This window comes from Anarhichas minor, unplaced genomic scaffold, assembly GCF_050575085.1.
Source record: "Anarhichas minor isolate MPS153535 unplaced genomic scaffold, ASM5057508v1 ptg000027l, whole genome shotgun sequence".
Lineage (NCBI taxonomy): Eukaryota > Metazoa > Chordata > Actinopteri > Perciformes > Anarhichadidae > Anarhichas > Anarhichas minor.
The window spans coordinates 6,803,319-7,091,676 of record NW_027466473.1 but is presented as its reverse complement, the minus strand read 5'-3'; the positions used below and the strand labels follow the sequence as shown (position 1 = coordinate 7,091,676).

General features: G+C 44.2%; 10 protein-coding genes and 1 long non-coding RNA gene across 31 annotated transcripts in view; 5 read left to right on the top strand and 6 right to left on the bottom strand.

Annotated features, from left to right (window-relative positions):
* Positions 1 to 5,119, bottom strand: part of gusb (glucuronidase, beta) — a 9,638-nt gene extending 4,519 nt beyond the window's left edge. The window contains exons 1-7 of the mRNA XM_076102061.1: positions 4,837 to 5,119; positions 3,230 to 3,415; positions 2,873 to 3,054; positions 1,581 to 1,723; positions 1,239 to 1,426; positions 542 to 694; positions 242 to 420 (exon numbers count right to left, since the gene is read on the bottom strand). Of these exons, the coding sequence (XP_075958176.1) occupies positions 242 to 420; positions 542 to 694; positions 1,239 to 1,426; positions 1,581 to 1,723; positions 2,873 to 3,054; positions 3,230 to 3,415; positions 4,837 to 5,055 (1,250 nt within the window). The 5' untranslated portion in view covers positions 5,056 to 5,119. The remainder of the gene's footprint in view (positions 1 to 241; positions 421 to 541; positions 695 to 1,238; positions 1,427 to 1,580; positions 1,724 to 2,872; positions 3,055 to 3,229; positions 3,416 to 4,836) is intronic.
* A 28,710-nt stretch (positions 5,120 to 33,829) lies between these two features.
* Positions 33,830 to 41,259, bottom strand: ca4a (carbonic anhydrase IV a). The gene is made up of 8 exons (XM_076102331.1): positions 41,181 to 41,259; positions 37,138 to 37,182; positions 36,233 to 36,397; positions 35,996 to 36,141; positions 34,971 to 35,063; positions 34,815 to 34,881; positions 34,561 to 34,724; positions 33,830 to 34,086 (listed from the first exon to the last, which is right to left on the bottom strand). Exons 1-8 carry the CDS (start codon positions 41,242 to 41,244, stop codon positions 33,907 to 33,909), a joined length of 924 nt encoding a protein of 307 aa, XP_075958446.1. The 5' UTR covers positions 41,245 to 41,259; the 3' UTR covers positions 33,830 to 33,906.
* A 5,294-nt stretch (positions 41,260 to 46,553) lies between these two features.
* On the bottom strand, positions 46,554 to 84,230 carry mtmr4 (myotubularin related protein 4). 11 transcript variants are annotated; one of them, XM_076101178.1, is made up of 22 exons: positions 84,156 to 84,230; positions 80,582 to 80,679; positions 79,715 to 79,879; positions 66,250 to 66,339; positions 65,331 to 65,407; positions 60,767 to 60,883; positions 59,758 to 59,787; positions 59,063 to 59,145; positions 57,403 to 57,569; positions 57,182 to 57,278; positions 55,587 to 55,700; positions 55,263 to 55,462; positions 54,507 to 54,635; positions 52,907 to 53,018; positions 52,210 to 52,405; positions 51,820 to 52,005; positions 51,305 to 51,475; positions 50,813 to 50,967; positions 49,157 to 50,615; positions 48,907 to 49,017; positions 48,652 to 48,740; positions 46,554 to 48,317 (listed from the first exon to the last, which is right to left on the bottom strand). In XM_076101178.1, the coding sequence occupies exons 8-22, from the start codon at positions 59,104 to 59,106 to the stop codon at positions 48,140 to 48,142; spliced, it is 3,408 nt and encodes a 1,135-aa protein (XP_075957293.1). In that variant the 5' UTR covers positions 59,107 to 59,145; positions 59,758 to 59,787; positions 60,767 to 60,883; positions 65,331 to 65,407; positions 66,250 to 66,339; positions 79,715 to 79,879; positions 80,582 to 80,679; positions 84,156 to 84,230; the 3' UTR covers positions 46,554 to 48,139. The 11 variants fall into 11 exon arrangements, with proteins under 11 accessions (XP_075957293.1, XP_075957287.1, XP_075957294.1 ...); XM_076101172.1 differs by lacking the exon at positions 65,331 to 65,407; XM_076101179.1 differs by lacking the exon at positions 79,715 to 79,879.
* Positions 84,231 to 84,418: 188 nt separating this feature from the next.
* hpda (4-hydroxyphenylpyruvate dioxygenase a) lies at positions 84,419 to 90,865 on the top strand. Of its 2 annotated transcripts, none has more exons than XM_076101181.1 (14): positions 84,419 to 85,902; positions 86,237 to 86,263; positions 86,547 to 86,609; positions 87,199 to 87,303; positions 87,395 to 87,437; positions 87,536 to 87,618; positions 88,129 to 88,218; positions 88,315 to 88,421; positions 88,533 to 88,610; positions 88,819 to 88,981; positions 89,167 to 89,238; positions 89,387 to 89,509; positions 89,600 to 89,716; positions 90,369 to 90,865. In XM_076101181.1, exons 4-14 carry the CDS (start codon positions 87,223 to 87,225, stop codon positions 90,480 to 90,482), a joined length of 1,071 nt encoding a protein of 356 aa, XP_075957296.1. In that variant the 5' UTR covers positions 84,419 to 85,902; positions 86,237 to 86,263; positions 86,547 to 86,609; positions 87,199 to 87,222; the 3' UTR covers positions 90,483 to 90,865. The 2 variants fall into 2 exon arrangements, with proteins under 2 accessions (XP_075957296.1, XP_075957298.1); XM_076101183.1 differs by lacking the exon at positions 84,419 to 85,902 and adding an exon at positions 86,014 to 86,032.
* A 5,149-nt stretch (positions 90,866 to 96,014) lies between these two features.
* On the bottom strand, positions 96,015 to 171,488 carry rnf43 (ring finger protein 43). The gene is made up of 9 exons (XM_076102169.1): positions 171,267 to 171,488; positions 123,810 to 123,923; positions 99,509 to 99,583; positions 99,276 to 99,410; positions 98,889 to 98,990; positions 98,637 to 98,807; positions 98,433 to 98,535; positions 96,640 to 98,166; positions 96,015 to 96,040 (listed from the first exon to the last, which is right to left on the bottom strand). Exons 1-9 carry the CDS (start codon positions 171,486 to 171,488, stop codon positions 96,015 to 96,017), a joined length of 2,475 nt encoding a protein of 824 aa, XP_075958284.1.
* Positions 171,489 to 173,856: 2,368 nt separating this feature from the next.
* hsf5 (heat shock transcription factor family member 5) lies at positions 173,857 to 176,375 on the bottom strand. The gene is made up of 5 exons (XM_076101358.1): positions 175,898 to 176,375; positions 175,338 to 175,625; positions 174,999 to 175,090; positions 174,512 to 174,865; positions 173,857 to 174,398 (listed from the first exon to the last, which is right to left on the bottom strand). Exons 1-5 carry the CDS (start codon positions 176,373 to 176,375, stop codon positions 174,294 to 174,296), a joined length of 1,317 nt encoding a protein of 438 aa, XP_075957473.1. The 3' UTR covers positions 173,857 to 174,293.
* Positions 176,376 to 178,576: 2,201 nt separating this feature from the next.
* Positions 178,577 to 181,046, top strand: supt4h1 (SPT4 homolog, DSIF elongation factor subunit). 2 transcript variants are annotated; one of them, XM_076102277.1, is made up of 5 exons: positions 178,577 to 178,756; positions 179,067 to 179,173; positions 179,267 to 179,322; positions 180,587 to 180,601; positions 180,754 to 181,046. In XM_076102277.1, exons 1-5 carry the CDS (start codon positions 178,688 to 178,690, stop codon positions 180,819 to 180,821), a joined length of 315 nt encoding a protein of 104 aa, XP_075958392.1. In that variant the 5' UTR covers positions 178,577 to 178,687; the 3' UTR covers positions 180,822 to 181,046. The 2 variants fall into 2 exon arrangements, with proteins under 2 accessions (XP_075958392.1, XP_075958391.1); XM_076102276.1 differs by having other exon boundaries at positions 178,578 to 178,756; positions 180,587 to 180,640.
* An 8,219-nt stretch (positions 181,047 to 189,265) lies between these two features.
* tspoap1 (TSPO associated protein 1) lies at positions 189,266 to 251,018 on the bottom strand. 9 transcript variants are annotated; one of them, XM_076102044.1, is made up of 33 exons: positions 250,749 to 251,017; positions 248,841 to 249,867; positions 226,688 to 226,795; positions 226,244 to 226,372; positions 224,682 to 224,858; positions 223,733 to 223,921; positions 217,198 to 217,365; positions 214,168 to 214,251; positions 213,925 to 214,014; positions 213,529 to 213,651; positions 213,338 to 213,442; positions 213,063 to 213,113; positions 212,317 to 212,349; positions 210,144 to 210,324; positions 209,450 to 209,539; positions 208,832 to 209,037; positions 207,393 to 207,499; positions 207,187 to 207,296; positions 206,225 to 207,100; positions 204,585 to 204,736; positions 203,980 to 204,456; positions 202,715 to 203,098; positions 201,702 to 201,857; positions 200,637 to 201,389; positions 199,907 to 199,964; positions 197,895 to 198,034; positions 197,563 to 197,731; positions 196,601 to 196,669; positions 195,506 to 195,553; positions 194,415 to 194,533; positions 194,239 to 194,310; positions 193,768 to 193,887; positions 189,266 to 193,242 (listed from the first exon to the last, which is right to left on the bottom strand). In XM_076102044.1, exons 2-33 carry the CDS (start codon positions 249,747 to 249,749, stop codon positions 192,910 to 192,912), a joined length of 6,786 nt encoding a protein of 2,261 aa, XP_075958159.1. In that variant the 5' UTR covers positions 249,750 to 249,867; positions 250,749 to 251,017; the 3' UTR covers positions 189,266 to 192,909. The 9 variants fall into 9 exon arrangements, with proteins under 9 accessions (XP_075958159.1, XP_075958158.1, XP_075958157.1 ...); XM_076102043.1 differs by lacking the exons at positions 195,506 to 195,553; positions 196,601 to 196,669; positions 200,637 to 201,389; positions 209,450 to 209,539; positions 250,749 to 251,017 and adding exons at positions 243,419 to 244,874; positions 245,528 to 245,587 and having other exon boundaries at positions 248,841 to 248,973; XM_076102042.1 differs by lacking the exons at positions 195,506 to 195,553; positions 196,601 to 196,669; positions 200,637 to 201,389; positions 209,450 to 209,539; positions 250,749 to 251,017 and adding exons at positions 243,419 to 244,874; positions 245,528 to 245,678 and having other exon boundaries at positions 248,841 to 248,953.
* LOC142960268 (uncharacterized) lies at positions 250,382 to 254,292 on the top strand. Its single transcript, XR_012956306.1, has 2 exons — positions 250,382 to 250,483; positions 251,957 to 254,292. It is a non-coding gene; the product is annotated as an uncharacterized LOC142960268 (long non-coding RNA).
* A 2,383-nt stretch (positions 254,293 to 256,675) lies between these two features.
* On the top strand, positions 256,676 to 269,382 carry LOC142960263 (scavenger receptor cysteine-rich domain-containing group B protein). Its single transcript, XM_076102032.1, has 12 exons — positions 256,676 to 257,102; positions 259,367 to 259,506; positions 260,916 to 260,948; positions 262,216 to 262,254; positions 262,794 to 263,090; positions 263,891 to 263,959; positions 265,627 to 265,941; positions 266,811 to 266,879; positions 267,241 to 267,309; positions 267,443 to 267,751; positions 268,276 to 268,356; positions 268,453 to 269,382. Exons 2-12 carry the CDS (start codon positions 259,371 to 259,373, stop codon positions 268,767 to 268,769), a joined length of 1,734 nt encoding a protein of 577 aa, XP_075958147.1. The 5' UTR covers positions 256,676 to 257,102; positions 259,367 to 259,370; the 3' UTR covers positions 268,770 to 269,382.
* Positions 269,383 to 271,592: 2,210 nt separating this feature from the next.
* ywhag1 (3-monooxygenase/tryptophan 5-monooxygenase activation protein, gamma polypeptide 1) lies at positions 271,593 to 283,009 on the top strand. The gene is made up of 2 exons (XM_076102326.1): positions 271,593 to 271,834; positions 282,252 to 283,009. The coding sequence occupies exons 1-2, from the start codon at positions 271,748 to 271,750 to the stop codon at positions 282,906 to 282,908; spliced, it is 744 nt and encodes a 247-aa protein (XP_075958441.1). The 5' UTR covers positions 271,593 to 271,747; the 3' UTR covers positions 282,909 to 283,009.
* The last annotated feature ends 5,349 nt before the right edge of the window (positions 283,010 to 288,358 follow it).

Sequence of the window (288,358 nt, the reverse complement as noted above, 5' to 3'; positions counted from 1 at the left end):
AAGTGGGTGCGTCAACGCGGTGTAAGAGTGTTTCACAATCTTAACAGGGTGAGGTTTCTTGCATGTGCAGTATATCTTTGTTGATGTTAACAGCCGTCGGGACTTTTTACAGAAATGGACAGCACACTCTCCTCTGTTCCTGTCCTCATACACTGTGATGATGATGCCCACTGTGAACCCTCAAACACACCTAAAGGTCACAGCAATGTGACCTTTAGGTGTGTTTCATCATGACACTTACATGTCTTTGATGCCCACACCCGGGCACTCATCTATCACCACGATGCCGTGGCGGTCACACATCTGCATGATCTCCTCTGCGTAGGGGTAGTGGCTGGTGCGGAACGAGTTGGCCCCCAACCATTTCAACAAGTTAAAGTCCTTGACAATGAGGGGCCAGTCGAAGCCTTTACCTCGAATCTACAACACAAAGTAAACAGAGGACGTCAGGATGGGATTATCGGACTGGATCAACTATTTCTACCAAATTTCCTGTCTATTTCTTTTGGTAAAGGTCTTGCTTCCCTCTAGTGGTACTCACGTCCGAGTCCTCGTGTTTGTTGACTCCATGGAAGTAGAAGGGCTTGTTGTTGATGAGGAACTGGGTGCTGGTGACGTTGACTGTGCGGATACCAACTGGTAGAGTGTACACATCCTCGTACGCAGATCTCTCATCGGCTGCCATTAAGCGAACCTAGATGTTAAAATGCAAATGTCAGAGACATCCGTTTCAGAAGACGCTGCAAATAGAAGAGGTTTTGCTGAATATCCAACAACTACAGCGGGTTGGGGAGTCCATTCAAAGTGCTGCAAATATCAGGTGAAGAAGAAAAGTGATGGAGCAGAATCACAGGTACAAGAAAGAGAGTTTACAGTATACGATGGTACAATTTTCACAGCAGACATTTTGACTTGTCATCGTGGGAAATAAAAAGCACAGGTGTTTCTATTGACATTAACGCATTGACGCTCTGTGCCATTTCCTATCCCTACTATACTACTACTACTACTACTACTACTACTATGATGGGCAAAATGTCTGCTATGAAATGATTATTGTATTATAAAACACAAACTTCTCCTCCTCCTAAGCTTCAACACAAGGTGCATTAAACAATGTTCACTCTCATAATGGCCGACTATAATCAATAACATTATTCTTTCTCAAGCTAACTGCCTTATTACCGTCACAAATCTAGTGCTCATGTGACCCGCACCTCAAAGAAACGTTGTCTTACCTCCATAGAGTAAAGGTAACCTGGGTTCTCGTGCATCAAGTACGGCCACCACAAATTGACATCCGTTACTTTGAGGACTCCAGACGGCCCGCTGGAGGAGGCCACACAGCGGCCATCTTTGTCCATCAAAGTGACCTTCAGGGAGGCTGAGGCGGCATCTTGGACGGACACCTTGTAATTGACGAGGCCTGAAATGAAGCGACGACAACACTCTGAACTACGTCACATGACTACTCTTCGGTAGTTTACAAAACAAATCACACGTAGCTTCTTTGAGCAGTTTACTCTCAAATGATTTGAAATCAATTAGTCGTTTTATCATAATCACGTGCACTCATTTACCAGTGTTATCCAAGAAGTCAGTCACCACGGTGATGTCATCCACATAAGCCTTGGGAGTAGTATACAGCAATACAGGGCGATGGATGCCGGCATAGTTGAAGAAATCAAAGTAGATGTTTTGCACAAAGTATCCATCGGGGTACCTGTTGAGCAGTTACATTTTCCTCATTATCCGAACTGACAAGCAACATTACACCCATTTTAATCCCGCCCCCAAATACGACATGAAACTAGAAAAGGCTACATTCTCAGAAAAAAAACTGCCATGTTTCTACAGTAGCTCAGAGCGTACAAACCAAACACTGACTCTAGGAGCTGAAATGTCATTTGAAGTGTCACTGCTGAGTGTCATCCGTAGTGGAAGGAATGTGAGGAGTGTAAGCATGAATACAACTGAACTTGAAATACAAGTGCTCAACAGCAACTGAATTTTCTTACGATTCGTCACAGTTGAACTCAAAGTAAAACTGATGAAAGCAGTTTACGGGTCAGTACAGGAGCAATGATGTAACCATGTTAAAATCGGTTACTGGCCAAATAAACATTAAATATTTACTGCAATTTCTCAAAACTTTAAAAAATATTATAAAGATATTTTTTGAAAGTGAAAGTGCTGTTATCTGTTGAAAGTTCAAATTACTTGTCTAACTTGAAAAACTTGTAGGTTTGAACATCCCGCCCATTAATTCCCGATATAAAAACAAGGAAAAATTAGTATTTTAAAATACGACTTTAAACATGTGAATCGAAGCAAATCAAAGTTAGTTTTATGGGGCCATTATTGTGGAAAAACTATTTGCAAATGTGTGTTGGGAGTTGTGTAACTGCAGCTCAATCTGTGTGTGCGTAATCAGATTTGTAAATGTGTAAAAGAATCTGTAAATGCTTACTGAGATTTGTGAACGTGTACGGGAATCTGCAAATGTGTAGTCAGGATCGTATTTCCAGCTCATGGAGCAAATCACACCTCAGCCTATAGTACCCATGTACATATTTACACATGTGTCCACACAATTACAGATCTATGTACATGTGTCCACACAATTACAGATCTATGTACAAGTGTCCACACAATTACAGATCTATGTACACATATACAAATCATTGGCAGATTCCCGCACACATCCACAAATCTCAGTAAGCAACAACTCTCCACACACATTTGCAAATAGTTTTGCTACAATAATGGCCCCATGTAGTTTGCATCTGTGAAGTCGGCACGCAAAAAATAAAATGTAGGTGTTCGTTTTAGTCAGTGTTTCACTTTAAAATTAAAAAAAGATTGAGTTTACTTGGTGCGGTCAGTCATGTGCTGGATGGTTCCTGGTGGAAGAGTGTCCAGAGACAGAGTGTTGTTGACAGCGATGGTGATCCTGCACGACCGAGTTGGGTCCTTGCGGATTACAGCCCCTATCTCAGCCTCAAAAGGAAGATGGCCACCTTCATGCTCCGTCACTTTCACCCCGTTCACCCACTGCAAAGGGTAGAGACAACGAAAACATATTAGCTCGACCACATTATTACAAGAGGTGGATAATGTAAAAGGGATGGGTGTCATACTTTAAAAAACGGCAAGAAGTGAAGCAGATGACCTTTATTTTTTTTTAACTCTGCCCGGAGTGGATAGGGAAGGTACGTGTGATACTCACCACGACTGAATAATAGTGAGCACTTCCCACTCTGATCACAACTCTGGTTCCTTCGTCGGCGATCCAGCGGGCAGGCACCACAACCTCTCTCTCATACCAAACCCAGCCAATGAAATCTCTCAGTGCGGGGTCCTGGGTGATGTCATTGTAGCTGGCAGGAACTGGCATGTCGATCACTGGGCCAGTCTACGGAAAATAAAGCATCACTGACAGGCGATAATGTAGTTCTTACAGTGGATCTGCTGTACTCAGTGGTGAGTTTGTAGTTACGGGGATGACTGTAATCAGGAATAATAATAATAATAATAATATGATAAGGGAGTCGATAATGGTATTTTCCTTGATCGTTTTGCTCCTATGGCAATAGTTGGGTCCCAAACTGGGGGTCAGGACCCCAAATGATATATCTGAGGGATCACAAGATGGTTAACGGAGACAAAGTTAAAATACATTTCTGTTACAATTATGTTTAATTTTATGGACTATTCTCTGGGTTTTTTTCTTCGGATATTTGTATGTTCTTAAAAACTGAAACAATCTCAGAAGAAAATAAATGAATAACCCTGCTGCTCACAACAAACGTCCACACTAAGGCCTTAACCTGTGATGAGGGGGGGTCACCAAGGCCGTAGTGTGGATGTTTCTTCTGAGCAGCAGGGTTATTCATTTATTTTCTTCTGAGATTGTTTCAGTTTTTAAGAACATAAAAATATCCGAAGAAAAAAAAAACAGAGAATAAAAACATAAAATTAAACATAATTGTAACAGAAATGTATTTTAACTTTGTCTCCGTTACACCAAGTGAATTATGCTGTATTGTAAGGGGCCACAAAGGTTGTTATCACTGTCCTATGGTATCCACCTCGCAGGTTCCCGTGGATCCTGGTGATACCTGGACCCTGGTCTTGCCTCCTGCCGTGGTTCTGTCATATGCATTGAATGTGTTGTAACTCTGTAAATGTTGTTCATTCTGTACACATGACATCTATTGCACATCTGTCCATCCTGGAAGAGGGATCCCTCCTCTGTTGCTCTCCCACAGGTATCTCCCTCTATTCTCCCCGTTAAAGGGTTTTTTGGGGGAGTTTTTCCTGTTCCGATGTGAGGGTTCCGGGACAAGAGGATGTCGCATGTGTACAGATTGTAAAGCCCTCTGAGGCAAATTTGTAATTTGTGATTCTGGGCTATACAAAATAAATTGAATTGAATTGGTATTATGAGTATGTTTCAATGGGCTATATGAACTTGAGAGTGTGCCTGTGAAACAGATATAAAGTTGGACATATGGTAAATAATTACTTTAATTAACAATTTAAATTTCCAGTACTATCCACGAAGCGGCTGATAGTAGTAAACATTATTCTCCAGTGGTATCACTATAAAATGTTATGGGCATACAGTGCGTCACTGTGATACTCAGCTGTAAGTTTCTGCAGACTTTACTTTGTTGTGTTTTGCACCCCCTATGGAGTGCTAAGTAGATGTAGTATTACGTGTTTTTTACCTATATATATATATATTCTGTTTTATTTTACTTTCTTTGTCAAAACAAACACAGTGAGCTGCTTTACGTTGCCAGTGCTGCTGTTAGCTTCTATCGTGCTCACCTCTGCAAGGCGACTTTTGTACCATGCCCTCTCGAAGCCCTGGTTCCTGTTTGAGGACCCGTCAGCCCTGAAGTTCCACAGCCCGTTCAGCTCCTTCACCTCGCGGGAGGAAGACTCCTGGGGGAAGAGCATGCCGGCGTCCAGCAGACATGCCGCTTCAAACACGGCACACAGGCACAAAACGCGGAAAACTCCGCCGAGCCTTTCGCGTCTGGGCATCCTGGTCAACTTCTCCAAATCCCACCTCGTAAAGCAGCTCCGCTGTACTCTTTGCTGATTCGGTCACGTGGTTTGTTCCGAAGTCATGTGACCGCAGAGCTGTTTTCTCGCGTTGCCTTCGTTTACGGTCGGGACATTTTTGACTGAAAGGTGAGCTGAACGTCGTTTAACGTTATCATACACCACCCAAGAACAAAGAAACAACAGATGCAAAAATGTTTTTAGGTCCAACCAAATCATGAATATATTATGAGACAACATGCTCAGTATTTACTTTATTGTTCAATATTAAATTCTACTCAAATGACATAATTTAAGATGAAACGTCTCCACCAAACTAAAAGCCGTGTCCTGGCTGGCTCATTTCAATGTCGTCTAAAGAACAGACGCAAACATACAAATAATCTACAACACGCGGAAACCTAATCGTTTATTCTAAAGCCACACGGCACTGGATCTAAATCAACATACCCGGATGCAACAATGAAAAGATTACACTGGATGGCGCCAGATGCTCGTACATTAAAGTGAACAGCAGAGCGCATCAGAACATCAGCTCACTGGATTTGTGAAATGGTCCAACAGCGACCACGTTTTCTTTCAGCACATGGACGGATTTATCTACAATGGCGAAAAATGACTTTTGAACTCCTTCTAATACTTATGGCAATTTGGTCAAACACAAATGTATTCAGGAATGTGCACCTTTCCCAAATTGAAATTACAACAAACCTACTAACATTCATTGAACTTGTTTCCTTGGTCATCCCTCCATGATTGTAGGTGCTAAGTCTCAACTGAGCTGGGAAGATATTTAGGGAGTATATGCAGGCTACTGCAAAACTATTAAAAACTATCCACCTCTCCACAAACTTAGTGATAGGTGATAGTAATACTAACCTCTTTATGTTATTATGTTTAATTTTTTTTGGATCAGTTTCAGGTTGTACTGTAAAATCACAAACCCCTGGTGGCGTTGGGGTGTAGCCTTCGGTGACCATGAACTGACCATGACTAACTTTTAAACTTTTAAACTTTTAAAAACACATTTTGTTTCATAAGGATAAACGGCCTTTTGGGCGTGTAAAAATATTTTCACTGGAAGTATTATTGTCAGTTTTCTTAGTGACCCAATGTGGTTGAATCATGAGGGAGAAACGGGCACTTGACTGTGTATTGCAAGCGTATTTGGAGAGAGCGGTGTGCCATGATCTTAGAGTAGCATTTGTGGAGTGAGGATTAAGTTCAGAACTCTGAGAACTGATTATTAATAAATATATGACAGTTGTATTGGATTTCCTTATTTTTTTGTGTTGAGTTGAAGTTTTACACTCAGTAACATGTACCCACACATGCCTCGATCCAGTTTTGGTTTACATTGGACATACATGGGATGTTGGCTTATTCCCAGGGGTGGAAATAACGAATTAAAGATGTTAAATCAGCAGCTGCAGCAGAGAAGAAGCTGCTGGTGTGTTTGGAGCCACAGGAGGGCAGAGCACACAGGCGACACGGGTAAACAAATGCCACATGTTGTAAATAACACCATTTACTGGTGGGCTTGCCGTTATCGAAAATATTATCCTCATAGATTTATCAGAAAACATTCAGGTTTATATTGGCTGTTTTCTAAATATCCCGCAGAGGGCGCCAGAAGTCTGACGAAAGGGTCAAGGGAGGCGAGAGAAAAATAACGTAGAAGAAGAAGAAGAAGCCGAGTCTGGTGTTTAAGCTAGCTACAGCGAGGAGAGAAAAACAGTAGATTTACCACTTAAAAGTAGATGTTAAAGTTGTTCACGACAGAGGTGCCGTGTTTCGGTAGGTTGTTGTTCACAAGAAGGTGACGGAGGACCAGGATTTGATGATTGTTATCCGGTGAGTGTGTTTTCTTTTTATGTGCTAGTTTAAACTGCATCACGTGTTCAGTGTCATGACCGTACATGGAAGGACAAATGTCGCTAACTGTTTGTTTTAGTTTTGTGAACATGTAAACTAATACGTAGAGTGATTAAGGACTATGAGAACTGCAACTTACTTGTTTATTGCAAATAAATTGAAATTCAACTTTACTATATGCCGGGTCGATTTCTGACAGAGAACGAGTGAGGATTTTCAACGGCTGCCGCGTGCAGAGGAGCCGCTCCGTGGATCTGGACCACGCGCAGGATTCTCCAATTGGATTACAGATAAACTCATGCAAACATATATAAATTGAATACAATTTAACTGAATATACGTAGTTGACTTAAAATACAACCATTACTTGCCTGAACTGAACCGAAAAACGTGTTGCATCCGAGGAGGAATAAACGAGGAATTAACAGAATGTATTAAACTCTAATGTGGCACTGCCCAGGTATTAACAGAAACTGAATGGGGGACAGTTCAATTTCTGTTTTTGGTTTGGTTCTTGGATAAGAGCTGTCAACAAAAAGGGATGGATTTTAGTTGGTTTATTTCTTTTGGAAGGGTGTATACTTGTACACTTTTAAATTAAATTTTTGTTTTTTTGGAATGAATGTATTCTGTCCATTTTCCCAAAGTAGTATCCATGTCTTACTTCTTGTTTTTACAGGGCCTAGACTTCAGATACCAGTGAATAACTATTTAATTGGTTTTGGTAACCTATTTCACTATAACTAGTAGTTACAAACGGTACATGAAATGCATAACAATGGGATATTAGAGATGCACCAATTAACCTTTCGCTAAGTGCCACCCCTCAAACGCAGACTGGCCAATCATAGCATAGCATCGGCCAGCTCCAACTAGGGTACGACAACTATACGGTTGTGCTGTGGATGTATAAAGAGAACCGTGTACAGCGTCAAAGCCGGCGCCCCATCCAATCCTATGAAAGTTGCTCAGTGGTGCATAAAGCAAATTCGCATTATAGAGCAAGCGCAGTAGCGTTTCCTTTAACCCCAGCTGCTCTGTCTCAGGCTCATTCACATGAACGAAGGAAGTCTGGGTTTCAGCTATTAGTGCATTTTATGACCTAATGATTTGAATAATGGATATTCATGTATTCGTATTGGCGAGTTTATTTACCTCAAAAAACCATCTCTTTCCCAATGTAAGTCATTTGGAAAAAGTATTTTTGGACCCCACGCCATCACGTGATTAACCCGGAAATTGTAATGGCACCGGTTTGCCACTGTGTAAAATTAGCTTTAAAAGCCCAGCGCTCTTCCTGGGTGGCATGGGCTGTGTTCCATAAAGACTCACGCAATCGTTTCAGATCGTCTACAATTTTGGGCAGGTTTTGTGGATTAGGAGCTAGTCATGGTTAAACGTTGTGTAATGATAATCGTTACCCGGAGAGGTTGGGAGAAGATATACGTTATTAAAACGTTACATTTCTAAGTGAAAACCTGTGCAGCTAACATTAGAAGAGTATATTAGCACACCATTAACTAGTGTTAGCACAATAATACGCCAATTACTGAAGGTATACTGAATGTATACAAACATATTCAAACTGGTCATCATTTCCTCTCCAATATCTATGTTATATTGCTGTGAACACATCCTCTTCAAAGAACTGTATTTACTCAAGTTTTTGGCCAAAGACTATATTTTACAAGGTTACATTTGAACACATCATATTCCAAGTCAATGCAACCTGTGTTAACCTTGGCTGTTAACTCTGTTATAAGTGCTAGGGAGAGACTTAGTGCTGTTATCAGACAAGCTGGTCACTATGATTTCTCTGAGCAGCATGCACGGGAATGAATTACAATACAAAAATTGTCTTAAGTTAGTTGTTCCAAATGTTTTTAAGGTTGTTCCTCCACGGCTTATTTTGGACTTGAAGTTGGGACAAATTGCAAGATTTATGTCTTCTTGTCACAGCTCTGCCCCTTCTCTCCTGTCACTCTCTCACTCACCTAATCAGCTCATTCAGTGCACCTGTTAGTCACACCCACCTCATCAGCTCAATCACTCTCACCTGCTCACTCTGCTACACTTAGACCCCAGTCTCACACACACACACTCACTGCCAGATCATTCTCCGCAGTATGTCAGACTTTCCCGCGTTTACCCTCAGACTGTTTTCCCATCGCCGACCCTGCCGGTTTGGACTTCTCCGCCTTGCCTCTGCCCCAGTAAACGACTCGGCCTTCTGTCCCCGACCACGAGATTACAGTTGGGGATCGACCGGATACCTCTCCCTCTGTTCCAGCCAGCGCCCTTGACGATCAGCGTCTGGGGACGGTGACACATCAAACCGTTCCGGTCCACATGCTCCTGTCTGGCAACCACCATGAGACCATCAGCTTCCACCTTCTGCAAACCCCTGGGATACCCCTGGCTGCGTCAACACAACCCCCACATCGACTGGACTACGTGGGCTTTTCGGGGTTGGAGCCACTCCTGTCACCTGCCTGAAACAAGCCGCCGCACCACAGGGCTCCTCTTCCATCCTTCCTGCCTACTGCAAGTCTCTGTCCTCACCTGGGAGATTGAGGAATCAGTGAGGACCGCGACTAGGGGTCAAGCCGGTCCCAGCGCGTGTCCTCCTAACCGCCTGTTTGTCCCTCAGGCCCTTCGGTCCGACGTCCTCCAGTGGGCCCACTTCTCAAAACTTACCCTCCACTCGGGCATCCAGAGGACCCAGGACGTTCTGCGGCAGCGCTTTTGGTGGGTCTCGCTCAACGAGGACACCAGGGAATTCATCAACGTCTGCCCAGTCTGCAATCAACACAAGCCTTCTCACCAGGCTCCGGCCGGCGTCCTGCAGCCTCTCCCAGTGACTCATCAGCCGTGGTCCCACATCTCCCTGGACTTTGTCACTGGGCTACCACCATCTGAGGGCCACACCGCCATCCTGACAGTGGTCGACAGATTTAGTAAGCTGGCCCATTGTAGAGACGGCAGAACTCATCTCCCTGCACGTCTTCCGGCAGCATGGGATTCCAGTCGACGTAGTCTCCGACCGAGGTCCTCAGTTCACCTCCATCTTCTGGATGGAATTCTGCCCTCTGCTGGGGGCCACCGTCAGTCTGTCCTCTGGGTTTCATCCCCAATCCAATGGCCAGACGGAGAGGACGAACCAGGAAATGGAAACGGCCCTCCGCTGCTTGGTCTCCCGGAATCCTGCCTCCTGGTCCCGCCAGTTGATGTGGGTGGAGTACGCTCATAACACCCTGACCAGCTCCGCCACAGGCTTGTCACCCTTCCAGTGCGCATATGGGTTCCAGCCGCCTCTGTTCCCCGCGTTGGAGAAGGTTTCCTGCCCTTCAGTCCAGACCTTCATCCGCCGCTGCCGCCAGACCTGGACGAGGGCCCGACCAACCCTGCTCCGGTCTGCCGTCTGCTACGCAACAGCGGCTAACTGACACCGCACTCCAGCCCCCATCTACCAGATTGGTCAGAGTGTGGTTGTCGACCCGGGACCTACCCTTGCGGTTAGAGTCCAAGAAACTGGGCCCAAGATTCATCAGGCCTTTTGAGATCGAGAGGATCATCAACCCGGCGGCAGTGAGGCTCAAGCTCCCCAGATCCATGCGCATCCACCCCACGTTCCACGTATCCAAGGTCAAACCTGTCCGGGAGAGTCCCTTGGTGCCGGCTGCTCCTCCTCTTCTGCCCCCCCCACCTCATCAAAGGAGGTCCTGTCTACACGGTTCATCGACTGCTGCGCTCCCGCCGCTGGGGGCGAGGTCTTCAGTACCTGGTCAACTGGGAGGGATACGGTACGGAGGAGAGGCAATGGGTTTTGGCTCGTAACATCTGCGACCCCCGACTCATCAGCAATTTTCATCGCCAGCACTTGGACTAGACTTCTAGGACTAAGACGCCTGCCGGGAACACCCAGCAGGCTCCCTGTGCGGACAATGAGGGTCTTTCCTCCGGGTCTGAGGAACCCTACCCCCAGACCCCCTCCACCCACCCGGCTGTGGACTCTGACTCTGCAGCCTCGGAGGAGTGCTCGGTCTGGTTAAGATGCTAAATGCTAAACTGCTCAAGGTCGATCCTCCATCGGTGACTTCTGCATTCTTTTTGGAACTTTTCCCCTCAGTGAGGTTTGTGAGGCCTTTTTGATGTTTTTGACAATAGTCCTCGATTTCAGCTCAAACGCGTGGCAATGACAGACTGAGTGGATTGGTTATAGTGGGACAGATGGCTGGATGTATAATGCTTTGAGAATGAACGAGCAGACATGAGGACTTGGCGGTGCACCAGTAACACAGAAGGCCGTTGAGATAAGTAAGTGACAATAATGGGCTCATTGTTGTAGATCACTGTACACATGAGAGCGTCAACAACCACAGCGTTGCCTAGTAATGTAGTGTGTGTGTGTGTGTGTGTGTGTGTGTGTGTGTGTGTGTGTGTGTGTGTGTGTGTGTGTGTGTGTGTGTGTGTGTGTGTGTGTGTGTGTGTGTGTGTGTGTGTGTGTGTGTGTGTGTGTGTGTGTGCGCCACACGGTAGGTAAGAACTGTACACTCTTTTTGCTTTAACAAATGTTTATGGGCGTAGCCGCTGTACAGTTTATATTTTTTTTACACGGCCTCATGTTGTCTGCCGTGGTGTTTTATTCTACTGTTGATTCTTTAAGAAGTTATTTCATTTCTGTGGCTTAATAATCTTTGTTGCACCAGGTGCTGTGACCATTGACTTTATTTATTACTGGTCACTTTTGTTTACTTGTCTTAGTTTTGTTTGTTAATTATTTTAAGGCTATACACAAGAAGGATATGTACATTTATAATTGATAATCAGTGGTATGAACAGGCTGCAAAGTGCCATCTACAGAAAAGGAGTTCATTGTGGGTTTGACCACAAAGGTTTGGTGGTGTGACGTTGTTCCACCAGTGTATATGTTGACCATTAATATCAATTATTTAGTAGCTTAAAGGTGTTCTTTAATTTAACAGTAATATCATTTCACATTCTTTCTTTGGTAAAATGAATTAAAGTAACAGTACCTTTACTTGTCCTCGTTCCATCTCCACTTATTCTCTATCCAGGTATACTTTCTCTCCCTAAATGCCACAAATTGCGGTACATTTTATTTTCCCACATACCTTATTCGTCCCAGAGGGAGTGACTCCATAGACTTTTGCAGACTGAAATGCACTTGACTTTCTCTATAATTCTTTTTTTACTTATTTATGTCTGCCAATTCCTTCAACACTATGACTCCCTGGTTCCCCTCCAAAACGTTTTATTTTTCTGATTCATCCTAGGGGAGCATGCTTTTTCATTAAATCAATATGTTTCACATTGACCAAGAGACATACCGGAGTTGGAAAACTCTATTCCCAGGAGATAATCAAATCAAACGACCTTTGATGTTGGATTTTATTCAGCTAAAGTTATGCTGTCTGGCTCAGAGAAGTCAAATGTATTGTGCATCTAAAGTACAAACAAGGCAGGTTTTGTCATAAAGTGCTTCACCGAGTGACACACTCATCCAAACAACCCGTAACACTGCCATCTGCCTGAAATAATGCAAGGTTAATGGCGAGTTCAGTGTTAATTTCCTGTGTGAAGTCTGTCTCAAGTCATTTTCCCACCAGTTAATTTGGGATGTTTCAAAATAAAAGTGCTTTTAATCTATATTTGGAGCTCTTCCTTTGGTTCCCATGTCGGTGATATCTCATACATACCTATCCCTGTGGCATAAATTAAATGTTTTTAGATTTCATAAAGCATTCATGCTTTATGAAATCTAGTGATGTGAACAACCTGTTCACATCACAGATACAGAAAGGTCTCTTATACCGGCACACTCCTGCTCACATTTTGCTGCTATTTGACATTTTTCCACGTGGCGTGACTCCTTCCTAAAAGTGTACAGGTCTTCCCCAACATCGAATCTTTGTTACAAATCTCTTTCTCTGCCACACACCAAACCTCATTGCCTTAAAGACCTATAAGAAAAGAAAAATCAAGTGTTTTCTCTTTTTATCTCAGACATGGTGTGGCTTTCTTTTTCCATGTACCTACCATCTTTACAGCCTCTCTGATACAGAGCTGTGCAGCTGGAAAAAAAAAAGGGGGGGGGGGTATTTTTTGGCCAACATGTCATCCCATCAAACTGCTTTGTCGTCTAAAAATCTCCTCTGTTCTTTCAGTCTGTAGAATTGTAGTTATTTTCACGTGCATTTCCATTTCACAAGGCAGCTAATGATTGTGGGACTAACATTAAGAGATTGGATATTGTTGGTTGCTTTTGTTTCTGTAAATTGCACTAATTAAACGGGAGGAATTCTAGGTGTTTCTACCTTTTAATGTGGTTAACTAGTTGTGAATCAAATCGAAAAATTGGCACTATAGAGAAAGCACTATTCATCACAGAGAAGCTCCTCAGTTGTGATCTATGTAATGCTCTGAACACACGTTATTCTTTTACACCTGACATTGTTTCATTCTCACGCCGTCATTTTTTAAGCACTAGTTATTTTCATAGTTGACTTGCTGTTTTACATCTTTTTTTTTTTTTTTTTTATGATTAAATTTGTTCTGCAAAAAAATGTCTTCAGTAAAACCAGTTTTGAAGGGGTGTTCAGCCATGCATTATTGATAAGTGAGCGAGGGGGAGCGAGAACTATAAAGGGCTAGAAAGAGAGAATAAAGGGGGACACATTTCCCCAAAGACAGGGTTTTTGCTGATATGCTTTTCACAGTGGGGCTGCGCCTGTGTTACCACCACATCAGTGGTGAAAGAACACAATGTGCAGATGTGAGGAGGAGTAACGGTGAAAGAACACAACGTACATGTGCAGATGTGAGGAGGAGTACCGGCTTTCGTGTTGACCTGAAGAAAACCTGACAAAACAAGTTTAGTTGCTGGCTTAAGTATGAAGTGCAAAGTACATCGGTCTGCACGTTCTGTGTCAATGATATGATATTCTAAAACCCTTATCTCAATCTGTGTCTTTTGTAGATGTAGTTAATTACATGATGTCCTCTGATGACACACACAAGTAGATTAGATCAGTTTGTTTCAATGATGGTTTGTATTCAGTTTTATGAATGAAATGTAGCAGAATGTGCAGTCATTTCATAACATTACTTTCATGCCATAACACTTATTTGTGTTGTCTGTTTGTGTAAACCACGTCTAATAATAGCGTCCCACAGTTCTTAATAGGCCGCTGCTAATGACCTGGGTCCAGTGTAGTGCGGATGTACTTATGTATTTTCTATAGTGCTCTCTGCATCCTGTCTCTCTTCATTGTCGAAAAGTGTCCACTCTGCTTGGATAAACATTTACGGCTTGATGGCACATCCGAAAGGGACCCCCATATTGTTGCAGTGCTCCTGAGTTCTTCAGGCCATAACAAACCATGCTTTGAAGTTCTCTTCTGCTGTATGTGTATTACTCTAAAGTCCCCGATAGAGAGGCTGTTCCTCTAATTTCTTTTCTGGGAATTTCCTGGGAAATTTCAGGGAAATAAAATGACAAAAGGAAGAGAAGAGATTTTATTTGCACTGTGGCTTATGTCTTACTCACCAATATGAGTCAGAGAAAGCTTGCTATGTGATTTCCTCGTTCCTCCACATGTCCGTCCGGGCAGTAAAGTCCTTACTACAGCACGACGACGTGTTGTGTCGCAACACCTGAAATATTTTCAACAACTCCTCATCACTTTTTATAAGACAATCTAATGCGATACAAAGCTTAATAAAACCTAATGAGAGAATAAAGTTCACACCACATAGTACATACTGAGCACATATTATTGGCATTACTCTTTGGCAGACCGTGTAAAGAGGCATTGGATCTGATGTCAGTCACTAATGGATTATAAAGCGGGTTGAACATTATAAATGGGTGTGTAAATGTGTTGCTAGAAGCGGAGCAACAGTTGGAATTTAGCCAGGAGTGATAGGTAGGCTGTGACCTTTTGGCAGATAAAGGCAGAGATTTAGACTCTAATAACACATTTAAGTTGTTACTGCCAAATGTCAGCAAATAATATTTCAAAGATGTTATGCCTTGGTGTACTCTAGGTATTTTGTTTCTGTGAATTTCTTGAAATTTACATTATGCACAATTGTCTCCCACCATAGATGTGAAATACATTGGGGCAAAGGGAGGAAGCCCAAATAAGGTGTAGCTGCGCTGAGGGTCCTGGGAGGCTCAATCGGATAGCGGTAGTGGCAGATTGGCTGTGTGGGCGCACGCATGATGGAGTAGGAAGCCATCTCTTAAGTCCTGCCGCGCCTCCCTCTGTGCCAGGGCTTCACGCTGCCAAAGTTCCGGCTGTGATCGTGAGCCTGCAGAACCGCCGCCACCTCAGCAGAGATCTGCTCTCTCCAACACGTTTTTACCGAAGGCCACTTTCCTGCAGTAATGCCCGAGTTTGAGGGAAGTAAGTGATTGCACTGCTCGGATCACAAAGAGCATCGGCTTGCAGAGAGGGTCGCCATCTGTCAAAAGTGTGCGCGTCAGATCCGGCGGTTATATTTGAAACCAGGATTTATATGCCGTAATTGCTCTCTTGTGAATGAAAAAAAAAACCTTGCCTTCCCTGTAGAACACTAGTGCACGTTAGCAGCGTCTGACACCATAATGTCGTGGGAGGTCGATCGATTTTAATTCCAAGTCGCAATCGTCTCGCTGTCCAATCAGGGTGAAGAAGACGTACTGCAGGATGGCTGTATTGCAGCAGGCCCTGAGCTCACCGGGTCATTTGTAGAGCGAACCAGTAATGGCTGACAACCTTTTCAATATCTCAGCAAAATTCCAGGCAATATCCTGTTAGTTCATAATCTTGTTTCCACAGCTTCATGTGTAGGTGAGGGACAAAACCAGCTAAAGATTAACCGTTTCATTGCAACCTGTTAAGGGCCGTCATGCGGCTGGTGCTGTGGAGGGAAACGTAATAGCTGTCATGGGAGCGGGGGCCGAGCAGAGGTCAGCGACCTTCTCCGTGAATGCAGAAAGCCCTATCGCTTTTAGTGACGGGAGGCAGTTGGGCTGCTATTTGCTGCTATTTTAGTGCCATATTTTGATCAATAATTAACCAAATGAGGACTTGTTTGTATTAGAAACGAAGCACTGCAGATATTTTAAAGAATCTTTTCACAATCTGTCATTCCGTTGTTTGGATGAGCGAAACTGCTTTGTTCTCCAGTGTGATAAACACACTTTTCTTTTCTTTATTCTACTCGTCGCTGGAAACGTGGTTCGTTTTGAGGCAAAAAAAGATGGATTTGGCAGCAACACAAACCCAGTCTCAGTTTTTATATTCACACACCTTGAGGGCAGAACATGCTCACTGATCGGAGGTGGATGATTTCTCCCGATCTTTGTCCTCGCAGTTTCAGAGTGACAATGGTGCACAAGAGAGGGAGAGAGGAAGAGGAGGAAGAGCAAGGGTACAGACAGGGAACGGGCATTCCTTGTGTCTTCTCTCACTGTTCACATGTGGAAATACAAGCTCTGAATAATTCATAGCCTGTGGGAGGTGAATAATGAATACGTGCAAGTGATTAAATGATGCATACTGATGACTGCGAGAGAGAGAGGAGGGCTTCCCCCGCTGAGTGATCTCTCACCTGCTTCATCAAATGTTGAGGAGCTAAAATAGCGTTTCATTGAGTACTTGAGTATTTCAAGTGTCGAGCCTGCACTGCGAGTTGGATTTTGCCACTTGCCACCATGACGCATATCCCCGTGCTCCGCTCGATGCAGTTGTTTGCTCCGGAGCCCTCTGAATTCTGTGAAACTGTGTAACTGTAGTGGGAAAAAAAGGAGAATCAATGTATAAATACGGTGAATAATACATCGGCGCAGCATCACGCAGGGCTGTGTCTGCACGCTGGGGTGTCCTGTGCAGGGAGAGGTGGGCGCAGTGCCGGGTACATTTGGGGTTTAACTCCTTCTCCCTATGACACACACACACTCTCTCTTTCAGTATGTGTACGCATGTAAATTATTCTCTGTGAAGTTGCGCAAGTGTCGTTGCTGACACATCTGAGTCCATACATGTGTGGTTGTTTTTTGCCGAACACGGGTCATTGGTTCCAGTGTTTAAAGTAACTCCTCATATCCGCCCATGCGACGCCCACTGTTACGCACAGCTATTCTAAATATACACCTCACATGTATGTGAAGAAGCAACACACCCCCAGGCATTACAAAAGAGCATGATTCACTTTTACTTATTAAAGCGATGTAGGCGGGATGCGCATGTGTGCCGGAGGTTGTACTCCAACGGTTTCATTGAAGCTGTGGCAGAACACCAGGGAGCAGAGGCTGGTGTGTGATGTGCACTGTTAAGACTTTTATTTTTCTTGTTTGTGAACGCGTACAGCAGCATGTGTCATGTCAAAACGAAGGGTGTGTGTGGCAACACATTGGGCAATGGAGTGAATTCAATGTGTGCCTATTTAAAGCAGCGCTGAGGGTTGACCCTTTTTTATTAATGATACCAAGCAGCTGGGTGTCCATTCAGAATAGCTGCAGGAATCATTCATACTGACGACACACACAAAATGAAGAAATATGTGAGGGTAGAGGCTTTCAGACCCGCGATAATGGTTACATATTGTGTGGCAACAACTGAATTAACTGAAGGCTACATCCTCGCCATGTGGGACCCCGATTAGCTTAAAACTGCATCTCATCTGATTCATCTGCAGTAAAGAGGAGGTTGACTGGTTCAACGGAATGGGGGAAAAGTCAGATGAGCCAATCAGCAGGTGCAGAAGATTTTAAGGATTTCATTTGAATAATTCCACAATCACCGGATCAAAAGAGTGGGATTTTAGAAAATTCAGTCATTTAAAAGTAAAGCTTTCTTCATTGCCATTTTGACTACTTATACATTTATATTTATTAAGTTTGTGTGGGGCGGTCTTGTTGGGGGAAAAAATCTTTGCCAATGAATAACATCAAGTTTTGTCGAATGTCTGCCATCTGGAAAAATTAGCTACAGTTACCTTTTACATTTAATTTATTTTTGGAGCAGCATTCATCAGTTGGATCTGTTTTTTGGCAGCTTAAGGGCCACAACAAGCTGAACATCACACACGTGTTAACCAACAGTTGCCTAATTACACATCCAGCGGACATGAAGCGTCATTAGCATTGATTTAGAGTTGTGTTTCTGACCACCTGATGAAGTAAGTCCAATATTCACTCTCCTTTTTAGCTCTGTTTTGGTCTCCACCACTCCTGAGAAAAACATCTGTCTCGTTAGCTGCGAAATGCTCGATTATGTTCGCCAGCCAGTCGCTAACTTTTTTTCTGTCTGCTGTTTGGTGCTGAGCGGGTCGTGTACAGTGGCTAAAAACGGCTGCCTGCTGCTGCTGAAACATGAGGTTGAAATGTGTTTTTCACAGACGACTCTTTGAAATGTCACGGTAGAAAAGGCCCAGTTATTGACTAAATGATGCTGGATCACTGTCACACTGTAATTACTTAGTGGGACACTTGAATAGAATACAGCAGTTATGACAAGTCAAAACGTCTGCTGCGAAAAAAGCCTATAATAGCAGTAAGACTGAACCAAAACACCCTGTGTGTGTGTGTGTGTGTGTGTGTGTGTGTGTGTGTGTGTGTGTGTGTGTGTGTGTGTGTGTGTGTGTGTGTGTGTGTGTGTGTGTGTGTGTGTGTGTGTGTGTGTGTGTGTGTGTGTGTGTGTGTGTGTGTGTGTCCTTTACTGAGTGATTCAGATGTCCATGTCTCTGGTGTGGGTCAGTGTTCTCCAGAGTGGACCAGCATCATGGGGTCTTCAGCTGAACAAATAAATCGGTGTTCCCTCTCTCCTTGCCTTGACTCATTAAAGCTCTCCAGTCGCATTCCTTAACAAAAAATATAACTTACAAATTAGGGATTTCACAAGAAAACTTTTAATGGAAAGTTGTGTGATGTGATAGAAGAAAGGATAACGGACAAGCCTAAGAATAAGCACCATTATAGACAAAGCTCATCATGAGTATATTCTCTCACACTCATCATAGTTGTGCCGTTTGTCATATGTTTCTATGCTCATAACATAATTTGTTATTAGAGTGGTAAGTTCTGATCAGTGTTTGGCTCCCACACACAATCGAACACTCAGCTTCCTCTTCCTGCTTGTGGGGCGATTGAAAGAGTTTACAAAGAGACAGACACAGAGGATGTCTGGGGGGACCATTTCTCATGAAACCACAAACACACACACACACATTCCTTTGCTTGGAAGAAGTGCATGCCACAGACTTGAGGCCTCAGTATTCAGGAGCTTACATGATAGCAGGTGTTTACTGCAAACTCTTCTCTTAGGTAAGGGGACACATCTGTTGGCACATTTAGACGCTAAGAATGACCGCCTGATAGTAATGTTTATATTACAGCGCTTTTAAGGTGAGTTGGTACCCTGTGTACATTTTCCTGAGAAAATAAATTCTCTAAAGAAAGCAATCTGTCAAACGTTCTTCTATTTGAGATCTATCCATCCATTATCCATCATCTCCTCCGCTTATGCGGGACCGGGTCACCGGGGCAGCACCAGACGTCGTCCTTCCATGAATCGAGAGCTTTGCCTTCCGGTACAATACCCGCATCACTGCTGACACCCCACTGCACCTGTCCATCTACCGCTCCATTTTGCTCTTCAGAAGTTGGTGCCAGCACACTGCAGGGACACCAGTCAGCTCCAGCATGCAAAAGGCCAGAAGGTCTTTGCAGAGTGGTAAATGTCGTGACGATCGATATGTCACAGCGTAACTCACCGACTACCTGTCTGGCTTGACTCAGCAGCCGTAGTCTCCCTCCCTGCTGTATCCTGGAGCACGAAGAATGGTTGTGTGCCATGACGTGAAACAGTCCTGGTTCCCATTGTCCCAGGGTGGACAAGGTGTCGCTACCTTTTCCCTTTGGTTGGCCTGTATCATACAAACTGTACTGCTGCTTTTTCCTGTGCTTGTCAAGCAGGCAGAGTTCACCCGTAGCCATGGATTCACTACCGTTTAGTCATTTGAAAAACTCAGGGAAAGTAACGAGGACAATATCTCATTATGCTTAGATCTAGTGACGCCAGTGCCAGAGGAATGTGGAGCTATGCATTTCCTGTCCAGTTTTCCAACTCATTGACGCACCCTCACAGTTATTAAAAGAGACGTTATCGTGTTGTTTTTTTAAACAATTCTTCTTTCCTAAGTCAGCACTTCAAAACATTAAGCAAAGTTTGCCAAAGGTCATAAAACTGTAATTTTTAGGATAATTAAATGGAATTTCTATGAGAATTCTTGACTTGTCGAGAATACCGTTCAGCTGAAGGTGAACAGAAATCAAAGTTACAGTTATTACTCAGCAGAAACAACACAAATCCAGCTAATCGTAGATCGTGACTACAAGACGTGTGTAGAAAAGTCCTTGACACAGATTAAGTCAAAACATTTGAACATACAGTACAGGACAGAGTGTGTTCGGGCCAACCGGACCTCTGCTTCAGCCTGATAAACCTCACAAAACAACATGCTTGCCACCACTTAATGACTTGGAAGGAACAGTGCACATCATGTTGGCAACAAACTGTCACTTTGTGTATAGAGACGGACAGATTTTTTGGAGCACAGACTCACTCTCTCACCTGCTCTTTGTGTGGGACTCGCATAAGGATGTATTATGTGGTCAGGGCCAACATGGGCTATGAGGCTGGAGAAAGTGGTGGCCTTGTGCACAGACCGCCCACAATAAACAAACCAGAGTGAAACATCTGGAACTGCCTGAAACATCAGCAAGGTTTTAGGCTGTGACCCTGCTTTTACTCTGATGACGAAAAAACAACTAAGTTCCTTAATTTGAATTATCTCACACAGCCTGTCGGGTGTCAGTTTCTCATACATGCAATGACCTAATTGAAGAATATGAAATAAGTAGATGTATTGTTTTCCTTGTCTCCAGCTCTCTAACTCGTCCACTTGTACACCCCCCCCCCCCCCCTCAACTGAAAACAAACAAGATTGTGGGTGTCTATCTCACATCCTCCCTCTGGGCTGGATGTGATGTGATGTCACTGTCCCTCGCTGTGCGCCCCTATAGAGACTCATCCCCTATGTCATCCTGTGTTGTCTCGGGTCGCGCCCCGGTCCCTCCCCAAACAATTTGTCTGAGACCTGTGGGGGTTAAGGTCGAAATTTCAGATCCGCACCCATACGTCTGTAACAAAACAAACGCTATCAGTGGTGAGTGAGCGTTAAAATGGAAATAGTCAAACCGCTATAGTTATGGTATCTGCAATAGTGGCTTGTGGGCAGGTCATGCTTAGTCGGAGGCCCACGCTTGAAATAAATGATGATTTTCCTAGCCGCTGCATGAGATTCTTGTGACTTGCAGAGTATCAGACATGCTTATGTATCCTATAGGTCACAAGGTTTATGAATTGTAACCTATTGCTTAGTTAAAGGTTAATATGATTATTAATGCTTTAGAAACCTTTTGGGTTTCCAGGTTGTGAAAAGCTATTGTCCTCGGGCAACTGTATATTTTTTCACTTTACCCATCCAGCTGCTGTTTTGATGGCTTATTAGAAAGCCCATAACTCATTTCTGGTGATTTACTGACATTTATTAGAAAGTCATTGGATCATTCATGAATTCATGAAAGGTCTTTTTAATTTATTATACTATATTGATCCCTTTTAAGGGGACCCATTGGGTCAAGAGACAAACATTTTCTTTCTCACTTAATATGCCCGACCTGCAGTTATAAATGTTACTACATTATTAATACATGGTTCTTCCACTACAGGAAGTCATCATATCTGAAGTTTGTATGTTAAAAGGTCTTTAATGAATGGATTTTTGGTTGGACTGACGTGTCAATTGGATGGGTCTTTCTGCATAGTTAAGTAAAGAGCTACATAAAGAGGCAAAGCAAGTTATGCTGGAGGAGGATATCCACCAACCAAAGGGATTTTTCTCTGCCTTGCAACCCAAATGTTGACTAAAGCCGTACTTGAGGCCAAGTCAGGGATGACTAACGCCATTAGGATGCATCCTCTGGGGAACGTGAATTTCCAATTCATCTAGTAGTAGTTGACATATATCAGTCCGGACCGTAATGGTGGACCAACATACCGACATATTACCAAACACAATCCATATTATTTCTCCATTGTAAACTGATTATTTTACCATTTAGAAAGTTACGAGTTACATCTTTTAAAAGCCTGAAAGGTATTCCTTATTAGAAAGTAGTACAGACCAGCTATACTCTGTTTGTCATTGTTCATCACAGGTCCTGCTAACAACACTAAATCTGTGGAGGTGTATGTCTCAGTGAAGTGCACAAGTCTGAAATGTTATCATGTGATTGAATTCTAAAAAGCTGTTATAATCGGTCTCATACGGAAATGAAGTGGAAGCTGCGGGGCAGGTTGGCAGCCCCCCTGCTGTGGGAATGGATAGCGGGTAAACACAAATTTTCCTTGTCTCACAGGCGATTAAGCTAATCTAATTAAGAATTCCATCTGTCGTGAAAATGAAATTTAATGAGCTGCTTGAGTTGCCTCAGGTCGGCCCAGGAGTTTTACATCACTCTCGGCAAAGTTATTTCTTCAGAGATAGTGTAGTAGCAAACTGTTGCACTATTCTCTGCTCCACTGACTGACAGAGCAGCAGCCTACTATCATCATCTGAGTCAAAGGTCATGGTCAGGGCGGGTCAGACACAAATAATGGCCTCCGCAGTGGCGCCCCTGTTTTTATAAATAAACGACATCAGATGTTTTTCAGCTAGTGACAAAATCTCATCCCATTCAGGGGAATAATTCACTGCAGGATGTGTGATGGTAAATATTAATAATCTTGGGGCCTGATGTTTTGAGAGCTGCTAGTTCAGGACCAGGAAAAACCCAAACATGCTTCAACAAATGCCAACATGACTGTGGGAAAATATTAGATGTGACAGATTTAGGAAAAATATTATGACTTTTGTACAGTGACCACGAAGTGGTTTTAGTTGGCCACAATTTAATCTGTCCACTAAATGATCCTCTTTAATGACTTACAGTTGCACTCAAAATTATTCGGAGTTGAATAATTTTGAGTGCAACTGTAATAATTGATTGTTGAAATATGTACAGTAGGTGTATGTATAGAATGTGTTTGCATAAAATGACAAAAGCATTAACGGATTTGTTTTCGTAAATTACATAAATTCAATCAGGTGTAGAAGCATTTGTTATCAAATGCAATACTTTCTTTATGAATTATTCCTATTATATCACTTGGATCATTAGATTAATACTTACACATGCTACAGAAGTGCATTCTTCAGTATTTGTTCTTGTAGTTTGAAGTTCAAAGTTCATTTTGACCTCGGAAACAACTCGATAAATGATTGAAAGCTCCAGAACAGCTGCTCTATTTATATCATTTAGTTTATTTATTTATTTGTGTTTAATTCATATATAAATCATATATGGTGCTTTATCTGGCTAAAGGGTGAATGGCAGTTATTCATGAATTATACATGTGAGTTTGCCTCCGTCTGTCCTCGTCTGGCCCTGTGGATGCACGTTTCTCTGCATGTGCATCCGTCACCCGTGAAAGATAGAAACTGCAACGTGAGCCTGGTATGTCAGGATGGAACGCAAGCTCACGTCAACTCCAGCAGAGCTTCTCTTTCTTCTGAGAGTCTCCTGCAAAATCACTGCCTTGACGTTTTCCTGCACAGAACGATTCCTCCTCCCCCAGTGCAGATGTAGTATCATGCAGTCACTCTTCTACACCAGCAAGATACGCTGGAGGCTTCAATGTCTTATTGGGTTTGTGTGATCCGAGAAATCCCCAGATCAACAGCCATCTGATGCTGACAAAATTTGTCATCTGCACAACATCACCCAGGGCAGAATGAGGGCACTCGCTTGCAGCTGCAGGCAAACAAACAATTGCGGCTGGGGGGTGTGTGGAGAGACGGATAGAGGAGCTTCACCCTGTTGGGGGGGGGGGGGGGGGGGCCTGCAGACTCATTTGAAAAGTTCATTCCAAAATAGCACAAAGTCGGCAGAAGCGAGAGAAAGAGAAGCTCCTTTTATCCTTCAGGCCAGCAGGAAAAAGGCTGAATGAACCTAAAGCAGACACCTGAGAGGCTCGCCGTGTCCCAAACTGCACAACAGAGAAATGAACTGCCAACAGCCGGCAGGACGGACAGGAGAGCAGAGTGTGAGTGATTGATATGCGATGATAAAGTAATTAGATATATTAATCTCCTATTTCAGCTTTATGCAATCCACCACAACATCCGTAGATATTTTTACTTCTGTGTTTGTACACACGGTAGTAGGACCATTCTCATTGGTCTCTTGTATGGATATATATGCTGTACGCGTTCGTGTGTGTTTGATTTGACTTTGCCACAGAAACACCCAGCAACGCTACCCTCCAAATCCTGCCAACGCATTCCCTTTGAAACCGGAGTGCTCGCCTAATTCAGCATAAAATTGAAGAAGCTGAATATGATCTGCACCTCGGCACTGCAGCACACAGACGGCCCTGAACCTTATTCAGCTGTGAAACCAACGCCTGATAAAGAAGCTGTCTCTTGTTTTAATGGGTGACCGCGGCACTAATGACGACCTGCTGAAAGCCCACTAACGGGAAGGAAAAGGAAGGGAAGTCTTTGATATTTCCTCATTCCTTCCTCTGCTGTGAAGGCGTCAGAGGTGAGGGTTTGCTCAGCCTTTCGAGGGTGTATGGGTTTTGGCAGCCGCGGAGCCGCTAACTCCACCAAGGCTCCCCTGGGAAAGGTGGTGTAACAATATATGGAAGATATTTCACCGGCATCTGGAAAGGTCGGAGCACTTTGCCACAGAGAGGAGAAAGTGACACGACTGTCCCATTGACCCGCAGCAGGCTTTTCATCACAGAGGCTTCAAAATACTGCTTCGAAATATCTGAGTCACTGTGGAAGGGCAGCAAGAGAAAGACATTTGGAATATGAAAGAAGAATATAAACCTATTAGCTGCTGCTATATCTACAGTATTTCTAAGCACTCGAAACCTAAACATCCGAATAGTCCCTTAAGTTACATTTTCTATTCAGTTTTTTCAACAATAGCCAATCAGTTTATTTACATACAGTAATAACTTCTATATAGAAAAGTTTTCATTGTTAGTGGAGGGGTATGCCACTCTCGTGCTGGACTCTAGTAACCTTACTATGCACGAGGGATTCACAGGAAGTGATGCAGCATGCTGCTGCTGCTGCTTCACATGAAAAGCATTTAACTGGAGGAACATGGGCTGTCTTTTATTGTGAAGCAGTCGAGTCATTTTTTTGGTCAGCAGGTCAGTTTTAAATATTACATTTACTAAAGTGATTTATACATACCGCATGACATTAACTTGAATAATCGAATAAAACACATCGTGGCTGCACTATCGCATAAACAAAAAAAGTGTTTGTTTTTACATTTATACAAATTTACCAATAACCTAGCATGGGTGTATTTGTTGGTCCAGTTTTGAGACCACTTTTATTTCCAAGTCTTGCACTTGTCTTGGTCTCGTGCCTTTTTGGACTAGAATTGTCTCGGTCTTAGGCTGCTGATTCGGGATCAGTTGTAGAGAACGTTGCCTGATTCTACCAACATGATGCATTAACATACCTGTAGTAGGGCTGGGCGGTATACTGGCATACCGGTTTTAATTTCCCGCACGATATGAATGTTTCGTATACCGTCATACCGGTGCACAGCCGAAACAACTTCTGTCGCTCTTCAACAGGCAGCAAAATATATTGTTCGCCGTTGAGAGCGCTACTTCTTCTTCTTCTAGTTTTACAGCGGTTGGCATCCATCTTATTGGTGCATTACCACTACCTTCTGCTCCGGAGTGTGGATCAGACAATAGGCTGTGAGCGCTATGGTCGGAGCTAGTTGTCTTAAGTGTATTGAGAGGGAACCCTAGTCATGGTTGTAACTTTATAACAACAATTGACAACCCACAACTAACGCTATTTAACAGGGCAAAACACCACGACACAACGGTTTGTGACACATAAACAATTTATAACACTAATAATTGTACATTTATAAAATTTCACCGCAGAACTGCATGCTGGGTAAAGCTCGCCAACAACAGTCTGCTAACAGTTGGGAGAGGCTCTGTCGCTCCAGTAACGTTACATTAAAGAACAGAAAAGAGCGATGCAGGATGAACAAAGACTGAACAACAAAAGGTATTTTGGTCAGACACATATGCAACGCCGATTACCGTAATATGTGTGGTATTTGTTATAAATGTACGTGATAAGAAGCTGTACATGGAGGGGCTTAGGACCCAGGGGAATGTAGGTGAAGGAAACAGGAAGTGACGGAACGGAAGACGCGCCACACAAACAGCTGTTCGCTGCTCGCTGGCAGGCCGGTTGGCAGGCCGGTTCTTTTCGGCGTTAATTAATTAATGCTTTAACGCGAAAAAAAATACCGTGGTATACCGTGAAACCGCCAGAATCTTACAAAATACCGTGATATGCATTTTTGGTCATACCGCCCAGCCCTAACCTGTAGTCACCGCTAATGATTCTCAAACCTAAATTATATGCAATGATTAGTTTGATTTTAGAAGATAAATCACTGATGTTATTATAAAGGCTTTACTGTGTTGTTCAGTCTCACCACAATCACTAAAATGTCCACCAACCGGACTCTGGGAAACTCTGATAAACCCACTGTACACACCTGCTTATTGTTATTGTTGAAAACCCAAAGCTAAGTATATTGAGCCCATCTGAACAGAGCTCTGCATGGCTTAAGTCAAGGACATATCCGTCTCCTGTCTCTTGTCCTCATCCTGCAGTTTGCTGGCTGTCTCCTTCCTTCAAAAATATAAATATTACTTCTTGAAAGGGATGACGTGTTTGCTTCTACATCAAACATTTGTTCGCTTTGGGGCAAAGCATTGACCTTTTTAGCCCTTTTCCCCCCCCAAGTGTGGCTTTATTTGCATTCAAGAAGCAGCAGAGCTGTGTGACAGTAGAGGGAGGCGGGCATGAGGCTGGGTGCCAGGTGTGGATGGTGGGTGGGAGGTAGGCGGTGGGGGTTTTGTTGTGATGTACCATCAGACTGCAGCCTCTCGCTGTCATTGTGACTGGTAAGACTGACTCATGAAATTCAATTTAATAAATGGAAAATGAGAGTACCCGCTGCTTCCTCACGGCGTCTGTGTGAACAGGGTGTGCCGCCAGCCAGAACAAAAATATTGGCACCAGTAAAAGGGTGGATGAACTGTATCTACACTCCTATGGCTGTAAACACTATTCTTATTGGGTATATGTGCATCATCGCATCCTCGTGTGGATTTAGGAAATGTATTGGGAACTATTACTCAGTGTAGTCTTTGAACAGGACGTGCCGTGCATACCCTTAAAGCTGGCAGGATTTCTGTGGCCTTTGACTCATTTTTGAGAACTCATTCCTTTTTTTTCTGCCTGAATACCTCTTCAAGAATTCACCAAGAAATGTTGAAGACAATGGTTATTGAGAATGTTCTGTACTGTGGTGATAAGTACATGATCAGACTTCTGATTCCTGGTTAAGATGAGAATGTAGGGTCAACCTAAAGCTTCACATCAATTTTCTCTTCTTTTTTTTTTACAAGACCCCTCACCCATTGCACCACCAGAACAATGCAGCCAAATATCATTGTTGTCAAAAAATAGAACGACGTAACCATGTCTGCCTCCGGCTCTTTGTGAGTGCTGGTACTTACGGTAGCTTTGTTTCTGTTAGAAGGGGACTGTCTTTCACCCCAGCCTGAGCCTTCTTCCTGTTGATTGACGCCACTGCGGTCTAAGTCTGCACTCGGGTCACCATGGAGTAACACTTTCACAACAAAAGTGTGATGATATCCGCTTCCTCACAGTTGACTTTGTGCATATATTTAGATTTATATCCATGCAATGTCCTCGAGGAAACACTTCTTCTGTTTATTTAACTGTTTTGTCATAGGAGCAAATTAGCTAGAGGTCAATTTATCATATCTTTGCTGCGGCTGTGACAATGCCAGGACTTGTGTAATAGGTCTATGGGCAGCGTTCAATCTGTTTTCTATTGTGTGGTACCGTCTTATCAACATGTACACATATACTGCTATCCTTAAACCAGAGACCACAAGAGAGCGCTCACACTGCCACGTCACTATCATTACTTTTAAACCGCTGTTTTCCAGTTTTATGAAGCTGAGGAAACCACTTCCATTAAGTTCACATCAACTTAAAGAACAGGTACACATTTTTTCAAGCCTGTCTTAAAACTATACTCACAGGCCCATATGTATATTTAAGAGTTTCTGGTAGCAGAAACTCAGCAGTTGTTCCTCCTGTTCATACTGGCCGTAAATAAGGCTACATCCACAGTAATATGTTTCAGTTTAAAACCGGGGTTTTAAAGCAAAAACGATCTACGCCCACATAGGCGTTCCGGCACCATTTTCGAAATGTTTTCCGTCCATGCCAGCACGCCTGGAAATTAATATCACGTGACTATTCACGTACACTGGGCATGCGGGTTCCGGTGTATACAGGAAGTAGATTGATGGCTTAGTGGCAGACGACACAGTATTATAGTAATCTTTAGTCATAAAAAGTCGGGCTTGATACTTAAGATTTTCCTCTGTAATCTTCCTCCAGATACTACAAAAGACAAGTTTTATTTTTCAAACTTAGTTACAAGGCTGCAGGTCTTGCTCTTTCTCTCTCTCTCTCACTCACTCACTCACTCACTCACTCACTCACTCACACCCCTCGGTTTCTGTTCTCACACTCGTAGCTCTGCCTCTAGCTTCCTTGTCACACTGGAGAGCATTTATGCTTTTGTTCATTTACAGTCTCTTTCATTGCTGGAAATCGCTCCAATAACAGCTTGCCTCCTCTGCATGTAGGCAGTAGTAGCATTATAAAATACAGAATTTAACTGCACAATAGCTGCTAGTATAGACAACAAGGTCAGCAACGCCTGTAATCCGTTATCCATGTTGAATTAAACACTGGTAGTCGATCTGTATTGAAGGCTGTTTCTTCCAGCGACATGGCGGATTAGGGAAGGACACATTGTGACTGCTATCAAGCAGCAAACGCGGATGTCTACGTCATCGTTTTCAAAGGTCTTCGGTTTCCCCGTCCACACTACGGACTCTACCCCAGAGTTTTCAAACTAGCACGCCGTCGGTAGCATTTTCGAACCCCTCCGTCTTTGGGCTTATAAAACTAGTGTGGACACCAGGCATAAACGTAGAGGCGTTTTAAAATGGAAACTTAGTGGATGTAGCCTAAATCCCCTCCTTACCTGATTCTAATGGAAGAGTACAAAATTCACAGTCCATTGCAGTTAAATGTTGTGCGGCTGGTCCGAGTGCCTCTGCATGAAACTCTGAACTTTTCATAAAAAATGCTGGTGACATTTGGTAAAAAATGGAGGGGAAGCTTGTTTTTGAAGCGTGTCTTTCTATCCTGAACTTGACTCTAAATGTTGCAGGTGAGTGGAGTGCTTTTATTGCCGTACGCCTTGTCAGAATGATCGTTGACGACCTCATATATACAAAGTAGTATATGTTGCTCGTTGTGACAGGCTCCACAAACACATGTGTGTACCTACAAACATCTGCATTTATGTTATTGTAGCCAGCATGCAGATGTGGTGCGTGCTTCTCGAAGTTTAAAACATCTTGATGATTGGCTCGTTGGTCTGTGGAACTCATGTCTCAATCACTTCCTTTTCCGCCTTCTTCTAAAACTATAACCCGATAACCAACGGATTTATAAAGAGCAGAAGAAAAACAAGTGGAAGACGGCGACATGCTGTACAGCTGCTTTTCCTGCGTCTGCTTCAGCAGCCTTCCCATGCACTTGTTGTGATTTGTTCACAGGCCACTACACTGTTGGAGAGTAACTCCCACAGGAACTCATGCAAATATGCACACAATCATTGTTCTTCACACTGCACAGGGTTATGGCGCATGCTGACAGTTTCAATCACATCAAGTCGGGATCTTTCAAAGTTAAGTCTTTTTATCTCAAAATATAAAATCTGGTATTAAGTATAATGAACTATAATATATTACTACACTAAAAGCACTTTGGAAGATGCCCCTTTGCTTTGACTTAATAAGCCTCATATTAGCTGCAGTTCAACTTTTAACTGCATTTTTGCACAGAATGAATCCTGTGGATTTTCCCCATCATGTACACATGAATCCTGTCAGGAGGGATCTCTTCAGGACCGGTGTGGACAGGACTCAGTAGGAACGATTACAGTGAACACTAAATCTTTCAATGTACATATGAGCATGTGTACAGTGAGACCCACTTAAAAGAATGTCCAGCTATCTTTTAAACTGTCTTTGGAAGAGAGGTGAGCTGATTGTGTTCCCAATTACTGAGAGAAATCCCCCCGACTGTAAAGGGGAATTCTTTTAAATTGAGCTATTTTGTTCTATTAGTGTGATGGGGGCTTTCTTCCATATCTGTGCATCCACCTGTTTTACCCCGTCATGAACTACTGTCTACTGTAGGCCAGACTAATCAGGATCGCTTTCCCAAAACTGCTACTCCTAAAAGGGATTACAGTGGTTAATCTATCGCTTTAGCTGACTCTCACAGACCGGCCTCAGAGCCAAGTCTGGCTGCTTTACTGACTCCACTTTCATCGGCCCAACACCGGGAGCAGTGAGCCGCCTCTGCAGCGGCTGATCTCAGTCGTCTTAACCAGATGCCATGGTGCTCCTCGAACATCTCAAAGAACCAGCCGACTTATCACGATGCAGACAAGGCACATAGGTAAAGACACCACAGCTCACTTTGGTGCTGTTGTTTGGGTTTTGGCCACGACGACCTATGACCCGCCCTGCTATTGAAACTCAAGTGTTGCTTTAAGTTGCTTCACATTATTTCGCGGCTTAAACTGATGTCAGCCGCTGTGTATAAATGACAGGATATTATCCCCACTGATGGGTAATGTAGCTAATGGCTGTAACAGTGTTTGGGCTGTAATAAAAAATATATTAGCAGTTAATGTTCCCCTGCTGTTTTGGTGTGATTTCCCTTGAATGCAAGCCATTGTGTGCTGATAGCCTATCTCTCTTGAGTTCAATTTAACAGGAAATGAATGTTTGGCTCTTTTGGATTGCTTCCTCCAGCGGGGGCTATTGTCGCTGGCTAGCTTCTGCAGGAGAGTAGTCATTATCCACCGCTGGCTAACGTTATATCACAGCCGGCAGACACCTCTGTGAGCTATATCACTGGCTGCACAATAACCAGGTTAGCAGGTGTATCAATTGGATTTGAGTGAGGTTTATTGGGCAACAGATATTGCTTGGTGACAGCTTGTTGCAGAGAAGCACACTTGGCAGCATCGATCAACAGACTGCGTGAGATGCAGGAAGTGGGGACCTCACATAGGGAGGCAGTAAAGGCGACACTGTTTGTTTTTCTCTCAACCACATGGACAAAGATCGGCCCAGTGACCTTTAACTGCAGCTGGATATCTGATGGGCGGCTTCGTGTGTGTTTCAGAGAGGGTCACATTCAATATGAAGGATGCCTCTGGTTTCTCCCGGGGAGAATGGCGCCCTTTGTCCTAGAGACCCCAGGGACATGGGACATCTGAGGGGAGATTTAGGAGTTAGTGAGGCTTGTATGGGTGCTGTCCTAGAAGCCTGACTAGAAGACCAAGGTACCCCTGTCGGATATGAAGGATCCACCCTTTGATCCCCAGTCCCTCCTGATGCTTAACTGAAGAAGCAATAGAGGCCTGAGCAGTGGAATGAACGGGAGGCTTTCATTCACGCTTTTGTCTGTAGACTCTGTCCGTCTGGGTGCATGTCTCTGTGAAGGGCTGCTGTCCTCCTCGCCTGTCCATCACAATAAGCCTTTTGATTCCTTAATGGGGGTGGGGTCAAAAGAAGGGGGATGAGGACATAAGGTAACTTGAAAGGGGATGAAGGTGGGAAAAAGCACCTGCAGTCTGTCGGAGCCCGGTAAGAAAATTGTGTGTGTGTGTGTGTGTGTGTGTGTGAGTGTGTGAGTGTGTGTGTGTGTGTGTGAGTGTGTGAGAGAGTGTGAGAGAGAGATTGCTGGCCAAAAACAGCCTGTATAACTTCAAGGACAAGTCAATTAGAATAGGATTAAGGATGTACAACCATGAGTGCCCTCAGACTCTCCTGACAGTCCGAAGGGGAATCGGACAGGAAAGTGAGAAGCTTGAGTCTGTGTGTCTGAGCTAGCACACAGCCAACAGAGTGTATTGTTATATCAGTTTTCATAGTGCAGGGCTGACACTTGAGGCTAAATACCGTTTTGATCACCGGTTCAAATAATTTGCGCTGTGCCTGTGCAAGCAGAAGAGGCCGTCAGTAAAAAGGCATGTACGTAGTTTATTCTTTTGTTCAGTCAGAACACATTCGCCATGACACTTTCAAGCATTACAACATAAGTAACCTCGATTGCTCATGAACAACTTTATGCTTCATATATGTTTTCGCATTCAGCACAATATATAAACTTCGCAATACATAAATAACAATAACTGTACGTCTCATATCAATATACACATTCAGTACATAAATACATGTGTTATGAAACCGTGGAAAATATACAGATTCCTTGTTCGATCATCACAACAAATCCTTCTGGAAAATTGCACAGATCTCTCGCTAGAATACATAACGAGTCCTCTTGAATAAATGAGTGAGAACTCAGTGGGGTGTGATTCACAGTCGATAACATTCAGTGCATCCGAAACACTGTAACACAAACCATGAACATGTTCTCAAGACAAGCTCACTGAACTTCACGGGTCAAAAATGAGAAATGGGGTGCCTGAGGTGTGTCTGTATGAATTTGGCGAGCACGGTTTATGTGCGTGCAGCTTCACTCCAGCGGCCATCTACACTTAGCTCATTAGGAACATCTGGAACATCGGGACATGCAGATTCATGCGAGTGTTTTGAGATGCATGAAAATAATGACGTTGATTTGAAAACGATGAGTGGCGTTTTACGCGGGTTGATTCTCGAAAGTCTCGCCGTCTTCTCGCTCTGCCGATGCTCCCTCCTCCCTCTGAAAGCAGACTGCCCCTCACTTGATAGCGTTTGCATCTCTGCATCTTTGTCTCAGGTGTCTGTAGCCTCTGACTCTGGGAAGAAATAGACTGCAGCTCTGCTACTGATACTGGATTCACGTGGGGAAAGGCAAGACCCCCCCTCTCCCCCGAGCTTCCTCAAACCAACTGCTGACTGAGCGGCTGCGTGGCGTTCACCTGATGGCCGTGCTGTGTGCTCCTGGACTTTGAAAGAAAAGCCAAACTGCTGACTCCTTTGACCACTGGCTTTGAAATGGAGCGTGTTTATTTGACTCAGTTCTGCTATTAATAGTTCACATGCCCCACTGAGAACAGAGCATCACGTGGCAGGTCATGGGGCTGACATTGGCACTCGGAGCACAAACCATCGGCTACTCGCACCAACATGAAGCAGAGACTAAATTTACCTGACATTGGACAAGGAGGATGAGGTCTAACGTGTACGAGGGTGTGCTGGCGTTTCAGAGGATGACGCTGTGTGAAAAATTAGGGCATGACTACGGGATCTGATGTTGAGTTTGAGTTCAGTTGATGAGCTGCTTTATGGCACATTCATAACGCTGAAATGAGACCTACTGCTGCACTACGCATGCATGAATGCTGATCAAACCCTCACAGCACAGTTCGTAAGACGTTCCTCGAACGCCTTTGTTATTTGTGTTGTAAGGGAGGAACACCAGATGAGTCATGCCTGCACTACGACACGGTCGGTCATCTTAGCAGCCATGCTGTGAAGATGTTACGAACCAGGGTTCAGCTGAGGAGACACATAGAACGTTTTGTATTCATGGATGTCGCAGTGCAGCACGGGATGCCTCGCTCTAGTTGGTTTGGGACAGTCCCAAGGCCGCGGCGATGGCGGCCAGTAGGAGGGCGGAACTGGCCAGGATCACCGCGCCTCCCGATCGGAACACCTGCCGACCATTCAGGGGCTGGACCGGCCTGAAGGTCCCCACCATCTGCTTTCCGCTCTGGAACTTGAGCTCAGAGAACGCCTGCAGCTGGAGGAACAGAAGAGGAACGCAAATGTTATGCTCCAGAATTTGGAAAGAGAATGTAACTAAGTACATTTACTCATACCATACAATATTGAAGAACTTGTACTATGAGTATTTCAATTTTGTGCTACTTTATAGTTTTGCTCTTTTATCTGACAGCTTTAATTACAAGTTACTTTACTGATGAAGACTCTACACAAGAACACGAATGCTTATGAAATACCATTCATTGTTAACCCTTGGTTACCCGATGTTATGCGACCGCTTACAAAAGAGCACTGTCTAGTTGGGGCCCCTTGTCAAATTTCAGATATCTGAGTTCCTCCAAATTCCAACACATCTCCCCTTTAAATACTCCAATGGAGGCCCACAGAGGTGAAATAATTGAGTATTTCTAAAAAAAAAAAAAAAAAAAGATGTAAAATGTTTTTAAAATCTCCTTGCATTCCTTCACTTTATCTGGTCTATGATCCTGACCTGTTCCATGCTCAGAGGGATGGGATTCTCAAACAAAGTCCAAATCACAGCCTCGGTGCACCCCGGGGTGGTGAGAGAGCCCTTGTAGCGGTAATAGGCGGTCAGATTCTGCTCAGGTGGGATTAGTTGTGCCAGGGAGACGGAATGGAAAGAAGTACTTCCATCTGAAAACAGAAACAACCACAGAATAAACGTTAGCAGCCCCGCTGTGCAGCCATGTCTTTAGTTGGTTACTTTGAACCTCGTGTACGTACTTGCAGCTTTGATGCTTTGCAGAGCGTTGATGATGGGCTCGTACTTCCGGTTTGCACTATTGGACCTCTGAGAAATGTAAATATACACATTTCAACACAGTTTCATACCGACTTGAGGTCTGTACGGTCGTAGCAGTTTGATTTCAATATGATTACCTCGTAGAAGAACCCAAGGACTGCAACTCCCTGCGGGTCTGATAGTGCTGTTGTCAGATCAGTGTAATGGTGCTTCATGTGAACGATGTGCAGCTGTTGAGACAAAATGACTGATGTTACCGCTGTTTCACAATCATTTTTTACAGTGCGTGTAGAATCCTATTGTAAATGGGACCCGTAAGAAAAGTCACGATTTTATCAGTTTACAGACATTGCAACATTTGTTGTACTTCCTGCTCTAACAATAGACGTGGACACCTCAGATATCAGTTAAAGTTCATCAGTTCTTTATAAAAAACGCACCCATAGAAAATAAGTTTAATAGCCCAATCACTATTTTTGACTATTTAATTAAAGGATAAGTCTGGTGATTTTATATATTGTCCACAAATTCCACAAAAAGACCAAAGCCAGTAATTAATTTATCCTAACAGGTCTGTGTGTATAGAGCTCCATTGTTTTAAAAAGACCTATTAATAATAATAATATATCAATATGCCACATCACCATTTAAACACTGGCAATGTGTTTATTTTGAGAGTCAGCCCTTCATGCTGACTCTCATGCTGTAAATACTCACAAGCACAAAAATAGTTTGTAACAAATGCACTTTTTACTCCTATTTGAGTAACGTTCAGTGTCCAGGGAACTATTGGAAAAAAACAGCTATGTATTTGTGGCCTGTTTTTTAAAGATTCATGTCTTGAGTAGGAATGAATGGGCTACAGACACGGTAGAGAGGTCGGGAAGTACTGAGGGATGGACTAATGCACGGTCTTGGTCTTTTTAATGGGAAAAATATAGAACATCAGTTGTCCCTTTAGATTTACAGTATATTCACATACATATTTAAAACGTTCAATTTATAGGGAAAACCTGCCTTTTCATGATCCTAGTTCAAACTGTTGGTTTGTTTTTCTGTTGAGTTTCCAGCTTTTACACGTTGGCAAACCTTTAACAGCTTCAGTTAATAACTTCACTGAAGACAGGACGTGTGTGTGTTTTGTATGGTAAGGTTGAGGTACCTCCATGGGATACTGCTCCCCATCGATGGTGTGTTCGGAGCCCGGCCCTCCATTGTTGCCCCAGTGCAGGTGGAACTGCACAGCCTTGTAGTTGGCCGGTAGGCCTCCACCTGAGATGGTGCTCAGGTGAGGAACTCCAACCTGAACTGGAGTGGGACACGCATCGGGCATAAAGACGTCACACAACAGCTCCACAGCAGTGATGGCTATCTGATGGAAAATGGAAAATGTGCTCACCCGAGTGGCCGTTGTTCTTGATGGTGCCTCTGAAGATCTGCTGGTAGTTGTCGAACTGGAAAGGAGTCAGCCGCTCGTCTTTCAAAGTCTTCCTGGTGACGATGTTGATGGGAGACTGGTTTCTTCCATCACAGTCGCTGTGGGTGTGGTTCCAATTGTCTGGCGCTAAAACAAGAAAAAGACCTAAGTTAACAAGTCATAGCAACGAGACGCCACTCATCAGGGTTCGTAATGATCTTCTTTTAGGAGCTGCCATAGGCTCAATGTGTTTTATTGATCAACCTGCTTTTCATATAGATGATCACTTGATTTTAGTTGAATGTTAGTGGGCATATCGGGTAATGTTTTAGAGATTGTTCTGTGTTCCTTGACACCTTGTGTGCCTAAAGGCGACTGTTCATCCTCTGTGCATGGAGTACCGCAGTGACTTGTCGGTCTTCATCAGTATGTTACCTTTAGATCCATTATTTCAAAAGCATATCAATTTTGCAACTGAACAAACTATACGTCTGTCTTACAGAAGTTCTCAGAACTTCTTTCGGTTAGACTCCAATAAATCAGAAGTTATTATAATAGGTTCAGATTGAAGTCCAGGCTGAAAACCAGAGGAGCCTCTTCAGTCAAGGCTCCTCGGCTTCGGAAACAACCTGCAATCAGGCTGGTGAGCTCTTCATCCTCTTATAGACACAGTATTTTCTCAAATTGTTCTATTCTGTGCTTTCCCTGCATTTGTTCTTTTTAATTTAATTTGCTCTTTAGTTTAATTGCTTGTATTTAATTGCACTTTACATCTGTTGGATTTACGTCCTATGTGAAGCATTTTGTAACTTGCTTTTGAAAAGTACCACATAAATAGTTTTTATGATCAAATAATGTTGCACTTTTTTGTATTTAATTAAGCTTACCATTGCATTGATGATCACAGGTGAACTGGGACTGATAGCACCAATCTGAAACACAGAAAATTAAAAAATTGATTGTCATGGCAGAAATCTAGCAAACGTCCAGTTTACGATTTGATGTCAAAATCAAATAATGTAAAGATCACAACACACACACACACACACAGTCAGCCTGCACTGCTAACCTCTGACACCAACAAGCCTCAACAAGGCTCAGCCTATTGTGAGGGCAGAATGCGATGTTTCTTCTTAGAATAATCACTCGCAACTGTCCAGCTGGATTGTTTGTGTTTTTACAAACGTGTCCTTTTAATATTAATAATTATTTTCCCCTTATTGCAAACAGTGAATTGTTCTCCTATGTATGGGATTGGCTCCTGACTGTTATTCCCGGCCATACAAAAAACCCTAATACACCGGAATTGTCTTCCTATTCACAAAAAAGTTGCCGTTTGAGCTTTATCTTCCCGTGCTATCAGAATAAACACAGAGCCAATCTTTTGCATCAGCGAGGTCCCATTCTCACACGTTTGTCTGAGGGTTTATTAATATTTCACAATTGGTTTGCATGTTTCCACCCCGTACTCGGAGACAAATATCTGCAGCTACCTCACAAATGAAATATTTATGAAAATCACACATGCCATTGAAAGAATACGAGGAGGGCCTCCCGCTCTGGTATTCGACCGGTGGCTTCTCCCGGTGTTTGTGAAGGAAGTCAGTGTTTGGTTTCTTTGCCGTGTTGGTAAGCCGCTTCCTCCTGCTCTGGCATGATAATGGTACTTGGCAGGTGTTTCAGATTGTATTCACTGGTGCCGTCATTCACTCTACTGGTTGCAGTAAATAAAGAGATGCTGCTTTCTTTAAATCTTTGTTATAGTCGTATTCATGTTGCAGGGTTTGCATGTGTGTGAGTGGAACCTAAAATGCTGCAGAGAAAAAAAAAAAATCTCTTATTGCTCTGTGACTACTGCCTGGTGGCTGAGGGTATTAAAAGATTATTTTTATTTTCAAATCTTCACTCACTTTCGGCTACATGGTCTGACAGCATGGGCGGTAGCTGTGCAAATGTGTCACTCTGTACTCAGAAATCTGCATTGAGGCCACATGTTTGCTCATGTTTGATGTGCAGTGGTGGAAAGTACATTTACTCAAGTACGGTACTAAAGTACAAATTGGAGGTACGTTAGTATTTTCATATTATGCCATTTTCTACTTCTATTCCACTGGGAAAATATTGAAATCTTTACTCCATTGCATTTATTTGGTAAAACGTTACTAAGATATTTCATACGAAACATATGAGTTCATATATGATGCACAGCTATAAATTCAACTAACTGTCAGGAATTACAATGTTTGTTAAATTAAGTTCCACCAGCTACAGCTATGAACATAAATAGGCCTAATGGTGTAACACTATATCCTTTGCATTATACTTTTGATACTTTAAGTAGCTTACATTTAGCTAACTTAAAAATAAACTTTTTCTGGTAACACTTTACATTTAGGTATGAGGAACTAACTGCCAGTGAACCGTTGGTTCATATGAGTAACTTCCAATCAAATTGAATAGGCAAATGAGGAATGACTCATTAACAAGTACTTCTAATTCCTAATGGAGGACTAGAAAATGATTAGTTACTAGAAAACAGATATCAAATATCATATTATTTAATCATTAGCTCATGAATCGATCATAAGTCGATCTTACAGACCATTTTTATGAGTCATTCCAAAACTAGCTCAGTAACAGCAGATGAATTACTAATTACTTAAACATTAATCAGCCCACTGCTTTGTGTTACCCTTTTACTTGTATAAGAGTATTTTTACAGTGGTGTATTGTTCGTTGTACTAATGGATCGGAATACTTCGTCCATCACTATCTGTTAGTAGAAATATATTGTATGGCTCATCGTCGCTTGTTTTTATCTCAGCCAATCAGATTACTGTCCGCACAATTCTTGACCAATCAGTGCTGGGCTTTGATCTCCTGCGCGGCGCAGAGCATGTGGACAATATGAATGGGTTTCAATGGATCCCAGAACTTTGTCTTGAGAGCGCGAGCTGAGGAAACTGTCAAGAACAAAACAAAAGACGGAGAAAGGAAAATAAATAGGCCTCGTCTGCCCGGCACGTCGACCGCAGTGGAAATGACACGTGAATGCGCGCCGCGGAGACGCATCTTTTCATGCCATTGTGTTGTCTGAGCCAGACATAAACTCTGCGCCGTGGACGCTGCGTTTCACATGAAAACACGGTTCAAAGGAAAAGCAGAGATCTAGACTCAAAAGAGACTTCGAGGAGGGGCGCAGAGATGCAGCCCCCCCCCCCCAAAAAAAACCGAGGAGTCTGATTTATTTTCTTTCTTTTTGTTTTTGCATTTCCTACAAATCAGAAAAGAGAGCGTTTGACTGCCCTTATCAGGTTTTCCTTTTCTCCACGAGCACATGCTCTCCAGCTGCGGGTGTTTGTCAATGAAATATACAGAACAACTATACAGACAACGCGCTGCAGCGCTGGAAGGTGCTCCTCTCAGCGTGCACGTGAGGAGGCGCAGAACGCTGCTCCTCATCACTGCATGAATGAGCACGCGGAGCGACGCATCAGATAACACACAATGGGCCATATTTAGTGTGTTTAATAGTTTCAGTGCCTATATGAACTGCTGCTCTATCTCAAAAACCACTAAAACATGTTCAGTTATATTGCAAGGAAAATAAACGGGCATTACATAACTCAAAGATCCGGTCAATTATTATATATTTGAGCTTTTGAATAAATTAAAAGCGATGGCAAACAAACCATCTCTCTCTACTGTATTCATATTAGATGGTTGGTCTCTTAAAATGGCTTGATTGGACTTCACAGCATTCTGAGTATCCCAACATGAATAATAAATCATAATTCATTTATATTTAAAAGACGGACAGAATGATGTATTTGGAATTCATAAGGAAACGTCATCAGGGGAGCGATTGTCACGTTTTCTTCCAAATGAGCGCATTTCTTAACCGATGACTAATAAGTTTAACTGATTGCAAAAAAAGGGTTCCGTCACTTCAGTCACCGCTGATTCACCGTCGTTAGCGCTGATTCACCCCACTGGAGTCTTGGTGCCAAACCTCGGGGATCTTGTCTCTGAAATGAACGCCTCAGAATCACCTGCTGTGAATTTGGAGACATTGGCGGTGCGCAGCTCGACGCGTCTCTCTGCGGTAACGAGGACGCAAATGGCCGTCATTGGCTCAGTGTGGATCAGAGCAGGTGCACGAGAGAGAGAGAGCGCAAGAGAGAGAGAGAGAGAGAGAGAGAGAGAGAGAGAGATGAATGATTATAGAGCGAGAGGTGTCCGGACCACAGTGGCACTGAGGGAATCTCGGCTCGGTCAGATCTGGCAGCTTTTTTTTTTTTGTCTTTTGGCTCCGTTGATACAGGATCTCTGAATCCTATCTGCTGTTGAACAGGGAGCCGGTGGTGAAAATGCAAGTTTCAGATGACAATGTCGGACATAAGGAGGAATGCGGGGTGCCACAGCAGTGTTTTGGACAGAGCAGGTGTCTATGTGGAGAGCGTCACGCGGAGCGAGCCTCTCTCTCATCTGGGGAGCCCTGGCTGCTCGGCTCCTTTTTTTTTTCTAAATCTATTTTTGGATTTCTGTCTTTTGAAATACTCAGGATTCCGCAGTAGATCAACTTTCTAATTGAATAGTTGGAAAAACTGGTAAAAACAAAAAAAAGCAACTTCATCATTCTTGTCTCATTGAGAAGCTCTCTGATGCATTCATTATTCATTAAGTAGCTGACATACATTCAGATATTGATAATCAATCACTTGCATTCTTAGATGACACAGCTCACAGATTTTGATCAGAAATATAAGAAACATATAAAAAGACACATTTCATCTCCTAGTAATATGATAGGATAAATATCTCTTAATTCAGTTAATTAACCAATTTCGGACCTCTACTGTGGCAAATGAAATGTAAAGGAAACCTCTGGTTGTTTGACATATTGTCCATGAACAGAAAGCAGACTCACCTCCTGCTCCTGTGCAGGTTGTCCAAAACGATGCCAGGAGAACGGGCAGGATTAGTTGCTGCATTTTGGAGCTGACTCGGCCGAGGGAAGGCAACACAATGACTTGTTTTTTCCAGTGTGATCGCATTCTTGCAGGGGGTCTTCTACTTATCTATCACCATACCCCGACAGGAAAGAAAAAGAGTGGCCCCTCCCCCTTTGGGCACCATCTCTGATAAAGCTCTCTTTACTGATAAGGGCTCCAATGAGGGGGCCCATCAATGGGCTCCTGTTGTGCAGGAGCCACATCTAATAAAATCCTTAGTCACGGTGCTGATAGAAATACATCCTGGTGATTGGGGAGGTAGGCATGGCACTGATGGGAATCTGATGGAGTTAATCATCTATGCGGGGCAGCGCGTTGCTCCACAGGTAACTCAAGGTGGCCCTCAGAGGATTAACTGTGAGGAAATGCACTCTAAGAAGGGATGTGTTCAAAATGACACAATACGTGTTGAATTTCAACACTAGAGTGTGCTCAGGGACAACTCATGTTGTGTTAATTTCAACACAGCAAATGTGTAATATTTCTACACAACAGCTGTTACATGGCTTAATAACATCAATGTGCTATTTTTACACATTAAAATATGTGCATGGGAGGGTTACACATACAAGACATGCTTGTATGTGTAACCCAGATAAACACATACAAGTGTTATTTCTGCACGTTGTGTGTCACCAATGTGTAATGGAAGTACCAGGTGACTGTAATGAATATTTTTCTTTCGATAATAATGAAAAGCAAGGATACAATCATGAGCCTTTATTTAATCTTTCATTTAAAATTGTCAACTTTTTAAAATACTTTTTTTCAAACAAAACAGGCTTTACATGCATTTGTAATACAACATATACAAGTCAAAAAATTCCTTAAATGTTATTACTGAACATGACAGTATCAGAACCACACCTACAAAACCTTGTACCTCGGATTGAGCTCGTCATTGCTAAAACTTGACATAATATCAAGAGGTCGAACATCTGCAACATTGTCCAAATTTATCATTTCAAAATCTTTAGTTTGTTGCACAACATATGCATAGAAATACTCATCAAAGCACTGAACTTCAAGCACTCTAATAAGAAAGAGTAACTTCTCCTCCTGGGGTAGGACATGAATTATCTGACCAAATAAGTGCTCCCCGTGATACTGTGTTTTTAGTGGCAGCACAGATCCAGTCCTGTATGTCTGGCCATTTACAGTCAGTGAATGTGTAACATAAATGATGCCACCAATTGTGAAATCTTTGTGCATGGCTGATTTAAGTCCCTCGAGTATAAGACCAGCTTTCTTTAAAGAACCAATGTTCACAGGGTAGGCATTGCCGACGTTGTATTTTTTACAAAAAGGGTCCCCAAGCTTGAAATTCTACATTTGTTGAACCTGATGTTTATAGGCGAGTGTTTTGGCAATATTTTTGAAATTGCATACCACATGTGCTTGCCTCTTTAAGGGATTATGCTTTGCCTCAAATCTCATACACCACAAATGAGAAAGAGGTCCAAACATACACAGCATTCTTGGATAGTGTACCATAAAATGGTGCTTAGGAATTAGATTCCGTTCAAACAGCTTCTTGTAAAGTGTACGGTGACCTATGATGAGCTGCTTAAGAAAAACAGCAAGCCCAACACTGACAACAGGTGCAAAAATAATGCTACGGATTTACCTCAACAAAATGAACAGATGCCAAAACTGGTCTTTCCGATCAATGAAATCCCCGACTAAAGAGGGTAAAACTTGCAAGAGACTCCACATTTGGGAGGCAGTTTGTTTGACAGAATTTTCTGAGGATCTCAAATTGATAATGACGCTTGGTTTGTTTTTCTCATTCATTGTAACCATAGTCAAAACCAGCAATCCTGAGATTAAGTTGCTCCAACGTGAAAAGCTTTTCGTCATGAATGAAGTGACGCAACAACAACTTTACCTCCAAAGGAGCCACACCCTCAAGTACATCATGCATTATGTCCACACATGTATTTTCTGTTACATGAAAATATTGCAGACTGTTCAAACATGAATTCCCTTTTACACCAGTTGAGCTTGGATCACTGACCCGAACATGTTGCTCATAGTTCTCTCTGGTCCTTTTTTACAACATGGTCTTCATCAAACACTGACTGTACTTCCTCCGTGTCAATCACACAAAACTGACTAAATTTGTGTGCAGAAAAGCTTTCTACATAGCCGCACAGTGTATGCACTGCCAAATGATCTGCTGTCACAATACAAAGAGTTCCAAACAGCTTTCCAATTTGTCCATTAACTTCTACTTCTATACCAGAGTTTTCAAGGACTCTGATGTCCTCAAGAAGTGGCTCTAGTATCGTACCAATCCCATACGTCTCTAGATGAATATTATTATTGGACTGAACCTCTTCATCTCTTACTTCCCCTTGTTCCTTTACATTTAAGGTTAGAATAGTCCTTGTATTTCACACCGTCGGTACAGTACTTGATATGTCCCGAGTCAGCTTGTTCCGGATCTTTATTGAAGCTATATGACATCTACAGTAGCACGCTTTGCAAAGGAACATTATTAGAGAAGTATTAGCAACAAAATGTATGAAGTGTGTATTGGATAAATAACATTTATGTATTAATATACAATGTTACTTGGAGATGGTGGGTTTAACAGCTAATCTATTATAATGCATCTTATAACCAACTGGCCGTGAGATAAAAGTAGTGCAGCAAAAAGTCTAAATATTTCCCTCTGAAGTTTAGTGGGGTAGAAGTGTCAAAAGGCATTAAATAGAAATACTCAAGTACCTCAGATTGTACTGGGGAAAGCACTTCAGCAAATGTACTTCGTTACTTTTAATACACATTTGAAATTCCAAAACATATTTGGTATCTCATGAGAAAATGTGGGATCAACACCAAAATACAGTTCTGTGGTGTGTAATGACTGATCCACTGCAGTGGGGTTTAATGACTCAAACAGTGAGACTGAGCAGTAAACAGTTTATCACACACACACACACACACACACACACACACACACACACACACACACCCCTTCACCTGAGATCTTTAAAAAGGTTTATTTTCACGCCCAATTCACCCTATTCAGAAAACCCGTCGAGTCAGTGCAACACTTTGCAAAGACATCTCAACTCTTTCTACTGAAAAGTTCGGTAAGTACAGTGAGGCACACTGGGAGAATCTCCTCTTAAAAACATGAATTAGCTTGCGTTGCTCTTCTTTGGACATGAGCCTGAGGAAAATGGACAAAATGGTCTTGGATTAATTTTGTGTGTGTGTGTGTGGGGGGGGGGTGTAATAAAACATTTAACGCATAACAATGTAAGCTTCCCTTTTTTCAGGAAAGGAAATTGATTCATATGTTGGAGGAACTTTACACCCTTTACTGGAGGTGTCTTGATTTGCTCTGCTGAAGGTCTCCTTGCAGTCCAACACCCACGTGCAGCCTTGCATTACCTTTGATAGTAAAGCTCCATCTAGTGGACACATGGGGGGAAAGCACTGCTGTTGTTTTTCTTTAATGCAGTGCTGGGAGGTTTTCACATCCTTAAACTACAGTTGACACAATGTAAGCAGCATCTTAATGTTTTAACTGGTAGAGGTGGAGCTTACTTTAACTACCGGATATACTTTTGGGTCACTTATTCACTGAAAAGCAGAGCATCACATTTTAAATGCTCATTACCATCAATACTACTAATCAGTACAGAGTAAACTGTAAAAACTAAGTGTCTCACATATCCAATAGGGAGGAACTTAAAAATAATTTTAGAGGGGCTTCAAGAAATCCTTTACATACGGAAGAACCCCCAACAACTTCTGACCACCACGGTGGGCTCCAGCAAGCACGTTTGTTCAGCTCGCAGCTTCTGGAGGAACCCTTTATATTTGAGTTCTATATTTGAGTCCTCGAGCACATTAGAGGGTTCCTAGCAGAACCGAGTGCATGACCTACCAACAGGTCCTTTTGAGGTGATTTTTTGAAGGGCAAAATGAATCAGACAGACTGTTATACAGCAGATTGTCAAGATATTTAGCCTATTTCTCAAATTGTATCGCATTATGAATATGTAGACACTGGGCTACCAGGTTATGTCTTGGCAGCGAGTGACGGGGCCCTTTTCACATGTCGGACAACTTCCACGCTGACTTGAAGCTGGTTATGTTTACTTGTGCTAGTGGAGTTCACCCATCCAGCTGGATGACATACGACTTGTAGACAGATTATGGTTTACGACAGGTTCCGAACTTGATAAAAGCTATTTGAAGCTCAATGAACCTAGAGCAGCCATGCAGAAGATATCTAGTCTTGTTTGTGTGTGAAAAACAACGTTGTCTACTACTCCCTGGAATATCATACCATGGTTGGAAAGTATTGATATATGTACAGTATAGGACAGTATATGATCAGCATCAGCTGTGGCCTTTTCTTCGATTTCTAAGGTCAGTCATTTAATGGAATACTCTCTTCATAGCACAAGTTCTGGAACAGCGCGGTGTTATTTCTATGTGGGAGTTTTAAGTTTTGAGTTGTTAGCTAGTTTATTCAATCTTCTATATGTACACAAAGAACTAAAGCTAAGCTATTCCAGCTGAAGTCTAACGTTCGACACGTAACGTATTTTGTACTTTTACACTCGTCTAGGCTCATTAATGGTGCAGCCTTTGAGTTGGTTATAACAGTCAAAAAAAGTAATACTATTGTATGTTGACAGACGTGATGAAAAGTCAAAGTACATTATGTTAAAAAGTCATAGTACAGCAAGTCGAAATAAGTCAAAACAAAATCCTAGTTTAGTACGTCAAGTCATTGTATAGTATACAGTATGTTGAAAAAAGTCACAGCATAGTTTGCCAACAATATTTTATAAACGGATTATGTTTCATTCTGAAAAGTAACTAGTGACTCTAGCTGTCAGGTAGTACAGTGAAAAGTTTAAAGTGTAAATCATTTAGACGGATTTGTTTTCATTGATTCGACTACTTGAGCACAAAGTTTCGCATTTTAGTTTTAATTTGAGAGGTTTTGCAGTCACACAGATTCTTCTCACACACCCAACTCATTGGTGTTTTGTCTCCTTTGTTTGTTATTCTTTATTGTTTTGTTCTTTCAGTCATACTCCTCACTTTCTATCATATACCAGGGCATTCACAGTGTGTTTGGGCCTCTTAACAATTGGTTGTCCTGGATTATTATGATTTTTCAGCCTTATTATCACCCGATTTGCTGGCAATGACATTTTGGTCTCATCAATTCGGACACAAAGTGCACACTACATAAACCCTTTGAATACCATTCCCAGAGCGCTGTAAAAAATAAGCACGATAGACAACAGATCCACGATATAATCTTTTATTTTAACCCATGGGATTTAACTTTTACAGTGCATTTCTTTACAACAATTATTCATTAAGTGACATGTTTTAGCCCCCACTACGAATCAGAAAACTGCGTGTTATATTTCTGAGTTCCTCTTAAAGATTTTGACTTCATGGACACCGTGTGAAAAAATCCCAAATATTAGACAATGGAAAATCACACAGGTTAACTAACTCAGTGACATCCCATCAACCATTAAAACGGTTAGCCTCATTATCAAACCGAACCATCTGTTAATCTTTAGTTGTCTCAATTAAGCTGCTAACTATCTATACCATTAAAACATAGAGATAGGTGGCCAATTAGAAACCTGCTGCCATCCAGAGGAAGAAAAAAAAAAAAAAAAAAAAAGGCTTTAAAATGAGACGGAACGTAATATGGCACTATTGTCTCAAAGAACAACCAGGAGACACAAACATCTTTTTAAAAGCGGACTGTGGCCAAACTCCCCTAAACAGAAGAAGAAACTCCGAGCACTTTGTCCAGTCTTCACCGCCAGTTAATCTGAGTAGGAGTCAGTCAGATGGACATCAAGCCATTCATTCACACGTCACAGAATACAGTACCTTCAGATGTAATATTCTCACATTAGAAGTAGATATTACAGAAATCTGCTTTGCCCAATGATATCGTGTTCTCTTCCTCTTTACACATCCAGCACGCTTCCCACAAAACAAACGCACACTGCATCTGTCGGTCCACACACATCCCTCAGAGCGTCGAATGCCACGACATGGCTATACTGGAGAAAAGCATTGATAAAGACGGAACCACGTTGACTGTGCATATACATCATTTTGAAAACACATTGCAGCAATGAACACATATACGACCCACCAAATGCACGAGAACATAAACTCGATCCAGTTATCCATTTACATATTACATTCAGGCTCCAAGAAAACGATGCAATGACTAAGTAAACAGCAGATTTCTCCCTTTTGCTCAAGTTTGGTCTCAAATTCCCTCAAAAACACGACAGCTAGTAGTGCACAAAATAAGAATACAAAATTAGACTTTTAAATACTGTAGCAGCAATTTTTTTTTCTTTTAAAGTTGAAAGCCTCCAGTAGTACAGGTAAAGGCTTTGGAGTCCCCGACACGTGGAAGGGTGATAGATTGTCCTCTGAAGTACGAGACAGTGTCTATAAGGAGGGTGCAGGTGTTTGGTACTAAAGGTGCGTGACTCTAATGGGGTGGACAGGTTGGAGATGTGACTCGGACCGGGCACCGCTAGAGGACGGAGCTGTGTGGAGGCCACTCGACGCCTCAGTGCTTCAGGCTGAAAGTGTCTTCCAACAGGAGGTTTTGTTCTAAAAGGAAAACCTCCCCCGCTGACACACCTCCATCTCACACCTTTTCCTCCTCTCCGCCTTTCAGACAGACCGTCTTCACAGAGCATCTCCGCTCCCAAACAGCCTCCCAAAGAGCAAGAATTTCCTGCAGCCCCTGCAGTCAAAACCACAGCAGGTTGGGGTTACAACGGGGCGCTCAGCTAAACGAGCAGGACAGAGCCGAGGCGGGCCATGCTACGCAACACTTCTCTCAGCTGGAGGCTGTGGCGATGGCCTTCTTGAGCTGCTGGCTGCGGATCTCGCGGGTGCGGGCCTCGAGGAGCAGGTCGTGGCAGGTGTTGCAGACCAACACCGCGTCATACAGCTGCTGGTCTGGGATGGGCAGCTTCAGGTGACAACAGTCTTTACAGAACACATTGCCACAGTTCCTGAAGATGAAGACCACAAAGGAAGTTAGTAATATAAGACGCCTGGGTTTCAAACTAAATACTTGCTGCAGCAAAACATTAATGCTTAAAATATAGCTTCTTCCAAAAAAACACTTTCTAACCATAAGCGGCACAAGAAATAACCTTTGATGAGGGTAATTCTGTGTAAACTGTTAATTAATCCGCGGTTCACATGTGTGCCAAACCGTCGGGGGGGGATCCGTACGGATCGACAAACCGTTACACCACTAATGTAGAAACACACATCTTTACATTTTCTTAATTTGAGATTCTTTGTGTTCATATATGCAAGGAAACTACAGTGAAGCCCCACCTGCAGTGATGACGCCTCTTGGCTATCCAGAACTCAGAGTCACAGTTGAAGCAATGGGAGGCCATGTGGTCAGGCACCCACCTCGTGACCTACACACACACACACATACACACACACACACACAGACAGACACCTCTATCAGAACAGTACTGTAAAAGGAGATGCTCCCAGCCATGCAGGTGAGGGGAAAGAAGGAAGGTGTGAAGGGCTGAGATAGAAATGATTTTAGGCATTGAAGCACTAAAGCACACGGACCTCTGTGTCCTTGGGTTCCACTCGATCCCAGCTGCCCTCAGAAAGACGGTCCTCACTGTGGGTCGACAGAGAATCCTCCTCGTTACTGTTGTCCGACTCTCGCAGACAGGTCTGAGAACAGAGAGAAGACGAGCTCAGGTGACAGACAGTAATGTGAGAAGAGACAAGTAAACATCTGCAAACGCTGCAGAAAGGAGCTTCTAGCACTGGACAGTCTGTCATTATTGTCATCACTGAAAAAGCTACTCACGATGTCGTCCTCATAGTCGATGTCGGGCTCTGAGGGAGGCGTACTGTACTGTTTACTCTCCAGCCTCATCTGCAGCTGTCGCACCTGCTGCCTCAGCACCTCCACCTCCTGCTTGTAGCCGGCCTCGATCTGCCGCAGTCTCTGCTGCACGGCATCCATGGGCACCGGAAGCCCGTCGTCATCGAGGTACGCTGGGGTCTGGGGTGGGGGAGGGGAGCTGGAAGCGGAGGGCGAGGAGTACGAGGCGGGCAGGAGCTGATGACCCGCCAGGGAGTAGCTGTTGAGGGCAGCGGCAGCAGACCCACACAGACCGGTGTAGCCTGCACTCCTGGCAGCAGACAGCCATCCAGCCTGCAGGGGGCTGCTGGGATAACAGAGAGCCTCTCTACGGTAGCACTGGGACCCGATGGCGAAGCCCTGGGAGCGGAGCAGCTTACTGGCAAGCCGACGGCTCTGGTAAGTGTTGTGCTGCAGGGCCCGGCTGGCGCCATAGTGACTGGCACTGCTGCAGGCAGACTGTACCAGACCCTGGACGCTCTCCCAGTGGGAGCCGAGCAGGGACAGGTCTGTGAACTGGCTCTGGGGGATCAGGTGGCGAGGTGCTACCTGGTTACAGTCTACAGGAGCTACTGCAACCGTCAACACGCGCTCTTTTGCTTTCCCTACGTCTGTGCTCGTGTCCCCTTTCTCCTTCTGGGGTTGAACCTGGGCCTGTGACTTAGGCTTCTCCTCCTCATTCAAATTATTCTCGGTGAGGTCCTGGCTCACTGTGGGTGGCAGGGCGGGGGGAAGCTCTCCCTCACCTGTGAGAGTCTCTGTGGAGTCCTCCATGGGAAGGAGTGGTGTTTGCTGCTTCAGATCCAGCAGGTCTGCAGGTTCTGGGAGGCCGTCAGCGTGGCCGTTAAGCAGCGAGGTGGGTGCTGTGGCTGCAGGCTCGGTGCCCTTGCAGGGGAGAGGTAAGCAGGGCTCTGACCTGTGAGTGGGTGACGTGGTGCTTTCAGCAGTCCTACGGGGGCTCTCAGCCTCCAGCGGGGGTGGAGGGAGTGGAGAGTTAGTGATCTGAGGCAAAGCCTGTTGAAGGACAGGAGTGGGGAAGGGAGTGTGAGCGAGTGGGACGTCCTCACTGAGAAGGACCGGGGAGAGGGGTAGAGAGGGCAGGGGCTGTGTGGTGAGACAGGGCTCCTCAACTGTGTCTTCACAGCCCTCTGTACCCGGGACAACCTCTGGGGTCTTGGCAGGACTCGGATGCAGAGGTTCCCCCTCACTGCTGTCCAGTCCAGCGTCAGGTTCGACCTCAGAGACGTGCGCAGAGGTTCCTTCCATGGCTGGGGAGGACTCGGGGGCAGAGCGACCCTCCTGGCAGTGCTTATTGAGATTTGGGTCGCTGGAAGTGCGTGTCAGGGGCATCCCGTTCTCAAAAGCTGATAGCAGGTTGTCCATGGAGCGGGTCTTGGGAAGTCTGGAAGTCAGAAAATAGATTCTATTTTTTTCCACAGGCGCAGAAATGGCAATGATGCAATTCTCTGTGTGGGACTGTAGAGGGCAGTCTGGCTCTATGTAACATGAGGGATATCTGAATTAATTTCTGTAGAGACTGTAGAGGCCAGTGAGTACAGATACTGTGTAACCGATCCGATTTGCATCAAACCAACACACCTGTCCAGGGACCGGGAGGTGAGTTCATCTCCTGTGACACTCGGGGGGAGGTAGAGCTCCATAGAATCGTCCACAGCGGTGCAGGGGGACGAGGTGGGCAGGTAGACAGCTGTCCACAGCTGTAATGCTCGTGTGTGGCACACTGGCTGCAGCACCTGTCAGACAAACAAGTGACGGGGACAATCCCAGAAGGTCAACATACAGTAATGATGGTGCCCGTTACTTTCATAGTCCTGTTCTACCACTGCTGTGGGTGGAGAACTATGACCATTTCTATGCTTTTCTTAGAAATCATTCACAGAGGATTATGGCGAGTATGATCAAACTAGAAGTGAGTTTGATTAAAAATACAGTTTGAGAATGAAAGTGAAAATTCAGTCATACTATGCATTAATCATCAATACCACTGTTCTCTTTGTTTCGTTGTTTCTACAAATGAATAATAGTCTAAAAGTAATAGTGTAATAACATTGTAAGGACAGTGGTAGGTACCATATCATGACTGGGGATGTAGAGGAAGTTCTGGAAGTTCTTGTTTCCGTTGCGAAGCAGAGACCACACTGAGCAGGTGCGTTTGTAGATGTTCCTCATCTCCCTCTCGCGAGCATTGTTGCACAGGAAGGTCCCGTAAAGACACGAGTACGTGTGCTGCACCAACTTGACCTGGACACACGTGGAGCATGAAGTCAGACCTTTCACAACGGCAATGATTTACATTCCTTAAGGTTTGATCGTGATCCGTCAATTCAAACAGCTGATTGTCGTGAAACACGATTAGCTTGTTACAAAATTAGGTTGTTGGTTCGCACTTCTTATTGGCTGCAACTTGAGGTAATGGCTCAAGGATTATAATGGAATGCAAAAAACTGATTCATAATATACAAGTTCATGTATTACATGTATTGTGTCTTTAAAGATGGTTTCATGTTCTCACACTGACATTTATTGGTGAAATAGTCACAAAATGAAGATGTACACAGTCCATGTAGTGTTGTGCGACCACCCACCAGGAAGGCCTCGTTGAACTCAAAGAGGCAGGGGAACTGTTTGAGCAGCTGGTGAACACAGTCCAGCCACTGCAGGAAGACGGGACACTGCTCGCTGACATCGTCAGCGTTCTCCTGGTGGCCACAGCGGTCCCCAAACTTATGACCGTAGTCCAGCCACTCGGTCTCCACAAGCACCTGGAAGCCCTGTGGACGACACGGCAGTCAGTACTGAAGGTGATGATATTACAGTGCAACATACACTATACTTAAGACTCCAGTGATTTAGCAATGTAATCCAATAACATTGTCGGACACTTAAAAGAGACATCTCCTGGTTTATTCCACAAGTTCTTCGTCTAAAATCCAACTGCATGAAACATTTTGGGGCCAAAGCGTGCAGACTCTCACCTCTAATGTCCTGTAGTAGGGGTCGAGCAGGACCTTGGAGAGGGCTACAATTTGTGGTGTGCGGTCCCACCCGTCCGAACAATGCACCAGAACAGGACGGCCGTCCCTCTCCACCGCAGAACACACCAGAGTGGCTGCCTTCAGCATGACGGACAGGTGCTGCAGCCAACGGGTGCTCTCAAGTGCCGAAAGCCAGCTGGAAACACCAGAGGTGAGCGATTAGATAAGTACAAATCGATATAGAGCCTGTCCCAACTGACGTGATCTGGAGCCTAGATAGTGTATACATATACATCAGCTATGGTAACCCAGGGTTAGGTTACTCTGGGTTGTTAGGCTGATGGGGTTAGGAGGAGGATACCTTTGACCTATATCTACGGAGGCCTCCCTACATCAGAATAACATCAAGTCTTAAAATAACCTGGTGTGACATCATAGCAGCTGGGTTAACCTATGTGCTGTACATACAACCACACATAAACACAAACAGTCAGCGATGCTAAAAGATGGAAATGCTTTATACACGTATCCACTGTCAGTGTGTACAGACAGACAGCTGGCACCCCCGCAGGAGTGGGACTGGATGGTGGCAGCGTTCCCATTTCTGCGTGGTGTTGCCTTTCTGTGAGGTGAAGCCATTAGGGGGGGGGGGGGGGGGGGAGACACTCGGAGATGAAGGTCAAACAGATCGACTTACTTTCCTGGATCCGGGATCTGACTGCAGACGGTCCTCAGAGCCTGGAAGCTGTTCCTGATGGCGTGGATGTTGGCCATCCCCATGAACATCACCTCGCAATTGGGGTAGTACTCTAAAAAACAAACAACAACTCTGATGAGGACATAAACAAGGCTTCGTGTTAGCATAATGTGTTCAGATGATGGTGCTTTTATTATCTCACTTAAATGTAACATTGGTGTTTTTTAGCAGTGAGTCACTGGTGGCAGCAATCACTTGCTTTCTGGAGATCAGATGTCAAACATTCGCATTAAGTTTGGCACCGTGCACAGCGAGGCTACTGTTTACGATCCAGGACCGAGCAGCACTTTCTTAAATAGACGCGAGATCAGAAGCAGCACAGACCAACTTTACCTACTCATACTTTGAGATTTTGCAGGCAGCTTCTTCTTCATTAAACTTTGGCCTCTAAATAGATCGACCTCTATAACAAAGATCCAGAGGCATTGTAGGACTGCCAGGAGTTGGAATGCTTTTAGGTGCCACACACTTTTGATGGCAAAAAAACAACAAAGAACTGCATGTACTGGTGCAGTGCCCGTTGAAAAGATGCCTGCTCAGAACGGGCTGAATGCCTTGCCTGTGGCTTTGCTGCTTGCAGCTTTCTCGAGAATCACTCACACAAACTGTGAAACTCAACACTTCACTTCCTTGGGTCCTGAGCAATACAATTTCCAAAACACACCCAACTCACGGTCAGAAACACCGGACTTTACCGTTATACAAGGTAGGCAACCTGGGCCCCCAACTAAAATGCCCTCAAACTGATATAGTTTGTGTTTAGATATAAAAAGTTAATGTTACTATTCTGACTCTTGCCTTGAAAAACCATACAAAGGGCCCCCAGATAACTTCAAAATATGCAACTCAGCTGTATACCTTAATACTTAGTAAACATTGTACTACTACTACATTTACCCACTGCTACTATCATTATTAGTAGTAGTAGTCGCGTTGCTATTGTCGATAACATTACTGCTTTTGTTATCATTGTTATTCTATTATATCCACTGCTGCTATTATTAGTAGTCTTAATGTTTCCATCATTATTCTGCTTACTACTCTCATATGAATAATTCAGTCACATGCATTGAATGTGTTGTAACTCTGTTATGTTGTTCATTCTGTACACATGACATCTATCACACGTCTGTCCATCCTGATAGAGGATCCTCCTCTGTTGCTCCCTGAGGTGTCTTACTTTTCTCTCCCTGTTAAAGGTTTTTTTGGGAGAGTTCTTCTTGTACCGATGTGAGGGTCCCGGGACAGAGGATGTTGCATGTGTACAGATTGTAACGAAGTAAACATTTGAATGCAGGACTTTTTGTGTGCGGACTTATGGTTTTACTATTTAAAGTCAATAGTTTTTCTTATGATTTTGATTTCTTCTTCCACCACTGCCAATACCCACATTCACAGTTGGAGAAAGAGTGAAAAGTAAAGCAAGACAGGGTTTGCCTCGGGAACCAAATCACTAAATCGGGCCCTGAAAACACATTCAGGCAAAAGATTCATTCAATTGTTTACGACATTTCTCGAATGTTTGGTCGCACTAACTAACCTTCACATTCGCAGCCTCCGCCCTTGGCTCGGTTGGCCACTGCAGCGGTGTATGAGCGAGCGTCCAGAATCAGCAGCTTCTGTGGCACAGTGTTTTCATCGCAGCCAGAGCCGCCCGTCAGAGACGAGTCTGGAGATACAGGCGGGAGGACAGAGACGTGACTTTTACGAGTGGAAAAGCGTTTATGTGAATCAAACTCCCGGGGAGAGGAAGAGAGAGAGAAAGTATTAAACCAGAGAGCTGCCAGGGGCATAATCAACAGAAACGGACCATTTGTAACCTTCTGAAAATCAATATCTCCACCTGATGGCACAACCACAGTGTTGCTATAGGTACCAATCACAAGTCAAGAAACCCCTTTCAATAGCTTCCACGGAGAGAGACGAGCATTCACTCTGAGGATGCAGCTAAACTCCTCCTCCCTGCACTCGTGCTGTGCTGCCACTCCCCTTACAGCCTGTTGTTGTGCATCCAGTCATAATGTGACAAACCTGTCAAGTCACTCTATGAGATGATGTCGAAGACGTCTTTGAAAAATAACCACAGTCAAATGTATTGCTTGGCACTTATGTTTAGCATCGTTATCTGTCGTTAGTCCACTTTGTAAGTAAGGGAAATGAATGACACATTATGTTCTTCGTTCTGAGTCACAAGGACATTTTCGCATTATCAGCACAAATTTGAATGCAGTCTTGAAAGCTTAAGCGCTCTAACGGTGCATGCATGACTCTGCAAGCATAAATCAAACTGCTTTACCAAAATCACTATCGGAGGAGTCGGGAGCTTCCCCACGCTGTCGGCAGCCTTGTGCCCCACAGGTACCCTTGGCTCCGGTGTCCATCTGACACGCCTTGGCGATGGATGTCACCAAGTACTCGTCATCGTTGTTCCTCCAGCCCCACCAGCTGATCTCAGGCTGGCTACATCGGGAGATCACTGCCCCGTTCTTCTGGTGCCTGGAGGTCAAGGTTATAGAGTCAGTAAACAAGTTAAAAGTACATATCGCAAAGGAAAGCTCTGTTGTGCATATTTGTGAAAACATGTGATGGCGTGTATATGACTGTGGGTCAGTAAAGCCACCTGTAGACCACCACAGGGATCCTCTTCCAGGATCTGAAGGAAGCCACACTCTCCAGCTCCTTGTCTGTGATCCATATTGGAACCAGAAGCTTCTGTGGGTAGCTGGCGCACAGCCTGTAGACAAGAAGGACAAGACTCAATATCATGAAGAGGAAATGCAGTAGATACTGCTGCACACATTAAACAGCCAGGCTCAGTGAAGAGAAGCAACAACTCCCCAAACCAAGACACAATAGTGACATTGAGCCGTTTCTCAGGGTCACTACTTCATCAAGAACTCTCAGCTCCGACAGAGAACAAATCACAAAGTGAGACTGCCTGACTCCATCTGTCTCTGGTCTACTCATCCTCTCATGATACTTTCTTCATCGTCTATTCACCTGCTGACTGTCTACGGAGGGAAGAGACAGTGTGTGTGTGTGTGTGTGTGTGAGAGAGAGAGAGAGAGATACTGTGCTGAGTCATGGGCCTCAGCAGGCTGCGGCTTGTTTAATTAGCCAGTTGTCTTGTGTCTCTTTCTCCCTCAGCAGGACGTGCTCTCTTTCTCCCTCCGAGCAGACCGACCTCTTGTTTTTTTAGGAGCGTTTATTTGCCCAGACAGCAAAGGAGACAGAAGAGTTTGATACACAGGAACACACACTGTATACCGCATTACTTCTGCTTGAGCGAGTGCTACAATGTCATTTACGTGTGTGTGTGTGTGTGTGTGTGTGTGTGTGTGTTGTTGTTAAAGACTGGACTTGGCGAGAGGGCTACTGGCCTGAGAGGTCAGACAAAGGCGAGCCAGTATACACAATGACCTGAGTTGTTGAAGGCCTTGATAAAGGAATAGTCCACTGCAACTCTATTGAGTGTTGAATAATCAGCAAAAGCATGTCAAGTGTATCAAAATGTCCATAGAAACTGTTGATCCGCCTCCACAACGGTCGTTTCACTAATAAATTGCTGAACAAGCCATTTCCAGTGCTTTTAGCATTCTAATGGATTATTTGGAACACACTCAATATATATATATATATATATACATATATATACACACAAGTTGCAAATAAGTGGATTACACTGCAGAAGTGGTTGGAGTTTCTTCACACTTTTTTAAAATCATGACCGTGTGTAGCCATTGGGACCTAATATTGATAATGCAGCATTAAGGGATGTCAATACCAATGAATACTTGTGTTCTGTCGTACTTCAATTTAAGGGAAAATCATGTGTTAAATTTTGCAACTACATTGCCCATAATGCTTTGGCATGGAAACAAGAAAATCAAACAACAATGACGTGATGACTATGAGTATAATAACATAATAATAATAATAATAATAATAAGCGTACTCTTGTAATTTAAGGGCTGTTACAGTGCTGAGATGTATCCACAGGCTGTTCCTCATCTATTCAGGTTGGACATATTGTAGTTACCGTGTCCTCATTGCAGTCCTACTCTCTGTCACAGCTCTCAAAAAGCTCTTTGAAACACTGTCACTCACCATTCACTCTGTAAACGACCATCACGACTCTTTACAGTGACAGTATTGTACAGCTATCTGCAGCGACAGAGGGGCCATTCTATTTATGGTAAAGCATCGGTTACATACTTGAAATTGCAGTTTATGTCCGACACTCTCCAGATGTTCTGCGTGTCGAAGCCCATCCTCTTGACCTCCATTTCCATTCTCTGACGCACGTGATCACCTGCACACGCAGAGAGAGCACGGAGGGAGGACATTATTTTAGGAATATCAACATTTTTCACAAAATAAGAAAGCCCAGTTCAGAAATCTAAGGTCAGTAGTGATTGTTGTGACTGGGTGCTGACCTGGGCGACAGAGATGAATGTGCTGGTCTTCGTCGTCAGCGTTGCCTCCCAGACACCAGGCATGATAGGCCAGAGCGAACAGGTTCTCCAGCCGGGACGGGTGAGCTTTGGCCCGGTTCAGACGCTTGACCCACTCCTGGCATTGCTTGAACGTTGCAAAGTGGCATCTGTGGACCACCAAACATGAAGATTAGAACGATGCGTGAAATCCAACTACTAAATATCTTGTTACAACTTCATGAGGACTGTGAGAAGAAAAACAAGAAAAACTAATTTGTTCAGATGTTCAGTTGTATTCCAGCCTTGAAACATGAGTAACAACGTGGCTGCCAAATGATGAGGAACCATTGATGGCACATCTGCTGCGGAGCATTTAAAGGCTTCCCTCATTTTGAACGTCACAGATGTCCATGAACACAAGAGCATTTCCAGCAACGCTGGTGTCGTTTCCATCTTATGAGTCTGAGTGCCAGTTATCGTGGCAAAGTGCTCCTGGAGACCTCTACTCTAGTGCGATCTACAACAGCCGTGGTGGCGAGTACTTTGCCAGATGTTTATATTTCTGCCCGTCTGTCTGGACAGATTTTGACACTGCAATAGCGTCGCAGCCATGCACGATACGGTCACATTAAGTTTGAAGGAATATATTTTACTTTTTCTATTTGGTAGTTGCTTCTGGAGCTGGGTATAACATGTTTTCACTACACATTGTATGAGTGTGTATGTGATACTTTAATATTGATTGGATTTTGACACAATACGTAAGAGCAACAGACTAGATCATTACTTTCTGCTTTCAAACCCATGTTTCGGTGATATATTGACATGAGAATATCAAAAACTAAATATTTTAAAAACGGGGTAGCACCTTATGATTACTTTCATTACTCTTCAATAATTGTTACCATTCATTATTATGCAAGTGTATAAAATGTGAGAAAACACTGAACGCTTTGCTATCACAACTTGCCAGAGCACAAGACAACATGCTGCTCGCCCAGCGGTGTGATGTTTTTTCATGATAAATGACAAACTACAAAAAAACGCTCTTGATTACATTTCATATTAATTAACCGACTAATTGTTTCATCACTCTTGCTCATACAAATACTGACATCAGACTGGCTTGACATGCAGTCTGTCATGATAACACTGACGCAAACCAAAGGAGACGTCATAAACAGAAAGTAGAAGAAAAACAAACGTGTCTCTCCGAACTTTAAAACATTATTAATGATAACTTTGTTATCGTGGCAACACAAGAGCATCAGAAGACTGCATTTCCTCCCTCTACCTAGATTTACATAAGCAGGGAAACCCTTTTTAACTGAGGACACAAGACATGATCTCCATAATCACTGAAGTCATTAGGTCATTTAGGAGGACAGGATGGAGGAGCTAGAACAGCACTAGAAATATATTAACATCACGTTATTACTACTGTAAGCCTGTAACCTTTAATTTTACAGCTGGGAATATTGATTAGCAGCTAAGCGTGGTCGTGTGTATAAAGTGTCTCCTCACGGCCACACAAGCTATTGTATTATTCATTAAAATGCATACCAGACCACTGTACTGTATTCACTCATGTTAATAACAGCATCAATCTACCTGCAGGGTTAATCGGACATGTTTAACGTGAGGGAGCTGCTCTCCTTACCTGACAACTTTGGAGTCTTTGCAGATGATGTGCAGCTGGAACATATCTCTGCTCTCCACGCTATCTATGAGCCTGAGAGGCACCTGTAGGGGGAGACAGAGTGCACGTGTGAGCAGCCTGATGGCCAGCTGTCAGAGCAGACAGCACATCTGCAAAGAGGTCGCCACCCTCTGGTCTAGTACGTCCAAAATCCAGGTTAGAGTACACATAGCACGGCTTTATGAGCTCGCTGTGGAGGAGAAGGCGTCTGAAGTGTTTTAACTTTGCCTCTAGACCTCGGTGTCGATACCAAACAGCTATAAACTTGTGGTCTGCAGGATATTTTATTCTGCTTTCTAAATTGTTATATATTTTCCTGTGAACTGAGGCGTTAACGAAGTCGCTGCCAAGATTTACAAAATCACCCACGCAACTTCACTTTTTGTCAAAGCTTTATGCAACAGCCATTTCTGCATCGTGTATGAATGAGTAAATCCTATTTCATGTCTTATAGTAAAACAAAAATGGTTCTGAAGGTCAGCCAACACACTGCACCACAATAATAGTTTCTCCTTTCAGAGACAACAATGAATCCAGTGTTACCACTAAGTTGAGTGTAAATTACAATCCGTCCTCAGTGCACTAATTGTTTAAAATGAATGATTTAAGCTGTCTAGACAGTGGCAGAGGGTGGTGTTTCATCATATGGTACTCACAGATATCTCACTGTCCACACCTGGGTAGGTCTAAAACACAGTGACACCATGGAGTACACACAGAGAGGGAGAGGGAGGGGGAGGGGGGGGAGGGAGGGAAGACACAAGACAGGAGGAAATGGAAAATCTATTAAACCAAAAACATTCAGGAGACAAAAGGAAATGAAGAGTTAAAAGGAAAGAAAACATCAAAGAGGTTGAAAAAAAATAATAAAAGATTCCTAAGTGTGCTACTTGCAGCACATGACTAAGACAAATGGAAATCATGGAGAGAAAGACAAACATGGACGGGAGCAAAGGGCATGAAAACAGCTTAGAAGTAGGGCGATGAGAGGGCTTGTTGGCATTCATACAGGGTTCATCTGTGCTGCTGGGGTCAAGGCAGGAGTCTGATAAGGACCGTTTGTGTTAATGAGACTCTCCTCTGATAAAGTAAGTCAAGGTAAAGAGGCACCCTGAACATCCTGCTGATCTGGCCTCACCTCCTCCTCCTCGTTTTAAATCCCCGTCATTCTTTCCATAAGCTGAATTCTTCTGGAAAAGATGACAGGTTTGGGAAGGAGGAGGAATTTTGCTGCCAGCGAATGCAAACAATTGGCCCGTTTGTGTTTGAGCAAGGTCTGACGTCAGCAGGAGCGAGCCAGTGGGGGGCGGACCTTTGGAGCCTAGACTGTAGATCAGGGGGCCCGCAACTCCTGTGGTACATTTCTGGTGCAAACAACTTCATGCCAACTACGCTGGGATATGACTAAATCCGCTTTATGGGTACTTCATGTGCTACAATAGTTGAGGGTTTATTTGCCTGGTTAGCAGAATTATGCGTTTGTACATTTGATATGGGGGAAAGGGGAAAGGCCTACACATTCTAACCTCCTCTCTCTCCTCTTCTGCAGTGACATCGCATATAGAAGTTGTCGAGGATCACAGGGACACTCGTGCCATTCGGACCGAAGGGAAACTCTACTTTTGTGGTTCGTCTGTGTGTTTATTGTCCGAGACGTGCACTCACGTTGATGACAGAGTCCTTGAACTTGATGTGGAGCCTGTAGTTAGAAATGGCAATGACGGCCTCATCGGCACAGCCAAGATATTCCACCCCTTCCCCCTGAAGAACTGCGAATGGCACCTGTAGAGACACAAAACAAGCAGATTGTTGAGGTTTGAATAGCGAAAACATGACACAAACATCTGATTATTGGCTTTAATAGCTCTCCTGAGAGCAAAATCATAATATCCACATTTCTATTTTTAAAAAGGGTGTACTCTCCATGTTCTCCAAGTTAATTCTAATTATTGAAGATCGCCATATAGATCTCTCGTTAACAAGACTAAGTGTCTAAAGCCATGCTAGCTGCCCTGTGAGGCCATGCTAGCTGCTAACATGATGTTTAGCAGGTGTGCTATTCAACATGTTCACCATATTCGGTGTTAGTAACATTTACTGATTTGCATTAACCCAATGTTAAGAGATCACCAATGGTATTACAATTTATTCTGAGGGAGAGCAACCAACCAACCAACCATTGGACCTCAAAGAGACCGGCTAGCACTGCTAAAAAACATTTTCAACAAATTAGCCTTGAAATGTCAGATTCTTAGTCCCGTTTACATCTTCTTTAATATTCTGGTTTGAAATCATCATTTTGCAATTAATTAATGCGAAGATCTCGCAAACCTGCTTTGTAATTAAAACAAAATTCAACACCGATGCATTTTAATTTGTTTTTTAAAGAGAAAAAAAGGTTTTGCAAATAAAACAGTTTATATTCCTCAAAGGAATGTATCATTCTGGTATCGTTAGTGAAACTCAAGTATCATATCGGCACTGGTATCGACATTATGCAAACAAGACTCAGTGCTACAACATCACCAAGAGGTAAAGTGTCTGCTCGCACCGTCCGTCCTGCGTACTAGAGGCTAAGCTCGTAATGATCGTGGACAGAGTGCCACATATCTGTAATGACAGAGTGCCATTACAGATATGACTAAAAGGGGGACATGGGAGGAACAGTGTGCATGTGTAGCTGTCCAATAAGCACATAGTAGGTTTACAGAAGGACCTTTGTGAGCACAGAGGGCTTGTTGGTGAGCCTGAACGAGCAGGCGCTGGGAGGCAGACTGTGCTGGGAGTACAGTGAGGGATCTCAAACTGACCATTAACATTCTTACTTACTGCACCCATTTCATCACAGCCAAGCCAAGCCCCTGCTTTTGCTGCAACGAGACCCAAACATTAAGATAACTGGTTCCCAACAGAGGTAAACATTCCTCCTATGGGGCAGGGCTTTAGCTTTTTACGTGGACCACGTGGAAGAGACACACAGCTACAGTTGCCAACTTTTAAAAGATGTCTTAATTCATATACAGTTGCACTCAAAATGATTCTACCCCCATTGCAAATTTGGTTTATTGGAAACATTACAAACTTTTAGCTGTTTTCAATGAACAACTCAAACCAGAACAATTTAAATAGCTCAACACAAGCACAACTAATACTACAAGTGGTTTCTCCTAATTCAACACAAAATGCCACTGCAGTCTCAAAATGATTCAACCCCTCATTCAAGCATCTTTAGTACTTAGTAGAGCACCCTTTTGCTGTTATGGCCTGATACAAACGTGATGCATAGCCAGACACCAGCTCTGACAGCGTTCCTGAGGAATCTATTCCTCATGGGCAGTGGCCTCAAATCCCACCAGAGATTTTCTATGGGGTTCAATTCCGGCAACTGTGACGGTCACTCTAGAATCTTCCAGGACTTTTTCTGAAACCAAGCCTTGGTGGACTTTGAGGTATGCTTGTGATCATTGTCTTGTTGGAAGGTCCAATGACGCCCAAGCTCTAGCTTCCTCACAGGCGGCATGACGTTTTCTCCTAGGAATTTCCTGATACTTGATTGAATCCATCTTGCCCTCCACACGCTGCAGGTTTCTAGTGCCAGAAGAAGCAGAGCAGCATCACCGAGCCACCGCCGTGCTTCACTGTAGGCAGGGTGTTCTTCTCAGCGTGTGTCTGGTGGCAGCCGTTGATAGCTTCCTCTTTCTGCCACGTCCAGGTAGCGTAGCCAGTGTTCCTTTAACTTGCGAACTATGCTTCCAACGGTATCTCTAGGAACATTCAGTGCCTTTGCTATTTTTTTTGTACCTTGTCTTGTTGAGGCAATGATCTCTTCTCTTAACTTTTTGGACAATTCTCTTGACTTACCCATATTTCTAATATGCAATCAAACGGAATGGGCCAAGATTCCTCAGGAACGCTGTCAGAGCTGGTGTCTGGCTATGCATCACGTTTGCATCAGGTCATAACAGCAAAAGGGTGCTCTACTAAGTACTAAAGATGCTTGAATGAAGGGGTTGAATCATTTTGAGACTGCAGTGTCATTAAAAGTGGCATTTTGTGTTCAATTAGGAGAAACCACTTGTAGTATTAGTTGCATTAGTATTTAAATTGTCCTGGTTTGAGTTGTTTATTGAAAACAGCTGAAAGTTTGTAAATGTTGCCAATAAACCTAATTTGCAATGGGGTTTGAATAATTTTGAGTGCAACTGTAAAGATGGCGGCGTCCACTAAAGTACAGTTTAATGGAGCCACTTCTCTGAGGGATTTAAACATTTTGATTTCAGGGAACTATAAGACCTTTTATGACTGCTATAACATTATGTCGCCTATAGAGAATACATCTCTTTAATCACCTTGCATAAAACATTCCTTCCGGCTGATGTGAAACAGTAAAGTGTGTTGGGAGACATTTCATTCTCTCCCACTAGACAAATTTGAGGATTGTGTTCTGCCCATTCATTGCTCGTTTACATAACCTCGTCACACAGTTCCCCCGAGTCATCACTTCTGTGTGAATACCGGCATGCACCGATGTCAGTTCTGGCTGCTTTAACTTTATTTACTTTAAATCATTGGGGAACACGAATTGCGACCCAGGTCTCGCTGTTTAGTTGTTGTTGGTGAGGACAGCCGTGTAGCTTGGAGACAACATTACCTCATTCTGCATGCGCTGCTGAGTCACGAAGACCCACTGGTGCATGTTGAAAGAGGACATGCAGCAGGGCAGATGGGGGATTATGGTAAGATGTCAGAAAATCAGGCTTACTTGAAATAGCATTAGCCAACGCGGTTAAAAGCACAGCCCGACTTAGTTAGTGCACAGTCGGCACACAAGTCGGATTCTTGTCTTTTTTTAAATAAATATTGTTGACTGGCAAGGGGTCAAAAGCTTTTGATGACTGTTGGTCCAGAGAGCTTACGTTAAAAAACAACACCAATCAAACCCCTGACATTTATCACTGCGCTGTTGTTGCTCACAACTGAAAGTGTGTGTGTGAGCCGGGACAGGAAGCATGATGAGAGAAAGAGTACAGCTCAACCTGGGAAATGGAGCACGTAGTACTCTGCACTCAGACACCAACACAGGCAAATATAGGCAGCAGGCCCCCTGGCACTCTGCATTGGGACTTCAAAAAAAGTGGAATAACTGAAATCAGACAGTGCCAGGCGCACAAAAACAGCTGGCACCCAAACAGAGCTGAAAACCACCACGATGCAGTTTTACTGTCTGAGAAAAGAAGAAAGCCTAATCTTAAGAGTCTTTGCTTTCTTCATGTGTCAGGGGATGCAGCCAGTTTTCATTAAATATTGCTCAAGAGCAGCATAAATGGCTGAAGAGAGAACAGGCCGCTACTGAGTCCGTGTGCTGCTCTGCCGTGAAAGAGACCTAACGTGTCCTACTGAGAGCGCCATAGTTAACATGCTGTACGGACTGGGAGCTGCATTAAACAAGCTGTGCTCCAAAAGTAGGTGCATGAGTCACCGGCAGCCAGCAAGCACAGCAGAAGATACTGTGTCACGTTTCCTCCACAAAGCTTTCAGCAGCAGAAATATTTAAGAGAGAGAGCGGAAAGACCCGTGAATAACTCTCCGACTTGTGAGTCGTGTCTTCCAGTTCAAGCACCCTGCCTGTGAGGACATGCACGTGTGCACACACACGCATAACTGCAAGCATGCACCGCGGCCTGCACGCACACAGGATGAAAGGCAGCAGAGTATTAAATATGGTGGGGTAGGGGAATGCCTGTTAGAGACATCAGCTGTCAGGGAATCTATCATGGGATAGCGTGCACACAAAGACGTATAAGAGACAGAAACGTAGAAAATGTTGCAAGGCGACTAAAATTAGCAGTATTTAGTACAGAAACAGGTTAAGATACACCTCATAAACTTTGTTAGACACTATGGTACTGTGTTCTCACATACATCTACACAGCCCTTTAAGAAATAACAATAAAAACCGCACTTTTTAACAGGTTGATACTCCCTGCAGTTCATTGCAACCCAAGTTTGCTTAAACCATACAAACTCTAACAAACAGAAACGACATGTAGTGACCCCAGGCTGGGCAAATCCCTCCACCTACCCTTTGGTTCAGTTCCACAAACACATGACGCCTAGCGCCATTAACCACCCGACAGCCAGAGAGCACAAACTCGACACCACGGAGGACACAGCGCAAGTTATCCTTCACAATTCCACGAGTGGCATCTTCACCGTGGAATAGACTTACAAATCTCTCTCACTTCAGTGACCTAAATGCTTTTTGGCTGCCTCGCTCTTTATCCTCTGCAGTGACTCCTGCTTTTTCTGTGGAGGACACACAGCGGAGACAGAGCCCTAGAAGTAAAGACTTAGTAAAAAAAGAAAACAATAAAAAGGGAGTGCATTTTGTATTTACAATTCAATAAGTAAATACCGACGTTCATTATCATAAAACAAGAACTGGAAAATAATAGTTTAGACTTCGACACTGTCGATAATAGCGTTGCATGGATGGTAATATGCTATGGTCAGCATATGCACTTTGAATGAAGGACATTAAGGACATTAATAATACTGGAAGATTTTTGAGGGATGAACGTGACTAAGTGGAGAGGGGAAGAAAGTGATGTAATAAAATAAGTGGTTGCATAAATATATGCCTCATCTTTATACGATAGAATAATTCAGAATCTCTTTTCTAAATAAATGCTGAAGAAAATGGGTTTTTTTTTTGTAGTATAATTACTCATCTGTAGAGACCGAGGCAGCAGCCCTATTCACATGCTAATTATTATTTTTCCTGTGTTGAACACTGATAAAGGACGGCAGGGCCATGACAAAAAAAAGTGCTCTTCTAGGCCAGTGTCATCCTCTCCTTCGGTTTCTGCCCTCAAGCCTGCTGCGTTGTGACTTTTGCAGGAATATCTTGGCAATCACACTCTACAAGGTGGCGACCCAAGCTTCAATCCGGGTGTTTCAGAGGAACGCTCTGGTGACACGCCAGGAGCCGGGATTGAAGACGAGGTCATAATCTGGAAGTGCCACACTGTCTTTTCACCGGCTCCCGGTCGTCTACTCCACAGACATGTAGACGGGTGTCGGAGCAGACGGGACTGTTGCTTTTGGAGCGGTAGCTGTCAACGGTCGGTGAATACTGTTCAGCTCACCTGAAGGCTTTCATCCTCCTTCACCAGCTCCTTCTGGGGGAACAGGTCCTTGGCCTGGATGTACTCCAGGCTGGGAGGCCCTTCTTCACCCTGTCAGACACAAACACAAAGCAGGGGCGGTCACACAAATACCTCCGTCATCATGAAGTCGACACAGCAGGGTGATGCTCCACATAGAGAAAAGAAATAGTAATAATAATCATCTTCCGTCAAATCAAACCCAAAGTGAATTACTTATCAAACATTTATCAGGGTGGTTGGCCTTCGATATAAAATCCATGCCAGGTAGAATTTCACAATCCCCGCCAACTCACAGACATCACATGGCAGATTAAATATTGACTAAGACAGTTCCAAAACTTTAAAAATGGACCTTGTGTTCGGTCAATGAGTCAAGCCATTTTAAAATGTTTACCACTCAATTCTAAAAGCATTTTCCTCGATTGATTAATGGTAATGCTGAAGGAAGAATGCATCTTCTGCATAACCATTAAATATTCTGTTTGCCATGGCGCTGTGCAGGTAGTTCTTGCATGTGCAAATGACAGACAGTACTGAGCAACGCATACCAAACAGCTGCAGACTTTGTGACTGGGTGTTACAGGCTTGTGCAAACAAAGGTACTGGGACTAAGTAAAGTATTTCAAACACCCGACTAGTTTTTCATGAGTCATGCGCTTAATTTCTTACACAGTTTAAACGATTCCTTTGCTGAGGTCACTTAACCTGTTGTTTCCATGAGCGTGTAAACTAATTCAAAGTTACATTTCAAAGGTTGCTGGAAAATGAAACCTCCAAATACAGTCTTATCAAGTGCACGTGTGTTATAACGGCTAAAATTAGACTGCAGCACCTCAAGAAGCAGCAACGGTGGGAACGAGAGCGGAATAAAGAGGCAGTCAACCCAGTCCTTGCAGGTTGTGCTCCTCTCAGACTGACAGAACAAGGTTTTACCCTGTAAATGTTGCACTAAATAAGTACACAGAAAGTGCATTTACATGTATACCAGCATCTTGATTTTGGATCATATTTGTGATGGGATGTTAACATGTAACAAAGGATTCTGCTCCCTGTATACAGAACGCTAACACTATCCAGGATCATGATCGTCTGCTATGACCTGCAGCCGTGTCTTTCACTCCTTCCTTGCAGCTATTGAGTTACCTCAGCGTTTAAGGATAAACCCAGTTCGGTTCCTGGCTGCCTGAACACTGCTACCTCTACTACTCTGCTGGATTTGGCTTCTCCATGCGCCTACGACCGTATGTCGATGCTGTTCCTTAATGAAAACAGCAATGGAGTCCTGAAGGGGGACCAGAGGGAGGCAGCATGAACTGACTCAGGTGGGTCTCTTGCTAATTAAAGACTTGTGTCCCTGGACAAAAAAATAACAGCAACATGTCATATATTATAGCAGGAAAGCCCTTGATGTCTCACCATGCAGACCTCCTGCCATGTTAATCATTTCACCCGTCAGTCAAAGCCAGCGATGAATCCACATGGTAAACATACCACCCACCTCCAGCAACAAGAAACCAACTTTTCACCATCGGATTTCAAAGGCAGAGCGATCATAGGAATATAATGGCCAAAGCATAATTTATCAGCTTCTTTGACACGCCGGCTTTGTTGACAGAGGGCAGAGGAGCTCTATCGGCTGCCTACAGACAGTCTACAGGCGCAGCAACAAAGCAATAGCTTAATGCCAACATGACATGTGCACGTTTGAATGTGAACAAGGGGTAAAACTGGTCACCATGAGATGTTGACAAATGAATGGGTTCAAATGACCAAAGACACCCTCAGCTCATTACTGCAATCAAGTCAAATAACATCTGTTGTCTTATTTAAACAACTAAAGAAGTCAAGAGGGACTACGAGCTGAGCTGAAAAGATGAATCGATTAGTTAAGAAACTTTATCGGCAACTTGTTCGATGATTGATTAACCTTAAAAGATGCAAAAAATACAAATTATTTGAGGATCCTTTATGTTATGTACGACAGTGAACTTAACATCTTTGGGTTTTACAGTGTATGGACATTTTTCACTATTTTAAAATGAATCCAAATGATTCCAGCCCTGAATGTAGAAGTCCTCGGGTGGAGAATCCTTTGCCGATGCCGAGTTTGTATTGAAGGCTCACTATGGGTGTGGGAAGTCTCTGTGTGGGAGAGATTGATGGGATAAGTCACTACACAAAGCCAGTCTACTTTCTACTTCTACACCATAAATTGTAGTAAATGGCCAGGGCTGATGGCAGCCATGGAGGTTGGTGTCAAAGCTGTTTGAGACGTCTCCGCTCCTTAAAAGATGGCCCAATGCTAAGTGCCGTCTGGTTTTTCTGTTGGCTCAATTTCCCTCAAATGATGCCTTTATGTTCATGCTAATGCCGTCGTTCCATCCTAATGTGACACACTCAATGTGAAGAGGAGGTGGAATCTTTTTTTCTTGCATAATGCTGCATTCATGTAATGTCACTAGAATAGGAAGTGTTCACAGAGTAGTCAAAGATGGTTAGCCTCACTACTAGACTTGTAGTTATACCAGATACATATTTGTATCCGTTTACAAACAGTCAACATCTTTTAAATGAGCTAACTCGCTTGTATTAACTACTCTAGTTGACGCCAACAGCCTCATTTTCAGACCGGTCCTCCGATTCCCTCTGCAACGCAACCTTGCTCATCTCTTGACCTTTGACCCGAGTCCGCCATCAGGATCAGACGGATGAGGCAGCTGTGCGTCATAAATTTGACTTGTTTTCACCTGAGAACGGGTAGAGCGTGACAGGGCCCATCAGTCAGAGGCGTCCTGCAGGGGGTCGGGTCATTAAACGTTGATGTCACACACTGTTGCTGGGCAGTCTGAGCCACCAGCCACAGACTCCTTTCCTTTTTTTAAAAAGGAAATAAAGTTAACTGTGTCAGGCCAGACAGGAGTCATATCTTACTGGAGAAGCTATCTCTACAGGAACTCCCCTTTGGAAATTCAATACAAATGAGTTGAGAGGAACATTCAATCTTTACACGTCCTCTGTCAATAATCCATCCACTCCCTTGGATCCTATACGTCTTGTGCTGCACCATCTGGTTGATACTTGGCACCGTTCACTCAATTCTCTTATGGCGCAGCACTGGCATTGCACTCTGAGAAGCCCGCTAGAACACAGTACTTTAGAAGGTTAAAAAAAAAAAAAACTACTAAAAATAGTTATGTATGCGTTTTGTTGCTCCATAAATCCCTGACAGACTTTTAACACAGAACGGCTTATACAAATGCATCGATGCTGAACATAGAAATTGTTTACCCGATACGTTATTATGGCAGTTCAAAGAAACCAGAGCTGCGTTAAAGCACACCAGTGGAGATTGAGTAAGACTTTTAGCAACCGAGTGCTCTCCTTCTGATGACCTCGATATTTCAGCTTCATAAGTCCCTTCACATGGCAGACAACACTTTGCTCAAGACGGGGCTCATTACTCTGTCATTACATTTCCATGCAAACACAAACAGTGAGGCACTGCTTTCTGGTCCATTGCATTGTGTGACCACAACCAGACAGACAATCAGCTTACAGCAGATTAAAAGGAAAACAGAATATTCTTTGACCGACTCACAAAGATGGAGCACAGCTTGTCCTGTGCCCGACACGTTTTTTTTTTTTGCTTCGTCACTGCTGTGAGCCTGCGCACCCTCCTCCCCCACCTTTGTCCACCCAGCAATCAAAAAGCTGGAGCTGACAGGCATGCACACATACGCCTCCATGCATTTCTCCAATGATAATTATGTCATAAACACATGCAACGTCTTGATTACATGTAGTGCTGTTACAGTGTTATTATCAGCTAGCAGCTGACTAGACAGCTCCGCTACAGCAGGGCAACAGTGTGTGTGTGTGTGTGTGTGTGTGTGTGTGTGTGTGTGTGTGTGTGTGGTGTAAGAACCTGCAGGCCGAATTTGAGGTCGTAATCATCTGGGGAAAGCATATTTGAAAGATTATCTTCCAGAGATTGCTGAGTGAATGGACAGATGACAACACAGAAGGTAGAACAGGAAGAGAAAGGCCCAGTCTTCATCAATAAGTGTCTGGTTGCCATGGATACTACAACCTCTTTTTACAGTCCCGTTCTCTCCGAAGCTTTTGGAAACAATTTACCGTCTCACCAGATTATTTACTTAATCTGACTGGGGCTTTGTCCTAGAGTTGTGCAGATTAGAGAAGCACTACATGATGCAGAGGTGACCTCCTAAACATGTGGGGAACATGTACTTATACGTCTGCTTTTAGGTGGACAGTTAGTCGCTGTGTTCGACACATAAGCAAACACAGCTTGGCTCAATGTCCGAAGTGTGAAAAAATGACCTCAAATGACAAGTTAGGAAGTAAGAAAAGGACAAAGGAGGAAACAGAGGACGCAGTGACGGGGCAGAATGAAAAGCAGCAAATAAGAAATGAAAAACAATCAAGATGGAAGATATTCTTTCCTGGCTTGTTTTAGGAAGAGCAGCCTAAATAATGGGTCAAGATCAAAGATGACAGAGTATGGCAAGTCTTCCCAAATGCACTTCCTTTTCCCCCCCCCCCCGTTCCCTCTCAGACCATGTTAATATTTCATAGACCACCATGTTCTGAATGATCACTCCCATTTTAGTCTCGGGCCGGACTCAGAGAGCTGAGGACACGAGGCAGGGGCGGCGCTTTCGATAAGTAAGCACAATTGATCAGAAACAATTGGGCAACGATTTGTAGCACGCGGAGCAGTGAGCAGGAAAATGTTCAATTAAGAAAACAATTTATTCTGAATGGTAATTAAAGTTAACAGTGAAAAGACAGAGACCAGGAACGTATAGACAAATATTTAAGGCAGTACATACTGAGAAAGAGCACAAAAAGTGCCGAGTTATCATCTTATCTAAAGAACATTCTTCTCGTTAAAAAAAACCAAATGCTTCGTCTCATATTGTTGCATTTTTTCCTCTTTCAGGACGAGATGTTCCTGATAACGTCCTCCCACATTGATATACCGTGTACTACTTAACAGAGTTGCGTTCTTGGTGTCAGGCAGAGTTGGAAGACCCAATACCAGACCCATCACCAGTACCACGGGTGCAAGAAGATATACAGCCCAAAGCACATCCCAAAAAGCTTTTGGCTGTGCTTACACTCTTAATTCATTTAGCTGGTGGGTTGATAGAATCTGAGTCATGGAAAAATCTTAAGCAATTCAATTAGGCTTTTTATAGTTCCATTTGGTGCAGACAACATATCGCAGAGAGAGATAAACATGATGTGTTGGGGATAGAGGGAACGGTTACCCAAGAGGCTTTCTTTTTTTTTCCCCCATAGTTGGATCACAGAAAATGGTCATGATGACGACAAACTTAGCACAATGCTGCTGCAGGCCTCCTCCACGGGAAAAGACTGACAGAGCTGTGATCCACATCAGTGACAGAAGACGTGGACACTAAATTATACAGATACTGACGCAGAAGAGGAACTGTCGACTCAGCTGCGCCACGGACGTATAAAAGAGGGATCATAAATTGTGGAACGCCCGACCATGTCTGGTTGCAAAAAGGAACGAGGAAAAGGAAGCAGCAGCTGCGCTCTTCCTGATCCAACTGACAACTTTACGACCAACACGTCGCTTTCTCTGGAAGAAGCAATGATAGGAAATAAAGACGAGCTTTCCCAACGCTAACATTGATTGTTGTTAGTTAGCATCACTTTGGGCAATGCCAAAATGCTAGATGCTAATGTCTAGATAGAGTTGGTCTGTGCGCCGAACTATACAACACAGCACAAAACAGATTCATAGTGGTTTCACTAGTATCATTTAAACGGATTTATATAATGTTATCATTTATTGCCAACATTGTTTGCCATGTTAGCGGCATGGCTTTATGAATGACGATGTCCGTCTGTCGGTTGGTCAATCAGTCCATCCACCACTTTAGTCCAAACTAAAATGTCTCAACAACTATTGGATGGATTGCCATGAACAGTCATAGTCCCCAAATAATGAATCCTACCGACTCTGGTGATCCTCAATTTTTCATCCAGTGAAACATCTCAACATACACTGAATGGATTGGCACAAAATGTTCTATTGACATTCATGGTTGCCAGTGATTTAGGTGATCTCCTGACTTTTACTCCGGTGTCACACTGAGGATGACATTTATGGTTTTGAGTGAAATGTCTCAACAACTACTGGATGGATTGATGTAATACTTGGCACACACATTTATGTCCCACTCAGGATGAATCCAGCGCATTCATCGGGCTGGAATTTAAATTTGTAAAATTCCTTAGTTTATGACCAAACAACTGCGAAACAAATCATATCCCATTAACATCCCATCAGCCTCAGCTGTACTTTGTGTTGAGTAATAATTAACAAATGTTTGATGCTAACACAAGATGGTAAACATGGTAAATATTATATCTCCTAAACATCAGCATGTTAGCATTGTGAGCATGTTAGCATGTTTATGCTAGCACTAAGCAAAAATGTGTGGAGAGCCGCTAGCCTGGCTGTAGACCTTTGGTGTGTGTGTGTGTAGTTTACATTTCCAGTGTCTACGTTTTTACAGAGAGGAACATTTGAGTTTTATACAAATCAGACCTGCTGAAGCTTGAACAGTTTATTGCAATGACATTTGGCATCCCTTACTATAAAAACATTCCCACACAGTTATAAGATGCCAGTTTTGTCATCCTTAGAAAATTCAGAGAAAATGATCTCAATACTAAATATATGAATGAGAAACAAATGTGTGATGTTTTTACAAAGTTTGGAAAGTCTTATAGTGCACTAAAATGTACAATAATAATAATAATAATAATAATAATGAAAATCTGGCATCGTGAAAAAATGTGTTTAGTTGAAAAGAGCCTATTAATCCACCAATTAATGCTGTAGGCCCAGACAGTGGACATGACTGAAAAGCTCGGCGGTTAACTGCTGAATCAGATCATTTAGACCCAGGGACATGAGGCTAAGACCCCCTTAACGTTCTCCCCACTCTGTCTTAAGATGCAAACTAAGAGAAACACCTAGTCCTCTATCCCCTTAGCATCCCCATAGCACAGAGCACAGAGTGCTAGATGCAGGTCCTCCGCTGCAGTCAACATACTTCACCACTCTAAGGCTGCGACCGTGACTGCACAATGTGTTCGCTCTCAGCACACACACACACACACACACATCTTACACATCTTACTCCTGACAGGCCCTCCCTGCCAATCAACACACCGGCAGCTCAAGGTCCTCCACACAACAGAGGTGAGTGATGAGGAGTTGATTAGCTTTTCATCATCACACGCTTGAAAAGACGTGGAGTGAGTTTCTCACTAATAACTGCAGCGCTCACGTGAGTTTGGCCGGTGGGCACACACACACACACAAGCAGGCATGTTAGGTAAGGGAGGGCTTTTTAGACACAACCATCACAAAGTAGAGTCACAAACAAAAATGTGACCACCAAGATGAAAAGCCTGTGGACTTACAAAGCAGTCGAGCATGGAGCAGGACACCCTTCCTGCGAAGCTCATGTCGAGGAGAGGCCGGGCTGTGCCTGAACGACACACAGCCTACAGAGCAGCAGCACGAGCAGAGCACGAGGAGCCGGCATCACCATCCTTCTCCCTGCCGGAGCCCGTCCACCCCTCGTCCGGTCCGAACCCCTCTTCCTGCCGACCCTCTTCACCCCCCCCCCCCCCTCCCACTCCGCACCTCTGGCCCGTTCCCCCTTCTCAGAAGTTGCGGTGAGCCAACACGCCAGTCCCGGCTCTCATTCAGGAAGCCACCTCACCCCCCCCCCACCGCTCCCAGAGCGGGGAGAGAGAGAGGACGCTGGTGTCTGACGGCAGTGCTGAAAGAGGGAGGATGGTCCATAAAAAAGGTACAAACAAGAGCGGTGGTCCACGCGATCAGCTGAGCGATGAGGAGAAAGCTAAAGTGATGAAATCACTGCAGATGTGCCGTCTCCCATGTAGCGAATGGATGGGGGGGAGGGAGGGGGGGAAACTGCTAGAAGGGAGAGCAGGAGTGAGAGCAAGACAGAGGGAACTGCCTGATGCTAAGCTCCGCCCTCTGCATGCGCATCTACCTCTTTCTCTCACATGCTCGCATTTCTCCCCTTGTCTCCCTCTCATCCTTTACTCCTCCCCCACCCCTTCCTCATTCACCCTTCACCGACATCCCCTCGTAAATATGCGTGTTCCTCAGCAACAAGGCGGCACAGCTTAGAGTGTACCGCCGGCAACCAGAAGATGCTCCGACCGCCATACATGCGCCATGTGACCATCTGCAGTATTCTGTGTCTCCTGCCCAAGGGTACACACTGTACGCTAGCAGCTGTGCACACACAGGCTATGCTGAACACGGCACACAACCTGGAGCAAACTCGCACGCACAAACAGGGGAACAGAGAGACACCCCTGCGAGGGGGTCGGGACAGTGTCCCATCACAAAAAGCGTTGCATTGGCAGCAATTGATCTAGTGCAGGAGGACAATGCGTGGCAGAGGACAGAGGGAGGGTGGGAGTGTGCTGAGGAGAATATGCGGAGATCGCCAGTGACACAGCATTACACAGAGAGAAATTCGCCCTCACCTGTCTCTTGAGTGTCTTTGTAGCGCTGTCCTACACAAGTGCAGCGCGTCTTTTGCAGTGAACAGTGCTTAAAACCAGGGAAGGTCACTGTGTGTATAGGGTGCATATAGTGAACATTACACTACAGGGGGGGGGACAGCCCTTCCCCCTCTTACCCCAACCTCCTCCCCGGCAGAGTCGTGACAGCCACCCGCCTTCAGCTGTATGACACCCCCCCCCCCCCACACACATTATGCAACATGTATAACGTAGTACACACAGCATAGGCTGGATGCGCAGCGCTAATAAATAGGATTCACTACTGGGGGGGGGGGGGTGCTGTAATTGTAATTATTTATTGTAGTTGAGTGTAATCCATGTAAAGAAACCATCCAAGTATATTTGTTTCACTTGTCTCAGAGGTGAGACAATTCAAATGTAGCTCCAAGAGACATTCCCACTGCCTTTAGAGGAACTTGCTGCCGTTCATACATCTCCATGACTGCACCTGATATTAAAGCTTTGTAGGGTCAGGTGGTGCACACATTGAATTATGCCTGGATTCTAGACACTCCTTGACAGTCATTGTAAGAGCCGTTATACTGGTTCTACTGGTAGATGTAGCTACATATTCCATCTCCAGGCTAACAAAGCCACTGTTAAAATGTGCTACCTACTGCTAATGCTATCATTAAGACTAAGATCTGCTCTAAACAGACCATAAAGCTACATACGCAATAGGTCCTGAATAATGTGTATAACTACAAAAGAAGTACACTAATGTTATGACTTTGTATTTCTATACAGTGCTTCTGCTCAGAGGGTCATTTATAAAGGATATCTGTGATTTTCATAGAATTACAGCCATCAGCAAGATGTAAAACCTACATCTTATTTTACAGTGCATGCACAGGCCCCCACAATGTGTATCAATGCTGAATTTACAGACAATTCAGGTTTCTGCTGTATTTAAAATACAGATACCATCATAACACGCACAGGATATCAACAGCAACTCAGTATGGATGGTACAAATCACAGGGGAATCGTTATGCAACAGAAAGACGTGTCGGCGTTTCAACAGATTTCCCCTGCACAGCCCTCAGATCAGTATCTACTGTCGGTCCGCAGTTATTGTAAATGAAAACTGAAACTAGATGCAACTGCATTAGTTTGTGATTCAAACGTTATTTGGCAGTTTAGTTCTTATTATAGTTGCACCTATTCGTATCCATCAATACAATGCACTCAAGATAATTACTTGTTTCTAGATTATTCTACTCTACATTGATATTGGCTATTGAACAAAACAAAAAAAGACCATTTCATGCAGATTTGATAGATCCAAATTCACAATCGTCACCATTTTTTAATGCCTAGTCTGAATCATCTTTAAACTTATAATAAGTTGGCATAATATGGCACTATATTAGAAGCTAGAGCCTTATGATGAATTGCACTCGTGTGCAGTATGACTTTCATCTCATCAGGTAAATGGACTCTGCGTCTATAAAATGCACTTCCACAAATCAAGCACAACGTACAGAGATTTACTTCCATGTCACATGGTAAACCTGTGACCCGTGACATTATCCCAGAGAGAAATAAAGTGAAATAAAGCTTAATGCATCGCGCGTAAGCACCAAAACAAAATACCAGCTTTACTAAAACACCCGTACCGGTATACGTGTGTTATCAGGGAACACGCGCTTGTGTGAGCGAGAGGCAGACGGACTGTAGCAGCTATGCCTGCCTCTCCGTCTTGTGATGCGTGACAGAAAAATCGTTTGGCGCCACAGTTTGAAGTGTTTCTTTCTTTGGCAAAATCCCAAAGATTGACAAATGTCGTATCCTGGACAAGTGCAACCTCATCAAGTTTGGAAGTGTGGTGGGCTTTCCCCCTTAATGAGCTCGCAACACTATAAAGAAAAAAGCTTTTTAAACTCTTTATTCAGACCTTCAGTAATAACCTCAGCAGGTATATCATTCAAAACTGAAATATGCTTTGTGTAAATCAGCTTTACTTTATATGTAATTTTAATAACAGCATTTTAGGAATTTCTGAATTCCTAAAATTCCTTCAGATCAGATCCCCCCCCCCCCCTGCCCCGCCCGAACAGGTCGCAAAAGTGAGCACCAGATTTGGCCTCTTGTGTCAGTTTTTATTTTAGGAAAGGAGGACAGCGAGTCACCAACGCAGAGCGTCAGCCCACATGTTGACACACAGCTATAGAAGAGGACATGAATAATACATTAGGAGGCATTAGGAGACTATACGGAGCTATTCAAACTCCAGAAGATATTTGTTTTTTGGTGCCTTTTACAAAAATCATATAAGACATATCCTGTAACTATTCTACAATCTGCTGGAAACAAGTGTTTATAATAACTAATTATAATAACTTTGTTGGTAAAATGATGCAGCAGTCTGTGATGTGTCCTATTTGTATGACAGAGTCGCACATCTAACTGTGACAAATCAGAGTTTTTAGTCTGAAACAACTTATGTATTAAAAGCATTAACATGTAGGCCGTCCAATATGATGACTACAATGGTAAATGGACTTGTATAGTGCTCTTCTAGTCCTACGACCACTCAAAGCGCTTTAACACTACGTCATTCCCCCGTGACCCTCTGATTTAAGGACGACTCGCTCTACCACTGAGCCACAGTCGCCTCAAGTGCTCACCCATGTAACTAAACTGTAGAGCAAAACCCCCTCACAGATACAGTAGCTCTGGTCAACAGGCGATGACAAAAAAAAAAGACAACAACACAGAAATCACTATTTCTGAACGAATGAAGAGGAACGGGGAACCAGAGCCTGCCAGCCAGACGTCAGGAACCAGAGCAGGGTCAAACAGCGCCTGAAGCCAAAGTGACATACAAATCATTAACCACAACCTGGAATGAACCCTCTGGCTTCAACTACAACCCTAACGGAGACCTTCTGCTGTCTGCTTAGTGCGTTTTGAAAAAAAAAAAAACACACATACAAGTGACGGCATCCTTATGAGAGCAGGTAACATCATATCTGGAGCAGTGACACAGAAACTTCTCTTGCTAGTTCTCCACAACCCCACCAAGGTAGCTTTACAATGCATTGTGGGCCCTGAGGGCAGGGTAAAACGACCCCTTTGTCCTAGTTTCCATGCTCGCATTCTCCCCTTAACAATGCGGCAGCATGAATGGACGACAGTATGAATTCAATACTTCCAGTTTTGTTTCAGCGGAAAAAAAACCTGGAGGCTGGGAAGCAATTAAAGGCTGCTTCGCAAGACGGGTTAAAGGGATCACATTACCTGTGGAACAAATGTCTCACAATCCCACCTCAGCAAATAACCCGTAGATCAACAACAGAGAACAGACAGAAATATCAATAGCTGTGGATACACTTAAAAATGACCTATATTCATGTTGTATACAAATAATACGGATGTCTGTGCATCTGTCCATCACAGACTAACTTAACTTCAAATATGTTTTTTTTGAGATGGTCTCCATTGATTTAATTGCAGTGATGTAGAAACGTATTCTGGTCAGTACACCAGACTTCACTGTTGAGTGCACGGACAGCAGAATGGTATGAAACCGCCAGGACGAGCCCAGGTCTGCGTTCCCCTTTTATGTGCCTTGATGGGCACATTATTTGTTCATCAGACCCCGCCATCAATTAAAGCCCAGCGCTCGACTGCGTGTCCCACAAAAGAGGCCTGAAGCTGGGCAGCCGGCCACGGTGGCATTCTGTGGAGCCCGTTGACCAGAACCTCGGGACACACATCCTCCTGTTACACTTCCTATTTCTGTCCCACAAAAGCTGCGTCCATTAGTTTCAAGAGGAATTTGCCATTCATCTAGTCAAAGCTTCCCCCTCTCTTAAAGCACCGTGTATCTTGGCTGAAGCACATTTAGTGTGCGTTCACTGAGAAAGTGAACGGGAACCGGCCATCATGTGGCCGGGGCTCTCTCCAAAGTTATACAGTATAATGGTGCTATCGGTTTCAAAACGCAAATTACAACAGACAGTATTTTCAGTATTTGATGCTAAACTTGAAGGGGAATTTGCATTCAACATCCAATTAAGAGTACTTGTGTCTATGTACATTTCTTAAGCTCTCAGAAACTGAGCCTAGAGTCACATATAGTCATCAAGCCACAACACATACACTCAATAATTACCTTCAAGTACAATGCACAGCTTGCAGTGCTCTTGTAAAATGTAAGTAGAGTTGTGACCTATAAGTAGTTTTGCATGTTGAATGCTTCAGTGTAATTACAACCCTAAGGCCCACATCTGCGGCATGATTAGACAAACCGCTGCTCGTCTCACGTATAGCAAAATGTGAGACTCAGCATTTCCAAACAACCGTGCATGCGGCAACTTGAAGCGGCGCAGATATTTCTCCATCTTTCTGCACCAATTACTTTCATGCCAATGTTACGCAATACAAAACCCATTGAGTCCTAGATCTTCTACAGAGCTGAACAGACAGTGATATCCACTAGAGGGCGGTCGGCAGAAATAAACAGATCCAGAGCTCAACTGTGGCAGAGTGATGCCCCGGGCATCTTGGGTGGACACCGACATACAGCGCAAGCATTTGGTTTCACTCTTTGGTCATGATTCACCATGAGCTTCTCCACGTGAACAGGAGACGTGTGTCGGGGAGCTACATCACAGACTGTTAGCTGCTATGCAACAGGTTTACTGATGCAGGAGCCCGCTCCTGAATGAAACAAAGCAATACAAGTTGTAACCGCTGCTGAGGACACTACTAATGGACGATCAACTTTCACTCACTCAAATTGGTTTTCTACAAATCCCTGTTTAGTGCTGACTGTAGCTAAATTGTTATTACGTACCCAAAAGATCCCAGCCTCCATATGTGCAGGGACCATGAACGACTAGCGTGAGCCGCTTATTTAGCGACAGTTACATGATTCCCTCACTGGCTTCTGGAGGAATGGACCCAACGTCTCTGCTCATGGACAAGTTGTCCCCTCTTTAAAGCAATGTTGTTCTTACGCCTGCATTTGATAAACAAGAGCAGAACACTTTGTTACCGGAGTGGAAGATTCTGTATTTCTTTCAATATTGTAGCGACCCTGAGTAACAGCTGGTAGTAGAGGAGTCAGGCTGTGTCCTCGCTCTCTCTGGCCAATCACGGGACGCACTGGACACGTTAGTCAAGGTGCGTCCCTGTGATTGGTAGAGCAGAGGGGAGGAGGGGGTTACCTGTTCTGTGTCGGGAGCTAGTCAAGTTCGTTAGACCAGAACCAACAAAGAAGAGAGTTGATGAAAACACTGTACGAAGACCGATAATGTTCGCTGGAGTAGCTCGGCACTATTGTTGACGGTTTGTGTTAATAAACCTCTTGCAAAGACTTCACTCTGTCTCCGACTCGTAAGTGGAACATTACAATATTATAAAGTATCGTATCGTATTTGGAATACAAAAGAAAGAAAGAAAAGTAACTTAGACAATGGATACATTGTTTAAATTATCATGTAACAGCGTAGCCCGAAAGCACATTTGTGGCAAGTTAAAAAAAGTGACAAAAGTTTTGAGTCCTGTTGGTAAACGTGTCTCAGAAGCCCGTGCTTCGTTTAGGCTTGTAAGATTTATTGTGCAATATCCTGTGTGAAAAACTCCCAGCTTGTCCATTATGTTGAAAGCAGGTAGGGTGTCGAGAGTACAACATAAACAATATATAGAGTGACTGGCTCACCATGCTGCCAGCCAGGGCTGTAGACAGTTGGTCTGGGTGCTCCTCTTCCGATCCCTCCCTCTCCTGTCTACTGGGCTCTGCTGTGCCAGCAATGGCTCCTGCCAACACAAAAACATACTAACTTCAGACATTGCGTGTGTGTGTGTGTGTGTGTACATGATTGTGTGCATGTGGGCGATTGGGGAGTGTGTGTGATTTGCTTTATGCGCTGGATTACAAAAAAACAACCTTCCTTGGTCAAAAGGTACAGTAAGTAGAATGAAAGCTGCCACTAAAATCAGAACATATCTCATTGTTGGAAGAAGTCGAGTATGGATGCACTTCACATTTTATCGTTAAACCCACTGCGAAAATAAATAAATAATATAAAATCAAGGGGTGCTCTCTACAAATCAGGTCAAGTCAATGTAAACACATGCAGCGCTGCAGACAGACAAGCGGGCGCATGTGTGAAAGTGTGACGCTGGGGTGGAAACCTTGAAGGGGATCAGCTGACCCCGACCCCGACGGGAAAGACTCCGATTTACAGGAAACGCAAACTCAACATTCCTCATCAGATTATGAGCAGCCAAACTGATAACTGCAGGAGAAGCAAGACGTGGACAAACTCCACAGAACTCCTACACACCGAAAAGGTGCTCCACACGGGCAACAAACAACACGGTGAAATACTCACTGTCAGTCACTAAATGACACCGATACTGCAGTCAGGCAGCTCAGAGCATGTTTGATATGAAGAGAGTAACCCGCAGACAGCTAGACACAACATGGACATAGTGTTCACTTTCTTGTGTTTAGGACTCGACTATAAATCCACGATTACAAGGACAACTTGAAACCGGATCAAAGTTCTCGCTGTTCAGTGCTCTCGTTTCACTTCCCGACACTTTCTTTGCCAGACACACCCCCCTTTTGCACACGGCTCCACCAAAAAAGAAAAGCGAAAATACTACTCTCAACTCACAAAAGCGCTGTTCCTAAAGCTGTCTTCTCTTACCTGTTTAAAGCGCTGAATCAGTGCTCTGTACAACTTTCTGCTGAAACTTTTGTCTACCCCTTTTTACAAAAGGTTGAATTAAAGCTCAATGCCTTGTAAAAGTGGCAGTAGTCTCCGTCTCCCAAACACATACTGGTTGTAATCCAGTGCATGACACACCTCCCTCCTCCCTCTCTCCCTCTCTATTGTTTACGCGTTCTCCCTCCTACTCATTAAGTGCCGGCTTCTCAAAGAACCCGTGCTACAGGGGACAAACTCGACATTTCACTCACCTCCACTTATGACTCATTTGATCAAAAGGGATCAGCCAGGAAACTAGAAATCACCGCAACCAGTCATAAAATTGCTTTCAAAAATAAAAGGGTACAATATCACACTCAAAGCAACGTGAGTGACTCAACAAAGAGTACAGTGTCAGACAATTTAAAAAGTTGTGTAAACAAACACACATTTAGCAGAGAAACGATCAAGTAGAAATAGCGAGGAGACCGAACCTGTGAAGCTGCTTTAACTGAGTATTTGGTTACTTGGGGGGGGGGGGGGGGGGAAGACGAACCAACAACAACCTGACATATCATTGACTTACAACGCTGTGATGGCTTACACGTGAGCTAAAAATGGACTGTTATTGGGTTTCTGGCCATCTGATGAATGCAAGTCCTTTGTTTACTCTCCTTTATGCTCCGATTTGGACTCAACCGAGCCCTGAGAAACCTCTCTGGATCTCTAGCTAGATGCTCGCTTGTTAGTTGCTCACTTTGTGTGCAGTTTGGTGCTGGGGAAAGAGTGTACAGTGGGTTTAGCAGAGCTTGTTGGCTAAAAATAGGTACCTGCTGCTGTTTGAACCACACAGTATGTTCCTGTAAAACCAAAACAATGAGCCAGAAGAGTCCAAAAAGCCGGGCACCTCTGAAGCGGCATCAGCCAGCAATCCTCCATATTAGCCACACACTTAGTTAATAATCAACATTTGCAACATTTATTCCTCAAACGACTGCGCTCGCACTATTTATCACTGTGGTTATCACATTTTGAGAGTAAATTGCTATTTCTTTATCAAGGCATAATTTGGTGGTAGAACTCATTTAACAGTGCACCTCGTCTGAAGTCCTTCCCCTCTGCATACAAACACACACAACATATGACGCCCAGGCTGCAACTGCCCCTTTGTGATCATTGTGCTTTTGCAAAAAAAAAAAAAAAGTTTGGTGAAATTGTATCAGCAAGAAAGAAAACAAATTTAAATCCAAAACGTTCGTACCACAACGCCTTCCTTACCAATCTGACACTAGTTTATAGGCGATGCTTGTGGAAATAAATCCCCCAGTGGAGGAGAATTTTTACAGCCTTGATGATTCTTCAAAAACTATTTCAAAATAATATCCCCACTGCCATCTGCATTTCCATCAAAATCAGTTATGGGACCAGCTATTGTTTGAAACATGTCTATGCTAGCATTGATACAATATACCAATATGATAGGCCAACTTCTGTTGATAACTTACTTTGAGAGGTTTGAAAATGATTCTCTGCAAAAAGCGTTTCCCCCGTTTGCATCGAATACGACGACAATCATCTCAAAAGATACGTTCTTCCTAATGCAAGCTGTCCAAATATTTTGTCTCAATAAAATACGATACAAATGTAATTATCATCAAAGAATAACTGAAAAGTGATGCGATTCTGCAAAATACATTCAGTGCCACTTGCGTTACTTTGAATACCGTGGAACCAGCTAAGACCTTTAACATGTATGCATACAGTTTAGGGTTCAGGGTGAGAGATATTCAAAACACACGGCTTTGTCCTTTCAATCGCTTCTCCATCCTTTAAAGTAATCATCTAAGGACATTTATGTGAAGCTATGAAGAGATGAGTATGATACACACACACACACACCACTATAGTCAAAGCTGAATAACAATCAGTTTATTCCACTACCTTTGTAAATGGGGTGGACAAAACACTAGATTTGATTACTTTTTCTTTGATTATTAGAAATATGTCTCAACACGACACAACAACAGTCTCCCAAACTACATTACTCTGAACAGTATAATCTCAACGAGGGTAGGATTTAAAAAAAAAAAAGGAAGTATAAAATAAAAGTCCAGGAGGGGGATTCCAGGGTAGACTACATACCTCTCGCCAAACCACAGATCTAACTAGAAATGTCCAGCTCCACCAGAGCAGAGAATAACAGGTGCTGTGTTCGACTCGTGACAACACAACAGGTGTGACTAACGGGGCTAAAGTTTAACGACACGTAAGGTGAAAGTGAAAGTGCACGAGAGCCTCACTACGGACTGCCACTGTGTTAGGAGGCGACTAGTTGACATACCGAAAGTGTGCGCGTGTGTGTGTGGGTGCGTGTGTGTGTGTGTGCAGTGTTTGCAAACGTTAGCATCATGCTAGCCACCGGATACTGGATGTAAAATTCGCTCTTTTACGAATAGAAAACGACAAAGCGGCTCAAGGTCCACACGTCCAACACAAACATGTCAGCATTAGGCCATGTCACACACGATACATTACGTGGAAGTTACTTCATTTTAAAAAATAAATCGAGTTACTCACTCTGAGAGAATCAGCTGACACAACGGTGACTCAGTAGACTACACGACTTCCGCATTCTTCTGCGATGACAAAAGCGCCAGCCAATAGCCAATAACGACACTGAGTATTATAGACCAATAGCGCGACATAATTCCTACCGGCCAATCAGGATTAACAACAGTCAAGCAAGTGACTTGCACACACCCACAGCGGAGCCAATCAGGTGCCACACAGCTCCTGGCGCGCACCAATAGAAAATCACAGCGCGGCACAAACTGGATACACACAAACACAAGGTACGTGCGCACAACCACGCGTTGTTATAGCAGTCACAGCCCGGCAGGGTTGTCAATTATTTAAAACTGTACGAGACTTTGGTTTCATTTTTAAAAACCGAAAGGAACAGTTTTGTAAATGAGTTGAACCATAAATGTCAATGATCTATAAAACATTAAAATAAGTGGTAATGGAAACGAAAGTGAAAGAGAGAAGCGTGAAAGGGAGGTCGAAACAAAGGTCACAGTTACTTTTAGAAAATGTCTTCACATCTACCAATCAAAACCAATCTGGTTCCAGCTTCTCAAATGTGCTGATTTACTGTTTTTAACCTCTGTTTTGTGTTCTAAATTGAATATCTTGGGGTTTGGAATCGTTGGTTGGACAAAGCAAGCAATCTGAAAGTTAACTTGGACTCTGGAAACAAGTGATGGGAATGTTTGACTATTTTCTGACATTTAATGAACAAAACAATTAATCAATCAATATATTTTTATTTAAACATAGACTATTAATCATTGATTTCTCGTGGAGCTCTCTCACACACTCAGTGGGACATACATCTGGCATGCCCACGCAGTTTACAGCACTGTAGCCGGGGCCAGGCACTATTTCTGTTCACCAGCCTTGTCTGTAACAGCCTGGACCTGACCTCACATGCTCTCCATTACCAGTCAACAGCCACACAGCGCCTCACTCTAACCCCAAAGACCGTCAAACACGCTGCGTGCGCACATTTTGCTGTCATTATGTGTTTTAAAATGTTAGTGTATAGCGTTCTTTTATATGATGATTTTAATGTAAAGTGTCTCTGAGAATTATGAAAAGCGCTCAATAAATAAAATGTATTATTATTATTATTATTATTATCAGGCTTTTTGATATGCCAGACACTGTGATGATCCAGGGCACACTGAAAACAAGAAAGAATGAGGTGTTGTAATTATCTTGTGGAAGTCATGATTGCAGCCTGTTTTTGTCCTTATTTCAATGTGTGAGTCCTTATGAAAAGGAAATGAATGGGTCTAGATAGAATATGTAATCACTCAGAATAATAATACAATTATTAATTATTCAAAACCAGTTAATTTACTCGTAGACATTTCTGAATTTTCTGGTTGTATAGCACATGATTGCTTATCTGTTTAAATCAGGCCATGTTGCACCCTCTGGTGGTGAAAACAAGAGAGGGCTCTCAGAGGAACTGGTGTAGAGCAGGATTAGGCAGGATTACTGTATTATTATTTAGTGCTGCGCGCTGTTCAGTTCTACACATTCTGCATGCATCCTTTTGTTTTAAGTTGTAATGAGTCACAACATATCCCACACTGTGTGTGTAGTATCTGTACCTCATTTGTAACCCCTATGCTGAGGTTAGTGTGTTTGTGTTTTCTATGACGACTGAGGCTCTGACTGCTGATTGGACTCAGGAGAGATGACCAAACTTCTACTGTTGAACTTTTTTCGCTGAAGTGCAGCAGGAGGCGGACAGGTGGGTGTAGATCCCAAAGGACCAATCACAGTTGGTCATCCAGTCACTACTTATCTGCACCCACACGGGCCAGACTGTGATTTTGATCTTTCTTTTCTCTGAACTGTGGCCCATCTACAATCACAGCATGGTAAGAGACTCAATTATGATGAGCAGGTGCTCTCAGTTGGGAGGGGGGGGGGGGGGGGGGGACGCATTAGATATTCTCACAGCTGAGTAATTGAGGAGATAATTATCTCCTCAGTGGATAAGAACCAGATATCTATTGACTGTAGGTCAGCCTGAGCACTTGAGAATGACGTTGTGATGATGTCTATCTTTTCCTTCTTTTTAGACAAGCTACACTGATAAAGGAGAGAAGGTAAGATTAAAGCTGCCTCTGACGACGGACAGGAGTCTGTGATGTGGTTTGAAGTGTTAACAGTACTGTTAGTTCTGCAGAAGAAGAATGTTGTAGGAATAAATGAATTATTCTAAGCCTACAGCTAATACGAGCTTTTAATACAAGTCTTTAGTTGAACTAATATTTGAATGCATAAAGAATGTAAACATGTAGTTAAAGTGTTGTGTTTTTGTACCCGTAGGAGTCTTTCAACTGTTGGATACTTTGATTCATTTTCTTCCGTTGTACTTTTGCCTTTTAGCACGTGAGGGGAAGGTTTGTCAAGTTTCATCATGTCACCTTCTGGGTCGGCAATGCCAAACAGGTCAGTGTCCAAACGCTGACTTACGACCATCAGTTCACTTTTCTTTTCATCTGTGACAGGTTAAAAAGCACATCCGATTCTTTTCCACATAATCCATATTTGGATCGAGGTTAACCTTTTTAGAAATCAAGATGTACAGCGTGTGAACGCTCCGTGTCTGTATCATGCTTGTTTATACTTTTTACCGGGTATATATAAGTTACTGTGTTCCAGAATTTACAGAAACAACTGCAAGTTACATAATAACTGTTTAATTGCTCTTCATATACAGTTAAAATGACCATGAGTTGTTTATTCCGTAGCCTCTGAGACTTCCAGCCTCTGTACTTTCTGTGCAAATAAATAAAAAAATAAGACACGATGAGTCGGCAGAACATTGATCCACAACCATTTCGATTTTTTCATTTTCTAATGCAAAGTTACACTGGATCTAGCTTTTAAAATATGAGATTTGGTGCTTTTATTTGTCAAATATGATAATAAACTTCACATCTTTAGGTATTGGAGAAGAAAGCGTATGCTTCACTTTCAGCTGTGGAAAAATATAATTTTTTACAATCTTTTGACATACTAAACAATGACTTTGCAGGCAGCTTCGTTCTACTGCGATAAGATGGGCTTCGAGGCTCTGGCCTACAAGGGTTTGGAGACCGGCACCCGGGAGGTGGTGTCTCACGTCATCAGACAGGACAAGGTATGTAGGCAGGAATCTTGTGCTGATTGAATAAACAAATATATCCATGATGAATTATCCTCTCAGAACCACCCCTCCTCTCTTATCACAGATAATATTTGTGTACGAATCGGCACTAAATCCTGGAAATAAAGGCAAGTTTTCTCAATACTTGAGACTATATGAAAGATAACGTGCAGAGAACATAACACGCTGTATGTCAGCATGTCAACATGGTTTTATTTTCCCTCAGAGATGGGAGAACACTTGATGAAGCATGGAGACGGAGTCAAAGACATCGCTTTTCAAGTGGAGGACTGTGACTTCCTAATCAAGGTAACAAAGACAAGGAGGAAGAATACGAGCCGATGTTTCAATGCAACAGGTCGAAATGAAACGAGTTGGCGTCAATTATGGCTTCACACTACTTCACCATTAATTACATTTCAGAAAGCTTTGTGTTTATTTTCAATAAACTGAACCGGATTTGTAATATTGTAATTACTATGTGCGGTGTCCTCGGTGTGTGTTGAAACAGTGACAAACACGCCGGTGTTGACAGAGCAGCTTTGATGTTTAGCGCCTCTTTTGTCCTCTTTAGCTCACGGTCAGAGTGGAGGTTTGGATAAACTCCCTCTGTTGACCATCAGCTGGCTACAAAGAGACAGCGTGACCTCTGACTTTACACAGAAACCAACATTAGCCTCATCTGAGATAGAAGTATATCACAGTATGTATGGGGAGATGTTCTGTCTTTAGCCACTGGAGGGCTCTATGAGCTGTCTGCAGAAACAACTGTTGTTAAACTGCATTTCCCAACTGATCCCAAAACAACTCCACTGACAGACGGCTAAAGAGCGAGGAGCTGTAATTGTGAAGGAACCCTGGGTGGAGCAGGACAGCCAGGGGAAGGTCAAGTATGCTGTGGTCCAAACGGTACGTCAAGAGTGACGCACGTTTGACAGCCTCATGTGAATACACACATGAAACTGGGAAGGAAGAATAATAGTGTGTTCATGTTTTCTTCCTCAGTATGGAGATACAACACACACACTCATTGAGTACCTCAGTCCCTACAAAGGCCTGTTCCTGCCAGGCTACAAAGAGCCTCTGTTTAGGGATCCTCTGTTAGCCACACTGTGAGTCTCTAACGTTTCTATGTGCTACATGGAAATACAGCTTCCAAGAAATACAACTTTCATGGAAAAGTTCCCATGCAATGTTTCTTTTTTTTCTTATTTTCTTTGTAGTCCACCGGGAGGTTTGCACTTTATTGATCACATGGTGGGAAACCAGCCAGATGACCACATGGTGCCAATTTCAGACTGGTAAGACTGTATGAGCGCACGTACACACGGCATGAACAGCAGACACACAGGGCAAAAGGACAAGTAAACACGGTCACTCCACCTCTGACACAGTGGGTAATGTTAGTGCAGGTATTCAAAAACAGGCTCCAGTGCATCATTACTCTGGAACATTAGTCTATAAAAGAGCTCATCAGCACATTTTACGTTTGTGCTCTCCAATTCCCAGGTACCAGAAGTGTTTGCTGTTCCATCGGTTCTGGTCAATAGACGACAAGCAGATCCACACGCAGTACAGTTCACTGAGGTCCATAGTGGTGACCAACTATGAAGAGACCATCAAGATGCCCATCAACGAACCCGCAAGGGGGAACAAAATATCACAAATCCAGGTGACTTTACAGTGGTGTATTGCAGTGGTTTATCACAGGGTCTTATCGCAGTGGGTCCCCCGGCAGCTTTAGGAACAGTTGTGCAATTTGGTACTAAATGAACAAAATCAAATGTCGAAATGTGTGACACCTCCTGGTTTACAGCCCAACCTCAGTGCTTTTTATGTTCTTTCCCTCTTTCACAGGAATATGTGGACTACAACGGGGGACCAGGTGTTCAGCACATCGCCCTCAACACATCAAACATTATCCAAGCAGTGAGTCTCCCGCGTTTGCACCAGATTTCATGTTAATCCACAAACTTCGTCTTCACACACACACACACACCCCTACCCCCCACCCAAAATCTGCAAGTAAAGGCAAGTTTTAGATCCTGCTTTTTTTTTTTTTTTTGCCTTAACTCAGGTAGTGAACCTGCGCGCCCGAGGGATGGAGTTCCTTTCAGCGCCTGACATGTACTACAACAATCTGCGGGAGAATCTTAAAACCGCCAAGATCAAGGTGAAGGAGGACCTCGACCGTTTACAGGTGAGGAGGCATACAATTCCAGCAAGCCTGAGATGATTTACAGCCTTTTTGCTTCTGTCTAAACAAAAAGCTTTCTGTTACCTCTTTAAGGAATTGAAAATCCTAGTTGATTTTGATGACAAGGGCTACCTCCTTCAAATCTTCACCAAACCTGTGCAGGACAGACCAACCCTTTTCCTGGAGGTCATTCAGCGGAACAACCACTCTGTGAGTACCGCGGACCAGTTACCCAAACTACTGGTACAGCTGGTAAACTGAGGGTATAGTTGAATGTGTCTTGGTGGTGGGATCCACAGGCCTGTAGTCCTGTTTCTTAACTTCACCACCTTTTAAGAGGCTGAGACAGAGCCTCCTGAACACCTGTTTGCAGCTCCCACCCAGTGTGAACAGTTGCCCACTTGTAAAAGATCAGTAAATCCATCACACGTGCAGATTAAAAGGCTCCCTGCTCCACATCGAGGGGGGATCTTTGGATTGGGTTGCACCCCGTGGCTCTCCATTTATAACAGCTACTATACATTCTGCTTGTCAGGACAGGCACATCTTGTCACTCTGCAACATCTCACTCGGCCTACAGATGTGGATACAATGCATGAAAGTGAGAAACTGAATCCGAACCGCAGCAGAGAATCTCTCAGGGCGACCACCAACACTTGATCTTTAGATTATCTCTGAAAATATTTACATGATTAATTTGCGAGCCCCCCGGTGAGTGGGTGTTTGAACCCTTTGAGAACCTGTCGCGATCCCACGTCAACGTTTTTTTAACGGCCCCCCCCCCCAGAGCCATAACAAATGACACAGAAGACGATAGATCTCCGGGTAATTAGCCATCTGTGTGTGCTTATTCTCTCTCCAGGGCTTTGGAGCAGGAAACTTCAAGTCTCTCTTTGAGGCCATTGAGAAGGACCAAGAGGCCAGGGGCAACCTCACTGTGCAGACCCCCGACGGGCAGGCCAAAGCCTTCTACTGATCCTCCAGCACACTTAGACTGTTACAGACGGCTGTACATTTCAGCCTATCAAACGCGTGCTGAATATCTTCATGTGACAAGCTGCAAGTGCTATCAGATATGCTTTAAGTTGTCTGCAGATTGCGTGTTGTATTACTGAATAAAGAAACTCTTGTTCGTGCAGGTTGGCGTGTGTGTTTGGGAAATGGGTGCACATTTTAAAGGAATAGTTTGACATTTTGGGAAAAATAATCATTGGCTTTCATCTAACTGTCGGCAAGAAATGAGTTATTTAGCAAAACATTCAAACGACTACTTCATGTTGTGTTTTAAATGCATGAATCTTTATTCCTGAAATATATCACTTGAAGTCATACTGAACATTAAAATCATTATCTACTCTGCTCCGTGTCACTGAAATGTATTAGAAGATAAAAAAGACACTGTCATGTCCTTTGCATCTGGTGTCTCCACAGTGACACGCTTGTTGCTGTACGGTGCAAAAAAACTTACAACAGCATTGTGGGTAAGCACGACACTGTAGGTGCTCGACAACAGAACTCTTCACTGATGTTGGTGTTAAGTGTTGTTCTTTTTTGGTTAAATACCGCGCCTATTACCACAGGGGTTTGGTTACATTACTTCCAAACTTATAAAAGCTATTTCATGATTCCATCATATAAGATAACGTCGCTGGTTGATGTATGGCGACTAAAATCCACACTTAAAAGTATCACATTCCTGAACAATCTGTCACACTGACTCACACACACTCCACTCTCTCTCTCTCACACACACACACACACACACACACACACACACACACACACACACACACACACACACACACACACACACACAATTTTAGTTCTACATCTCGTTGAATTGCTTTATTTTGTCATCAAGCATTATCTTTCCTATGGTCAAATAATATGCCATTCATTCGTTCCATGTCTGTTCAGTAGGGGCTTCCAGCTGTTTTAGAATTAGTTTCTTATAAACAAGTGTGGAAAACAAAACGCTCAGGTGAGAACGGAATTTTTGTTTTGCAAGTAGCAGATATCCAATTTTGGATTTCAACCAATACTTTGTTCTCTTTCGTTCAGAGCCAGAAGGGTTTGCATGAGGGCGTCATGAAAGCTGCAATTTACACACAAATTGGAGAAATTTTTAAACTGATGTAAAATATACTCAGTTTGTATTGTATTCAGTGCTGCAGTCAAGATTACCTACACAGAGACAAAGTCGTGACCAAGATCAGAGCAGAGTGTATCGAGACTGAACCGAGACCAAGGCCATGTCCACACTACGATCTCAAAACAAAAACGATCTCCGTCCACACGGCGTTTCAACATCGTTTTCGAAATGATCTCCGTCCACACTAAAACGCCTGAAAACGAATATCACGTGACTCTTCACGTACACTGGGCATGCGCGTGGGTGTCGATGTAAACAGGAAGTAGATTGGTTGCTTAGTTTAACAAAATACAACAGAGTAATAAAGTAGTCTTTAATAATGAAAGGTTGTGTTTGATACTTAAGATCTTCTCTAAAATCTTCCTCTATGAACTCAAACAGACAGTTCGTGGAAAGTTTTAGAAGTTTTATTTTTCAGACTTAACATTAGTTACAGCGCTGCAGGTCTTGCTCTATCTATCTCTCTCTCACACATCAAATTCACTTTAAAATCAACACTAACACATAAAGGTTTACTAGATTATGGGTCCATAAATGTGGTCAACACACGTCTCTCACTCGTTCCCTCTCGGTTTCGTTGTTGTTCTCACTCGTAGCTCTGCTGCTGGCTGAACTATCTGTCCTACTGGAGAGCATTTACTGCTTTTGTTCCTTTACATTTTATCTGCGGACTTCACAATAGATGTGGAGAACAAAATAAGCATTAATAAGAAAAGGAAAGTCCTCCGTTTTGTGTCCATCACCCTCCCTAAAGCCGCTAACCGTGACTTCAGACGTCCGCTACGTAGGTCTGATAACGCCGCTGGTCACTGATCGCTCCAATAACAGCTGCTTCCTCCGTATTAATGCAGACTTTAACTGAACAACAGCTGCTAGTAAAGACAACAAGGTCAGCATCGCCTGTAATCAGTTGTCCATGTTGAATTAACCTGGTAGTCGATCGGTAATCAATGTTGTTGTTTATGATTTCCGGGTAAGGGTCAGGTGATAGGAGTGTGACAAATCAGGGAAGGACAAGTCATGACTGCTAAGTAGCGAACGCGGGTGTGGGCGTCATCGTTTCTAAACGTATCCATTTTCGACCGTCCACACGAATACGCAACCCCGGCGTTTTCAAACTCATCCGTCTTCGGGAGCGTTTTCAAACTCCTCCGTTTTCGGTGCTCGAAAACTCCGGCGTAGTGTGGACGCTCAGTGTAAACGTAGCAAAACATATGCGTAAATGGAAACGTAGTAGTGTGGACATGGCCCAAGACGTTGAGGGTTTGAGACCGAGTCAAGGCCAGGACCAAGGCAGGGCCGCACCCACACTGCAGGACTCACTGACGATGAAATGTGGAACATGCAAACTGAAAGATCCACATTCCCCTTTATTCACCTCTTTTATTGCCATAAATGCTGTGTATGTGTAAGTTTACCATGAAAAAATGTCTTGATAAAATGATCAAAAGACATTGCAGAGGTGATGTTTGTGTGTGGGAATATTCCTTTGTTCTCTATGAGCAGTCACAGTGTTGACGTTATGCACAGGTCATTCTGTGATATCCCTGCAGTCATGGTCTTGACGTGATCTTAAAATAAAATCCAATTGGTGGTTTCGCCGGCAAAAAATATATATTCTGCACAGAGGTTTTATTTCAAAATAATTTATTTGCATATAATTGGAATGAAGACAGGTTGATACATCTGTGATGGCACTGGTCAGTTTCCATATAGAAACATTCAGTCTATACAGAAACCACTCTTTCAAACCTGGACAAAATGGATAAATATATTAGTAAATAAATATATTAGTGACATGTCACTATATTGAAATGTTCTATTATATATAAAATACAACACTATTTCATTTCTGGGTTGTTTTTTTTTGTTCTCGTTTTGTACATAAAGTATCCAAAATATACCGACATACCCCTGAACGTTGTGGAGGGATTTGTTTACTCATAGAAAAAGGCAGTTTCAGCTCATTATTCTTGCAAAACATAACAAAACAAAACACATAAAACAACACAAAGAAAGATCTTGAACAGGGCGACATCGCATCAGATATTCTGCGGCATCACTCAACGCTATTTTCCATGTGCTAAAGGTTCTGGGCTTTTTTCCAAAATGAATACTATATGTTTTATGTTGGTTTTTTTTGTATTATAAAACCAGCTCAAGCCAAAGTGCTGCTTGCAATTCAGTCATTTCCATCTCAAGTCTCCGAGACTGTTTGGGTGCGAACAATAACAGACAAGGAAACACTGATACTTTAGCACATTCAAAGTGAGGTATTAGTACAACGGGACTGCAGTGGAAGATGTCTGCATGATTGTCCAAAATATTGATGATCTGCTTTTTAATTCTGGCATGCTCTCTCTCGTCATTGAAAGCACATTTCATTCTGAGATTTAAGGAAAGGCTTGAAGCAGGGGGGGGGGGGGAGGCACAAGGTATCCTCTAATAAGTTCACTGTGTTCAATATGTAGCCTCTTTGGTTAGACAGGTACGGGCTTAGTGTGTTGGGAGGTTCCTTATTTAGGATGATGAGCATTTCTGAATGAATAAGGCACATATGAGGCTTTAGTAAGTGCTACTGGTTACATTGCAATACCCATGAGCTCCTTGTCTGCTATTATTAAACTGTATCTGAAGTGTGACTGCTGAGAAAAAAAAAATCCTTTTCACATTTTCACTGAGCCTTTAAGGGAAAGTCCACGCTAGAACAGAACTCCTCTGGTCTCAGGTCATTGAGCCCGTGTGTGGTTCAGCAGGCCCGTTTGACTGTTGTCTACACAGCTGACGTGTTCGGAGTAACTCTCCTCGGGTACAAACACATCTTCTGTCCGTCAAGTCTGCCTGAGCGGCTAAACAGGAGGAGAGGGAATAATAGGCAACAGAGATGTAAACCTGGATTCTGTTGTTTATAGCCTTGAGGAATGGTTCAACATAAAAAAATACAAATAAATCTTTAAAATACTGTATCTGATTTCTGATTTAAGGTGGATCTTCCTTCAAAGCTGCAAAAGCACGGATTAGCAATGCACATTTACCACGACAAAGGATTGTTTTTTTTTACCGATTCCGGTATCATTACTGTAACTAAGATGAATTCTTCCCATTTTTTCCAGTGTTTGATTGTTCCTGAGACATTTCTCAGGCTGTATACCCATTACAGTTTGAAATCATGAGAAAAGAACACCGAGCTTTGGTGAAACTGGTGCTACGGCAACAGACCGGGCTGATGCTTGGGACTGTAAGGTCTTACCCAGCATGACTTAACTCCAGTTATACAATTAAAAAGTCACTGTCTCTTTTCTATTCTAAATTGCTGGAAGACAACTGGAGAGCATATCCTGATCGCAGGATAATACAACATTGTGATGAATTGGGCATTAAGGTAGCAGAGGACAGAGGCCTGTTCACTCCGCACTGATCGGGGCTTTGACAGCACTGAGGTCAAACATGTGACGTAACCGTTGGCAAGAGAAACGATAAGAACGAGACGACAGCTCGTAATGACGACGACATAATTCAGTCAAACCGGTTCATTATGAAAGGTTTAAAAAAAAAAAATCACAGACTGCAAAAAACAAAAACAGAAAATGATCCAAACACATAGAACAAACATGTTGAAAACAGCTGCCATTGTTGAAATAATGAAAACAGGGCCCATGCGAGGCTCAGCAACCTCAGCGAATGCTCGCTGTTCGAGGGGCTGAGCGTCAACCTCTCTCTCCATTTGGACAGGCCAGACTGCCAGGAGGATAACTTTCTGTGGAGTTCATGGGAGCTACAAACAAACAAAAAACATCACTACAGCAGTACCTTTAAAGACCCCCCTGTGTGAGGCATGTTAAGAAATCTGAGCTGAGGTAGGCTGGAGAAGGAAGACGAAAGTAAGTACCTCTAGAACAAATCAAGTTATGTTGCAATAGAGTGAGCGATGCAGAGACGGAGTCTCACTCCACGAGGGCTCGACGCCCGAAGCGAGGAGCATTCGTCGCTTGTCTTGAAGGAGCATGGGAACTTGTGACATCATGTCGGTAATGAATATTCTTCCTGTAGCTGATGAGGAGAAACAGAAAAACACTTTTTTCCCGTCGTGGTGAGTCGTTTCCCCAGCAACTCCCAAACATTCAAATCATTCAATATATTTTCATATACAACATTATGAAGGGCCGGGTCAATTTCTTTTTTAGCATTATTAAATCACGGTAATTTCAATCTAACTCAGCTCTCAGCTGGGGAATCGTCTGAAGGAAGGCATAGCTGGTGGAATTAAGTGGAAGACATGAGAGCGATAGCCAATGAGAGAGGCTTGTCCATTCTGGCTCCTGTGTAGCAGCGTGATAACGGGGATGCAACGAGTTCTCACACACCGGACTCCTCTTCTGATCCTGTGGGCGCAAAAAAACAGCTCAGGTCATCTTCAAAATATAATAAAAAACGAATACAAAAAAAACAAATGCTATGCAGGTCTAAAAGGATCATTACAGTTATTTCCTCCATGTTTCCTATTGGTAATAAAAACACTGTACTTACCAAATGAATGGCTGAGGTCAGACAGTTGAAGAAACGCAAGCAGTCAGATGAACATACAGATTGTAAACAAACACCCAGCGTAGCCAAAATTATCCAAAAGGGAAAACAAAGTGTTCACCCAAAACTGTCTATTGTAAAAACATCCAACAGACTGATTTTCTTTTTGACCTTCTGTACTTGCCGTACTTACTGTAGCTCTTAATGAGTGACACTTCAGGTGGTTTAACCTCCAAATAAAGCGGTTTCCACAAATCTGGCTTGTTTACCTGTCAGATCATCTGACTGCTCTCGTTTTCTTGTAGCGATGTCGCCGTGTTCCAACAACTTACCAGTTATTTCGCTGAGTACAACCCACAACCAATAGAAATGATTGACAAAACTATGACAATAATAACCCAAAATGATCCTTTCAGTCTACAGGACTGGTCATGTTATAAACAAGTGAGACACCCACCCTGATTGTGGTGTAATGTTTGGCAGTACAAACAAATGTCTGTGTTGCGGTCGGCGGCGGGGCCGTGGTGGAACCTGCATGGTGGCCTGTCCATAGAGGTCCCAGGCCCCAAGAGCTGAGGCTCTGAGCGGGCCTGCTGCACCCGCTTTTGCCACACAACGTGGGCCCCGGCATAGCAAGGCCAGTCCTCCATACCTCCAGAGTCCAGAATGAGGGGCACGGGGAGCAATGCAGGGTGCAGTTCAGGAGGCGAGCAGCAGAAGCCCGGGCCCTGACCGTAGTGGATGTGGATGCTACGGTCGTCCTGCAGGTCTAGGCTCTGGTGGAAGCGAACAGAGGGGCCATCAAGCACACAACCACCCACTCGCTCGAGAGGAGCGGGAGGGTGTCCGTGTCCCTGGTGGCAGCAGTGGGGTTGAAGCTGTAAAGGGATTGAGGACACCCGTACAGGAGGTCCCGTAGGGCCGCTGGGGTCATGGTCCTGGCACTCTGTCCCAGGACTGGGCCGATCTGTGGGGTCTGGCTTTGGGCACTGGCAGGGGCTGTGCTTAGGAGGGCAGACAGGCAAGTCTCTTTCAAGGACAAGAGCAGCAGGTGCAGCAGCAGCAGCAGCAGCAGCAGCAGCAGTTGCGGCCCCCTGCTCCTCGTCCGAGCCTCTGCTTGGGCCCTGGCTGTGCTCCCCCTCCTCATAGTGGTGGTGTCTGTGGCGGTGGTAGTGGATGTGGCTGAACACAGTCTGCGGCTGCTCTTCGGGGCAGCCTGCTTTGTTCACCACAGAATCCAGAGACCTGGGCCGGGCCTGGGCGCTCGCCTCCAGGCTGTTCCTGCGGGGGGGGCGCCCAGAACCTGGCCCATAATACACAAACGGATCGTAGTCACTGCTCAGAGAGCTACGGAAGGTGGACCAGCTGCCATAAACCCCCTGCAGGGACACGTCGGTGCAGTTGAGAACAGAGTCGCTGGAGGAGCCGTGGCAGGGCCCCGAGCTGGAGTCACTCGCCGGCCCGTCGGCCATGTATCCGCTGCGCTCCGTGTGGTAGCTGCCGCCTGAGCAGCTGCCGTCGTCCTGCCTGCCGTGGGCTGGCGCGCCACGGGGCTGTTGCGTGACGGAAGCGGTGTGGTGCAGTCGCGAGCTGGACGCACTGCGCTGGGCCGGACAGGATGAGCGATAGTTGTGGCAGGACCGACGGGGGGTGTAGTGGTGCGTGGACGTCCTGCAGTTACCTCCAATCCTGTGGGGCCTCCCGGGACCCTCTGCAGGAAGGTGGTACCCACAGCCAGACGCAAGCGGCCTGCTGGCCAGGAAATGTAGCGTTTGGGGTTCCACAGCGGAAGGGCCAGTGTAGTGGCCCAGCGAGGGATAAGGTCCGGAGGGTCCATGAGGATAGTGGGGCCTCATAGAGAAGGGGATGGCATGCTGGGGGAAGGGGTGGTTGCGCGGGCCGCTGTAAGGCTGAGAGTGCAGGAAACCCTGGCTTTGCTCTGGACTCTGCTGGAGCCTGGTCCTCTGGGGCTGCCGCTCCGTCCCTGTGGAGCACAGCAGCAGTCAGAATACACAAAATACTGCAGGGTATTCAGAGATATGGCTGATTCTTGGCCAAAATAGGAGTTCTTATTAGCAAAATTTTACACCAAATCTAAATTCAAAATGGGAAACGATAAATTGACTCAAATTGTACTACTGGCAGCATTGAGTCCATATGGTTCAAAAAACAAGAAGGCCTCAATTTTGAAAAGAAAATGATTGAGTCAGTCATATTTCCATATTTGACTGGAAATATGCTTTTCCTCACCCATGATGTTGTGCATGCAGAGGGGACAGGTGCGGTGTTGCAGCAGCCAGGGGTCGACGCAGTCTTTGTGGAACTCATGAGCGCAGGAGATGATCCTCAAATGCTGGGACGAAAGCGAGACAGAGGTAGATTTGATGATGAACAGCTGACGGAGGGCGGTTAAATCTACAGATACAGGATGCTCCTCGCTCTCTCTCCTCTTACCTGGCCGTCCTGGAAGTCCTCCAGGCAGATGGCACAGACGGGGCTGGAGTTGGAGCTGCTGGCTGACCCCCAGGCCGCTCGGTGGTGCTGGGAGCCCGAGCAGCCCTGGGAGCTGTAGGTCGTGGTCTCCAGTCGACTGATGGCCTGCATGGTCTGCTGATGGACAGAGTCCTGCACGCACAAGAAGGGAGGTGTTAGAAAAAACCTTTAAACAAAAAACAATCGAGGTGTGGATCCTTTGCTTTCACTCACCCAGGTCCTGTTGGACTTGCACTTGTAGCGGAAAGCGAAGATTAGGACGATGGTCAGAATAGCGAGGACAATGGTGAGCAGGATGCCCACATCATAATGAGGCTGAAACGGGAAAAGGAGATGGACTCGAGCAAGTTGTTTGTATTATTTCACAGATTACTCTAACATGTCTTAAATTACTTTAAGATGACAACTTGTGAGGCATGGCCATGGATCTGTCTCCCACCCTCCCCTGTCATCCAGTCCACATCAAGGCTTTCTCAGCTAACACGACGGGGCATTCAAAAGACTTCCCTTTTTGGGGTTCTTCTTCTTCCAGGCAATTTAAAGGAAAGCCAGAGAGAGAGAGAGAGAGAGAGAGGTGTGTGTACGCGTTTCAGTTCTTACCCATCTGGGCTGCTCCACCATGATCTCAATACGAACTTTGGCCTCCTCGTTCTTGTTGACCAGACCCATCAACTCCTCGGCGTCCGCCGCCTCCACCAGCACGACTGGACGCAGAAGGGAGTCCGTTTCTCGCAGCTGTGTGGAGAAAGACAAGTGTGAAATGTCTGTGAGCTTTCTCTGGCTTTGATCATTTGTAGATTGATGTAGCTGTAGCTCTGTGTCTGTGCACTCACCTCAGCAGCAGCATTGGCGTCATCACTGACATCAAAGATAACAGCCTGAGCTCCTTTGTCCAGTGCCATGCGGGCCTGAAGGACACAACACGGGAGAGGAGACAGTTCAACACAAAACATTCAGACAGCGAGGACATTTTCAGAAGATTCTTATGCACGCGTGATGAGGATAATGGAGAGAAAGTACATATTGAGTAGGAAAGCTCATCGTCCACGCAACAGAGAACATCTGCCCGTTATGCAGCACACCAGTTAGGGTCTCAACCCATCACTAGGTGGCAGTCATGCACTGAGCGTCAGGCACCAACAACACAGACCAAAGTGCAGCTCCTCCGGACACTTTTTCCACCTGACTCTGGAAGCCAAACATGGAATCTGAAGGCCACGGCACCAAGCGGCTGCCCGATTGGACCCTTTTCTAACGTTGGAGAGCGAAGCTGAATAAATAGTGCGACACTATTGAAACTGAGTGAAAAAGAATATTCGTCACACTGAACATCAAATGTCCCCAACATGCAATGAGGGACGCTTTGTATTCAAACTAGGCTCTGAGAGTGTGCATTCATGTGTGTTATTTTAAGATACAGTGAACAAGCATGGTGGCACATCAGTGAACCAGTTACTGCCCAGTGGTGCTCAGTGGCACAGGCAATGTGGGCAGTGGCTAACAGCTGGATAAGGCCAGAAGAGCACGGTCAGCTTGTTATCATATTGTGTTATCATATTGCGTATTGTATTTTCTGACATACCCAGGCCTGCAGATTGCTCCACTCAGTTCACCAGCTGGTCTCCAACCGTGTCTGCCTGCTGTTTGTTGCTGAGCAGGTAGTGTACTGTTGTTTTCAGAGCTCTTTGACTTAAATCAGCGGCCTGCTGTTGCATTAACTGATGCCATGAGAGCGGTGAGAGCGAACCGATGGCTTCATTACGAGAATAACAGATGTGGCAATGCAGCGACAGGTGGAGCAATAGCGAACGTTAAAACACAAATCGAAAAACAATAGCACAAGTGGTCAGCGGACTAACTCAACAATCTCAGTAACATAGCAATTAGCTAACGTTAGCCACCATAGGCTACCATAGGCGACCAAGTCAAGCTGCAGCAGCAAAAGGATCAACTGTGCATATTATTTGTAAAAGACTGAGGGGCAAAGCCACAAAGAATGGACAGCACCCCGAATTGTGCATCAGGTGCAACAGCTGTCTGCCTCCGTCTCAAGGTCTGATTCACACAAGATGTCGTGCCAATGATGTCACGGCGCAAACGCGGCAATAAAGCCTCAAATTGTGTACGTGCCCCCGCTGCTACTGACCTCCATGACATGGACTGGTTTGAACCGAGTATCAATCCCGCTCTGTGTGTAAGTTTCTCTGAATGATGTTTTTTGTTATCAGTGTTCACTAAAAAAAAAAAAAAGTCCTAGAAAGGCTTTCTGGAGCTTCACCAGAAGACAGCGAGAAAAGTAAAAAGCAGCCTTTTCATCAATGTCTCATCACGTGCTCTCAAGCGTCTGGCATCTGCCAACGCTTAATGAGGAGGAGACACAAGTTTAAAACACCGAATCACCCGGGTCAAACACACACACACACACACACACACACACACACACACACACACACACACACACACACACACACACACACACACACACACACACACACACACACACACACACACACACACACACACACACACACACACACACACACAAGACATTTACAAATTCAGGTAAAAAGATCACTCAGTTGATCCATTAATCATGTTCGTGAAAAACTTCTTTTGTGGAGTGGCTGCATGGAATTCAGATCACAAAAAGAGAGAGTCAGTGTGTGACCATGAGGAAGCTTCCTTTTTTTACACAGAATGTCAGAAGCGTACCCCTCCTACACCTCAAACTACATTACAGAGCATGACTTAAAAAGCACCAAAATGCCCGCGTGTGTGTGTGTGTGTGTGTGTGTGTGTTTGCGCACAACGAAGCCCGCAGTCGAGAGTTAACAACATTGTTCCAGAGAAACGCTGGTGGCCGTAGTATTTACGGTCAGAGGGAGGTCAAATAAAAATTAACATATAGCCTTTGATCTGGTTTCCAGCTGTGGTTGCACGGCCTTTCCCCTGTTTCATCAGAACAGTAATTGTAGTACGTGCATGGGCCTAAATGGGGTGCGGTCACGTAGGAAAAAAGCTAGATCTGTGACATGTGGGAATTTGCTTTACCTGGGGTTCAAAAGTTCCCTTATGCGGCATTATAAGCCCATATGTCCTGTAATCGTGGTGATCTTGTGGTCCAACACACACACACACACACACACACACACGCACACAAAGAAGGACACAAGCAGTTTCAAATAGTTTCCTATAGTTCAAGAACATATCATAATATACTTCTCAAATAACTGCAGCAGTGACACCACAGTGTGTTCCCCGAGCCATGCTCCGCTATAGAGCCACGGACCCGGAAGAGGCCCGAGAGATCACGTTACACGATTATTGGAGGATATATTTAACCTTTAATGGCGCAATGAAAAGCTGTGACGCTAACAGGGCGAGTTTGTAGGACTGCCAGCACGGGGGTTTCAACATCTCCGGGGTTTGTCACGGTCGGAACTGAAACAGACATCGCTGTGGTTAGGTAGACACCCATCCTCATGGAGGTGCAACTCGACATGTGGGATTCGACGCCATTTGGCATTTTGAGTAGACATTAACCATTGCAGCATCGGAAACGACTGCGGTTCGCCAAGGGAGGACGTCATCGGCTGAAAAACTAACAAACAACGCTGATTGGATTTCGACAGAGGATGAAGTCAGGAGGAGCAGCAGGTAGCGGAGAGCTCTCAGTGTGAGCGAGCTGTCACAAACATAAACACACCTGAGGGCAAAGAGACTGAAAGAGGCACTGTGAGGTCACACAGGTACACTAGCAGGTACGCATTCAGCACAGACGACCTATTTCTTGCAGTTTTTTTTTTACTGTGTCATATGCAAATGTATATCTGCATCTTACAATTACTACGAGAACATTTCCAACTTTGGCGCCTTCCCATATACAACAAAATAGAAGAAAAAAGAAGCCCAACAGGCTAACAATTCATGAAACAAATCAAGCTAATACAAGAACAAATGGAAAGGCTCAAGTCAGCTTATTAACTCAAAAATAATTAATAATTAGATTTCACGACAAAAAAAAAGAGGGACTCTCAAAATGGAAATTTGATAAATAAATAATATGTGGTAATAAAATAAATACATTAAAAAGAATAAGTTTCAAATTAAATAAACTACAAATGAAAATATAGCCTTATAATCTGTGAATTAAATTTTACATGGCAGAACCAGAAGTTGCTCTTCATATCTGTGACAAACAACAGTCACAACAGTCTTTTGACAAGCTACAACTCCCTTTTTATGTCCACCTCTTAATGAGACACTTGGGCCTGCCTCTCAGACACAATCAGATCCAGTCTGCTTGGAATGGGGGAAAGGCTCACTCTCAGAGTAGCCTCCAGTGTTGCTTGGAGTCTGTTTCGGGCTTTGGTCTTAGTTGTGGCCACACTGGAGAATCCTGATTCACACAGGTATGTAGTCGTGAATGGGAGAAGGTGTTTCACAGCCCTCAGTGCTAGACATGGGTACTCCTTTGAGACAGCAATCCAGAAGGAGCCCAGGTCCAGTTTGCCCCACTGCAACTTTAAAGTGCTGTCGGTGGAAACTTCCAGAAGCTGGGATTCCAGATGTGAGGACAAAGCAACATCATCTTCAGTGGGATCCACAGAAAATGGGTCCAAAATCCACATGTGTCCATCTCTGTGATCCTCAGGAAAGTAGTCATCAAATGTCTCTGCCAGTTTGAGAGGTGCTGAGAGACTGAGTCACCTGAGGAGAGTTTTCCAAAATGTCAGACAAAAGTGGAAACATGTCCATCCTCTTTTCCTGGGCCCTCTTAGTCCACAAAGCAAGTTTTTTTTTGAAAGCTTGAACTTTGTCTGCAACAACAAATATGTTGGTATTTCTCCCTAAGTGAGATGCTCAGCTGGTTCAGCAGTGAAGAAATGTCACAGAGGTAGGCAAGTTTAGCTGTGAACTTCGTGTTGGCATAGTAATGTGCCAGAGGAGATTTTTTCTCAGTGAGAAAAGACCTCATTCCTCAGTTCAAACAAACGATTGAGGACCAGTCCTCTTGAGAGCCATCTCACCTCACTGTGATAGAGCAGCTGGACATGATCTGCTTCCATGTCCTCACAAAGCTTGGCAAAACATCTGGAGTTCACAGCTCTACTTTTAATGAAGTTGATGGTTTTCACACTTACATCCATCACCTCATGGAACTCTGGGGACGTATTTTTTGTCTCGTCATTCAGCAATTATTTTGCAATATATAATTGCAAGTGTACCAAGACAACACTATCCTTTATTCCGAAATGTAGTATCAAAGCACATAGTTCTTTCTGAGAAACGTCTTGGAAATTATGAGGAAACTACAAATGTACTCGAGTTACTTTGGTGATTCTCACAGTCCTGTGAAACAGCTCTGTCTTTATTCAGTGTCAGGGGTTGGTACTACCATTGTCCTAATGTCACTAAAATGTAGACACGAGTGACACTTTGTTGACCACCTACTGCTACTTTCTGGTCAGCTGATAGTTGAGAATAAATATTAGACAATCCAAATATACTCTCCCTGTGTTTTTCATAGCAGCAATACTCACTTAGAGGTTATTTAAGGACATGTAAACTGCACAGCCTGACATTTTCACTGTGTGCGAATGGACTGAGTGGTATCCATCAGTGTGTGGGAGAACCACTGAATAATACTAAATATTATTAAATTATTGGACATTATGTCATTCTGAACATCATGTTAAAATACAGTTAATCCATGGGGCTTTTATTTTGAAAGGGTGGGGGAGAGAGGAGAGGAGACAGAATCATAATGTTTGAAACACACAAACCAAGGTTATTAAATAACAGGCTTCATCAGAAGCATTCCAGTTAGAATTCATTCTTTTATTTTGAAATGGGGGGTGGGGTAGGGGGGGGTGAAAGGGAAAAGTCCTCTCAAAATCTCTAAGACCTGAATGACTGTATGAGAGAGAGACACACAGAGAAAGATAGAGAGAGAGGAGAGAGACTGAGTGAATGAGTGTGAGAGAGTGAGAAAGACAGACAGGCAGACAGACAGATGGACTGAGAGAGAGACAGACAGACAGAGAGAGAGAGAGACAGACAGACAGTTAGATGGACTGAGTGAGTGGGAGACAGAGACAGACAGACAGACAGAGACAGGCAGACAGACAGAGAGAGAGAGAGAGAGACAGACAGACAGACAGTTAGATGGACTGAGTGAGTGGGAGACAGAGACAGACAGACAGAGAGACAGACAGACAGACAGACAGACATACACCTGCGTGCGTGTAACTGGTTGCCGTGGTGAGGACGCCAAATGTGGAAGAAGAAGAGTGTCAAAATACATACGGAAGAAATAGTTGAAGAATAAAGATTAGAAGAACAATAGTTATATTGCCAACAACTATTGCTGGAATAAACAAGTATGCTCACTTTAAAACATATTGGCTGTGGATGAAAACAAAATACACATGTTGTCACAGCTCTCCCGACCACGAGAACCAGCCGCAGTTTTCCTGTAAATATTCTTCCTGTTGTGGGTGCCGAAGAAAATAAAGTTTTGAGTCAAACTATCCCTGGTGTTTGTCGTACTGCTCCTGGGTCCTTACTACACATGTGACAACACATTGGTGGGCATCACACTCACAACATGTTATCTTTGTGCTAATCACTATACGTTGTTCTGCTCGCAGCCTTCATTCACACAGATTATCATTATCACTAATGCCAGTCCAGCGACAGCGGTGCCAACAAACACTCCTGCGTTCAGTAGACCTTTGGCACAGCGAAACCACCAACTTCTGGTCTGAGTCTCAGCAGCTGGAGCCGGCAAGAGGTTCCCTTCAGGACAAATCTCATGTTTCTCATCAAGCTTGACATCATTCACCTTTAGCTGCTGCTGCTTAAGGTCTTTCATTTGTAACAACATGACATTATTGTCATGCTCAGCCACCTTTAGCCGCTGTTCAAGGTCTTTCATTTGGGCCGACTTGACATCATTCACCTTTAGCTTCTGCCTTTAGTAATTCAGACCCGCTGCGGGATGTGGCTGACCAGCTTGAGAACTGTGCGTTTCTTCTGTTTAAACGTATAAGCAGCGTAACAACAGCAGTTGTTTAGCTAAATACTGTTGGTCAAAGTGCCAATATACTCTATCAAACTGAACTTTTCACAATATTCTAATTTTCTGAGATACTGAATTTGGGATTTTCCAGATTTTCCAAATTTTCCAGTTCAAGTTGTCAGTTATAATCATCAAAATTAAAAGAAATAAACATTTGAAATATATCAGTCTGTGTGTAATGAATGAATATAATAGACAAGTTTCACTTTTTGAATGGAATTAGTGAAATAAATCAACTTTTTGATGATATTCTAATTATATGACCAGCACCTGTATATGGTCGAAGACGTGATGTGTGAGTAGCGGACTTGCTGTGCGTAATGGCGACCTAGCGCACGATCGAGTATGCGGGTAGCTCAGTTACGCAAGGTTATACGTTGGTTGACGGCTTATAGAAGAGGAAGATAAGGTTTGTACTATAAGGACTAGCATTTTCTGAAGCCACTAGCTCCATGGTAACATCTGCTAGCAAATTGTCGGGTCTGTAATGTGTCTTTTTCCGTCGAAATGCTGCAAGATCCGAATTGCAGCGCTTATGGCGACTTTGTACAGTGTGTGTTTGGGCTCCTTTTGTGAAACATCCATAAAAAAATGAAAGAAAATCGATGATTTCTTTGCAAAGATGAGGATTTTGGGCTAATGCTGGGATACCAAACACGGCCATGTTTTGTGACGTAGTTTGCGCAAGCAAGCCGTAGGAACGGAAGGGGAGGGGATCGAGGACGCCGGCGTCCTCGCGGAGTTGAACAGGCAAAACCCTTGTCAAATAAATGAGATGATACAATGTGATGACCACAAAGACATTTATTTATCATGTGTATGTAAACCTGCATACACAACAAGAAGCCCAACAGGCTTTCCCACGAGCGTTGGATGTTTCGTCGCTAGGTGTAGCTTTAGTTTCGAAGGCTTCAGTGCTTCGTTTGATAGCATTAGCCCACATTCCACACACTGAGCCCTCGGCTCTGCCTCGTTGCCTCCGTTCACAAAGCCGTACTTAAGAAAGTCAGGATTGTACTTGCGCACACATTTAGACTTTTGGGGGGGTATGGCACCACTGTCTTCATTTTTTCTTTTTAAAAACGTATCCATAACTTTCGCTACAGGCTAGCGGCTAGCTGGTGTCGTTTTCTGCTTATTGTAGCTTGTTAAACAACTGACTGATGCATTACCGCCACCAGGTGGTGGGAAGCTATATTGCAACTGAGCGTCTCATGGATAACAGTAATATCTCTGGTGTCTTCAATTGACAACCTACGCGGTCCCGCGGCCCACAGGTGCAAAACTGAAATTTTTTTGCGGCCCTCTAGGTGGCGCTCGCGGCCCAATCGTGGGCCGCGGCCCGATGGTTAAGAATCACTGTTGTAGTGAAAACCTGAAATTGGGACTAATTCCCACAGCCACTCCTGAACCTGTGTTCCTCCTCCACTACGAGCTGCACTTGGCGGACGGCAGTATTAACCACAGCTCATCTTTCATAAATACCAGACCGAGCCAGTGACCCCCCCCCCCCCCCCCCCCCCCCAGCATTGGGTGGCCTGATCGAGGGCCAGCCAGCGCTGTGTGTTTACATCCCTGGTGAAGTGCAGCCTGCGAGCCAGGCCTGGCATCACAGCGCGTTCTCATTTCAGGGGTCGCGCCGAGGTTTTTCCGTCGTCAGACGAGATCGCCTCGCCTGTTAACGTCTCTGTGTTTGTCATGGGGTTTAATGTGGTGCGGGTGGCACCGCCGGGCCAAATCGACCCCACAGGGCCGATCCCCTTCATCTGCAGCCATGTTCCAACGTAACGGAGGGAAAAGGGAGGGGCCAAGAATGACAATGTATTACACACACATAGACACATTCAGTCCCGCCACGGAGAAACATCTGCTATATTAGTTGAACATCTATGATTACACAACTATATTCAGAGTCCAAGTGTGACCCAGTGGCTTCATAACCTTTGACAGCACATTTGATTTAAATCTGTGCGTTAAAGGGGCAGCAAAGACGAACGGCACGGCAACAGCATGTCTGGCTCAGCATGTCATTTATTCTTCATCCATTTTTGTTCCATATACCAGAATAAATCTGCCAATGGAGTGAGATCATTTGACTTGTTCCAGAAGTGGCCGGCGTTATTGTGATTTATTTACAATGCTCGGACTGTGCTCGGACAGACATTTTTATCAGCGCAACCAGCAAGTAAGAATCTCAGCCTGAGCTAATTAGTGAGCATGGTTGTTCCTGTTAATTACACACCACCACACGCTCCCTAACCCACTGCCATAAACCTGCATGGTGTTGCGCTCCCTCGGTCTCCGATAACTCCTCATGCGTCTTTAAAGCACGGCACCAGACTCCATTTAACTCAATCGAACTTGTCTTTTGCTCAGCGTGACTATCCACATCATTCATTGCATGGGTAAATTACACCATGGAATAATATGTGTGGGAATGAGGGGTGAGAGTGAAAGAGGTAGAGGGAAAAAAAAAAAACACAGAGAAGGGCGGGAGAGGAGTGAGGCGAGCAGGCTGTGGTGCTGCTGCATTAAAGTGTCTAATGACAGAGCACAGAGCTCCGGCCTGCAGGTCTGAGGCCGACTCTCTGCTCTGTCATTTCTCCTGAATGGCCCGGCACACTGGAACCATTACCGAAGCACTGGGACGTCGCTAAATGAGGAGCAGACGGGGGCGAGACTGGTGGTGAAATACTTGGGGATAGGGGTGGGGATGGATTGGGGGTGGGGGGGTGCAGGTGAGACAGGTGCAGTCTGAGTGGACGGTATTGAGATTGAGTTTAACTGGGCATGCCATTTAATGTAAAGTATTACTCGACCCTTTACGTCTTCAGGATTGTCTCTTGGCAACAGGAGATATCAGGACTTAATTCATTCACGGGATCGACAGACAGTTTGGAGATTCACCCGCTGGTCAGTTTACCTGTCACATGATGCGAGCACAGACATCCAAATCATCCGCGGTAGATAGTTGATGGAGGTTGTGTTTACGGTTCTTCGACTAAGCTAAACATTTGATACTTAACAGTAAACACAAAGTACAGCTGAGGCCGATGGGAATGTCTTTTGTTTTTTGCAGGTGGTTGGTCAGCTGGATGCAAAGTCAGAGGGGACCATGTCCAGTCTGGGGACCATGAATATCCGTTCAAATTTAAATGGCGATTCATCCAATGGTTACTGAGATATTTGGACCAAAGTGGTAGACGATTGGACAGATAGACGGACAGATGTCCACACTGCCAGCGTAGCAAATAAAAACAATCGCTGCACAGCATGAGGCCATAGAATGTGCTCGACTGAAAATGTACCAAAATTAAACACGACTACATTATCTGCATTTATGTAATCATTTACTTTATTTTTTTAACGCACTGAGCAATATTATAAAAGAGACAGGAAAGTTGAAGTTCTCCTCGTGACTACATCCCTTCTGCTTCTTCTCTCCTGGTGCACTTCCATCAATGCTGAAACGCAGAGCTTTGCTTTAAATATTGTTTACTTTACTTTAAAGCTGTCTATTTAAGTCTAATTGTGTGTGAATAACTGCTCTGTGTGTGTGTGTGTGTGTGTGATTGCCGGGTGCTCGCCACTGGCTGAGCGGCAGTTGAGTTGGTTTGGAGGAGGGAAGGGTGTGGCCCTGCTGGGTATCCATTACTCACAGGGGTACTTTGATGTGGGGCCGCTGGAGGGGGGCGAGTAATGTATGAAGAGGAGGAGGGGGGGGGGTGGGGGGGGGGGGGCCGGGCGGGCATGCCAGGGCAGGTGAGCAGATTGTACACTCTCAGGAAAAGTATTGAGCCCGAGGGGGTGGGCCTGAATCACAGACACACACACACTCCTCCTTCTTATAACTTCCATTCATTCTGTAACACACACACACACACACACACACACACACACACACACACACACACACACACACACACACACACACACACACACACACACACACACACACACACACACACACACACACACACACACACACACACACACACACACACAGAAACACTAAATCCAGAAGCTGGGCTCGGCCACTCTTCTCGTGCAGTGAAGCAAGAGAGACACTGGAAAAAGTTATGAACCCGATCTGCCTGTCTGGAGGTTAGAGAGGTCATCGAGGGAACAAATAGCATTAAAGCTCAGCCCGCCCTCCTTCTTCCTCCTCTCTGTACTCCCCCCGTCCCTCGCACCCGTCTCGTTAGCAGGCCCCGGCTACACCAGGACACGCATTAGAGAGAGAGAGACAGATAGAGAGAGAGACCGATGTCATCTGATACGCTGTCACCTGTTAAACACGTCCCCCGAAACATCAAAGAGCCGGGCAGCGGGACAGATGAGACTGATGTGGCTGCCAGTGATGGAGCCCAGAGGCTCTACTCGATCGCACACACGCCACCACGTGGCCTCCCGTTTCACTTCCTAAACCCAGCCCAGCCCGATGCCCGGGCACGGGGGAGGTTTCACAGCCAATAAAACATGTCAAGAAGGAGAAGAAAAAGAAGTACTGTGATTTTGAAGACGGAGGAGCTGTGCCACTCCTTAAAAGGAATATCTCGACATTTGCGGGAATAAGCTTGTTCGCTTTCCCAATGAGTGTAAAAAAGAATAAGATCGCATCTGCATGATAATATGTAGCTAGAGCCAGGAAATGATTAGCTTAGCTTAGCATGGAGACTGAAAACAGTGGGAAACAGACAGCGTGGATCAGTGAGAAGGTAAAAGAACGAGAATCTGTCGCCCAGCATCTCACCAGTGTGAAAACAACGCCGTATTTTTGACATTGTCCTGTTTTTTATCCAACATTCACCAACACTGACTGCTGCTGCAACGCGCATCTCTACAAACAACTATGGCTGTGTAAGCATGGGAAATACTTCTGAAATTAATTACAGCTGAAACTGTCGAGATCCGTTAATCACAGGAGTTCCTGACGGTAATAAGTATAATTAAGTAAACCACCTGAGTTACGAGGCAGGAAAAGAGATGTAAAGAGGGAGGGTTAGATCTCAAACATGGCAAACCCCACCTCTGACGCTTTCTTCTCACTCCTCCAAACATCTAGAGGGCTCTTCTTTTTTAAATAGAAAACCTGCCCGACCCCACAGAGGAGCCACTATCTCTTTATTGTTTGTATCGCACTCAATCAAGAGATTCAGCTCGGAATAATCCTCCTTTGAGTGGAAGAAGACACCCTGTTTTGTAGGCTCCGTATCGGTATGTTGATACATTCCTATGGCAGTGATGAGAGTATAACTAGACGACGGAGAGAAAGTGTCCTGCATAATTTCTCCCAGTCTGTGGCCGGGGCATGGCGGAGGATTCTTTTTTCTTTCTCTTTAGCGACGGGCGGCAACACAGAAACTCGAGGGAAGCCAATTAGAGGGCCTTTCCCGGCCTTTTAAGAGGCAGATAATGTTCTTGTTTTCATAAAGCATCCTGTTATTTAATCAGGCCTGTAAGTGAGAGCCTGACAACCCTCCTACAGCGTAGAGCAGCCTCCCTCCTCTCCTTCCCTCCCATCATTCCTGCCCTGAGCCCTCCATCTCATTCAACAGCTCTTGTAAGCCTCCAGGAATTCGTTCTTGGAACAGGCCGTGCAGTAAGCCGTGTCTTTCTGCAGTGCAAATACACACACACACTGTCTGTTCATGAGGTAAACCTAGACACAAATATAGATTAAAAAAAATCACCCCTTTGCTAGATTTCACAACTACTGTGCATTACATTCTGACTGTAGATCACATCACTGTAATCACTGATTGCATTGAAATCTTGTATTTCCAGTGATGGAAGAAGTAAAAGTAGCAATACCATCATGTAGGAAGTAAAAGCCATGCGTTTCATCTATTACTTGTAAGCACAATGGAGTACCGGTACGAGCTTTTCAATGGTTTTATATATTTTTGGCTTTTTTAACATTTGTAAGAGGTGTTGAATTAAGACTCATAACCCGCAGTGTTGAGTCTAATTGCTATAGCTGCCGAACGAACACGGTGGTATGAAAAGTACAATACATCCTTATATAAATGTAGCGGAGTGTAAGTGTAAGATAGAAACAAATGGAAATACTCAAGTAAAGTACAAGTGGCTTGAAATTGTACTTAAAGGTACAGTGTGTGTAGCATTTAGGGGGAGCTATTGGCAGAAATGGAATAGAATATTAATAAGTATATTTTCTTTAGTGTACAATCACCTGCAAATAAGAATATAGGAAAATTAGAAAAATATTTGAAATTTTGTATTTAGAGAGTGAGCGTACGGAGCGGGTCCTCTTCATGGAGCCGGCTGTCATGTTTCTACAGTAGCCCGGAAAGGACAAACCAAACACTGGCTCTAGATACGGCCATTTGCCGTTCATTCGTTTCAGTTGGCTGCAATCTCACCGCTAGATGTCGCCAAATCCTACACACCGCTCCTTTCAGTACATGCATTCATTTAAACGTAGTTATATTTCACTGCCGTTTAACTCTTTAATGGAAATCAAGTTCTTTCAGGAGGTTCGGTGGATGTTTGATCTTTGGTCTTAGAGTCCCTTCACCTCGTATTTATAGTTCTACTACATTTCAGCAAAAACAAGACTAAGCGTCTAGGACCATGCTAGCAGCTCTGTGAGGCTGTGCTACTTTGGTGCTTTGAGATGATCAATTAAAACATTGCCCTGATGATAGCGCTAGAGGACAGTTCAGCAATCATCAAAGTGATTACAATGTATCCTGAGGGGGATGGATGTCTGCACCAAATTTCGTTGCAATCCATATGTTGTTGCTGTTCACTCACAACCACACATGTGAACCTCACGATGGCGCTAGAGAAAAATGTCAAGGGAGTAATGAATGTCTGTCCATCAAATAGTTATTGAGATACTTTCATTCTGGACGAAAGTGGTGGACCGACCGCCCGCAACATCCCGAGAGCTACAAAGCTAGCGTGGCTAAAGAGTTGGCACAGCACCAAAAAGGTGTTAGTGAGGAAGTTCACATGTAGAGAGTTTGACTTTCTGAATGTTATCTGGCCTCTAAAACACTTTCCTCATGAGACGTGGGTCAATAAAAAAATAATCAATCCTTTTAATAACCGCGCTTAATAGCACCATGCAAATCTAAGAGCCGAAATAGTCTCATTGTATCCTAGTGTGTTGCATACTGTGGAGCCTCACTGTCTGCCCTGTGAATCTGTTTCGTCAAACCCCTGTCAAAAGCCAAAGGTGGGGGGGTGGGGGGCACTTGGCACTACTCTACCTGAGTCAGAGTTAAACAGGTTCACACTGCAGAGGAGAGCAACAAGAACTCGCTCCCTCCGCCTGCAGTGTCGGACTCACAAGACCTGTTTGCCGGTTCGCTCTAAACTCCGGGGGGACGCTTGGTGCTCGCTTGCCTGCCTGGGGAAGTAGTTATTGGTAACACAAACCTGTCTACTTTCCACTTCACTTTCACCAGCAGCCCTTGCCCAAGCCTGAGGCGGCCCAACAAAAAATAAAAAGTAAAAGAGGCAGAGATGAAGACAGAAAGAAGAGAAAAGTGAGACGGTAGAGGGACACGGGGAGATGTCTTTTTTTTCTTCTTTTATGGGAATGTTTCACTTAATCTCATAAAGGCAGCGTGAAAACCTCCATCTGTTTGCCGAGCAGTTCAAAAGAGACTCCACATGCCTCCGCTTGCTGCTATATAAAAACAACATTCTAATGCAGATCTTAAAGAGGGCCAGCGGCTCAGCCTGCACAATGAGAACTGGGACGTGCCAGACGCGCCGATGGAGGACGGGAGGGTGGAAAGAGAATTAGGTAGGCAAACACGGGGGAATGTGAGCGGCAGAGAGAGAGAGAGGGGGACTGGCGACGAGAGAGAGAGAGAGAGAGAGAGAGAGAGAGAGTCAAATCAAAGCAACAAACTTCCCTGTCAACGGTCCTGCTTCTGACCTGTTAGACGTGACCTTGAAGGACTAGACAGACAGGACCGGCGCAGCTCGCCCTCTGGCCTCGCCCGCCCATCCCTTCGAATCAACCCGTTCACCTCCCTTGACTCTCTCCTGCTTTCTCTCCCCTTCTCCTCTCCCTCGTCATGTTTCACCACGGGGCTTACCGGTCGCCTTTGTCATTAATAGAGGAATGTCCTGGCTGAGAACGACATCTCGTGTTTTATCGTGTGGCTGTTGAGCATTCAAGGCCAGCACCTTCACATTCAGGGCCCAGGGGTGAAGACAAAACTCAATAGACCCTACAGTGAGCGTATAGGACAAAAATAGAACCGATATGGTACAAATATGAGATAATCGTTTCTTTGATGTAGTCAAAGGTGTGTGGGACTACAGTGTGGCGCCTCTGTAGTCAGGTTTTCCAGCACACGGGGGGCCTCTGCACACCTCCAGGCCTCTCTTTCTCCCCCATAGCCGGGGCAAGACCAGGCCCGATCCGCATCTGCAGAGCTATTTTGACAAGCCCCCATCCCCCTTACAAAACTCCAGGGTTCAAACTGCTGGAAGATCAAAGGACTAATTCAGCAGTAATAATAAGTCGCTGCCCTATGAACGCCTCATTCATCGGTGAGAGGCAGTGATATAGTACAGTTGTAACTGGAGGGCCATTAAGCACTCATCATATGATTCCATTTGCCTTCCCTTTGTGGAAAAAAAAACATCTTCAGCTCTTCTTCAGAGTGAGAACCAAGAATGAACTCCGACCAGCAATGCCAAAAATCTGAGCTGATAAGGAAATGCACAAACTCTTTCTGCGTGTGACGAAATCTCCAACACTCCCAAAATCTGTCCCAACCCATTGCGCATCCTCACCTCACCATGGCTGCAACCACACACACACACACCATCCCCCCCTATTGCAGCCAGCCGAAGGTGTTTGGGAAGGAGGGATTTTAATAACAGCAGTTTGGCACCAAATGGTATCATCTGGCCTCTGTCTCTCTTTTTGAGCATGACACGGCGTTCTATTTTTAGGGCAGCATTTTTCTCCGGCTGCCTGCGCCGACGACAGCCTGATGAAACCCTGACCCCCGCGCGCTCCCTTTGAAGTGACAAGTGAGAGATGGTCCGCCCTAATATAAAGCCCTTGAGACGCAAACACTTTGCATTCTCCGATGACAGTAGCGGGCCCGCGAGAGAGGGTGGCGTGCTCGCCCTCAGGGAGCGGATAAGAAGGCCTGCGCACATACGAGCTCACATGGGCAAATGTACAGTGTTTGTGTATGTTTTTTTTGTACGTGTGTGTGTGTGTGTGTGTGTGTGCAAAATCATAAACACACAATTGCTTGTGAAAGATATTCTTTCCTTTCTCTTACAGGAAAGTCTGGATTGATTGGCCTTTAGTGTTTCAGTCAGCTGAGATAATTCCATGTTTTCTGTGTACATTTGCTCATTTCAAGGGTCAGTTTGTATGATAGTACACTGTAGACCATTCAATGCTGGTTCAACTCAAGACTGCTTCCCTGCTGCCTGAACAACGCGAGTTAACTGAACTTCATTTGAACGATTAGCATCGCTAAAGTAGCCTGTAAAACCAACCGCAGGTTTGATGAATTTGAGATACGATTTTAGTTGAATCGACAACTGTTCAGTCAGTCTGTGTCTTAGTTCTTCATTTGACATGAATAACGTCAATTTAAAGGTGCCATATACGAGATTGGGAGAATTTCTATTGCCTCTCAACTGCTCTCAGAGCAAACAGTGGATACAGAGCAGGCAGAAGGGTGGGTGCTACACTTCTATGACCATGTTGTCAGTCGTGGCGGCATTATTAGCTGTTACTGCCGTACAGCGGTGCAGAGTGGTGGTCACTCGCACGCATACAAAGCAAGTGTGGCCGCGGTCCGAATACGCCAACACAGAACGGAGAAGCTCAGATTACAACACACACACACACACACACAGCGGGAGAGAGTGACTTCATGCTCTGCACAGGTAGACATTACTACACTATGTCTTCACACAGCAAATAGTTTGCTGCTATATTAATGCTCTTGATATCAAATATAGCACTTTTAATTCAAAGACACACAGCAAGTTTCCATCATGTTCCATCGTCCCCAAGGGGTCACTGTAGAGTTAAAGGGGGTGCAGGGGACAGACTGCCTGAGGTGAAGGGGTTTCAAACCAAGGGGACCTTAATTATTGTAGTTTGGTTGCTGATTTAACCCTTTAACCAACACCTAGACCTTCAGCTCATGGAGGCAATTATTTAAGATACAAATAATGAAGACACAATTAACATTATAACGATTATGACGACATGACGTGATGCACAAAAACACGGTGCCAGACATCGAACCCAAGTGAAGTCAAGTGAACTCAGAACAGACCAGTGAAATAAAAACTAGAATATTTAAGTTGAATTTACTTGAAATGTATTAAAACGTATACGTATGTTCGGTGTAAAAAGATTAGTTGAGTCCACCAAATTCCTGGTTGATGATTTACAGTGTAGTAGGGACCTGCCTGTAACAAGTGAGGCTGGAAACGATGGGGGAATTCTCAGCTTATTATAGGAAAGCAGGACGCTGGACAAAATATTAGAACTTGTTAAGAGGGACATATTTTGCAATCCACACATACAGACATGCAGGTGATATTCCAACAGCTTCTATTTTGGAGAGGTACTTCCCACCGCCCGGCGCTGTAGACATCTCACTGTTTGTGCATAAAAGTTTTGCGGTGACGCTGTCGACAAGCTCAAATTTGGACTGCGGAGTCGGAGCAGGCTGTGTTCGCCCAACATGCCCATATGTACAGAGCCAGCACACGGCCCAAAGTGTCATGGCAGTGAGGGGGGGGGAGAGAAAAAAGGAAGAGCAGAAAAGTGAGAAAGGGAGAGCAACAAGCTGCTAATCGCCATTCGCATGGGAAAAGAGAGCCAGCATCTGAAAACACCACCTCTCAAAGCAAACAGCACGTCTTCCACATTTTACGTACGTGTGAGGGAGGGCAGTTTTTTTTCTGTGCCTCCAGCTCAGAGTCAATGTTTAGCTTAGCAACGCTGGCACTGGGCGAAAAAAAACAAAAAAAAACAAATGGGGACAAGACATGCGGAGGAGAGATGCAGCCACAGCCGGGGCGTGTTGCGCTGAAAATACCCCGACAGATGGAGTAACGCACGCACCTTTAGGCCAAGAGAATTTCCCACCTATTTAAGGTGACGGGATGAGCGGAGAGAGTGCAGCAGAGAAGCTGCACCCTCTGCAAATCAGTCACGCCTCGTCGGCGGGAGTGATGACAGCGCTGCACCGAGCCCAACGACAACAACGCCGCAGGTCAAGGTGACATCTGTTAAGCTGCGACCTGTGGGCCCGTCTGACCTTCTCACTGTGTTGTGATCCTTGGAACCTGCAGCTTCAACCGCTCCTGGGAAACCCGCAGGTTCAAACTGTGTGTGATTGATTGTTAATGAACTGAAAGACATGCACGCTCGCTTTAAGCTGTGTTTGCAGCGGCCCTATAGGGCCAGTTAGTGTTGCTTTGTAACTGTAGGAATGCAGTGGTGAGATGCACCATCAAGGGTGGCATGTGATGGATAGATGGAGTGTCAATAGCCTCCAATCGGCTTGAAGTTGATCTAACCTCTAATTCCTCTTCCACATACGTTTCTGTAGATTCACCCCGTTGCCCCAAAGGTCAAAAAGATCCACCGACCCACTTTCCTCCCCCACAGTCAGAGAAAAGGAGACCTAATTCCCCCCATCCCCTGAGAGGTATCTAAACACGCTGTCCCTTTTCTGTCCCACCTGCTCACCTGAATCAGACAAATTTAACTTGTTTTATTTTTCAATTCTCTATTTTTGTGCCCCACTAAGGTTACCAAAACCGCTGTTCCAAAAATACCCACAAGTGACTGCGAAATGCAAAGCACACATACTTTGTTTTTCAAGTGGCGACAAAACAGAGGAATGCACTTTCTCATTGAGGAGGGAAACCTGAAGTGCTCCTCTCAGTTGTCGGGCCCCTCACGAAGCCAAGCCCGCCCTGAAAGGTCTCCCCCAGTGATAAAAGCTTGTTCCTACGCTTGCTAATCTCCCCCCCAATTGCACAGAGCTTGTGTTAAATGTACACCGCCGTACAGTTTAGGTACCGCCCCCACCCCCACCCCCCCCCCCCCCCCGCCTACAGATTCCACCATGTCTGTGAATTTGCGCCGCGACCGGCTGGTGACCTCAGGTTTCCCGCCGATTACCAGGCACTCAGGTGGTAAAAGGAGGACACCGGCATCAACAACACAGAGCAGCATGAATACAGCTGCCATCTGCACCTAATGAGCATAAAATCGGTGTGAAATTGTGTACAGGCCCTCCCAGACAATCCGAGGTCAACACGCAGCGGCCCGAGGTTCCCTTTAGCGGCTGGAACCTGAATGATATTCCACTCGCTCAGGGCTCTGCCGTGTGCAAAATAATATTTGTCTGAGTCCCACGGGAATGTGTGACGACAACAGAAGACTTATCACCCTGTTTTCCCGTCCTTGGACTTCTAACGCAGCAGATAGTTTCACAAGCATCCAGTACGACCGACGGCTCGTTTTTTGCTCTCAAACTTCGTTCCAGGTTGAGTTGACCCTTAGCCGGCACTTTGGATGGTCTGCCCGAGTACGTCTCTGCACTGCACTTGAGTATTTTTTTGGGGGTAGATTCTACGAGGACGTGTGCACAACCCGAACTGTTTTAAGTTGGAAAGAAAGGTGCTACCCTCCGATATGTCGTGATTGACCACTATCATGGGTTTTATGTCATGGTTGGTGGATTTATGATACGACGGCTCCTTCCTCACCTTATTACACATGCGTATGCATATGTAGGGAGAGCAGCAGGGCTGAACCGACTGTCATTCTTTTACATGTCATACTTCTATTGAAGCTTAGAAGTCTGTCGTCATATTTTATTACGTCATCATCACCCCAAAAATAATCAAAAACCCTCCACCAAAATCAAGCACTTTGACAGATGAAGTGAATTTACTGGAATAAATGAGTTTAGTCACAGATTAAGGAATGTATTCTTTCTTTTAATTAAACCGTCATTGCGGCGAGCCGGACAGCAAACCAGAGAGAACGTTTTTTTTAAAGGCTAAACGCCAACAACTATGAATTGAAGCAGAATATTTGGTTCGATAAAAATCTGTCGTGGTCATCTATCTCTTTTTCAATCATTTTCCCTTCTTGTGAGATCCTGTTTGGATCTCACACAGCCACCGCTGGAATCTAATTCTACTAATCCCAGATTCCCCTTTATTCATTCTGCAGCGGCAGCATTCAAATATTGATTTAGAATTTTAAATGTAAACGGTATGAATGAAGCTTCGAGGCTTAAAAACACTGAACTGTGATTCTGCTTGTGCAGGGAACTTCCTCACAAAAGTGCCCATTGTTCGGCTTTATCAAAAACCCTGAGAGAGTGGCTTCCCAATTAATATCTGCATCATCATGAAAGGAACAACAAACAGAGAACGCTGACTCGGGAAAATACCCTCACAGTCACAACACTCTCTATTTAAAAATATAACACAGAATAAACACGACACATTGATACGAGCTCAGGCCCTCCCAGACAATCCGAGCTTTTTCACATTGATACGAGCTCAGACAGCAGCTAACTTTAGCAGCAGAGGAAATGGAAGGGAGAAGACTGTGTCGTCAGGGTCAAACAGAGGGTCAGTTAGTCTTGTCGTTTCTAAAGAGAGAAGGAATGACACATATGGTGCCAAACGGAGGAAATATCCTTAAAGCAGTTAAAAGCAGGAGAAATATGCGATACGGTCACGCGGCCGCTTGATAGAAAAGGGGAAAAATAAGCCCAACGCTACTTCCACATCACTTTTGAAGCTGTGGCGTTCAACACGAGATGATAACAGCAGCGTAAACCTGTCTGACAAAGAGCAGAAGGACTATGACAGGAAGACGGGGCTTGTTGCTCAGAGGGCTGAAAAACAGATTTGAAAATGTCGCTGCACGGTTTTCAAACTTCTTCTGCAGCGGTTTACAGTTTCTCTCATATTGAGAACAGGAAGAAGACTGTGGTGTGTATTTTGTGTGCTTCAAAGTGTAAAAGGAGTCCTCTAAGGTGCATGCAGTGGTTTCAGAGGTGCATGGTCCCTTGCAAAGAGTCCAACTTTGACGAATAGAAAGAAACAGAAAGTTATAGTTCATCCCTTTGAAGACAACCGTCTGGCAGAGACGAGCAAATAATGAATTTCCTTGGGAGAGAAATCAAAGCGAAACCCAGAAGTCTGCTAACACTGATGCATTTCATACTAGCCAAAATGTCCATTGTGTACCTGCTGCTTTTTGCATTTACTTCTCAAAAGCTGAAATATTCCCCTTTTTCCAGATGTTCCCCTGTGCTCCTCCTGCTCCACTCGTCTCTGATGAACTGGAGACGTTGGACTCGGCTACTGGAGGACAAGCAGCCAAAGGCAGCTGCCATTGCATTTCCAGTCCTTTGCTAAAAAAAACAGCAGGCGGGGATGGCCTGAGGTCAGTGTCACCCCCTACAGACGATCAGACACAAGGAGACAAAAACATTGTCACGAGGGCCGTGATTTATTCCACCATTCGGACCAGTTTTCAGCACTTGTGCAGAGCAAAATATTTGTATTATTATCCATCCTGTAGTTACCCATCCTACAGCTGCAGTAGTTGTTACATTTTCATGATCTGTTCTGCTGGTGGCTGTTTCCCAGGAAAAAAAAATATATTGTAAAAATATATGTGAAAATGTGAAAAATGTGAAAATGTGAAAAAAAGTGTAAAATAAAAATCTTTCTGCATTTGACCTAATATATTTCAAATAGTAGTATATTTCAACTTCCTAGTTTTTATTTTTTTTGCATTAACACAAGCTTAATAAGTTCTCTATTCATCCTACTAAACATTTGCTATTTTCTTCTGTGTATGACAATGACGTGGGCATGCTCATGTTTGGGACTGCAGAGGAGAATTAGCTTTGAGATAACTTTGAAACAGTAAATCAAATGGTTGATCAAATGAGGAATAACTTAATGTCTTCTAGTATTTAATTAATGTCTTCTAGTATAATGTCTTCTACAGTATTTATATATATATATATATATATATATATAAATATATATATATATATATATATATAAATACTGTATATAAACCCAGTTGATAAGGCACAGCTATACTTCTTTGGAAAACCCGGTCTTAATACCACTATCACGCCTTTAGTATTAGATGGATGCCAGCAACTGTCTTGCTTTAAAAGTAATTACACCGAAGTTTAGATGAAATGAATATGGCCACGTCAAAGTGGCCACCTTTGTACCGGATAGAGGAACAATTTGGAAGGCACATTTGAAGTAATACACACATAAAGTAGGCGCGCACACACACACACTCACACACACACACACACACACACACACACACACACGCACATGTAGTGAGTTAGAGTGTTTAAACAGGATTACTGCACAATCAGGCCGTAACCCTTTTCATCTGAGAGGAGCCGAATCAATAAGCAAGGCTTTCTGTGAGAGTCAACAAGTTGAGACACGGGCCGAAGACTCGATCACTGTAAAAGCTCGCTGTTTGCACAAAAAAAACGTGGATTGTTAGGAGGGAAAGTCAGCTCGGTGTCTCGGTGCCTTGCTTGGCGTTTAGAGTAGCACTACTGAGCACTACCGGCACACACTGCGATGCCTTTTCTCATCGAGTCATGTGTCGCTCCGTGACTTAGCTTGAGAACCTTTCCAGGGCTTTGGTGTAAACAGCAAAAGCCAAGCTGGCTCGCGGAAAGCAGACGGATCACTTCTAGCACGACATGCTGGCAGAGGAAGGCCGTGGCCTCCGCTTGTGTTGTGTTGTGTAATGATGCAAAACCACAGGAGCGGTGGAGGGTTTTTGATTCAGGCAACTGCACAGAGAGAGCTGTATAACGGAAACACGGATCGGTAGGAAGCAACGGCAAGTCTTATTCTAGATTATTCAAAGTTGACCACGTAAAGGTGTGAAAAAATACATCGGGTCGGCCGAGTGGTTAGGGCGCAGACCACATGGGCGCTAATGCCCTGAAGAACATGTATAAATAAATAAAAGGCACATAAAAGCATAAAATAACCCCAAAAGAATTACAAAAAAAAAAAACATGCCATGATGTGGCCTAAACTGAGGCCAGGGGTAAAAAAGAAAAGAAAAGGGGGACCCCATCACAATCAACAATATTTTTGATTTTCTTTCTTAATTTGAGAGAAATTACTATAGTAAGTAAGTATGATTTATTGCTTCCCATATGTTGTTAAATGTTGCTTCCTACAGGTTTTATAATAACATTTCTTTCTGGAATTCAACTTGTGTGAGTTGAACAATATCCTTCTAAGATTGACCGCATCATAGGATTATTAGAGACTTCCACTTCAAAGTTGGAGTAGCAGCACTTCCACGTACGAAAACTGCTCATTTCGTGCAAATATGTGAATGTGGGTGAGAGGTTGCCAGTAGCGCGGAATGCACCAGGAGAGGGCGATGATAAAATGCACAACTTCTCATTGAGGGTGTCTGCAGAAAGCCTTTCCTTTTAATTTGAAGACGTCCGGCGGCACTGACATCCTCAGAGGGTGCTGTGGGATCCATTCGGCGAAGCGAATAGCGAGAGACGGCACAGATTAATTAGGCAAAGGAATCTCCCATGTTCATGATGACGAGGATAGAAACCTCTGCAAACCAAAATAAAAACAAAGGACAACAATGAAACCTTATCCCTGAAGGTTTGTTTGGTTTGCAGTCTATTCCGGGTGTGCGCGGTGCAACACGAACCCTCTGTGGCCGTCGAGGTATCTATAGATCAGCGGGGCGGGCTGCAGTCAGACTGAACTGTAAACAAGTCCCATCCAGAGACCACGGCTGGCCCAGCACCGCACATCCCAAGCAGTCTGATTCATCCTCCTCGAAAGGCCAAACTCTTCAACAGCTGCACGATGAATCCCCCCCCAATAAATCCACCACGACCGAAAAGCTTTGAATCTCGCTACGGAAGCGAGGATGCAGGTGGCTGGAGCGGAGTTTACTGCAACACATACTTTCCAGTCGACCAAAACAACAAGAGCGACCCCCCCCCCCCCCCCTCCCTTCACTTCTCCTGATTTCAAAGGCGATCTGCAGGGAGGGAGAAAGCACTCGGAAGCAACAGCCTTTTGTTCCAGAGTACTTTTGCATGGGGGAGAGACCGTGTTTTGTTTATGGGACAACATAGTGTTGCCATTAAGGCGTTAATCAGAACTGTTTTCTGGAGTCGGCCTTGAGTGACAAGCCCCCACCATCACCACCCCCCTTCGGCCCGCTTGAGGAGCAACAGGAGGAGGAAGAAAGGAGCAAGGGAAGTGTGGGAATGTCTCTACATCGTCGCCACGGCGGGCAGCTCCTAAACATGGCTTTAAATTAGGGGAAAAGAAAACACAGGCTAAAAAAAGGCAGTCACCTAACTATACTCCTGCCTGCTAATTTGTCACCACTTTAAAAAAAACGAGGGGGGAAAAAATAGCAACAGTTTTAAATCACACTTTTTTTAAAGTTAGGCTACGCCAGCCAGTGTGTACGGCAGGATACTTAAACACAAGGGAGGTTTAGGTCAGTCGCACATACATCTAAACCATCGTGGGCGGAATCCACGGAGCTCCGGCTGCGTTCATATTAGAGGGAAGCAGAGTGTCTGGTTCTGGCTGGCTGGCCGGCCGGCTGGCTGGGATCAGACCAGTGACAGCTGGGGATTGAAAAAGCCTTACATCCAAAGCCAGGGCTCACTGCCACTTGCTACATAGCAGCGCCGAGCTAAGCCCACCCCCTCCCGTCCAAGCCCTCGCTCTGAAAGATCACTGTCCCGAACAAAACATTAAGCTCCTGCCAAATCGTTCCCTCTAAAACCATCTTCTCTTTAAAAGGGCTAAACCCAAGAGCGGAAACGGGGTACCGGAGAGAAGACATGATGGCAAGAGGGAATATCTGTCTGCTGGCATGTCTGAGAGGGGAAGGGGTCACGGAGAGGGGAGTTTCTCAGGATGGGAAGCATTTTCAAGGTGTGTGTGTGTGTGTGTGTGATCCGTACCTTATCGAGCAGCGGCAGACAGCGGGGTACCCTGTGCTCCAGTTTGACAATGGTGATGAAGTCACTTTCTTGTCGTTCATCCTCGCTTGTGTTGCACAGAGACAGAGGGTGATACTGCAAAAAATAAAGAGAGGGAGAGAGAGAAGGAGGTTATCATCTCACACGAGGACAGGAAAAGAATCACTCGGAAATATCAGAAATGAACAGCAATGCAGATGTCTCTGGTGGGATGTTTTCTGGTGTAGAGGAATACATTTGTTTGATGTGTGAAGCCCTCGTGAGAAGTGCAAGAAGCATGAATGTCGCAGGTACACAAACAGCTCATCCGCAGTCTCTCCACCCAATCACACCGATGTATCAAAGGTAACATCCACAGTAACAACTCGTAATATTTGGTGCGTCTTACAAGTACTGACACATTTCAGGGGATTAGATTTAATTATGGAATACCACACGACACTTTCTTTGTAAATGATTACAAACTAAATCAGCTGAGCACACTGATGGATCGTATAGTCCAAAGAGAGCCAGCACAAAATGAAAACTTATTTTTTTTTAACACAAAGATAAAGTATAACTTAAAAACTGCACACTTTAATACTAATCTCACATACCGGTGGCAAGTACAAGACAAACGCCGATTGATGATAAAAGCTTCAATTGGCTGGATGGAAAGCACCTGAACTGCACTGCACTATTACTGAACATAACATTTTGATTATTTTATGCTTATCTATTAAAGCTTTGTGACAACAATTTAAGGAGGAAAAGAGAATTGGAAAAACAATAATCATAGTTAAGTGTAAAGATATTTGTGTATGTGTATGAGTGGAGGCGGAGAAACATCAAACCACAGCTGTAAACCCCAAAAAACACTAACCTCTACAATCATACAAAATCCAATATATTTATCCTGATACAACAAAAACACATGTAACCTACAGTGACCGAGAGGAAGTCAAAGAAAAACAATGTTTGAGACAATCTGGACGGCCAGAAGCGTTTATGTCTTCAATGAAGGCGTTTCCTCTCTAAAGCGTTCACAGTTGATATCAAGGAAGAAAAACCTTTGGCACCCTGCAAAATCAATTACACGGGACGGCGATGTTCTCTCCCACTCAAAGCCTTGAGGACTGAAAGAACGAGAGATAGTCTTTGGTAGGAACATTTGATCCCCATCTGAATGGGAGGAAAATCGTAGCTGCTGAAAGGCTGCATTTAAGGGCTCAAGGGATAGCAGCGGTGTTTGCAAGTCACAGACATGCTGTCACGGGTACGAGGAATCGCACGGCAGTCCAAAAGGGAGCAAACCGCTCCTGAAACCCCCCCCCCCGCGCATCACAAACTTTCTTCGCATGGCAGAGACGAGGGCATTGATGCGGCGCTCCTCGATCAGTCCGGTACCCTGGGCGCTCGCCCACACCCCAGCAGAGCGGTCCCACCCTGCCCTGCAACCGGCCTGGTTCTTCCCCGGTGGGCCTCTTCATGTGGCTGTGGGCTGAGGTCATGGGGCTCCCCCTCATCTCACCCAGCGGAAATCCCTAAATTAAAAAGACCCAAGGGTGACATCAACAGCTGGCACCCCCCAGGTCCAGGGGAATTGACGTAATGTGCTGCAAAAGGGCTGGTGCATGTCCGTCACAAGGAGAGAGAGAGAGAGCGAGAGAGAGAGAGAGAGAGAGAGAGGGGGGAGCAGACTCGGGGGCACGGAGGTAAAAGACGACAGGAGGGGAACACCTTGTGCATAGCGATTGGACGGTGCAGTGGATTCACATGCTACAAATAATTAATACGACGTGAGTGTTAACGGCAAAACTCATCGGGGAACCCAGCCGGCCAAATGCCTCCTGCACAAGCACCATCAGAGAAATGTATTAATGACCTACTGATTACCAACCAGGGTACTCCGGGGCCTAGTTCTGCAGTTGTCAGAGGGCCTGTGATGAGGTTAGGGAGTTCATTTAGAAATACATGCATATAAATCAAAATTCCGTTAAAGAGATATATCCACATATTTGCGTTTAAGGAAAAATAAATGAAAGTCTGAATAAAATGACACATTGGTATGATTGTGATCTTTAGAGACTTTACTGTCACAATAACCATTCAGCCAAATGGAGTCAGGTGTAACACCTTAAAGCTAGCATTATGATTGAGAGTGCAAGGAAACTAGGTAGGGAGCGTAAAAAAAAAACACTTTCTCATTGAAATGAACACATTTGTAACATGAGGGGTGGTATCAGTGAAGGGGTACTTGTGCTCTGGGACAACTGATCCTTATGCAGCGGTTTGTATGATTTCTTCTTTGACATTTTTTCATACATTCTCGTTACGAATGTCCAAGAACACAAACTATCGACGCACCAGCGTAATCCCCTGCAGTGCGGAACCTGTTTAAGCAACAAAAATGCATTGGTAGGTTGAGGAAAAGATTGTGGTTTGGATAAAAAATAAGTATGTTTATTACATAACCTTTTTTATGTAATAAAAAAAAAAAGTTTTTTTTACTTAAGTTACTTAACAAAAGTAAGTTGAATTAAGTCAATATTGACTTTTTGTTTGGCTCGAGACACGAACAGCTGTCTGCTGGGTGAAAGTCCTGTTTGTTGACGCGTACATCCATCCCAACCTCATCCTTCAATCTTAAAATGTCCCGGCTCACGATTACGTGGGTTATATAGTAATCATAGCGCACTACTTCGCGTAGATATATGTGAGGGTTCGTCAGACAAAAGAAGGTTGTGAACCACTGCTGCTGTAAAGTACTGAAGACAAGGAGATAAGTACTCAAAGACACTAAACCATCCCAGCAGCAAATCCAGAATATGTCTCTGAAGTTAGTTGAAGATGAGACAGGAAATGAATAAGCCTGATTGAAGACTTTGCCCTGCATAATGTTGTCAGACCCTCTCATGTCTCCCGAATGGAAGCCCCCGTTGTAGAGGCAGGCAGCTAGGCAGCATGAACCCCTGGCCTGGGCCGCATGCTGCGCTGCCAGCTGCCTCTACCAGTCCACATTTACTAGGCCCAAATTAGAGGCCTACAGCTGAACTTGGCCCTCAACAAAGAAAAACAAAAACAAAAAGAATATCCTTTAATGACACCACTTCACCGATGCCATGACCTCTGCTCTCTTTTACTATAGGGTTTCTGGGAAATGTTGGAAAAAGAAAAATCGGATTTTACCGTAAAAAAAAGGAATTACAACACTTATTTTTGAATCCTTAGGCTTGGTCGGTCATGTTTGGATCTTGTTGTGATATTAAACATGTCGACGCACGGGACAGTGCAATCTATAAAGTGGATAATAATCCCAAAGCTGAGCCAGGCAAGCTCAGAAGGAGTGGCTGGTTCTTCAGAGGCTCTGAGGGCAACCACCTCCATGGTCACACTGTCTATGTTTTGCATCGTTGACGAGACTAAGCATTAAATATGCCCGTACCGCTTCCAATCAGATGGCTCCCAACACTCTCCATGTGCCACCGGTGGTGCCATCTACCACTTAGAAACACGCTGCGCTGGGACTATAAATCGCAACCGGGACATACTGCAACATCTTCATTCGGTTTCTGTACGGCCCTGAGAAAAAAAAAAAAAAGAAGAGGGGCCTGGGAAACCGAATCACTGAGTCTCCATTTCACAGGGACTAGAAAACCACAGGGCACGCAAACAGCTCCCCACAGACTGTTAACAATGCTCACTCCTCCGTTCCGCCTCCTCCTCCTCCTCATCTGTCTAGATCTGTTGCAAAACCGACGGGGACATGTCCCTCGGTTCCTTTGTAGCCACGATTAAAGGCATTCCTTTCCAGCTCAATCAAAAGGCTACCCCAAAAATACTCTGAGGCAAGCATCTAACAGCCTCAAAAACAAATACAGGGACAGAAAAAAGGGGAGAATAAATAGTAGCTGCGGTGAGAAGTCAATAATATTTTTTTTTCTCTCCCCCTCTCGCTGAGCCCTGCGGATCTTCTTTTTTCATCTGCCAATAATCAGCAAGAGAGCTTTTTCTAGTTCATCTGCTGCCAGCAGGGAACCAGGCCCAGGCAGTTATGTCAGTGTGCGTTAAGAGGGGTGGGGGGCAAAAAAGAGCGTGCACCTCTCATCAAGCCCCACCACTCAATTACCAGCCGCTCGGGTCACAGGGCTCCACAGGAATGATCAAAACGAAGCGGATTGGTTTTGCAGGGGATGAAAGAAATGCATCAGTGTGATCATTCTATCGCACAGTGTGAATCAAGACGGCAAAACAAGCTTCTTCAATGGAGCTCTGCCCAGAGGCCTGGAAAGCCTGCCAGGTGAGTGCACATCAGGGAAGAATTCAATCAGCCCTGCCACATGTGAGCTTGGAGGCACACACACACACACACACACACACACACACACACACACACACACACACCTAAAAGCACCATCTATTCCCCAAGTTCACTTCCTCAGCGAGTGACTCAGCCATCCACGTCTGGGCTGAAAACCTAATGAAGTCTCTTTGTCTCTCTCATTCTCTTGAAACTCCTTTAAAAACACACCTGTTCTGTGCATTCACACACACACACACACACACACACACATGCACACACACACGCACACACACACACACACACACACACACACACACACACACACACACACACACACACACACACACACACACACACACACACACACACACACACACACACATGCACACACACACACACACACACACACACACACACACACACACACACACACACACACACATGCACACACACACGCACACACACACAGGGTCAAAATCTTCCAGACAGGCTGTTAAAGTGAGAAAGGAGTCGCTGCTAAAAAGGAAGTTATAGCAGTGAGTTTATAAATTGAGAGCAGGCTTCAGCTTTGGGTTGCCAGAGTTAACAGCATGGCCTGCAGTATTTACTTGCATAATAACTGTCCTATTATTAGATTCCTTTCATTCAGCAATGCAAGACTCAGCATTACAAAGTTAATTTCTCTTCTGATTCTCTCTCACGCGGATGCACGGAAAGTGATTTGGCCTCACAACACAACATCATTTAATGTTTCTATATCTGTCTCTGAGGGTGTAAATAAAGGCCCTGTCTTATTCAACTTGGTAGGAGATTCTGTTGCGAGGGCAAATGTTTGTTTTAAGCGCAGGAAAAAAAGGCAGGTTGCCAAAAGGGGCAATGGCACCGCATGTTCGGAATCTGGTTACCCCCGCTTACTGGGAAACAGGTACTGTGTGTCCCTGCTGAGATTTGGCTCAATGTACGTATTTGTTTGAGGGATGAGGGAGCCTGAGGTGACGGGGCGGGCTGAGACACTGACCCTCCCCCCCGCTCACCAGGCACGGTCGCTAGAGGCACCCGAGCATGTGCTCGCACGTGAACATGTACGATGTGTGCGTGAGCGTGTGTCTACTGATCCACTTGTGTGAAAAAAGTCCCTCTGTGGTCCTGCAGGGGAGTGAGTCACTCAGCGCTGGGTTGCAGGGGTGTGTGCAGAAGTCTTAGCGGTTATTTTCTCAAATGTCATATCCGTCCTTGGACCAATAATCAAACGGCGCTGGCTTACACACACACACACACACACACACACACACACACACACACACACACAGTGCGGTCCAGCTCTCAGTGCCACAGATGACACAGATACACATACTCATACCGCACTCCTCCATCAAACAGTATCTCATGACCCTACACTGAGTAGATTTACATGAAAGGCTGATACGAGAGTGACACCGGGTGGCGCGGTGTCAGCCGAGCCGAGGGTCTTACTCTGTCACCGCATCTGGAAAAGTGGGCTCTGAGGCCCTCCCCTCCCCTCTCCTCTCCTCCCCTCCCCTCTCCTCTCCTCTCCTCCCCTCCCCTCTCCTCTCCTCTCCTCTCCTCTCCTCTCTCTTTGCAAATGCAAACGAACGGGAGCCATTACTGCTTTTGGATCCTGTCAAAACAAAAAGGCGTGTCATCTTTCCACCCCTCGCTTTATTGACAGTGTCAGCCCCGTATCCAGTAACGGTTACCGCGGAGAATGACTCGGGGTGAAACGCGATCCCATAATGAGGCCCAAATAATTACCACCAGCCCCAAATTTGCCCGGGCGCTTTCTTTAAGTAGGAGCGCTTCCCCAGCCGACTCCGGGTCCGTCAGCCTGTCTCTCTGTTCTATAAAAGGGATTAGACGAAGGGAGGAGAAAGAACCTGGAGAGGGAAGAGGAGTCGGTCTTGAGGAAAGGAAGCCGAGGAGTGACCTTGACTGTTGTCGTTAAACCAGGCTGCCGAGCACTTGTACCGGTGGAATGCACCATGACGAGGGGATAAACTCGTACTCACATCCATCTTTTGCTCATTTAGTAGTAGGGAAGAAAAAGTTGAACTGGGATGAACTGAACCAAACTGTGCTTTGAGTTATAATGCCATGTGTGAGAGCACTCTAAAAGTTAGGTCAACACAATGTGCAGAGATAGTTTAACCAGGGTTTGGTTGCAGATCCAAAGAAAGAATGGACAGTCAGAAGGGACACACCCTGCGAGCACCACTGGATTGTATTTGAAGCCCAAAGTACGCACAGCAAAACATTAAAACCATGAGCACTAGTATGACAATGAGCTGAAATCTATGGACGTTGCAACAAACCGTATTATATTAAGTACTGACCAGTTGAAGCGGATTGTACATGAGGCCACAGGAAGGCCTGTCGTGACAGTGAGACCCTCTCATGCCCTGCTTCAGTGCCACCAAGCACATTCTAGGGCCCTTTTTTATCTTTTATTATCATTATGGCTGCTACAGTAAATCACAGCAGAATGACCTACCCCCCCCCCCCCCCCCCCTCCCTCTCTGTGACTGGTGACAAAGCACTCGGAGACACTCAACAGGGCAACGTGTCTTATAGTCGCACTCGGATCTCCGTGGCAACCCCTTGAGAAAGATGGAGCCGTCCCGTCCACGCTTCCTGCGCAGCTCCTGAGGCCTTACACAAACACGTCTACGCACACCGAAACATACACACCGCTCAACAACCAGGGCCACTCCATCAGCCTCGGGCCGGCGCTGCACGCTATACATTTCAAAGCTCCCGAGTTGAACATAAACACAGCACTTCCCTGTCATAACAAGTCCGTGGCTCGGTAACCCGGCAGTTTGTTAGTATTGCAGTGATCCTTCTTCCCCGTAGACACGGGGGCCTCATCCACACGTCCTCCAGGCTTCCTCCGACCCGTCCCTGGCCCGCAGGACCACTCTGGAGACTCTCTCGGGTTCCACAACATCAGTCGGAGAGAAAAAAAACACACTTTTCAACGTGTCAATCACTTATGGTCGGGAGACTTTTAGGTCACATGTGGAAAGAGATTAGCCCGGAGAATGAGGAAGGGTGTTCACGGGAGGGAGCTCCAAATTATAGGAGGAGAGACACAAAGACACAGACAAAAGGGAAATATGAGGCAAAGGAGCAGGAGGACGAGCTGTCTCTTAGAAGCTAATATGTACCCTAATTACTGTCAATTATGGGCTTTTTACTGACTTTGCTTAGTGAGTAATTGCACTTTACATCTGCTAATTAGGACAGAATGCGAGGCTGATGGGAATGCCATTGGTTTTGCAGATATTTGATCAAAAACGTAAGTATTGGACAAAGTGAAGTCACCAAGGTTTTTATCACGATCAAACAATGTGTCATGAGGGGATCGTGGGTATCATCATCCAATTTCATGGCACAAATGCCAACCTCACGGTGGCACTAGAGGAAAGGTCGCAGGTCAGGAAGCATGTTCTGGAAACCATGTGAGTATACCAAATAATGCACCAATCCATCCAGCAGATGATGAGATATTTTACCAGACAAGAGAAAACTTAAAGAGGATCACCAGGCGAGTAGGATTCATCCTAAATTTCATAGGTAGCTATCCAAAGGTTGCTGAGATATTTCAGTGGTGGACCAGCCGACTCACCGACATTGCCATCGCTCTCCGCAGACAGGGAGCGTGATTCTCTTTAACAAGAGACAGGTGCCTTTTTTTTTACACACTTGCACATAAAATTGAAAACCAGTAAGCTGCTGGGGGTGCTTTTAACATCCCTCTTTCATTTGGAAGTGCAATCCCATGTCGCCCCCCTTCTCCTCCTCCTGAACACACCCATTAACATGTCTCCTGTGGCAATATGCTGTTCTTGAAGAGGGGTCAAACTTTATGATGGCACATGAGAGGGAGCCATTTCTCTCCCTCCCCTCTTCCTCTCGCTGCTCCTGCTTTCCAAGTGTTCTTCAAATCAACCTCATAGAGCTTTAAACCCTTAATGCAGCTTGAGGGCTGAAAATGGATGCCACTGTAAAGGTGACACACGCAGCCAGAGCTTTTTCTTTGTTCATGAAGCCCCGAGTGAGGACACAGACAGCCTGAAAGCCCCGACGTGGAAGTTTAACAATAAAAACGCCATTTAAAATCAATAATTTAAAGCTAGGGTTGGTAATCTTGAGAAGCCCAGTGTTGCAAACTGTTTTCCAATGAAAGCAGCGAGCAGCACTCGCTCCAAATCTAGCGAGAAAGATGCCAAGTCGTCAACGCAGAGCTCGTCTCTTCAGGCCTCCCTTCAAAGCCATTCCCCCAAAATCATTATTACGAGACAGCTACAGGATTTTTTTTTTTCCGGTCAGAGCATTTGATTCATTGCTTGACGTCGGGATGTAATGAGCATTTTAACAAAAACATTTTTGAAGAATAAATGGAGATCAGAATCAGAATCAACTTTATTGTTTGAAGTATATGCAACTGACTTCCCCCCATTCAACATCATATTTCCTTCTATTTTCAATATTCCTTTATCATGCTCGTTCATCACAACAAGTTAAATATACTGTAATTGCTATTTTCAAATGCAAAGTAATGCTTTAAATTGATTTATAAGTAGGCAAATTATTTCAATTTTGCGTGATTACTGAAATATAAGTTCTGACACGTGGCTCTGTATAAAGGAGCATGCAGTTTGTCGTCTTGTCTACCAGAAGGGCGGCAGGTGTGGGTCACCAGAGGCATCCCCATCCTCCCCATCTGCTCAAAACAAATGACTTAACCCTGTCACGATCAGGCTTTGCCCTGTGTGTTCTGTGTCTGTTTCTTTCTGTAGCTCCTCACTCACCTAATCAGTTCATTCAGTGCACCTGCCAGTCACACTCACCTCATCAGCTCATTACTCTCACCTGTTCACTCTGCCTAGTCACTATTTAAACCCCTGTCTTTCACTCACTCACTGCCAGATCATTGTGTTTGTTTCATACCTACCCGCCCGTTTTGCTCATCCTGTTCCCCAGTCTGTCTGCCCTGCCTTGTCCTGCCGGATTTTCCCCTTCGTCTTTTGTCTTGTCCTTGGATTACCTGTTTTTGTTTGTGAGCTATTAAAGACCTTTTTTCCCCTACTCTGACTGTCTGCGCTTGAGTCCTCATCATGCCCCGTGACAAACCCACTGACTTCCTCTTTCCTCGGCTGATTCCACATCTGTCCTCCAGTTATATGTACACTTATTGTACACTGCAAAACCTTTCCATAATAACAAGTAGCAATGATCATCCTTCAATCTTATTTTCCTGAAAAGAAGAAATCAAAGAGTCTATAGAAAGCAACTTCTTTAGAAAGGTCTCTCCGGTGTCTCCTTTTAAGAGGAAAAACTCCATAACTCAGATGAGTGTTTTTTTACTGTGCAGTTGTCATTACCTACTATTCTGTCATGGAATACCGCTAATTCAATCCAGTGGGAGGAGGATCCCGTGGAAAGGAGAAGACAAGAAGAGAGACATATTTCTCCACAGATGTCACTGCCTGCCACCATCCCTCCGCTCCACCCTACAAGCAATCCCATAATCACCTGTGGCCGACGGCGGAGAAAACGCTGTCGTAAAGGCAGAGAGCAAGTAAACAACAACTAAAGTTCTTCTCCGTGTTATTTTTACCCGTCGCAAATGTTTATGTGACCAGATTGCCAGGGCCGCCCGCACACATGCTTGCATCCTTAGCAACACCGCGGTAAATAGTCACAAAAAACACCGGCAGAGAAACGTCCCCGATGTCGACTATACTTGCAACACACCTTGAAATTGGCAGCGTGATTGCGGGGGCGGGCGTTGAAGCGGCCTGATTTATGGTCGGGGGGGGGGGGTGCTGAGAGCTTTTCAAGACGGACCAGCGCAGATGTTTCTGTCCGACGTCTGTGGGACGAAGCGGACTGACATTTGCGCGTCTGGATATCCACCTGAATCCGCCAGTGGGGGGGTCACCACCCAACTTCCCCCCCCCCCTCTTTTTCTCCGGAGGCGGCGCCCTGCTGGTGGGTGCTGTGCGCCCCCCCCCCCCCAAGCTGGGTCCTGTCTTGGTTTTAACGGCCAAACGGAGCGTAGAGCTGAGTGTACAGAAATATGCATGCACTATATGGGTATAGGGGTGGTGGAGGAGGAGGAGGAGGAGGAGGGGGGGCAGACGTTGCTGAGGCGCGGGCACGCGGCCAGGAGCGGGGAGCTCCTCGTGGAGGGCCATGGAAAAGTGAGACAGAGGAATGCAGACTCCACTGAGCAGTGTAAACAGGCTGGGCGGAGAGAATGCTGCCGCGCCGCTTTGAAGTCGCCTCATCTCCCTGTCACACACACACACACACACACACACGCGCGCTTGTGACCTACCGCTGCGTAATCTTAACTATAGTGACCGGTACGTTCTGCTTTTGTTTCGGCGGCGACGTGAATGTAACCTCAAGACGTGTACAGTAGGCCCTGTGTGTGTGTATTCAGCCCCAGCTCAATGTCCGGAAGACACACACACACACACACGCACTCTATTTATTACACACACACACACACACTCTATTTATTACACACACACACACACACACACACACACGCACTCTATTTATTACACACACACCGACGCACTCACTTCGACACGGGAGCGCACGCACGCACATCCCCTACACGCAGTCACATACGACACGTCCACACACACGCGCGCGCGAACGTTACACAGAACGCTCACACCTGCTTCTCCTCCGCGTGGCGGACACTTCAAAGCTGACGATAGTGAGTTTCATGAGCCGAGTCCATCTATAATCCCCCCCCCCCCCCCCACTCTAGTCATGCTTCAATATGGCCTTTCAACATCTTTGTTGGGCGCGCGTCAGAGATATCAGGCGAAGAATGTCTCCGGCGTAGACAGCAGACACGCAGGCACCGGAGCCTCCACCTCAGCGTCTGAGGCAGCCGGCTGAGGAATCCACTCAAGTGGGCAGGTAAACACTGCTGCCCTTTGGATCGCCACTCTCTCTATTACATACAGTGTGTGTGTGTGTGTGGGAGAGAGTGAAAGAGAGTGTGTAACTGAACAAGTGTCACTAGGGTGTAACGATGTGCAACACTGATGCATATTGTAGTCGTGGTTTGGTGGGCTTTATGTACAGTAGGAAATCACATTACTTATCTTTAAAAAAAAAAATTTTAAATGTCAAAGTTCATGGACCATAATTTGTGCTTTAAAGAATGAAGACATGTAAAGTTACTCATATGACAAAGTTAATAGATTAAAACAACGGGGGCAATTAAGAGACGGTCAGTATTAATTACTATTGTCTAATTATATGAGGGGACATATTATGCTTATTTTCAGGTTAGTACTTCTATTTTGGGTTTTTCCAAAAACATTGTTTACACGCTTTAATGTTCATAAAACACATTTTTCTCATGCTGTCCGTCTCAATATACCTATATTCACCCTTCGTCTGAACCGCTCCGTTTCAGCGACTGTCTCTTTAAGCCCCCTCCAGGAAAAGCCCAGTCTGCTCCGATTGTCCCCTTCAAGTGATCGCTAATTTGTTAGCATACAAAAAATTTGAGCAGTGGGGGACTGTAGTGGTCCCACTGTAAATATTGGTCCACCCGTTGTTCCGATTCAAACCTTTTTGCTGTAACTTCTGCCGTTTAAAATGTCACCCTCCCTTTGTCTGTATCATGGCGACCTTCTGCCTTGGGCTTGTGGGAAATAGTGTTTATTAAAGGCCGCTAAAAACAAAGATATCAAATAATTATATAAATGATTACAAACCGCCTGGATAAATAGAGTAAAATGAAAATACTGTTGAGCAAGGCAGGATTTTTTTGTCATTTGATTGTGTTGACCTTGACTGTGATTCTAGCTAAACAGGCTGAGCTAACATGACTAATGAAGCATGTTCAGTTTACAGTCACAAACTGACACACTGCCTTTGATTTTACTGTGCGTTCCTCGTGTTTCGTACTGCAGACTGTAATTAGGCTGCATCAGACCTATTAATTGGTGCGCTTCACCAAAACAAGTTATGTAAAGCGTCAAACTGAATGTCATAGCACGAACACATGTGCGGTTACACGCCTACCTCGAGGATCCTCCTACGGTAAATACAATCACTGCTTCACTATCGGTGCCGGAAGTCTTAAATACTGGACACAAGTTGTATGATAACATCTGCCTGCACTCAGCGCATCCACATGCACACTCATGAAAGTCTCCATAGTGTATATACACATAAATCACTTGTCCTACGTGGTAACATTATGTAAACAGTACACACACTACAGACACTAACAGAGTAAAGCTGAGCCGTGGCTGCTGCTGTCTGCCATCAGAAGGCCTTTCGTTTTCACAGAACTGTGCCATGTCAGTGGGGAGAGTCCCGGGTGCCTTTGGACATCAGCACACAGTCCGATGAATGAACTCTGCGGCGTTCACCTACTGCAGTTTGGTTGGGCGCCAGTGGGGGGGGGGGGGGGGGGGTAAAAAAAATAGACAGAGCAACATTCAAAATATAATCCGAAAGGCTCAAGAGAACAAAACGGCTTTGCACAAATTACATTTATTTCGACATCATTCCTCATTAAAATATATTCTGTGCATAATTACAGAAGGGAGGGGGAAAGTCTCTCTCTCTCTCTCTCTCTCTCTCTCTCTCTCTCTCTCTCTCTCTCTCTCTCTCTCTCTCTCTCTCTCTCTCTCTCTCTCTCTCTCTCTCTCTCTCTCTCTCTCTCTCTCTCTCTCTCTCTCTCTCTCTCTCTCTCTCTCTCTCTCTCTCTCTCTCTGGATGAAAGGTAGGGGAGCCCGGAACAGAGCGCGGCCTGTCATCACCACTTCGCTGTCATATCATAGGGGAGCTTTCAAATTGGTACTTGTGCTGCCTGGCAGGGCAGGTCCGTGGGTGTATTCTGGTAGCCGGATGAATCTCTTCAGCAGGGACAGTCCGTCTGTGATTTAGGGGGCCGGGCCGACACCACAAGTGGCCCCCATGTGAGAGAGCGCTTGGTCAGGAGAGTAAGAATCTACCTCAGCTATGCCTTGCTCTCTCCTCCTCCTGACCGGGGAGCTCTCAGACAGAAACATTGCTGTTTTGCTGCAGATTGTTGGCAGCAACAGAGTTTTTTTGCGAGCGTTTGTTTTTGTTTTTACTATCATTGGCCGGGATTCATCGCAAACAGAGATTCTGAATCCTCGGGGCCGGCCCCTCTGTAGAAAAGAGAAGGTACGTCCCAGACGGAAAGTGTGCCGTCCTTACTCTGCTACCGTCTTTCAGCCTCCGACACAATGACTAAACCAGTCTCGGGTCGGTTCCAGGGAGCTCCTTAAGTCATTTCCTGATGGAATATTTATCTCAAGCTCAGCTTTCCATGGGGTCAGTCTCTTCACTCCTGAGTCTTTTATTCTGGGGCTCCCCCCCTTCTGACCTGGCCTTGTGTTTCTGGGTAGATTTATCGCTGGCACCGTGTTTTCTAATATGGTGGCTAACCCAACAGCTCTGGACACGAGCCTAGGCGTACACACACAGAGAGTTGGCAATCCTCAAGGGCATAATCCCTCGCCTACAATTCCACAGGCCTGACCAGCCTATAGCCTTGAGCACGTAAACACCGGCGGGCTGGAATCACATGGAGACTTTATTCATAACACAGCGGTCCTGCAGATGGCAGACACAACGCTTTGAGCCACGCATTAGAAAGTATTCAACATGACCAAGATTTGCTTTGTGCTGGTTCCTCTACGTCACTTAATGATGTGTTTGTAGCCCATTTTTACTTGTTATTTCATGCCACAGATGGCAAAGAAAAAGAAAATCCAATCCATTGCTCCTTGACCAATGTCCAAAGTCCAATGTGGCATGCAAAGAAACATAGATTGCAGTAGAGCTGAAACAATCAGACAATGATCGATACCAGTACCAAAAAATAACTTGTTCCACTTGCTCATATACACAAATTTGCTTTGTTTTACATCAGAGTAAACTAATTGTTTTTGGAATTTCGACTGTCAAGTCAGGTAAAACAAGACCCGTGAACGATTAATTGAGAAAATAATCCTCAGATTAATTGACAATGCAAAATGATTGTTAGTTGCAGATTTCCACTTTTGAAGAAGTAACCAAAAAGCAGGTTAGACCACTTCTTCGCTCCCCTCTTGCATAATGGAGACTAACATCACAGCTGTGACCTTCAGTGTGGCTCAGGATTTACGTGCATTCCTAAACGATGCTCTCAAACCAAGTCCCAATTAAAGGCCGCATGAAATTAAAAAAACAAATCTGTCGTTCCCTTGTGTCTCACGGTGTATCATTTTGCTTTCTATCATTGATTGCTAAATAAAGCATATGTCAATGTCCCTGATATCTGGATCTTTGGGGTTGACGGCCCATAATAACTCCTTTGAAAAATATATCTTTCGAAGTGAACCTCTCTTTCATTAAACCTTGAAAAGCGACCCATACATCCGGGTTCATGAGTCGAAATGTGTGAGCCATGAAAGAGAAATACAACGACATGGATCATTGGGCGCAGCATCTTTTTTTTTTTCGAGTCAAAAAATTCATGAATGGCATTCCTCTGTATTACAAAGGAATTCAAATTTCCACCGCTGCATTCTGTGGTTAGCGCCTACGGGCAGGTTCCAGGCGTCTGCGACACAAACAGGGCCCCGCTGACGGGAGACGAGGCCCCTTCACCGAGGCACATACACTCATCTTCATGACAAAGGCCTGGCTGGCCACCGCAACCTGATCTATTCTCTTTCCAGAGTCACTCAGCAGTCTCACATTAGACCTTTACACTTCCTCTGCTGGCTCTCCTTCCTCCGGCCCTGAGGGTGTGAGGACCACGGGTATCTGTGCGTCTCTGTGACGCTGTGTGTGTGTGTGTGTGTGTTTGAGGAGTGGACACAAAAGGCGGTGACCTCATGTGACATGAAAGGAGACCTGAGAATCCCGTCTCAAACTGGAGTCAACTGGAGGGTCCACAGCGCCGACAGTCCTGCAGTAGCCTATTAACTGTCATGTGAGTCAAGTTCGTCTGCTGAACTGCCTACGGCACAAAAAAAAAGAAAAAAAGAAATCCTTTATCGGGTTTTTCCTACCTTCTGTCCGACTGATCAAATCGGTAAACTTTTATTGCTAATTGAAGACTACTGGAAATGGAATGTTCTGCTAAGCAGCGGGCAGGTGACAACAACAATGTGGCAATAACTTTTCATCACCCTTTGTCCTGCAGCTGTGGGTGGGTCAGGGGCTTGGTTTGGAGCGTTTACTGCCGGGTGAGGGGAGGGACGGAGTATAAAGTGGAACCAGAATTTCCTGATCCATTTTTTCTTCTTTTTGTCAGAGCCTTTGTAGACAAGCCAACACATCTGCTCAGCCGAGTACACACACACACCTGCAGCCGGCGGGAAGGAGGAGGAGAGGGGGGGGGGGGGGGGGGGGGGGGGGTAATGGAGCTCCACCGTAGACCGCAGTAAATAACCGCGTAAAATTGAACCCCTGGCAGGGAAGTGATGTGGAGCGAGATAAAGCACAGCATTCCCTCAGTTAGGTCCATTCAAGCTGCGCTGCTACATGTGTGGGTGGGCTGCAAAATCGGAACCAGCTTTTGTGGGCCGGTCCCTCAGAGGAACCGGTGCAGTGCGGCAAAGGCCGGGCCAGCCACTCAACAGTATCGCTCTCCAGCTCGCTCCTGGTAAACCGCATCACAGCGACGCAGACCTTTAAGAGCCCTCATCGCCTCCCGATTGTCACATCTCTCCCATTCCCGTTCACACATTATCATTGCAGGATAATGGTAACATAGCTTATTAAATGGTTTGGTTAAACAGCTCAAATCAAGCTCCAGTGGGTGTTCTGCGGATGTTAAAAATATGTATACTGCATAACGTACATCACGCTGTTGAACACTAACTTTGTATTAATACAAAATCACTACTTTTTATACATTTAGCATATCCAGGCTCGCAGAATCTATTTTAAATCACTTCTTAGAACCCATTGTTACAGACCAGCTTTTATGTGATGTCGTCGCTTTTCTGTTTTATTTGTATTTGTTGATTTTACTCAATTCCTTTACTAAATTATTTTATTTTTATCGTATCACCTGTCTCACTGAGCTTTCTGTTATTATTGCCTTGCTTTTTCTGCTTTGTCTGTCAAAGCACTTTGTAAACTCTGTTTTTAAAGGTGCAATATAAATAAAGTTATTATTATTATTATTATATGTTTAAATGGCGTTTAACCATATTGGATACGTGTCAAAAGAAGATAGAAGTTTTTGCCCTGCCTCTATGGTAGTATTTTACTGAAAAAGATCATCACATAGTACATGAAAACACATAAACACAATAAAAAGCACTCTTACTCTTCAGTAGAGAATTTCCTCCTGTGGCTTATGATCACAGTGGGAGCACACTAACGCAGCGCTTGTTTCCTGCATTGCCCTCTATTTAGTGTAATCGATTTCATCACATGAAGGTGTGACTCATGGGATCGGGGCTCAGTAATTGCAGAGGAATTAATTCTGTCTAAACTCATAAAGCATTAGGCAAGCTGTGGGTGTGTCGCTCCGTGTGTTTCAGACCAGTCTCGTCGCCTAGAAGGAACTGCTGAATCAATACCGGCCGACATGTGTGATTCGAGCAGATGTTTAGTCATCCTGACACTCTGCCAGCTGTTTATAACTGCGATATGAAAGGGCCCGAAGTGAGTCATCTCGATAGCACAGGCTGCTGCTCAAGTTTAGGCAGTATTACTATGACTTAAGTGGTTATCTGTGCTCTCTCTGTAATTCTTGGCACACCGTCGGGCTCTAGACGTGCTTTTTCGCCAGGGTGCCAGCTGCACACGTCACCCGGGTTAACAAAACAGTGAAATATTATTAGCACGACTCCTAATGCCCTCATGCACTCAGACACAATGCCAACCACATGTCCAAGAGGTATTTGAGTTTAAATGCTAACCACAGACATAGCGTCTGTTCTGTGACAAAACAAGCTTCAATTTTTTGCTTTTTAGTCGTTTTTATTTGTCTATTTCGGCAATTCCTCTTTTCTCGTCGCAGACTGGTAAGACGAGCAGGATGAGCAGAAATCATCACGCTTTGCTAGACAAAGACCAGAAGACTCAGAACCCTAAGAAGAGGCGCTCTTGTTGTGTTACTCAGCGCCGCTTGGCCCCGGGCTGTCTTTCATGTGATGGCTGTTTTTACTGAGAGTTAATTCCTCGAACGGGACAGAGTGACTAGGCACTGATTTACAGTGCTAGGGGGAGGTCACAGCCCAGCCTTTTCATTCCTCCTTGTTTTAGGGTAATTCATTATTAATTCATCATTAATTAACTGTGATTTTCTCTCTCATAGTTTGGGTATTCTTAAGGCAGAACATCAGCCCAAACCCTCCCAACCTCCCACGCAGGAGAACATTTCTCCCTTCGCCTGAGGGTAATCCACTAAAACCCCAGCTGCTTTAACTAACTACAGCTCATAAATAGGATGAATATTAAAGTAACTGCGCACTTAAACGTGTTTTTTTTTTTTAAAGCTGTAAACTCAATACAATGACTATACTGTGATACAACACATCAATGCTGGTGTTAGTATTGACATTTATTATGCCGACTTTACAAAAATCTGTAAAGTTACGCTTTAAAAATCATGCTGGTAGTTGTCGGCTACAACAAAGCTATTTTCAAGACTCTTTCAACCATCTTAAAGGAATAGTTTGGGAAATACGCTTATTTGCTTTCTTGCAGAGGGTTAAATGTGAAGATCGATACCACTCTTTATTTCTTTCCGTTCAGTATGAAGCTGGAGGCAGCGGCCGGTTAGCTTAGCTTAGCTTAGCATGAAGACTGGAAACAGCCTGGCTCTGTCCAAAGGCAACAAGACCATCCTACCAGCACCTCTAAAGCTCTCTAACAGATATTAGTGCTCCTGACTGAGAAAAAGACATTACACATTACATAATAGTATACACATAAATAGTACAAATAGCCACATGAACCCCCCCTTTGACACAGCAATGTGTTTATCTTACACTTATTATTTTGTGTGAATTAAACTAAGGAGGTGTAACATCCGTAGTGAGCTTTAGAGGTGTTGACAGGTGGATTTTGTTACTTTTCGAAAGAGCCAGGCAAGCAGTTTCCACCTGCTTTCAGTCTTTATGCTAAGCTAACCAGCTGCTAGCCCCAGCTTCATGTTTGATTGACGGTTATTAGAGTCTGATCTAACTCTCTGCAAGAACTAGTGATACCGGTGGCATCATAAGGACAGCTGCAATGGGAGGCAACGGTGAAAAGGAAAAACAGAGGAACTAACTGTCCATGTGTGCAGAAGAAAAGGAAACAAATGGAGAACAAAAGATGATGAGTCATGTAACGCACACACCACTTGAAGGGGCCTTAAATACACTAAGCTGCATGCGGCTTTGCGTAATGGGTGTGACGCAGTCAGGGCCACTGTCCACTGTCATTGGTCAGTGTTGAGATACAAGTAAACATCTGTGTTTACGGAGAGCTACAACAGCTCTCCGCTGGTGGTTTACTTACACATAAATGAACATACACAGCACAAACGCATCTACAGGCACAAGAGCACAAGAGGGCCTGCATTCATTTGGAGCGGCGAAGTGATGCTGGCAGTGATTTTCACGGTGTGAGTGTGCGTGTGTTTGTCTGTATGAGACAAACACACGCAGGCCAGACAGTTCCAGCAAAGGAGACGGGACTGTCGCCCTCAGGAGAGGATGGATGGGCTGGGAGATCAGTGCAAGGGGTGTGAAGGGGAGGCGGTGAGGGAAGGAGGGATGGGGTGTGTCTCCACACGCAGCCCCTCTGGGTAGAAGGGCAACGACATCCAAAGCACTTCCTCCCTCGTACTCCCATTAAAGTTATTAAGGTGTAGAGAGAGAGAGAGAGAGAGAGAGAGCCCCGTTATCAGTGGCAAAGGCCCTGAGGAAGATACATCCCACCTAATTGGTCAGTCAGTTGTTGACGCATCATTTTATCGCTAAGGGTTAGGGTTAGGGTTAGGGTAACCTTATAGCTAAGGTTGAATTCAGTGGAATAAAGTACAAATCTCGTGGGGATTATAAAAACCCACCGGCATGTGAAACCCCTATCGTCTGAGGAGGAAGTGGAGCCGGCCCAGGGTGTTTTCCACATTACATGCAGCCCTAATATCAAAGGAGATAACAATTCCAGCTGTGTCGCTGTTGCTGCTACACGCAGGATCATCTGGAGGAGTCATCCCCATACCAGTGGCTGCAGAGCCCCCCCCGCCCCCCCATCCACCAACAAACACAATCAGATCCACACACTCATACTTCTCCGTGCACAAATGTAACAACAAGGTTTCAGGTCTGTGAATCAGAGCTATAGGGGTTTAAACAGGGCTTACAAGTAAGGCACCGTTCATTTAGTTCCCTGCCTTTGTAGCAGCTATAGGGCGTGGAATACGAAGAAGGTGAAAAAAAACAACAACTCTATCTGTCGCTCCCTTCAGAAGCTTAATTAGAGGCTGAAGTGGTTGCACGCGATGGATCTGGCCCGAGGCGTAGACCTGCGACAGCTGAGCTGCTACTGCTCAGATGCGCGCCGTCTATTAGGCCCTTCGGGCCGATCAGGCAGATCAGGTAGGCAGGTAGATCGGGTATGAATCAAAAGCACGCCTGTCAAGCTGCGAGACACCCGAGGAGAGCAAGATTCATGGTGGAAACGTCCCGTGTTCTCCTCACGCATTTGCGGTTCAGTGTGCAGTGAACAGCACGGCTTGAAAGGAATGATTCAACGTTTTTTTTGGGAGATACGCTCATTTGCCGTTTTGTAAAGAGCTGGATGAGGTTACAACTCTAATCTCTGTATGCTGAATATGAAGCTAAAACCAGCAGAGGGTTAGCTTAGCTTAGCACGAGGACTGGAAACAGTGGTAAACAGCTAGCCACAGGTAGCAAAATCAAGCACCTATAAGCACCTCTGAAGCTCGTTATCTAACTCGTTATGTCTCCTCATTTAATCCATAAACAGGGAGTTACGTGTGGGACTATTTCATGGCGGGTGCAGTGACCTTGACTATTTATGGTCACCGTGAGGTTGCTGACCATACCGTCTACATTATATAAAAATTGTCTCCTCCAGCCAGTGCATCAAAATTCCTCTGCATGAAAGGAGGCTCGAATTATGTCGCAGTCTTTCCAGAGGAGAAACAGAATGTACATCTTTTTTTTTTTTTTTTTGTCCAAAACCCAACACTTTGCATGCTGTTCTACCACAGCACTTTTAAAAACTTGGGGTACACTGTTGGACCAATAAACTTCTCAATAGTGTGTGAACTTGACAATGTGATGCAGAGCGAGCTGGGCTGTCAGTAAACATGGAGACCAGCTGGTCTACAGAGAGAGGGCACCAGAGATCCCTCACACAGCGGTGGAGTCAGTGCAGCCAAACCAGTGTTGAATACAGGTGGATTTTGGCAACCTCACTGCATTGCTAACCGAATTCCTTTGAATCGAGACAAACGTTACACTCTATGAAGTGAAATACACTGTAGAGTGAAGTGTCTTGCCAAGATTTTGTTTAGCCAACTCCTGAGCCACAAAAACATTTGCACACAGGCCTTGCTGCTCCACAAGACCTATAAACACACTTTGATTTAAAAAAAAAAAAAAAAGATATAGCATCCCACCCCCAACTTCAATTCTGCTTTTTTGCACAAAAAGTTACATTCATAACTTGGTGGACTACTTTGTCCATGCATGGAGAAGAAGCTCCAACTCCTCACCAAACCTTCCTCCTGCTAAAAGTGTGATTCAGGCTGAACGTGCTCCGTACAGCTTCGGCTTAACTAAATGTATTTAAGTAACTACGATAAAAAGACATTAGGCAAGTATGCAAGGCCTGTTTTGTTTCAGGTATTTGTCTGAAGCCAACATAGTTTTAAGATTCATACTTCATTAGAGAACATAGCATATTCACTTACAACGATAATTAAAAGAGCAACTATTTTCCCCACTTGTCCTTGTTTTAATCGGTCTGTCAGTGAGGAAAGAAACGTTGGCCTTGGAGCAGGACCTTTCTATGAAGGACTTTATTATGAGCAACTGTGGAAAAATAAACGCATGGCGGCAACATTCAAGAGGAAAAAAAGAAAGAAAGAAAGAAAAGTCTTCCATAAAAGGGAACCGATATGGACGGTAGATTGGCGATAAGAGACTGTACATGCAGAAACGCGCCAAGACCAGGGAGATGAGGGCCGGCGATAAGACGCGCCGAGCTGAAAGGTGGCGAACCGCAAGCGTCTAAAAACTGAGAGACAGGAAGAGCAAAAACACTCGTGGACGGAGAGATTGAAGTGTGTGTGTGTGCGTCTCACGGTTGCACCTGTGAGTAATCCTGGGTGTCCGTCAGCGTGCTTTTTCCGACAGGCATCTCTCCCTCTCTCGGCTTCGCTTCCTCTAAATGGACCAGATGAATATGTAATCTTCCCCCTTTCATCCCGCTCCTTTATTTCTAACCCAGGTCACTTACAGCAGCCCGCTCCGGCGCTGATCAGAGTGGCATGAAAACAGCACGAACGCGACATACTGTACACAAGCTGCACAAAGGACGGGCGGTGGGGTCAGATCCCCTCCAGCAGCCAAAACCGCCGAGCGTGACGGCAATCTTGAGACTGAACTGGGCTTCATGATACCGATCTCTGCAGGCCTACCCTCATGTATGTGACAGGAAAGACAGAAATATACTTATTTAAGGGATAATAAACATCAGGATATTATTGCTGCTGAGCACAAAACAGCACAACAATGTGAATGAGGATGAATACCAATGACTCAACAACTACTTCTCCAGGTGTTTGGATTTGATTTTTTTTGGCTTGCTGTCCACTGTTTTGGAACAAATATAAAACTCCCCAGCTATTGGAATTTCAAGACTCTCCCAACACACACAGACACACACACACACACACACACACACACTACTACTCCACATGTATTTATCTTAGAGACACAGTGATACAAGCAAACAGTGTTACATGGCATTTCAGTTAGAAAGGTTAAAAAAAACGCAGAATCTGTCGTGTTGATAGCATTGTTCCCACGTTTTAATCAGTTAACCTGTGTAATAACACACTGATCACAAACGGATGAATAGGCAGAATACTTATCTCATTAAAGCTAGGGCTCGGTGATTAATCGTCTTTGTATCGGAATCATGTAGCCATTTGAATCATAACTTACATAATAAACAGAGTCTTATCAAGCTGCAGCGATTCCACCTGCGATAATGACCACTGTTGCCTGCAAATGTGTTCAGCAATAGTTAATTAACGTCAACTCTGTCAGTTGGCCAAACAACAGCTCTGCTGTATGAGCATACGAGCTCTCTGCATACTTGGCCACAGATGGTTTTGTGAAAAGACCCACCACTCTGGATCATTTTTGATGTTTGGAGAAAACAAGGGCAGTCTTTTCATACATAAAGATCCAGGTGAGCCCCTCCAGTCAGACAGCTGGTGAACTAGACTTATTGGAATCTCCCAATTAAACTTTCCTCTTTTTTTATTTAATCGTATTTTAATGTATATTGAAAATGTGACTTTGTTGTATTCAACTCCAGACAAAGGTTGTGCCGGGATCCTCACAGTGTTGCTTATAGAGCTCAGTGGAGCTCAACAAAAGACTCGGTGTAGATGACTTCACACATTATGTATTATCTGATCTGGGCAATGTGTAATAAAGGAGTTCCATCACCGTCATCCGGCTGTAAGATGAGGAAAGATGAGGCCGTCTCAGCTGAAGTCAGAGATGATATATAAAGGAAAGCTCATGACAAACCAACCCTATAGGACGAAACAAAGTAAGGCACCAGGGGGATGAAGACGATAAGAGATCTTAGTGTTTTGACTGTCAGCAGCATCTGCTGGGTGATGATAATGACTGAGGGACAGTGGAGCCCACAGGTTAAGGTAGAGTTTATACTGCACTTTGATGTTGTCACATACATGAAAACTGTACAAGCAGATTATACTGCATAGGCCATGGAAACAAGCAAAACATCAGATACCAAATATGGATAGAGCCACTGACGACTGAATTGTAAACAAAACAAAAACAAATCAACAGAAACTAACTTTCACTTCAAGTGCAGTTAGCCAATCTACTGTAACTTCCTGTCTTTCTCCACCAGCATTCGGTCTCCGTGGACTCTTGTCTAAATAGATTAGAAAAGCACTCTTGCTTTCCTGCAGACATGGCAAGCTGTCTGCTGTCCATCAGTCCACATCAAGCACATCCAATGCGCTGGCCTCCACCTCGTCCTGCTGCTGCTGTTAGAAACTGAGGCCGAAGGCGGGCGCCATGCCAAATACACCAGATAGTTTCATCCACAGCTGCAAGCAGGCGGCCGCCCCAACCAACAATGGAGTCCACTCATTAAAGCCGACCCGGCACTGACAAAAGAGAATCGCAGGGAAAGAGCAGGAGAAAAGGGAAAACATAAATCGAAAAAAAAGGCATCCTGTGATGGATGAGACTCAAGGAGGGTTATGGGATGATATCAGATGCAAAAGCGATACGGTTCTGTATCCTCGGGCTATGCAGAGCAAGCCTCCCACGTGCGGAAATTAAACCAGCCTCTCTCCACAAAAACACTACCACTACTATCTGCAACAACAGTGTGGTCTACAATATGCTATTTTGTTCCCACGCACAATGTAATTAAAACAAAGATATATACAATAAAACTGAACTGGCAGCTATGTTGTATTAACTATACTATGCTAACAACTTGTGAACAAACACACTGGCAACTGTTTCCCAAAGCTGGAAACCATTAACAAAAGGGTGTACTCGTATTATCCACAAAATATAAATTTCATGCCCAAATATTCATATAGCAGTGTTTAAATTATTACGTGACGCTCTGTATGAAAACCTGGGCTAGTATAATGTATAATATTGCTACGATATTTTTGCAGGTATTAATGTTTTCTTACAAATACTACTACTCCTAATAAAAATAATAGGGTGTTTAATAAAGAACCAGTGTAGTAGCCTTTTACATTACTTATGTAATTAAATAATGTGCACAATATTCATTAATTTGGAAGCAAACTGTATATATCAGAAGGTAATAAAAGGTCAATTAGTAAATATAAATACAGCTACTAGATTTATCAACTCATTAACATACAGTTGTGTGAAAAAGAGTTTGCCCCCTTCCTGATTTCTTATTTTTTTGCATGTTTGTCACACTTAAATGTTTCAGATCATCAAACAAATTTAAATATTAGACAAAGATAACACAAGTAAACACAAAATGAAGTTTTTAAATGAAGGTTTTTATTATTAAGGGGGAAAAAAAATCCAAACCTACATGGCTCTGTGTGAAAAAGTGATTGCCCCCTAAACCTAATAACTGGTTGGGCCACCCTTAGCAGCAACAACTGCAATCAAGCGTTTGCGATAACTGGCAATGAGTCTTTTACAGCGCTGTAGAGGAATTTTGGCCCACTCATCTTTGCAGAATTGTTGTAATTCAGCCACATTGGAGGGTTTTCGAGCATGAACCGCCTTTTTAAGGTCATGCCACAGCATCTCAATCGGATTCAGGTCGGGACTTTGACTAGGCCACTCCAAAGTCTTCATTTTGTTTTTCTTAAGCCATTCAGAGGTGGACTTGCTGGTGTGTTTTGGATCATTGTCCTGCTGCAGAACCCAAGTGCGCTTCAGCTTGAGGTCACGAACAGATGGCCGGACATTCTCCTTCAGGATTTTTTGGTAGACAGCAGAATTCATGGTTCCATTCACCACAGCAAGTCTTCCAGGTCCTGAAGCAGCAAAACAGCCCCAGACCATCACACTACCACCACCATATTTTACTGTTGGTATGATGTTCCTTTTCTGAAATGCCGTGTTACTTTTACGCCAGATGTAATGGGACATACACCTTCCAAAAAGTTAAACTTTTGTCTCGTCAGTCCACAGAGTATTTTCCCAAAAGTCTTGGGGATCATCAAGATGTTTTCTGGCAAAACTGAGACGAGCCTTTATGTTCTTTTTGCTCAGCAGTGGTTTTCGTCTTGGAACTCTGCCATGCAGGCCATTATTGCCCAGTATCTTTCTTATGGTGGAGTCATGAACACTGACCTTAATTGAGGCAAGTGAGGCCTGCAGTTCTTTGGATGTTGTTCTGGGGTCTTTTGTGACCTCTTGGATGAGTCGTCGCTGCGCTCTTGGGGTAATTTTGGTCGGCCGGCCACTCCTGGGAAGGTTCACCACTGTTCCATGTTTTCGCCATTTGTGGATAATGGCTCTCACTGTGGTTCGCTGGAGTCCCAAAGCTTTAGAAATGGCTTTGTAACCTTTTCCAGACTGATTGATCTCAATTACTTTGTTTTTCATTTGTTCCTGAATTTCTTTGGATCGCAGCATGATGTCTAGCTTTTGAGGATCTTTTGGTCTACCTCACTTTGTCAGGCAGGTCCTATTTAAGTGATTTCTTGATTGAGAACAGGTGTGGCAGTAATCAGGCCTGGGTGTGGCTAGAGAAATTGAACTCAGCTTTCCAAAGATGTGATAAACCACAGTTAATTTATGTTTTAACAGGGGGGGGCAATCACTTTTTCACACAGGGCCATGTAGGTTTGGATTTTTCCCCCCCTTAATAATAAAAACCTTCATTTAAAAACTGCATTTTGTGTTTACTTGTGTTATCTTTGTCTAATATTTAAATTTGTTTGATGATCTGAAACATTTAAGTGTGACAAACATGCAAAAGAATAAGAAATCAGGAAGGGGGCAAACACTTTTTCACACAACTGTATGTAGTTTTTACTTCAAGGCTCATTAGAAAAACAAGACCAAGAGCCTACAAACATGCTAGCGGTTGTTTGAGCCTATAGTGAGCTACATGCTAACCAGCATGCTAACATGCTGATGTTTAGCAGGTATAATGATTTACATTTTTGTTTATCGCTTAAGCATGCTAAACGTTTGCTAATTAGCACGAAATGCAAAGTACAGGCTGAATGGAGTGTTTTTAGTGTTAGCATGTATTTAGCAACACTGCTAGCATAGCTAAACAGAAAAAGGACAGGAAAACACCAGTCACAAATGTTGTGGTGGAGGCGGCCAGTGACTGAAAATGAGAGTGAACGACATGGTTAACATCAGCTGTAATTATCTTCCATTTTCTATGGGCTGTTATTGGCAGTGACATTCCTCCACACAGTGTTTGATTAGCCGCAGCTTCAAAACAGTCGGAGATCTTTTCTCTCACAGTCGCATAAGAGCTGACCACAGCCTTCATTTCTTTCAAGGGGTCCCACCAGCGGCCTGTGTTTTCCTGCAGAGACTCTAACATTAAAGACTGCTGCCTTCTATTTCTGTCATACGGTTAACTTTTACAGAATTGGGCTCCGACAACCAGGGCCTCCAGAACTGTGTGTGTGTGTGTGTGTGTGTGTGTGAAAGAGAGCATGCAAAGCGGCAGCGTCATGCTGGGAGAGCAGTTAGCATGTAGCATATAAGTTTCTCAACACATCTTCGTTAGCAGCGGGGACATAGCTTGGTGCGGTGCCCGTGTAACCTGACGCTACCGGTAATGGCATTTCATGCTTTCACACGAGCCCGGACTGACTGTCTGTGTGTGTGTGAGAGAGTGTGTGTGTGTGAGACAGAGTGTGTGTGAGTTGGGGGGGGGGGGGGGGGGGACCAGCGACCATCGAGGCATCTAACTACTCTGCTGGGCAGGCCGGCAGAGGGCGGGGAACAGCTGGCCTTTCATTGAGAGGCTTTGAGTGCTGGCAGTTAAGATTACACTCCAAAGAGGGGGGTGTGGCGGGAGGGGGGGCTTTGACATTGTTCAAATAGGAGCCAACTGTGCTCGGAAAAAAAATATAAATATATGCAAAGGAATAGAGTAGCTTGAAAGACTGTCGGGGGTATTGTATTGTCAAGCAATGTTGCCTCTTGGGACAACGAGAGTTTCTGAGCGGACTGAAGACATAACCACAATGTACAGCGCATGCTATTTCTAGAGAGACGCTAAGGCTAATTATTATTTGTAAGCAATGTTAACTGGGCCAAAGCTACAACTCGCAGCACCAAGACTGTAATCTGTGATGTTTTGCCAACATAGCACCGCCCCAAAGCCCCACCCACAATAAAACACAACCGTTGTGTTAGCAGAGCTAAAATAAAGCTGGGTCCTCTCACATCGGGCTAAAGCCGTCTTGTCCATTAAAAAGAGATGTTAGTAAATGTTTACTATTACAGAAAATATCTAAAGAAGAATTATATCGGTAACATCACTGGGACGGTGTGTGTTCTTACATGGCAGATATGTCTTTTCTAATGCAGGGAAATCAATGGCAATGGTGAGAGAGAGCACTATATGTGGTTTTAACAACAATAAAAGATAAAAACTGATGAAAATACACATGAATGATGCCAGAAAACACAATAAGAGGTGTATTATTCAGAATAGACCTTTTTTTTTTTACAGCAGACGACACACTTGTGACACTGTTTTATTTTTATTTTTTAAAGCATATGATAAGCTCATAGGAATCAATATATTGTTAAAGATTAAAGTCATGGATTCCAACTTTTTGGGGCCCTTATAAAAAGCATAATCTAGTTGGGGCCCCTTGTCACATTTTGGATGTCTATTAGATGTTAAAAGTTCCACCAAAGAGACGATTCACCTCTACACCTCTCAGGTGGTTTCATGTGAATGACTGTGAGAGGATAAAAAAGGTCAAATAAAAAGAGTCAGTATCAGTATCCAATAGTATGTAATTCCAAATCGACTATATGGGGAATTTCTCATGACGAAAGTCTCTCCCACCTGGTGAAAAGAACTACAGTGTTAACAGACCAGTGGCAAAATGGCTGCAACATTCCCACCTGCAAATACAGGATCACACTGGAGGTACCACTAACGGGAATTGACACGCAATTCTCCGCATTATATCTCATTAACTTCAAATTAAAAAAAAATTTTGTAGGATCAACTCTGCTTTCACCAATTTTTTATCTATAATTTGAGATTAAATGATTGAATAAAACATTTATTCGAGGAAACATAATTGAATTTCAACCTCGTGGCACGGAGCTTCTTCACGGCGTTCGGCAAGAAAAACACCGCGCTTATCCAACAATCTCAAAACACGCATGCACAGCAGCAGCTCAGTCCATTCATATGCTGCATGTTGTTGGATTCGGTATCAAGTGGAGTACATATTTTGACACCTCGCGGAACGATTCCATCTTGTTATTTTTAGCGGCTCCCCCGTGTGTCCCTGCACCGAGCTGCCATAGCTCCCTGAGACCCAGCGACCTGCTCTGTGCCGCGGCCCCATAGAACTAGGCCACCCAGTGAAGACATCAACATGCTGATTGTTGGGCTCCAGAACATTTACCTCATCCTTTACCCCCACCCCCATCCTCTGTGCGCCGGGCCAGTTGGTTCCCACACTCCCCTTCTGTAGCAGGCATCACTGCTCCCCGACCTTACCCCAACAAAAGGGCCAATGAGCAGTGACCTCACCGCGTGGAGGCTCGGTGCTCATGCACAGCTTCACACGCACGCATTGTGGCTAAACACCTACATTCCGGCACACATAAACACGACCGTGAGCGCACATCTACACACCTACTCCGTGGACGGCCCCCCCCATTATCCCACAATGCCACTGTCATCCACTCCAGTTGATGACAGCAACCAACCGGCTGCAACTCAATTGCTCTGGCTAAGTCACAATGACATGTACAATCCCGCACGAGGACAAAGAAGAAGTTAGCCACAAATGTTGCACTGCGCGCTTTGTGTCAATCAGTAACGAAATGCTTCCACCGTTCTTAGTCAAAAATGTGCACTGTTTTTCAAATGTGGCTGGAATAAGGAACTGAATGAGAAACATTTCATTCGTATTTTTTAGAGTTGACATTGATATTTGCGCCTTTTCGAGGCGATCCCTAGTCATAGTTTCCCACCACAACTTGGTCGAGAGACATGCATAACATCGATAAGCGGTTGGGGACGGTGCCAAAGACCACTTCACTGTTCCACCTGACACCATCCAAATAAAAATCGAACATTCCTGCCTGCAAATACAGGATCACACTGGAGGTACCACTAACGGGAATTGACCCGCAATTCTTCCCATTAAAGAGTGGCGGAACACCGCTGCTCCTCTGGCTGCTTCATTGTTGTTGTTGTCGCCCCCCCCCCCCCCCCCTTCCCCCCTCCTTCTCAAGCTTCTTGGCATAATAGAAGGCCTCCCTGATCAAAAGGACCCAGAGCTCCAACTGAAAAAACCTGCAGCCATCAAAACGGCTTGTTTATTCTGCATTGCCATGACGATATCAGATAAGAGATCTAAAAATATAGGGGCTGAAGAAGCGAGGCAGACGATGACAGAGTGAAGCGTGCAGGTTACAGTGACTGAATCTGTATGGCGGAGGAAACAGAGGGAGATAAAAACGGGGGGGGGGAAATGGCTGTTTCCATTGCTACTGGATACAAACACAGGCCCGGTCAGCCCCTCGGTTCACTACGGATTAAAGCTTGCGAATGCATCATTTAAATGCTGCCTGAATGCCACTTTGTTCTTAATGTAATCCATGCTTCTTCAAAGAGGGAGGCGCAGTTCAACTATTTCCACTGCTGGAAAAACAAACTTTGATAGCGGTTTTAAAATAGCTGACTGATATAAAGAACCTTTCATCTATTTACATTAGATAAGCCATCTGAATAACAGTAATACAACGAACAATGCAACGTTTCCAAGCCGTATCTCAAGAACGGGCAACAAAGAGCAGTGAGACTCGCAATAATATAAATTATTGATTTTGGTATACTGTGTGGCAATAAAGTCTACAGCACAGATTCTCCTTCCTTCCTTCAAAAAAGCCACTGCTGAGATCCTGCACTCTTTTCCTTACAGTATTCCCCCCCCCCCAGCATTCACTGCATTCAGGTGTGTTAAATGTTTCTGTTACAAGTCACAATCAGACATAGCAGAGCAAAAGCAAGTCACTGCTCTCCCACCACAAGAGTGAACCGTGAGCAACGGGTGGGGCTGAGAGGGAGAGCTCGCAGTGGGCCGTCCGGCGGAACACACCCCTCGGCCGCGTGGCCAATGATCTCTGAGGGAAAATGTCACCCTGAAAAAAAATGATTGACAAGCCCCAGCTCTGACTGTTAGCGGACGACGCTAAGGAGGGAACAAGCACCGCATGCCCGCGTAGCTCGGAGAAACATAACTCACGGCTAGGGTTGCCTCCCGTGTCTCCGATGCCCCCCCCCCATTCAGACCACAGCCGTGCAATACTATACCTGCTAACAAGGCAGCCTGACATTCTGCCTCCACTATTTACTTTCCACTGTATTTATGATCTCCTGTGTACTCTGGAGGCCAAGCCTTCTTATATTCCCTTTGATTTCTTGCTATTGAAACAGTGTCACTTTACCGCGTCAATGATTGTCGGGACCTGCGTCTGAACTTTGAACCCCGACCCGGGGCAAGAGGCGCTCTCTCCTGTACGCTGTAGGAAGGCGAGGCCCGGGGAGAGAGGGAGAGGGCTCTAGGTTGGGGGTTAACTCGTTTACGACTCGCACCATAAAGCTTCCTGAAAAGGTTGGCCGGGCTGAATAAGCAAGGGTATGTTAACCTGTCACCTTCCCACGCACCAGACCAGCGCAGGGTCACAAGGAAATGGCTCCACGAGGGTGTGTGTGTGTGGGTGGTTTTTTTGTTTTTTGAAAGTGTGTTTGTGTGCCACAGTGCCTGTGAAAAGGCAACCAGACGTGTCTTTATCCTCTCCTAAAAAGCAGGTGTTTGTGCAAGCCGTCCCAGGAGTGGCACCCCCCCCCCCCTTCGGCTGCGGCGCTGTGAGATCGCTCCCACCTGTGAAGATCAAATATGAGACATTTATTATACAGGGGGGACTTATCTAGCGCTCCCTATCTGATGGGCTATGTAATGGAGAGGCCCTGCACGGATCCACTTTCACTGCCCTAAAAGGCTGGAGAGTTGACCCAAAAGGAAAACATTATGTGAGGAAACAAAGGCGTCTTGGGCGTGGAGGACAAACAGGAGGGTACTGCCATCTCTCCCCAGTGCTCGCCATGTAGACTGGAACCACTGGGTCACTGCAGAGCATATTATTTGTGTGTGTGTGTGTGTGTGTGTGTGTGTGTGTGTTTGTATTGTAAGTGTGTGGGAGGTGTGTTTGAGATCTCGCTACTCACCGATTTTTCAAAGTCGTTCCTAATTAGACTGGGTTTCGGGTGGTGATTACCTGTATGTGTTAGACATAATTATGTGCGCGCAAAGTGCAGACATTTAAACCAGAGAGCTGTAATTTGACCATATTGTGGCCTGTGCATCATTGTGCACTTTGTATTGTGAAGTCTTTAGCAGCACCCTGCTGTAAAGGGCCGCCACCGTTCATCCTTTCGGGCCCCCCCGACCAGACACCGGTTAAATGATATCGGCCTTCTCCGAGTGTCTCCTTCACCGGCCCCTCAGCAAAGGTCTCGTGGGCCGACACTCGCTGTTGAATCACATGACTACAAAGAGCTCTGCAGCGCGGCTCGACCGAAATCACAACTTATGTTTACCGGTTGCAAAAAGTCAAGATGGCGATGGCCAAATTGCCAAACTCCAGGCTTCATAACGGCGGTCCACAAAGCAACGGGTGACGTCACGATGACTACACCCAAATCGCGCGCAAGAGACGCTAGAGAAATGATTATGTAGGTGAGCTATCATGCATCTAAAATGACTTTATTATACTTGATGAGCAACATTCAGGTCAAGGATTAAAGCGGCACCGCTGGTGCTTCTATTGTGTGCCTAATCATTTACTCCCTGGCATTAAAAGAATGACAGTAAACACCTCAGAGTTAATTAAAAGCTGCAGAGATAAGGCTACCGCTGCTTAGTCAGGGTACAAAAAGGCCGGGACTTCCTGCTGGGGGAGAGGAAGTGAGTCTTGGGAGAGGTAGAGGGAGGGGTGAGAGATTATCTCTCCCCATTAGCAGGCTTCACTGAACCAACAGAGAAGTGTATAGCCCGAGGATATCTGACATTACACTTTCAGATACAGTCCGCGCCTTCGCACGCACTTCAAAGCACTTTGTGTTTATACATCAATAATAAAGAATCAGATTCCAAGTTTAATACACACACAACTTTTGAACAGTTCAAAGCCTGTTTTCACGCCAACAAGAGTGCCATGTGCACAGTCAGACTCGACCTTATATGGGTGAGCACCTGGTTCAGGTACGGTGAGGCTGCCACCTGATCAAATAAGCAAAACAATGCACTATGATAAACATACAGATGGGAACATATTCACAGTGTTCACCTGGCAAAATGTACTATAAAGAAAACCTAATACACTGCACAGTATGTCATGAATTGTATGACATCTGAAGTCACAGCTTGATGTTCAAATTCTGTAATTTCGCACCTTTAAAGCATATCGCCTTATCTTAAAATAGCTAATTGGGCTTTTCTGGTCTTCATAGGCCCTATTAATGATTGTATAATTACCTCCATATAAAATATATAAAATGATTGTGGCATAGATATCTCGCTATCGTGAGAAAGCAAATGTATGGCTTTACCAACGTCCAACTGGATGTAGATAAAGATTCTACCCCGGTCGGTTTACTTTTACAGTAAGTCAATAATTGATTAAAATCCGTTCTCCTGTTTATGGCTACTTCCTCACGGACACACTCTGTCAAAATGAATTGGGCAACCGGGCTGGATCTCGGCTCAACCACGAGTCTGTCATCTCAAGATTACCTGATAATGAAGTCATCACCAGACATTGATGTTTGATATCTCAAGACAGTCGTATAATTGAAACGTCATCTCAGAATAAAGGGATGAAAGAAAACGGCTAAATATGCAAACATTTTAATTTGTCATCAGTAATTAAATAATAAAGTTGTGATAACAATTAGGCAGTGATAGCTGGTTCCAGTTTTGTCTTTTGGTTTTAAAAAATGTGGACGACTGCATTGTTCATTTTAAATGCTACTTTTTCTGCTATGGAGCCGAAAAAGAAAGAACGTATCACTGAAGATACTCAAGTGATCAAACTTTCACACTCACAGAACTGTTGGTACTATGACTGAAACCATTAGTTGAGCGATTCGTGAAATGACTGAAAATGTATGAATTTTGTTTATCAATTAATCATTTAAGTCATTTTTCAAGCTAAAGTGCCAACCGTGTGATTTCTCTAAAATATGGAGATTTGCAGATTTTTTCATATGACACTAAACTGTCAAAATAGGCAATTAGAATAAGCAAACTCCTGCTCTGTGTTTCTGATATATTATAGACTTCACAATTGGTCTATTAGTCAAGAAAATAAGATATATCAATAATGAAAGTAATTGCATTTCCAACTCTGGTATGAGAAGACGAGAATCTCACTTGACTCTCTTGTTGCTGCTCCCTGCATGACAGCAGCATGATCTCAGACATCAACATGGATTTTTAATAATAAAAGACATAAATCAATCATGTAAATCCTAAAAAAAACAGTAACATCGTGGATTGAGGTGAAGCACTCGTGTTTTTACTCTTCCTGTGTTTTCGTACCGTGACCACAGCAAAGCAACTGAATGCAAACACAAAAGGCATTATAAAAAAAAAAGAAGTGTGAGTGGGTGAGGTACCTGCCAAGGACAGTTTAACCAACATGTGCATGTTCAAGCAAGGGGATTCGGAGAAAGACAGAGAATGGGAGGAGGAGGGAGAGGGATGGGGAGACAAAAACGGGAGGGAGTGCTCAGATAGTGCTGTGGTGCCGGGATAGGTCCCGAAGCACAAACTGTGGCTGTAGCATTTTTGGAAGGACTCCAGGGCTTGTAGTGCAGGTCTCCTTTGATAAAGGGCCACAGTATGTGTAAGAGTGTTGGGCTGCAGCCAAGGTACACAGCCTTTTGGTAATAGTTAACAGAGTGGGCAAACAGTGGAAGTCAGCGACATGGAGGTAGGTCAGAGAACTGCAATAGACGCACTGCTGCCCCCCTCCAGCCAAACACTCCCTCCCTCCCTCCCTCCTTCCCTCTCAGATAGATCTGGCACAGCACTGGGACACTTGGCTCAGCTCCTGGCTCTTAGGTTTGAACTGGAGCTTCATCAACATGCTGTTGACTCATGTAGGACAAAGTGCTGTAATGAGCACTCAACAGGATTTTCTTCATAAACTGCTAGCCCGGTCTCACCGAATGGCTTATGAATGACAGGACAATTTGTGAGTCATGTAGCATGCGCAACAACAACACCGTTCTTGCGTGTCATTTTAGGCTATTTAGTCTGTACTGTCTGCAATGTAAACATATATGCAGTATAAAAAAAAAGCGAGTTGTGGTGGGTCGATGGGTCAAACAAACAGGACGTTCAACAAGGAGGCCTGTGATCGTTTCCCAAAGTGCTGTTGCGTTATTTTGAAGTTGCGTTAGTGATGTTTGTGATGTGTTTTCCATACTTACATTACGTTGTTTGTGTTTTACGCCGTTTGTGTTTTACGCTGTTTGTGTTTTACATTGTTTACGGTTGACATTGTTTAAGTTTTACATAGTTTACGTTTTGCGTTGTTTACGTTTTACGTAGTTTACATGTTACATTGTTTACGTCATTTACGTGTTACATTGTACGTTGGTTTTTTTAAGATTCCGTGAATACAGATAATACGAAACCACTTTATCCTTGGGAACATTCCAAGCATGTACAAACACACGCATATGTTTGAAATGGGCAGAATGCCCAAACACAAACGTTAATGGAGTGTAAGAGAGTGAAGATCAAAGCCATGGACGCCACTTCAAACAAATTTGTTTCCCCATCATCATTCAACTCTTAGCGCTGTCACCATGACGTTATTAATGATAACATGCACACGTCCTCTCATGTTCTACCGCTTCTTTTTCATATTTATTATCACTGTATACAGGCATGAAGACTTAATGCTCTGGAAAAGATTTTGACTCACTGGCATGAGTGGAACATTATGTGTCATCTGTGTCCATGACTATTAGTGGCTGACCATGTCACATCTCATTTGGCAGAGATTACAAATGTTGTGTTGTTTCTGTGACCACAATGTTAGCGTGTCTTGGTGATTCTTCATGGTCACATTTACCCTGCCAGAGGTAGAAGTGCTACACTCGTGTGTGTGTGTGTGTGTAGATACGTGTGTGTGTGTTTGTGTGCATTTGTGTGCGTACGTGTGTGTGCGCGCGCGTCTTGCTTTCAAGTATTCCCCGCAGTCCCAGACTGTCCAAGGACTCGAGAGCGGCAGACATGTCATTACCCAATCCTCTGCCAACCTGCTGCTCTAATCTCAGAACGAGCAGACCAAACACCAAACCACACACAGCTCTGCTTTAGTCTTTAGAGCTGGCTTTCGGGGGTGCTGTGGTGTAATGCTGTGCTAACCCTAACCTAGGGCCCAGAACAAAGAGCAACACCATGCTCCACTCCACTCCCGCACAGCAATCTGGGGGTTTAAATAGCAGCCTGTGAGGGACTAGGGCTTGGCAGCTCTGGTCACCAGCGGACCGCTACAAAGTTTAAAAAAAAGGAGCCCACATGACTGCATGCAGCTCTGCGAACATGCCTTGTTAGCAGTGGAGTACTACTTTCCTGCTGCCTCGGAGCGGCTCCCACAGAGGAGGTTATCAGGTGAACGGCCCTGATGAGACATCGTGGCCCCTGTTCTCTCAAATACAGACTGCCTTTTGATCCGCCCACCCGATCCCCGTGAACCGCTGCACACCAGGGGCGGCTGACAGTGAAACAGAGAGGATCTGGTTATTTTTTTTGAAGGCTGTAGAAAAGCCTTATGTTGGAACAAATGTAAATACACAGGTTATGTAACCCAGATGTAGATGACACCCCCCCCCCACTCTCCTCCCCCAACTCTATCACTTCCCTCCAAAGTCCCAGTCTGTGGTCAAGGCCATTTGAAGAGAGAGTGATCTGAACTTATTCCAAGTGGAAAACCAACACAGTGTGCTGGCATGGTAAAGCCAAGATAGTGAGGCATATTTCGAGCGAGTCCAACAGTGACGTCATTCGTGTTTCCGACGCCGACTGCTGTTAGCCGCTAGCTCCGGAGGGTTAAACACGAGGGGAGTCGGCGACGGTTCCGAGCCACTCTCAGAGCACCCTAAACAGCAGCCTGTCAGCATTCCTGCTGGGTGCCAAGGTATTTACTTTGGACAAGAGAGGCAGGCACAGAGAGGGACTGCTTCTAATTAGGATCAGCCAGTTGGGAGGTCACAGCCAATCGGAACAGGTCTCCTAGATACGCACTCCTCTTCCGAGGGCCGTTGGACGGCAGTCAAGTTTGGGTTTGGTTGTTTTGGAGCGCGTGTAACAAGGTCGCTGCGTGTCTGGCAGCATTGTTATCTTCAAGGGAGTATACAGCTATGGAATGGCCTCACGGTGGCTGCAGGGCCTTTAAAAACATTGTTAAGGAGAGCATGCAGTGCCCCAGTCCTCAACAATCTTATATGGGGAGGAATATTTGCACGCTACACTGTCAAATAACCAGCCTGCATGTAATCAATTTGGTAGGGATTCAGTTATTCTATCTTGTGTATGGACACTTCAGCAGGGTGAATGTGTGCTGACATTGGGATTGGAACCCAGGTATTTCAAGGCATGGCGTGGAACGAGTGCCAAACAAAAGTGCCTACTGCTGGCCACCGATCTGGCCTCTAATCTGGTCTAATCCGATCTGGTTAGCGGAGATGAATGAGAGTTTGGCAGAGAAGACTAACTTAAGCCCTATTCGCACATGACTAGTACTACCTGGGGACCTCTTGTAATTTGTTATAATTGCGGAGGTCATCTGAGATCTTAATCCCGTCAGTCTCGCAAATCACCCACCGTATTTTGCCAAACACAGAGGTCATGGTCAAGGATATTATTGGTCCCGAGTGATTTTGAGTCAAATTACTTTTTTTTTTCTCACCGTTTTTTGTTTTCTCAGCCCATATTTTATGCCTCTTTCCTAATAGACAATTAGAGGCTGCATTTCTAGTTATAATTGAAAGTTTTGACAACATTTTGGTGCAAATTCAGGAGGCTCATCTTGCTACACAGCACAGAGACCTATTCCCACACGCACCGTGCCAAGAGGTCTAATATATATATATACATATATATATATACATATATATATATATATATATATATATACATATATATATATATATATATATATACATATATATATATATATATATATACATATATATATATATATACATATATACATATATATATATATATATATATACATATATATATATATATACATATATATATATATATATATACATATATATATATATATATATATACATATATATATATATATATGTATATATATATACATATATATATATATATATATATATATACATATATATATATACACGCTGTATATATAAAAACCTGCACAAGTAGGCAATTAAGAGTGACCAATTCAATATCTGAGAATAAAATTTGCAATAAATAATCGGCATTAGCAAAAATTCTGACCACAGGCCTGAGATTAGTGGCAGTAGAATGAGACCGCACTGAGTCAGATCTCAGTTCCTCAGAGACAAATGGACCCATGACGAGCTCTATTGCACAAACACACTAACTGCTTCAACTGTTGCCCCCGATAAAACCCTAGAATATTGGATTTGTGTGATTTTGACTTTGTGAAATGCATTTGTGAGTGCATGCGTGTGTGTATATGTGTGAGTGTGTGTGTTCATATAGCGCCCGAGGCCACGTGACAGCAGTCACACCAGTGTGCGTTTTTTAACAAAAACTCCCTGGAGGGGAAAGAGAGGAAACTCTCTCTGCAGGTGAACGGAGACGAAACACATCAGTTAAACACACTTAGTCTGGTAGACATACTAACCCTTTGTCTTGTGGAGAATTTCAGTATTAAACGCATTATTAGTAAGATTTAATAACACCCCTAGTGGTGAGTAGAAGTGTCACAATAATAAATATGTTAGTCACAATATGTTTCCATATGGAATGTATTATAGGTTTACAATATTCTTTCTTATAGAGGATATTATATGTTACAGTATATTAACTCATTGAATGTATTAAATCATAGAAGTATAGTCACTGTAGGTATTAAAACACTAAGAATAGTCTTGAGGGTCAGATAGGGATTCTGAGTGAGGTGTCAGACATGCAGCAGCAAATGGAGGCGACCTCATCGATGGAGGATGGGGCCAGTGGGACGGTCAAATGCCAAGCTGACCAGCAGGACAGAGAGGAGGAGTCCAAGATGTTTTGCGAGGAGCCAAGATGTTTTGCTAAGGGATCGATAATGGGAGGGGGCAGAATTCAAATGAAGCCAATCACTAATCGCCATGGAGGGTCATTCACACATTTTATGACAGTGTCGGACACTTTCCGACTCTCAGGGGATACAAAAGAGAATGTTTTAGGGAGTTTACCTCAGATTACTGCAGCTCTCATTTTCAGCTAACTGGCCGCGCCGGACTGTGAGGAGATGCGTGTATGTGGTCTCTGCTCTCGAGAACATTACTATTGATAGTTAATTCAGTTTGTAAGTGAACTTTGTGTAGTACATTAAATATTGTTTTAATTTTGGACCGGGTCCAGCTCATTCTTCTGATGCGCGTGCGCAGTAAGAAGCTCGCAGCAGAAGAGTACCTGCGGCCTGCAAGCTCCTTCATCCTTTGTTCTTAAAAACCTAACAGTCTGATTCAGAAGCATGCACTTTTCATTTAGTCCAGCTGAGAGAACAGCCATCTATCATGCTGGCAGGCATGTGACTGGAAGTATGATGATCACAGAGAACAATCATTCACCTTCCGCTCGCACAGCAGTCGTTAGGAGCAGGGGGGCAACTGCCAAAGGGTAAAAAACACAGCTCTGTTTCAAGTCAAAAGACAAAATGATGAAGTATATTTCTGGTTAGCTAGCTATAATCAAGATATGGCTCATTACTCGCATTAATTACAGGCCATCTGAAATCAGGAAGACAAGAAAAGGTGACAGTGAGGACTGACACGTTAACACCGTGACTGTAGCTGAATTCCGAGGATAGAAAACGCGTTATCTGGTTTACTGTTTTTTTTATAAGTCTCATTGTAAGTTCCGTAATCAACTATGCGAGCTGAACAATTGAGCAAGGGACACAGACACAGTCATGCATCCGCATTTCTAGATTAAGTACTTTCAATTGATCAATCCTTAAACTTTCATAAGATCAAACCTCTTTCTCCTATTGTCAGTTCAATGGTGGAGTCCGCCATTCCTGTGCAAATTACAACCATAGGCACAAGGGACTCACAGGAAATGATGCAAGAATGTAATCCAGGGTTACCGTTTGTAATTTTATATCTCGTGTTTACTGTCCACTCTCCGGAACAGAACTGTGTTGAGTTACTGCCGATTCAAACCCGACGGCTAATTTACATTAAACACATATTGAACTGGCGAAAACTCAGGGAGGCTTTTATTGTGAAGCCGTCAAAGGAAGCGCAACATATTTGTCAGCAACTTTGGACACTGCCGGCTCTTCGTGTCGAGTTTGTTTGGCCGCACCGTAAACTCTTCTTTTGTATTTCTAATTGAAGGGGCGGCTGTCTTCTGCCCCAAGAATTCTGGGATATGTAGTGTCAAACTGTACTTTAACCACAGGCGTTGACGGATCAACTGAAATCTCATAACTTTATTTGCTTTCATTTCATAAATTGGCCAGCATTGGGCAGGTTGTTATTGTTTAATTGGTTAGCTACAGTGTATCCCGTGTAGAAGAGACCAAGCACAGCTACCTGGCTACACTGCTGCAGTGTGTATTACAGTACCGCAAGGCAGATACTTCAACATGTCTCAAGCCACTTCAGTGGCATTTCACATTTACACATCTGTTTTTCGGCTTTTCTAATTCAATAAATCAAACTCTGCATGCAGCACGGACGTATGAGGACCAATATTGAACCGAACACTGAAGCCTTTCTGAGTAGAAGGCCAAAAGAAAAAAAGAAAAAAAGCTCATAAACGGGACATGGCGTTTGTTGTTTGCAAGTGACCATGTGACTTCTGCGGACATAAAGCTTTTTTTGTCAGCAGCACTATCTCTCTGGATCTGGGGTTACAATATGGCTTTTGTAGTCATGCAGCAGTGAAAGATCTAAGTCACTTTGATCCTGCTTAATAGAGTTTGGTAAATTATCTCAGTATGGGAGCTCCGCCTCCTGTGCACACGCACGCACACACTGTGGTCTCACACACACTCCCAAAGGCTCACTCATGCTTGTACACACACACAGGCACAAAGAATCAGACCGTCACACAGGTGAAAGCTTCTCTCCTCGCGGATCGTTGGGCCGAGCGTTCAAGCGGAAAAGGAGAAAATGTGCTTCCACTCAGAAGACTTGCAACAGGTTCTACTTTCGAAACAATACGTGACGCGCACGTTTCTGTCGTGAGCATAGTTCAAATAGTTTTCCAACTACTAACAACTGTGTACGAAATTGCGTTGCTGGGGAGGTGTTAATGAAGCGGCAAACACATAGCCATACAAAACAAAAACACAAAACAAAAAGAGAAATGCCTGAGAGAGTGACTGGAGGAACCACGGGGAGCCGGAGGGAGGGGGGGTCAAAGAGCATTTATCTGTAGTATGGTGAAGACTCTTTTCCTCCAAGCTCTCAGCGAACTAAGCGCTTCCTGCCTTTTTCTTTTGCCCTTGAAACTAAAGCACATGCAATGAATTACAACCGTTTTAAAGAGCTGTCAAGAAACAAGAGAGGACTGGTTGGAGGAGAGGAGGCAGGAGGAGGAATTTCAAAGCTGCGAGCCGTGGGAGGACGAGGATCGAGACGGACGGAGAGAAACGAGAAGCTGCAGAGCCCTTTGATGTCGGTGGGGGGGCCGGGGGGCCGCTTTCAGTTCAGATAAACCAGTGAGGGACCTCAGGATATAATCAATATCTGAAGTCATGAATGAACATGATATCACTTGTCTGATGATGAAATTAGGTCCCGAATGAGCACCAACAGTTATGGATTCATCAACACAACATTTAGCAATTTACACACGCGAACGCAACACAGACAACCGCGATAAATGCTAACGGCGGGCACGCCAACAAGTGGGATGTACGCTTAGCACGTTAGCGTGTGAACAAATGTGTGGCATTTCACTCACACACCACAAACGCCAATGCTCATGGCGGCGCACGTCAGGGCAAATTTCACGGCAATCTATACAATAGTTATTGTACTGACGATATAAACATCCCCAGAGATGTTCCATTAGCATGAATAACTAGAATTATGGCCTCCGCCAACCGGTCAAGTTGCAGTTTACATCCATGTCTGTCCAAAAATGTTCCAACGTCATCATTTTATCTTATTTGTATGAAATTGTCATAATTAGCATATAAATTCACGTACGGACGGTGAAACCGGAAACATAACGTCTCCGGCCACAGCTGTGGAGGCATAAAAAACTGGAAAGGTTGTTGAAATATAATGTGTTTATTTTGCTTACTTTGTCTCAAAAGCCTGGAAGAGAAGGTAAAGATGGACTATCTTATCTGGTCTGAGTTCTCCAGTGTTTCACAGTATACGTTTTTGCCAGTGACTAACGAATTTTGTTGAAAATCTGATGGGAAAATTTGCTGAATTGTTCCGTCTTTATTTTGAGGACTGTTTTTTGTGGATTGTCTGTTTGACGATACACACAGAATTCCTCCTTCACCTGGGGGAGAATACAAAACAGACACAGTCAGCTTTCCCCGCATATGAATCCTACTGCCATATGGTGCAACATGGTTCTCTGCAGAATCTCTACAAATGTGGCCTTGATCCCTGGAGAAGGGATGGCTTGCTTGCCCCCCCGAGGATCGGTTTCAACCGGAGGGTTGGAGGACAGGTGCTACACTTGACCTGCACCGACAGGACAAGTTCAGAAAGGGTCGCACCAGATACCGATCTCAGTCGGAATGCCGAAACGCCGAGGTATTCTCAACTGTTTAACCCGACATAAGTGAATTATGCTGACCCTGAACACACCCTGGCCCCGCCTGGCCCCATGTCAGGTACGGCGCCATCAAAGGAAAACCAACGCTTGTGTGTGTGTGTGTGTGTGTGTGTGTGTGTGCTCTTTTATAAGTCGGTGGTGACTCACTGCCCTAGATTGTAATGGATGCGTGGCTATACACGATGGCATAACTTAAAAGAGCCGCGCGTTCATTTGCTGTTCCTCCACTGGTCGTTTCTCAGAGGGACACACAATAAAAGTGCTCCAAAAGAAGAGCGAGACAAAGCCTGTATCATTATCATTTCGGTTAAGTGTGTGTTTATGCGTGTGTGTGCGCACCATTTCAAGTTTTTCCACCGCTTTTGTCTGAGATCAATGAACTGTATGAAAGCGTGCACACACACACACACACACACACACACACACACACACACACACACACACACACACACACACAGGTGGAGGACAGGTCTTCACTTTAGCGTGAGTTTTTTTTTTTAATGCTGTTTGTTCCCCTTTTTCTCTCCAACTCGGCCCTGTCTGTGGCTCCAGTAGTAATCCCTTTACCATACTGCATTGAGTGTGTACTTAGCATGTGTGTGTGTGTGTGTTTGCATGCTCTACATAGATGTGCTACCAAAACAAAACAAAACAAAAACTTGCAATTAAGCATGGGACTGTTTTGCACCCGAGTAGAACGGTGACAGTGTGCTCGCTATTTGCATGAGGAGAGAGACGAAAAGCAGAAAAGAATGTGTTGTATAACGTCCATGAATTCCAGACCCGGTCTAATGACTTAAAAAGAAGGGGGCCGGCGGGATTAAGAGATTTGCCATGTTTCCTCTACCTGCCTCTCCTCTTTTTTATTCCCAGTGCCCTGAGAAACATCTCGGCGGCTATCTCCTGTGGAAGAGGGTCCGACAGGACGGCACTAGCCGCTGCTTCCTGTTCAGTCAGACCCCCCCACTCAGGAGGAGAAACCATTAGTCCAGAGCTTTGTCTGAGAGGTTGGACATGCGTGGGGGGGGGGGCCAGAGGCAACATGGAACCGTGGTCTCAGATCACTGGAGGAAGGAGACGATAGGAAAAGCACCAGCTGAACTGACGACCATGTGGAGACAAAAAAAAAAAAAAAAAAAGAGGAGCACGTCTCGACGGCAGATATGAGGGAATGTGAATAATCTCCGTGTTTCTTATGCGATACGCTGGCTTTAACGTTTGTCTCCGAGTAGCCTTCCTTTTTTTATTTGTATCTTTTAAAATCACAGAAAAGACAGCGTTCCTTTCAAAAGGCAAAGCTGGGGGGAAATTGTGAGCTTATGGCGATTTCATTCGTACCTTTATAGGACTGCCAGTGTCGCCGAGGGGCAGATAGGACTGATAGGGACGTGGCCCTCCTGCTGCTCACGTCGGGGTCTCATATGGGGGATGTGAACTGGGGCTTGCATCAAATTCATGCCTTTTCTACTGCTACTGTTAATGTATTAACCTGGAGGTTGTTCTAGATCCATTAGCAAGCAAACAATCGGAGGATCCCATGCAAGAACATATAAGAGTGAGGGCAAAGCACTAAGTTTATTGTGAAAATGTAGCACTCGTCATTCACACTGGTCATATATTCAGCCATTTTACTGTCAGGGTATTACTTTCCACCGTTCAATTCATATCCATCCCTGTTGCTACGTACACAAAGTCTTCAAACACTTCATGGATTTGGAGTCAAACCCATTTTCTGATCCCATCCTGATGATTTTCAGATTTCTCACAGTTCTCACACGACAAGGAGTTGAGAGGGCTGATATGAAACCAAAAACAAAAGTCCAGGGACCCGGACCCACTGCAGGAAAAATGTATAAATATATATTTTCAAATGCATCCATGTTATGCCACGTGTACAAAAGCAAAGCTATGCGCCACAGCACCTCCACATGAAGTGGTGAGGAGCCCCGAGGAGCCCTGGACAGGCTGTTATCTCATCCAGGGAGATAGGAAGTATGGACAGGAAATCTAGAGGGAGGGGGGAAATGCGAGGGCCCATATGGGAAGTGCAGTGTAAACAGCCTCCGTTTTTTAATCATCCCGGCTCACGTTCGGAACTGGACGCGCTTTGATGTTCTCCCTCAGCGCCGCCTCCGCCCTCCCGTCCCTCGTTACCCAAACGGGCCATGTCCCGAAACACGCAGATACCAGCCTGGGACGGTGGAGCCGGGGAGGCACTCAGTATACCTTGTGGGACACTGAGGAGGGAGACGGAGGAATGTGAAGTGGTGCAGAGTTAACATGGTGTTCAGTCAATTGCTTGCCCTGCTTTAATTATAGCTGATGTATTTAAGGGAGCTCTCAAAGGTCAATTCAACGTTTTCAAAAGTACAAAGACCCAAAAATACAGCGCGAGGATGAAAAGAACGCTTCAAGCTAAGAAAAAGAAAGAAAGAAAGGTGGAGCCCTTATGATGTCCTTTATGGCTCAGTGCCCATTGGAGGATAAACTCCAACTCCTTCTCACAACAGAGGACAGTTGACAGTCAAGTTCAAAGTTATCCCAGAAGCCTTTGCACTTCTCCTCTGGTCATAATGCAAGCTTCGCTTTGGGAAAGGGGGGGGTGGTGGTGTGGGGGGGGGGGGGGGGGGGAGTCAAAATTCCTCAGCACTTGTATTTGTCCAAATAGCGCTGGCCGGACCCCAGCCAGTGTTCCAATGAACGTGTTCATTCAGAGGACAGGGCACACGTCCAGGGAGATCACAGTTTAATAGATCAGAGGGAGATGTGTACCAAAGCAAGGTCTCATGACTCTGAGGGGGAAACTGGGGATTCCTTCTGTCCCAGGCAAGAGCCTGGTCCTTACATGTGTTAGCAAACACGATCAACACAGGATCTGATGATTTACGAGAGAACCGACTTAAAAAACGGAATTTCTGTTTGACTTCTAATGCCAGGCGCCGCTTTTACTAAATCCCCTTCCAAAATGTTACAATTCTAATACCACTGCAAAGCGAACAATAAATATCAGCATGGGGCCAAAATGACAAGTAATAATTGTGGCTTATGAAAAGCGTATGCAACGCTTCAGCGCGGTCCAGAGTGACATCTGGGGTAGCTTCTGACAGTCCTAAAGTACAGGAAATGGGGTGAACAATCCGTTTAACACAGAGGATCAGTTAAAAGAAAGATAAAAGGACAGAGACAGTGTGTGAGGCAGATAATCTATCTATGGGACTCAACCTCCTTTCCAGCCTTCATCCCACCCCCACCACACACACACACCCATCCACTGGAAGACGAGAACATAAAGCGGGACCGTAAAGCAGCCTGCAGAGGCAATGGGGACCTGTTGGAACAGGCCTAAGCTGCAACAAAGAGCATCCTGCAGCATAACACCACCTCTGTGCAGTGTGGGAACAGCCTGGAAAGAGAGCCTATAACTTCATAGCCTCAAATAGAACCACAAGAAGTTGTCCGAGTAGGGGAAACAATAAAACTTCACACTTTAAAGGGAAATCCAGGCAGATAGCCCTTCTACAGTCTCGACCACGCTCCGTCACCCATATGCTGCTTTACAGTGCGTTGGTGAAGCTCTCTGCTGAGACCTACAGGGGGTTGATATTGTGTATTTCCTCTACCTAAACATTTTGTGTTTGGAACGCTACTAAATACTGCGCAAGGTTTTATGGGGGAAGAAAAAATAAATAAAGGAAGCTGGAAATCCCAGAGAGCTGGAAGTGTCTTTGATCTCACCTGTGCTGTGATAAGCATCCATAACATGTTGTCAACATCCCACACAGACAAATCGGCTTTAACACGGAGCGGGGGAAAAAAAGCAGCGGCGGCTGTTCGCAAGTGTTTGAAACTGGGGCTTTCTCTGCGGAGGAGCCATGTAAATCCTCATCAATTATGGCTAACTGCATGCATCTGGCTCGCCATTCACAAAACCTCCCACGCCCAGTGAGTGAGAAGAGACAAGATCCTGCAGTACCTCAGATCTGTCGTCCCGTTTCTCCGGAGACGGTAAATAAATTGACACAGCCGAGGCTTAAAGTGCCCCGGGAGGCTTAATCCACTCCTGAATCCCAAACATGCACACTGAATAGAGTGCATACTTTACGTTTGCGTTGCATTTTCTAAATGGTAAAAAAAGAAGCAACAACAAAAACAACTTCAACTTTTGCTTCAATTATAGGTTTTGCATGAGTCTGAACATGATTTTCCGAGTTGGATAACAGTCTTCGACCACACCTTGATATTAAAAATGTTGGAAGAGCATTAGATGCCAGGAATAGTTAGTGCAAAACAAAGCTGTCATCTTTGAAAAGGCACACGGATAAAAAAAAAAAAGGTTGGCAACCTCAACCGAACCCAGGGTTGAGTCAAAAAATAGACTGAACAACAAGCTGACCTCAACAACACCTGCAGGTCATCAGTGTTGTTCATTTGGTTGATCAGCACAGTGGATTCTGGGTAATCTGCTTTCTTAGGTCAGAGAAACACGTGGGGCCAACAGTCACTCCACAGAGGGATTGATTCACTTAAACACAGGGCGGTGTTCTCGTTTTTTTTTATATATATATCGTAACTTTTTTCTAATATATGGACGATGAATGTTGAATTATTACTCTCCTGTTGGCACCGTTTAACTTTATCAAAAACAATGTCCATACATATTCAAGTTCAGTAGTCTCTAAATGTACAGATGCAAGAGCAGTACAATCTACTATAAACAAAGTGTCAATGGGAGAGTCCATTGGGACAAAATGTAACCAGAACAACAGACCAATGTAGTATATCATTGCCCAAAGGATGCCATGTGACAAGGCTGTCCGTCAAGTCCGCATATTCCCACTCATCCACATTGCTTAAGTGTCTGTGAGCAAGGCATTGCATTCCTGACAGCTTTGAGGGCGCTGTACACTCGCAGGAGAGCCGGTAGAAACTGTGACACAGCTGCGCCACTACGACAACAGGTGCCCACCCGCACCCGCTGTGACCCGGTCCAGTGAGCCTCTCTTTATCAGCAAGCTATATGTTTTGGAGGTGAATGAGTGCGAGCCCTTGTGTAGATGCTCTAGAGACGCCTTACCTGCATTAGTTTCCCCTCCGCGTAGCCGGCACTTCCTCCTACGAACAACCCCTCCAGAGTGATGGTTTTCCCCGTCAGCTCGTGGTTCAGCAGTGACACCTTGATGACCGCTCGGAGGACCGGCCGCTCGGACTCCAGGCCCGGCTGGCCCAGCACTACCTGCAGGGCCGCCATGAGCAGCCACGGCCAGAGCCCGGCCAGGCGCCGCTGCGGGACGGTCATGGCCTCGGCTGTAGCGGCGGTGCCCGGCCGCACATGGTGGACTTCAAAGCAGGCGAGCACCGCGGAGAGACAGGCGGAGAGAATATTTAATATATGTATGTATATAGTACACGTCCCGCTTCTTCTTCCTGCCTCGACGACAAAACGCTAAACGGATACAATCCAAACTTTTAAAGCCGGAGGACTGCCATCATACAGGCGCGTGAACGTCCCAAAACTTCCATTCAGCACCGGGAGTTAATATTCAAACTCTGCCCGTTGTAGGAAAAAGCCTATCCCTCCGGTGAGTGCCCACATGGAACAAAGCGCGTAGTTGCAGGGAAGAAGGAAAAAACCCTTTCAGAGATGCAATAAGCTCGAATGAACTTTTATCCAGTGTCAGTAATGTGGGTGGCGAAGAGACTGCACGCTCAGAAGGCACCGCGGAGACACGCCGTGTTGTGCGGGAGCTTGAAGTGTGCGTTGACTTCCAGCAGCCGGGTCTTCACGAGACGACACAACAAACGTCCTCATTTGTAGCGTGTTTCTCGGTCTGGAGGAGCTACTGTATCCTCTTCTCTCTCTCTCTCCCAGAAGAAGGGCAGGTCTTTCTTCATCCGTATCCAAACTGATATTAATATGACAGTGTGTACGCCGTTCACTGGACCTTACAAATCGTACTTTTTCACCACCAAACACGGGTTGACACAAAAAGAAAACCACAGCGTCAGAAGACCGCACATCCCCGTGGTCCGCTACGTTTTCTGGATAATTCCACACAAAAAATAAAGGCAAAGGGCGACAACTTGAACTTCAAAGGCTGGATTACAGGTTGCCGCCGGAAAGTTATAAGGCATGTTGACAGACAGCAGTGCCAAAAAGTTGGGTAATATATATATATATCTATATATATATATATATCTATATATATTATTTTTTTTTACAACCAAAGAGTTGTTAAATGCAGCCGCTCTATCTAATTATTAACCAGAGCAAATGGACCGTTGCCTTACTTCACTTAAAACTTGGTAATTCTACTGAGTCTGAGAACCAAAGCGACTTCTCTAACAGACCTATCTACTTATTTTCTACAGTCGGTCTTCATTTAAACCAGCTCGCTGTGGGAAAAACACACACTCATACACACACACTCACACAGGCATTCCCCTGAGTTCAGTGCCTCCGCTGCACTGTAAGAAATTAGATACGATCCTCCTGAGAACACCCGAAGGGAAAATGATTTGTTTATCAAAACCCATCAACGATTACAGCGTAGAAACACTGCAAAAAGTACGAAATAAAAGTGGTCCAAACTCCTTGTGAGCTCCATATGAAGTTGATAAGGCGGAGAGACACCGTGTACAGTTATAACACCGTCCCAAAAGTCTACCTCCCGGACTGTCTCTCGCTCCCCTGGGATCTCATTGACACTCTCTCTACCTGCTCACTGTCCTGCTGCCTTCCCGTGTTGTCAGAAAGTGGGATTTTATTGAAACGATGCACGTGTACGGCCAGATGTGTTTGGGGGAAGGCTGCATTTTTGTCACATGGGTTCTTTAAAACGAAATGAGAGACCGTGTAAACAAATGTTGTTACCGTTACATTAAGTTAGTATTATGATACTACTAGTTAAATTACAGCAAAGTGACGACAGGTATTTACTCCTATTTTTACGCAATGTGATGTAAATTTGTAATCTTTAATAAACAGCTTTCAAATACCAGAGTTGTCACGTGATTACCTTTGAAACCAAAACACTTGCATGTTACAGAATTAATAAAATAGTTAAAGTAATAACTAACGGGGAGTTTCCGAGCAGCACCCGAAGGCCACATTGCAGACTGAGGGCGGAGCACAGTCGTAGCGCTGATTAAACACGAGGAAGTGGCTCCCTCTAGTGTTCACAGTGCACAGAACCAGCAGACACCCCAGCACGCAAGTGTCAACAAGAAATAATGAAATACAAGTACACAACACACCATCCGGCTGAATTATCGGAAACACATTTCTCTTTAATTATTAGACTTTTACACACTTGCCTTTAAAAACATGTCAAGTTACACATTTTAAAAACACAACCTTTGAAGTGATGCAGCGAAAAATAAAAAGGTTGGGAAATGCAACCATCACAAAGCAAACAAGCACTAGTAGATATAACAAGTATATTTTAAAGCAATTCATTCAATATTTTCTCCCCCATTTACATCAGTTTGTTACAACTTGCTTTGACAAACGCTACCGATTATGCTATTAAAAGCAGACAGGAAGTCAAACATCCGTACACTAAAATAAGGAGATGCTGAGTTAGCCCTACTGCAGCAAATCTGTATAAATTATACTTTAAATAATTCTTTAAAAGCATCTCATTTTAGATGCTACTCTATTAAAAATGTAGAGGTCAAAATTTGCTTTACAATATATTTTTTAAATTGTACCGTGGTACAAGTAATTCTAAACAAACAATATAAATAGGACTCTGAGTGTTACTTAAATTATTTTCATTTTCCAAAGTCACTTCCAATAAAGAAAGAAATGTACAACATAGAACTAATTTTACAATTCTTGCAAAAAAAAAAAAGATTTAAATTTGAACACATCCACAAACTTTTGTACAATAAAGAATCATTAAAAATGGAGAATAAAGTCTGGTAATAGTGAGCATTTAGGATCACATCCTGCAGTGAACCAAGACTCCCTGTCACTTGCCAATCAAATCAACAAGTTGACATCAAAACGAGAAATAAAACCAACTGTCACTAAACTTGCATTCAAATTTGGAATGCCTTTCCTTCCACTAGTTTCATTCTGACCATGCTCCCTAAATGTTCAATAATATCTTAGGTGCTCTTCTTGTGCTTGTCCTGCTGGTGTCCGAGTGTCCTCAGCCTCGACATCTATATTCTCAGTGTCCTTTGCGTCATCATTGGTAACCTTGCCCGAGCACAGAGGAAACATTAGCAAATAATGAGTAGGTATTCTGCAAGGTTGTTACACATTCTCTAGTAAATATAAATACCCTATCAAATGTAAAAAAAATACATTACATTGACTATGGCATCTTCGGGCATTTGCTCAGGTGGTGAAATCACGGATCCCTCCTGCTGTTTGAATGCGAGTAGATCAGCCCTGCCTCTCACAGACACCACAATGGGTCCAGAGGACAAATGTTTGGCCTTCCTGGCGCTGACAGGGTTGTTGGTTTTAATGGGGAACGGCAGTGACACGGGGCCCGGCTTCACCGGGGCCACAACTCTAACCAGGCTGCTATTGGCCGGAGTTTGCATCACCTCATCTGCAATCTGGAAAATTGTGTCCAAGCTAATGTCACAGTTTTGTTCCTTGTTCTTTGAGTCCTGGTTGCGGTCCACATGAGACAACACATTCACAGGACAGCTTGCCTAAAACAGTGACATAAAAAGAAATGCTCTAGACACGATACGTGTTCACCAAACTCCATCCTCCTCGACCAATTACAGCTCTGGTGTGAGTAATTGATTACATGACAGGGCGAATACGGTCAAATTCACCTACCTGGTAATGACTGTGGGTCGGGTAGGACCCTTTCTGAAGCCCACCACCTGCCATCTGTGATGCCACAAGGTTCGGATGGTAGCACTGGCAAACTTCAAGAAGAAAAACAAAGATATTATTTGAGATTATAAAATGCAGGATTCAGGTTTGGTGTTGAAACCTACATTTGTGCATTCCTAATTAAAAATTACATTTATTCAACACACAAATTAGTATATTTTAGTATATTACAAGTATATTGTAGCTGAAAAAGAAAATCTACTCGTAAAGTGATGTAAATAGTGTGGTTTATAACTGTTCCACCCAAACTCCTAACAGGTTAACTCATGTCCTGCTCACATGGCATATAGTAGCCAGGCTGATTTCCGTGGTTTGAGCAGGGCAATAAACTCTGCTGAATGAGCATAGCGTTGGAGCTGGAGGCCGCTCCGGCGTGGTGCTGGCTCAAAGTCACGGGTATCCCTTTGTCTGTAGCAAAGACAGTAGGCGAAAGAGCTGCACCGCGGCCCCACGGCAGGAACCGAGGTGGGACTGGGGTTGTATTGTGAGCCGTCACGGCCGGAGCTTTGTTTGGACGGTAAGGATGAGCCCACTTTGGATGAGGTGTGCTCGGCAGTGAATGATTGCCTGCAGCAACAGGAAGAAGCAAAGCATGACAACAACCTGTTAGACGGCCACACAGTGAAACGTAAAAAGCACTGGATTGTGGAGTGAAAATGGCAATTTAGATGTTCGTATCATAGTTATTCATAGTGATTTTCAATGTTGGGGGTTATGGACCCTTTCCAATTAGATTTTTGCAGCAGTGTTCACTGTAACACTACAAGGAAACGTGTGTGACCATTACATTGTGTTTTCACTATCTAAAGCTACTTCCCCACTGACAGTCATGCGGTGACACTTGCCTATTTGACCATCTTTATCTCCGCTACCACAGCCCCCACTGTATCGGTGGTATCGGCTCGGGGTCCGAGGATTCACCTCCAGACCAGCTTCTAGCTTGGCCTTGTTGACGACGGTCAGTCTCCTCAGACTCGCCACAAGTTCGGGGTGGTTCCGCTTGAAGTTCGGGTGGTAGTAATAGCGATACTGCACGTCGTCGTATGTATCGGACGTCTTGAAACCGTACAGATTGAGATTACGGACAAAGCTCGAGAAGTTGGCCGTTTTGAAGGCGTCGGCGTTGTCCGAGGCGCTGCTGCTGTTTCTAGGAGACAGGACCTGTTGCTCGACGAGGCTCTGATTAATGACGACTACCAGTCCATCTTTGTCCCACCAGATGGCTTTATTTACCGGGTTGTTCACCAGACGCCATAGCTTGGCAGGGAAGTTGTTAGAATTGATGCTCTCGGTGAGGCAATCTTCCCCCACATCCATACTTGTGCCTGTAGAATTGGATAAAAAGTTAGTGAAGCCTCGTCTGAATAACAGGCCAAGCGTCATCAGTTTACGTTAAATAGGTTGAGGTCAATCTTAGAAAGCTAAATTGCTTCATAACAATATAATTAACTGGTAACGTTAGTAAATCGGACACTTTACGTTAATGTTAACGATACATATGTCCCAGGTACGACCAGTTAAGCTAACGTTACACGTTATGAAGTTAATTAACTTTACGTTGATTGGACTTTCCTAACATTCATGTTTCAAACTCCCCATACTGACACACATTAACTACTTAACTTTAAAATAACTTGACTTCTAACGTCATTAATAATGTCAACTTTAAAAATAATACATAAAACGCTGTACACAAGACCTGAAAATGCTAACTTTTAGTGTTAACGTTACTGGTAAGCTAAGTTAGCATTAGCTAACGTTAGCTCCCCAACTAACGGCAACTACTCTGTATTTTAAATGATCTTTTGCGCAGTCAGCTTTTGAGTAAAGTCGCATAGAATTATGTCGACATAGCGTTGTATTTTTGGGGGGGTCATAACACACCAAGAAAAAAACTCCATGAGAGGTGAGCTGTGACTTTACCTGGGTCTGCAAACATGTCTCACTCCGGATCTCACAACCGTTGAAAGTTCCCGAACCGTTGAAGCTGTTGGGGTTTTAACGTTCTTCGGTAATAAAGCGCTCGAGAGGACAGTTTATGACATCGTCTGACGCAGGTTTGTGTGTTCATTAGAACACGTCTTTTTTGGGGAGAGGGATTCAAGTCTACTGCTACCATTTAAAAATACTCCTAGATAAGTTCAAGTCCTGCATTCAGAATATTACTTAGGTGTACAGAAGTATTAGCAGCATAATAAACGTATCAAAAGTAAACGCGACCCTTTTGCAGACTTTTCCCTTCTGCTGTTTATTATATATTTTACATTAAATCATTGGCCTATACTAATGACAGAATATGGAAGTGCTTGCAGTTGGTTTTGGGTATTTTCACAAATAACGTCACCTTTTCAAAGATATAAGAAGCTTTGGATGAACATTTTTCATTTTATAAAGTCGTATCAATCGCTGTCAAAGCAAGCAGTCAAGTAAAAGTAGTGTTTCACTCTGAAATGTAGTCACGTAACATCAACAAACGATCATACAATTAAAGTTCAAGTATAGCACAACACTTTAGTAAAGGCATTTAGCTATTGTACACCACACATGAGCTATAATTCCCTTATTTGAAAACTTTAAAGAATTAAAATAATAAGGTAGCAAAACCTTCTCAGGATATTGATATTTAACGTGGATGGATAGATGGATATTCATATGCCAAAAGTAGTAAAAGTAAACTGTGCGCCATTGAATTTTTATTTGGCATCGTTGAATTGTATTAAAAATCTCAGTATTGATCCAACATTTTCCATAAAAAATAATAGCTAATGCTAATGATTGACAATAATAATAATAAAGAAAACTATAAATGAAAACAGACAATATCACAGTAAATTTAAAAAGCATGTAGTTATAGTAAAAAAACTAAAAAAAAAAACCGACAGAGGGAGACATTTTGTGAATGTTGGTCGTGGAGTAACCATTTCATTTAACAGAGAAGTAAGGATTAGTAAGGAATGTCTGATCCAGAGGAAAACTTTTTTTGTACATAAATTGTGAGTGTGGATCAAAGGGCTCTATCATGGAGATAATCACTGCAGCATTATCAACAGTCAAGGGAATACCCAGGATCTTAAAATGACTAACAGGAGCCGGTGAGTCCAAATGCTAGAATCTGTTTGGATTAAAGTTAGGTATATGATATATATATATATTTTTTAAGTATCCAGATGGTCTTCATTTAGAGATACAAAAAAGTAATTATCCTCCACTTCTCAGTTTATCCATCTATAATAAGTATTTGCTTTTGCATTTAAACATCTATTATTTTAGTATAATCAAAACGTTTTCACTGTTCTGGATCCCGATGGTTGAAATGGTTGAATTATGCATGACCAAATACATCAGTCAACGTTTAGTATTTGCATGCCACGTTTCAGGACATAGTGGAACTAATATACTGTATGTGACTATGCATAACAACTCAAACATAATCCCTGTAACTAAAATAATTGTGTTAAGTAATGGAGATATAACTATTTTTACACAGGCGCACAATATGGACCCCTCTGCTGGGTCAACAAGGCCCTCGCAGTCGGTGACGTAATTCCCCGGCGACTGGAATGATTCAAAACATTAATCCGGTTGATATTTCAGTATTACACTAGTGTTTTGTCCGGGAGCTGGACATAATGGCTTTGGAAACGGTCCCCAAAGACCTTCGCCATCTGCGAGCCTGTCTTCTTTGTTCTTTAGTGAAGGTAAACGCTCAAACTAGCGTCCCTGCTAACATGTAGCCGCTTCCTGCGCGCTGTATTTGTCTTCTGTTGTCAAACAAATGAATGTAAGCTCTAAAGTAATGCTTTCACGGTTACCTTTATTTACTTAATAATACCAATACACATACTGAACCCGTTCCTTGGTCTAGTTTGTTCGTCTACTAACTAAATTCAAACGTATCCCGTCTGTTGGTACGTGAAGTAGCTTGTGTGCTACTTGACGTGTTTGTATCCATTCTTGACTCTTATTATTGTCCTTGATTCAAGTGTTCCCTCCTCTGGCTTTCTTTAGACCATCGACCAGTTTGAATACGACGGCTGTGACAACTGTGAGTCGTACCTCCAGATGAAGGGGAACCGGGAGATGGTTTATGAATGCACAAGTTCCTCATTTGATGGGTAAACGTTGATTCAGCATCGATTATTTAAATAATAAATCAACCTTTTCCGTTGTTTTCTGGATGTTTACCATTCTCGTCTGTATGTCCACAGTGTGGTGTCCATGATGAGTCCCGAGGACAGCTGGGTAGCTAAATGGCAGAGGATAGGTAAGGATGTGTGCCTGTACTGAAAGCAGCATTAATCCATTTTGACCATGATGGAGTAGAGCAGTGGTTCCCAAACTTTTTCTGTCAAGACCCCCTTTGATGATATAGGAACATTGGACGACCCCCCCCCCCCCCCGCAACCCGACCCCAAATTTTTCTTGGTTTTTAATGAATTGCATTATAATGCATGAACTGTATAAAATATTTTTATTTCTTTCTAAAATAAGTACATATCACTTCACAGTTTATTCTTCAGTTTGTTTAACTGGAAAAAAAAATAGCAATAATAAAATATATATAAAATAAAAAATATATAAAATAATTTGTAAATACAATTAACTTAATTTCAAACAAAGTGCAAACAACATATACTGTATTTCCTCACATTGAACATCAGGTTTTCTCAAACAATAAAATAACACAATTATGAACAAGGTGTGCAGGTCTACATGGACCATATTATTTTGTGATCATATTCCTATGTATATTCCTATTCATATATATCAATCAGTGACTGGTGTGGGCTTGCTTTGCTTTACAGATTTTGTCAAAGCGGGGTTGCTGGTTGGAGATAGCTACTCTCAGTTCATTCTCAATGTTCAACTTTGATCTGTATTTGGTCTTCATTGCAGCAACTGCAGAAAACCCTGTTTCACATAAATAGGATGTGGCAAAAGGCAACAGTATGCCCATAGCTCTTTGGCCTAGTAGTGGGTAGTCTTTCTCCACTCCAATCTTTATCTTTCTCTGTCGCTCCGTATCTTTCTCGCTCTGTGTCGCTGTGTGTCTCTCTCTCGTTCGCGCTCCCTCACTCTCTCTCTCCCTCGCTCGTTCGCGCTCTCTCGCTCGGGCGCGCGCTCGCTCTCTCGCTCGCGCGCGCTCGCTCTCGCTCTCGCTGGTTTTGCCACAGTCGGTCTGTGACATGAGCCGCTCTGGTGGCGTGGTTGGAACACAGTGCATGTCACGTCGGTTATTTTATATTGTTTTACCGGTGTATGTGTGCGTCTGTGTGTGTGGGTTGGTGATGAAGCCGCGACCCCCCTGTAGTACCACCGCGCCCCCCCTAGGGGTCGCGACCCCCACTTTGGGAACCACTGGAGTAGAGGAACTCTAAAGTAAGGGAAGAAGACAAAAAGTATCAATATTATGTCATTAAGGACCTTATTTACTCTATAAACGGATACATGCGGTTTTACAATTGGTATACCCAAATACTGTTGAGATAAATAACATTTGTGTATGTTGTTTTTGCTCCATCCTACAGGCAACTTCAAGCCAGGTGTGTATGCAGTATCAGTGACAGGCAGACTACCTCCAGGTACACTTTATCTAAACTAATCTGCCTCTATACGCAGGGGATTACGTGTTTGGCTTTTTCTTGATTTGGAATTCCTTCCTTATTATTGCATTTGTAATTCTCCTTTTCCGAAGGTGTGGTGAGAGAGTTGAAAAGCAGAGGAGTGATCTACAAATCCAGAGACACAGCAGTGAAGACATAAAGCGGACGGCTTCCAGTTGTCTGTTCAGCCACACCAGAGCGGCGTCACACTGCTGGGACTGCATTGGGTCACGTCTGTGATGAAGGAACTGCCCTTCAACTGTTCAGTTTGTGTGTGTGTGTGATTAGTAATATCAGCATGGCTGCTTATAGGGGAGAAGAAGTGGGTATTTTGTATTTCTTTGGATAATTGAGGAAAAAAATAAAGGACTGTTTTTATAAGAAATGTGAGTTATTGTCTTTAGCACAGTCAACACTGTGATATTTGCTGATTCAGCATTCTGTCATTCAGTTGACAGTGAACTGACGTGAGTGTCACATATTTGATAAAAAAAAAAGATGCTACAGCACACTGGAAGAAATCGACAATAGCCAGAATTTGTCGCTAAAAAACAGCTTAATACTTTCCCCCCGAAATAACTCGTACCAAACAAAACCCATCAAGGTCTACAGTTTACATATCACACACATTCATCAATAACTTGTTTTTGCATAATACATCAAATTGGTGTGTAGAGAGAGAGAGAGATAAGTCCTAACTTAATTTACAAAGTGGATTTTTGAATCTTGTGGAGACGTCCGTGTCCCCATCATGAGTTGTAATGCCGTTGGTGATCTCAAACTTTTCATTAAGAACATTCATCAGTTCACAAATCAAATCCCTCCACTCCTTTGGATGATGACCACATACCTGCAAAAGTAATTACCTCTGCTGCTGTATTCTCGTTATAATATACAGAATTAAAATCACAACCAAAACCTCGTTCTGATCCGTGTCTCAATTTCCCACTGAAAAGTGAGAGTTCATTGTATTCACAGAGAATCACTGAGGTCTGCTGACCCAGCGACTGATTTGAAACACCAGAGAGGAGGAACTAAACCGTCTTACCACTTTTGCTTTGTACAAATGCTAATACAACATCCCTGTACTTATTTATTTGGGTCGCAAGATGGTGCTTTACACAGTGCTGGAATTACAGGCAGTACCAAACATTGCCAGTAGGGGGAACCATCAGCCAAACGTTTGCATTATTCTCACCTATCGTCTCATAATTAGTTTCTCTGGTTAAGTTTGAATTGCTTTCTAGTTTCCATCACTTCTTTGGCTGCTGTTTCAATGTACACTAGTCTGTAATAAGATGTGGGGCTATTGCACTCTTATAGGTGGGCTTCTATTACTCTTGAGGAAGATGTGTTTATTGCTCGAGGCTCTGGGCATCGTCTGATTTACTGTAACCCGATGGTTTGTGAGTCAACCGAGGCTATGGTGCAGCATCATACCTCACATAATAATATTGTCAGACATTCATAATTATCGGTCCAACGTGTGGGGCACAGAAAGATGTGTATGCATGAAAGGAATTTAAAGGGCCGTCTTATGACTTACATATGAGAATTTGCCCCCCCCCCCCCTCTAAAATTAAATTCATATTTTTATTCCCAGCAGGGAGTTAAAAATGCAAACATATGCAACAGCTTTATTTTTTAAAACAGTACTTATTCACTATTTAAAATATTGTTAAAATACCAGGAGGATTTAATCCATCTACTTTGAACGGTGATATAATAATGACTACTTTTGTAATGTATCTCTGCAGCAGTGCTGCCTTCATACGGCGCCTCGCGCCGCAGGATGCGGAGGAGTGCAACATGTAGATTTGTCGGCCCTTAGCAGGCCGTGACACCGCAGCCACGTTCCCACTAGAAGTCTCATTCCAACAGCGTGTGAGGAGATCAGCTCTGTAGCAGAGTTTAAGTTGATACCCACGTTTCATAAGGTTCCAAAAATGATTACACATCTCTCTTAATGGCGGTTGCAGTTTTTTTTAACACTTTAAATGGATCATTCATGATTGGCTGTGATAACTTTCTCACCAAGTTCAACAGGAAGATCAGCACGCAGAGGCAGCGTTACTAAAGAACTTGTAACAGGTGTATGATTATCTCATGTGGCAATTGTTAAAATGTCTCAGTTCACTTTTTTTTGGGCCGACTTGCTGCCACATTAAGGACAAAAGGACCACAACGGACAGCAGTTCACTTTTAGGTACTAATGTGTGATGTTACGTATTAAGTGAGCACTATTAACAGTATTTTGTTGTTTGCTGACAACTTCAGAAAATAAAGTGTAAATAAAGTGTGTTGGTAGTATTATGGATGCTGAATGTCCTGCAGAGGACACATTGTTCTGGTTCTCTTTGTGTTTGTGTGATGCAGCTCAGGTGGAACAAAGACACCGAAAGTGTAAATAGGAAGTGCGAGTGGCTGTTTGATGATCTATTCAGGGTTGTTTCTCCATCTTGTGCACAATGCATGCTGGGATACCCCCCCCCCCCCCCTGTGTGAGTCAAAGCAGGAAGACCTCTTTATGAAATGATTCTCGCATGTGCAGCCGCAAAGAGTTCATCGACTCACAGTGTGAAATGATTATCAGCTCAATTTAAGAAATCCCATCATGTCTGTCTGGAATGCAGACATTTTACAAGTAAAAACAAACAAGCCGTGTGATAAAATGCATCTTAAATACAGAACCTCAGTAACACCATCATCCATTGGACAAGACCGACATCAATCTCTTTGCAGTTTTGAACAGAACTTTTCCTTACTCAAAAAAAAAAAAAAAAAAGGGAACTGAAGTTAAAAAACTACAAAGCAAATGTCACTGTTATTCAAATGCACAGAAGACGTCTCATTCTTTCCATCACAAGGGGAACAGAGAATCGACCTCAAGTGGTTGGAGACAGTTTATACTCAAATGAGAGAAAAATAAAGAAGCACCACTCAGTCAGTACGCCTCCATGTGGGTTTTTACCTCAATGCAAAACCGAGCGCAGGAGTGGACGAGTGGCCTTTTCTGCTGCATAAAATAAAACAACTCCACACCAAAGTGCAGTTTTTTTATCACTGTCCTCCCCCTCCCTCCCCCCATGTGATTTGAACCTCTTTTCTCTTCAAACTACATGTGTGTGTGTGTGTGTGTGTGTGGGGGGGGGGGGGGGGGAGTCATTTCACGAGAGAGCCGCAAACTAAAAACAAAACCGAGAACTGACTGGGCCCAGCGCTGCAAGACTTCCACAACCACACAGGCGTTGTCAGGAAGGCCCACAGCTCCACCCCCGTGCCATCTCTTTGTCTGAGCGAAGCGAAAAGAAGCACGCCCCTTCGTTTTCACACTCACAAGGGACACACACGGGGCCCCGCAGCCACGGCTCCCAGCTCTGTGCTTTTGCCCTTATTTGGATATGTCAAGACTTTAAGCTGCAGGGAAGGTAGATCACAAAATGAGGTGTTGACTCGAGGTTTGTGGGCTGCTTGGTGAGCTCTGTTAAAACAACAGTTAAAGCAAGTGGAGGCGTCTTGGACTCAGTCTGGGATTGCGCTCCGTGTGACAGGGATGAAGTGGAGATAGGGAAGTAGAGAGGATGTATTCTACATGGGGGATGGACATTATCAACTGAAGGCCACACACACTCGAGCTGGTGTGTGTGTGTGAGAGAGTGTGTTTCATCAGGGTGACAAAACTTCCTGTCTCTTGCAGACTTAGAAAGCGTGAGATGATTAATGAGTTTGTGAAAAAGGAAAGTCAAATTCTGCCACACAAACGTTTTTCATTATTTATTCTTTATTTTTTTTAATTTGCTTTTTTTGTGAATAGGAATAATTTGACATCTTTGGGCCTCAAACAGTATTTCATTTAATTCTATTTAATTGGAGTCCATCTATTCATCGGCGAATACACTGAGGATGTTTTATTTATAGTAACATAGCTTTATTCATACATCATGTGGAGACAAGCTGGGAGACACAGCTGCAAGTGCTGATGTGGGGCTTTCACACACACACACACACACACACACACACGCACACACACAGAGATCACACGGAGATCATGACACATTTAAAACTGTGAATTACTAATATTTTCAGTAACTTACAGGCATTCACAGGCTCTAAATGAAAAATTGCCCCCAAACAAGTTGTTAATAATAGACTGTATTATACTTTCATTTCCTCACTGTATAGATAGTGAAACAACTATTTTCAAAATTCTTGAACTTAAAACTTTGTAAATGATCCATTCATTCTTGTATTTTGGGTTTCTGGCCACTTAAGGTTTTGGTAAATTGACAATAAGATGAGACAGACTTAAAGTTTAGACTTAGTTTTAATGTGCTAAACAAAAAGAGAAACCAATGCACTCCGATTAAACGGCACCATGTGAGAAGCTTAGAGGCGAAATGGAACTGGTGGAACTCATATGAAATGAATCTTGATCTGAAGAGAACCTACAGCTGTCAAATAAATGTATAAAATGGACACACTACCTCAGAATTTGACCTGAGTACAGGTCGGGAGTAAATCTACTTTACACAGTAGCAGGAGCAGCTCAGGCCTCTGTGGAGCTCGCAGGTCTGGGATGGAAATAAGCCTCCGGGTGGCTCGGTGGTGTCGACACCCGGCCCGCGGGGCCCAGGAGGAGCCTGGAGAGCACGGCCTGGGGAGGGGAAATGGCTGCCGGCCCTGATAAGGTCTATCAGGGCCCGGCTTTAGTGCATGCACTCTTCACACAGGGAAGGAGTTAGGATCACTTCCCTCGCTGGCTCACGGAGAGCGGCAGCACTTGAGCAGAGTGACTCAATAAGTTGAAGAGGGCAGGGATTAGTAAAAATGCAGTGCAGGGGTCAGGAGATTTGGAAAGTGTGGCTTCTAAAGACGCCATATGTCGGATGTTTTGAACAAGTCTGCATTGTGAGCGACGTGTTTTATCCGTCACTGGAGCATCATGAGGGATTGAATCTGAATACAAAAGAGGAATACCCAGAATCCTCAGGCAGCAGGCTCCTGTTTCGTCCCACTGGGCCTCCTACATTCAGTGTGAGAGACTTGTTTATCAGGAGCACCAGCTGACGTCACCTCCCTCGTCTTTTATGAGTTTTTGTATCACAACCGGGTCATCTTTTCTCCAAAGCCTTTGTCGTGTGTGGTGGACACCAACACATTTACATTCTGTAGGATTTCAGCTTTTAGATGTCAGAATGACATCCGCTCTTCTTCCTCTCACACATTAACCTACATGACCTCCCGAACAGGAACGGACTCAATGGGAATAAAGTTATAGCAGACCCGTAACCGTGTCAAACGTCTTTCTATACACACCCATGTTGTTTCAAATCCTCAAAGGGAAACGATGTGAGAACGCGTCTGAACCCTGCACGCACCGAGCTGACATCCAGGGGTGGAAAGTAAACTAGTACATGTACCCATGTATCGTGCTTAAGTATCATTCTGAGGTACTCTGCTTGAGTATTTCCATTTCCTGCTACTTTATTCTTCTATTCCATCACAATACGCAGAGGAATATTGCACTTCTTTTACTCCACTATGTATATTTGACAGCTATAGTTAGATTAGATTTTACATTAAAAAAACAACATAAGCTTCTAACTTATGCGTCTAGTTCTAGACATTTCAGATTGATGCAACGGTATTAACGATATAATAATAATGTATATAATATATTGTTTACAGGGATGAAACAAGTACTTATACGTTTGGTACTTTTAAAGCACATCTTGCTGATAATACTTCTTGTGTTTTCCTTAAGTAGGACTTTTAATTGTATTTTTTATATTGTTGTATTGCTTCTTGAACGTTAGGATCAGAGTACTTCTGCGTGAATCCGTGTTACAGGCATACCTAATGGCTTCCACACATCGTCCTCTGAAAGGTTACGTTCACTGATCGCACCCCGTTTCAAAAGACTGCAAAGGGAAGAATGAAAATAAGAAGTTGCTGGTGTGAAGACGAAAATTAGAAGGGACAAACGTGTTACCTTACCAACACTTTGAGTTCTTATGAGCAGCCTATTTGCAAATCTAAAAGACTCATTTGGAGCGTTAACAATGAACCCAAACTGTTGTGCCTTATGGTTGCTAACCAGCCAACATCACAGTGCACACAGGGAGCAGGCTTCTGGTGACCCAGATCAGACTGCACACGACAAGAGGAGCAAAAAGAAGTGAGAGAATCCGTTTTTAAGGTTGTGAAAAGGTGCATTTGTTCTGTACATGCAGCACAGGCCCCTCCACTAAACCCCCTCCCCAGGTTAGCATTGTGAGAAACCCCCCCCCCCCCTGGTTACAGTTGGACATTTACAAGGAACTGAAACCGGCTGCCTTTCACTTTTGAAATCCAACAGATTACCAACAAGGTACTGGTGGTAGTGAGTGACGGAAATGTCGCCTCAACCAGCAAACAAGGCACTTTAAAAAAATTTTCAAGTCCATCTTTAACTTGGGACAAAGAGATCCTCTCTTAGTGCTCTTTCACACAGTCGCCCTTCTGTGGAAACATGCTTTCAAATTGAAGGATCTGAAATGTAAAAAGGATTTCTTTGCCGCCAGTATGGACAGGAAGAACTAGAGCAGCCAGTAACCCTTTAATGTACAAGGACACGCTGGAACTAAATGTAAACCTGTCCTTTAATGGTGTGCTTTGGTGTTTCACAACTAATTTCAGTTGAAATAGGAACAAACTGAAATATAGTTGACAACGCTCGTCTGGTAGCTCCTATCGTTTTACACCATCTGAGCTGGAGGGCCTCGCTTCTGCCAAACAGAACTATTGCGTGTCATTGATGATAAAATCATCTGACAGAAACGTTTCTTGGAGGACTTTGCCATTTATAGCGAAGGGCAGTCAGCTCATCGGTGAGTTTAACGTGAAACAAGCTGTAAATAGGTCACATCCACCTGATGGGAAAGCTACAGATATGTCCACACCAGTGTGTGTCGTAATCTCCCTCAGCTTCATTATGGCTCGATTACCAAACTTCACGTCGCACTGCGGTGTGGACAAAACTGCACCGAGCTACAGAATGTCCACACGAGTAACAATGACATCATCGCTTGCCGGCACCAAAAAAAAACTAAGCTTGGGCCTTGAAAAGGATTCGATTTGAAGTTAATTAAGAGAAAGGAAATTATTAAAAGATGTTTTTAGTGTTTGTACTTAAAAAGAAAAGTGTTTTAATGTTGACACTATCCCGTTTGTGTCACTGTGCTGAGAAACACGCTCTCCTTCGTGGCCGTCAGCGTTTTGGAACAGCGCCTGCAGAAGGCAGAGCGCTGAGACGGAAGTGGAGAAGGAGAGCGGCTGTGACTGTTAGACCTCTTCCTGTGGTTGCATCACGTGGTTGTGGAGGCTTCAAAAGGAGACAACTTCTTCTTCTTCTTCTTCATCTGCTCCTCGGACCGACAGACAGAAGACACCCCGAGAGAGGCTGCCCGGACCGTCGTCACTTGAAAGTACAGAAGAGAAATGGAGGTCGGAGGTAACGTATGCTGGACGACGCCGCGTATTTAACGCTCGAACTATTTGTGTCGAAGAAGAGAAGAAGAAAATGCTTTTTATCCGTCAGATAATGAAAGATGTTTAACGTCGTTAACTCATTTATTTTTAACGACGTCTGTTCAGAAGTCCATGTGGATTAAAAAAACATTGTACTTAAAACTGTACGCTCTTTTTTAGTTTTTTAGTTTTGCTACTGTTATATTATGTATTTGTTTTAGTGTTCAGTGGATCTACTGGATCTTTTTCATTCGCTCCAATTTGTTTCTGAACTGTTAACGAATGTCTGTCGTCATTTCAAAAGACTTTTGAACGTACAAAGTGATCGGGCAGAAAAAGCTTACTCACGCCTGCCAAAATGGCTTCCTCGAGATAGAGCTTCCTCTGGCAGGCGGTTCAGTTCCGACCTTCTCCTCAAACGCCGCAACGGGGAGGCAGCTGGAGGGAACACGGGTGGGGTGTTCCGGATGATTTTTTTGTCATGCACAACAGGCCTCGCTTAGATTTGAACGCTGTGAAAAAAAACAACCACAAATGTTTCAAGGCAAAACAGGAAGTGTGCGTTTTTCTGGTTCGACATTAAAGCGAGGGCTGTTGGAGCGTTGAGCCGAGAGGTTTCAGTTTGGTGTAAGAATGTGGGTCTGGGCGTGGGCGGTTGGTGTGTGTGCAGCTGCAGACGCAGGTGCAGAAGAAGAGAAGACGGACGACGAGCAGCAGACGTACAGTGCAGTCATCCATAAAGTAGAAAGCACTACTAAACTCATCGCCACAGTGTAGTGTTTCCTACTTTATGGATGAGTGTACTGTTGGCTTCAGGGGAGAGATGAGAGGCACGACCGCGTGGAGCCCCGCGCAGGAAGTCAGAAAAGAGGAAGCTGCTTCGTCTCACGAAGCCACGCGTCGCTCAGAGTGTTGCCCCGGTCGGTTCACATGGGCGGCGCGCGGCGCGGGGCGAAGCTCGCAAACCCTGTCCTCCATTTTATAATTCACCTGTTTCAACTGTCCTGAAAAAACAAAACAGGAAAATGAGATAATCATGGACATGTAATCTGTGTGGTAATGCAATAAAGATGAAAATAAAAAAAGGGCCTCGTGTCGACTTCTGTTTCCCAGGAACACCACATGCGTCACACACTCTGGTGTTTTCTGTGAAAATATACTTTATTTCTGTAAAAAGATCCATATCGAAAGAAAACCATCACAGTTTCAAGTCAACGAGTCCTCCGTGTACTACATCTTCACTTACTCTTCCTCCATCCACAATGTCTGGACATGCAAACAAAACAAAAAAAATTATAATAATTCTGAAAAACAATATTAACAAAAATATTTACACATGAGCTTCCAAAAGGGTAATAAAAACATTAATATATAAAAAGGTAAATCTTCCACTTAGAAACAATGAATGCAGGTTCAGGGAAGACAACAAAAAGAAAGAAAAAGAAAAGGTTTCCCGCGCTGTATGAAAATATAGCACAAGTCCCAACACTGTTCATTATATACACACAGCTTCTTCTCCACTGCGTCGACAATCTACAACTCAAATGTTGTAGACAAGTCCGCCCTGGAAACACATAAATATGACCGTAACATAAATAAGGCTGAACATGGGTACGACATTGGTATGCATGCAGTCAATGAACATCCTGTAAACAACATAATGAGACTAAACAAGGTCTGCTCGTAAGGCTAAATATGATCAACTAACACGCTACCTACGGGGGTCTAGGTCCTAACTCACTACAGAAGCAGCTAGAGGAATACTTGTGCATTGAAGGCCGTCAAATACAAGAGCAGTACAAATATTCGCTGTACATTTCGGCAACTTTTGAGCATCCGACCCTCTTTTAAAAAAAAAAGAAAACACACACAGCACAGCCCCAGTCTTGCCTCTGTCCCGGCTATCTCACATCTAAAGTGTCTTTGTGGATCCGCCCTCCTGCCTCTAGCTCTTGGCATCTTGGCTCCCTTTATGTCTTCATGTACAAACAATTAAAACATTCATGACATCAAAGAAACAAATCATGTGTCGTTAGGTGTGCCTCCGCCAACAACAGGGGTGAGATCAGGTCTGACCTACAAAAGAGAACGACGCTCCGCGCTTCGACCCTGCCCCCCCGCTGCCGGATGCTCGGCCTCTCGTCGCTATGGTAACGGGCAAAGCACCTACGATTTTGGCATATTTCTGCAGTTTTTGACAGCCAGAGCCAACGGGCGGCTCGGCATCGATGAGAAACTACAAGTGAAAACCTGAGAAGTTACCGAACAGATAGCAGACCCAATCAGAACCACTGGACGTGTTGTCACGGACCAACACGCTCAGCAATAAGGCCTGGTCCACACACACACACACACACACACACACACACACACACACACACACACACACACACACACACACACACACACACACACACACACACACACACACACACACACACACACACACACACACACACACACACAATACTTGTACTACATCTTAATGCCAGTGAAGCTGTCTCACACCATGATGCGTCCCTGTTTTGTTCCAGTATTGCGCGATATTGCTAAAGTTCTATTATTTAGCTTCAACCAAACTTGACCAAATTTGATGATGCAAATGTGTGGACACAATAAATGCCGTGCTTGACGCTGTTAAGCCTGTCTGACTCAATGTTCTAACACACACACACACACACACATATAAACTCAAACATGGAGGCAAAAGAAAAGATACAACTTATCACAGCAGCGACATTAAATCCTAGTGAGTGTTGTTCCCACATGCTACGGTCAAACCGTAATGAATCCCAGAAGCTTATAGAGTGCATGTTATTAACGTCAGCAGTGGTCAGGACGCGGCTTCACTCTAATCTGCATATCAAATGAATCAAGGAATACTTTCAGTATTGTGGTTCTGGAGTATTAATGAGCACGCGCTGCAATCGATTAATCAATTAGTCCGGAGGTCTTCAAACGGTCCACAGCCCACAGCTAAGTCGCTGACCCAGTGGCAACATTACACATGTTTACATCCCCTGAAGCCCCTAGAATCATGGGAAATGTAGTTCAAAATGTTAGAGCAAGCCATGAGAATGAACTTTTTCAATACTTCTTTGACAGTTCTAAGGCTCAGAATGTGGGTCATATATTTTTGGAACCCCGACAGTGTCCTCTATCCATCCACCTACACATAATCATAATAAAATCACACTAATCGGGGGCAGGGCGGGGCTTTTAGACGGTCGCAGTTGTCTTGATTTTGACAAAGGGGGGTGGGGCACACTGTCCGACTTTGAAAACCTCTGGATTAGTCGATGGAGAGAAAACGGATTATTTTAATAACCGATAATCATTTCAGAAAAAACACCAAATATCTGATGGCTTTTAGGTTCTCAAATGTGAGAATTTCCTTTTGTTCCCTCGTCTTACATTATAATAAACTCATTTTCTTTGGGTTTTGAACAGTTGGTGGGACAAAACAAGACCCTCCATGACATTCTGTATGTTTTACAGGTCAAACCATTAATCGATAATGACAATCAGTAGATTTTCTCTCTCTCTCTCTCTCTCTCTCTCTCTCTCTCTCTCTCTCTCTCTCTCTCTCTCTCTCTCTCTCTCTCTCTCTCTCTCTCTCTCTCTCTCTCTCTCTCTCTCTCTCTCTCTCTCTCTCTCTCTCTCTCTCTCTCTCTCTCTCTCTCTCTCTCTCTCTCTCTAATATGTAGCATGCAACATTTAGGCCAAGTGTGACTGTGTTAATGTCTGACAAAGGCATCTTGTTTTCAGTCTTATCAGTGGACACACACACACACACACACACACACACACACACACACACACACACACACACACACACACACACACACACACACACACACACACACACACACACACACACACACACACACACACACACACACACACACACACACACACACACACAGAATACTTGTACTACAGAAGTTCAACCCTTCACAATCTTTACCTTCAATAAACAATCTCTACTGTTAACCTCAAAACCCCACAACTAGTTCGATCTAAACTACCGTCTCTGACCGCTCTACAATGACTAAACCTCCTGCCCCGACGCCACTTCATGCGATGCGGTGATGGTGAGGGCAAGAGTCGGACACCAAATAAATAACACGTTCTGTACAAAGTACTGTATAAATACTGAAAGACGAGAAACACAGGTGAGGGGGACGAGCAGACGGGTATTTAAAATACATCCGATCGGGACGGACAGTGCATTCTTCATAGTCACACGGAGGAAGAGACAGACTGCTGCTGTTCGTTTGCTTCAAATAAATAAAGTGGCACCAGTACATGAACATTAGAGCTAATGTATGACTAGCTGTGTCTGAGCTGCTGTTCCACACCGTTCTGTATCCAGCTGTTCTAAATATAACCGATCCGTTAAGAGACAACCGAGTGCGTTACATCAAGCATCAAAGCCTGCCGAGTTGAACATTTTGCAAATGCTTAGTTAGGTAGTATTTAGAGAATATATTTGCGTTTGCACACTTCAACATGCACTTCGACATGCTAGTGTGATGCTGCAAGCAGGGCGTCGATGCACTCGAATATTTACCAGCTGCTAGCAGTACTCTAAGGCAAATGTATAATTACTGACGGTTGACGCATCGGTTATTAGATCCGATGGCCCCGAACCGCACCGGCTACCAGCCGAGACCGACTGTGACGATAGAAAAAGTGCTTTCAATGTGACGCGGGTATTCTGAGTCAGATCTGCCGACTCAATCTTTCTTGCTGGATCCCAGCTTTTTGAACAGCTTCTTGCCTTTGGAGAAAAAGCCTTTCTTCTTCTTGCCCGGCGCAGAGCGGTCCGTCTGCGCCGGGCTGTCTGCTGGAAGGGGGGCCAGAGGGGAGCAGCAGGCCTCCGCAGGGGCCGGAGCGGGGGCTGGAGCGGGGGCCGGGTCTGACGCGGGGCTCGCGGTGGGTGCCAGTTTGGGTGGCGGGTCCGTGTGCTCTGTTGGGTCTGGGAAAGGAGTTTCTGTTTGGGGGGGAGAAGCCTCTTCTAGGGTTGAGGGCCCAGGATCTTGTGGCTCCGCAGAAGTCGTTCGGGGACCCTTCAGGAAGAGAGTCAGACTTTCAGAACAAACAAGCCAAATATATTAAACAATATCTAAAGCTAAGTTAGGATTGAAAGTTTAACACCAAAAGGGAAATACAAGGATAGGACACACGCACACAGAGGAGGAGGCAGTGGATCTGAGATCTCAACTTCTTGACCCGTGTTTTGATAAACTAAAACCAGGTGCAGGACTACAGTTAAGGTGGAGGGAAGAGGACATAAACAGGGACACTAGTGGTGATCACTGAGCCGCTAGAGTCCGATCTGAAAACACTTACGATCAAGTCTCGAAGTGTACACTTCGTTTCTGTTTCTGCAAAAGGCCATGCAGGAAATAGTGGGGCAAAAGAAATGCGACAGGGCAGAAATTAAAGAAACGCAACAGAAAATCACAGCAACCAGACGCTGAAAATACATGAAAAAAAAGAAGTCAAAATGAGGCATAACGTATGCCTGCAGGTATCGCCCACGGTTCCAAACACAGAAGTGCATGCTAGACGGACAGACGTGCTAAAGCCACCTGTGATTCTCTCCGGGGTTCTGGTCCGGGCTGAGCAGACTGAGGTTTGGCTGGAGCGTCCTCTGGGACAGCCTGCAGGAAGTTGGAGGGCACCAAGCCGGTGTGTCCATTCAAGTCCCCCTGAAGAAAGAGAAAGGAGGACATGAGGGCGCCTTTCAACAACTGTGAACCCATACGCTGTCATTTTCTATTCGTCAATCAACAGACAATTAATCAACAAATATTTCCATAATCGATTAATCATTCAAGTCATTTTTCAAGCGAAAATGTTGACGGGTCCAGGTTTATAAATGTAAGAATTTGTTCTTTTCATGGGTCTTACATTACAGTAAATGTAATAGTTTTGGATATTAATCGGACTAAACAAAACATACGACGATGTTAAATTGGGCTTTAAGAAATAATGATGTTTTAAGACCAAACGATTAATCAGTAATGCAAAATAATAGTTAGTTACAGCCCTGCTCTTACGTAGAAGAAGCCATCTTCGTCCATGTCACCAAACACATGGATGATGTCTCCGGCACTGAAGGTCAGCTCAGCCTGAATCCCGTCATGAAAGAAGGAGGCAGATAATGAGCAACTACAACTAGCGCACATATTGTGCCGTAGTCTGGGTAAAAAAAAAGACATTATGCACGTCTGACCTCTATGTCAGTGTTGGGGGAGCTCTCTCGTGGATCGTAATCAAAGATGGCGACCATCCTGCAAGCTCCTGGGGCCGGGTTCCCCACAGCTGCTGCAGCGGGGGCAGTCTGGCTGGGATCTGTCATTCAAAGGGGGGGGGGGGCAAACTTTACAGTCCGACATGCTGATAATTAGAGTAACAGCTCATCAGCATGCAGATCATCGTGTCTGCACGTCCGACTCACTCAGCGTCATGCTAAGCTGAGGAAAAGTCACACCACTGCAGTCAAACACGTGGAAATAAGAAAATGAGAAATTAGGAGTGAGAGTTAGCATTTTTTGTTTTCATTGGAAAAGCTCCTTGTTCTGTAAGAAGTGAAGACAACTGACATGATTGAATGATTAATATGATGCCACTTTGAACTGTAAAATGAAAAGGGGAGTTAGGAGAAGGGACTGCTTGACACACGGTACATGACTGGGAGTTAATGAAGAAATTGAAGGGACTTGTGTCATATTTTCTTATGCGTTTGTGTCCGAGTGACTCATTTGGACACCAATATCTGAGTGTGGTCCAGTATTGAGTGAGGAGTTTCCCTGAGCGATTACATTACAATCCGTTTAGCGGCTGCTATCTCCAGCGTTCTCCTTCAATACTGCACGCTCAAAGTTGTTGTCCTCATTCGTCACTTAAACAGAAAAACATGGGAAAATAGGGTCCAAGTAGAACAAAAAGGAGGCTACGTGTCAAGAAGAAGACATTAGATTTGGCAATTTAATTCATGCTGCTCTCAAAAACCAAATATATTGTTTCTATTATTCCTTCCAACACAAGGAACGTGCATTCTTTTTTAGAAGTCCGTTATTGAGGATCTTTAAAAAGGTCAAATTCTTCAGTATCCCCCTAAATGATCAAACAGTCCCTAATAAGGATGAATGAAGGTGAGCCCCGGCGTTATCAGCAGTCCAACCAAAAAGGAAAAAAGGTCACAAATGGCACGCAAATGCATGAAACGGCAAGTAAACACATGCGGTCCTCCGGTGGAGGTAGAGAGGGTCGACATGCAGGTGAAAACAGAGAGGCAGAGGAGTCAACGTGCTCACTACAAACCTTGGCTGGAGGAGTCTACGCTCTCCTCCCAGAGTGCGGCAGACTCCACTGGAAGAGACGAGGTACGGGAAGAGAGCATAGACACGATCACAGAATGACACCAGACCTCACAGGCCAAAGAATGATCCTATAGTATCACGTCTCAGTCATCACACAAAGGCACAGATGGAGATCAGTGGGGATGGATGTCTCAACAGGAGAACTCGAGGTGATCATGTAATGCAGTTGTGACATCGGAGCAGAATACCGGCCAAAAGGACTTTCTGTTAGCAATAAGCATCAGACTGCCACTAGTGCTGTACCGAAGGTCCTCGTACATACGAAGCTTCTAAAGAGGCTTTTGAACGAAGCGTTGAATGTAAGTCGTCATTAAACTAATAAAAGTGTTTTTGTTATTGTGGATATATAAATATAATGTATGGTGCTGTTAAATTGCTGCTGGACTTTAATACAGGTGTGGGCCTCCAACTCGTGGCCAGCGGGAGAGCAAACTGTTTTTAGAGCACAGGGAAAATGTTTTTAAAAGGCTAAACGCCAACAAATATTCAATTTAAAGCGGAATAAAAATATGCTGTAAAATGTTTTTGAACTTGTCATGTTCAATAAATCTTGACTTCTCTGGAGGTTTTGGACTATTCGGTCCGACCGTAACAGCCACATTCTGCTGCTTTGTCTGCAATGCATTACATGAATATCAATGAAAGCTGACAGGACTGACTCAGTACTCATGTATGTGGCTTTTTAACATTGGTGAAAAAAATAAAAATAAAAATCATAAAAAGGTTAGCCTGTGAAGAGATGCAATGACTCTGAAGAGCCTATGACCCTGAGAAGGAAAGTGGACCACTTAGCCTTACTGATATAATATGGAAGTACTGTAGAGAGTTGTCATAGTGCTAGTACTCTGCCAGACTGCTGGGAAGCGGTCTGATTTCATTACTACAGTAGCTGACCTAAATAAATCCCCCCTGGTCGCTGAGTGAGAAGCAGCAACTGAAAGAGCAAAAAGCTAAAGTGAAAGAGACAGAAAGAGAGCAAACCAGAGAAGAGAGTGAAGGAGGGAGGTGGGAAGCCGCAATCTGCAGCGAGACACACCTTTCTTGGATCGTCTCGGTTTCGGCGGTGGAACCGGGCGACGCGGAAGCTGTGCGTGTGTGCGAGAGCCTTTATGGAGTTTTAGAAAGGAAAACCAAAAAAAATAAATAAAAAAATTTGAAAACAAAAAAACAAAAAAACAGATGCAATATTTGAGAGAAGCAGACCAGACAAAAAGTAGACAATGAAAAGCCAGCGAAGAGCAATTTAAACAAAGACAACCAGTGAGCAGCAGACACAGAACAAGTGGAAGTGAAAAGGTTAAACCATCTGCAGTTATACCGCGCTCTGGGTAGAAAGCAGGAAACAGAAGCAAAGTGTCAGCTTGATTTTGCTGCTCGACTCGCCTCGCCACAGGCAAACACTTTGACTCAAGTTTATTCTCTTTCTAGACGCCTGCTTGAGAGCGAAGTCAGTGACTGAATAGATGGTTATGCTTTCCTGAACAGCAACAAGAGTGAACAAAAAGCACTAAAAACATACAAAGGAATGCCACGGGGGAAAGTTTTGGATTCATTTTGGATTCAATTCAACTGAGCTTTCTTTGTGCTTCCTGCTGGATCAACAGGTCAACAGGCCAGAGGGAGTGTTTACATCTCCTCCTCTCATCTGGGGGGAAAAAAAAGCTTTCGCTGTTTCCCCGATTAACTGCAGACAAAAAATATGACAACTTTACACAGCTGGCCAATTTGAAGACTAGGGAAATGAAAAATGGATATTTTAGGTGTGGATTCTGCAACACTTGCGCTGCTATTTTTCACTTACCACTTTAAACACAAACAGCGGGGATACATAACGAGTAGAACATTACAATTCACACCTATGGTAAAGCATGTACTCGTCTCCAACTGTAACACACATGTAACGGCACACAACGTGATTACGATTCACACGGAACACACCGTTTCGTCATTTGGTCCTAAATCTGCCTACAGGCACGTGTTCAGACAGCTCCACCCTACCTATCTTCTCCATGGAGGCCGCTGTGGACAAGAAGCCCTGCCGCAGAAGCTGCTGCCGGGTCTCCTCGTCCTCCACCTGGATCTCAGACACCATGTTACACGGCACGTAGCCCAGGTGACCGCCGCACTCGCCGCGGTAGAACCCGTCTGCGTCTTTATCTCCGTGAACCTGGGGAGAGGAGTACATCAAAGTTACAGGGGGGGGTTCAAAATGACTCATGGGAGAACCAATATCTACAGTGTGCATATCTAACCATGTACCCCCTAATGTGAGCTTATGTGCATGATTGTGGAGGTGGTTCCAGTAGCGTCTGAGCTGTGTGGGGACGTACTTTGATGATCTGTCCTTCAGTGAAGGGCAGCTCCTCCTCGGCAGCATCAGGATTGGGTGACATAGTGGCCGGATCATAAGGGAAGAGGGCCACAAAGATGCGTATGTCACCGTCTCTTTTGATCTTTGAATCAACACCACCTGCAAGCACACACACACACACACACACACGGTCACAATACTTTATATACAAGTGTCTTTCCTTTTGTTTAGAGAAGTGCAGAGTTGAAAGCACTGGTTATTAGGGCTGTATAAATTGGCCAAAAAATTACATTTCGAATATTCGTTCTTAAAAAAACACGTAGGTTTGAACTATTGGAATATCTATTTTTGCGCATTACGTCCACGACACCGTGTACTCACTCGCCACGAGTGTCGCAGTACAGCGCACTACGCCGATTTGAGCTGAACTTTTGTTAGACGCCCTGTTTCTATCTAAGTTGAAATGAAGAGTTATCCATCTATAATGATGCCTCAGCATTTCACTACAGAAAAACCTGAATAACCTAAATAATAAGATAGATATATATATATATATATATATATATATATACACACATCTTATTTATGTCATTTGCATTAAATATCACAATATAAAACGTGTATTTTAATGTTTAATAAGTAAAGAAGTCGGAAGATAGCAAGCACAACTCACCCATCTTTTAAGTGTTAATGGAAGTTTTTACATAAATCGAAATAAATCGAAATATTAACTTTCATACTCAAAATTCAGATTTTATTTTACGAATAAAATATATTTATTCGAATTTATCATATTCGTTGACAGCCCTCCTGGTTTTATTTTAAGCTGTTTTACTTTTTCAAGTAATAATTCCTTGTTTTTGTCCATGCATTATATAATAAAAGTTATTGTCTTTTTGTTAACTTAGCCTTTCAAAAACGTGTGACGGTTTATCGTCACTACTGTCACACTACGCAATAGCTCTGCTAATAGCAGAGCCAGCTCGCCCCCCCCCCCCCCTCCCCCCACCAACTGCAACGCTGCTATGAACAGTGAGCACATGCAAGTCCTTAAAAGAGGTAATCAAGCTAAACCACTGATCCTAAGCTGTGTGAGCCGTTTGACGAACGTGCACTCCTTCATGATCTGCAGCGAGCGAGCACCAGGGGAACACCCACCGGGTCTGACCCACTCTCTAATTTGAATGTGAAGAAGTTTACTGACAACACAGAGGCAAACAAAAAAAAAAAATATATATATATATATATATATTAAGGTGCAACTTCACAGCTCATGCAAAGCAGCCTTTAAATATGTCTGGTAGCACGGTCTACCGCGTAGCAGATAGAGGTGTGACACCGGTGTGGCTAAAAGCATTGCCACTGTAGCCTCGACACATTTGTAGAGCCGTAGTGCGACTTTAAGCTGCGCTGGAGAGACGTGTTCTCGATCTCATTAGGGAGAATCAGCCCATCTGTGGCAAAAGTCACGGGCCGCCGACTTGCACACTTTCACATCCTCACTGATTTTCCAGTTGATAGGACAGAACTTCTCCCCGCTCCCTTCCTCTATCTGCGTGCACGTGTGCACATATGCTTTTCTGTGCACCCACACACACACACACACATGCCTGTTTGTTACCGCCGCAGCAACTGAGGAGGAACACAGTGAGGGAGAGAAAGAGGGGCGCTCGTACCTCCTCACTGCAGGCCGTTTCTTTGCTGGCTAACCGAGGTTACTATTTTAATGTCTGTCACTTCCTCCTGTCATGACAAGCCACTTTGAGTTAAGCCGGTTCTCAGCTTAGCAGGCTCTCTCCCACTTCTTCTCTGCAGCTACCGCACCTCCTCCACCCTGACCAACCCCCCCCCCCTCCCTCCCTTCCTACGTGAGGTGCTAATCTGACTACCATCGTGTGAGAGAGGGGGAGCCTTGCCAACAGGAGGCACAGGTGTGTCAGCATCAGACCGCTGCACCGCTTCAGTAAAGAGAGAGAAAGACACGGAGAGACGGAAAAAAACGAGAAGACAAAAGAGGAAAGAGTCTCTGACCTTTGAGTTGCCTGGCCTGCGATGGACCTGCCTCCGCTGGAGGGATTTGGCCGGGCTCCTGCTCGACATACAGCAAAAGAAACAAGACAATAAGAGAAACCCTCTAACACAGAAAACAACAGAGGAAATGGACTGCAAATGCAGCCGCTCTTTTTCTTAAACAACATTCAGTAATCTATGCTTCATCCGATGATAACCCATTTGAATTGTTACTTATTTCAGTAATGATCGAAACCTCATGCAACCCCACGGTTTCCAACATTCTACTGTTTCCACATGAAGACCTTTTTTGTTGCGTTGTGGTGGTGTTAGCGGATACAGACCGAAGCACATCCACTGTAAGCTAATGCAGGACAAGGCAGACCACTTAAAGACACGAGCTGAGTGGCTTTCAAGGTGTAGGAAAAAAATGATTGCAACAAGAAGTAGTGCAGTTAGACAGAGGGAGAACAGAGTCACGAAACCTTACAAATATTAAACGTCTGAAGGAACTGGGTGAAGATGGACTGAATAAACTGTATTTTTCTTGCTTTTGAAACAGCAAAATATGCCACAAACTGTGCTACCGAACGTCTCTCTGTCCACTGCTGCTGCGGTGATGATGGAAAACGTAGCTGTCTACCGATCGATGGCGTTAAGTGATATCCACTAAAGCACTCAGAGCGCCAGATCTACGCTGCTACGCTACTGTACAGGGAGAGGAAGGGGGCTGGCCTGCAGCAACATTTACCAGCGGGTCGGCCTGCATCCCCCGGCGGTGAGCAGGTCTGCTGTGCTCCGTTGGAGCCCCCTCTACCCACCACTCAGATCCCACCTCCCCCGGGCCGCCGTCGTCATCGGTGCCGTACTCCACGTCGATCTCTTCACCGGGACCGATGGGCGGCCTCTGAGCCTGTGCCGTTTTGCTGACCAGGTAGGGTCTTGGCGGGCTGGGACCATGGCCGGGGTCGACTGCCATCTGACTCCTGAGCATGGCCTCCCTCCTAAGGCGGTCCCCTAGCCCTTTGAGCAGTGCTCTGTCTTTGCTGGTGGTGGGGGTCAGCTGGGGAGGACAGTGGGCCCGCCTGCTGCTGAGACCCTCATATAAACTCAGGTCTTGTTCTTCGGGATAACTGATGGTGTCAACTGTGTCTGCGTAGCGCACCCTGTGCTGCGTCCTAGGCCTGACCTGCCTGAGTAAAGGCTCTGTGGTTAGGGATCTGGGATCCCTGTTGTAGTGGTGATGGTGAGGGGGGAAGTGTGGGTGTGGGTTGGGGTGATGCTGGGGTGCGCGGTGGAGGCGCTCCGAGTCTCTAGGGCAGAGGTGGCCGGGCCTGGACCAAGGCTGACTGCGTTGGTTTGAAGGCTCTTCTATAATGCTGTCTTCCTGTTCGGTCACCTCGGGAATGCTGAACAGCTGCTCGTGGTGTTGGACCTGAGCCGGCAACTTGAGGATCCTCTCTAGTACCTCCTCATCACTGTCTGGAGGCTCCAAGTTGCGCGACTACACGGCCGAAAGGTCAAAGCAACCAAGAGGCGATTGGTGAAGGTGGGACGGGAAATCATATCGTTCAGTGAAAATAAGGGAAGTGCAGACGAAACAGAGGACAAGCCGGTCATGCAGAGGAAAGAGAAAAGAAAAGAAAAAGAAGAAAGAATCTCAATCAAGCATGACTAAAAACATGAAAGAATGCCACTGAATGACGACTGAGCTTTGCAAGACAAACTGAAAGAAGCGTGTGTCATTCGAAAAAGCAGAACTCACAAAGTGCCCGTGCAAATGGCCACAAACTATGCAGTACACTGTTTCCTTTACCCTGTTTGCTCTGAATAAGTAGCCCCGGGCCTGTGCGTCTCCGAGGTGGTCAGAGTAAAGGTCCTCCTCCTCCTCCTCCAGGATGTCGGACAGATCTGACCGGCTGTTGTCTGCGTGGTAGTCGCCGGGAGGCTCCACAAGCCCTCTGCTGTAACTCTGCAATAAAAAAACGTCAACACACTGAAACAAACTATCCAATTCATCCGACATTCAAAACCCTTATTAGTCATTCCTATAAATATCGACAAAAAATGAATAGATCTGCAAGTTAAACGAGAACATGTTGCAGATACAAAGGCACACTTGAAACAAAGCTGTATTAATAATACATACGGCTGCCTGGCATCGGCCCAATGCTTTTACCTTGGAAGAACAGCACTGGTAAGAGAAATATGATACAACTAATGATGTCGGCTTTCCTAATGCAAGAGCAGATGTCAAGAGATACATGCTCTAAACTTTGCATTATGCATTGTCTCCATTAATCCATCAGGATTAATAAATTGCCAAAGTCACACAATAACACAAACAAACCAACTGAGGCAGCTGTAGACCACCAACTCACATGAGAGGTGAAATTATGGTTTTTGTCAATGGAGTCTTTTGGCTTTGTCTGATGAGAAGTAAAAACATGACAATATTCTAAATATAGCATATACATAAAGTGATATTATTATTATTTTGAATAAGAGTCTTTCTTTCAGGAGTCTAAAATAGGTTTTGCTGCTGCCCACGTCCACAGCAGTACATTGCTTTGCTCCCATGATGGGACTCCAGTCTGTTTCCACCAGCTGGGGGCGTGCTGACTGCCATCCACAGTAGGTACTACACCGACTATGGATAAGAACCTCATACATCCAAACTTTAATTGGTGAATTAGACGATTAGAATTAATTAGACAACACCTCTGGAGGGTTCAACCAAAAATGGGATGATGGGACTGAGCTGCAGCTGCATGCGATATTAATTTTTCTAGTGACGAGTAAACTATTTGTCAACAAATCAGTGCTGACCTGCTGCGTACTACAGTACGCTGGCTCTTGGTCCTGTCTCAAGAACTCCTCCATGGACACCAAGCGGGAATTCTCTTGATCCTCCTCTGCTTCGGACTCCAGCGGTGAGCTGCTGGGGGGTCGGTGAAGGTTAATGTCCGGAGGATTAAGAAAGCCTGTGATCGGGGCTTTGGGCGGGGAAGGGATGCGCTCGGGGCTCCCGAGCTGGGCACCGGGGTCCTCGAAGAACTCTACCATAGATGGGAAAGGGCGTATCATTCCGGGGCTGCTGGTGTCTCTGTGCTGCTCCAACACGGCTGCTGCTACTGCCGTTACTGGTACTTGTGCAGTTGCTGCTACTGGAGATGGTTGAGGTGGTGAGGTGGGGGGAGAGGTCACTTTTACCTGAAGACGAGAGAAATGGTCAATACAACGCAAATTAACGTTCGATTACAATTATTCTAGATATTAGTTTGCACGTTCTCCCCGTTGCAGCGTGGGTTCCCTCCGGGTTCTCCGGCTTCCTCCCACAGTCCAAATACATGCAGCTTAGGTTATTTGGAGACTCGAAATTGCCCGTAGGTGTGAATGTGAGCGTGAATGTTTGTCTGTCTCTATATGTGCCCTGCGATGAACTGGCGACCTGTCCAGGGTGTACCCTGACTTCGCCCAATGTTAGCTGGGATCGGCTCCAGCGCCCCGCGACCCTCAACAGGATAAGCGGTTTGGATAATGGATGGATGGATGGATAGTTTGTTAGCGGTGGGCCACACCACTTAGTCTATATTGTTTTACATTTTGGCACATTGGCAGCATTAACAGTCTGCCGAATTAGGAGTTCCTGTTTGCAGTGAACCCATCGATGAACGGACAGTTATTGTTGAATAGAAACTTAAACACGAGATGACTCTCAGGCGTGTTGCGGGGAAATATTCTATGACTTCTAAGCGGACGTTTATTCGTGATGGAGAAAGCAGATAATGATATCCGACCTAAAAAATGAATGTCTGTGTTCAGATTTGACGGATATTGCAGGAATCGGCTGTTTGGGATTTAAAGGTACCTTCATTGCCTCCATGGGCTGCCAATGCTGCAGCTCCAACTGCCGATTGTGTTCATAAGCTGCTCAAACTACAATTACTAACTTCCAGTTGTTTTTAGAACAACCGGCGTGCACCTGTCCCTTCACTTCATGCAGTATCTTTGCCTCACGTCTCCCTCTTATACTCCCTTCAACCCGCCTCAACATCTGGAGGCGAGTTGGAGGATGGAAGAGTGAGGATTACCTCTAGAGTAACGGTGGAGGCTATTGGTAATGTGGCCTCACGTACAGCCAAGGCAGCAGCAGAGGAGGGGTTGGCCCAGGCGTTCACGTATGAAGCCGATAAGAGAAGGTCATCTGGGTGGAGGGCTCGAGGAGGGTTGGCAGCAGCCTCCACTGTGAGGCCATGGATGTTTGTGTCCGATGGCAAAGCGCTGGGCAGCACGGAGACTTTGGCGGCGGAGTTCCCGGAGGACGGCGGCGAGGGCAGGTGGCTGCAGCCTGTAGGGGTGCGGGGCTGGGGTTGCACCACTGGGGCGGCGGTGGCTGGACCTGCCATGATGGCGGCCAGCTTGGAGGGCACATTGACTGGCAGAGAGTCGCAGGACTCCCCGTGGGCGGACATGGTGCGGAGAGTGAGCTCCCGAGCGGCCAGCAGGGACTGCATCTGAGAGGGGCCCAGCAGGGCACTGCCGGCTGTTGGGGAAGACACCTCCAGCACCTGGAATGGGAGACAGACAGGTACATCTTTTCTTTTAAAACTGTACAGCAGTTCCCAAAATGCCATATACTGAAATCAAACCGCAATACACCGCTTGGCAACACGTAAAAAAAACTTAAAGTTCTTGCCTTTTTCTTGTCAGCATATATAGTGTATCCAGTGACACGGACTCCGTTGGAGGTCCCGGCAGCATCGATAGTGACCGGCAGCCAGCTGATGAGGGCAATGCCCGGGGAGGGGCCGTGCTCCAGCTGTACATCCAGAGGAGCATCAGGGGGTCCTGCAGGCATTGGAAGCATCACACCACGGCCAGCGGCAAGCAAAAGATATATTTTCATATTATTATAGGATCAAGTGATTCACACTTGAAATTACAATGTTTGGGATAAGAAATTAATATCACAATGGGAATATAATTCTACGGATTTTTAAAAAAAAAAGCGCCATCTAATACTCTAGAGGGACATTAAGAAATTTAGAAACCATATACCTGCGTTCCCAGAGTGTGGGCATGAAACTTAAGCAAATTTCAACGATTATTTCGAGAAACACAACTCAAATGTAATATGACACTGATCACAAATAAGCATCTAAGATTCATTTATGAAAAGCAAAAACAAAGAGTAGATTAGAAGGAGCAGAGTGGCAATATGGTACCACAAACTGATGCCAACTAGTGTTTGCAGTTAGCGACATCCGTTCACAGGAAATTCCGATTCTTTGAGCGTCCCCTTTTAGTCTCGCCCAACGTTTTGTTGGAAAGCCAGGAACGAGAAAATGCGAAGGGAACCTCAAGATCAAATAAATACCAACTTGCCATCATAATAAAACCCTACTTCCTCATCTACAGGAGTACTTGATCGAGGGAGAGGACGGCATCTGCCGTGACCAATCAAGTCCCCCGTTTCCCTTCTCTTTGAAGTGATGCATTCTGTGCCATGGTGCTGTGGCTAATGAATAAGAGAGAGACGACTGAGAGCAGCTCTCATGAATAAACTGATGTCCTTGTGTGGGAGGTACAGAATCACCACCACTGAATACAAGACATCATCTGAATATAACCCATTGGCTCCGATCACTGTGTTGATCTAATTCAAGAACCGGGGAGAACCAGCAGTGGACTGTAGGAACAGTTTGGCTGAGGGAGAGACAGGACCTAACAACGGTTAAACAATCCCCAATGCATGGCACATACCAACAATGCTACTGTCTATAAAACATCAATCACTAACATTCGAATACAGATAGATTTGAACATTTTCAAGGAAATTGGTCGCTAATCATCAAACTGAGATTTCTTCTTTCTGTTTTCTTAATAATAAAAAGTAGCTTCTGTTTGATGGAGGTAGATCAGAGGGGAAGGGTACTTCCACTCCATACTGCTCCAAAAGATTCACATTTGCGATATTGAACGCACACGTGTATCTAATCTAAGTCTTATAATTGGCCCAGACATTTTATTCTGCGACAAAATCACAAATCCTTTACAAATTCCGAATTGTAACACTGATGTCCTGGGTGGATAAAATACATATGTGCATCTGAATTACCTAATGCAAGCAGCTGCTTCTGTAGAGCTTCAGTATCTGGCTGTTATTGTTTTGCAGAGGCTTACTCTTGGTCCAATTTACGCTTTGATATGACTTAATTTCGAAAGGGGAGAATTAGTCTTGATTGATTCGTGACCCATTGATTCTGTGTAAGTGTAATTGTATATTAGACGATAAAAGATAGATATTTCATATATAATAAGATCCTAAATCCTGACCTGCCATCAGTGTGGTGAAGGTGATGGAGGCGCTCCTGTGTTCGCGTCGCTCCACGGGTAACTCCCACGGCGTGCGGTGCGGCCGTGCCTCCACTTTGACCGCGTACTGCAGGCTGGGCAAGAGGTTATTGAGGCACAGCGAGCTGCAGCCAGCCTTCACCAGCTCGCACTCCTCCTCATTCAAGGACACAATGTGCACATAGTTACTGTTGCTGGGCAGCCAGGTCAGGTTGGCAGAGGTGGCGGTGATCCTCTCCGCGCGCAGCTGCGTGGGCGCCACACAAACGTCCCGACCGACCAGCATGCTGCAGCGCAGCTGGTCCGAGGGGCCCTTCTCCGTCAGGCTTTGCACTGACACGCGGTAGGCCTTGAGGTTTATGTCCAACCGCTCCAGCACCGCTTTGGTCTGGGCACCGAAGGGCACGTTGAGCCGCAGCTCCTGGTCCACGTACACATTGTAGCTCCACACGTTGCCCCACCCGGCCGGCACCAACGGAGGGTCCCAGCCGATGATGATGCTCTTGGCAAGCTGCTTGATGAGGGTGAGCTTACGTGGGTAAGGCACAATGTCCACTCCCACCTCCTCCAAATCCAAGTCCAGGCCGTTGGTGAGGGGGGCTGGGACAGCCAAGGCCGATGCTGAGTCCGAGGGGGCTGAGGCAGGGCCAGAGGCGACGGAGGCCTCTGTCCCTGCTGAGGCGCTGACGCCCACGTGGAGGTGACGCTGGTGGCTGGCACTGTGCAGGCTGCTGTCTAGCAGGGAGTTATGGGACATGTCCCCCGTCTCTGGATGGTGACTGCTCATGACATCGTCGTCCGACACGCGTTCCACAAAGTTAGAGGGGACCAGCCCTCTCCGTCCATCCATCAGCTCGCCTGTGGGGATGCCACATTAAATACTGAACACCCCCGTCAATGCAGAAATATGAATTTGTAGATACAACATATACTCGTGGATTTACCTTCATAGAAGCAGTCGTCGTCCATGTCTCCATACACGTAGATGTATTCTCCAGCCGTGAGCGGAAGCTCCACCTCAGGGTTGTCATTGGGGCCATCGTATGGATTATAGCTGTTGAAAATTCATTCACCAGGAAGTTATTTCTTCATCCCGTATTAACAAACTGTCGACATGGTGACTCAGCTCTTGCCTTAGTTTAATACTCACCTGTATCGTGCAATGAAAACCTGAAGCTTTGCTGCTCCTCTGCCGGCTGTGTACGGTGCAGGAGCTACGTCAACGTCCAGCTCCTCCACTTCACTGGCGGTGTCCACCTGAGAACACCATGGACAGAGGGTGAATTGCCTGGACCCTGAGGCAATCCGAAAACTGCTTGCAATGGTGTGCAAAAACTAATCAAACAGAGATATATATGTATTTCTTTTTAAAGTAAAAGCAGAAGTAGAGGGATTGCTGTGAACTGGATTGAATAAACAACATTCTTTAAAAAGTGTTTTTTCCTCAGTGCAACTGTAAATACTGAATTACTCATGAGCTACTATAGGTGAATGGTCGTGCTAATATCTTTGTTATATAGTGATTTAATATTAATGAGTCACTGTTGCTGGCAGAGAATCACCTTGACACCCAAGCTGGATTTCCATTCAGAGCTGCTCCACTAGTACAATAAGAGGGCTGGTTTATTTATAGCTCCCTGGGAAAACCTTTTTAAGGATAATCACTTACAACTACTACCACATAACCTTCATAATCCACAGAGGCGAATGGATTATCTCACTAAATATGAGCTTTATTGAAATATGGGCAGACGAGATGAGAAGACCACCAACCTGTCTGTCTCTTTGGCCGACAACAAAAACACTATATCGTGGCAGAAGATCCAAATAACTTCTCTTAAAAATGAGCAGAGGAAGCAACAGTCTGGGCACGCGTGAGGTGACAGGGAGGTTTAGGAGAGCTTTCTAATCCATCAAATCCACACAATCAATGTGATCGTGCGTTGCCTTCTTGGTAATCTTGATGAGCAATCTGCCTGTCTTTGTAGAAACAAAGACAGGCAGGAGTCCTGCATGACGACATAACCCCGGTGAACGTTAAAGGGATAGTTTGAAGTGGGGTTGTATGAGGTACTTTTCCATAGAGTCAGTGTTTGTCTCTACCTACAGTAGACAGCGGTCGGCACGCCTCCATGCTAAAGCTGCCCCCTTGTCCAGAGCAATACATTGCTTTGCTGTCTGTTTCTCCAAACTGGGGTTCTGCCGACCGCTATCTGCTGTAGGTGATATATTGACTATGGATTACCTTATACAACCCCACTTAAGAAAAATCTGAACTATGACCAAAGGAGCATTATCACAAACCTACAACCAGGGCTTGAAATAAACACTAACCGCCTCCAATAAATGCTGGCAAAAAGAAAACCATTTTGGCTAAATGTTAAGAGTGGCTGGCAACTTGTAAATAGAGATCATTTTAAGCCACGCCTACAAACTGTATCATATCGTGAGAGGTGGCGTCGCCTTACATGAAAATTGTACAGTATATCACTGACTACTAAGTTCATAGTTAATGTGCACTGCTCCTGATGAATGATGAAGAAAGTATTCTGAAATGAGTGACGCGCTGCACATCGCCCCGGCTGGTACCTCGTGTGTTGGGCTCGATTTGTGCGGACTGAGGTGCGTGTCAGACTTGGGGGTGAGGTGAGTGGTCTCGGACTTGCTGGAGGATGAGCCTGACTTGCTGACGCTGATGGTGGGCAGCTCTCGATGCTTGGTGACGGGCGAACGCCCCAACCTTGACAGCCCCGCAGCGTGGGGGGTGGCCCCCAGCCGCAGTGCGGCGGCCACATCTAGCAGGCAGGGGAGAGAGAGAGATGAAGAGGATAATACATAATCTGTGACTTGTTAAACTGGTTGAATCCATGAGCAGCTAGGTGGGGGCGAGGTAACCGGTTGACATGCAGGAGGCTCAAGGTTGAACCTGGCTGATTAAAACGGTGGATGAAAAAAAAATCCTGTGTCCATCTGTCTGAGGTCAGAGGTGTGTCACACCAGCGATGTTAAGGGGCTTAACTGGGACATTTTCTCACGTCGGCCCACGAGCACCGACCCTCACGTGACAATGAGCATTTACAGACGGTGCTGGACTGCGGCGGTGCGTTAGGGTGAGATGACGGGTTGGAAACATGCCGTGCTTTACTGACAGTGCCCAACACATATCATGAGTGACAGAGACGGAGAGAGTACCGAGCGGATCTTTACCCTCAGGGCAGGAGAGAGTGTCACCTCCCTCGAGACTCCAGAAGGCTATTTCACCCTGAGACACCATGTCCCATGAGCCACCAGTGCAGTCTAAAACACACGAACAGTGCAAGGAGAAAGAGGTTGGATGGATACATACAGTTGGCACGATTTGGACTAGTTTGCACTGTTGTTACGGTTAAGGAAGTTGTGGCTGGGGATTACATCATAATGGATAGTCTTAAAAGAATGCGCCTGTGCTTTTAATTCACAGCCTGTGCTGAACAAGCTGAAAGGTAAGAGGTTGTGCTCAGTTTGTATTTCTGACACACAAAAGAGAATCTTTGGAAGACTGGACTGATGCTGCTGGTCTACATCTCACAAGCCATGCTTTGTGACAGGATGTCCTTTGGAAATGAAAGAATTCAAGTACACTAAGAAAGATTATATACCATGAAAGTTGAATAATAGATCATTAACATTCTGCTAATATGCATTTATATGTTGGTAACCTTTTTTTGTGGATATTATAAATTAACCAATTTGTTAAAATCTCTTAAATATCACAGAAAAAGCACAAAGAATCTTCTGATGTACAGCTAATGGCAGTTAGCAATCATCAACCATCGTGAGGAAAAGCCCTCAACAACTATCACCCTCTCTGCACAGGTTGTACTTTCGGGCGTGGGAACGCGTCACGTGGTTTGTGGCTCACCTCGCTCTGCAGTCAGGCCCACCCCGTTGGTCAGAACAGAGAGGCTGGGGTTGTTGAGGAGGCTGGCGCCGGCCAGGTCCACCTTGGAGGCCTGCAGTCGAAACTTCTCCAACTCCTGGGACAGCAAGCCGAACTGTTCGCTCTGGCTGCGACACTTGTCCTCCAGGTCTCGTACCTTCGACTGCACAAATGGCGCGACGGAAAAACGGCCACACAGTGAAAGCAGAGTTATCGACCAGTTGACTAAACACACAAGCAAGTGAGCACAGCTGTTCTCAAGGAGGTTGGTGGAGTGGAGTTTGAACACAAGGGGCTTTATGTGAATCTCGAGCGTTGTATTGTAACACCTCAGTCATGTGGAGGGATCTAACAACGTGGGCCCCGTTTTCATATATGCACAACGACCAACGCAAGCAGTGCTTTGACCGCTCGGTATTTTCCTGACCTAGAAATACAGTTTGAGCGTCTGTGTGGTATTTTCGTAGTTAGTGCAGCGGTGCACAGGTGGGACCGCAGGGGCCTTTACACACAGGCGGGTTAACCTTCATTAAATCGTGTGCAAATGACACCAGAACACGCCCAGACAGTTTGTGCACCCCTGGAACAACTGCTTTGAGTTGGTCTTGCGCAATTAAAACGGGGCCCTGTATGTAAAAGTAACCTGCTTAATAAATTGCCAGTGTCGTGCAGAAACCTTTGATGCCTACACAGACACTTACTTGGTTGTACTACTATACGATAAGATAAAAACGATGATTATTTTGGTGCGTGAGCAGAAGGAACAGTTTAAGACAGCAACATACAGTTCATACATTGCTGCCTATGAAAGCTAATGCATTATAAAACAAAGCACTGCCAATATACGGTTAGGATTCTGCAAGACAGACTACATAAACTGTCATGGAAACATTTAATATAAGCTTCAAACACAAATTACAGGTTCAGTTTGAAAGAAAAAGGGAGGGAAACAAAGGCGGGTAGTTTTCTGGTAAAAACCAGAGTGGGAGGGGTAGCATACAGTAGGTTAAGAGAATTCTCGGCATCTGTTCTACACTTTGTTCACTTTAACGAAGCCACTAGACAGCAAGGTTTGTCTTAGCTCCACTGAGTTATGTGGCTGATTTCAGTTCAGGTTGCGGTGGGAGTTTCCTGGCAGGCAGATCTGACAAAAAAAAAAAAGCCTCCGCATGAAACAGTCTGAACAACATTTCCTGTTAGCTCTCACCTACGCAGAGCCTCGCCTGCAGCCGGCCGTTATCTGGCTACACTGAGCTGAAGCGGTAATGAGGACCGGAACACCTGGAACCCTCACATGAATACTGAAATATAATAAAAGCGGTGTGTTGGGTGTAAACAAATGGGGGGGGGGGGGGGGGAGAGTCTACCTCAATGTAATATGATCAAATAACAAGCCAGCATGATAAGTGTGCTCAGTGCAGCTGGGAGCGCTAACCGTGCCGCAGATACACCGTTATCTGGTCTCATGTGAATGACCTGATTTACACGCTGTTTGCAAACCTAAAAAAATAAATTGCACCATCATCAAATGAGCCTCTGTGGCCACATGAAGCATCTATGAAAGACTGTGTTATAATAAGTACTGCGGGGCTGTTGCTATTGCTTTTAATTTAACTTTATGAAGTAAACGGTCAACTCGAAGGATTTAAATATAAGTAATTGAGGTTTGGTGGTTCTATCTACAGGGGGCCGGGGTGGGGGGGGGGGGGGCAAGCTGGCTAAAAGGTTAACAGTACCTGCATGCAGTCCAGTGTACTCTGGTTAGCAAAAAAGTTAACACAAAGGACAGAAAAAAAGGAAAGATGCTTGTGAAAGGATGAATCTGAGAAAGACAAATCGTATTAATAAAGCAGAAACACAGCAGTCTGAGTGCAGGTCTGCAAGAAAATCCTGTCGGGGAACCGGCATCACTAGAATGTGTCTTTGGCCCTCTGCAGCAGACAGCCTGCCTTTTTATTTTAATGGCCGCAAATATTCTGCTCAATCTTACAAACGGCAGCGCGTTGACTTGGCAACACAAAGCTCGGGTCCTCGAGAGGGAAAAGAGGCTTTCTCCTGTGATGCTTCGGGTCTAAATACAAACAGCAAGTGAGAGAAACAAAGCGAGAGGAAGGAAACAAGCATTTAAAGAAAAACAGGAGCAACTATACTCTACCAGCTCCCTCTGCAACACAAGCTGAGTCAACTCCTAAAATAAAACACACACTTCATTTTAGCAGAATGCACTGTGTGAAAAAGTGGAGCACAGAGAGCAGACATATATAGTGTAGAGGACTTTTTGAGGCTCTCTTTTTTTATTTTTTTTTGTCATCATTCAAAATCAGCAACCAATCAGAAGACAGAAGGGGACTTCCAACTGTCACCGACTGTCTGGATTCAGTTTGAATTCAAAGTGCGTTACACTCACACCGAGAGCAAGTTCAAACGTCACAGTGCAGCGGAGAAGACATCTGTTCAAACGGTTTTCCAGGCCCGCGAGCACGCCAAAAATACCAGTACGAGTATGTTCTGCCAGGTGTCTAGATTAGAATAAAGAGCTGCTTCATGTGGCAACGGGATGTCTTGTGTCTGCCAAACACGGGGAGTTCATCAAATATTCATATTCCTGTTGCTTGGTGTTCATTTTCTTTCATGACGAATTAGATTTGATCTTGTCGGACAGAAATACGCTAGTGCGTGAGAGGAACACGGAGGAAGTCTGAAACACACTCCTCCTCTTTCTAATGTCGGGGCCGAGTGAATTGGGTTCCAGCCTCTTGTGTGACTGTAATAAACACTCGCGCCTTAGATTTCCGTCTTGGTAAATCATCATAAAGTTCTTGAAAGCAACTCGGGGGCTCGACTGCGTGGCAATAAAGAAAGAATGTCTCTGCTAGTCCCAGTGGTGCAACACACACTCACCTCCAGCACCTGAACCATTCCTTCATGCTCCCGCTTGGCGTATAACTGAGCCTGAGAATAAAAAAAATAGAAAAAGACATTCATTTAGTGTAACATCGGTTGCTTGCTCATAAGAGCTGCGTTGACAAACTCGGCTTTATTGGTGGCCGAAGGTTGCCTCCTGCTGGACAAAGTCACCCATTCCACATAGTTGGGGTGAAAGCAGCCAGAGGGGACATGAGGGTTTTGATTTAGCAAGAAAAACATTCGTCAAATACATAAAGTGTAGAACTTACCCGCTGTAACCGTTTGATTTCATCCTGTTTGAACTTAAGGATAGCCAGTGCCTGCTCATGTTCCAATTCCAGCTGCTGCCTTCGCTCGGCGACCTCTCGCATATGCTGTTCGGAAAGATAAAATATATATTAGACGGCAGTTGTCTTTTCCAGTAGGAGGATAAGGGGTGAGTTTCTGAGCCCGGCCGTACCTGTAGGACCTGCTCTAAGTTCTCCAGTTTGGCACGGAGTCTCTGGTTCTCCTCGAGAACTGAATTGTGTTGAGCGGTCACTTCAGAGAGATCTTCCCTCAGCTCCTCATTCTCAGCCCGAGTCTGACGAACAACAGGAGGAGAGAGGAGAATATTATTTCTCTGCGTCCATTGGTCGTCATTATTTTGAGCTTTTACTTCACAGCGTTACAGTCTCCTTGATTGTCTCGCTGGACCTACTGGGCATTCAGTTGGGGAGTAACATATTATATCAATTAACAGCTATGATTGCCAAAACTATGAAATTGAGACCCACTTCATAGAGAGAGAGAGAGAGAGAGAGAGAGAGAGAGAAAAAGCGAAACATCTTTTTCCTTCGCAGAGCTCAACACTGACCTGGTCGAGCAGCTGTGCCTTCCTCCTGAGGAGATCTGCCTCCTCCTTTAGTTGCTCATTTTTGCCCCGCTCATCCTCAAGCTGGCTCTCCTGTTACCGAACCACAGGGCAAAGTTCAGGTCAAGCTGAGGAAATCCATCCCTTCCCAGTCGTCCTTATGTCCACTATATATGTATAACGCTTAAACCAGACCGGAGCCAGAGAGCATGCAGGAGGAAATACTGGAGCAAGAAGACTGCTTACCAAACTCAGACATCTCTTCTGTCGCTTCTTTACTTCATGCTCAAGGTTTTCACATTCTTTTCTCTTCTTGCTCAGCTCGCTTTCCTGCAACGACAGTGATAACAAAGCAAAGAAGAGTTACATTCAATCCTTATTTTGAAATCTAACACGGCTCTAAGACATGGTTTTAATAGGATATACTGTATGAGCGCGCAAAGACACGACAAACGACAGGTGACATAATGACGAAGAATTTGCGTTTACATTTCGCAATGCAGAATACGTTGGCTTTGGTTCCCATGTTGACCTCTGACACGATAACAATGCGGTATTACAAAGCTTAGCATCCTTTAATTATTCTAAAGGCAGCTTACATGCAGGACCAGCATAGGAGAAATCTGCTTATTTCAGGGCGGCCTCAGGCCCTCAATCACCGCTGGGAGTGTGTGGGGGGGAAGCTGCACAACAGACAGGCTAATTGCAGACCACCGGCAGCTGACTAGATTATACTAACCGGTGATGACACAGTGGGACATTAATGATAATTGAAATCTAGTTATAAAGCGCTTTTCTCAGACAAAAGTCACAAAGTGCTTAACAGAGCATAAATTACAAGCATAAAAAACACAATGTGACCATAGGGCCAATAATTTACATACACACAGAGAAATACAAAATTAAAACATAGTTTAAAAGCAGGTCTAGGACACGGGTTTTACCCAAACGCCAGTCTAAAGAGGTGCGTTTTGAGCTGGTTTCTGAAAGTGTTCACAGAATCTGCGAGGCGTAGAGGTGCAGGCAGAGCATTCCACAGCCTCGGTGCTACTGCCTCAAAAGCTCGGTCACCACGGGTCTTAAGGCGAGTGCGTGGGACAGACAGAAGACCTAAAACGTCTGACCTGAGAGCGAGGGCGGGTCAATAGGGGTGAAGTAGATCAGCTACATACGTAGGAGCCTGACCGTGTAGTGCTCTGTAAGTGAGGGTGGGAATTTTGAAGTGTATCCTAAATGCTACAGGGAGCCAGTGGAGAGATCGGAGTACGGGGGGGATGTGAGACCCTCGATTTGTCCTGGTAAGTAATCTGGCGGCAGCGTTTTGGATGACCTGCAAGCGGTTAAGAGCAGATACACTGAGTGATGAGAAAAGTGTGTTACAGTAGTCAATGCTTGAAGAGATAAATGTGTGTATGATCATCTCTAGTTCAGGTGTTGATACTACAGATCTCAGTTTACTGATATTTCTTAGGTGGAAGAAACATGATCTGGACAGCTGCTTAACATGGGGGTCAAACGACATGGACCGATCAAAGAAAATCCCTAGATTGCGCAGGTTGCAATGGGCAGCAGAGGAGAGTGGACCAATACTCTGCCTGATCATAGGGACAAACTCATCCGGTGCAATAACTAGAACCTCCGTCTTATTGTCTTAAGAGAATAACAGCCTGAATAACGTGCAAGCAAAGATGATCGCAACTTAAATGTACTGTCGGCTGTTTTTACAATCAACGACGACACTGAACTGTTTTATTTGTTGCGGGTCAAACTTCATTTTGGTTTTTTTCAGATTTGTCTACCAGTTTGGACTTTAGCTCCCCGTGAACTAAATCCTTCTGTTGGCCAGAGGATGATGTAGACTTCCGTGTGTCCCCTGTCACTGCTTTGTTTCTTCCCTGTATGAATGTTCACCGTGTTGATCGTCTTAGTTTGCCGTGTTAGCATGCTAATATTTGCTAATTAGCACTTAGCACACTGAGGCTGAGGTGAGGCTGATGGCAATGTCATCGGTTTTGCAGGCATTTGGTCTTAAAAACCAAAGTATTGGACAAAATACGATTCGGACCCGACGATGGCGCTGGATGGAAAATGAAGAGACTGCAAGTTATTTATTTACCCTCTGGGGACCATGAATGTTGAAAACCAAATTGCATGGCAATCCATCATATTTCAGTCTGGAGCAAAGTGGTGGACTGACCGTCATCGCTCTCATGGCTAAAACTATCACCTACGGGATATCTGGGCCATCGTTGTCTGTCCGGGAAGGCTCAGCGCTTACTCGTGATGTAACTCATCTAAGATATTTGCCAGTTGGTCTGTGATGCGAGGTGAAGATCCAGCACGGATTAAAAAAAACAACATTCTAGCTACAAGCTGCTTGTGCAGCCAGACCGTGTCCTCCTCAGATTCCAACGTAAAGGTGTAGAGCATTACACTTATTAACTTGCATCGTATACTTGCTCAGTTCCTTCATAATTATGCAGATTTCATTTGGATGAAATGAAACATCTGTGTGTGCAGATATGCATTTGAGGTCCGCATGTGCACGGCTCACAGCTGTAGGGTGAGGAGACATGCAGCCTGTTACTGGCACTAATGCTACCGTGTAATCAGTTCTCTACACATCATCGGTTCATGTCTGGAATCTCCACTTTTCATCCTGACCAGGAAAGTCAACAACACGGAGCTGAGAGGGAATATGGTCCGTTTAAGCCGTGAGACCCTCTTGGAGAGTCAATGTGCCACTCTTCTGTTTCCAGCGGACAGGCTCAAAATAATCCCGTGGCATTACATAACAAATCTGAGCATAGATTTCCCCTGCGGTGGCAGTCAGCTCAGTCACCAGCACTGGATTCAAGCTTCGGCTTCACATGAAAATGCAAAGTGGACGGCCAGATTGCTGCACTTGGGCACAATATGCATTTATTGCTGCTAAGAGGAGTGTAGGACTCTCATGAACGACTGTTTCGAGGACAGAATTGATTTAGTAACCTGCATTACTAACCCTTTAATTTCAGCAACACACAACAATCAGATTTGGTGTATTCTATTTGATTGTGTTGAATACTGTTAAAGAGTATTTATCAGACGGATTGCTTTCTCGAGTGATTTTGTCCTCATGAAAGCAACATGAAACTGGATTTCACACTGAGATTCAAACAGAATGTAGCACATTAGCGCTGGAAACTGATACATTGATGTGTATTTTTTGCATGTGGCGCTACATGACAGTGTCTTTATGAAATACCAGCTGAGCATAGAACTGGATGCTCTCACCAGAAACTGTAGGTGCTGCTCCTCTGTGTGTTCCTCCTGACGGGAGGGGGACGGGCTGAGGCCCGGTTGGGGCGTTAAACGCAGCCCCGACTCCTCCTCCTCTCCGGGAGTCTTCTCACACCTGGATGGAGCTTCATCTAACACCACACACGGGGTCTCTCCTACAACCTGGCAGGGGCGGGGATAACCATTCATTCAGTCACTTCATATGTACAGAGGTAATCTGGAAAAGTCAAGATCCTTGAAAAAGGGACAGTTCAAATTCATCAATGCATATTTTTCCTGTAGCGCTAATTTTCAAACTAGATTGTTTGGTTTTCGAGCGGGAGGAGGCGTGCGTTTACTCATGGACAAGAGGCTGCTGTTGTTTATTGTTAACCGATACTGCTAGCTCACCTAGCTAACGTTACAGATCAGCTGAGGAGGACGCCAAAAATGTTCACATGTCACGCCGTCACAAGCACAAACCTCTCGTACCTGCGTAGGTGCACGTCTCCTGCGCAATGATGCGGTTGGTGGGAGTAGTTCGGTCGAAAGAAAATAGTTCCCACATGAAACTGCTCACGACAAGGTCTGGGGAAGTAACCAGGTCATGATTTCTCGATGCGGACATTGCTGTTGAGTTCTTCAAATACATTTTTTTTTTTTTTTGCACTTTGAGCACCAAACGCCAAGTGCCATATAGATCCATTATATTAGAGAGAAGGCAGACATCTCTGCGGCAGATATCTCCAAAATAATAAGGTGACTCATAACCAAATCAATCCAGATTGTTAAACAGTGCTACAAGGTAAGAGGATAAATATGCAGATTTGATTTTGGAGTGAACTGTCCCTTTAAAAACAGGATACTGGGCAGGTAGCAAACATGCGATTGTTATACTGTAAGGTTCCACTCAATGGTACACCCCCCGCTGTGAATGAGGGATTAGCAGCAAGCCTCCTTCCCCAGTGGTCTAACTACAATCAAACAATAATCCAGGGGGGAATCCCCTCCAGCCTGCAACAACACATTAGCAGAGAGCCTGTTCTTTCTAATTAGGCCGGGTGCAGCGACTTTAACGCTTCACAGCGGGCTCCTTTTGTCAGCTAGTCGTTTTTATGACTTGTATGATTTGTCTAACTGGGATCCAGGTGGGGGGTGTAGGCTAACAGGGTTAAGAGTCGGGAATCAGTATCTAATTTTAGAGCAAACCTACTTATGCTCAAAGTAGAACTGTGCTAGTGCAGCCAAAGCCACGACCCAGTAACAGGTTTAAAGGCGCTCTGCTGCGTGCTGCAAAGTGGGATCTCTCCTTCACATCCTCCTTTCTTTTACGTTGTTAGTCGGTCACTATCACTCCAGACAGTCAGAAATGATGAGTACTGTTAAACCAGTCACACACCCACACATACTGTTTCAAATCAACTAGAGCGTTTGCAAAAAGAATGCAGCGTGTATACTACTTATTTGTTCCTTCTGATCCGTGTCAAAAGATTCCATTAGGTGGTAATGTGGTAATGTTCGATGTCTATAACCTGGTAGCAATTACCTGCCATGCATGTGTAATATTTGAATATTATCTGTTAATAAGTCTTCAGTGTGATGATATATGATGACATTTGATCAGGCTGGAGGTTAAGAGAGTTACAGTTCCACTCTAGTTCCAGTGACAAAAATGAAAACATGACAAGAGTTATAACTTGATCGGCTCATCGTTATTTTTAGAAACCATAAACCTGGCAATGACATTTCATAAGGAAATCAGTTGATTCTCATTGGTACGACATACAACTATACATCCCAAGATGCCCATTCCCAGAATCCTTTGGTTCTTCCCTCTGTATTACTACTACTAGCAGCAGGACAATCACATGAACGTTTCCGGGCTCCACATATCTTTGTTAAACGTGCAGATGCCGTGAGCTTGTCTCCCTTTCACATGTGAAGTTCGCATCAGGGGAGGTTACGGTTTGATCGTCTTTAAGTTCAAGCATCATGACGGAAGACCTCAGTACGGAGCCCATGACCCACTGGGGCGCTTTAGCACCACATCAGTGTCATGTCTGTGAAGTTAAGCGAGGCTATCCCGGGTTTATCTTTCGGATAGGGGACCAGATGGTGTTAGTAGTGGTGACGAAAGGCCAGCAGGAGGCACTAATTCCATTGGCCCCCGTACAAAACTGTGCACAGGGCTTTAAAACAAGCGGTCTGCTGATTTTTCTGTTCGTTTTGGTGGTCATTAAAGGTCCCGTCACATCCATCACAAGTGCAGATGAGCCAGGTGGTCCCAGCATGGCACTTCATACCAATAAGAGTGGGCTGGCTTCAGTGTGTGGAGTTTGCTGCTATAATCTATCAGCCATGTGCCAAGGAGGGGAGTGACTAAGGTAAAACTACTATGCAACTCTGAACAAACCCCATCCTTCTTAATTATAAGTCTGATTGAGTTGAGCTACTTCTATCACAGGTGACTTTAAGGAGAATTTAGCCTCACGGTGACAACACATTATAAAGGGTGTTGCACACCGCTATGAGTCCGCAGGTGAAATCCCTTTAAAAAGAGAAAAGGGAACGCGAAAGATCACAACGATAAGTTCAAAGCAAAGATAATCAGGGTTCAGGCGACGTGTGATATAATGTCCACATGGTTTTGACGGATGAGCGCAGAGGGGAAATATTATATAATGCCCACAATGTTGTGAGGAATAAAAAGGGCTGTCATAGAGAGCATTACACCGAGGCTTAGGCTTTCATGAATCATTTCAAAAGGTTTATTTGCCAGCACACTAACCTGACCAAACTTAGCGTGACCAGAGGAGCGGTGCGTGCTTTAGAGGTTTTACTAGGTCATGGTTTTACTCTCTATTCTCATATGGACAATTAAGAGAAAAGATCAACTGGGTCGGTGTTAGCGCTACAACTTATTCAAATAGCATACTTGAGCAAAAATAGTGACAGCGAGTCCCATATACATACAGCAACAAAACTAGAATATATTTCTGTCGTTCTTGGCACATTGTGTTATTGGACTTTTTTTATTTTGGGTTATTGCATAGTTTAAAATACAAACAAGGGTTGGCATTCCGGTACCGAATAGATAAATCATCCACTTTATTTGCAAGAATGTTGCACTTGAATTGGCCTTAACTGATCACAAACAGTCAATCAGTGTTTCAAAATAAACCTACATCTACAATAAATTATAATATTTATTTGCATTAATATAAAGCTTTTGTTTGCATTATGAAAGGTTTTTCAGTTTAGAAGTGTTCAGCTGGTTGATTTGATGATTCACTGTGTCAGTGTTAGTGTTTCATTAAATATGAATTACCAACCATCCAGTCAGCGTCATGTGTTGAGAAAGTAGTGAAATTCAAAAGATGCCATGGTTAGCATCGGCTTTAAATCTAAACTATCATTCCAGTTTTTACTATTATTTTTATTAGTAATATTAACGGCACTTCTGCAGCACAAACACTCTCTGCAGACCAATACACAGAGTTGCTGAGGCCGTCGGAGTCAAATTACATCATCAATGAAAATAATCTGATGGGACAAAAGCTGGTCGCAGCTCTGAGTGAAGAGATGCTGGCTCCACACTTACCTGACTCTACAATCAATTTATCATCAGTCATATAGACGCATTACTGTTCTACAGATTCATGCTAAATGAGAGGCTCGGATGCTAAAAATCACATAGAAATACAATATTTCCTGACATGCAAACTTGTTTCATGAATGACAATATTAGAGTGCATGTGAGCTTTAACATTTTACGTGTGTGTGTCTGTTTGCTCAGCAGTGAAGCTGAGCAAATTTCATTTATTTTGTTAACTTTAACAGACTGTACCTGATTTGCAATGACTGTAGCTTTGTCTTTTGGCTTGACTGGGTCACGACAGACAGAAACGCTCATTCAAACTTTGAAAATAAAGCGATCAGAAGCGCCTTTTCCTGTCTCTTTGCAAACGCACATGTTTAATAACACGACGAACTGAACTTCTATTCAAATTGAAACGTTTGCACAAAAGTATTATTGGCTTCTCAGTGACAGTAAAAGTAAAAAAATGAGTGTCTTGCAATGGTGAATGGGACTGAGGAGGTGCGACAAAACTGCTCTACATCTACAACAGCGCATGCACTAAAACACAATAATTAGGAATAAATACTACAATCTCGCTGAACTATTATCTAATGCTTATCAATAGATGCCCGATGAAGGATGCAGCCATGTCTAAGGTCTGTCCTGGTGCTGAAGCCACAGCAGGTGCCTCACAATGCGTTTTGGAGACGAGTTCTCACCATAAGAGGCTCGCCTCTCCTTGCACACTGCTTGACACGGTGAGGTGCCACTGTGTACACTTCACACTGATGTGGTCCATATATACTACAGGATCAAGCACACCTTGGGCCCATGCGTACTGACGCAGGGTCAGATCCCATTCGGCAGGCCCTGAATGCCATAAGCACATTGGTGTAATCCCTGCAGACTACTGAAACGGGTAACTGGATCACTTCTTTTAAAAGCACCTTAATGGATTGGCCTGGACGTTGATTTTCGTTTTTAATACAGAGCATATCGATGTCCACCAATCACACTCGCTGCCCATCCTGTCACTAAGTCGGCCCCCCTCTAAATTCTACATCTGGAAGCTCCAAAATATGAGCGTTATAAAAGCGAGTTTCTGACAGGCTGCCCTTGACTAGGCCTCATGCATGTCCCGTCTTTCTGATTTGGAAGAAAGTGGCAGTCCACCACAGACGTGTGGGATTTAGCACGGGATTTACTGAAATGAATATTAAGAAAGCTACAGCCATGAGAACGTAAAGGAAAATTCCCTTAGCTGCGAGTCATATCGTTGCACCAACACGGGCCGTGCAACATACTGATAATCTTTCAGAATAAGCTGGTTATTTTAATATCTAACACAAATGCAACGCTCGCTGCCTTGAGCCAGTGCTCTCACACTCCCGGTACGTCATGACACTGATTACTTTTCGGTGTTAAGTCTCAACTTTGAGTCCTGCACGGCTCCAGGCTCACATCCAAGCAGACACATATACGAGGCTAGCCAAGGAGGACTACAGTGGGTTAAAGCGACCGACACACGGAGGCAACAAAACTCGTAAGGTGACCTACCCCTTTGGTGTGATCTGTGGCAACGTCGAGGCTTCCCCTGGCCTGCTAGTTATCCAGAGCAGGGCGAGATAGAAAAGTCTCTCGTGCGGCCGGAGTCTTACCTACCACCCAAAACCCTCTCACCGCTGCCACAGCAACAGAGAGCGGATTACTGGACTGTACCATTCTGTTGTTAGAGGGGATTAGAGTTCACACAACATGGCCCCTTTCTGGGTGTGCGCGTGCCACCGGGAGTGCGTGTGTGCGTCCCACAAACGGGAGATTACCACAGTCGGCATTCTCATTTGAGCTTCACATGCAGAGAATTTACTCTACTTCACAGGCAGCGGAGTATTTTTACAAGAACAAAATCCATAGATAGAAGTACGCCTTGAAGCAAACTGATATATTAATGCACACTCTCAAAAGGACACCATTTAAACAACCCTATTACAGATGTTCAGTGGTGTGACCAACTCAATTTCACATTTACAAATAATGTCCTTTCTGCATTAAGTAACCTATTCATATATGGCAAATAAAAAAAAGACAGGGCCTTTCTAGTCTTTCGACCACTCGAAGTGCTGAACACTACATTTCAGCATTCACCCATTCAGACTCACGTTTATACACTGATGGGACTGAATTTGCCAAGGATGCCGGGGATCGAGGACGAGCAGAGGCCCATAAATCTTTATCTGTGATATACAGTTGGTGCATTCTTCATACGTGTGGCCAGTGAGTGATCTATCTGCGCATCACTTCACGGGTGAAGAACTGTTTCTAAGAACTGGACAGAGAGGAGAATTAAATGAAGAGAGGATCAGAGCGTGTGACTCCGATATCTTTGCTCAGGCCCAAGTTCAAGGCGGGGAATCATCTCATTATGGCTTGCGGCAGATTAGTATCGGGTCCAACGACAAGCCATTATATAACACTGCAAAACTGCATTCCATGCCAACATAAACATACGCTAGCTTTCGTGGGGGGAAAAAACTCAGCGGGCGTGATTTTACATTACGGAACAACGTTTACTGTAATCCAAACTGTACTGTGGTACCAACACCATCGCTCCTATAGGTGGTCAACACATGATCTAACGTCTTGTGTTTGTTATCACTTACACAATGATGATGAACAGCATCAGCATACCAATTTATATATTTTTTTTAGAAAGAACTACAGTCTTTTTACCTTAACACTGACTTGAAAAGTCACTGAAAATATCGGTGTATTTTTTTTAATTCTTATTTACAAGAAAAGATCCCCACTACACAGCAACTAGAATAGAATTTACTGAGGTGTTGCCATTTCAAAATGATGTACAGTTGATGTCATCAGTTTTAAAGTGCATAGACAAGGTTCTCTTGTTAAAATCGCTTAGGACCAACAGGGGTCAGCAAAGAGTTGTGCTATGTTATGAGGGGACTTTACCTTGTCTTCCTCGTCTTCCTCCTCCTCCTTGATTTGCCCACACTTCTCTGGGCCACAGGGGTCGGGACTGTGGCTGTGCTGCTGTCCAGACGATGTGACCGACAGCTGCCTCTGGAGCCGCAGCACCTCCCTCTGAGACTCCCTGAGAAGCCTCTCAAATTCCACTCTGCCAGATGGAACAGGGGAGCCCTACACACACACACAACACACACACACACACACACACATCAAAGACCACCGCAAGACGAGCACGTCATCAAGTCAGCACATCGTGGCTATTCTAATCTTAGCTGTTGAAAGTTTTAAAACTGCATCCTGAGTACCAACCTGATTCACATCCCATCTAAAACATATATATATATCTTACCAAGTGAATTGTAATCTAAAGAGGAGCTATACTTCTTGCAATTTAGAACCGAATTGTGTTTAATAAATTTAGAGCAAAACAGTAGTAAATATATAACAGTCAGAGGAGACACTGCAAAACTAAAAAAAATTACGAAATTCATGCAGTAAGACTGATTCTGGGTCATGGACCACCAAAAATATCAAAGTCATGTCATTTGGGCATTATATCTTAATGTTCCCATCCAAGCTGAGAAAACCACTTCACCCTCATCATTATGAAAACCCGGCAGATGTTCACATTCAGGGGGACGAGCTCTTAAGTCACTGGCGCAGTAATTAAAAACAGGCACTTAGAAAGGCAGCCTATTCCTGCGCCGTCATCTAGTCATCAGCAGTGACGCAGCCTTTCTAATGCGGGCTTAAGAGGGAGGAAGGATGAGTAGCACCCGCGCTGCCCAGCAGAGAGCGAGCTTGTGGCAGGGATGACGAGGAGGGTTCAGATGTAACGTTCAATGGACGTTAAGCGGTCTAAACTGTGAGCCCAAGATCCGATCAGGGTCCACAGGTCAAACCAGTTACTGAGGAGTTCTGTGAGGAGTACCTTCGCGATGCCCTGCCGGGCCTCCAGCTCTCGGCACTCTTGCTGCAGGGCGGCGATCTCTTTGTCCTTGGACAGCAGCAGGTCGGCGTGCTGGGCGAGGTCGCGAGCTCGCTGGCGGGCGAACGCCCTCTTGTAGTGCTCCACCGACCCGGGTCTCAGCAGCGACGGGGAGTTCACCTGCACGAGAGCAAGAGGGACATGAAGACAGCTTTTACTTTGACTCATCAGAAGATTAGCGGGGGTCCGGTGAGCAGGTGCACTGAGAGTAGCCAGTGACCGAGATAGGAGGTCCTATAGTTGTGTTCTTCACTACTGGTCTCCAGGACAGACTTGCGCTGGAGGCACTTTCCCTCTCACGACCCCTCCTGTGTCCGGTGCATCATGCAGCTTTTCATAACAATAGTACGACAGTATCTGATGTTATTATGCCGTTCAGGTCGTGTTTCAAGAGACTATTTATGAAATGACTGAATACCAACTTCACCACTTATTTGTGAGTTGTGGTGATGTCTACCAATAAACGTGAACTGGATCTGATTATCGGTGTTCTGTCAAATAGAAGGGAACCCACTGCATAAGCATTTATACTTACTATATCAACAAGAAGTCAAGGACTACAGAAATCTATTTTGCTGAAGCGACTGTATATTCTTGTGTTTTTTTCTATTGTCTTCTTTTTGTTGTAGCCGTCTAACAAGCTTCTGCAAACGCTGAGGGATTCAGTCAGTGTATTAGCTCATCTGCTGCCTATGACTACATGTTTCATACTAGATCTGACAAAAAGAAGATGATATTTATGTCTATTTAAAAAGGTACAGATGATACCTAACTGGCAACTAGGCATGGGACTATATGAAAATGTCAAGTCACAATTATCCTGGCCAAAGTAGTTTCTATTCACAATATTATCGTAATTATCGCTTAAAACTCTTAAAATGGCACTGAAACACACTGGAATCACTTTACCTTTACATTTATATTACATCACAGATGGGATAAACATCTTACTTTGGTGAGAAAGATCTTAAATAAGGTAAATCATAAATCATAAGTTCCCCCAAGGGATACAAATACTAGCAACATTGTGTATGTCTTCCTTAAATAACTCCTGTATTTTTTTAAGTCAGGCTCTATTTTTAACTTCTCTACATAATAGCGAGACAGCTTCTTGATGTCACTCAGGTGAGGATATTCACGATCAACCCGATAATGGAGATTCCTCACCATCAACTTATTGGGAGTGTTTTATCGCGATCTGTTGCATCTCTTCTGTAGATAAATTACATCTCAAGAGACGTCCGACTGAAAACGGAGTTCTTGCAGCCGATCTAGTGAAGCATTAAATTATTCAATAGGGTGCCGGTATTTCTCAACAAGGCGCCCATTCATCATCACGCTCTCAACTATTCCATTCAACTCGCTCCCGGACATTACGGCGGTTCGGGCGGTGGTGCTTGATAATGAGCCGCTCCCCCAGCATTTGGGTCACGGCGAGGGCCGAACGTGGGAAGAACGCAGTTGGCCGTGAAACCGTTTGAGCTCATTCTATTTGTGCGGCGTACCACTCTGAGGTTGGCCTCCTGCAGCTTCCGAGCTCTCTCCTCCAGCCTCTTAGCGAGAACAGACAGCTCCGTGTTCTTCCTCCTCAGCCGCCTGACCTTCTCCTCGGTCTCCGGGGCGCTGCTCTTCCGCTAAACACATGGGGAAACAAATATCATCAGCAAAAATATGAACACAAACTATCCTGGAGGGCTCGTTAACGGTTTGAAGAGTGGCAGTTTAGTGTCATCTGTCACCAGTGGAAATTCAGAAGCTACATGGGGAAAGGCCAACACACTGACCAGATCTTCATCTATTTATAAACTGAATAAAAAGAGCAAGAAGCAGCAGCTCGCTGAAACAATGCACGTTTTTTAAAGTGTGTTGCTCGCTGCTTCTGTGCACCTGGCCTACTTTCTAGGAAGCCTTCAGTCAAGATTGCAAACTCTTGTTATTTTTAGTCTCACCAGCAGGCCGTTCTCCTCCCTCAGTGTGGTGCAAGTCTTCTCCAGCTCGTCGAGGGCTCGCAAGAGCTCAGAGTTCTGACGCACCAGGAAACCGTAGTCTGTGCCATTCTGGAAAAAACACAAGCACAACACAGACAGATGCAGAGTTTACCAACTACAGTTTTTTTTATAAAACAACGTGAGGGTCTGTTAATTCTTTTCAGAGTGAAACGAAGCGCCTCCCTCAGCCAGTGTTAACATGGTTCCATCTAATGATGGCTGACAGATGATAGTCTAATGAAAAGGCTTTTCATTAGGCCGACTCCCACAGCCTACCCCCGGTGCTGAACATCTATTACACCACATTAACTCATATTGAGCCATGAAGAGAGGGGGAGGAGAGAGGAAAGTGGATTCAGAGAATATTCACACACTTTCAGTTTTTAACTCATTTAGAATTATTTGCCGTCATCAATCTAAACGTTGCCCGCCATGAGGACGTGCTCTCTCCTTGCAGATGACCTCGAGCTCTTTCAAATCGGACAGGATTACCAATCAACTGTAAAGGCAGGATTTGTCTCAGGCTTCAGGGCTGCACCTCAGGATCATGATGGACTGTGTTAGCAGCTGTGAGGTTAGAAATAAAGACATCATTTTCCAAACCCAGTGTGCATTTAATGACTGCAGTCAGTTGTCATGTACTGAAATGAATACACGTTATGGCTGTTACACAAATGAGCTTGTTATCTTGTGAGCCCTTAGCGGAGGGCCCGGCTCAAGAGAACAAGCTCATAGATGTGTCAGACAGTCCATGTGCTGATCAAGTCATTGGCGTCCTGGAAGCGGCGCCCTACTCCTGTGACGGGGACGCTCCGAGGCTCAGAGCGGAGGAGGGTGAGGCTCGACCTGGCACACGTGCACGCGAACGGCTGCAGCGAGAGCAGATGGACAGACGGGGTGACCGGAGAAGCCGGAGGTAAAAGGTGGAGTGCTCGTCCTCAGAGTCTGCATGTCCCTACACACTGAAGTATCCAGAGACAGATGGAGGTGGGTGGTTCTCCAGGGGACAGTGGTAGACCACATATCCCAGCACGGATAAAAAGCACACGGATGGCTCCACATGTGAAAACACCAGTGAACCTGCCTCCGTAATACACTGGGGATCTCATTACTAATGTGAGAAATCACACGTTTCTAACAGCACAAAAAAAAGCTAATGTTACATTACATATCCCGCCATCTTGTGAGATTATGTCGTCTTGGTAACTGCGGATGACGGGCGATCTGGCGGCTCCCCGGAGGGTTTTTTGACGCTACTGTACCTGTTACTTAAGTCAACACTAATGACCAGCTGTGTACTGAAGCAGCAGCTGAGGCTCCAGCGTGTGTTGTGATGGTAACGTCGGACACCCGGGTCTGAGTGTCTAGTTCAGGGGTATTCAATTAAAATTCACCGAGGTCCATTCCGAGGGAATTTCCTCACGCAAAGGTCCGGAACATCACAATAATGTCTAACTTGCGCAATGATTTAGTCCCATATTGTACTGAAGTAGCCGAACAGTTGTATTAACATCTGTATGTAGTCAACAACTGACTGTACAATCAAATATAGAAAGTGCAATTGAATAATATCTCAACAATATTTTCTCAGTTTTCAAATTGAACTGGATGAATTATAATTAATAATCAAATAAATGAATTAAAATAAATTAAAATATGGACTGGATTAAAGAATATGTTGCATAACAGAAAGCTTTTAAAAATTGTGCATCTTAAAATAAAGTACTTGATTTTAGAAAGATGAACTGAATTGAGCTGCAGCTTTAAATTCAGTTCATTCAGGTGTGAAGTCGTGTCACCCAAAAAAGCCACAATATTATCGTCTTATCTTCTAAAAAGAGACATTTGTGTGCAGGAACTTTATCCGTGGTCATTGAAACCACTTGTTTCAGCTCTATGCCTCTCAGTCAAACATAAGTCTATATAAGTAGTATAACATCTTGAATAAAGTCAGAGTATATTATGTCAAATAAGTCATAGGATAGTACCTTGAAGAAAATTTGTAAAAAAGTCACAGTATAGAATGTCATAAAAACATCGTAAAAGGTCATAGCAGTAAAATGCAAATTGAGTAATCTTTTCTTCCAATCAGAGCAGTGAAAGGTGCCACGCAAACAAAAAATAATTAATAGAAAGACTTATTATTATTGGTCTTAATAACTATTATCCACCAAATAATTCAGTTCAAAACAGTTTTAAGGTTTTAAATCCGTCAACTGACTAATTCCCAAACTCGGGTGCAGGTGAGAGTTGGGTGTGGCTATAGTTACCATGCAGTACACGGGATGCACTATATTAGCATTTGAGTATGAATTTGCAAACATAGACAGCTTAACAATGTTAAAAGGATAATTTGTGGAGTTACTTGCAATAGCTTAAACCTTTGTTGTGACTTGTTGCATGTATGCAATTTTTTTTTTGGAATATACAGTGTTATTTCATTACTGCTTATGGGTCGTAATGTGTGGAGTTTTGTGAAAACTGTGCGATGGAAAACATGGTGATCGCTGAACTAGCAAAATAGTGAATTCATAAAAGAATTCATAAAATTCCATTGAGAATAGAATGGAATGCTGGATGGAACATGCATGTTCTGGAATAAATTAGAATGTTGACGCATCATCTTCAATGCTACCAGTCTGCCTCAGAGCTCACTACAGGCTGCTGGTGTGTCCGATGTAGGCTGCTGTGGTAAGATACTCTCACCAAAATTGTTAACATTGATCATTTACTTGGAGTTAAGGACAGTAAAACTTGGAGAGCTTTGCTTATAGGAGTGCTATTTTGAAATATAGTATTTATAATCATAGTTGTAAAATAATTAACTCTGTAAAATGTTGGGATTTACTCTAACCTCCTACATTAGGACAGTGTTTCTATGCTCTCATTCACTCACTCTGTGCTTTCTCTCCTCACAGGTTTCTATGGATCATGGTTATATCTGGACCCTGGTCTTGCCTCCTGCCGTGGTTCTGTCTTATGCAGGTAGTAGCCCTGGCTTCTCGGAACCAATGCTGACGGTGAGCGTTTGAACTGGGGGGGGAAGACTCAGTCGCGCTCTTGAGTCCTGCACAGTGATTGCTGTGCAGGGCAAGCCGCAGGCTGCCGTCAGCACACAGTAAAGATGGTTGGCCAGATTTCAATGCTACCCGTCTATCTCAGAGCTCACTACAGGCTGCCGGTGTGTCCGATGTAGTATGATTGGGTAAGATATGATGTTCATTCTGTACACATGACATCTATTGCACTTCTGTCCATCCTGGGAGAGGGATCCCTCCTCTGTTGCTCTCCCACAGGTCTCTCCCTCTTTTCTCCCCGTTAAAGTGGTTTTTGGGGGAGTTTTTCCTGTTCCGATGTGAGGGTCCTGGGACAGAGGATGTCATATGTGTACAGATTGTAAAGCCCTCTGAGGCAAATTTGTGATTTTGGTCTATACAAAAATAAATTGAATTGAACCTGCGCCTACTGTTTTCAACAACTCCACAGAAGACACCTGGACGGCTCTGAGGCAGGCCGCGGCAAAACCACTGCTCATAGGGTCTGCAGACCGTCAGATTTCATTCTGACGACGTAGCAAGGCGCTAATTTCTTATAAAGATATTTAACTTATTCAACTGTGGTCAGGCTTCCTGGGGGGCTCCCCACCCATCTTAGTTATGCTGGGATGGTGAACTTCTGTTGACGTGAAGGTCTAGTTGGTGGGTTACAAAGCAGTGCCAGAAAAGAGCATATGTTTTCAGGGGGAGACCACACAGACTAGCAGACACAATATTCTGCCTGAAATCATTAACACATGATCTGGGGAGGAAAATAATTCATGAAAAATAAATTGAAACTGTACAAGTAGTAAAAGGGGGAAAAAAGGATTTACACAAATTTCCAAAGTGGCAACATTTTTACAATAGTCCAGTGACCAAAAATCACTTGGTCATGGCCAGACCCACGTGTCTTTCCTAAAACAACTGCATGTTCAGGTACATTTCAAGTACCGTCTAAATTAGTAGTGAAAAGCTTGCAGTCAAAGCAACAATGTGTGATCACTATTTGAAACTGTAGGCAAAAAAAAACATGAACGACATCTCCAATCAATACATGCAGTGACTCAGCAAGTTCACCCTCCTTAAACTGGATGCTCTCGTTGGGCTCCAGCTGAGATCCTGTAAGACACAGTGTCCTCTCACTATTGCAGTTAAGCAGACTGAAGCCTCAAGATTTCCATGAAGTCAAACCCCCGCTTCTTCTCACTCGTTTTTTTCGACATTTCAATCTATTTAAAATCCAACATTCAAATACGAAGTGGCTTTTATTGTGAAGAAGCCACAGGAAACGCACTGGGGTTATTAGCGCGGACTGCAAAAACAAGATGTCTTTTTCAGCACTCTTGCAATTTTGTTGTTATTACAAAGTAAAAAAAACAAACATTATTAGCACATTAAGAAAGCTTCCGGAAGAAAAATGTACTTTTGTTTATGGGTCTTACTCTTGATGCTGTGTCGAAAATACTACCTAATAGTGTTGGTCAGAGATTATAAAGACATGTTGGAGTTTTCAACATGAACAAGGAGCTACTGTAACTAATCTGTCAATCCATTCTCTATACACTCTTTTTCCTGGTCAGGGAATGCGGGAACCTTAACGCAATTAATGCATTGTGGTCAGGTCGCAAGTTTAGGGCTCTCACACACACACACACACACACACACACACACACACACACACACACACACACACACACACACACACACACACACACACACACACACACACACACACACACACACACACACACACACACACACACACACACACACACACACACACACACACACACACACACACACACACACACACACGTGTTCGCTTTGAATTGTTAGCGCAGCAGCAGACTTGATCTTGCGTCTGGAATTGCAAATGTGAGCTGAACTAATAAAAAGACTTAAGGCCTCTCTTACACTTACATTGAAGCATTATTGACGTTACAGAACGTTGACGTCACTACCGCATTGCATTGTGGGATATCCATGCCCGTGTAGTGGGCAGAGTTTGCATACTATATATACTACTATATATAGTTTGCATGTTTCACCAGAAATACGATGCAATTCATGTACTTTTAGCCGAATACTTACAGACTAAAACATCTCACATACTGTTTTAGCGTACTATATAGCATGTCAGTAGCCACAGGATGCTACTATTATAAGTATGTGAGACCAAGCCAATGACAAAAGGACACGCAACACCGCTAAATGTCATTGAAGTGATGCCCAAACACTACATCAAGCAGAGATAGCTGCAGCCTAAACTAGTTTTTTACATTTCAGCTGAGTTATGTTGTTTTCTTCACAGCAAACACTCTTTAATGGCTCACAGAGAGTCAGCCTCAGCTCTCAGATGAACCTTTGTGTCCTTGGGAGTTATGTTGCCATCAGTTAGAGGAGCCGGTCCCAGTGTCCCAGCCCTGCTCTCAGGACGACGATGCTAAAGCCCAATCAATCACCTCAGAGGAAGGCCAGCCAGAGCGAACTCGGCCTCCATTCTGATTCTAATGATCTTGGAGTCCGTCCACGTCTTCTAATTGTTCCCTGGGAATCGCACTGCAATACGGCAGAGGCTTTTCTTTAGCCATGAGGTAATGCCGGCTTCCTGCGGGGGAAACAAACCCCGAGCCCGCTTCCTTGCTTCTCTTGCTGCCACAGAAAAAGGGCTGCAGGTGGTGAGGTCCACTCAAGGCCAGTGTATTAGCATTCAGCCAGCTCTCCTCTCTCGCGGCACTTTTCACATGGGCCTGGCTCAGTAAGCGAGGCAGACGTAAACGCAGCAGCAGGAGGGCGGGGGGTCCACACAAACGTCTGTCAGGAGAGCCAGAGCCTAATGGAGCCATGTCCCTGAGCCCTGTTTCAATCGGTCTGCAGTCATCATGGATGCAAGCAGATAACTGATTATAAAACACACCGCAGCTGATAAAGACCCCGATAAACGCAGGGGTGGACGAGCCTTTAACTGATCGCTAACGCGGGAGATATTTTGCGCTGTGAAAAACCGTGATGGCATCTGGGTCATCTGGTGCTTGCTCGACCTAAGAAGAGTAGTTGAATCACTTTGGGGGGTTTTCAGATAATGAATACAAAGAATGTTGTACTTTCAGGTCTGTAAAACAGCTTCTCAGAGAGACGCCCCCCCCCCCCCCCCCCCCACACACACACACACACATATTAAAATCTTAACCCACAGTGACGCTGAAACCTTTTCTGTAGAGGAGATCTCTGTGTGTGTGAAAGACACAGATCCAGATAATCAAAAAGGTCAATCAAAACCACCAAACCTCAGTTACGCACTAAAATGAAAAAGCAACATTAAAGATAAACTTCACAAGTGACGCGTTACCAATTATCCCGACACGTAAGACTTCTCTTTCTTATAGAAAGCCGACTCTGACGAGCGTGAGCTTCATAAAGAGAGCAGGCTGAGTTGCCTCTTGATTATCTGGGTCAGTTGCTGTTTTATGTGCCTCTAAGGCTAAATGAAAATAGAGTTCATCCCTTCGCTTGTAGAGAAGTGATGACGACACCGTGATAGATTAAAAAAAACAGTCAATTATGACACACCTTCATATGAAATTGGTAATTCTCGCTATGCGAATCTCATTTGGAGCTAATAAAACTGCTCGGACAGAGAATATGGATGTGTGAGGTTCAAAGGAAAATGCACACAAAGTGAGACATACACTCACCGAGTCAAATAAAATGCGCTAATGCAGCAACTTCCATAGCGAGGCGAAACTGTTCCATTCTCACAGCTTCAAGGTGTTTTATTAGCAACGCGGTAAATAAAACTCCACCGTGTGATGAATTAGTTATTCAGACATTGTTGCTGTGACCCTGAGAGCTAAAAGCACTGCAAGAAAACACATGGAAAAAGAAAGAGACACAAGTAAATGGAAAAAAGCATCATTCACTTGACAACACTTGCAAAATAATGTTGCAATGAAAATAACACAACCAAATATAGAAATGCTGTAAGTCCCACTGAACACAATGGAAATTAAATGAAAAATACATGGTTCAGATAAAGATGGCTGAAGCTAAATTAACAGCAAATATCTGAAATAATGTTTAAATCATGAACCCAGAATGTTAAAAGTCCCAGGCATGTGCATCACTTTTTAGAGGCCCCTGGAAACTTCTGTTGTTTTCCGTTCTGTGTGAGTCGCAGCATTTCCGTATTTGGTTGCGTCGTCTCATTTTGCAGCATTTCTTTTGATTGGGTGTTGTCAAATCGGTGGAAATGTTCTCTGAATTTGCTTGTGTTTCGTGTTTCCTTTAGTTGCAGCGCGTTGACCTTTCTGGGCCACCGTACACTATTCCTGACCTACCAGGAACCCCCTCCACTGTGTTTTATGTGATTTCCTGTATCATAAAGGGTAAACTGATCAAATGTACAAAAGGGAGGTTAGTTCCTGATGTATGAAAACATAAAAACATTGTGGACGTGCAGTATTAATGAGCATATAGTGTATTTGGCAGAAAGAGAAGCTGAAAAAAATAATTAAATGTAGAAAATGTTGACGATAAAGGTAGGTAGAATCTAAAGGCGATAAGAAACGGGGAGGAGACACGACTGGGGACTTTAGTTACCCATCAACAAAGATCTGAACGGATCATTAAATGTTCGATTTAGCCTTACATATTCATAAGCTCCGCAACCACATTATCCTTTTGTCTGGGATCCGCGGCGAAGCTTCTGTAAGCAAATGGAAATGTCTAGTCTGGTTTTCACGGAAACGCCAACATCAGCATTTTTAGCTGACGGCTAGAACCCCCCCCCCACTGTGAGCCTCTACGGAGCCGGCAAGACAAAGACACAGACACGCACATGGGCACACGCGTTTGGCCATTGTTAACTCTTTGTTGGACATGATATTGGAAATGTCAGTATTAAAGCAGCATCATGTACGGTTCATATTACATGCTGATGTATTGAAGCAATACATCAGCATGCCACTAATTATAGCAATTGTGGATTGGGGGCTTGGGACAGAAACAACACAAAGCTTACTTTTGGGAAGGATTGGATAGAAGAAGAAGAAAAGGATAACACACAGTGGTAACTGAATAAACAAGAGTTACATGTAATTCAGTCGGTCTGCTGTCTGCAGACTCAAAGACGGCAGCAACACGACATGATAGTCACTGTTTTATTACAATGTGTCGAAGCACAACTAGTCCTGGAGGCAGCATCTTAAGAATTTGTAGTTATTATCTTCCTACATTTTTTTATCCGGCATTTCAGAACACTACTGATTGATTTTATTTTCTTTATTTTAATAAATGCACAAGCTGCATGTACTCACTGCTGATTTCATTCAGCATACTGGGTTGGCATGAAGGAGGCAATCTGGAAATGTGGCATAATTAATCCAGGCCTCGTCTGCTCCCGGTAATACTCGAGGGGGGGAAAGACCTCCTCCCAACAGAATCAACCCTAAAACGGCCCACGGTCGGGAGAACTGACTCTTGAGCACCGTTTTAATTGCCAGCAGAGGCGAGTAACGTAAAAACCTATAACCAGCGAAGACAGCGAAGTGGATACTAATGGACTCCACGATATCGGTGAGGCGTTACAATTTAGAGCCAAATCAATGACTCTCTTTATCTCCGTCTCCTGCAGGACAACGTCAGTGGATTCCTAATGAGGATCTATGAACCGCTCTGCTGTCAAACATCCTCTCAACACGCAAAAGAGGTTTGAGGATGAATGTGTTTTGATCTCCTACTACGCCTCATCTTCTACAATAGATGATATATTTTGTAGTCTAAATGTTGCTTTACTCCATTTACGCCACCTACGTATCTGTTGTGGTTTAACACTCGCATGCATTTTACAGTATAGACATGTTGGTCTCCAGTTCGCTGCTGCTTAATATTTCTACAGTTTTGTTCCAGTTACTATGCTCAAGGTTGCAATATCCACTGTTTTTATAGGACAACAAACTAGGCTTAAACCTATTTGAGATCTGTGGTGTTGCAAACATGTGTTAAGGTTAGGAAACAGGGAAGCTGCCATCTGCACTGGTCTCAAAAGAAGCAGAGGAATACGTCTCTAAAATAAACTACAAATGAAAAATAAAACCACAGAGCTGTTTGTGGCCTGAGGTATTTTCATTAACAGCAGCTCTCTCTCCCTATACTCATATATAAGTCATGAAGAAGCCCTCTTAAGTGTCCTCTCAAATCCCCTCCGGTATTTATCACGACTCGCCTCGCGCCCCCCCGCCCCGGGGTACCTGACGGTGACAGATTAGGGGGTCTCTCTTGCTGCGTTAGAGAACAAAGAAGCCCCCCCCCCCCCCCAGGCGTCCAGCCATCTACCTCCACCACCCCCTCATACGAACGTCCTCTGGAGGAGGTTGTGCAAAAAATATATAATATGCACTGTCTGGAAATGCTTGTTAGGGCCTTTTCCTGTCCATATGTTTAGAATGTAAGATGTGCATACATTTCAGCACATAACCTTCATGTGGTATGGACCATCTAGTTTACAGCCAGGGATGGGTTTCTCAACCATTACACGTATGTCATGGTGGATTCTCATGTAGCGACGGGCTAATTCATCTCCTATGCCAGTACTGATTTCACGCTTCGTCCAAGTTAAGACATCAATATGGAAGCCGTGGTAACTCTGTTTTAGCATACGCGATGCATGTTGGGTGTAACACTAATTATGAGCGCTCGTCCCATCGGCGTTCAGGTCTCGTCTCCATTACGACTCTGAGCTTCGTTCTTATAAACATTTACAACACTGCCGCACCGACACAGTAATTAAAAATCCATACTGTCCTCGTCTCACGGTCTGCAAATAAAAATGTCACGATCCCCCGAGCCCACGAAGGGCTTAATAAGGTGTCAGACAAGCAGAGAACATCTGGTGTTTAAAAAAGTCAAAAGATGAACAGAAGGAGGGGTCGCCGGATTATGCCGTTTTGTGCAGTGTCAGCAGAAAATGGATGGTGGGGAGACAGAATGTGGTGAGGGATGATTTGTTTCGTCCCCGACCCTCCACAGGTTCAAATCCCCCGAGAGCTTCAAAAGAATAGAACCCTTAATCTTGCCAAAGTAAATTGCATATGCATACAAGCCCGAGCTCCTTCGCTACTTCGTCTGCATGACATGATGTGTGGAAAATCAATATTAAAGAGACACTAAAATTGGCATTTATGTGTTTTTGCGGCAGCATCTGTGTCGCGGATAAAAAGTTATGTGACTGTCGTCTAAATGCTTTTGTTAACCGGAGCTTTGATAAAAACATAAAATATGGGCCCACCATCGTTAAGCCAGTTTCATTCCCCAGACTGGGCGGACCACCACAGGCTACTATGCAGCCAGAAGTGGAAGTGCATACAATTAATTGAAAAAACCCCCGGATCTAACCAGCCCCGCAAGGACCGTGTTGCCAAAAAAAGAATCACTCCTTCAGTCAGCATCTCGTCACCACAAGCTCAAATTCCACCGGATGTTTCCAGTTACGAAATTCTCAAAGTCTTAGTGAACACTGATCTGCTCCTGTATCACCAGTGCTGTGCCAACACAATGCTGACATACTGGCTTCAATGTAACCAGGTGACTGAACACCACCATCCTGGTGTTCAGATCAGTTCAGTATTAGTTCTCTCTGTTGGCGATGACACAATATAAACACTGTAGGAGTTTAAACTACATTACTCTTCAATACATAAAGGCACGGCTGACTTTAAATTACGTTTCAGATATTTACCATTTGGATCATTTGAGTGATTTTTTCAGAAAGCATTTCTCCACTCCGCGAAAAAACATTTAACGCTTTATTCTGGCGACAGGGTTAGAAAATGTGGGCTGAACCTTCGCTATCTCAGGAACAGGTTTTAAAGTAATATATACGTGTTCAGTTTAATTTTCCCCACAAAAGTTCTCTCTCAAATATCCAACGCAACACGATCAGCTGATCAATCGGCTATTGGCCTTTTGTCCTGCTCCAAACTATCGTGATCACATCGGCCTTTAAAAATCCACTGTCAGTCGACCGGCAATACAAATCATGTGGCATCATGATCTAGAAGGCTCAGACACTGTATGCTCAACACATTCAGGAGAACACGGGGCAGACCGGGCCTGAAAGTCAGTCTCCAAACGACGGAGCCATTAATAGAACACACACTGTCAATTAGTCTCGAACAACAATGCCGGAGCATTCAAATGTCTAGACGCTATTACGGCGTTCCACAACAAGCCTACGAGTCACATTCAATAAATAGACGCACATCTGGCAGAAGCACTCGAGTAATGAAAGGACTTGGCGACCTTTATTGACATTCGGTGGGTCAACAAAATGAGTCTCACTTCCCTCCTCCGGGCGAAAAGCATTTCCCATTGTGAGAGGGGGAGGGGGGGGGGGGGGGGGGGGGGGGGGACCACAGGTAATCAAGGGATTAATTTCGCCAGCAGTTTGGGAGCGGGACCAAATGGTGCACAAATGTCACAGACAGCAGGAAGCACTTAGTGGACGCCAAATGTGTAGCTGTCTGGATGGCGGCAATAATTCATGCTGTTTTGAGTGTGGCATATATTTCCATTTTTGACAGTGTGCAATCTTTGCACAGAGAATGTGTGCACCAGTGAGCAGCAATACTTTGTGGAGTACATACTGGTCAACAGAATGTATTCAGTCAGTCCCACATACAGAGCAGTGTGCGGAGTGGAAGAGATCCCCCACAGTCACATTCACTCACAGCTGTGAGTGAATGTGACAGCGAACGCAATGTCTGACCCCCTGATCCGTACAGAGGGTCTGCACCTCGCTGCAGACAGACAGACAGACAGACAGACAGACATGTTTGGGCTGGAATAGTGCGAGACCAATACTCCAGAGACTCCCCTCTCACTGCTCCATCAATTATTCACAAGTCATACAACGAGACTGGCCAATAAAACACACTCATATGTGCAAACACACACATACAAGTAGGGCCTTGAGGCAAGAAGGAGCATTATAGCATCAGCAACAGGAATAAATCTTACACGGACCTTAATCTTATCTGCTCAAATTGACCCCCAAAAAATACTGTGACATTACTGTATTCAATGAATCAATACCGTGCCCGATTTAAGTTGCCACTGTTTGGCATTGCTATTACATTTAAGTATATTGATTTGCCAATAAATTGAAAGATCCACAATACGCAATATCTAAGATTTCATGGATGCAAGGAAGGCGATCAACTAGACCACACACTCTTTGCACACACATCACCGAGGCTACATATCGTTAACAATGAGGCCACCACGCAACAATAAGGCCCTAAAACAGAACCCACAAGTGGACCCCAAGTTATGAACTTTGCTGTCTCTTTGATATGTTTCACCAACTTGGGGGGGGGGGGGGGGGGTAATCCACTGCTTCTCAGGTTCCACGGGGTTTTCCAAACTACACAACATTTGCATTGTGGACCATTTCCAGTGCTGCACATGGAAGATGGCCTCACAAGAAACAAGTGGGTATTCAATGGCAATATGAGAAACACAACAACAATACTAAGACATTAACACCTTTGTAATCAAGCCGATACATCTGTGTCTGTCTTACACAGTGGCTGCTAGGCTCACCATCACATACTTCATCAGAAGCAGAACAATAAGCGGATGACTCACAATTCAAAGACCTCTTTGAGGTTGAGGGTAGTGATTCATTTCAGAGGATGACAGGAAGCGTAATGGTGACATCAGGTCTCCTAGACAGACACAGGTGCAGACCAGGTCGGTGGTGACCTGTAAGACTGGCATCTAACACTCGACCCTCTGCAGGAGGGTGTGTGTATATATATATATATTTATAAAATTGCATAGTTTTAAGTGAAAAACCTAGACATTTTCTTGGGCCCTCTATAGATCCAGAGGGGGACCTGAATATCAGTGTAAATGTTGTTGATAACTATTAAACATATATTATCCTGGCCATTCAAATTGTGCAAAAAATATGTATGACGTCATTAAATAGGCCGACTTACTCTCAGCACCGCCAACTCTGACCGACTTCTAGTGTCCCTGGCTAAAGGTATTCTTGTGTGACCAGAAGGACCCCAAATATAAACAAAAAGTGCAGCTTCGGCACTTTGTCAGAGAGCTGAAACCTGCTCGCACAGTCTCCAGTCAAACAGCCTGACCAGGTATTCCTAAAGACTCCACTGTTTACAGTGACGGATGGAGCGGCCGCTTGAGTTAGGACCGCGTGTGACAAAGGTACCAACACTTCACTGCAATAGCTCTTTCTATTGAGGAGAAACAGGGTTTTGTTTGTACTTCATCTCTTGGTAGCTCCATGTTGAACTGCGTAAACCCGTCAAGCATCAGCGAGGCAGCCATATGCTATCCAGACAGGTGTGGAAGAGTTGGGATCACAGAGGACCACACAGACAACAAGCTCATTAGCCTTCAGAGACTCCAAGTGGAGAGACTGACAACTGCTTTGTGTGATTTGCGCTCATAGACTAACAGAGAGTAGGTCTGTTCGTCACATGAGCCACAGCAAAAGAAAGTGGACTGAATGAATGAGAATCAAGGTAAGAGCAAATAAAAAGGCACGCAAATATTATATCTAATATAACTCCTTATAAACCCATGTCAGTAGATACACGCATTGCATGATCACCTAAAATAAGATGAGATGTTACACCTAGCCAAGTTTAACCACATACAGTAGCGACAACCCATAAACACACTAGATTTCTACTAAAAGTTTCAGAAGACACTGATATTTTCAGTAGATATCAGGATAAATTCATCGTCGAACGTTTAGTCGATGCACGGAACCAAAACTTTACCAGCTTTCTGTGGAATACAATGCATGGATTAACGTTCTGCTGCGTGGGCCGAGCCACACTGGATCATTGAGATCTGATGATTAACATCAACCTACACTGTGAAAGCAGCCATCTTTCTATATACTCCATTTATTGGGGGGGTTGCTGAACATGATGCCGTTTTCCAGCTACAGTTTCACCCACTTTCCTTCTGCTGTACAATACCTGCTCTGCGTCTTGCATCAATGTTTTCCTCTCTAAGAACTACAGAGGTTTATTATGTTCTTATAAAAATGTGTCTTGCCGTACACACAGAGTCATCCATTATGGGTGGAATATAAGACAAAGGAAAACAAAAGGTACCCCCACTGCAAATAATGGCGTGATTATGAACAATAATCTAAGAGTGACAGGCCCCTGCCAACCCCCACTGGTCTGAAATAACCAAATCATCTATTCTGCATCATTTGATGCTCCCTCTCAGCTTCTGTGGCCAAAGATCCTCTCCCATGTTGTGTGTTGACAGTTCATTAGGGGTTTTTACTACGCTGCCATTGTTTAATGATTGGGTAATGAAGTGGCGGGGGTGGGGAAGACAGCAGGCAATGTTGCACACAGGAAACTACCTTATTTAAAGGATGAAACTGTGGCTCAACCAAAGATACATTCAATCCACCGAACAAAGGAGAAAAAAGTACTGAGGTTTCATGAAAGAATTGGTGATGGAAAGCACTGTAGTGCTAGTATAGGGAAAATATGGCAGAAAAATGATAACTATTAGCTAGCATTCCTTTCCAAACAAGAGTCTAATGAACTACTGAGCTAACCCTAAATTCAGCTGAGAATAAACATAATCTAATATTAAAATATGATGGTGTAGGGAAACACAAAAGTAGGCCTGTCACGATAACTACTTTTGCTGGACGATATATTCTCACAGAAAAAAAATGCAATAACGATACGGTGTACATTTTCAGCCAATTTTATGCCATTGATATAATGATAATATAATAGCATAATAACGCAAGTACAAACGAGGTGACAGAAGCAGCACAACCAGAAGTGACAACAAATCGTGTCTCAGTGTAGTTTTACCTGATCATTCGTTTAGGCACAGAAAGTCTGATAATGGCAGGTAATCTCTGCTGTTTATTTTGGCATCATGTTGGCTAAAATGTTGGTGATATTCTTCAGTCAAACACAGCGGGCAAAATCAAGATCAGCAAACTTGATTGAGGTCATGTCCATATGCTGTACGATGTGTCGATAATGTAAATGTTATCGGGGTTATGTCCATATATATCGTACGATAAGTCGCTGATGTAAAACGTATCGAGGTTATGTCCATATATATCGTACGATGCGGCGATAACGTAAATGTTATCTGGGTCATGTCCATATATATCGTACGATGCATCGATAACGTAAATGTTATCGGGGTCAGGTCCATATGTATCGTACGATGCGTCGATAACGTAAATGTTATCGGGGTCATGTCTATATATATATATCTTACGATAAGTTGATAACGTAAATGTTATCGGGGTCATGTCCATATATATCGTACGATGCATCGATAACGTAAATGTTATCGGGGTCATGTCCATATGTATCGTACGATGCGTCGATAACGTAAATGTTATCGGGGTCATGTCTATATATATCTTACGATAAGTTGATAATGTAAATGTTATCGGGGTTATGTCCATATATATCGTACGATAAGTCGCTGATGTAAAACGTATCGAGGTTATGTCCATATATATCGTACGATGCGGCGATAACGTAAATGTTATCTGGGTCATGTCCATATATATCGTACGATGCGTCGATAACGTAAATGTTATCGGGGTCATGTCCATATATATCTTACGATAAGTTGATAACATAAATGTTATCGGGGTTATGTCCAAATATCGTATGGTCGATAACGTAAAAATGATCAAGGTCATGTCCATATATATATCGTACGACAAGTCGATAACATAAATGATCGAGGTCATACTCATATGTATTGTAAAATAATTCTATAACGTAAAAATGAATATTGCGGTCATGTCCATAAATAAGGTGCGATAAGTCCATATTGTAAAAATGATCGAGGGCATGCCTATACATTGTTTGATAAGTCGATTACGTAATTACCGTGACAGGCCAACACAACAGCACATGTACAGTGTATGTGGATGGTTACTGAGTGGCAGCTCAACATGGCACAAGTAGATTCAGTTGCCTTCATCTTCACAGTCTGGATGGAGACATTATACTCTCTGTTTAACACTTTTACTTCACTTGTATATTGTATCCACCAACTGTATTTAGTGCAGCTGAACCTCTCACAAGCAAATATTCCAGATGTTAAAAACAATATTACTTTCTTGTTTTTTAACTGGTACATTAAACATATCTATTTTGTTAGTTGGATGGAGTAATGTAAGTTATTCTGATAGTTCCTTGCAGTGATGTCTGTCATTGTACAGGCATTTATATTATGAGCAGCCATCAGATGCATAGAAATCTGGTTTCCTATTGATTTTCAATTGGTTGCCATTAAGTGGATCTTCTGTGCTAACAGGATATGCAGAGGTGTGAAATTATGGACAAGATCACAACAGGTCAGCAGAATACCTACCAGCCCTCTGTTTCTACTACAGCCGATACAGCACTGTCCCAGATTAAGTGTCGAGAAAATGTGCTGCACACACAGGTTCAGTGTAACATCACTGTGATCCAACACAAATGATGATCCAACCACCTGTTCTGACATGTTTTCTACTCTCGCTTGTCTGCAGGCCCCAAAACCTTCTCATGCCAACCATCAGGAAAGGTACTTGCAGACTCAACAACTGTTCCAAACTCACCTTGCGAATGCCTTCCGCTTCAAAACCATTGAGGTTGGCGTAAAGCGAGTGGTGCCTTTTCCCCAACAGTGTCGCCGAAGTGATATTAGCCGTGGCTGGGACTGCCTTGTCCAGGAGCCCGTGTTGCTTATCGTCCCGCTCCTCCGACCCCCTCGACTCTTGCTGCTGTCGCCCGAGAGCCTCGGCCACCTCGCGGCCCTCCATCTCTGCGTGTGCCGGTGCAGACTCTGGCTGCTCAGGCCGGGTGCACAGGTCATACATCACTGTCTGTCAAAGTCAAACGGCGCAGGTGGGATCAGTGTGGCTGAACGAGGAGCCCGGCCAAGACCGAGCCATGGCAGGCTTTTCATCTGCTGGAGGAGAACTACGCGGAATCAGCTGTGGCAGGTCCGACTTCACAATGATGAAAGACGCCACCGTCCTCCCTTTCTCCAGCGGTTCACCAGCAGGAGGGTTTTATTAACAGCTGTGGTGAAGTGTCTGGAACCGAGCAAAGGACTGTTCTTGCCATACCTGATGGTAACTCAACACCAAGACTTCAATTTGCAAACCCCTATAAAGTGGGGAGTTTAAGCTGACAAAAACGGCACTGGGGAAGTTCCTTGCCTACAATCGGTTTGAGAAAGAGTCCGTGTGCCATATCCAAGACAAAACCAGTGACAGTTAAATCAGGAGTTGTAAAGAACCTCCTCCCTCTCGGCGCTGTGACGTTTTCCAAAATGAGGACAGTCAGCTCCAAAGGGATCTTACATATTTTCGGCCTCGGCTTCAATGAGTGTCATCCTCCTGCTAGCATTCTTCAGCATCCCGTGGTTAGTATTCATCACAGTGTGGCATTGAGATCCAGAGTCCTGCTCGCTTCTCCATAGCCGCACCGCTCTGTCATCTGACGGGGGGGGGGGGGGGTTTGTCATAAGTATTTGTCCAGAAAAAGGAAAAAGACACACCAGTCCACTTAACCTACGTAACGCTGGAACAGCGCATGGAGGCCCCGACTGAGATAGCAAACAAGAAGAGACGTGCGACGGAGGAGATAAAAAAAACAACAAGAGAAGGATCTAACTAACAGGTCTCCACTCCAGTCCCCGTTCTCTCAGTGAGGCTGAGATGTGGGTGGCGTGTCGACTCTCCAGCTGCGAGTTCGTCCTCGTTGACGCCGCCGTGTCAAAAAGCATTTCATCCAGATGCAATACGGCTCGACGGGCTGTTTAATCCCTTCTTGGTTACAGCGGCGTATAGGTGAAGAAAGAGGACGGAGGGGAAAATGTGTGTGTGTGTGTGTGTGTGTGTGTGTGTGTGTGTGTAAGACGGCGAGTGTCGCTGAGAGGAGGGGGGGTGGGGAGGACTGCTTCCGTCGTCCTATCACAAAAAGGCAGGCTTTGAGACGGGGCCCAATCATTACCGCGGCCCAGAGCTCGTTTCCATGGAGATGACGCTGGAATGATGTTGGCTCCCTCTTGAACAATCAATACACACACACACACACACACACACACACACACACACACACACACACACACACACACACACACACACACACACACACACACACACACACACACACACACACACACACACACACACACACACACACACACACACACACACACACACACACACACACCGGACTAATTCGGATGTTTTACTGCAGTTGTACGCTAGAGAAACAAATAAGACGTCTACGAGCTAGTGAATGCTACTTTTGTGTTGGTGATTTAGCTTTGGACGCGGACATAAAAAACAACATGTAAAGCAGCACGTCTAATGCAAAAGCTGTACTTTAACCGTACTGCCCACTTCTATAATATATCAAGTACTCCACCTAATTGTCTATCAAAAGCAGCTTAATAAATCTCTTTAAGCAGCGGCCTGAACACGGGTGGGGGGGGGGGGGGGGTTTGTTGACTTATTTGGGATGCCGGTTAATTCCTCACTCAGCCTCGACAAACTATGCACTGTTTAAAAAGCACAAAGAATGAAATAAAAATGAAAAAGTACTACTCCAACCTCAACATTAAGAAGCTCAGCACAGAGCCGGTTGTAGCTGAAAGTAGAGGACATGCATGTACCCACGTTTAAAATGTGTGTTTCACACCGCGGACTACTCACTGGATCACTTTCACGGGAGGTCACGTGAGGCCAGGCGTCGATGTGGCAGAATGTATGCAGCTTTAATGACATTGACAAAGAAACTATTCTTTAATAACCCAATCCACTTAATAAGGTCAGTGTTTGGTGCAGATACTGGATCAGTGCATCCCTGGTGACAAGTTGGACAAAAAACATTCAACCATCAATCATCGACTCGGGTGGAAAATAGCCATGTCATGTTCACAAGAGTGGACTAGACAAGAGTGGACTTGCTGCTGTTGTGTTTGCAGCAATCGCTCGCTATCTGAAAGTTCCTTTCGGATTGTTATTGTTTACACACTAAGAATTGGACACAATATATAGTATATAAGGCAATAATTCGCTGTACTGTTTAAACTGGATACTATCTGGATCTTTTAACCCATTGCGGGCATGTCGCAAATATATGAACAGTTTATTAATTACATTTTCAGACTTTTCGCTGGAAATGTATGTGATGCACTTTCAAAATATTAAATCACATATAGTCTAAGATGTTATTTTTAATCGCCCACTGCTACTATACTTTGCATACACAGGCCTATTGTCATCTCCTGTACAGCGGGTCACAATGCACTTGAACACTTTGTGGCTGCTTTGTTGCAGACACAAGGCTTGCTGAAGCGTTAGAGTGGGGCTGCTTTGATGAAAAGGCACCGGTCTACCTTGTGTTCATTTTAAAAAGGTCACTGTTGGAAAACCCACAGCCGGGTGCAGCAAAGTTAAAAATAGACGTTGCGCCTTCATTTAAAAAATTTTTTTTTTGCAAGTGGCAGTTTTCTGGTACACTACCAGTGCAGTCAACGCTACAATCGTCTACAATGGGCTCACTCTGAACATTAAAATGACTTCCTATCATCCCCATACTGATACGCACTCAGTAACACAAGGAGAAAGGGTTCATCTTCACAGACAGAAAAATGTAACAATGAGGAGCCTCGGCCAGACAGGTCCCGCCCAGGGAAATGAGCTTCTTACGCTGCATATTACAGCTTCAGTCTATTCCCTTATTAATTACAGTGTGCTCACAAGACCTCGGCTTTAGTAGCCCAAAGACTGGATCCAACCCTGCTGATGTGAACTCCACCCAATGCTACTTCTATTCTGCAACAACAACAAAACAAAAAAACTCTACTGCTTGTTTTCCTGTCAGCACCTCTGTTCCCAATCAGAGAACCACATTTTTTGGAGATTACAGGTTGTGGACTCAGACATACAGTAAATATGAAACAAAGGAAAGCTTCCAGTCAGCAAAACCCAACGCATGTCAAACAGCGTTACGCTCTGCACAGACATCAGCTGCAGCCTGATCCATCATGGCTCAGTGGTATTGACATCCTATCATCGCTCTGACATATTTTGACAACGTCTCCCCGAACTGCCCGTCATGAGACCGAAGAGACAACGAAGTCGTGATGCACCGAGTCTGACTGTGTTGCATCATATCAAACAACACAAATACGTGCTTTTCTTTGTTTTATCCAAACTGTCTTTGGATTTCTTGAGGATATTATTTCAGATTTAAGCAAATTATCATTGTATCAAATAGTAGTTAAGAAAATCACCAACGACGATTATCTACATCAAATACACCAGAAACATGTCGGTAGAGCCTAAATACAAATGTAGGACTCTATCCTCACGGCTACATTTTCCTTTATAAGCCGCACTTTCAATTGTTTTATGATAAGAATATTTATCTTAGTGAATTGCATATGCACAATTTTTCATATACAAAACAGTATCCCATTTAACCTTAAATACCTTAAATTAACATATGTTATTTCGAAAATCCCCAAAAGGTGGCAGACTGGAATGAAAAAAATTCACGTTTGTGTTGTAAACAAATATACTGAAGTGAACAACAGTTGACAGACGATCGACAACCCATGAATAATTGAAAGAGGCGTGAGTCCATTCTTGTTTTGAAGGGATTCCCATTTGAACACCATTAAAATATTGACTGTGATAACAAGGCCGATGCATGAGCAGGACCATGCAAGAAATATGAGGCTCGGCGAGCGGGTCCCACTGTGTCGACACGGTCGGGGGGGCTTTGATTAATTATTCAATTTCCTCTCTACGAAAACATGAATCCAAAATTGAAGAGACGGAAACACACGGACCCACTTCTGCCACTCCAACGAGAGGCCTAAACAGATGCAGCCACATGTGCGGACCCCTCCTCTCTGCTCACGTGCTGCACGGCTCTTCTTCTCTGACAGCCGGCAGCGCTGACAACATCAACATGCCGTATTAAAAGGGTTTTTAACATAGTGGCAAATAAAAAAGGCTGCAACAGTAGCTAGTGTTTGGTTCTCTGTTTGGTTGGACTGGAGTGTAGTCAAAATAAACTCCTCATGGAAAGGCTACCAGTTGTTGTTTTATTCTCCATCTTACCGCTGCTGGCTACGCACCACTTGCTGCCTTCACAAATATTCTGGTGCCTAAAAAATAGACCACACGCTAAGCTTGGTTCAAATAGGAGGGGATCATTTTACAGTTACACACCGCCTTCACTTGATCGAGGCTAACTAATATGCTCAGAAATAGGATTGTCCTCGATTTTGTCGACTAATCGATTAGCTGATTTAACTGACGGTAAAAGTGAGTTTCTCCATGAACAATCATGCAAAAGCACCACTTTAAGCCTTGTGTTTACCAGAGCTGTGCTCATGTGTTTCATATGTATAAGTCATTCAGCACGAGAAAAGCCTAAAAACAGCCCTACAAGAACTACTTCTGAGAAGACAGAGTTGTTCATGATAACCTAAATGGTGCATACCTCAGTTGTTTTTGTGTATAATGTGGACTCGGTAGCCAAAACATCTGTTGGTACAGGTCAGGATTTCACCCATTAGTATTAAGATCTATTGATAAAAAGTGATCATTGATTTGCAATCAATATGTTTACATTGTGTGTTCTGCGATGCAGCCTTTGTGTGTGTGTGTACCACATCATTACTAGTATGTTTTGATTTGATGATCATGCCGTTGGTGATGTTACCTTCCTGTAGGATTACTGTGATGATCAGCTAATATTTAGCTCCCCATGCCTAGTTCGACATGTATACGTAATCTCATTCATTACAAATGCACAGGATTGATTACAAAGAAAATACACTCAAAACTATTTTTTGGGGGCTTCATAATCCGTGTGATCATGAAGCGAGGCCACAGAAGTGCACACGGCTGCTGTTCGTGAGTTAGTATAAGAGGAGAAGCTAAATACTTTACTCACTCGCTTCATTTAGGAACCACGTGTGGAATTTGCAAATCTGAAATAGCTCACCTCCATGATCCTGTCTGTGCATTTGGAGGGCGATGATTCGTCTGACCCAGAGGACTCGCCGCAGTGGGGGGGCTGCTCGTCCCAGCCGGCATGGGGAGAGTCGTCAGGGTGACAGATTTTCAGAGAGCCGCTCCGACAGGTGTCCGCGACTGCAGCGGCGGTGCAGGGGTCAGCTGCACAGAGGGCCCTCCCTAAGGGCTGCTCTCTCCGAGCCGGTTTGGTTTTCTTCTTGGGTGAGCGGGAGGCAGTCTGGGGTCTGGCCTGTGGCAAGGCCCTGGAGTAGGTCAGGAGAGGCTTCGCCTGGCAGGAGTTACTGCCGTCTTCCTGGGTTGGCTTTCTTGAGAGACTGTTAAAAATGCAGCTGGGGTGTCCTGCTCTCTGCCTCCCCTGCAGCGCTCTCCCATGGGCCTCGAGCAGGTGGCAGAGGAAGACGGCCTTTTCTAGCTCCGACTCCTGCCTGTGATGCAGTTTATAGAGCGCCCGCTCGCCGTTTATCTTCTCGTACAGCGTCAGCAGCAAATGCTGCAGCTTTCGATAAGTTTCTCCGCAGAAAACCTCTTTCTCTGTAGACTTAATCTCCGCGCATCGTCCGCCGTCGTTAATGTTCACCTCCTCACCCAGCAGGCGCCGGTGTCTGTTAGAGGGCCCATCCTTTTGGCACCCTCGCCTGGCAGCCAGCTCCCTCACAGCCTTCCGCTGTTCCCTCTCCGCTTCTTCCCGCAGGTGCCGAAGCTCCACAGAGAGGTGTCCACGGGCCCGCCGTGCTCGCTTCTTGTCTGACTCCCAGTCAGCCCGCAGCCTCTCTAGCTCCTGTCCGTAGTCCGTCTGGCCCCGGCATGGTTTCTTGGATGACAGTGCCAGAGGGTTATCCCGGTCTTCTCTCATTATGACACTCTCACAGGACAACATGCAAGGAACGTTGAGACGTATGCATTTCTAAAGAGAGGGGGGGGCCATGCAATGGAAATGAGAGGGAGGGTGACGGGTGGTTATCAGACATGCAGCATGCAGTTACCGCACCAGGTCACTGGAGAGATGAGACAGTGGAGGGTGTGAGAGAATAGGAGAAAATTATCAGGTATATTCAAATGTTTAAGATGATTCTAGTAGCAAGAAACGCAATGTTTCCAGCATGGTGAGAGCAGGCGATGATTTCAGTATTGGTCATCTTTGTTAGAGGGAGGATTCAGATGAAAACAAAAAGAGGGCAGCACTCTGAGGAGCTTTAGGAAAGCAAACACATTGAACACATTGAACACACCTATAAACCTGAGTTTTCTGAGAACCCCCTCTCTATGCAGAGATATGCGTCAGTAGCTGCGTGCTTTGTCTATAGGAAGTCCTACCAATACATAATTCGATACTTTGTATGTATACATACACGACAGAATGGTTCATTGCAGATGCCTTCCCCAGCAAATTATGACTGTATTTATACCAGACATGTTTTTTTTTTTTTTTATGTGTTCTATCTAAACCTGGCAGAACTAACAACCTTTAAACAGATAACATAAAAACAAAACAGCACGAGATCAAACTAATCGAGATAAAGCAGCAGGAGCTACAGTTAGTTGAGGATGCAACAAGTGAACCAAAGAAAAGCGCACACAGCACACAGCAGTGCACCGTTAGCTGTCATTACGGTAAGGTCAGCCAGTGTTTACCTGTAGCTCAACTTAGCGGCTCTTATTACAGAGGATGCAATTGGCTAATTAACTAGCATAATTTAGCAAGCTATTATAAGTAGCGTTAGCTCATGCTAATTTATCTAACGCTATTAAGGTGGATAACGGTCTGTAGTATGTTGGATTTGGACCGAGTCCTGACCCCTAGCTGCTAACGTTACGTCCCGTTAGCCAGTGTTAGCTCACCGTTAAGTTTTCTAGTCACAACTTGTATCAAACTCACCTCTCAGCGGACTCAACTCTCATGTTTAACTTTTCATCAACGGAGTCATCCTCCTTCAGCCAAGTTACTTCTTGTGTCAGGCATTAAAATAGTCTGTCAACACCGAGACTGTTTACGTTAATTGTTAAAGGTCCGTAGAGCCATGCAAGAAGGGGTTTGTTTATCTGTGAGGCACCAGTGTCACACAGTCCGTGTCCAGCGTCATTGTGCTGGACCTTACAGGCACTATGCTGCCTTCACGTGCGTCTTCATGTGTCCCGTCTCACAATTTAATGACCGGCTGGACTTCCTTCCTGTCGCCTGTTTAAATAACTCGTTAGGAATACAAAATTAAATTTGTATGTACATTTTGACAGTCGGGAGCGATGAATTTGCACTGTCACACGAGGAGAGTCATGCGTATCGGCTATGTAATCAAAGTTTTCAGTAATTTATCCCTCAGAAGTTATCTACATTCGTACCATATCCTTCTCATCAAATATTTTCCTACTCCTAAACTTCATTGTTAATATAGAAAGTTCCGCCTTTAGTAGCTGTATTTACAGATTTGTTGAGTTGTTTGTGTGCGTTTTTATTTATTTATTTTTTTTTTTACAATAATTGCAATATTGCCAACAGTCCCTGAAGGCAACATAACCAGTGAGTCCAACCAACTTGTGTGAGATGGATGACCACTAGTGGCTACAGGCTGCTTGTGCAGAGTAGTAAAGGTTTGAACATTTGCATAGATCATGGTCTCCTGTTCAGAGGGATCGTTGTATTAGATGAATTTTGATTCATCATGAAAAACATTTTATTTTTGTTTAAAATGAAAAGTTCCCCCAATGCTCTTTAGGTACAAAACCACGAACGGATAAAGTTGGCAGAAAGAGGGCCACACAAAACCTGCATTATTTTTCTCATTTTGTCATAAAACATGTATGTAGAGTTTGAGAGTGATTAATTATGTGCTCCGGAGAACAATTCAATCTTATGAAACTATAGTATATGGAAATGATGTCCTCCGTGAGGAAGAATTTGAAATGTTATGACACTGGTATCTTCTGAAAGAAAATCCCAATCCTTGTAAAGTAAACCTCCTGTCAGTTGTTCACATTCGTCATTCATCTCTTACCTATAATGCACAGTGTTTAAGGAAGCACTCATATTTGTGCCATGTGTGTGCGCATGTGTTACATAGCACTGACAAAACGTCCCTTGTTTCACAGTTTGGACTACTGGCACCAGGAAGGAGGAGAGGAGCAGACGCAGAACACAGCAGGCTGGGCTGATGATGATTTTACTTAATCAAAGCGCGCTGAGACTACTGGCAGACACACAGGATGTAAAAAAAAAAAAAAAATCTTAAGTAGTAAGACAGGAAACAGGATTAAGGAATGGTTGAACATGATGACAGTAAAGATATTCATTCAACAAGAGAGGAAACAAGCACAGGGTTTAAAAACACAGAGAAAAGCTAATAAAGAAACAAGGAACAGGTGTGTAAGTGGCTAATGAGGAGGCAGGGAAGGAAGGATCTCTCAAGAGAGGTGACAAGTGGACAGCAAAGGATGGCAGCATGGTCCACCACAAGCAAGGACTGGGGAGGGAGAAAAACGTTTCTTTCTACTTCTAGTACATACTGCAGCTTCCCTCACAAAGTACACACTCTTGCATACAGTATGCATTCAATTGGGACACACTACTTCGTCATAACATTGCACATTGAACTTTGACCCTCTTGCTCATATAGATGCTACACAGAGAAATGTAGCTGCGTTCCAAATCACATACTTTTTCTTTTTTGCTTTTAGTACATACTGCAGCTGTCATTACAAACGTACTGTCCTTTAGTATGTCCTAATACATAGTATGTCAAATGCAGCATGCCAAAAATACTAGGATGTTCTACAGCCGGTCGCATTTTGTAGTATGCAAGCCAGCATACTTTTCTGGCTATTCTGACCGACAATCCTTTTGTGCAGCAGATATGACAGCAAGAGGGTCAAAGTTCAAAGCTGCAATGTTATGAGGAAGTAGTATGTCCCAACAGTATGTACTTTGTACTAAAAGGAAAAGGAAAAAGCATGCGATTTGGAACGCAGCTAAAGTACGTACTTTTGCATGCAGTATGCGTTCCTTTGGGACCTTGATAAGCAGGTTGGCTTACTACAAAAAGCAACCCGATGCAATAGGACATCCTGGTATTTTTGGTATACTGCATTTGACATACCCCGTATTGGGACATACAAATTATTTTTTTGGCATACTAAATATTATGGTAGTATGTATGGGTATTGGAACGCACAGAAAGTCTTTAGGTGGTGGCAAAGGGAGACAGATATCCCCGTGACACCTTGTTTGTCTCTCATCACCTTATGTTACCGCCTGATCAAATGGCTGTGGACGAGGTGCCATCTTACCTTTCCTTTAACCAGGAATCAGATCCTTTATGCTTTCATGCTTACACTCTGGTCACAGCAATATTTTCTTACAGCGGCTTATTAGTCAGGTAGAGTTATGTGCTGCGTGTCATCGTATGCATTTCATCTAATGCAATGTGTTATTGCTACGATTACTTCTGCATGTGAGGATAGAATCAACAGGAATGCACCGTTTCATATGATCCCTGAGTCCTTGATGAAATGCTTCCTGAGATTTCATTATTTGGCAAAGGCAGTGATATTGAAATGTATAAATCATCAAAGGTATCTGTACATACCGTTTCAATATCATGTTGCCAAAATCCATCAAAGAGGCAAAGCATACCACGTCTGACCGCTGGGTGGCATTTGTACACGCAGATAATAGGGCAGTCAGTCTAAATTGCTGTAGTTCTTCTAGTCTATAGTTTTGTAGGAAGCTGATGAACTAATGCACTCGCATTAGCTGAGAGCATCTCTAAGGGTTTGCGTTCACTGTGAGGGTGAAAGAGACGGAGCCAGACAGAAAGAGAGAGATCCAGCATACCTCTCTGTGTTATCAGGGTGTCCTTGGGCCGCTCCCTCTCTCATTTCCATCTCCGTCTGCTCACGTGTCGCTGACTGTTGGGAAGAGGCAGAAACAGAGGGAGAGAGAGAGAGAGAGAGGGAGAGCAAATCAGCAAAAATCCAGATGCCTGCTGCTGCATCATCATCGTTTACAGTACATCTACAGTAATGATGCTCCTAATAGATAACCATCTTGTTTCTGTGATCTGGACTGCTCTTGACTTCCCTCCACATCTGCCTTGACTTTGATCTGTACAAGCGGTGCTTTTACCTGTTGAACTGATTTTGTCTGCACACAAATTATTGCATCAGCCCTGCCTCTGCAGTTTGGATCTGAGGCCTTGTACATGATGTGAGCATATTTCTGGGACCTATATTTTCATGTACAATACGTTCTGCCGCATATGGCTTCTGTAGTTTTGGACACATGCCAGTATGTATGCTGATAGCATGTGTGAATACGAACTCTCATTTGCGTGTCTGTATATTTTACAACTTGGCAGCCACCAGTGCATATTTTACCCCACCTGTAGCTCTATTTTTCCCCCAATAAAGTTTTTTTTGGGAGAGTTTAACCTCATCTGAAGCGAGGTTCAAAGGACAGCAGGTGCCGTGCTGATTTAATGTGCCCTAGAAGCGAATTGGTTATTTGTGATATTTGGCTATATAAACAACAGAAATGACTTGACGTTAATCATTACCATGGCAATGTTGTCATGTTGTTATACAGTACAGAGAGAAGTCATAAAGTACAAGAAACACCATCTCCGGTGTAAAATAAATTAACATTTATTGCTGCTTTGGGGGCAGATTAAATATATTAAATATATATAATTTCTTAACATAGTTATGATACAAATGAAGTGGCTGGTTTCTTTTTCTTCATAGTAAACAGATAACGAGTGTGGTACAGTCTGCCATCCTAATGTATAACTTTTACTAATGTTAGTAATACATTTATGATGAGTATTTCCTGAAATGACTCATCTTTAAAAAAGATTGCCTATCCTAGCTTATTGAGCATAAACAGAGCTAGAGGAGAGTGAATATTGGACCTACATTCAACTCACAATGATTGATAATGTTGCTGTGTCACCGCTGTTTAACAGTTATTGCAGGTTTAATGTTATTTTGGGATCCCTTGTAGTTACAAAACCACGGAGAATTAGAACCTGACTCTGCAGTTCCCCTCAGCGCTACGAAGAGTTGTAGCCTTTATCAGCTAATTGTTTTGGTTTCAAGGCCCGGAACTTTTGATTAAGACTCGCCGTTGTTATCCGCAGCATTTACAGCGGCAGCAGGCAGCTATTTTCAGTGAAAAATGCTCTGATAAACCCACTGTAGCCAAACAGCAAAAGTTAACAAAGTTAGCGATTAGCTGGTGCCCGTAGCGAAGGATTTAGTAGCTAAGGAGCCAGATATTTCCCTCAGGAGATGGTAGAGACCAAAAACAGAGCTAAACGAAAGTGAATCTTGTAGTCACAGAAACACGACTCCTAATGAATGCTAACATTGCTCCCGGATGTGTAAAAGGGCAGCTGTTTGCTACAGTAACTATATAAGCTGAGAATATGTCAGTGTTGCGTTACTGCTCGTTTCTGCTGCCCCCTAGTGGTCAAGAAATTAGCTGATGTTGAATTAAAGTAGCAACTTGAGTAAATAAATTAAAGGAATGATTAGATACTGACAGCTTGCAGAGTAAGCAATGTAGGTAATGGCGGGTATATTTACTGTCAATACTGCCATTGTACTCAGTGTATACATACTTAAACGTTTCCAAGTTTGCTGGGGGAACACACTGAATTAAACGTAACGGGGGGGGGGGGGAAGAAGCAGTTCAGTTTGTGAGAAGCATATATACTCTGCTAAAATATTGACTTCAATAAAACACTTAAAGACATTTGGGAGTTTCTCATCACGATTATTTATTAAGATTAATTTCCACCCGACTAGTTGCCATTCACTAGTTCTTTGGTAAAGGAAAAAGCTGCAGACACACAAAAACCAAAACACATTTCGAAGGCAAGACAAGGCTTTAAGTAAATCTGTAACTTTGGCTGCGTGGGGCTTTGTTTTCTTAATCCTGTCCTGGAGGTTCAGAAAATGAGCTTAGTGTAATGGAATACCCGTATTTTGGCTCAACAACTAATTTGGGCGACACCCCGGGAACGAGCCAAGAATTGGGCCTTGAAAAGCCTGTCAATGGCCGTAGACAGCCCGCACGTTTCTCCGCGGCTCAGGAAGGATTAGTGTTTGGAAGCGATTGCCATTAGTCTGCTGCACAATGCAGAGAGGCCTCGGGCGTTTCCTTGTCAGGAGACATGCAATTGAAAGGACAACAGAATATCTTGTGTGTGTGCAATACAACCACACTGAGACACATTAAGCCTCTTTCTAGCTCAAAAGGAGTGACTTTTCTGAAAACAAATACACAGGAATTAATGGAAATAAAGAGTTTGTGGAGTAATATGTCTTTCCGGGGATGTTAGATCATGTTGGTAACGTATGAAGATTATAACAATCTTTAGGACAGCGTATCGCTCTATAAAAAGGTCAAACGCAGCTTACTGACCCCCACACTGAGCATACTGTTATGACAAAGCTTCAAACTACACGCTGCATTATTAAGAACTCTGCCAAGATGTTCATGTTCAGGTCGCCTCGTCTTCTCATTCCACTGTGGTGGAGTCCGTTCCATTTGTCAGCCATCACTTTTCTGCGGGGACCAAATGAGGACCGGAGGACTTTTTAAAAACCTTCAAAACTCTCGAGAAACTTTCAAGTACAGCTTTCTGATTTTCACTGCCTCATAATCGCAAAGTCTTTTTGCTTTGGAGTACTTCAATGTGGGAGAGTCCACACACACACACACACACACACACACACACACACACACACACAGTGAGAGACACAGGACCTGAGCCACAGCCTCGTCTCCTTCTGCGTGTGTATGCAGAGATGAGCAGGACCGCACCTTCTGTGAGCGCTACCTGACACTGGAGATGCACGGGTACCAGTGAAGGGTTAGCTTTCACTGTATTGTTTTTTTTTGTTTGTTCTTTCTTTTGCTCCTCCTACTTCTTTTAAACATAGACTGATACGAGGCGTTAAGAATATTAGCATACAATGCTCTGGTATTTATTGTTTTTTTACGTAGTCTCTTTTAGTCAAGCAGGCCTAAGGACATGAAAGACCTCGATCAAGTAGCGCTGGATGTTCTGGAGTTTCCTGCTTCCATCTCAACACAAACTTTCTGTGTGACCTGTGGAATTAAGCTGCCAGCTATCTGAGCTCTGAGGACAACATTCAGTACTTTTTTTTGGGGGGTGGAGGAATCCTATTTTGATTTCATTTTTTACTATCAAGATAATTACTTTCACAACAGGTATGTATTTTTTCTTCATGAAATACTAAGTTGTTTCTGCTTCATCCGATTTTAAAGAAGGTATTGAACCTGGTTCTGTGACATAACAATGGATTGAATCGAGCAATCCTCTGTCATTGAAGTTGTTTTTGCTATAACTGGAAGGCCATTATAACGTGAGGGGACAGAGATAGATGTTATTATTATGTTATACAGTGGTATTACAAGGCAAATTTTTTAATTAAGATCATATAATGTCAAACATGTTCAGATTCTATGAATTATTACCTTCAAATATATCTATTATTGAACAAGGACTTTTCCATATTTAAAAAAAAAATGTCATTTTTTGTCACATTCTACAAAAAACGAAATAGACTTAACAGGGGACAAAGGATATTGCTCATAAAAGGCTGTGGTCAGACCAAACACATCCGCTGATAAAAGCATTGATTCTCTGTTTAACTGTCGTAAAAAGTCTCCCGTTTAAAGAGACTGACCGCGTTATTCTGCGCTTCATCTCAGACATGAGGGGGGATTTTTGTGGGGCCCGAGATCTTTCAGCTATTTCTCAGCACAGTGAAGTGAGAAGGGAGGGGAAGCGCAGCCGACACAAAAGGCAACATTATTCCCCAGCGGATCTGCGCTACATCCTACCATGAATGGAGTATTGAAAAACATAACATTGGGGACTAGATTATTTTTCAGCCCTCATAACGGAGCCATTTGTCCCAGAGTTTCGAGTGGATTGTTGGTACGGTCTGCAAATGAGACAGCCGTGGTTCTCGGGTGCTGTGCTGGTGTTAAACTCCCCACCTCCCAATTGGACGCACAATGATCTCTCTTGTGGGCCTCTGGCCTTCCATGCTGCACCTTTTCATACAATACGACGGTTTAGTGAGAACGGACCCGGATGAAGACTGCACGACCCAGAGTCATGACTGTGGCTGCCGTTAAGTGCTTTTTTTTTTTGCCACTAATGGACCCGCAAAGCTTGTGTGTTAAATGTACCCTCCACAAGCTGAAGATAACTGTGTATACAGTAGAGAAGCTAAAGATTTTAACACCCCCCCCCCCCCACCCCCACCGTTCCACCCTTGCCTCCAAGGAGACGAGAGGCGCCCCTGCAGTGTCATCGGGTGCCTAAGCGTTCTGGAGGGTTCTAGTGACAGATTGCAGGAAGCAGCGTTTATGCCTGACGATGGGGACCACAGAAAGCAGAAATGTCTTTTTGTGCCCCCTGAGCCCGGAATGTCCACTATCTCGAGGGGCCAATATCAAATTCTCCCCTCATCATCCCCTAATACGCATTCCTGTGTAAGGTCAGGGGGAATTCTGCATGAGCGAAGAGACAAACAACCCAAGGCCAAGCCGCACACTGTGTGTCTCCTAATGACAACACGCTCCTCATAACAGCATTCATTGATTCCTGGGATATTTGCTTGAAAAGAATAAGGGAAATTGAGTCACTCTAACTTCCCCATTTCATTGAATACGGTATTGCTTGTTTTATATTCTTTTTTTAAGTTTTTGAATCCTCCTGCAGTGTACATGTATATGAATCGTCCCAGTTTCTCACTTGAGAAGAATGTGGGCTATTCAGCGTCTGACCGCAGTGCTATCTAACCCCCGATTATTGAGTGATTGTCGGTGAATCCCAATGTTCTTCGTCTGTGGGGAAAATCCCCATGATTATCAAAAACCACGGCGTGACACAGGAGACACAGCTTGTGTTACAGACACGGCCGTCTGTGACACAAGCCCTCACCAGCTCTGTTACCCGCTGCCAGTGCAGGTGCACGGCGGCCATTTTGTACTGACTGTACAAAAACAGCAACGTGACTCTACTCCCTGTTCCTGGTGTTTTATTGGCACAGCGGCGGCACTTTTTGATGGTACATGCCAAACGTCTGGGAAACCGGGGCTCCTGGTTTGCTCTGAGAAGTGTTGGTGTGCCACAACAACTCCCTTACAGCTCCCTAATGTCCACGGGGAGTGATGTGCATCACGTGGAAAGGATTTATTTTTGAGCTACACATTTACCAACCCTGACCTCAGCCAGACTACCATCAATACCTCCTACAGCACCATGACAACAGCTGCAGGCTCCACCAGAAAAAACAATCCAATACCGTAATCAGGCTGCTCTGAACCAGGACAAAATTGAGTGATCGTGTCTACCAAACAATTGCCTACTACATTGAGAGCTGTGTTCACATGCAACGCAGGGCTTTTGGGAAGCTTGATGAGAGTGACTGACTAGTGTGTGAATGTGTGTGTTGCAGGCGGATGGTCAGTCAGGCAGCCATGCGAGGCCAGCGTGCGGTGGAGAGCGAGTGCAGGTGCTGGAACCCGGCCGTCTGGCTCCTGGTGTCCCTGCTGGGGTCTCTCGTCTTGGTGGCCGTCAGTGTGCTGCTGCGACTCGGTGAGTGTGTGTATTGGGGGGGGGGGGGGGGGGGGGGGGGGGGTCGGGTCAAGGCCACTTGGTCCAAGCTGCCTGACTGTAGGAGTTCACCTTCTGTCGTGCAGAATGCTGCATGCGATCAGAGGAAACAACTCTATTTCTCTCTATGTGGGCCCCATTTTGAGAAATTTTGTCAGACAATAATTTAGAAGAGACATATTGGAAACTGGAAGAGCCCACATACGCCCACGCTCACACAATAGCTCAAACTCATGACAGAGACAGCTGGATTTGAAAATATGATTGCCAAGGTAAAGAACATTTCAAGTAGAACTGACCAAACATTACAATTACAGATACAATTACAGATTCACAATCTTCGAGGAGGTGTGGAATACTTGCAGATTTGTGTGTATATGTATATGTATTCGGTATATGTGCAGCAATGTGTACATATGGGTGTACATGTGAATGTCCTTGTAGCTATTTAAGTGTTGAATATATTCTTTTTATTACTGTCTGCGAAACCTATTTTTTGTATCTATGTTTAATGTTAATACGTTTAAATGAAAAAAATGTAATGAAAAGAAAAATCAAGTTTAAACGAAATGCTTTATTTTCATTTGCGCTTTTTACTTTGAAGTAATAACATCACGTGATATGTTTTCAAAGGACCGTTCTTTAATTACAAGTGTGGTGCATTGTCAGTGTTAAACAGAGCAATGTGAAATATATATGGAAAAGTAATAGGCCTGAAAGTTTGGTGCACTTGTTTCAAGTTCTCAACGGCAAGTGTCGGATTATTAAAGGATATAATTTCCTTTAAGGGGAATTTTTCATACACTGGCTCAGGATCAGAGTTTGGTTGCCGAAAGATTGAAACTGATTCCCAAGCTTTATCTAAAGCTATGTCTGCTAACGTATCATGAAAAAAACTCTTAAACACGATGGCAATTTGGATCGGTAGTTCTAAAGTAAGGGCCATCAACATTTTGCTGGCCTCTCCAGTCCACAGACTGAATTCATTTTTAGACGCTTCATGTTCTAATAGTTGCTCCGAGGGAAACCGTTACCATGCCATGAACTGAAACAGAACGCGACACATGAGTTGGTTTCTTGTGTGTCGGACCTGAACCACACTCTGGGCGTTCATAATGCTCAGGGACTGGGTGTGCCTGCAAGTGAGGTCCCTGTAGAGGAGTGCTTGTGTGTCAAAAGTTTCTGTCTGCCCTGTTTACCAGTGGCAGCTGGCTAAAAGCTCTGGAGAATTTTGAAGGATCAATTCCGCTCAATGGACGTTATGGATCAAGAAATGTCAAGAGAGAGCAATTTATTCAAATGTGTCGTGTGTTGCTGTTGTCTCTTGATAGAGACAACAGAAATCCAAATGAGTGCCTTACTAACATTTTGTGTGTGTTTTCAAATTTCAGGAGACTTGAAAATAAGCAGACGGGCTGTATCCAGTAAGTAATATTTAAGTTATTCGCGTTTTGCTGTTGAACTAGTTCAGGCCCTGAACTAGTAATAACCTGCAAAAATAAGAGTTGGCAGCCATGCTAGTAGCTAAATGCTAACGCCAACGTGCTGATGTGCACACAGTGACAATACCAACATGCTGAGGTTCTTACTTTAGCATGGTAGCATGCTAACATTTGCTAATTAGCACAGTACACAGCACAACATTTTGACCTGAGGGGAACATGAATGTGTGTACCAAATTGCATGACAATCCATCCAATAATTGTAGAGAAATTTCACTCATACCATGATTGTGAACCTTAATGGGGACGGCAAGCGGCAACCTCAGGGTCTGAAAAGTGAAGTCAATGCAGAAGTGCCTTGAACTTGCACTCCTTTTCATGACCACCAGGGGGCGACTCCTCTGGTTGCAAAAAGATGTCCGATTGTATAGACGTTTATGAAAAAACTACCTTTTAAACATTGTTAACACAAGTTTGTGGCCTTAATTAATAGTTTCAAGTCATTTTTAATACAGCAGGATGTTCATTTATTATGGTCCATTTAGAGGAAAATAGATGATAAAGCATAGCATGTTTTAGGGCGTGGCTACCTTGTGATTGACAGGACGTTTGGAGTTGTCCGTTTTTGTCTTACAAATTTAACCCTTTCAAGATTTGATCTCAGTTCGTGAATGTTAACTGCAACATTTTGGTCACCTGACAATGTCTTACTCTGCGTTTGGTTGCACAGAGCTTCATCCTCTTGTGTCACTTCTGGTTGCAAAAACCACGATGGTGACGCAAAAATGCTCGAACACAAGGCTTCAAAACATCAGTCCACAAACCAATGGGGGAAGTCACGGTGACTACGTCCATCTCTAATTTACTGTCTATGGGTAGCACTAGATGAAAAGTCAGGGGAGCACCAATTTTACTAGGATGCATCCTCTGAGTACAATCAATTTCTGTATAAAATTCTATGCCAATCCATCCCATAGTTGCTGACTTTCCCTCCCTTTCCATGCTGCTAGCGTGGCTAAAAACCCAAATTAAAAGGAATAGGCTAAGATATTTCTGTTGTGGCTGGTGCCCTATGTGGTCTGAACAGGCCTCCTGTTCCTGTGGTTTCAGTCTGTGTCTAGTGTTACAGGAAAATAGATATAGTAGATATAGAGTACAGTAACTATGGAAGGCCAAGAGCCTCCTTTCAACAAATAATTTGTACTCTCCCTCTGTCTCTCTCCATATCCCCTCCTCCCTCCCGTTTCAGCCAATGGCGGGCAAACCCACGAGAGGACGCAGTACCATGGTAAGCATGAGCGGGACGGGCACCTCCACCTCTACACCTGCCCAGACACTCATGTTGAGGGAAAACATGTCTGCATCCAGGCCACGATATAAAAACACAGCAGTGGCTGTCTGTGTGTCAGTGAAAGAGAGTACAGATCAGTGCCTGGGGCTTTTTAAACAAGGTCACTTTCCCAGCTCTCCATTTCCCTAATCCCCACTTATTTGCTATGTAACCTCCCACCCTCCTGCATCCACCTCACTCTCTTCCAAGGAGTTATGTGGCTTATTGTGTGCCTTAACTTGGTAGGATTAGACTTTTTGCTGTTATTAGTCATTACATTAGAGGCATGCTGGTCTGTCTTCTCATCTTTTTCCCCCCCAAAATAGAATCATGTTGTTAAATTGTCCCTGAAACAGTAAAGCTTTTTTAGGGCCTCAGATTTGTCAGTGTGTTGGCACAATCCCGATCAAACAACCTGAACGCCCTCATCTGACTCAAAGACAGGGAACTAACGGCGAAACATATCTGACCAATATTGTCCGCTTATCTCTCCAAAGTACAACTGGTGAATGGACGCAACAGGTGTGAGGGTAGAGTCGAGGTGTTCTACAATAACTCATGGGGCACAGTGTGTGACGACGACTGGGATATGGTGGACGCCAACGTGGTGTGCCGGCAGATGGGCTGCGGAACGGCAGTGGGCAGAAGCTCTCAGTTCGGACAAGGCTCAGGGCTCATCCTGCTGGATAATGTGGACTGCAAAGGGAATGAAGAAGATCTCAGCCAGTGCCGCAGTCTGGGCTGGGGCGTCCACAACTGTTACCACTACGAGGATGTGGGTGTTACCTGCAGAGGTAAAGTCTTTACGCAACTTCTAAAGCCTAGTGTAGCATCCATGCAGGTGGCGCCTTGCATGGTAACCCCTGGCATCAGTGTATGAATGGGTGTGAATGGGTGAACGGCATGTGGTGTAGAGCTCTTTGAGTGGTTCGGAAGACTAGAAAAGAAAATAACTAATTTGACAACTTTTAAGGCCTAAGTGTGCGTACTGGGGAAGTTGATTTACCTAAACAATTAAAAACTATCCGCTGAGTTACATACATCACTTTCCCAATGTAAGTCTATGGGAAAAAGTATTTTTTTGGCCCCATGGCATCATGTGATGGACCATGAAATTGTAATTACAGTGTTTGGTCACTATGTAAAATAACTCAAACCCTAGCACTCCCCCTGGGGTCTTGGGCTGGCCCAGGACAACATCCAATAAATGTCTGTAACTCACTGAGGAAAAGGTGTATTTTCCCAAATTTCCCAGGGAGCTCCAATACACATTTTAACCATTAAAAAAAACACAAATTCCTTTGTTGAATATGGAGTTATTCAACCTATTTTTTCACTTTTTTAGGTTAAATATGGTATGCTCACACAAAAGTAATGTATGATGATGACTTTACACTGCTCCAGAAAGAAAGGGTCGGTTCCCTTGAATCATATGGACTACACTTACTTACTGAACGAATAAGCTCAGAATTGGCAAACATATCAAAATGTGGCTTGGCTGAGGTAGTGGTGAATCATCTCTCCATGTATGACCCCAGAAAGAGAAGAGGACAATGTGACTAAAATCCCTGCCTTCTTTCCATTTTGCTACTAGAACCAGCGGTGGTGGGGGCAAAAGGTTTTGTGGATCGCACCACGCCGCCGCCCGGGAACTCCGGTTTACGTAAGTGCTGCCTGCTTTTATCTAAATTACACTGGTCGTCTGCCAGCCTGAAACGTCAGAGGGACACATTTGTCTTCTTTTTTTTTTTTGAAGCATAAAGATAAATTGCCAATATCCAGTAACAAATACGGTCATTTTGAGATAATATACGACACAAGACTATTTGAAAAATGAAGACTTGTAAACAGGATGTGTATAACTACAACCCCAGATAGGGAAACAGTATAACTTGTGCAGTACGTGAAAGGGGTCGCTTGCACACTAGTAATGAACCTCAGCACCAGACGGAAGGCAGGCAAAGTTACTGGCTGGCTGGAGAACAACTTTGAGCATTGAGCAGTGGAGACAAAAACAGAACTAAACGTAGAGCGAGTATTGGACTTCATTCATCAAGTGGCCAGAAATATGCTTCAAAATGAATGCTTGCGTTTTCTAACATGTTAGCCATATCAATCTTAAAAAATGTGATAAAATGTCAGTAGTTTTTTTTCACAGCTTGTTTCCACTACCTGCAAGTTGCCAAACAAATTGCGGGTCTAAGAATTTGGCCTTGAAAGACGCAAACCACACCTGTATGTGGCGTTAATCTTTAGCAAACACGGCTGATGAAATTACTCGCCCACCTCTAAAAAGGGAATCATGCCAGGCTGATTTGCATAAAAGTTTAAGGACAGATGCTGCATTGTCTGTTGAAATAAGTAGATCAGACCATTGTTCATGTGCTCGTTCCAATGTAACTTTAAAAAATGTGATACACTGTAGGGAATACTTAGAGAATATGTCATATATTCAGAGGAATTTAACTTAAGACCAGCTTTTCTCTGCGTTCATTTAGATAATTGTTTTATGCTCTGGGATCAAATTCAGAAAAATACACACACACAAATCTATCAGACAGGTGGCATGCCAGATGTTACCACAAAATGCAGGGGCAGGCTTTATTAAATAATGAATGATGGCTTATTTTGTCATTGCGCGGGTCCACAATGCAGAAAGCACACAGCCAAGCGTATTTAGAAAATAGGTTTATCAAAAAAACGTAAATTAAATGGAGGGATATATTATATCAGTTTTGCAAAACCGTCATCATATTTTATACAAGATCAAAAGCTTTTCAGCTCAGTAGAAACTATATTTTGGCAACAATACACCTCAAAAGACCTCTTGAATTCCAGGCCGTCCTTATTGTTTGCTGGGTTTGCCTTTGTTGTGGTTGTTTTTTACCCTTAATTCCCAAGAGGAGACAAGAACAGAATTTTGTGAACAAGTGACGTATCTAGAAACCCACAGGGAGATGTAGTAAAGTCATCCAGATTAATGGGAGCATATTTTTTAAATGATGGACACATGAGATTGTCTATTGTCTCGGTTAGGTGTGTTTTTGTCTAAGCCGGGGCATAATGACAACATCTGTGCTTAGTGCTATATCAGATGTTCACCTTAACTTCCCCGCTTCAGGAGCCACAGAGGCCCACACCCTTCTCCTTACCCTGTATCAATGTCTGTTTGTCTTCAACACACATACACCAATCCTAGCAGTTATCCTAGCACATAATGAATTTGACATTAATAAAGATTCTGATAGAATCAAGTGTTAAAATATGTTGCAGAGAAAGATGTATTCAACACCAGTCCCTATAATTCCCTCCCTCTCCATCTTGGTTTAGGAGACGGCACCATCCGTCTGGTGAGTGGACAGAACGCCTGCCAGGGCCGGGTAGAGGTCTACCACCAGGGGGTCTGGGGGACAGTGTGTGATGATGACTGGGGCCTCAAAAATGCCCAGGTGGTGTGCCAACAGATAGGCTGCGGCAGTGCCGTCTATGCACACACCAACTCCTATTTTGGCTACGGAACCGGCCAAATTCTCCTGGACAATGTCAACTGTCAAGGCACTGAGCAGGACCTGTCTATATGCAAAAGCCTGGGCTGGGGCAAACACAACTGTGGCCACCATGAGGACGCTGGGGTCACCTGCATCGGTACACTGCTCTTAGTCATGGAATATGAATTAACACAAGTCGTACGGATGTAAACTAGGAATCCTTATCATAATTTAAACAAATAACTGTACAAATAACAATACTAAAGGTTTACAGCCATGCTAGCAGCTCTGTCGAGCTAAATGCTAACGTCAGCATATGGTTTGCTATGTTCAGAATCATAGTTTAGTGAGCTAGCATGCTAAACACAAAATACAGCTGAGGCTGATGGGAGTGCCATTAGTTGTTTGTTTTAGTATATGGTCATAAACCAAAGTACTAACAAAGTAAAATGTTGACCTCACAAAAGTTCCTACTGAGGGGGACACTTTTGTACCAAAATGCAAGATAATCATTGTTGAAATGTGAACCTCAATGCTGGAGCTAGAGGAACAGTCTGAGGATAACCAAAGTCAGTAGGATGCATCCTCTGGGGACCATGAATCTGTACCAAATTTTAAGGCAGCCCATCCAATAGCTGCTAGCATGGCTAAAACCTGCATACTAGCCATTTCTTTACAGTGACTATTTACTGTGACATTTCTTCTGTCTATATTCAGTACTACAGATTATGACAACGTTAGTTATTAGTAGTTGTGGTAATACTAGTGGTTGTGCCAGCAGTAAGGTGGCATTAGAAATAATAGTGGAGATGATTAGCTTGACCACATGTAGAGAATAAGTCAGTTAGTAATGTTGAGGTAGAATTATAAAAAGCTAACATCTTTTAAAGGTAATTAATTGATTCTCTGGAAATAGTGAATAAGGAGGATGAGATGAGTTTATAATGGCAGTAGTATAGTAGTGGTTTGTGCGTTAGTACAAGTAGTAGTTTCATTTAATTTAATTTCCATTTCTACCCACTTTAGGATCCACCACTGTACCTCCTTTGGTAACAGAAAACCAGAGAGGGCTCGGGGTAACATATAACACTGAAGGTATATATCCATAGTACACGTCGGACGTTTATCTGTCAGCAAACACACACACACACACACACACACACACACACACACACACACACACACACACACGGATTACTAGTAGTAGTAGCATGTCCAATTTGCTTTTGCTAGATTCTTTTTTCCCCTGAATAAAATTGTGCATTTTGCCAAACAACCAACAGGGAGAGCTATTTCTCCCCCACTGACTCCAGAAGTGTTACGCCACAGTGCCACGAATCATGGTGGTAAAACTGTGTAACAGACAAACCTCACCATATTCATCAGGAACAGGTCTGTCACGCTGGGGTATAGAGACACATTAGCTATCTAATCATGCATCTCATCTTCCCTCCAGCAACAGAAAACATTCCAGTCACCACAAGACCAACGACAACAACTGTTACCACAACTGTCCAGACAAAAGGTAACAATTTTAAACTTTAAACACGATTACAGTACGTTTTAATATTGGATTAACCAGGGAATATTACAGCACTTATGCAATTGTGGGGAAAGAGCCACTGCGATGATGTATCCGTCTCTATATTCCTGTGCAGGCAGACCAGCCATTCGTGTGATGAACGGTAACAGTAGCTGCCAGGGTCGTGTAGAGGTCCTCTTCAAAACTGTTTGGGGGACGGTGTGCGACGACGACTGGGACATCATCAACGCCAACGTGGCGTGCCGGCAGCTGGGCTGTGGCAAAGCTATCACCTTCAAGGCCCACTTCGGCTACGGTTCGGGTCCGATCCTGCTGGACAACGTGGATTGTAGCGGCATAGAACAGCAGCTGTCCGACTGCTTCAACCTGGGCTGGGGTCAGCACAACTGTGGCCATCATGAGGATGTTGGAATTATCTGTGCACGTAAGTCTAGACCTCTCTATCACCATGTGGGGCCACAGCAGGCCCCATCAGACATACATTCATGACAGAGCACATATACCGGCCTTGAACGTTGGGAAATGTCTGCATCGCAAATCGCTATCTTAAGTCATCAATTCCACTGAAAGTTCATACTTCCTTTTTATCTGCTCGTCTGTGCTCGCCCTGCTGAGCTGTCCAGTTGCAATGCATGATTGTAGTACTCTGAGGAGGAGACGGCCCAGAGAGCATAAAAAATACAGGAGATGAGTCAACGCACATCAGCGTCACTGCCTCCCTTCAGGCCAAATTCCACTTCTTCAAGGCGAAATCAAAAGCACATACAGACTCCCCTTTACTGAGATCCTTGGTCAATCAGAAAATATGATTACTTTTCTAAAAAAGTGGATTTTAATCAGTTGTCTTTCGGAGTTATTGGCAAACAGTTGTTGAAATTGCTAAACAATGTTGCTGCAAAGTGTGTCTCTGAATTGCAGAATGTTTCTGCTTTCCTCTGCTTCCCTCAGCTTTTGAATTCTTGATTGCAAATATACGTGACTTCCCAGTAACAGAAAGCATACCTGCCACCACCACGCCTCCCTCTGAAGGTAGGTTAAATATATCTTCAACTAGCACAAAAAAAATAAAAAATGAACCCATTTCCTCAGGACTGGGTCTCACGTGATTCTTTTTTGTTTTCGCAGGAATGGTGAGACTGGTGGATGGCCAGCACCAATGCGAGGGTCGGGTGGAGATGTACTCAGATTCTGGATGGGGCACGGTGTGCGACGATGCTTGGGACCTCCCCGACGCTCGGGTCGTGTGTCACCAGCTGGACTGCGGCGAGGCCATGGCGGCTCGGGGAGAGGCGTTCTTCGGGCCTGGCTCAGGGACAATCCTGCTGGACAATCTCAAGTGCAGCGGCGCGGAGGCCTCCCTGCAGGAGTGCTCCCATATATCCTGGAGTGTGCACAACTGTGACCATTCTGAAGATGCTGGCGTCACCTGCTCGCTGTCGTGATTTCAGCAGAACCACACTCCCATCTCCACCATGGGTCGGAGGTGGGCGTACCAACCTGGGACTTGTATATTATTATGTAAATAACAGCTTCCACATTGCTGAAGGAACCACCAACAACATGCAAAATAACTAATGTGACAATATATAATTACATACTATAAACTATCTATGCCTATTAAGCACTTTATAAATAAATATGACATAAAATACAATGTACACCGTTTTTTAAATTGTTTTTATTTTAAACTAAGCTTTTAACTTTCTGACTCTTATTTTCCCCAAAATGTTTAAATATTTACTGTACATGTGATTCGTTGATGATTAGGGGAAGAACACTAGAGGAAGATCTTCAGTTATTAATTATGTGGATGAAAGGAGAAACGTTTGTAAATTTCAGCTCCAAAATTTTGCAAATATGTATGATAAAGAAAGCTGTGAACCACAAATAAACAAACAAATGATATACTACAAACAACAATGCGAGATAACACGAACATCCGCAAATAAACGTGTTATATTTGATGAATACGTATACAGCAACTCTCCATCCACAAATACATAATGTGTTACTTGTGTTCTGTAAACCACATATAAATAAATGTTACTAATAATCATTTACATATGACAAAATAAATGCTCTTATTTTCGGTATCTAATATAATTTGGGTGTAAAATCCGTATCTGTCACTGTCCTAAACATGTGGTTTAATTTTGTATTCTTCTCAGATGGCACATGCAAATATGGTGAGTCCACCATAGCTGGCAACTCAAAATGTCTTCATTTACATGGGGAGAGCATGAGATTTAGAGTTGGGCATGTTTAAACCTTTTACTTCTCAAGCCAGCCCCTTTTCTTCTGGTCATTTACCATTTGTAGCTACTAGCTAATAGAAATATGCTAATTGTTAATACATGTTGTTCACCTAGTCAGCCAATGTAACCAAGAAAAAAGGAGTACCCTAGTTCATATGTAAATCTAAATTAAAATAAGTCATTATTAGTCAAATTGTACTTAGAGATGAATTTGCATCCTAAATTAGTATTTAGAAAAGTAAAACACAATAATTTAAGTTGGACTTTTGAGTCATTAATGAAGATACGTGTAGGCCTAGCATGAATGTAGTTAAGAAAAGAAAAAAAGCTAAAATGGCTTTCAGTAGTCTGGCCGGCTCAAGAGCAAAGTTGGAGCTTATCAATCAATTTTGATCAATCAATCAAATTATTGGCTTTAGAAAAAAAAAAAAAAGATTTTTTTGGTGATGTCATTAAATTAAACTATTGTTTCTCACATGGACAAGTTATTTATAACATGCTACATATGTGCGTGCGTTCTGGTTTGTATGTTTTCTCCCCCTTCAAATTACAATCCAATAGCCTATCATCACATTTAACGATATGAAGTTAACACTGTCAGGTCCATTCTCCATCCATTGTGTCCAAGAATTAGGATTTGGGAGTGACGCGGATATGAAAGCTAGTTTATCCGTCTTTCCTTTACAAGCAGGAAAATTATTTCTCTCTCTTTATTTGAGAAAAGTTCATATTTGTGTTGTGAAATTCCACTATGACCCTCAAATTCTGTCTCTTGTGTTATCATATACTGAACTACAGAGCAAAATCACACTCTTTCTGATTGAACCAATCTATGAACTGTCTGAAACAATGGATATCCGCGGCCCCAAATGGGCCCCAAAAACAATTGCCTCGCGCTATGCGTGCAAACATGCCTCTCCCCTAGGGGCTAAGCCCCCCCTTTCTTTGAATCCTAGAAACGCCCCTGGCCTGTACAAGAGGGCGTGTTTGATGACTCATGATAAAATGACTCAGCATGTCAGCTTTGTGAACTTGCTATAGTCACAAAGATAGTTTCACAAACAACTTATATTGCATGAGAACAAACCGCTAGTAAAGGGATTTTATATTAATACAAATTCAGCACTAATTCTCCATGATTTAAATGATAAAAAGTGCACCTGTTCATGAATTCAAAATCTTTAACTTTGAAATGTTATTTGGCTCGTTGTTATGCTTCTCCTCTACCAAGCAACGCGATTGCAGTCTTGTCAAACACAAGAACACAAGATATGAACTGCTCTGTGATCACGGGTGTCTTTTCTTCATCAGCAGGCTTTGAAAGGTGACTCAGCCAATCAGACCTGAGGACAGCAAATCTGTCTCATTGGCTATTATCATTATCATAGAAATAATAAGTAAATAATGATTTAAATATTACCCGTTACTACTTACATTTCAAACAAAAAGCTACGCGACTTGCACTTGAGCTTCAAGTTTCACATTCTCTATTTAAAAAAAACAAACATTCTCACAATATCTTGCTCCAAGGAGATGCTGTGACATTACAAGCCTAATGTGTGCGGATGTAAGGACTCGCAAATTGATCAAGGATTATCAACAATGTTGACATTGTTACCAGCTGAAATAAAGAAGGCCAGATTTTTGACATGAGGCCCCTCTTCAATACAGGATCATTGGCATATCGGTTGGTGCTTTAGTGGTGCATACTCCTGAAGTCAAAGTCAGGCCTTTGGAGCGGCCCATAGGGGTCTGGGGCCCAGGAGCTGGCAGTTGACAGGATTCACTCACATGGCCTGTGAGTGTGAAAGATGAATCCACTACAATATATGCCAACGTTTTATTTAAAAAAAAAAAAAAAAAACTCCTTTTCCTAGGACATGTGAAGTGTACATTGCTGGACTGTGCTGTCAACTCTCTCCGGACCAGGGTCGTTACGTCACTCCGGTGAGGACACGCCTTTTTGGGGTGGTGACACAAACCGAGGGAAAGTGCTCGGAGGGGGGAGGGGTGGTGTCCCGTCGGCAGGCGCACAGACAGCAGGCAGCAGCTGCAGCGAGAAGGAGCCCGGCGCCGCAACTCTGCATTACAAACAGTCACATTACGGGTTCTTTTAGCTCCGAAACTCACGCGACGAGCGAAAAACGCACGCACCGCATCCAAAAATGGTAGACCGCGAGCAACTGGTGCAGAAAGCCAGACTGGCCGAGCAGGCGGAGAGGTATGATGATATGGCAGCAGCCATGAAATCGGTAAGTAGGCTTCCTCCGTTACGACCCTTTCTCTCGGGAGCATTTAAAGAAGATATATAGACACACAAATAGCTTCATCTATGTGCGCGTGTGTGTGTGTGTGTGCGTGGAATGTGTGACAGCTAGCTAACATAGCATTAGGGCAGCAATACGCAGCCAAAGGGACCGAGCCTCTGTCAGAGCGCGATTTTGACTTAAGCGAGTAAGAGACGCGAAACTGGTGTATGAAAGTTATGATTAAAGAATATGTTTAGGAGAAAGACGTGTTCGCGGGCAGGATCGCGTGCTGCTATAGTAAGATTTGGGAAACATTATTGAACAGCACGGCGAGGCCCGCGCAGCCTTTGCTGACATTTGTGACCCGTTACCGCACATCTCGGAGGGTTTAGTCATGACATGACGAGGTTCTAATGAAATCAGCATTTTGCAGTGAATCAATGTCTGTTGTTCTTAGGGAGGGGGGGGGGGGGGAGCTGCGGTGGATTGTGGTTGAAATGCGGACTGTTTGATCTTGGGGCGGTGCCTTTCACCGGGTTTCTTTTTAAAAAAAAAAAAAAAAAAAAAAAAAAAAAAAAAAAGCCGACCAGGCTGCTTGGTTGTAAATGAAAAAAATAAATAAAGAACCGGCGGAAATAAAGCACATTAATGACGACAAGACGTGATTTAATCGCCCGTCTGGGTCAAATGTGGGCTTGGTAGCGAAGCAGTATCAAAATGAGCCCCGTCGAAAGATGCGCATACTGGCGGAGCAGAGGGCGAGCTAGGTGGTACCACGGTGATGAGAGGGGACATGGCAGCCGTGTCGGGTTCCGGTTCTGGGTGATGCTGAGAAATAACGAGCCGTCGACTGAGTGTGATACACCACTTTTCTTTAGCTCGACGTGTAAGGTGCAACGAGTAGGCATGTGTCTCCCCCCCCTCCCTATTGGCACTCGTTTTGGCGCATTGGGAAGAGCAATGTTGGCTGAAGGTTGATCGCAATCGATTTGCGCAGAAGCAGGCGCACAAAAAAAGGCGAAGCGTCCACCTTTTACGGACGTGGGTGTCGGTGGACGGGCGGCGTCTCCAGAACCCTCTGTGGATGTCATATTGCAGCAAACTGTATATTTTTTTTGGGGGGGGGGGGTCTGCTTAACCGTAGCATGACGGGCTGCCCCGTACCAATCGGTGCCCCTGTAGCAGCCGCATCCCAGTGCGTCCTCGGCCTCTCTTACGGCAGGTTCCCTCCACACAGAGGCGTGCCGCAGCATCTGGCAAAGATGCAGCAGTAGGCCCACCCGTAGTGCACCATTTCATATAGGCAGCAGGGTTTTTTTTTTTTTAAATCACAGCTTCACAAAGGCTGCATCTCTCTGTGTCAGTAACTGTCTGGACAATGAGATCATGGAGGAAGGGACACATTAGCAGGGAAAGTCAAAGTATGCATCATATCTGTGCAGGACTTCATGTTGTCTGTAGTTACTAATAGGGACTTATTAGTGATAATAAAATACTTCTTGTAGCCTTTCCGATGTATTGTTACTAGAGGCTAGTACTTTTGGTGTCGTATTTCCATAAGTTTCCTCCATAATGATCATATAATTCTTTGTTTCTAAGAGTTGCATCAGTTTGCTTTTATTAACAGGGCCAGTCCTGCCAGCAGTAGCCTCAGCATGTGAGCCCAGGCTGTACAGGCCAGTGGTTGTGTTGAGTAGCAAAAGGAAGCAAGATTAGTGGAACTTTTTCAGCTTCAACTCCCCAGGGTCAACAAGTAAGTTGCCGGCGTGATTAAAGGCCACGCTGCGTGTCACTCTCTACGACCAGGCTGTGGTGTTAATGCCAGAGGGGGGGGGGGGGGGGGCGGCACGGCTCCACCCACTTCCCGATTTATGCTGAGTCAGAGAGAAAGGGAGAGAGAGAGCTGCCCCACACCCAGCCAGTCTCTGCAGCACCCAGGCAGCGGGGTGTGTCTGCTGCCTCGCCCATCCTGCGATGGGGAATCCCCGGACGGCAACGGAGCCAGATAGCCGGGCTTTACAGAACACAACGCTGCACCCGCCCTCTGGAGGACTGTACACTCGGGAACAAAGTCTGAATTTTTACATCCGACAATAATGTCCCGGCAGAGAGTCGTTATCAGGCCTCGTGTCTTTCCAAAACTCATCTTTTAGAAGCTATGTCACAGGTTTTTAGAGCAGCTGTAAATCCTGCTCGTCCTCTTGTCGGGGACGGCTACGAGAGATCAGAAAGGCAGACCTAGTGCTGTTCTTCTGTGGATCCTCCTTAAATCTAAAGAGCACACAATCGGCGAGGTGTGCGTCTCTAGCGAGCCCATTAGCCTTGGACCAAGAGTCAGAAATGAAGTTGGGATCCTGGACTTCGACGAAAAAGCCACATGAACAGAAAGCGAGGTTTAAATGTTAAAAGCCAAAGATTCATAAAAAAATGCGTTTTGGGCCCCTGTGATTTGATAAACAGTACTGTACAGTATATAGCAGTAATGTGCAACTGTATTTTATAGTAATACTGTATATATACAAAAAGCCTGCACTTATTAAAGTACATGCAATTGACCACTGATGAGGAATTGATATTTTTGGGGTAATTTTCAAAAGTGACCCTGAATATTGAATATTCATGTACAATGATGTCAGTATTACAGTATGACGTAATAGTTTCATTTGCTATGCACAGTAGCCGCATGTGCTCGCTGCCTCAGCCCTTTGATTTAGTAGAGATTCATTCTCAAAGGCTGACTCACAGCAATACATCTAAATCAATACACCAGCTTTAATGTAATAAATGCATCTAGTAGACCATATAGCGGTGTAGCTTATTCACTATAAACTGTTTTATTTTGAAGCATTTGAGATTTTTGAACGAGCTTTTTCTACCTTGTGGGCAGCCATTGCTTTCCTTTTATTTTCATACAAATCAGAAATGTAGTTTTTGTAATACTAATAAAATAGGCTGTATTGTAATGTAGTTTTTTCAAGCAATTTTCACAGGCCAAATTGTAATCTGCTAAATATATATTTTAATAATGATAGTTTCCGACGCAGCTAACGTTGATACAAGTTAACTGTTCAAAGCGCAAACCGCAGCAACAGTGCCGACAGTGTTAACCTGAGGGGGAACCGGAGGTCGGGCGTTAAATGAGAGCAGTGCAGAGCGGCGGCTGTTAGCTAGTCAGTGGGGCTCGCTCACATGTAGACATTACTCCAATATATCCTTACAGAGCTAATGGTTGCTTGCTGCTATTTTAATGCTCTGAATATTAAATGTATCACCAAAAAAATCTTTAAATATCCAGGTGCTAAGTTTGATGTTCATTTTCTCTCCACGTCTCATTTTATTAACATTCCGCTCCGTTAAACTAGCCAGGTCATACATAAATATTCAAAGTAACTTCATACGTATAGACACGCACACATTCATTCACACATCTCATTTGGAGAGCGTCTCAGGAAGTGCCAGGCACAGAGAGCCACGGCTTCCGTCCCACTTAATGAACTGGATGCATTATTCTCTCATGGAAGTCCGTGCAATGCATTAACGGATACATTGTGCTGCAGCTGCTGGATGTTTACTGAATGTATGTTTAACACGTAGTGACTGAGTAGTATTTACTGCATTGGATAAAAAATAAATGGCAGACACACGTGGCTGTAAATCTAAGGGATGAAACAGAATATCCGACTGCCTCCAATGTGATTATTTTAAAGATAAGCTGTAAAAACAGATTTGTTTTAATTTGAGACTTTTTTGTTAAAGTGTGGTTTTCCATACATTTATCACAGATACAGTGTCGGCTATACGCTCTGCATCTGTACCAGTAGGGAGTGACCCAACACAAATGTTGCGGCTGCGTAATATACCTGCTCAGTTGCAGGTGGGCCTGAGTGGGAGTGCAAAACAAATCTAATGTATGAAAATACGACTGTTGTTGGACTTGACTGTCCACATCCTGTAAAAGCAGTAACTGTGTGCTCCCAAATAATGAAATAAACCAAATGGCATTTCTGTTTCTTGTGGAGGCCGTTACACTTGACTGAGCGCCATCACTGCCACTCTTGAAGTCTGACACTTCAGCATCTGATTCGTCTGTCGCTATGAGAAACAACATAAGCTGAAAGGGAAACGGGGGACTTGTTCCAGAATTTTTCTTTTCCATTATCCACTTTTAATCCTCACTGCTTAAAGCAAACTCCACGGGCTACCAGTGTCTTACATTCTCAGTAGAAAACAGTGGTGCGTGATGTGGGAGTGATCTGAATCTCCATAGAGTGGGTGTGAGTGGGATGGTGGGAGGCTTGTGGGAGATATCCTCGACACCAAATCAGATTTGTCTCAAAATGTGCCACTGTACTGAGTGGAAGACTGTTATTTTTTTTAAATTAGACCCCTATGATTAGCTTCATTTCAGATACAGATTGCTACAATCGGTGTGCTAAACTAGCCAAGGAAATATCCTCCTTCTCTGTCACCATTTCCCTGTCAACCAGTTCATCCTCATCATTTTTGAAAGTTTTTGTCCAGGGGGCCGTAGGAAGTATCAAACGTCTACTTCCCCGTAAACATCCGTCCAATAATGAATGCAGCCAATGTCATCTCAGGACACTTCAAGATGTCCCGAAGTAAGTCTTGAATCAGCGCTGAGTTACAAAGGCACTACGAGAGAGACCCACCTCACCCACCTACACCCTCTACAATCAGGTCCGCTTCACAACATCTTGCTTGCATTTGCAGCAGGATGTGCGGAATTGAACCGAGCTATATTCCCCACAGCAGCACTTTATTGCCTCGCAGCTTTATTCAGTTGCCGTGATGTCTACTTTTTTCCTTTTGCTTAGTCACTGTCAACGGGTGCAGGGAGGGACGTAATTACTGGCGGCATCGGAAGGCATCACATTGACACACCAACCCTGACTTGCAGTTGTGATACAGTTCATATGAAAAGAAAGAATAAGTAGAGAGTATGCATCCCTAGTGTGGAATGTGAAAACATACAGACTAAGTCTGCCTTTCAGAATGTTCACGTCTTTTGGTTGTTGTGTTGCAGATCAGAGGAAACACAGCAGCAGTTTCAGCTATTATCTAGTACCCACTGATGTCGAATGATTGTGTCTCATATGGAGACACGAGCACTTTGCAGTGTCCCATTCCATGAAGGACTTAGCTCTACCATAAGAGTGGGTTTAAAGAAAACCAGATCAGTGGACTTTTTTAACTTGCAAAAAAAAGAAATGTATATATTTTTAAACGTCTCCCCCTTTTTAATTTTGGGGCTAGGTTCTTGCGTTTATGGCGTTTCGTCTCCTTGGGTCATGGAGTGAAATGTCACTCGACACCACATTTCATGTTCGTAGTACAATGCTGGGAATTGTTGCCTTATTGCTTTGGCACCGTGATGCGTGTTATTTGTTTGGGATTTCGTGCCCCCTGAACGAGTTTACAGGATTATTACAGACCCGGAAAAGAGTGATTTTGACAGGATGGGAATAGCTAGGAGATGGACCGACCCGAAAAACCCCAGTGTGAAACGTCATCCTCTGCCCCTGAGCCAGTCTATGACCAAGTATTAGTAATGCAATTACACAATAATCTCAGTGCTGTCATCGTTCATAACACCACCAGCCAATAGGTGATGAGTCTGCAGGGCCTCTGAGCTGTCATCTGGAAGTTATTTATTGATGTGACTTAGTGGTAATTGTGTAACAGGTAAACATTAATAACGTTTGTGCTGTCACAGAAGTGAAATGGGAGGTGCTATCTTAACCCTCATCTAACCTCTAAGGCAGAGCCTTTGACAACAGCTAAGCAGGAAAGAAAGTGGGCTGAACACGACAGTCTGGTTTTTAGTTGTTGTATATTGCCCGTTTCCTCTGTTTTAATGACAGCAGAGTACTACCAGAGAGGCTCGCATTAACTTGGGTTTGGCCACTCATAACCCAATTAGGTCTGCACATCTTCCTCATTCCTTTTGAGCGATCAACCCTTTATTCGTCTCATTATCGGATACGCACAAAAGCTACGGTCATATGTGGTAGCGTAGCAACGAAGCGCTACTCTCCAGCACCATGACTAAAGACACACATACCCGGCCTTGCATCCCCCTTTTTTTTCAGCACCGAGGCTCCAGCCCTATTCACACCGCCAGTGACGTCAGGTAGTCCCCGGCGCCTTTGTGCTCTGCCACTGCCTGAGAGAGGGTCGGCGGAGGGGGGGGGGTTGTCACATCAGGTTAGGGGAGCGAGGGCAAATGCAGCAAGGAAAAGACAGAAGGAAAGCGTGGAATGGGGAGAAAAATGGGGAGCTGTGGGACTGTGGCCAGCCTTCATTATGGGAATTGTAATCCATTAAATGGAAATGAAAGGAGGCGGGCATTGAGGGCTAACCCAGCCTCTACTTAGGCCCGGCATATCCCCTTACCCTCGCAGCCCCGCAGCTCTTACAGTCTCTCCTGTGGATATTAATGGTCATGCAGAGATCTGTCAAAGAGAAAGTTATTGATTGTCCTGCCTGGCCCTTTGTTTGTATTAACACTCAGCTGTTTGGAAGTTTGACTGCCTTGTGCGAGGATGAGTCACGAGAGAGACGACGCGATTGATGAGCTTTATGGGTAGACAGAGCTCCATTGTCATCAGCTGCACCGCAGCTTCCGTCAGGGCTTTCTGCTCGCCCCGCAGCCTTCTGAAACAAAGGCATCCATGTTTTTACAGACGTGTTGTTTAGGCCTGGTTTTTCTGGCCTCTCCGGTGCTCCAGCGCTGACCTACTCTGCTGGTTGCATTTGCTGGAGGTCAGATACTTGTTTACACTAATTGTAATTTAATGGGCTAAGGCATAGAGCAGAGGCTGTGCTTCAGCAATGAGTAATGAGGGGGGGGGGGGGGGATTTCTACTGTGCTTTTAAGTGGGATCATTACGAAACGGGTGTCGGTCATTGTTTGCCTGTCTTCTACTCGTTCAGTACAGGGGTCATTTTGTTTATGACGGTTGTACATTTTTACAATGTCTTGTGGAGAAACACTCCTTAGTGAGGAACAAAAGTAAACAGTACTGCATGTGGCCCTCTAGAGGCTGTAGTGTTCATTACAATGCAAAGTAAGGAACAAGAAGCATGTTTGGTTGTTGGAACAACACTATAGAACAATTTATGGAATATCCTAATTCAAAGGGGTGTTTCCTGTGGGGAACATGAAACTCTACTTAAAATCTCCTGGTAATCTGTCCGCTAGTGACCTTTTGGACTAAACTGACAATTTGGATTGAGGGTGGCACCAGAGGCCATGCCCGAAGTAGGTAGAAATGCTGTGGGACGTTGGGTTTCTTTAGTAAATGTCATGGTAATCTGCCTTTTAAGATTTTGAGACAAGCACATGTACAACTTTTGGCAGAGTATTGGCTTTAAAATAAATCCCATATTGAAGAGGGCTCTAGAGTCTAAAGCCGTGCTAGCAGCTCCGTGAGGTTGTACTTTGGCACGATGCTTTGAGGTAAATGTTAATTTATGCCAACATGCTCAAGTTTTGATGTTTAGCAGGTAATATTTACTAGGTTCACAATCTTAGTTCAGCATGGCAACGCTTGCTAATTAGCATCTTACACAAGTGCAGCTAAGGCTGATGGAATGTAGTGTTGCAGGTATTTGGTCATAAACCATGAGTATTGAACAAATTGAAATTTTGACCTGATGATGGACCTAGATTAAATGTCAAGGGATCACCAAAGCCAGTAGAATTTCACCTCTTCGGACCTCAAATATCTGTAGTTTATTTCACGACAATCCATTCAATAGTTATAAAGATATTTCACTTTAAGCCGAACCTTGTTGATATGCCAGAGGAAAGGATAAGAGATCACCAAAGTCAGTTGTGGGAACCATGATTATCCGTACCAAAGTAAACTGCAATATACCAAATGGTTATTAAGATGTGTTGGTGGCACTAAAGGAATTTACCCTTCAATATGTGCACCAAATCTCTGGGCAATCCATCCAGTAGATGACAAGATATTTTACAAATGTCAACCTCATGGTGGCAATAGAGAAAAAGTCAGGGCAATTCCCAAGCCCAAAGGATTCATCCTCTGGGGACCATGGATGTATGTACAGAACTGTTTTTCGTATTTTAAGCTACAGAATGGACATTTTGACCCGATGGAGGTGAGGAAAGCTCATCCTCTGGGCAGCATGAATGTGCTCGAAACATTTGGCGGACAGACAAAGAGACTGACTTCACCATCCTCAGGCCCTGCATGCCACTGAAACATGATTGAGGTGAAAAGGTTGCTTGTGGTTTTTGGAGTACTCTCATGTTTCATACGCAGGCTGTGAGCTTTTAAATCTTTTTTGTCTGGAGCCATGAAAATGACGTTGCTGTGGCTGACACACGGAGTTGTTTTAGCCAGAGTTGGCTGAAAGGTGTGAGATATGAAATGGCTTGTTTTGCACATACACCCACCCACAGTGCTGCAGCGTTCTCCATACCATCAGCCATGTCAGCATCCTTGCCATTAGCAGCTTGTGGCCAGCGTCTCCAGCAGAGATAGAAATGGCTCTCACAAACAAAGCAGATTTTGCAGTCGCCATGGAAACAGGAGATTGCATCACTGATTGGTCTTTGGTCTCCGCTCCCTCCCTTTTACAGTAATCTCATTAAAGATGGTCAGTTCTGTTGAATAGGACTGTGGCTTTGATCGCATTTATGTATGCTGACAATGAGTTCATCAGATGAGGACACGAGTAGTCATAGGTTTTGTGTCAATAGGCTGTAGTAGCAACTGGAACAGGGATTAGCAGCTGCTCTGTTATTGGAGTCTAACCAAAGCAGAGTGACACAGCTGTTAGCTTATCGTGATTAGGATGCACCTCAGAAGGTCACAGGTTTAAGCTATCCTGTCCTTGAGCGAGACCTACCCTAAAGCTCTGCCATGTGTCGAGGATGCTGCACAAACACTATCATCAGCATAACCTCTGGGGAATAATTGTCTTACAGTGTGATTAAAGAGTCCCTAGCGACATGTTGGTCTCTTTCTACCCCACCTGGGTGGTTTGGAGAGGAAACAAATTTAACCGAAATAAACCGTAACAGAATTAGACAAATTTTATTATTCTCAGCCCAGGCCTCTGTGGATGGTGATACCAGTCTGTTGAACAGTCCACTTTGGTCCAGACAAAAATATCAATTGGACGGATTGCTGTGAAGTTGTATACATGACATTCATGTTCCCCAGAGGGTGAAGCCTAATAACTTGGGTTTTCCCATGACTTTTCATCTGGTGCCACCAGCGGGTCAACGCGTTTACTTATTCTTGGAAGTATTTCAATATACAGAACGGATTGCCACAAAATGTTGTACCAGTAGTCATTCATGGTTCCCAGATGATGTATCCTAATGTCTTATGGATTCTCTCACTTTTACTCTATCGCAACCATGAGGATGACATTTGTGGTTTTGAGTAAAATATCTGTACGACAATTGGTTGGATTGCCTTGACATTTGTTACAGACATTCAAATTTCCCTCAGGATGAATTGTAATATTTCATGTAGCGCCATCATCAGGTCGAATGTTTAAGTTTTTTTTTTTTTATGACCAAACACCTGAGTCTTTATGTTAACTGCCAATTAGCAGCATGCTAACACGCAACACAAAGATGGCGAACATGGTAAACATTGCACTTCCTAAACATGAGCAAGTTAGCATTGTCATTTTTAACATGTTAGCATGCTGATATTAAAATTCTCAAAGCACAATTATTAACGAGTACTTGTTTACCCTAAAACGGAAGCATTTCTTTGACTATTGTGGTACAGTGCTTAAATTAATAAACATTTTCCTATCTAAATACATAAAGAACATCGTTAAAATCCCTTCAGTTTCACATGTAGTTTTATGATGACCGACATAGTGTTGAGTATGGCCATTGTGAAGAGCCGTTCCACATGATCGGCCGGGGCCCCCTGCTCTGCTGCGCTCATGGAACTGAAAAAGAAAGTAACAACAGGCTTTACACTCAGAAAAGGCCTGTAAAGATGCCTCTGCTGCACAGTCCCAGTGGGGTATAAAGGATTAAATCCTCCAGCCAGACACAGGCCTGTCCAAACAAAACAAAACCAGCTTTCAGAGCTGCGGACAGCCAATCAGGAGTCTCCTCAGAGGATGGAGGCGTGGTTTACCCTGCAGAGCCAGTTGCCTTGAGTTGTACAGTTTGTCTAGAGGCATCTGTGACAGTGTTCAGAATCGTAGCTTTGTATGTCTTCGCTTATGCTGTCCAACAACTTGGGATGGCTTCAGTTTGACATGTGCACAGAGGATTAGTCATACGTTGTAGCATGTTACAGTTTATAACTGTCCCATTGTCAACGGTTACATAGCTCTTCACATAGATAAGATAACAGATTACAAACGCCTGCATTTTTTTCTTTCTCTATAGGTGACAGAGCTGAACGAAGCACTATCCAATGAGGAGAGGAACCTGCTCTCCGTGGCCTATAAGAACGTGGTCGGGGCGAGGCGTTCGTCCTGGCGTGTCATCTCCAGCATTGAGCAGAAGACGTCCGCCGACGGTAACGAGAAGAAGATCGAGATGGTGCGCGCCTACCGGGAAAAGATCGAGAAGGAGCTGGAGGCCGTCTGCCAGGACGTGCTCAACCTCCTTGATAACTTCCTGATCAAGAACTGCAACGAGACGCAGCACGAGAGCAAAGTGTTCTACCTGAAGATGAAGGGCGACTACTACCGCTACCTGGCCGAGGTGGCCACTGGGGAGAAGAGAGCCGCGGTGGTGGAGTCCTCCGAGAAGTCGTACAGCGAGGCCCACGAGATCAGCAAGGAGCACATGCAGCCCACCCATCCCATCCGCCTGGGCCTGGCTCTCAACTACTCCGTCTTCTACTACGAGATCCAAAACGCCCCGGAGCAGGCGTGCCACCTGGCCAAGACCGCCTTCGACGACGCCATCGCCGAGCTGGACACCCTGAACGAGGACTCCTACAAAGACTCCACTCTGATCATGCAGCTGCTACGAGACAACTTGACGCTGTGGACGAGCGACCAGCAGGACGACGAGGGAGGAGAGGCCAACAATTAAGAGTCCAAAACCTCATTCTGCCAAAAAAACAAACCGCGCGCTCACAAATGACAAAATAATAATACTAGTTAAAAAGTTCTTAGAAATTAAAAAACAAAAAAGGAGGGAGGGCGGGAGGGGGGGGGAGGCGGTGGAACATTGGCGGCCAATTCAGCCGATGGTACCAACGTGGCTGCTGTTCTTTATTTTTCAACAAATTAAAAGTGGAAAAAAAAAAAAAGGTTGACAGAGGGAAGACAATTTTAGTTTGAGAGATAACCTAGGATTTAAAAAAATAATAAAAAGAATGAAACCCCCTCCTCGGTAGCCTCTGCAGCGTTTGCCAAAATCCCGCTTTAAAGGCAAGAGGTACGTCATTCATCACAGTGTGACGATTGGGTAAACTCTCCTTCACACTGGCAGAGACTGGTCTTACCGCGCAAATGAAGCTAAGCTGTCTTATTGTATTTGGTGAGGGGAGGAGCGTTCGGAAAGTTGAGTTTCGATGCTTGAGCAACCAGAAAATCGGAGTAACCTTGAATGTCGCGGCTTTGCTTAGTGAGAGAGAAAGACGAGAGCGAGGGAGCGAGCAAGCGGACGGGTTGCAGAGATGGAGAAGGGCTTTTATAGGGGTGTCATCGTGACACCTTTAGTTGCAACACACTATGATCGTCGGGTGACAAGCACGTTGTCTCGGTTAATGAGGATGACATTAAAAAAAATAAAAGAATTGTTTTTGTTTTGCTTTGTGTCGGGTATGTGTCCAGCTCATACTGTAACAAAAAAAAAAATACAAATTCATAAAGTAAACTTAGTGCAGCTTGTCCCTCATGTGCTGATGTGCTTTGTTAAATAAATTAACAGTTTTTGGACACCTAATTCGTAATGTCAGTATTGTCGTTACTATAACAACTACTATTGGCTCCTTGAAGGAAACAAACCCCGATTTGATTCGTGGAAATCCGGATTGCAAAATTAAATGAATGGAAATCCTTTAAAAAGAAAGAAAAAACACCATCACGAGTCGACCCTTATTCCCCAGTTATACGATCTCCAGAACAACCCGTAGGATCTCTGAATCGGCCCCTGGAACCACACACTTGATTGGTGAACAGTTTGTGGACAGAGCACATGCAACGCTAAGTGGAAGCTCTAAAAGCAGATCTGAGGTTTGTGGACTTACTTTGTCTTCAGTTTCTTCTTGGTCAAGAGATGCACTTGCCTATTATACTGTTTCTTCAGTGTAAGATGATAACTGCTCCAATATTCTCCATAATACAATATTGTGCATGCTGGTGATGTATTTATACAGTAGCTTCAATTTATTAACTTATACTGTAGATGTTATGTATTCATATGAACATGGAATTACTAGACCTTAAATCGGATTATTTTCTATTTATTTCTTTTTATTGCGATTGTTAGCTCGACCTTACTTTAATCTGTGTTTTCTTTACTCCATTTGCTGAAGTACGCTATACCAAAACAGTGATTGTTGACAATAAATTGATCTGTTACGGACATCGCTATGGTCCCATGCAATTATTGGTAAGGGGGCCAAAAAGTGAAGGACATCATGTTGGCTTATGTTGGACAGCGGGAGTGAGTGTGTTCACAGCGGAACCCAGAGCTTTAGTCCAGTGACGGTAACGTAACGATGGTAATTAAAATACTGTAGAGTCAATCAAATAGTAAAACACTGCTACATTTTCCTCCCTACATTTGGTGCACAACAAAGTGAAATACAGTCTCTTGGGACCAGGGCGGTAAGGTTTTCAGCAGCAAAGTAGTCCTCTGTAAAGTGCTGTCATTAGTAGTAAAGGCAGCAATATAAAAAAAATGCTCTGTTACAAGTCCAGCATTTAAAATTCTAGTGGAGTAGATCCACTGAAGTGTCATCGGCTAAATGTGCAGCTAGTATGAAAAGTAGAAGGCTCTTCATTATGCAGAACGGCTGCTCTCAAAAGGAAAATGACGTTTTTTATCCTGTGTGCAAACGATATTAAGTTGTGCTCGGATCATTATCGAGTAAAAAGAAAAATACATGAAATTGGTGAATTTTCTGACCTTTGGGTAGTTCATAGGTTCATGGTCTCTTACAGGTATTGTTACTTATTTTCTCCCGATTAGACGGACTGGGCTTGTATGACATCTCCATCTCTTTCTCTCTCCTGTTAGGTTTTTTTGCGAGACATGCAGCGTGCTGACATATTCTAAATTCTTGCATATCTTTGCGGTTTGCATGACTCAACCCGACCAGGCAGGTTGACGATGAATGCCTGTCGGAGAGCAAGGCCTTTAATCTACAGTAATGAATCACATTTTACGAGCTGATCAAACGTTCTGCATGTCAAATCCAAAGTAACAACTAATCACAACTTTGGAATATATGCAGTAGAGTATAAAAGTAAAGGAATAAAACTGAAGTAAAGTAGCAGTACCTCTGAATTGTACGTGTATATACAGTAGGCTACTTGGTTTCCATCACTGTTATTGGGCAACTTGGTTCCACTTAGCTAATGCTGTCCTAAAAGTAACAGCGTACCCACGTAGGACTATCCTTCCAACACTGTAGGGAAGCATTTGTAGTTCAATACCCCCTCGAGGACGAGGGCATTCAAGAGTCACTCGGCTCTGGCTAATGACTCTGAAAACAGCTGAGAACAGCTGGAAGTTCAAGAGTTCCTCAAAAGAAACATTTAATATAACCTGCAAGTAGAAACCTGAGAGCTATTCCTAAGAGTGAGAAATGATATGACTAGACGTGGCTGAAGTGTTACATTTAGAAAAATACTGCATTTTATCAGACAAAACTGTCCCCTATCAGATGTACGGGATATTGTTGGTTCATTGATATCCCGGAAATATTGAATACAGCTGATTTGGTTTCTGTCTGTTCTTTTGCACTCCAAATCCTGATTTATTCTACACAGAAAATATATATTTAATACACAATCACTGTTTCGTGGTTGCATTTGTGTCCTGAATATACCGTTACAAATGGACTGCCCTTATCTGTAATGACAGATGAGACTAAATGGAGCCGTATAAACAGCATAAAGTCCACACAAAGCAAAATGTCACCAGTCCACTTACTTAGCCCCACACACCTCACTGAAAGGTGAGTGGATGGAGTCAATGAGCATTTTAGCATGCTAGCATTTAGCCAGACCCAGCGGGCAACAAACGACGTGGGTGTGTTTGACTTTTGTTCAGATTCTGTAACAGAATGTGACTTCAATTCAGTAATTACAAATAAAATACATACTTAAGAACGACATGAATACGAGTAAAATTACTAAATAAAAAAGAGAAGTACGCACACACTAAAAAGCGACTTGGTTTCAACAATGACAGTGAATTTGTTACAGCCACTCCTGGCAAAGGCACAGTGGTGTTCTGCGCGAAATGCTAACGTAGCATGCTAATATGCTCACAATGACGATGCTATAATGCTGATTTGCAGCAGGTATGATACCGTTCAACATCTTAGTTTTGCGGGTTAGCATGCTAACATTAAGATAACGCTAGCAGATAAGTCAGTTGTTACATTTCATCCAAAGGGGACGTCGATGTCTGCGAAATTTGAACCCATCCAACAGGGGATGAGACATTTAAGTCAAAACCATAAATGTCCAACTCATGGTGGCGCTGCATGAAAATTAAGGGAATCACCCAATTCAGAATAACTTGTCCTCTGGGGACCATGAATGTCTATACAAAGTTGAATGGTAACCTGGTTATTTCATATTATTTATATTTAGATATTTCAGTCTGAACCAAAGTGATTGTCGTGCCTGGAGACATGCTAGCGTGGCTAACAATGACGGTAGCTCATTCAATGTGGCGCCATTAAGGAATTTGTGACACAGACAGTTTTAGTCCAAAAGCAGATCATCTCTGAGAATTAATGGGATGGCCATCTCATTATCTTATTATGGAAACGTTAATGTCAAGCTGGAAGAAATGGCTAACATCTGTTGCAGCGTTATAAATTCACGACTCAGTCTGCCAGACTTTTGCATTATTCATAAAAAACTGACAAGACAAGCTCATCTTTACGACCATCAAACTAGACCAAGAACAGGTGAACACAGTGCTACTGTTCTCAACATTGTCAGCCCATGTGCACATTAATTATAAACATTTCCATGCAGGTAAGTCCACTGAAATAACAAAACAAACACCGTCTTTGGGCGCAAGCAATACATTTCATTAAGCCAGGAATGACTGCTGAAAAACTGGAAATTGATGCCAATCAAGAGCTACAATTGGACTAATGAACCTCTTAAATCACTAAGGGAGAACTAATTAGTGAACAGCTGGTGAGTGCTAATTGGCTTCAAGGCAATCAACGCTCGGGCATGTGATTGGACCCTGTCTAAGGTGTTGCCACCAACCAATCCTGAGCTGTTGCTAAGCAGAAAATAAGCACACCACCTGCTCTGCTCTTCAGTCTACACATTTACTGCAGATATAAGTGCTTTTGTGCATTACATATAGTCATGTGCTTTTACAGCTAGTAAAATTAAATTTTTATATATATATATATAATGTGTATTTTAGTGAAAAGCCTTACTAATGCACATCAAATAGTTGGACTGATTTGTGTTATGTTCTTATGGTGAAATTCATCTTGTTATGGATGATTAATTGCTGCCACACCCTAGAGCATAACCCGTACTGATCCACGCCCGTTATTGTTTCACTTTTATCAGTGTTGGACTTTGCTCCGTATCCGTACTGCAGTGACATCATTTATTAATAAACACGAGCTGAAAACACGTAGAGATGTCTATAGTCTTAGAAGTCATAGTCCAGCATTGAAGATGCCATCATTAGTAAAGCTATGGAAACTGTAATAATATTACGGTATCATATCATCTCTTTTAGACTGTAAGAGTTTTGTCCTAAAAGGAGATGTAGACAGTTTAAGAGGTCACAGAAGGAAAAGCACACGTGTAAATACTACCTTCAATGGTGGCTGCTTTGGTTTCTGGGTCCTGGCCCTGTGCATCCCAACTCACTGTGACGCGTCGTTAACGTTATTAGTAACATGTGTGCTGTTTCTACTGTGACAAGTCAAAATGTCCGCTGTGAAAAATGCATCGGCCTGTTAAAAAGAACACGCGCAGGCAAACCAGAAGCATCCTTGTACCATCATTTCCTGAAGTGAATGCGTAGTTACGCTGCACCTAATGACACGTGTTACCCGCAGAAAATGTCCACTATATTAAACTGAATTATTCATTTGTTGATTTTTTTTTTCTTCTCTGAAATGACCCGTCCCGGCTTACACTTCAAGATCACTTGAGAACCTCTCTGAGAAAATGCGGCCCTCTTCAGCTTGAGTGCAGGGAGGATTGTCGAGATCTGAGAGGCGTCCAATCAGCAGCCCAGTGGCTAACGGCGCTCCACACCAGGCACTTCCCCCACGGTTTAAAGGACTGGCTGGCTCCTGGATTGATGGG

What these genes read in the sequence shown, in the direction of transcription:
- ca4a (XM_076102331.1), bottom strand. Translation starts at nt 41,244, where the DNA reads ATGCAGCAACTAATCCTGCCCGTTCTCCTGGCATCGTTTTGGACAACC. An exon ending in CAAGAACAACGGCCACTCGG is followed by an intron (nt 36,142 to 36,232) that starts GTGAGCACATTT and finishes GTCCCACTCCAG; the next exon opens with TTCAGGTTGGAGTTCCTCAC. An exon ending in TCCTTGGGTTCTTCTACGAG is followed by an intron (nt 34,882 to 34,970) that starts GTAATCATATTG and finishes TACATTTCTCAG; the next exon opens with AGGTCCAATAGTGCAAACCG.
- mtmr4 (XM_076101170.1), bottom strand. Translation starts at nt 83,135, where the DNA reads ATGCAAACGGGGGAAACGCTTTTTGCAGAGAATCATTTTCAAACCTCT. An exon ending in AGTTCAACGAGGCCTTCCTG is followed by an intron (nt 51,476 to 51,819) that starts GTGGGTGGTCGC and finishes ACGTGTGTCCAG; the next exon opens with GTCAAGTTGGTGCAGCACAC. An exon ending in AAGAGGCGTCATCACTGCAG is followed by an intron (nt 48,318 to 48,651) that starts GTGGGGCTTCAC and finishes CTTCATCTTCAG; the next exon opens with GAACTGTGGCAATGTGTTCT.
- hpda (XM_076101183.1), top strand. An exon ending in ACGTCATCAGACAGGACAAG is followed by an intron (nt 87,304 to 87,394) that starts GTATGTAGGCAG and finishes CTCTTATCACAG; the next exon opens with ATAATATTTGTGTACGAATC. An exon ending in ACTAAATCCTGGAAATAAAG is followed by an intron (nt 87,438 to 87,535) that starts GCAAGTTTTCTC and finishes ATTTTCCCTCAG; the next exon opens with AGATGGGAGAACACTTGATG.
- rnf43 (XM_076102169.1), bottom strand. Translation starts at nt 171,488, where the DNA reads ATGACCGTCCCGCAGCGGCGCCTGGCCGGGCTCTGGCCGTGGCTGCTC. An exon ending in GTCTGCCGCTGCTCGATAAG is followed by an intron (nt 99,584 to 123,809) that starts GTACGGATCACA and finishes TGTGTCCTTCAG; the next exon opens with GCCCGCATGGCACTGGACAA. An exon ending in TGGTGGAGCAGCCCAGATGG is followed by an intron (nt 98,991 to 99,275) that starts GTAAGAACTGAA and finishes TTCCCGTTTCAG; the next exon opens with CCTCATTATGATGTGGGCAT.
- hsf5 (XM_076101358.1), bottom strand. Translation starts at nt 176,375, where the DNA reads ATGGATGTGGGGGAAGATTGCCTCACCGAGAGCATCAATTCTAACAAC. An exon ending in AGATGGTCAAATAGGCAAGT is followed by an intron (nt 175,626 to 175,897) that starts GTCACCGCATGA and finishes CTGTTGCTGCAG; the next exon opens with GCAATCATTCACTGCCGAGC. An exon ending in GCCTGGCTACTATATGCCAT is followed by an intron (nt 175,091 to 175,337) that starts GTGAGCAGGACA and finishes TTCTTCTTGAAG; the next exon opens with TTTGCCAGTGCTACCATCCG.
- supt4h1 (XM_076102276.1), top strand. Translation starts at nt 178,688, where the DNA reads ATGGCTTTGGAAACGGTCCCCAAAGACCTTCGCCATCTGCGAGCCTGT. An exon ending in TTCTTTGTTCTTTAGTGAAG is followed by an intron (nt 178,757 to 179,066) that starts GTAAACGCTCAA and finishes GGCTTTCTTTAG; the next exon opens with ACCATCGACCAGTTTGAATA. An exon ending in GACAGGCAGACTACCTCCAG is followed by an intron (nt 180,641 to 180,753) that starts GTACACTTTATC and finishes CCTTTTCCGAAG; the next exon opens with GTGTGGTGAGAGAGTTGAAA.
- tspoap1 (XM_076102044.1), bottom strand. Translation starts at nt 249,749, where the DNA reads ATGTTGTCCTGTGAGAGTGTCATAATGAGAGAAGACCGGGATAACCCT. An exon ending in GAATGGTTCAGGTGCTGGAG is followed by an intron (nt 212,350 to 213,062) that starts GTGAGTGTGTGT and finishes GTTTTATTTTAG; the next exon opens with GAGTTGACTCAGCTTGTGTT. An exon ending in TTGTGTTGCAGAGGGAGCTG is followed by an intron (nt 210,325 to 212,316) that starts GTAGAGTATAGT and finishes CCATTTGTGCAG; the next exon opens with TCGAAGGTACGAGACCTGGA.
- LOC142960263 (XM_076102032.1), top strand. Translation starts at nt 259,371, where the DNA reads ATGGTCAGTCAGGCAGCCATGCGAGGCCAGCGTGCGGTGGAGAGCGAG. An exon ending in CAGTGTGCTGCTGCGACTCG is followed by an intron (nt 259,507 to 260,915) that starts GTGAGTGTGTGT and finishes TTCAAATTTCAG; the next exon opens with GAGACTTGAAAATAAGCAGA. An exon ending in GGTAACATATAACACTGAAG is followed by an intron (nt 266,880 to 267,240) that starts GTATATATCCAT and finishes TCTTCCCTCCAG; the next exon opens with CAACAGAAAACATTCCAGTC.
- ywhag1 (XM_076102326.1), top strand. Translation starts at nt 271,748, where the DNA reads ATGGTAGACCGCGAGCAACTGGTGCAGAAAGCCAGACTGGCCGAGCAG. An exon ending in TGGCAGCAGCCATGAAATCG is followed by an intron (nt 271,835 to 282,251) that starts GTAAGTAGGCTT and finishes CTTTCTCTATAG; the next exon opens with GTGACAGAGCTGAACGAAGC.